Source organism: Argopecten irradians, chromosome 2, assembly GCF_041381155.1.
Source record: "Argopecten irradians isolate NY chromosome 2, Ai_NY, whole genome shotgun sequence".
Taxonomy (NCBI): domain Eukaryota; kingdom Metazoa; phylum Mollusca; class Bivalvia; order Pectinida; family Pectinidae; genus Argopecten; species Argopecten irradians.
The window spans coordinates 26,190,664-26,453,207 of NC_091135.1; the positions used below are offsets into that span (position 1 = coordinate 26,190,664).

General features: G+C 35.7%; 10 protein-coding genes across 20 annotated transcripts; 8 read left to right on the forward strand and 2 right to left on the reverse strand.

The window, feature by feature from the left end:
- Positions 1 to 5,564: 5,564 nt before the first annotated feature.
- Positions 5,565 to 26,326, forward strand: LOC138314953 (dipeptidase 1-like). 2 transcript variants are annotated; one of them, XM_069255610.1, is made up of 12 exons: positions 5,565 to 5,603; positions 5,759 to 5,839; positions 10,483 to 10,736; positions 15,646 to 15,793; positions 15,969 to 16,101; positions 16,343 to 16,493; positions 17,204 to 17,270; positions 21,997 to 22,173; positions 23,220 to 23,316; positions 23,865 to 23,940; positions 24,828 to 24,963; positions 25,518 to 26,326. In XM_069255610.1, exons 2-12 carry the CDS (start codon positions 5,807 to 5,809, stop codon positions 25,608 to 25,610), a joined length of 1,365 nt encoding a protein of 454 aa, XP_069111711.1. In that variant the 5' UTR covers positions 5,565 to 5,603; positions 5,759 to 5,806; the 3' UTR covers positions 25,611 to 26,326. The 2 variants fall into 2 exon arrangements, with proteins under 2 accessions (XP_069111711.1, XP_069111710.1); XM_069255609.1 differs by lacking the exons at positions 5,565 to 5,603; positions 5,759 to 5,839 and having other exon boundaries at positions 10,393 to 10,736.
- Positions 26,327 to 32,573: 6,247 nt separating this feature from the next.
- Positions 32,574 to 56,075, reverse strand: LOC138314955 (serine/threonine-protein kinase 17A-like). The gene is made up of 7 exons (XM_069255611.1): positions 55,542 to 56,075; positions 44,989 to 45,201; positions 44,419 to 44,557; positions 41,580 to 41,706; positions 40,210 to 40,258; positions 39,407 to 39,586; positions 32,574 to 38,854 (listed from the first exon to the last, which is right to left on the reverse strand). The coding sequence occupies exons 1-7, from the start codon at positions 55,673 to 55,675 to the stop codon at positions 38,356 to 38,358; spliced, it is 1,341 nt and encodes a 446-aa protein (XP_069111712.1). The 5' UTR covers positions 55,676 to 56,075; the 3' UTR covers positions 32,574 to 38,355.
- Positions 56,076 to 56,303: 228 nt separating this feature from the next.
- On the forward strand, positions 56,304 to 65,526 carry LOC138314956 (bifunctional coenzyme A synthase-like). 3 transcript variants are annotated; one of them, XM_069255612.1, is made up of 9 exons: positions 56,304 to 56,419; positions 57,152 to 57,833; positions 59,367 to 59,581; positions 59,894 to 60,025; positions 61,319 to 61,445; positions 62,099 to 62,226; positions 62,871 to 62,952; positions 63,095 to 63,195; positions 64,118 to 65,526. In XM_069255612.1, exons 2-9 carry the CDS (start codon positions 57,185 to 57,187, stop codon positions 64,319 to 64,321), a joined length of 1,638 nt encoding a protein of 545 aa, XP_069111713.1. In that variant the 5' UTR covers positions 56,304 to 56,419; positions 57,152 to 57,184; the 3' UTR covers positions 64,322 to 65,526. The 3 variants fall into 3 exon arrangements, with proteins under 3 accessions (XP_069111713.1, XP_069111715.1, XP_069111714.1); XM_069255614.1 differs by having other exon boundaries at positions 56,315 to 56,419; positions 57,155 to 57,833; XM_069255613.1 differs by having other exon boundaries at positions 56,417 to 56,555.
- Positions 65,527 to 67,262: 1,736 nt separating this feature from the next.
- LOC138314957 (E3 ubiquitin-protein ligase E3D-like) lies at positions 67,263 to 76,899 on the reverse strand. The gene is made up of 8 exons (XM_069255615.1): positions 76,778 to 76,899; positions 75,577 to 75,888; positions 74,187 to 74,467; positions 73,496 to 73,589; positions 72,755 to 72,872; positions 72,082 to 72,206; positions 70,588 to 70,747; positions 67,263 to 69,957 (listed from the first exon to the last, which is right to left on the reverse strand). The coding sequence occupies exons 1-8, from the start codon at positions 76,882 to 76,884 to the stop codon at positions 69,922 to 69,924; spliced, it is 1,233 nt and encodes a 410-aa protein (XP_069111716.1). The 5' UTR covers positions 76,885 to 76,899; the 3' UTR covers positions 67,263 to 69,921.
- A 2,492-nt stretch (positions 76,900 to 79,391) lies between these two features.
- Positions 79,392 to 125,018, forward strand: LOC138314958 (integrin beta-PS-like). 3 transcript variants are annotated; one of them, XM_069255616.1, is made up of 24 exons: positions 79,392 to 79,549; positions 88,334 to 88,436; positions 96,441 to 96,544; positions 96,913 to 97,023; positions 97,443 to 97,533; positions 100,764 to 100,895; positions 101,261 to 101,357; positions 103,555 to 103,578; positions 106,338 to 106,422; positions 106,976 to 107,062; positions 107,970 to 108,053; positions 111,082 to 111,156; positions 112,470 to 112,655; positions 113,034 to 113,110; positions 113,828 to 113,885; positions 114,220 to 114,375; positions 116,650 to 116,795; positions 116,959 to 117,116; positions 117,287 to 117,399; positions 117,898 to 117,996; positions 118,438 to 118,573; positions 119,199 to 119,306; positions 120,248 to 120,414; positions 120,930 to 125,018. In XM_069255616.1, exons 2-24 carry the CDS (start codon positions 88,343 to 88,345, stop codon positions 120,993 to 120,995), a joined length of 2,454 nt encoding a protein of 817 aa, XP_069111717.1. In that variant the 5' UTR covers positions 79,392 to 79,549; positions 88,334 to 88,342; the 3' UTR covers positions 120,996 to 125,018. The 3 variants fall into 3 exon arrangements, with proteins under 3 accessions (XP_069111717.1, XP_069111718.1, XP_069111719.1); XM_069255617.1 differs by lacking the exon at positions 107,970 to 108,053 and adding an exon at positions 109,291 to 109,374; XM_069255618.1 differs by lacking the exon at positions 103,555 to 103,578.
- Positions 125,019 to 129,154: 4,136 nt separating this feature from the next.
- LOC138316553 (uncharacterized) lies at positions 129,155 to 129,712 on the forward strand. Its single transcript, XM_069258233.1, has one exon. It carries the CDS (start codon positions 129,155 to 129,157, stop codon positions 129,710 to 129,712), a length of 558 nt encoding a protein of 185 aa, XP_069114334.1.
- A 4,386-nt stretch (positions 129,713 to 134,098) lies between these two features.
- On the forward strand, positions 134,099 to 174,014 carry LOC138314960 (integrin beta-6-like). The gene is made up of 22 exons (XM_069255619.1): positions 134,099 to 134,468; positions 138,919 to 139,004; positions 140,209 to 140,307; positions 141,239 to 141,329; positions 142,092 to 142,223; positions 152,233 to 152,329; positions 153,344 to 153,440; positions 153,905 to 153,991; positions 154,654 to 154,737; positions 155,198 to 155,278; positions 159,067 to 159,258; positions 160,215 to 160,294; positions 161,265 to 161,319; positions 165,444 to 165,605; positions 167,670 to 167,800; positions 168,407 to 168,561; positions 169,452 to 169,552; positions 170,112 to 170,198; positions 170,988 to 171,126; positions 171,689 to 171,805; positions 173,010 to 173,179; positions 173,630 to 174,014. Exons 1-22 carry the CDS (start codon positions 134,417 to 134,419, stop codon positions 173,708 to 173,710), a joined length of 2,376 nt encoding a protein of 791 aa, XP_069111720.1. The 5' UTR covers positions 134,099 to 134,416; the 3' UTR covers positions 173,711 to 174,014.
- Positions 174,015 to 185,052: 11,038 nt separating this feature from the next.
- Positions 185,053 to 200,712, forward strand: LOC138316554 (elongation factor 1-alpha-like). Its single transcript, XM_069258234.1, has 7 exons — positions 185,053 to 185,098; positions 188,805 to 188,890; positions 189,436 to 189,605; positions 190,251 to 190,419; positions 194,116 to 194,294; positions 196,206 to 196,449; positions 200,435 to 200,712. Exons 3-7 carry the CDS (start codon positions 189,462 to 189,464, stop codon positions 200,710 to 200,712), a joined length of 1,014 nt encoding a protein of 337 aa, XP_069114335.1. The 5' UTR covers positions 185,053 to 185,098; positions 188,805 to 188,890; positions 189,436 to 189,461.
- A 9,352-nt stretch (positions 200,713 to 210,064) lies between these two features.
- Positions 210,065 to 228,385, forward strand: LOC138314961 (uncharacterized). 2 transcript variants are annotated; one of them, XM_069255621.1, is made up of 17 exons: positions 210,065 to 210,171; positions 210,719 to 210,791; positions 211,611 to 211,725; positions 214,684 to 214,863; positions 215,155 to 215,296; positions 216,364 to 216,463; positions 217,156 to 217,256; positions 218,331 to 218,499; positions 218,983 to 219,133; positions 219,554 to 219,681; positions 222,012 to 222,138; positions 223,708 to 223,836; positions 224,462 to 224,570; positions 225,215 to 225,322; positions 226,660 to 226,835; positions 227,288 to 227,443; positions 228,254 to 228,385. In XM_069255621.1, exons 1-17 carry the CDS (start codon positions 210,135 to 210,137, stop codon positions 228,347 to 228,349), a joined length of 2,097 nt encoding a protein of 698 aa, XP_069111722.1. In that variant the 5' UTR covers positions 210,065 to 210,134; the 3' UTR covers positions 228,350 to 228,385. The 2 variants fall into 2 exon arrangements, with proteins under 2 accessions (XP_069111722.1, XP_069111721.1); XM_069255620.1 differs by lacking the exons at positions 210,065 to 210,171; positions 210,719 to 210,791 and having other exon boundaries at positions 214,275 to 214,863.
- A 1,923-nt stretch (positions 228,386 to 230,308) lies between these two features.
- LOC138314962 (A disintegrin and metalloproteinase with thrombospondin motifs adt-2-like) lies at positions 230,309 to 261,141 on the forward strand. 5 transcript variants are annotated; one of them, XM_069255622.1, is made up of 22 exons: positions 230,309 to 230,624; positions 237,510 to 237,715; positions 238,657 to 238,746; positions 239,191 to 239,344; positions 239,750 to 239,858; positions 245,624 to 245,717; positions 246,579 to 246,653; positions 249,438 to 249,589; positions 249,854 to 249,891; positions 250,375 to 250,480; positions 251,105 to 251,269; positions 251,909 to 252,044; positions 253,196 to 253,309; positions 254,117 to 254,168; positions 254,570 to 254,713; positions 255,166 to 255,282; positions 256,649 to 256,765; positions 257,079 to 257,276; positions 257,899 to 257,979; positions 259,742 to 259,869; positions 260,156 to 260,256; positions 260,658 to 261,141. In XM_069255622.1, exons 1-22 carry the CDS (start codon positions 230,510 to 230,512, stop codon positions 260,872 to 260,874), a joined length of 2,709 nt encoding a protein of 902 aa, XP_069111723.1. In that variant the 5' UTR covers positions 230,309 to 230,509; the 3' UTR covers positions 260,875 to 261,141. The 5 variants fall into 5 exon arrangements, with proteins under 5 accessions (XP_069111723.1, XP_069111725.1, XP_069111726.1 ...); XM_069255623.1 differs by having other exon boundaries at positions 230,310 to 230,624; positions 239,753 to 239,858; XM_069255624.1 differs by lacking the exon at positions 257,899 to 257,979.
- The last annotated feature ends 1,403 nt before the right edge of the window (positions 261,142 to 262,544 follow it).

Sequence of the window (262,544 nt, forward strand, 5' to 3'; positions counted from 1 at the left end):
TACAGGTATTGCAATCATGCATAACTCTCATGTGCTGGGTATGAAAGAGTAGGGTTGTAATGGCAACTTACCAAGGTAAAAGTCTAGTAGTTTTTTAGTTAACCTTGCTCAAAATGATTTAAATATGTCTTTGAGTAAACGACTTAATAAAGTTCAATACCGTACTTGCATTACCAAATGACCATGGAATGGTTTATTTTCGAATCGCTTTTCATTCTTTGTCCTTTTTGACCGTCATACTTCAGTCAAGCCTTTCCGCCTGTCTGTGAACCAATTTTTACCACTGTTTGCCAAACATTGGTTATCTATATGTGCTACGCATACGCAAGTTTGAAATCGAAATGACCCAAATGGTCTTATCATTCAATATCATTTAATAATTAATCATTTCTTTTATGCGTGAAGTTGTCCTCTCTATTTGTAAAGGCGTGATCCGACATTTATTTTTCATGAATATATATTATGCATCTTCAACAAACGTATGTCTGTGTAAGTCATCGTCGGAGACCCACGGGTGATCGCACTACACTACGCTACACTTATCACCCGTGGGCAAACTCCAGGTAAAATCGTCCCAGGTAATTTATATGCATCAAGAATTTTCCAGTACACTTTTGTGATGGGATTTCATCCAATCAGAGTAAGGGTTATGTACAGTATACGGCAGCACATCAAAGTTGGCCAACACTAGCACCTGGCGAATGTTTGGGTATACGATATTGTGCCAAAGGGCCATGTATAGTTTCTATATGAAAAAATAGCCAGAAATACATATAAAATAACACATGGGATTCATCGATCGCTTGCTAGAAATCTGACCTATTTTTTTGTGACTCTGTATTTTCATACTTAATCGTCACCTACCTACGTATTTATAAAACGATATCTTCATAAAGGTTCAATCTTTTCATCCATACCAGTATTCACACGTCTCTTTTTCTCTACAAGTTGTAATACTACTTTAATCGGGACATGCATTGCTCATTTCGTGCCATTTTGATTTGGTTCGCCAGCGAACTCGACACTTTTTGGAGCTCCTCTGCTATCACCAATGCAGGTAATTGTAAAAAAACAAAAAGTAACGATTGCTAGACTTCGGAACTTTTTGTTTTTTTTACCTGGTGTCATACCTCCACACTCACCATACTGCCATGACCTATGTGGTCATATGAGATTTGGAAGATAGAGATCTGTATGATTTGTCCTTGATCGTTTTTATACAAAACTCCCATGTTTTTTTATGGGCGCCGCCAGTTTTTGTTTATCTTCAAGCTAATAAACTAGTCTTCATTCTGAAGAGTTCCGAACTATATATCGAGTATTCTAACTGTTCAATTCTAGTGTGTGAATCAGCATATTTTACGAGGATTTTACGAGGAGTTTGCCCACGGGTGATAAGTGTAGCGTAGTGTAGTGCGATCACCCGTGGGTCTCCGACGATGGTGTAAGTAAGAGAGGAATATTTTAAGAAGGAAGAGAAGACCAGAGAAGCCGCTAGCCAAAAATTCAACCGACCAAGATCGTTTGATAATCCTTTGTGATAAAAAAATCTTTGTATAACAATCTTTTAAATTCAATGTAATCATTAATTGTCACTTCGTACAATCTTTAAGTCTACTGCTTCCATCTGCTAGCCATTAAAGCACCAAAGGTTCGTTTACATCAGGCTACATTCCCTTTGAGCAATAATGCATTACCACAATTCCTGTATATTACCCGCACTGGGGTATAGACCACTGGGAGCATAATCCGACATTATCTATGATTTTGTAAAATGAATTTCAGATAACCTGCACTTGCAGATGGCCTGCGGGTTATTCGCCGATGTAAACCTTAGACGTGTATGTGGGTCTATTATGATATTTTCATTTCACGTGGAAAAGGTACGCAGATATGGTCATGGATGCGGGGAAGTAACGAATCAAACATAATGTGTTTGAAAATAGGCTTTAAAAGCAAGAAAATATACTTTGACTTGGGAAGATGGTACATAAATTATTCACCTGCAGTTTTCTATAAATGAAATAGCTTACAACGTATAGCATGCATAGTTTTCAATTTTTGTAAAAATGTGATTGTTAGAAAACTGTATATATATGTCTGCACAGTCATCGACCTTTTTTGTGATTTTAAAGGTCTTCTTAAAATAATTATTAAAACATTTCCATTTTCATGTTTTGTGTTATTGTGTAGGTACAGTTCTATATCTGTCGGTGATAACGCAATTTACACAGTACGGCTAATCAAAAAGGCAGATACATATTTTAAATCATACCACACAATGTCTCAAATATCCAGTTATTTCTTATTTTTTCTCTAGACACACAATTGTGCAGTTGTTATAATGTCATTGAGTAAATGCTATTCTAAAAATGTGCTTACTTGTAACCGTTCGTGCTCCGTACCATCCATTCTCTCTAATTATTGACATGTTTCCGATATTATGCATTATATAGAATTGTTCAGTGAACTTGCAATTGAGTAAATGTCATTCTAAAAATTATGTTTACTCGTTACCTTGTAAGAGAATAAAGCAACATTAGGAGAATATAAACTTGTTGTAGCGACCATCCCAGTATTCGATCACTGTTTAGTAGGAAATTTTGATATACACAATAATGTAGTGTGAAATGTCAACTATCTGGATATCATTATTTCAATTAGGAATCACACTATAGGATTGTGTTATTTAGGCCGACCTGGGTAATACATTAATATGTTAGTACTTATCATGAGAGTCACTACTTTAAGGAGACACAACACGAATATAATGCAGCCTCCCAAAATATACAGACATTCACACATCGCAACACACTGTAGACATGGGGGGGGGGGTTCTTCCCTATATGGCCCTGATTATTAGGACTTATTCATGAAGACATACACTTATACAGAAGTTCAAAACTACATTGATAAACAGGTAAGCATTGGTATGTCATATATTTTTTATCTCATCACAATTTTTGATTAACTATGAATTATGCACGAACTGACTTAGAGTCACAAATGTACATGCGGACTTCATTTTTTAAAAACCATTTTAAGCGAAGAAAATCGATAATCAATTACTAAAATCATGACAGCTTTTTTAACAATTCCAAAAGCCTGTCTGCAAACATACTCTTTTATAACCTGGTTCTAATCTAATTATCGTAGATTGATGATTAGTTTATCATAATAACATCATAAGTGATGTTTCAATTCCCATCTGACTGTATCTTCAAGATATGTGACTAGTTTTTATTTCTTTATTGACAAAACAAATGAACACTTCTTTAAAATAATATGGCCGCCCACAATCGATTCTTTGGAATGTATAAATATCCATGTATGTATGAAAGTTATTTGTGTAATAATAGGGTTAATGAATGAAAAGAATGTATATAAAATGCATGTTTGTCATTGAAGCAGTAAGAATAAATTTACATTTGGTGCTAAAACAATTTGAAATAATCTGTATCCAATTACTTATCATTTAGCATGCAAAATTCCTCAATAAATCAGCTTCATTATAATCATTATAATTTGCAGTAACCCCTCCCCCCCTTTGATGAAATTGTTCCATAATTATAAAAAATGGCACTCGAGCATAATTGTTCACTGTGTTCCATTGTCGTCATTGATCACATATACACTTTGGTATAAATATAAATGGGACCTGGGAATGACAGCAAATGAAGGCAAATTGTTTTGTGTTTTGTCTTTCCATGTTTTATTAAATGGTTTTGACGCGCTCATATAGTTTCATTCATATTTCATTATTATCAATATGTTTTTATTTCAAACACTCTTTGTATAAGGCTGTTTTACGTTCTTCAGCAATAAATTCAAGGAAAAGTAAATATTTGATAATGTCGTAAAAGATATGATACAATGGCGTATTGATTTACTTATTGATTTGGAGAAGGAAAAGCTGTGTTGTTATATTATATGCATTATACATATACAACCTATATGGAAGAATACAAAGGGAATGACATTTATTTTGGTGGGTTTTTTTTTTACACAAACGGCTCCCAAAGAGATAAAACATGTTTCTCTTTACCTTGACAGCTATGACTCTCGAGAGATGTATGAAGCTTGATACCTATATGTTGGTACTAAAGCCAATGTACGATCATTTACAATATTAACAGTCAGTAAGGCTCTGGCGTCCTAATAATGAGTTCAAGAGGTCACAAAAAAGCTTGGTTTACGTCAGTGTGAGATTTCACTGAAGATTGTTAACATATTTTAAAAATTGATCAATTTGAAAATATATTCAAGTTAAATGTAAATATAAATATTGGTTGTCATATGTTTGATATGCATTGGTGTGTGACATACATTGGGCTAACACACACTATTGGTTATAGCCAATGTATGTTACATACGAATGCATCTCAAAAATATGACAACCAATACTTAAATGCACAGTTGAAATCGTGCCCAAACCTAATGTAGAGTATACCGAGCCACCAAACATCCGATGTCAAAAGTATTAGCTTGATAGCAACCTGGGTATTCATAAATGTCTACCATTTATCCCATATATTAGTACCGTATAGCAGGTTATTTTCGCGGGGATAACATTTACGCGATTACGCGGGACATTGCTAGGATCGCGAAAATTTGATCCAAAAAAATATAGAAAAATGATTGAAGGATGTTAACCTTTAAAATCCATATCGCGAAAAGATAACATCGATCAAATCACGAAAATTTTGGTCCGCCAAAATAACCGGTAATACGGTATTTTGTATAAAGGATGTATGTTCTGTAACGAATATATTGATAACATGCTAAAATATATTGTAATCAAGATATACCTCATTAAAGCTATATCTTATCGATAGCCCAAGATTGCGTTAGAGTACCAAATAAACAAGTTCTTTGGTATCAATATAGGTTCATTTTGCTATCAACTCTACAACGTGATAATTCTGACAACAGGCATAATGAAAAAAAATTACACGTGTCGCATTTTTCATTCTAACGAATAAAAAAAGTGCTTTTGATATGTTATAAAATTTGTTTTGCTGTTTGTACATCCGCAATTCAGTCAGTGCTTCATTCCGTAAAGGACAGAGTGCCATAGATTATTTTCCGAACGCAATTAATTAGTATCTTGAATTAAAATAAGAAGCTCAAATTCTTCAATGATGATAATGGTATAAATTAAGTAACTTTTGTACTGAAGAAAAATACTAATTCGTCTGCTCCTGTTTTTGATAGAGAAAAAATGCCATTCGTCAGCGATGGAGCTTCTTTAAAATTTTAACTAAAAAAAAAGCCAAATAAGATCTCAAAATGATTTTGACAGTACTGTCAAAAAAGCAAAGTAATCCCCGTGGTCCCATTAACCAGTAAGGTTATTTCAAGTTTGTTACGACTTTATACAAAAACAAAACGAGAGACCTGGCAATCCTACTGACGTGAATGTACTTAATGATGATTCACTGATGTAAACATAGTAAAATTCGGTCGCAGATACACGTAGATTATTTATTCACATGCATGCGTGAGACACTGTGTTGAATTTTATTTTAATGATTAAAGACAGAGATAATAATTATTGCGCATATAGCAAATTTACCTGCATTTCTGTGACAGCAGAGAAACAGGTATGCACCGTGTCTTGTATTTGTTAATAGTACCATTGTAAACATGTGTTTTCGAATTAATTTAAAATCGATTTCAACCATTGCAATCACTCTGGAATATAGGATCTCACTGTCGATTGGTTAGTTGTTAATGTAGAAAAATATGGAATTTTCAGTGACCAGTACACTTAGTGATTTGTTTGGTAATAAAACCACAACCAGACATGATTCTCTCGGAGACGGAACCACTCATAGAGGTCGGTATACTAACATACTTATTTCACCAAATGTTTGAATTGCTTGTTGATGATCCCTTGTTGACTTGTCACATGATCAGCGAGATATGATGACTTCGCTCCTATAATATTTCGCATTAATCAGTGAAATAACCTAATTCAGAAGTGATTTAAATCTGCTATTAAACATACAATGTAGTTACATTAAAGATGCTCCACCGCTGACAAATGGTATTTTTTCACTATCAAAAACAGGAGCAGACGATTTAGTATTTTTCTTCAGTTACAAAAGTTACTTACTTTACACCATTACCACCATTGAAAAGTTTGAGCTTCTAATTTTACTTCAAGTTAAAAATATGAAAAATAATTAATTGCATCCCGAAAAAATTCCGTGACACTATATCCTATATGGAATGAAGTACTGATTGCGCATGCACCAAAGGTGAAATAAATTATTTTATATTATTTTTTGTGTTAATTAGGCATATATATACACGATTAAACACCAATTATTGTTCAAATGATTTATATCATTTATGCTCTGTCGTCGGTGGAGCATCTTTAAATATATTTTGAAGTTAAAAATCTTTGAAAATGTATGTTGTAGTTATGTGATTAAAAATATCAAATTGTTTTCATTTCATATGAAATTTTATTAAAGATGTTATTTTTTATCGCCAAGTCTGTCAAAAATGGGGGGGGGTCCAATTGGATACAAAAAGAACACTAATTTGATAACCTTATTTTATGTGTCTCAATAAATAGGAATGATCATCATAAAGATGATTTAGAAGGTAGATGGAAGCTTGTATTTCCAGGCTATCGGACAATATCGTACTCGCGACTCCGAGATGGACAACCAGCTATTTAAGAATTTTATTTTAATTTCCTAGAATCTCGAATCGCATAAACAGAGAAGTAAATCCCAATAAATTGGTGCAATCAACGTCGGGCGTCTTTTAATGCACTTGACAACCCGGACCCAATTCATGATTCTGATAAAAGGTATATGGTAATGTGAGGATTATGTAAAAAAACCCACATTGGATCTATTACTAGACCTATACAACAGTTATTTCAAAATGTCAATCCATGAACATTTTTTGTTTGTTTGATTGATTAATTAACGTTCTATTAACAGCCATGGTAATGTAAGGACGGCCTCCCATCTATGTGGTGTGTAGCTGTATGAAGTAGTTATTTTGGAAGACTGCGGTATATTCGTTTTGTGTATTCTTCTATAGTGAACGCGATTGCTGGCAGTTGATAACACCCTTAAATCGTATATACAAGACAGCAATTGTTCTATCAACTATATAGGCCCACTTAGGCACGGAAGGTCAAAGTTTAAGTACATTACGTTTGCAATAGACCAAGGTGTAAGTAGCTATCAGAAGTAATTCATACCTTTCATGCAAGTTTGATGTAGTTACATTGTATTAGACGACACTTTCAGGTCTCAGTAAACAAATTCGTTACACGTGTTAATCTACTTCTGTCAGTTATTTTGGTCTGTTTATAAGATCATGTGTTTGTCAGTCTCGAAGGATTTATTTTCAATTTGTTTTCACTTTGAAAAACTGAGCATGATCATGCATATTACATATAAGACGTTGTACGTATGTACATTATAAACATCGCTGTTCAAAGTCAGCTGTTCGTTAGCAATATTTGCTCTACATGTTTAAATGTTGCTGGCTAATATTCCCAAAAAAATCACAGAGTAAATATCGGTTTAGATGAGTCATTTTTTTGGTTTTGTAAGATGATTACTGTAAACTTTCTTTCGTGGTCACTAAAATTCACGATTTCTGTTTTAAAACAGGTTCGCGAAGATTAACGTCCGCGAATTTGAAAATTAGAGGTAAATATGTATCAATATAAACGAGATTTATATGAATTCGCGCAGATAAACATTCGACTGTGATCGCTAAATTTCGCGAATTCTATTTCAAAAACAGGTTCGTGAAGATTTTTGACACTTCGTATGCTTTATTTATGCGACATAATAATCCATCCCAGCTTCAAAGTTAATTGTTGGTTTAATAGATCCAGATATAACTAAGTACAAAGGAAATCAGTTCTATATGTACATCAAAACGAACTACAGTTCCTTCTTAGTGTAAAACATCATCCTTTTCCTAATGTATCAGCGTTGATGCGAAAATTGTTATTCTCTCGAAATATAATTAAAACATTTAAGGTTTCATTGTCCGAATCGAGTGGGGCAATTATAGGGTATACGAAGGTGTTGTTAGTTCGTATACCGGCACGCAACTCTCGCAAATAGATCGCGCACCTCATTTTATATCGAGGTTTGACCAAGTCCTTGATTACCCTTTGCGATCTCAAAAGTATCCTGCATTAATTGGTTAAGGACTGAATGATAGCGTGATAGCGTGATGTCAAGCTACCCTGGTCAGCTCAGCGAACTGTCCTGGCCAGATTCCTAAATTCTTACCAGTTATTTTCATATCGGGTACTTAAAAGCTCTATCCGCTATTGAATACTTTAATTAGCAAATACTCAAATTTAGTTATTGTGTCCAGACTGGCATCCCCAAGGGCATTAAGTGTCCTGGACATCAATTTAACCCAATACACATCACGGCTGATACAGGTGCAAAACTGTTATGTAATAATTATGTTCCAAGTCTATTGTGTTACAGACTAAAATTCGCGGATTTGAAAATAAAATATGTAACAATATAAACGAGGTTTATAATTATGTATTCGCAGAGATAAACATTAAACAGTAAATTCGTGAAAGTAAATTGTTTCACAGTATCAGGACAAATCAAAAGTTTTCACCGTGTTATTGTGGTCGGTGAAATTTTATGTAGTTTCTGTAAAATATGAGGAGACAGCCGATTCAGTGTTGTCTTTATTCTGTCCCAAAGAGAAGTGATGAATTTGGGCACTAGAGACAATTTAAACTGACTGTCCTCGAAAAGACGAGAACTTAATAGGATGATAAAATTTAACTCAAAATACAAATACCAATGTCGAAACTTTGATTGGTCAAACGTAAGCTTGGGTTTTACGCTCGAATATTTCAACTCAACCCGTCACTAATACTGTTACGTCATGCTAATGGCTTTGACGGGGACTAATTGCAAGTGCTCACCTTGTCTTAATTCTCGGACAATAAAAATTGTTCTCAGTGTCAGAACTGACCGGAAGAGTCAATGCGGTTTGTGCTTTTCGGATATAGCAGATGTGTGATTTTCTGTTAAGGATTATGTACTCAAGAAAATATGAAAAGCCTAGCTAATAAGACTGACCAAACCCATCAATAGTTTTATACTCAAGGTGGTGACATTTCCCATTAGATTAAGATATCAGTTCTCAAGACGACTATTACAAAGAATGTATAAGTTTTGTAAAGGAAACTGTATTTCTTACAACATATTTAAGGTAAATAAAGGTTCATAGGAAAATAAAGAAATGAAATAAAATGCTAATTTTGCTTAATTTCAAGCGGAATACCAAAATGGCATACTGTAAACCAATGTTGATGAAAAACCTCGAAAAGAAAACGCCGCAAAAATGTGTCAATTATATTATCTGTTAAGGTCGCGCAATTAAATCGATGTTTAAAAGTGTATAGGCATGAAAACGCTGTAGTAAGGTTACTATGGTTTGCAGTATATCACATACCATACTAAATCCTCGTTTTATATGCGTCAAGTATGGTAATTAGTAAAAGTCCTGAATTTCCAACCCTTCACATTTCTGACCTGTGTCGTTATATTAAAGGCAATAAACCAGTGACCTAGAAATTAAACTAACAAGAAGCGCGTGGACACATAAAAAATGGTTCAGAGTGCTTTCTTTATAATTATATAATATAAATTATTCATGTAAACCTATGTATGTTTTATGATTATACATTGTTACGCATTAGCAAGCTATTTACACATGAGTATCTTACACATACCATATACCGTATCTTTAGTACAAAGCGGGGTTAACCGCTTTTCGTATTATTTTATTCGTGATCAACAGAAAGCCGCAGACAGCTTTGACCCCAATCGTAATTATACCATTATTATTTACTCTTGTCAATAAAGATATTGATTCATTACTTGTAGTATGCCATCTTTATTAATGACATATCTGACTATTACTGTAGACATGGACAACGTCGTTAGGTATTGAGAGTAAAAGGTGGTGTATTAGGTAAAATACATTACGTCTGTAATTTTTTCTGGTGACAGGTCATGTGATGTTATGTGCATATGTTGAATATGTACAATGTCCCACCAAATTTGAAATTTACATAAATACATAGATACATAGATCTCCGTTTCATTCCGAAGTATGGGGTTATGTTTGTCCATGCAAAGTCACGTGTCTTTAAGTGGTCGTTACGTCGTAAACGGACAGTACCGTGACACCTAACTTTATACCGGAATACATGAAGCTACACGTCAAATTTTGCAAGGCATTTTTTTCTGGAAGATATCGACAAATATCTTCTTAGGCTTTAAGAAGAATTTCGAATGAAATTTGATGAAAATTGATGTTGCGTATATCTTTATAAATTAAGCATTGGACAACGTTTTCTTACTTTTTGTTTTCGTCATGGCTGAAATGCGTACGAATAGCAATGTTGGAGAATCGCGCTCGGAATTAGTTTCACAACTTTCATTTAAACAGAAGTCTACACTAGGACGATGGTCTGTTTACCTTGCCGTTGTTGCCATTGTCATAATCGTCGCTCTTGCTATCGCTCTTGGCATCGTCGCTGGAAAAGATACTGTTGTGGATAATCCATCTTCGTCTTCAGCATCCACCAGCCCTGTCCTACCATGTAGACTGGCCACTCCTGACTGTTTCTCCCACGAGGGCTCGGTCACAAGGAACCTGGACATAGCTAACTGTGTGTTAGAAAGTTATCCACTCATCGATGGGTAAGTCATTAAAAACACTCATTTTCATTGGTTTTAAAAATTACGATTATAACCTCATAACACAAGATACACGTCGCTTTCGAATGGCTGATATACAGACGTGGCGATTTCTTGGAGAAAAGAGAACATTCGTGACATTTTCTATATCATAGAATTCATAACATATATTCCGAGCATGGGAATCGATAGTTTCTTATTTCATCTGAAATGTTACTTTCCCGTTTTGTAGCGTCTTAAGTATGCAATATTTTTATCTATTTTAAGTGAACGTAATCGTGACTTTCCCTTTTACACTGAACAGGAAAGTTTGAAGTATGGCAGTGACAAAGGGTTTCTGATGTGATTTAATGATATACGTAGATACTGTTAAACGGACTATTTTTGAGGTTTTTATATTTTTTTTTTGTTCGAAAATCGTTTTTTTTTGTTTTAAATATCTAATTTTGATTTTTGATTTACTATATAAATCGTTATGTTTGGTTACTTGTATATTTTGTAATGTCATGAAGAGGAATGCTGTTTATCACCACAGTTGATAGATAATAACATTAGAATTGATTAAAAATATCTATTTGTGAAAGGCCAATATTCATTACCACAAGTTGCAATTAGCAGACTATCTTCAGAGCGACTCAGTGACGAGCTTTTCTGGTTGTAACTGTTCGTTCTGTTTTTCATACTATCGGCATAAAACGTAGATCATACGGCTTCGTTTACATTGACGTTGTTTTATGGTAATTCTTTCAACCAAACTCTGTCAGGTTATTATCCTCACAGGATCATCATATTTTCTTACAAAAACATCACAAATGTGTTTCTTAATCTAAGCTCGAGAAAATATCCAACAGTTTGTTTTTATAAAAGTTTTAGAAGGCAAGCATTGGAACATATCCATCAGTACATTTTTATAAAAGTTTAACAAAGTTACATAGAGAAATGCGAAACTGATCTAATTACCATTCAGATGCATCATGGTTGAAATATTCCAGATTGTCACTATGATAAAATACATTATGCAAATTGTTTGTATTGGCTTTGATGTATACATATATAAACGCACAAGTAAAGTCTTATGTATTATGTAAGCTGATGTGGTGTGATTTAGCTTCGTATCAAGTGAATTATTTCAAGAATCTTTCCTTTCCAGCCAAATAACAAACACTTTAATCTCGCTCATCGATGGACGTTAATGAAAAAATGAAATTATTTTCAATTGTAGACACTTAAATTCCATTAATTCTAAAAAATAAATAATGAAGTCGAAGCAAGATACTTTTGCATAACATATGTATAAATAAAAATATACAAATAAAACATGCTATATATTGCGACCCCATATTGTGTAACACTGCGGCCATGTTATAACGACAGTGATTATATAATATGAATATTACGTTATTGATATGCTATTAAAACAATGCTAGTAGGCAATACTATGTATGTAAAATTACTACAGATTTAAACTATTTGCTCGTTCTTCCTTTAAGACCTTGTTGTGTCAATTATGACCTAAAGAAAAGATAATACCTCGTCTTATTTATTTATTGTATATAGGAAGTAAGCGGGTCTAGCTACCATAGTTAATCCCCCTATTGATATGATGTGTTTCCGATTATATAAGATCAATTCCAGAGCGATAGATACTTTGACTGACCAATGATATTAAATGCCTTATAGTAGTAAATCAGCATTTAATTATTCTAACTGACCAATGGGGAATCATGAAAATAATAAAATTATGCCCTGTCTGATGTGAAAACATTTAAATTTCTAAATTTGCAAGCTAGGTGGCAGCAGGCAAATGTCTTTCTTTCTATTTTTCCACCCACCCTATTGTTTTAACCTTTTTGTTATTTTAATTACTTAATATATAAGTATATTTGAAGATCATAGTTTAAGTTAATTCTATGAAAATAAATACATTGCTATACTGCTATATTTTATGATCATGTAATACACAGTAAACTATGGTCTGATTTTCACCCAAACCAATGTGTTTGTTATTTTGCTCATAAGGCTAGCATCTTCTACGCTAGAATTAGGATTAAAACCCCCTGATCTCCATGTTATTCCCTTTTGCATATTACAGAGTTATTACCTTGTTGGTAGGTATACATTGTTCTGTGAACGAAACTTACGTCGTTTTCTGTGAAAGTATGGTCATTACGTATACTCACAAACACATGATGTCCCAATCAGTACTACCCACAAGGGCAGATAACTTTATAATATTCAAATACTGAATAACGACAGTGTGATAATTCATGGAATATCGAGGATAAACTACAGCTGGCAATTATTTTTACATGTCCGATTTTAACGGTTGCTTAAATCTAATTTCTGATTGTTGATAGACAAGTACAAAGGTAGCAAATGCAACACAGGTAACAGATCATACGTTGATGTAACAATATACATCTCACTGTCCTTTATAGAGTATTGGTTACAACACAAAACAGCATTACTTATAACACGTAACCACACTCTTAAACCCAGTTGAAGAACACAATGCACACGGATCGGTTTAGAGATGGGTAAATAATTCATTTCACCATACAATTTGTTATTGGATATTCTCAGGTTTTGATGAAATGTAAGCCTCGAGGAAATATATTATTATTATTATTAATTCATATTGATTGGCACATCATGTTAATTTCACAGTGAAGAGGCATGTGATTTAATTTCTCTGGAAATGGCGAATTGAATATTCAAACTATATTGATTGCAATAAAAACAGTATTTTAACTGTTGGAAATAATGTGCAGTTTTAATGTAGGAAATTGTGAACTCAGCGAACGACATGCAAAGTATATAGCATTACTAAAGAGTACGATAGACATTGACATCGTGTAGTTAGTACAGCTGTACATGGCCATGTTTAGGTTTTATAAGCAATATGAAAAAACTATTAGAGACGAAGAAGGAACATTGATGGGGGTTGTGTGGAGGGGTTGAGGAAGAAATAAGGAAGATGCCGCAAACATTAGCAACAAAAGATTACCTAACCTTAAATAGTCGTTTAAGATTAATTGCGCGAATGAAAAGAAAAAATGACCTTCACAAAATATAGTAAGACTTGTTTAGGCGTGCTAATTAATGTTTCTGAACAAAAAGATGCTTGTTTCAAGAAAGACTGAAATATCTAAATTGATGAAAATTACCATTAAATATTTTATACTCTTCAAAACAGTTAAACGAATACTCGGTATTTAACATTTTTTATAGTCCAAATGATGGTGTCGGAGATTCAAGGCCTATGATACAGCGAAGGGATGACCATCAGTCTGAACTTTACTCAATGTCTTACGATTGACAGTCTAAGATCCCTTTATTTAAGTTTTATGTGAGGTTGACCATAATGCCTGGAGTTAGATGTTACTTCCGTGTGTATGCGATATGCTCCTTTTCACTACGTTATCTTCAATACCTCTCCATATTGGTACCCTGACACTCCACAAGTGATATAAAATCGTCAGAAGCTGAGAGTATATATATATAGTAGTGTTGAAGTATATACTGATACCGCTTTATTATCGTGCTCATTTCCATTTCATCATTCGAAATTGTTTTATGGCTATTTGAAGAACGATAATAGCAATATAGAAAGCTGAAATCTTTGTAACTGTTTGCTTAGACTGCTCGGTTGCTAAGAAATAGTCATACTTTACTCGAGTTTTAAGATATGCCTTATATGTAAACATTCTTGTTCAACAACCACCATGAACGATGACCACAATAGGGCGACGTCAATTCTTTCAATGGAAGTAGTTTTAAGTTTCATACTGTCGTCTGAAAAAATGGGGGGAAATCAATGCTTTCCTCATTTCACAGCATTTGTTTCCCTGTTAATTTAGGAATTATAATGATAGTATTCAGTAGTTTGTATTTGCATTTGATATTTTCAGATTATTTACTTGTAATTTTCATTTCTTTATTTCGGTTTTAGAAAATAACATTTAAAGATGTTCAACCGCTGACACAAATGCTATTTTTTCACTATCAAAAACAGGAGCAGACGATTTAGTAATTTTCTTCAGTTACAAAAGTTACGTACTTTACACCATTACCACCATTGAAAAGTTTGAGCTTCTAATTTTACCTCAAGTTAAAAATATGAAAAATAATCAATTGCATCCCGGAAAAATTCTGTGACACTATATTCTATATGGACTGAAGTACTGATTGCGCATGCACCTAATGCGAACAAATTATTTTATATTATTTTTTGTTTTAATTAGGCATATGTATACACGATTTAACACCAATTATTGTTCAAATGATTAATATCATTTATACTCTGTCGGTGGTGGAGCATCTTTAATGATTATTACATCTTATTGATATAACCATTTAACCATTAAGATTCTTCATGTTATTAAACAAGAGGTTTGCCGAATGTTTGACAGCGCAGAATCATACTCCGAAGGTTGATATCGCCTGTTTCATCCTAATGGGAACAAATAAGAATATTTCTCTACTATTGCTATGATCGCAATGCAAAAGTTACAAACATGCCAAAATATCATGTAAATAAGGGTTACACACGAGTTCTTGTTAGCTATTGAATACATTTCACACAGAGGAGTTATGTTTTAAATGTTACAAAAGACACGACCTTTAGCGGGCGTCTTTTGTAACTTTAAAAAATAGCTTACGAGTGTGAAATAAATTCCATATCAAACAACCACGAGTCGTGTGACTTATTTCTACCAAAACTATATTCGCTTTTAGCCGATAGAAATGCGACGTGGATACGGTAACGTGTATTTACCGAAATATGCAAAATAAGATATTTGATATTTTCTGACTAATTGTTTATTAACAGCTGTATTGTTTATTAAAAGATGAAGATATCCTTGTTTAGGGTAAAATAATGCCTTACCTAACATTAGCTTTCCTTCTACAGACATAATGACTTATCTTACCAGTACTTTAAAAACGTGGACAATAAGGTGTACAGAGTGGACATGAGGGGTGATCTGAGGCTGGAGTGGCCCAATGCTGCTATACATACTGACATACCTAGGATACGACAAGGCAGACTCGGGGCCCAGGTATTACAGCAGCAATAAAAAAAGAAGGCAGAGTTAAATTCTATATAGCTCAACTACTGAAAACCGTTACTAATCATTGTATTATATAATTTTGTTGTGAGTTTATTGAGTTTATTATCTATTGTTCTGTTAATCAAAGAAATGCATTAAGATGGATTGTTTTTCGTCTTTTTAGTTCTGGGCTTGCTACGTGTCCTGCAATACTCAGTACAAAGATGCTGTGCGCCGCTCACTTGACCAACTAGACACCATTAAAAAATTTACAAATAAATACCCGGATGTGTTTGAATTTGTCACTTCAGCTCAAGGTGAGAAAGGTGTATATGTGAGCATAATTTAGTTCCTTTATCATACAACGATTTATTTTACAATAGATATGGCTGAAATTTGAACCTTAAAATTATGTTTCCGGTTCTACAAAAGGGACACATGAGGATTTAAATCTGCTACAATATTTTTGCTGTACAGGTAAACCGTGTAATATTGATATATAACCCTACAATCAAACATGCTTTATAGATTATGTAATAATGAATTTTATCACTCTAGGTATCCTTGATACGTTCGCTAAGGGGAAATTTTCAAGTCTTGTTGGACTCGAAGGAGGCCATTCCATCGACAGCAGTCTCTCTAATCTGCGCATGTTCTATGACCTTGGGGTCAGATACATGACGATTACCCATAGTTGTAACACTCCATGGTACGTTTTGTGTGGAAATGGTTATGATAGCCTACTTTTTGTGTGTTATCGATGCTTATTGACAGAAACATCACCATGCTTATAGCCGCATGATTCACCGGATCATAAAAGTGCTGCAATTTCTAGGAAAACAACAATAGTTTGTTTTAAATTGGCTTTATTTTTAGCTACCCAGTATTATGCCTCTATGCGTCTACATAAAAATGGATCTTCATTTGCATTACAAACTACATCACGTATACAAGATGACTTAACATGTATACATAAGTTTACTGACCACTTGTCACCTGTTAGAAGCAAACAGCAATGCTTACCTTGTTCTTAAATACACTACCGATTTGAAGTATATCGGAAAATAGATCTAAACTTTTGCTTTAGTATTGTTCCTTCTATTTTTTATTATCATATATATTATTACATATTTAAACCGATGTTTAGAGCTTATTAGTCATTAGTTAGAGCTTTTTAATATAAAAATAAGTTACTTTTTGATTCCCATTACGCTGACCGTCTATTTGTCCCCTGCACTATCCTTGTTACTGTGTGGTAATGAACGTTCATTGTGTACATAGCTTCTCAAAACGGTTCTTGCATTTAATTGGTTTTGTGATGTATCTTTATATAAGGCTACAGATATAAACATGTTCTGATAATGATTATTTGAAAAACAAAAAACTCTCAATTTTGTTTTGGAAATGTCTGTTTCACAGGGCCGACAACTGGACGGTGGACCGTGACGGTGATCCTGAACACAACGGACTTACAGATTTCGGAAAGGTAATCAGCCAGTTAAAGGGTAACTATAGTGTTATCATTAAAACAAACACATTTCATACGGAGAGACCGTTCGTATATGACCTTAACTGTCAATTGGACATTAAGCCCTATCAACCAACCACCCATTCGTGATATCTCTTTTAATGGTTCTTCTAGCATATATTATCTGGTACCTGTTCAATTCAAGATACGTGGCAGATATTAGATCAATGTACATAGTCAATAAATGGACATTTGCTGAAAAGCTATCTGCCATTATATTTTCTTTGATATATATTGAAACAACAAAATATGCATGGTAACTATACATAATTATAAATATTAAAATCGTTTTACGTTGGCTTCCATTTAATATATGATAGATATGGGACCTTTTTTGGTGTGAAGTGATGTAATTGTTAAATGTCCCATATGTTTTCGTAATTTTTTAATCGTAAAAATACCAAACTTTGCCAAATGACAGAGTTGATAACCTTATGGCGATATTTCTTATTATTAAAAATGTCATAGTTAGTCAGGATTGAAGCAATGACGGGGGAATACTAATGATTTCCTTTATTTACTCTCCGTTGGTGCCACAGTCCTCACGTGGGTAAAATCACACATGAGGACCGCTTTGTATAACCTTCGACCCCAGGTATGTTTGTCAACTGATAGATGTTGGCAGACGACGCTAATGCATTGTCATCTTATTTTCGACGTTTTTATAAATTGAGTCTCTATAAACATTAATTAAAATCCTACTTGAAATCTTCAAACTCATTTAATAACTATTATCAGAGATTGGTCATATGAAAACAGAAAAGTAGTTAACCATAGAAAGTCAATTAATTGGAAATAACCAAGTATTAAGCAAACAATCAGAACGAGACCATACAATGCACCATCCACAGGTACAAAGGATATTCTCTACTTGTAATACTTCACTCTTTTGTAGTTGTTGCGTACAAATGCGTTTTTAAAATCGCCAGAATGGAGTTTATAGTTCTACTGAAGTATTGTGTTTTATTCTGAAAAGAAGAAGCAGTTTTATAAGGATGAACATCGTAAAACATTGAATAAATCTAGACATCTTCTAAACCCGTTGTGTCGCTAAGATTTACTTGGTGATCATCCGCGTTACGTACAAGCTATTTTCAGGCAAACACATTTACGTGTTCTATTTACATATATTTCTAATATTTGAACAAAATGAAGTAAAGATCAATTCATATGAACAATCACAAAAACATAATGCGTCTTTAAATAGAACGTCAAACTCTGTAAGGTAGTAATTAGTCCATTGTACTTGTATACTCAGTACAATATACACAGTACAATATATTCAGTACAATATACTCCGTACAATGTACATAGTACAATAAACTCAGTACAATGTACACAGTTCAATATGCTCAGTACAATATAATCAGTACAATATACTCTGTACAATATACTCAGTACAATATACTCAGTACAATGTACACAGTACAATATATTTAGTACAATATAATCAGTACAATGTACACGGTATAATATACTCTGTACAATATAATCAGTACAATGTACACAGTACAATATAATCAGTACAATGTACACAGTACAATATAATCAGTACAATGTACACAGTACAATATACTCCGTACAATGTACACAGTACAATATTCTCAATACAATGTACACAGTACGATGCTGCCAGTTGAAGGGAAATTATTATATTTTTATCAGGGTAACTATACAATGTTATGAGTAAGAAATGCATCTATAACGTCATTATCCAGGCATTACCGCCGTGAATGAGTACAATTGAATATTTTTAACCTCTTTGAAACTATATGAAATATTAAAGCCAGTCTAGACTGTATCCCGCTATCATCCTGGGTTATGTCGGTAAATGCACTTAGTTTATACTTCCATCAATTATGCATTAGTGCATTTTACATCCACACAGTTTGAGATAATTAACTGACATAACACTCATCCCTATTAAAACCTTCAGAGCCATTACGTCTAAAATTAAAAACCATTTCGGTTAGCTTTTATGGTGTGATGTTTCCCGTAAACATACTTTTCTGTGTTAGTGATGAAAAAGGCGACTAAATGTAGGATGTGAGATTTTCTTCAATGACTCCTTAGGCCTTGCATTAAGCGTTTGCCTATGTCAAGAAAGTTTTTGATTATACGCCGAGATACAATGATGCTTTACATTCAGCATAAAGATGCTCCACCGCTGACAAAGGTATTTTACTAAAAAAATTCTAGATGTTTACTGTCGATCTGCCCTAAATCGATAGTCATTGCAAATAACTTTTCTACTTATCTACGCGACAACTGTGTTAATTGTTTTATTAAGCTTTTGTGAGAACATCATACTCTTTGCCAACCACCTCCAAACCCCAATTTATATATACAAACGTATACACTACTGGGCAATAAAAGAGCAATCATATATGTATGCATTGTAGATTGACGAATTCAAAACTTTATTTATGGCATATTTCGGTGATAAATTGAGTAAAAACGACTTATCTTGAGTAGGCATCAACCAGCAACCGTCGGTTTATAGCCTCTCGCCAATTGCGCCATAGAAATAAACTTCCTTGGGTAAAATATTTTTTTTCAAATAAGAATAACTATGTTACAAGTTTCCACGAATTTAACATATTGTTTGGATGGATTAAGTCGTGTGCCAACTACAAACATTTAGCAAAAATAGTAGGCTAAGCAGTTTGTCATTTCCTCCATGAGATTTGCGAGATTGAATTATTGTAAAATTATTTACATTCTATTGCATTCCATGTATACAGTGTGCTTTGGTGTGTGAATGTCTGTTTGTTTTGGACGGCTGCAGTATATCCGTGTTGCCTTCTTCTTACAATGGGACTCTTGCCCTTTTTATAGTGCTATATCACTGAAGCATGCTGCCAAAGACACCAACTAAAACACCCCACGCGAACCATTCGTTTTACTCCCCTTTAAGTTGAGCGCTAAGCAAGAGCAGAAACTACCATTTTTGAAGTGCATTTCGGCTAGAGGGTTGAACCCAAATCCTTCATCACATGGGAGATCAATATACTTTTAATCTATGAGGCGGAGTTAAGGAGGATGGTAGAATGAGGAAATTCTCTGCTGGTTTTGTTCTTTGATTAATTAATGTCCTATTTACAGCCAGGGTCATGTAAGGGCGGCTTACCATGTTTGCGGTTTGTAGCGAATGTGAAGTGCAAGTGCGTGTTTTGAGAGACTGCAGTTTATTCCTGTTGTGTCTTCTTGTATTGTGGAACTCTTGCCGTTTTTATAGTACTATATCACTGAAGCATGCCGCCGAGGACATCAGACAACACACCCCACCCGGTCACATTATACTGACAACGGGCGAACAAGTCGCCCTACTCCCTGTATGCTGAACGCTCAGCGGGAGCAGAAACTACCACTTTTAGACTTTAGTGTGTCTAGGCCAGGAGACAGAACCTAGAGCCTACCTAACATGGGCGAACGCTCAACAGAAGTCCAAAAGAGCAGTGTCAAGAGAGATATTAGGAACTAAGATACTTAGGAAGAAGAGAAAAGATCATATCATAAATTTAGTCGCCTTTTACTATCATGCAATTGGGGCAGCAGGTACAATTCTAACGCCCTATCTGCAAGGCAGTGAAAGTATGTATGATATTATTGTTTCTCTTCTTTCTTATAGAGTTTTCTCTTCTTTCTTATAGAACGTCAAGAAACAATAATATTTCAGTCGCCTTTTAAAAGTTTTGCAATGTGGTCAGAAGGCACATACAAGCATTTGCAGGATCATAAAAGTAGATGTTTAATTAACAAAAACATAGTACATTAAATAATTGGAAATTCTTTAGATCCCAGAACTGCCCTCATGGGAAAAAACACCAAAGACACCAATCAGGACACCCACCAGGACACCCATCAGGTTACATTATATCGACAACGGGCAAACCAATCGTCCCACTCCATTTATGCTGAGCACCAAACAGGAGCATAAACTACCACTGTTATAGTCTATGGTGAAGGGCCTCCCTCTCACCCATGCCTAATGTTAGGCGATGTCGTAGAAATAGAATTTATAATGAACATTTTTTTTTAAATGAAGAGACCGATACTAGCTGAGGCATGTCTATAAAGGTCTATAAAATAGTAGATTCTGCTTCTGCTTAGGCACTCATAACAAAGAAAATGAGGCGATTTGCCCATTGTCAATATAATGTGACCAATTGGGGTGTGTTGTTTGGAGTCTTAAACGTTCGTATATGAAAGTAGATAGCAGATTTTATCTCATTCACCACTGAAATTTCATAATGGACTGGTCTAGTCTTTGATTTAGGAGAATCCAAATAAGTCCTCAGGGATGAATGAGTTAAATCTTTATATTTGATAAAAAAAATCTTTCTAATTTGGTATAATTATTGGTTCTCTAAATAATGTTGCATTAAATACTGAGAGAATTACTTTACAGCATGATTTTAGATCCTCATTCAGTCATTTTGGGGTATTTAACGTATTCTGTTTTCACCCAAAAGCAAAAAAACACATAAAACTAATATTGTAGATGTGTGGATATATGTGGTACATCGTTCTGTTCTCTTTTTTAAAATTCAATTTCGAATCAATCAATGAATTAATCAATCAATCAATTCTTTTATTCACCAAAAGCCCTTAGGCATATAGCTTCATAATGCTTCAAGAATAATTTTAAAACATTTAAAACAAATCATTTTAATTTTTCCAGAAAGTGATCCTGGAGATGAATCGCCTTGGTATGCTGATCGACTTATCTCACGTGTCAAAGAAAACAATGATAGATGCCCTCACCGTGACTACAGCTCCAGTGATCTACAGTCACAGTTCAGCATTCACTCTGTGTAACCATTACCGAAACGTACAGGACGATGTGCTCCGAATGACGGTATTATCTGGTTAAATGGCGTTTATTTCATTATCGTTAAGCTGTTATTCTAATTGTATGCATTATCTACATGTGGTTAATATAATGATTACTATGAATACGTAAAGTCGGGAGAAAGCACTATAAAAAGGATATGAACCCAAAACTAGTCACACAATTACAAAGAGACACTACACCAATATACCACCGACTCCCAAAAATACAGACGAAATACATTGCATACCTAATAAACCAAACCAAACATGTAGGATGCACCTCGCACACATACACGCAATACACAGCATACATGGGATGTCGTCCTTACATGACCCTAGCTGTTAATAGGACGTTAATTGAATCAAACAAACAAACAAACAAACAAACATGTGAGAATTGTACCAGTAATTGCCCCTATTGCATGATCGTAAAAGCCGACTAAATTTAAAATATTATGTTTTCTCTTCTACCTAAATAATTTTCTTCTTCCTTACGTCTCCATTGCCACCGCCTCATGTTTGACATTCTGTTGAGTACTCACCCATGTAAGGGAGACTCTGGGTTTTGTCCCCTGGCCGAGACAGTTTCAGCTCCTTCTTAGCGCTAAGCATACAGGGAGTGGGACGACTGGTTCATCCGTTGTCAGTATAATTTGACCGGGTGTGGTGTGTTGTTTGGTGTCTTCATTGGCATGGGCAACAGTTCCACTATACAAGACACTACATGAATAAACTGCAGTCCCCCATAACACACACCCCACACTTCTTACACGCAGACATGGGAGGCCGTCCTTACATGACCCTGACTGTTAAAGAGGATGTTGATTAATCAAACAAACCAATAAATTGTGCTACCCAAAATTAGTTTCATGTTAAATCTTTCGCTTGACTACGTACATTGACAGTAATTCAATTAGCATTTTCTCTGTGTGATTAACGTCTAGAAGGGCATTGACACTAAAGTCACAGTCTAGGACCTCTATAGTAAGGTGGATTGTACTGATCATGAAGTATGGTGGTGTTTTATACACGTCTGACGTCATCAATGACTATTGTGTTGTGTATTCACAGAGAGACAATGGTGGAGTTGTTATGGTGAATTTCTATGATCTTTACATCAACTGTTACCCATCCAACCGGACGACCGCCACATTGGACCAAGTAGCAGGTAAGGTCAACATCTTTATTATAAACATTTCTCTGACAATTTACGTGGACATTTTCTTTACTAGAACTGCAGTGGGCATTTAACTAGACATTTGTTTTACTTTATTAGTTAACTCTTTCATTATTTGCACAATTGTTTTGTCACCAAAACTTGCTTATATAGGCCAAAACAAAGTTTTGATTTTCTTCTTTCTGTGTTGTTGTGTAGTGACTTTCGCTAGTGTGACGTCAGTCTTGTTTGGTGTTTCCTAAAGTTTGATGGCTCTGATGCCACCACATATAGGTGACGGTTTTATTTTGATTTAACCAAAAGCCAGGAGACATAAAGGGTTCACAATATCGGAGACAATGTAAGCGCTGTTACCGGGGTCACCTCATTTGGATCGACTTATTTTTTTCCATAATGCGCATCACTGGCAAACTACAAATCGTGGAGTAGATTAAATTGTTTATTAGAGAACAAAATTGTGAAATCTATTTTATCTCTACAGAGTCGGAATAATATTCATGTAGATTAAGGTAAGAGAGAAAAACTATCTTTTGTTTCAGATCACATAGATTATATCAAACAGCTGATTGGAGTGGATTACGTTGCCATAGGAGCGGATTATGATGGTGTCCCTACGTGAGTAAAGCATCGTTTTCTTTTCGTCCTTGTTAAATTTGTCTATAAACCTGATCCTTCGCATTCTCATAAAACGAGACAGCTTGCTCGAGAACCAACATTAACGCATTCGCCCCTGAAATTTCATAATGGACTAGTCTAGCCTTTGATTTAGGAGAGCCGAAAAGTGTCTTTAGGGGTGAACGAAGTAAACAGGTAAAGCGAAATTAGCTGTAAATGATAACTGTCCTCCTTGTGGAGCCTAAAATTTAAATGGTTATTTTAAAAATACAGAATACTTAAGTAATATGTAAACACTGGACTGTCCATACCAGTATCGTAATCATATCAGTAAATCCCGAATTAATTCTCGATCACATATAATTAATTGTTTTATTGTAAAAGGCGACAAAATTTAGGATATTATTTTTCTCGTCTTCCTTAGAAATGTCTAATATTTCTAATGTTTCCCATGACACTGTCTCCATTACCTTTGTGAGGAAGGCTCTTGGTTTTGTCTCATGACCGAGACACACCATAGTCTATAAAAGGGGTAGTTTCCGCGCTGGCTTAGCACTCAGAATAGAGGGAGTTGGGCGACTGTTTTGCCCGTTGTCATTTTAATGTTACCGAATGGGATGAGCTTTTCAAAATATTTTTTTTAATGAGATTAAAAAACCGACAAGAGTTTCGCTGTTACAAAGAGACACAAGAAGAACATATAGACAGACTCTCAATATGGTAACACATTCACAATGTTAGCAACACATCAGTATGCCATCCTATAAATCCTGTCAAAGAAGGGGTTGTCTAGAAAGCGAATATTCGAAATTACTGAAGTGTATTATTTTACAGTTCTATGTATACAATGTTTCAGTTAAAGTCATCGTCAGTTGTAACTTTTTCAGACTTCCAGTAGGACTTGAAGATGTATCCACTTATCCTGCTCTGTTTGCCGAGCTTGTCAGCAGAGGATGGACACAGGAAGAGCTGACCAAATTGGCCGGAAAGAATCTTATCAGGGTTTTCACTCAAGCAGAAAAGGTAGTAATGCATGTACCAGGAGAGAAGGAAATGTAGCGGTCAGACTGGCATTCGAACCCTCTACCTCTGAGCTACCAGCTGGTCACCGATGATCGATCCAGTCCAATACCGCTACATACATAAACATCACTTTCCAAAACTCGTGAAAGGGTGACTGAATTTGTGATGTGATGAAGATTTTTTTACAACAACTACCTTCACCTACTACTTGTTTACTAGTAGAAAAGCAAGGGTCATTTAGGACTTTATTTCCATTAAAATGTTCAATATTTTGTCAAGAGTTTTCAACTGTTTACGAACTGTACTTAACTGAAGCTATCTATTGTATTATCTACACTTTTGACCTTTGAAATAAGAATAGTTTAATCCGAGAAATGATACCATTAAACGAACCAAGATTAATCATATGATCATAATATGTCTGATTAATTACCATTATGTTCTGATTATCTAGGACCGATATGTGATATTAGTAACAGACTTAAAGTTATACTTTGAGTAATATCAAAATTCTGTTGTTTATACGTCTTAATCCTGTTTCTGTTGTTTTACAGGAGCGTGACCGCCTGGCCTATATGAGTCCATACGAAGACATTCTGCCGGTATCTGGACTGTTCCCCAACCAGACAGACTGTTGGAATTTGTGATGATGTCGGTGATTCTTACAGACCATTCGTCTCTTCGCTATCCAGAACTACCTTCTCTTGTGACCAAATGTTTATAAATATTACTACGCCATTTGTTTTTGAGAGGAACGTGATTATGTTTTGAGAAAATGGCGACTTATTTTACGTAAAGTAATGACGTAGCCACAACTTGTTTACGCATGCAATTAAAGTTTGCTTATTTGGCGGGCAATAAGAAACCGTGGGAAAAAATCGTCGAGAAAAAGTCTTCTTGATGAGATTGCGTAACTTACAATGTACATTGGCGATAGCATGATAACAAATAACATCAAAGCAATCCATTAAATGATGCTAATCAACGATGAACAATGATATAAAGTAGTCAGAGCTTCCTTAGCCTTGAAATAAGATAATTGATGGTGTCTGGTGTCATATTCGTAGAAAAATCTAGACGAGAAGCTACAATGTATATATTTTAAAAGAAAATGTGCGATTTGTATCATTTCTTACTATCCCCTACATATAAGTGTTCAGATGTTGTTTTGAATTCATTACGTGTACGTCTCTTCTTGAGTTTTCTATGAACATGACATAGTACATCTAATTTTCAAAGAAATTGTATGATTTTTATCTTTTCTTACTAGTCCCTTTATATCGTATAACGTGTTCAGTTGCTGTTTTGTATTCAATTTATGTATGTTTTGTGTGATTTTGTATCATTAAAATGTCTTAGTGAGTTTACTCTGCAGTAAGTCTTTTGGCTGCCAGATGGTGAAATGTGCAGCAGATGTGACGCAAGTTTCTCTTATATGAAGTACATATATCCCCAGTTATGTTTCTTACATTTAACTTGTAACATTTCAAACACATACATTGTAGAAAGGTTACTGAATAGTCAAAAATGGTTGGAAAAAAGGCCTCCAAAAACCTTTTGTTTTTAATGTGACCATATACCAAGGTACTTTATCAAATTTCAACTTGGAGGTCACCAATTTTGACTTCCAGCCGTCCTTACAGCCTTGAATTCAAAAATTATTTATTATATCTTCAGGTATCTGACAGTAAACGTACAATAACAGCGCAGTAAACATTCAATTCTTTGCACCCGTGGACACAGTGTAGCAATAATTTTGATTCAACCAATTGTTTATGTTAAAGAAGTCTATTTTGGTTCGAGAAGTGGGATATTCTGCTACTTCTTTTAAGTCAACATAAGATTTGCTTGTGCGTTGCAATAGCATACATTTATTTACCTGCATTGGCATACATGTACCTACATTAACAGGTACTTACCTACGAACTGCTAAAGATAGCTAATGGGTACCAGATATGCAGGTGGTTATGAACACACATTTATTTGGACGTTTGTATTTGGAGTGCGTGGGAAGCGCAAGTTGTGTTGTGGTCAAACTCGATGGAATAAAAGACTAGTGGTGATATCCATAGACTCTTAAAAATTTGATATCTGTACAATTTTCCAGTGACCATAACGTTCTCTGTTTAAACTTACATAAACATCTTTGAATATTTCTTGGCCTTTCTGCTGTTGTACTGATAAAAATAGTCGAAGAGGATGATAGTTTTGGTTTTCGGTCGACTTCACTCGTAAAGTAACATACATGCAACTGTGACGATCTGCAATATCGAAGTTGGTCGAAACATTACATTATTTTAAAAGAAATAGTTCATTTTAAATAAACTGTTTCTTGATATCCAAAATCCTGCGTCTAAGGCAATTGTTTCCTGACAAATATTAGTATTTTGGTTGATTCTTTGTACCGTACTATCCTACCAACCGGTGACAGGAGCTTTACTATTGTGATACTTTGTCATCGGCTTTACCAATCTCACTCATGTACTGCTAACCTTTAAGAGTACTGGAATCACTCTAGGGCTTAGAAGTTGAATTAACAAATATCTACAGTTCAGTCAAAGTTTCCTTGTGCCAATGGTAATTTAAGGAGAGCAAAGTTTTAGAAGAAGAAAAGAAGTCGCGTCCCGAACCAGCAGCCATTGCAAAACAATTGCTCAATGTCCATGTAAGTATAGGGATTCCCAGAAGAGAAGCGTGGGATTTCTGACACAATAAATAATGCGATTGTCGATATATCATCAGAAAAAAATAGCAGGAAACAACAAATATTCTTGTTGGAGTCAGTCACTGGTCTATAAAGGTAGAAGTTTAAGAGGAATCTGGTGTATTTTAGAATAGTGGAGACTAACTCAAGGCCAGACAGGTTTCTCCAATCAAGCATAACCCAGTGCCAGGTCTTGGTAGCGTTACCATGGGGAAATTAAACACGTAAGGAAGGTACTAAGCAGATTTGCTGGGGAAGTGTACAGATATACAGAACATGGTGCTTCCCAAGCTACTAGGTTTCTATTAATTTAATCATCCAGCGAATGGGTATAGTATTCATACGTTTACAGGAAATGTCGATGGAAACCGATACAATGTATATGGGATATGCTTCTCTTATATGATCACTGATTTGATAAATGATTTAACCTGCATAATGTTTAGAGCTAAACTATTTGTTTAAATATCCACTGAGGACCTTATTTATTCACTAAAGCCAAGACATCCAATGTCTACTTAATCAACCATCAAATTAAATAATATACTACTATACAACATAAGTTTGTTCGGTGGCCCTGAAAACAGTCCACGGAACAGAATCTTTAGGAAATGAACCACTGCAGACAAGGCTTGGCTGCATCCCATATTTCCGGACAAACTTAAAAGGATGGTAACTGTAGCTCCATTGGAATCAGTGATGAAGTTTTAAATGTTTTTTTTTTTTTAAATGCCAACCATGGTGACCATATTTGACATTTACTAACTTAAAAATTATGTGTATGGAACATCTTGGTATCAGTTCAGTTAAGTCTACCAGCAAACTTTTTTACCAAAACATTGTATGTGTCCTCTTACACGACATCCAAACCAAAATGTGTTTCAATGTGGTTGCTGCGATGGTCAACTTGTATTTCATTTCAGATTCACCAAAATAACGAAACTCAGCCAGAACATCACAGTATCAACCCAGGCTAGTTTAAATTAACTAAATCCCAGCAATGGAAATTTACTGGTGGCAAATAGCTGATGGTAACAGTTCAAAACAAGATGTTCTTATTAAAAGGGAAGAGATGGTAGGACAAACATCAATGAAGACTGAGTAAATGTTAATAATATTTTATTTATCATGTTAATACATATATATTATCTACATCTAGCAACAATTAACGTCTAGATCACACATTACAACATTAACACAACCAAGCATTAGTTGTAGCTTTATACAAAAAACTAAACATTAGTACAAATAACTATACAATCATCTGTAGACTATTGTGACATAACTAGATAACTGACACCTACCACAAAAAATATAGCAAATATTGCCTTATTTACCTGTAAAAAGAAATTCACCGATTGATATTCACCTTTAAGCAAACACAGTACTGGGAACAGATATTTGCCTGTAAACACGTAGTTATATGTAAATAGAATTTACCTGTAGACACATATTTACCTGTAAACAGTTACAATTACCATTTATAAAGAACTTGACAACTCTTGTTTAGCGTTAAATGAAGAAGTATACAAATAATATATTCAAAAGCTGATTACTTACATTATCAATGTCGTTATACAGGTTAAAGAGTTGAATTTTATAACCTATTATAATAAACACTGTTAGAAATTTAACTGATGATCATTAATGATATTAGAAATACATCCATTACTAGCCTGGCCATGAACACTATCTATAGTGATCAGGCTACATGTCTGACGAGTCTGAAGTTATCAGTCTACATCTTAAACATAATGAAATGATCCCAAAAAAATTGGATTGAAACTGGCACATTCTGTCAGGAAGCAGCTATTGTTTTAAGGTTTGATTTATAATTCGTCCTTAATCTCTCTGAAATCTAACTTTGTTATTTTGGTGTCATACAGAACTTTACTTGTCTTTTGCTTAAAGATGTTTTGGGATGAATTCAGTAAGAACAGATAACTATGTATTAGATTAAGATAGATATCCTTGATGTCTCAAGAGCAGTCCAAATGAGCTGATTAGAACAAAATTCTCTGCCGTGTCAGTTTCAATAAACAGTTATGTCTTCCTACCTGTTCCCTATAATCTAGTACTAAACACATACTTGGCATTATAATTACATAAATGCAATGGTCTGCTTGTTACCCATGTGAACTGAAAATAAAATTACAAATACACATGTATATATTGGTCATTTACAAACAAAAATGTGAAAAAAATCTAAATGTAGACTTCTCCAAACTTAAAAATTGGTCATCTACATACTTAAACAGTTTCATGATTACAGTAAAACCTTGTTAACTTAAAATCAAAGATGATGGAACAATGCAAAACTTTTTAACAATATTCCAGTTCAGATAATTTGAACATGTAATAGAAAATTTGGTCAGGTAATTAACATACATGTACTTTGAATTAGGCTGGATGTTCAACTTGTACAAATTCAAGTTAACAAGGTTTTCTTTTATATATTTGCTGATTAGCTACTTTTGAAATAGGAGGCAGAAAAAGAAGGAAAAGTGTCTATTTCAGTATCACACAAAAATAGCGATGGATATACACTTGAGATAAATTAATAAATTAATCTAGGATACATGGTTTGATACCATCTGATGCACCGGTAATCAAAATACAATAGGCAGGACTTTTTGCTGTGAAAAAATAGTTTCTTAGTGAGCATGTTTTGTAAATTCATTATCAAAATGGAAGGCACTGGATCTTTATAATTTAAGGCACATAATACTTCTGATTCACAACATTTTGTAAGAAAGGTTAGCAAAAAATTTAGAAGAAGATACTTTGAAAAAGGAATTTATTAAAAGAACAAGAGAATTTCATTCTCAGTAAGTCTGAAGAGCAACCATTCAGAACAACAAGGGGACTTAACTCAAACAGATCAGAAAGAAATAAACTTATACAGTATAACTCTTCTCCCTATACATTATCATATTTTGCTTTTTGAAAATGACAACAATATAAAACAGACAAACTTACAGAGCTCCTAGTATTTGTGATTTACAATGTGAAAATACATTTCTATAGCCACTAGTCACGTTAGTTCATGTACACAAAACATTTTATTTCAGAATATTAGGTTATAGGGAAAGATAGCAAGATAGCACTTCTTGGTATAGATATCAGTGTGTAAGGTTGTGTAATGGCAAGACTGTAATCGCCTCGACCAAATATGTACAAAATCAAGTGTATTCTTTTAGACATGATATTTTTGCATTAACACAAAGTTTTAAACATTATACCATTGTTTGATGTAATCAGTTTTCCCGATTGATCTTATTCAATAAATTTTTTAAAGCATGAAAATAAGCAATTTTACCTGGTTTTTCGAAAATCAGACATTTCAAAACCAGAAGTGTATTTCGTTTTATTAATATTTAAGTTAAAATATTATTGTTTCTATCTAAAATAGTACTCAAACCATCTGAAAATTACTGAACTTTTATAACATGTAACAGTTATTCTGCTGTATTTAACTACTTATGAGTTTACATCTAAACAAGAGGCCCATGGGCCTTAGCGGTCACCTGATATCAGATACAGAATGAAACAAAGACATGCATATAAACACTATATATTTGCCCATCAGGCCCTTGAAGTCAGTCAGTGATTTTATGAATTTGACTTTTTAATCTATGAAGATTATTTGGTATACATCAAATCTGTGAATTCAGAAGTAAGATTTTTGAAATGTTATCCATTTTGACCCCTTTGGCCCCACCCCTCTTGCCCCTGGGGGTCAGCCAGGACCAATTTGGATATGATGTTAAAAATGATATCTCAGGCTGATAATTCTAACCCAGATTTGACTAATTTCCTATGAAAACTAAGCAAATAATGTTCCTAAATGTGTTTGATTTTCCTATATAAACTATAGTAAACTTGACCCCCTCCCAAGAAGGGAAACCAAAATGTGAAAAAAATCTAAATGTAGACTTCTCCAAACTTAAAAATTGGTCATCTACATACTTAAACAGTTTCATGATTACAGTAAAACCTTGTTAACTTAAAATCAAAGATGATGGAACAATGCAAAACTTTTTAACAATAATTCCAGTTCAGATAATTTGAACATGTAATAGAAAATTTGGTCAGGTAATTAACATACATGTACTTTGAATTAGGCTGGATGTTCAACTTGTACAAATTCAAGTTAACAAGGTTTTCTTTTATATATTTGCTGATTAGCTACTTTTGAAATAGGAGGCAGAAAAAGAAGGAAAAGTGTCTATTTCAGTATCACACAAAAATAGCGATGGATATACACTTGAGATAAATTAATAAATTAATCTAGGATACATGGTTTGATACCATCTGATGCACCGGTAATCAAAATACAATAGGCAGGACTTTTTGCTGTGAAAAAATAGTTTCTTAGTGAGCATGTTTTGTAAATTCATTATCAAAATGGAAGGCACTGGATCTTTATAATTTAAGGCACATAATACTTCTGATTCACAACATTTTGTAAGAAAGGTTAGCAAAAAATTTAGAAGAAGATACTTTGAAAAAGGAATTTATTAAAAGAACAAGAGAATTTCATTCTCAGTAAGTCTGAAGAAAAAGCAACCATTAAGAACAACAAGGGGACGTAACTCAAACAGATCAGAAAGAAATAAACTTACACAGTATAACTTCTCCCTATACATTATCATATTTTGCTTTTTGAAAATGACAACAATATAAAACAGACAAACTTACAGAGCTCCTAGTATTTGTGATTTACAATGTGAAAATACATTTCTATAGCCACTAGTCACGTAAGTTCATGTACACAAAACATTTTATTTCAGAATATTAGGTTATAGGGAAAGATAGCAAGATAGCACTTCTTGGTATAGATATCAGTGTGTAAGGTTGTGTAATGGCAAGACTGTAATCGCCTCGACCAAATATGTACAAAATCAAGTGTATTCTTTTAGACATGATATTTTTGCATTAACACAAAGTTTAAACATTATACCATTGTTTGATGTAATCAGTTTTCCCGATTGATCTTATTCAATAAATTTTTTAAAGCATGAAAATAAGCAATTTTACCTGGTTTTTCGAAAATCAGACATTTCAAAACCAGAAGTGTATTTCGTTTTATTAATATTTAAGTTAAAATATTATTGTTTCTATCTAAAATAGTACTCAAACCATCTGAAAATTACTGAACTTTTATAACATGTAACAGTTATTCTGCTGTATTTAACTACTTATGAGTTTACATCTAAAAAACCCTAGGCACATACAAAGGTACATCTGTCGATCGTAAAATTGGAGGAGTTGCCAATCTCTATGTATATTTGTTTCTGCTACATCTCATATTTCATGTTATTAGCAGAGTTGTCTTCAACCTCATCAAATTTTATTTAAATCCCAAAAAATCATAACTTTCACTGTAGGCCTAAAGCCACAACCACAAAAATTTATTAAAAATTAAAGGGACAATTCAGTCTAAGAGAACATTAAAATGTGTACATATATCGGAAAAAACCAGTCCTAATGGAAATTAGATCAGTCGGTTTTACTGTAATATGCCTGAAAAGTCCATGGTTGTGACATGTGTGTAGATGTTCAAACTCGCTCGCTGTCCGCCATTACACATTGTGGTCGAACTTCCTGTATGCCGAACCCTGTCCCTTGCTCGTAGAGTAATGCAACTTTTGTCAAAACTGCTTAAATTGCTCTGACAGTAGTGTGTTAACCTTATTAGGTGAATTGTCTTGTCTAAAAATCATTTTATGACCTTCTCAGTGGTTATGTAGTTTATTTGTTTAACGTGCCTGACTTTGGCTCGGGTATGGGTAAAGCGTCCATAGTGTACCTGCTTAATCGTATTGATCAACGATTTGATATTTCAACGATATTTATTAAAATACTAAACAATGACGTGGAATTCGTAAATATTTTATGTTAAATGTTTCATAAGAAATGTAGAACAATACATTTACGCCATATTTTGCTTCTTTGTTATGTAAAAGAAATAGCCTGAGTGAATTGTCCCTTTAAAAAGTAAGGATTGAATCACCATGTAAAATACATCTTTATCTTACTCATGGTTTATCTATATACTTTCACTATCAAAATCACCAAATTGTGGGGAATCACAAATACAATGTAGCAGATTTTGCATATTTACAGACTATTGATATGAAATGGGTTTGGTATGCTCAGAAAATCTCTCATAAGATCTGATTGAATAAGATCATATCAAAAGCTTTAATTTATAGAGTAAGAATGTCACTTGCAAATCATATATTTTTGCCTCTGAATAATGTTAGATTGTTTAACAGCTCAATACTAGTAATTATAACAAAAAAAAATGTATTGTTGTTTGTTTTTTCTTTTTGTTATTGTATAGAGAATCAAGGAAGATGTATGTTTCAAAAACAGTAGGATATAAAAATTATATGCACGCAGAAGGTCATCAAGACCATAAAGAGATTTCCAATCACCAAAAGCTACGGTATAAACATGGACAAAAAAACATCAAGGGAGTGATAAACAATGAGATTGAAAATGGATTGGCCAGGGATGTCGGCTTGCATAGTCACAGAATGACAAAAATATAGATTCACTACCTACGTAAATATATATATATAACAACATATACACACTCTCTAACAGGCATAAACACTAATATCTAATCATTAAAATTGCACTATATGTATGTTGTGGTCCTTTAAAAAACATATTTGTAGAATATCTAACAATAATCATTGATAAAACAAACTTCAATAACAGCCCGATTTCTCTAATACTGCTACTTACACATATATCAAAGGGAGATAACTATTACATTCAAAGGGAGATAACTTTTTTACAATCAACATTCGTAGCATAATAACATGTATTGTAACTGGCGTTTTATCCATGCACTAAGTAATTCTGATTTGTCAAAACTGCCAATAAGCAAAACTAACAAATGACAAACATTGCCAAGCAGCATAGATAAAAAGGCTCACAGATCGATGCCCATGTATACAGTTTTCTTGTGACAAAACAAAAAAGGACCAATTTTTATTATTACATTCATGATGATAGATGTATTGTTCTCAACTGTTCTCAGTGATCTTGTAATAATCCCGTGGGTTAAAAGCACATACTGAATCAGGAGGCGTCTGTAAAGGGCAGTTGGTGATACTTGATTTAGGACAGTAATATTATAATATTTTCATTGATTTTTTTCAGTTTAAAACATATTGGACGCCCATTACCCATTTGATGAGGATTTATTACAAGATAAAAAATTATGGCTGCCCTGATACATGACGACATTTAATTCATATGTAACATTATCAATATCAGTATAAAATAGTCAATTTAATGTGAATCATGATCATACACTAACACAAGATAATGTGAATCATGATTATCTGGACACAAGATAATGTGAATCATGATCATCCTGACACAAGATAATGTGAATCATTATCATCATGACACAAAATTATGTGAATCATGATTACAGTGAGACAAGGTAATGTGAATCATGATCATCATGACACAAGATAATGTGAATAATAATAATCCTGACACAAGATAATGTGAATCATGATTAACTGACACAAGATAATAAGAATCATTATCATCATGCACAAAATGATGTGAATCATGATCGTACTCACACAAGTAATATTAATCATGATCATCATGACACAAGATAATGTGAATAATAATAATCCTGACACAAGATAATGTGAATCATGATTAACTGACACAAGATAATGTGAATCATTATCATCATGCACAAAATGATGTGAATCATGATCGTACTCACACAAGTAATGTAAATCATTATCATCCTGACACAAGTTAATGTGAATCATGATCATCATGACACAAAATAATGTGAATCATGATCATCATGACACAAAATAAAGTGAATCATGATCATCCTGACACAAGATAATGTGAATCATGATCATACTAACACAAGTTAATGTGAATCATGATCATCCAGACACAAGATAATGGGAATCAGGATCATCTTGACACAAGATAATGGGAATCAGGATCATCCTAATTCAAAATAATGTGAATCATGATCATCCAGACACGAGATGATATGAAATCAGTGTCATCCTGATAAAATTAACAATAGCCAAGATAATGTGAATCATTATTATCTAGACAAAATGATGGAAGACACTCAAGACAGCACTTTCATTCAACTATATAATGAAGAAGATGAGCACTCAAGTTAGCCCCATACAAAGTAAGAGGCATGAGCACTCAAGTAAGCCCCATACAAAGTAAGAGGCATGAGCACTCAAGTTAGTCCCATACAAAATAAGAGGCATGAGCACTCAAGTTAACCCCATACAAAGTAAGAGGCATGAGCACTCAAGTTAGCCCCATACAAAGTAAGAGGCATGAGCACTCAAGTTAGCCCCATACAAAATAAGAGGCATGAGCACTCAAGTTAGTTTCATACAAAGTAAGAGGCATGAGCACTCAAGTTAGTCCCATACAAAGTAAGAGGCATGAGCACTCAAGTTAACCCCATACAAAGTAAGAGGCATGAGCACTCAAGTTAACCTCATACAAAGTAAGAGGCATGAGCACTCAAGTTAGTCCCATACAAAGTAAGAGGCATGAGCACTCAAGTTAGCCCCATACAAAGTAAGAGGCATGAGCACTCAAGTTAGCCCCATACAAAGTAAGAGGCATGAGCACTCAAGTTAGTCCCATACAAAGTAAGAGGCATGAGCACTCAAGTTAGTCCCATACAAAGTAAGAGGCATGAGCACTCAAGTTAACCCCATACAAAGTAAGAGGCATGAGCACTCAAGTTAACCCCATACAAAGTAAGAGGCATGAGCACTCAAGTTAGTCCCATACAAAGTAAGAGGCATGAGCACTCAAGTTAGCCCCATACAAAGTAAGAGGCATGAGCACTCAAGTTAGCCCCATACAAAGTAAGAGGCATGAGCACTCAAGTTAACCCCATACAAAGTAAGAGGCATGAGCACTCAAGTTAACCCCATACAAAGTAAGAGGCATGAGCACTCAAGTTAGCCCCATACAAAGTAAGAGGCATGAGCACTCAAGTTAGCCCCATACAAAGTAAGAGGCATGCGCACTCAAGTTAGCCCCATACAAAGTAAGAGGCATGAGCACTCAAGTTAGCCCCATACAAAATAAGAGGCATGCGCACTCAAGTTAGCCCCATACAAAGTAAGAGGCATGAGCACTCAAGTTAGTCCCATACAAAATAAGAGGCATTTACAAAGTAACCACCAAAATACTCATAACAATTCAAAAAAGATGTAGAAGAATGAATAACAGAAAAATATTATCTTTATGGATTTTACATATTTATGGTTGTTCTTTGAATTATACTGACAAATGAAAATAATATATCCAAAACAGATGTATCCAATATATATTCTCTGCACTGAATATTAATTTCGGAGTCTGGAAGTGCAGATTCAATCAAGGCAAAAGGTATAAAAAGAAAAAGCAAACATTGGCCCAAATGTGAAGCAACCCTGTACCATGGTGATCTAAGCAGACATTGTTATCATCTTTTACCATCACAGATAAGTTTCATATCATCCACAACAAAAACAATTTTAGCTGAAAAATTTATGATGTTTGATGTCACAAATGACTGAATGCACAACTGAAACATCTTAAAACATTTAAATATACATACTTATGTAACATCTATAAATTTATTGACAAATTCTCATTAACAAACATACTTAATGTTTATGAATTATTATATGATATAGAAAAAGCTAAACATGTAATGAAATACAAATATCAAAACCAGAGTAGTCTCCCTTGCAATATCAAACTGCACCATCCATGAACTCAGCATGCTAATATATTTTGCTACTATTAAAATGTTTTGACATTAATACTGGCATTAATATAACATAAAGCTGTAGAAAAATAGTTCAAGCATATAATCAACTAAGGCTTGGGATATGTTAAATACCTGAAAATTTGGATATGTGTTTGTTAACATGACAACTATAACCTAGGATATGCTTGGGTTTACCCTGACAACTAAAACCTAAATATGTATAGGAGTTTCCCTGGAACTATTAAAATAGGCTACTTATTACCCTGAAAAATACATTCCATATTTGCTCACTACAAAGTTATCTGCCTTTGTGGGTAGTTATTGATTGTGGTGTCAATAGTTGGAGTGAACATTACGTTGTTTTCTCTGAAAAATATGACGTTACACAAAATGTTACAATTAGTAGCTACATGTAAGGGCAGATAACTCTGTAATATACATATAAAGAATATGTTTACTGCAGATAGGTTTAATTATTGTCTTAGCTGTTCAAAAGACGACTGATGTAATAATATTTTAATCAAAACTTATTTGTGTTTGTCATCTTGGAAATAGGAGTTTCTGAGAATTTTTCTTTAATATCACCAGAATTTTTTGCACTTGAATTTTCCAGAAAGTTTTTCTTTAAATTATAATTGTGCTAGGTATAGTCACCATTTGATGATTAGGCCTAGTTTCACAAACATTCCTTAAATTTGATTATTTTCTTATATATGTATATTCTTGTTTGGGCAAGCATTACAGTAGTTCATGGAAAAAAAACAACCTGTAATATTTTCCTAGGAATTTTAAGAAATTTCCCTAAGAAATGTTTGTGAAACTTGGCCATGGGTTCAGGACTATATGTTGGGATATGTGGGTAGTGAGAACTAACACCTTGCTGTCATATATGTGTGGCTGAACTGTCCGTGTTCCTGTTGACATCCTGCTGATCTGTAGATTGGCACTCTGAGGAACAATTAACAACATGAACTTTCTTTTTATCATCAAAGTCAGAATCATCCTGTGTTCTGTCCTCCTCCGTAGAATTGCACTTGTTCAAACAATTTGTAGAAATAATCTCCAGCCGAGTCCTGTACATATTGTCTTCAGTTTTTTCCCCAATTTCACTTTGGTTTTTGCCACTGAGAATCTGCCGAGTACCACTTTGTAGTCTATTTTCAATGTCATCCTCGTTATCTTTCTCGTCCTCACTCTTCATCGCCGAGTCACTACAACTCACCGAGTCACTCTCGTTGAGCAGTGACTCACACGAGCCTGCCTGGTCTGTGTCCAGCTGGCTTTCTGTACCACTGTCAGCCACTATATCTGGACGCGGGTCTATTGAGTCAGCACTTTTAATCCATGAATGTTCTAAACATTGCTTGGCTGTTAATCTCTCACTGTCAAAAGATCACAATCACCTGATATCATACAGACTTCTAAAATCTCACAATGTTTAATCATGTAATAAAACTCTGCTAAAATATGTTATGTTCATTTTCATCGATGTGGAAAAACTTCATCACATATTTATTTTTTCCCCAATAAATGTCTATACATTTTTATGCCCATTAGCACATGCGTCTTGGTAAAAAAAAATTCATAACATTTAATACAAATCTATTCTTTTACCAGGCTGGCATTTACTTCCTACGACATTCTAAGTAATAAGATAGGGTTATTGTCCTTACATTTTAAGTTCACAGTTTTCAGGAAAAACATTCATAAACCCTTTAAATAGTCATGCCTAATTCTGTAATTAAATCTGTGAGTTATTTTTATGTAAGTTATCTCCCATACACTTTACTTACATCCTCAATTTACCTGCATCTACCCCTTAGTTACCTCCCCTATCCATATTAACTTACCTTGGACCCTTAGTTATTTCCCCTGCATGTCCCTAATAACTTACATTAGCCACTTAGTTAACTCCCTTGTCCCTTATAACTTACCTAGGCTCCTTGACCAGCAGAAGTTTAATGAAATCCTGAGCTCCAGGTGAGATGTGGGAAAACAGGTTGTCGGGGAAGTCAAGGTTCACCTGAGATATGTTGAGAAATGTCTCATTCTGGGTTTTACCACAGAAGGGAGAGCAGGCCGTCAGCATCACATAGGTCAGCACCCCTAAACTCCTACAACCGAACAATAGTTTTAAAATATATATTTAACAGATATGTAATTTTATGCTATTTGTTATAATATCTGTAAATAATGATGGTTTCTTAAATAAGATTATGTTGTCAATATTAAAGGTTGATGTACTGCTGAGACAAATTGTTTTTTAAACTCCCAAATGTAGTGAATACAACTATGTAAATTAGATGGTCAATTAGATGACATTTCAATTCAATTAATGGAAATAACATATAATACAGTAGGTTTCTGGTCTATGAAAAAATGTAATATATCCAAAATGGAGTCATGCATATAGAGTAATTATATGTATTTGTATTTTTTGTGAAACAACTAAAACAATAACTATGATTTACTCTTTATCTTTGAATATATAACTTCAGTACATCCTATGAAATCGAACTCATTTATGTACCACGTCATACCCGATAACTTAATTTGGTGCGGGACTATCTCCAGTGGTGATGGTAAATCTTCCTGTTGAAATGACGTTGTGGAACAACATACCATCAACAATAGACAAAATAGCCCCGCAGAAATGATATCGGGTATAATACGTGAATAATTACCATTGAGATTCCAAGACTTTTGTCAAAGTCGGACATTATACATGTATACTCACCACATATCTGTGTAAAGGCCTAAAGGTTCATAACTCAAAACTTCAGGTGCTGAAACGACAACACAGGTAATAATTAACAAAGGTTCATAACTCAAAACTTCAGGTGCTGAAACGACAACACAGGTAATAATTAACAAAGGTTCATAATTCAAAACTTCAGGTGCTGAAACGACAACAAGAGGCCCAGAGGGCCTGCATCGCTCACCTGGTTCTTTTTAGTAACTATCACAAAGAAGAATTAGCAAAATTGACTCCAAAATTTGTTTAACTTTAAATCACAACCATATAATGATGCTATAGATACCATAAAAAATATGCTATCCAATACCTATATAGGTTCAGAGAGGAAGTAATTTATATGAAAATAGTAACCTAATTGAGCTTTTTGGCCCCGCTATCCCATACTTAGTGTCAGAGAAGAAGTCATTTATATGGAAATAGCCGAATTGAGCCCCTTTGACCCTGCCCTTGAGGCCCCGAGGGGGTCAGCTCAATCATTTGTACAATTTTGAATCCCCACCCTATAAGGATGCTACCATTGCATTATGAGTGCTATCCCATGCTTAGTTTCAGAGAAAAAGTAGTATATATGGAAAAAGCCAAATTGACCCCTTTTGACCCCGCCCCTCAGGCCCCCAAGGTATCAGTCCCATCATTTGTACAATTTTCAATCCCCACTCTATAAGGATGCTACCATTGCATTATGGGTGCTATCTCGTGCCTAGTTTCAGAGAAGAAGTCGTTTATATGGAAATAGCCAAATTGATCCCTTTTTGCCCCGCCCCTTAGGCCCCTGAGGGGTCAGCCCCATCATTTGTACAATTTTCAGTAAGTAGCCCATAAGGATGCTACCAGTCAAATTTTGTTGAAATCTGACCAGCGGTTATGGAGAAGAAGTCGATTGTTGATGGACGGACGGACGACTGACGACGGATGACGGACGCCACGGTATGGCATAAGATCAGTTTAGTCCTTTGGAGCAGGTGAGCTAACAAAGGTTATCATAAATATGTTTTTGATCCATATTAGGTTTTAATTTATATACTAATAAAATGATAACCGTACTTTTTATATTTTATTCTGATTAATGTCATTTAATTTTGCTTAACAAATTAATTGCAAGCTTGGTGGTTAAATGCCAATCTTGCATGTGTCATATACTATTAAAAAACTCATTATAATATTATTACTTTTTATTTTTACTTTTTTTTTCTTCATCACCTAACAGCTGAAAATTACATGATGGTTGGACTTCTTATTCTCCTCATTTAAAAGAAAAAATACAATAAACAAAAGTTGGATTAAAAGATTGTATATGTATCAATAAAATTTCAGAAAAGTTGCATATTTGAATGTTGTCATATACCCACCAACATAATCTGGCGTGCCAATGATATCGCGTATATCCTCCCCGGTGTTAACGAGACAGGCAAAACCAAGGTCACACAGTTTGATGGTTCCATGGGGGAAGGGTTTGGTCAACAGGATGTTTTGGGGCTGCAAACAAATCATGTATACATTCCGTCATTGCATGTTACGGAGTTAGCTCCCTTGCGGGTAAGTATTGCTTGTTGCGTCATTATTTCGTGAGCACAACTCAAAGTGTTTTCTCGGAAATGTTTCATGTTACGCTCACAAACACATGACGTCACAATCAATACCTACCATCAAGGGTAGATAACTCAGATAACATGCAAATACAGAATAAGGTTGTATGGATTTGGTGGAGATATCTTGGTCAGTAGGTGGTCCATGGTGGTGGAAAAGAACTAGACATAAATACCCAATCTTTACATATATTAATGCCAGAGTAGTCACAACAGAACTCGAGTCAGAACAGATATGGGCTACAGTAGATTGTAAAACAACTTCCTTTCGTGTGAGATTTACTTCTAAGAATTTTACGATCCAAGTAAATTCGCAAAAATTTAACTCCACATCTTACATCTACATCATTGATAATAGAATTTTCAGTCAATTTTAAAATCTGTGACTGTTGATGTTCACAGACTTGTTTTGAGATGGAAATCGCGATATTCAGTAGCCGCAAAAGAAAGTTAGCTTAAACAGTATGCCCTTCATTTCATGATCAAATTATACCAGTGATAAAAGACATTCAATGTTAAGATTCCATTGTTGAAATTGCTATTGACATGAACATTTACAACAAATGTATAGGTAGTAGATTCATGTGAACGTCTTTTTAGAAGCGAAAAGCAGAAATTTCTCGTCATAAATTCCCCAAATCCAGCTTTCAAAGTGGGATAGGATGAATAAAACTGGTTGGGACATGACAACGGGTTGGTTTAGTGATTTCAACGTCCTATTAACAGTCACAGTCAGGGTCATTTAAGGATATGTCAGGTTTAAATGGTGGGCCAGATTAAAATAGTTGAGGAAAGCCAGAGTTTCCACAGAAAAACCCCGACAAGTGATCAGTACCTGACAACTAGATGCCCCACATGGATTTGAACTTATGACCAAGAGGTAGTGGACTTGTGGTAATATGTTAGGACATATTAACCACTATTCCATCACGGCCCCTTATACAGATACGAGAAGGACCATCTTCACTCCTTATCTTCAATGAGTAAAACAATATGCTTGTGTGTTTTTTTTAACAATGTCTACATTAATTTTGGTTTTAATTTCAAATTTTCTATATTACCTCATTTTTTCTGAAGCTCAAAGAAACATTATACATCAAATTATTTATTTCAAATGCCTGTTTAACGAAAGAAATTTGATATATATGCAATTATTTCAGCAACAAGACTATGCTAAACATGAGAGTACTTGTACATAGAATTCAGTTTTCAATTAAAAGCATTTTTTCTAACTATTTCCTTATAGAACTAATTACCAGGTAATAATGATAATCAAAAGAAAAGCTTTGTATTGTTTATTTGGTCATGACTCAGAATTTATCTTTGTTGTGTTTCCTGTAGTGCATGTTATTACTAAACGAAACTAAACAACGAATTATTAACTGAAGTGACACAATTGGGATATTAACGTGTACTTCCTTGTATACACTTATTAGCTTGAAATAATGCTCAAATTTACTTCCTCAATTTAAATGATCAAATTGCATCCTACACAAGGCTCCAGTTTAGCAATAAATTTTAAAAGATGACTTCTTTTTCTAGAAACTTTTTTTGTAAGTATTTTTTGTGACGAATAATTTTTGTGATGAATAATATATTAGAAGTTCTTCTTGATTTGTGTGTGTGAAAAACATATTTTGAAATCTTCATTAAAATACAAAAGGTTGACTTCACCACTGACCATAGAATGACTTATGGAAGTTTTGTAACCATGAAAAATATGTTCAACTGCATATAATAAAAATTTTCTGATTTTAAGTTATTGCAAAATTATTAAATGACTTTTGTCTAAAAGTCCCTTTTCTTTCTGCATTAGTAGGTCCAGTCCAATATGTCACCTCCATCAGCCTCTTTGGTCTTAAATAAATGACTTCCTTGTCTAGATCTTAGTGTATATTTATTGTGTTGTAATTCAATCGCCAGTTCATAATAAAGCAGCGCATCATCTTTTTGCTTTATCATCAAATATGGGAGTTACCAGGAAATGATATCGGATTACAAAATTCATTTACACTGAATGGTTCTTTTTTTTTTTTATAAGAGATATCTCAAAACATATTCAATGCATCAAGTATCTTATTTATCAGATTCTATCTCTTAATCCTGTGGTCAAAAGTGGAAACATTGTGTAAGGAAGCTAGGGCACAAAATACAGAGGCTGTCATGGGGTAGTAGCTTGGAAAACCAAATTTAACAGGAAACTACATGGTTGTAAACTCAGTCAAATTAACGTTTGATTGTAGATTGTAAAAGCTATAGTTATTTAAGGATATAAACTACATTTTGTTGTTGGAAGAAACCCAGGGTGCCTTGAGAAAAGCCATAAACCTATGTGTGGTAGTAATGAACAATTACCCCACATGGTCCTCAAACTTATTTACCGGTAGGTTTGACTGGTTTAATGTCCTATTAACAGTAGGGGTCATATAAGGGCGTGGCTGGTTAAGAAGGTGGTGGAAAGTCACAGTACCAAGAGAAAATTCTTATGCCTACGCTCTATACTTGGCAACTAGCAACCCAGAGATGGAAGGCTTGTGCTGCAGTCCTTTAGAGATCTGTTAATACAAGGATTTTCACATATTCAAATGGGAAGAATTACTACCTTAAGGTCGAGATGGACAATGTTTTTCTCATGAAGGTAGACAAGTCCTTCCAGGATCTGAACCATCAAACAAACAACATCCTTCTCGCTGAACGACTCCTCAATCACACATTCTGTAAACAGCTCACCACCTGAACAACTGTAAACAGAAAGACATATTGAACAGACATGTGGTAGGGAATGACACAAATTATTTCACAAAAGACATGCATTATCTGCTAGGTATTCTAAAGAGAGAATTATGATGCAAAAATTTAAATATGAAAAAAACAACACTCAGTAAAACTTTGCAAAGTTGACATACAGAAGAATTGTACTTTGACATTCAATAACTGAAAAGCAACAGTTAAAAGCATTATCATTGACAAACACTATTATTGACAAAGGAATTTACGATACGATTACCAAACTATCTTTATGTTCACAGTATTATATTTCAATACAACATTGCGTTATATACAATGTATGTATTCTGGTCATATCAAAATCAAAACAAAGTGTCAAGGTTAAGGTTAAGTTCAAGGTCATAAAATTATTGAGGTTAATGATCCAAGGTCACATTTAACTTACTACTCGGTGATAAGGATAAGTTCACTCGGAGTTTCAAAAACTTCTTTAAGGTCAACTAATCTTGGATGCTCCAGTGCCATCTCCAACATGACCACTTCACGAAGGATTTCTTCACGGCAACTCTTGCCTCGTCGCCGCTTGCGTATACACTTTGCTGCCACAACATCATTATTTTCTTTGTTGACACAGCGCTTTACAACAGCAAACTTTCCTCTGAAACATTCAAATCGAAACAGATTGTTACAAAATTATATTAACTTCACATTCTTCACAAGAATATCCAACGTGATTGAATAACCACTCCGTTAAATAGAGGATCTGACAACATCCCATAAGGGGTCATGTTCAGATAACCTTTATACCATGTGTACTTCAGATCAAATGCATTTTCTACACATTGCTACATCAATTGACAATGCCATTGTGCCCCAATATACATATTTATAATTAACTTTTTTGTGCTCTTTTGGCAAGTTGACTACGTACACAAAAATAATTCTGACAACTCTTTCAAACAATTTCGCTCCATGAAATTCATTTTCAAAATTTTGCAGGCAGCAGTTTGATTGGCCATTTCTAAAGGTCACATGGACATGACCCCTAATGGGATGTTGTCAAATCCTCTTACCCAATGTAGTGATAAATAAGGATCTGTATTTTTATCACATTGCAGAAATATGATAATTGCTGTATCATGGCTGTATACCCTCCAAGGTATATTTCTGATCTTATTATACTACTAATAGCAAGAGCATCAGTCCTTTGATGTTGACCTTTATTGGAAGTAAGTTTCAAATATTTGGGTAAGGATTTCAAAAATAATATGCAGTGTGCAATTAGATGAAATGTCCATTCTTTGCAAATATTCAACCAAGTCACCCAAAAGATTAAAGTGGAAAAATGATAGAGTTATTGATTTTTAATTTAATTAACAACCAGTCAGTTTTCAAATAAGAAATTTAAGTCTTTATATATATACACATGTGGTACATGACCTAAAAGGATTTAATAATAACATCATAATATGATCACCCTCCCCATCAACATCAAATCTGACAACACATTGTGATTTGATGATTTTGGGTAGGTACTGATTGTGATGTCATGTGTTTATGAGGATAACAGCATATTTTCTTCAGAGAAAACGACAAGTTTGTTTTGCTTACAAAAGAATGATATCTTTATACAATTAATATCTTACAGCAAGGGAGATGACTCTGTAATATCCAAAGAATTCTTACTTTTATAATGAATTTAAATACTGGGATTAAATCAATAAACATTCTAAGGTACTAAGTTTTTACATGGGCAATAAAATCAGTTAAATTGTGAGGAAATAGGAGAGGTGTCATTAAGTTTTTAAAGAATCAAATTCAAGATGGATTGTTTCATGGTCTATACATATACACCTACACTCAATCTTACCTACTGACTTCACACAATTAATGATTAAATGACCCTGAAGTTTTTATTTCTTTCTTAAAACACAATCTTAATCTTAGATAATTTGCCTTGCCTTACCATTGATATCAGACATTTGTTTATTTTGCATTCTTTCATCAAAATATGTAATAGAAGAATTAAAGGAGATAAAGTAAACAGGACAAATGCCAGTAAATAATTATACAATACATCATACCAACAACATATGATGACACTTCATGACAAAAGATCTAAAAATACGAAATATTTTCTATTGTTGTTGGTCACGGTCCTTTTAATAATCACCGATTTTTATCTGTTTGCTACAATGATATAATGACACTACCTCGAAGATTTAAATATTTGAATCAGTTAATCTGGGAAGGTACACACATGTACGTGGGACGTGTGTGTAGTGAAGTTGCATTCCACTATGGTGACTCATATCTATAATTTCTGCATCATATTACGACATGTGTACAGGTGATAAAGGCACTCACACCTGAGCACACCTGAGCACACCTATATTACACAACAACAATCATCTGTGTACTAGTTTTGGTGTATATCTCGCCACAGGCTCGGCTTAACAGGGATAAACAAGTACAAATCCTTCATTCATTTAATTAAACGATGAAGTACAGACTCATTATTACATTAATTATTATACTGAACAATAAGTTGAACTCACTCTCATGTTACTTTAGAAGACGATGCAGCCAATTTTTTTCACATGCAATGAAAGGACACCAAACTTGAATACCTGGATAGTTTGTAAAATTGTATCAAATATCTAATCATATGCTGTATGTATAGGACACACCATTTCAGGTTATATCCGTCAACAGAAATTATCATTTTGAATATAGTATGACCGTAGTAGCTGGTTGCTACATGTGATAAAATATCTTTCATTGGAGACAGCAGAGTCTAACAACTGTCGGTTAGAAACTACCAACTACCCATTAGCATTATAGGGTTTGGGGTTCATTGGGTTTCAAACTTGGAACCCATAGGCGAAGGGCTTGCTGTAATATGTTGGAACACCTTCCAGCCATAGCAGCCCCTCATTACCTGGAGGTAGGAAGGAAAAATATAATAGCTCAATATCTCATATCTTCTGTGTTATATGTTATTGTCTAACAGTAGTGATATTCTAACCATTGTACTGTCATATAACCTAATTATATAACCCATGTCAATTAATATAGATGTACAGTATCACTTCAAAATTCACAAAAGTTTGTCACAAAATAGAAGGAGGAGACCATAATACTGTTGTTTATTAATTAAGATTAAAATGATGCTACTTCACACATATTGTTGCAAATCAAGTCTAATATTATGAAAGAATTTTTTTATATGACTAATTTGGAAATTTCCTGATAAAATCCATGTAGTTTCTCAAGTTAAAAAAAAGATCAGGTATAGGCAATTTTGTAGTTAATTGCAAAGGGCTGTCACTGACAAATGAATTCACTTCGAGAAACAGTAACAGTGTCAATTTTTTATTTGCTTATTAAACATTTGTGTCCTGACAATTTAAATAATGTACGTGTCAAGGTTTTTTGAGGGGCGTGCACCATTTGACAATGCATCATGTAGTGTGCAGATATAGGTACATTAAACACTTCATTGTTCAATTTTGTCAGTGTTTGTATAGAAAATGTACAGTATGTCTGATAAACTGGCATAAGAAAACCGTCTGTTGTATAGAATACTTGGCAGCAAACGTTCCACAATCGAACCTAACTGGTAGCCATTAGCTGTCACTACTTATGATGAAGGTCACTAGTCAGACTGAGTGGCAAATATTAACAAGAGGAACAAAAGGCCTGTCTGCTCACCTTTTAATTCAGTAAAGATGACAAAACCCAATATCACATATGAGAAAAGATTTAAATTTGGTTTAGAATGTTCCCAATATTTTTTACTTTTTAATAGGGATGTTTTTGGGATTGCACATCTACATCCGCATACAAGATATCCTTTAAAATGCTTGCATGCTTGATAAGCTTGAATAAGTAAAGAACGCAGATATGAATCAGATTTTGATATCTTTGTTGAGCGAGTCAGAAGTACATTAAAATATGCATGCACACACAGTAGTATGTATTTACATCTATTTTTCCTTGTACATATTATCACTGCATTACATAAAGCATGTATTAAATTCTTCAAATTAACTTTTTGTGACTTTGTGGTATAAGATTTAGATTGAATGAAGTCTCTCAGTGACATTCTAATTTCATTTTGTGCGTCAGGAGCACAGCACAGTTCTAGAACTTACTAGATTTTCTTCAATGACATTTATTTTGTGTCGTATTTTTTTTGCAAAACCACTCCCCTTGACACACAAGACACGAATTAGCTGGAGTGAATCACCACGGTGTAATTTATTTATGTCTACAAAATAATTGCCAGGGACCAGCAGTTGGAGGCAGTAAATCAGTGTAAAATACTACTAGGCATCCATTAACACACAATCTTACAAGTCACTGACTTGCTCTCCATGGCAATCAATGGCACTTTCTTAAGGTTATATAATTACCAGTTACACATTCTACACGATTGGTTTCATAGTTCAATTACTAAATGTATTAATAGTCATTCCAATTTGCTTTTTCATTGCATTTATGATAAAACAGCGAGTCAGAAAGCTCAGTTATACTGATTTTCAAGCAATGATATGATTTGGTTGGAAGGATTTTTTATACAATAACTGTTGTTTGTTACTAATTAAATGGTCAATTTGCCACAGAATCACTTTTAGGTGGATCCTTTACATATAGCAGCTGGTGGCTATTATATGTAGCAGCTGGTGGCTATTATAATCTAATATACTCGTCTCATGTCATCATTGGAAGCTGAAGATCACTGGACAAAACAGCAGCAAAGACCAGTTCGTTTCTCAGGATGATTAAAATTGATTGTCATTAAGCCACACACTTAGAAAGCCCACAAGGCCACATACCAGGCTGAAGGGCGATATATTTTTTACTAATTGATATCCTAGCAGTAATTAAACTTAGAACAGATTATCCCAGATACAAGTTAAAATTGCTTTTAAATGTTAATTCAAGAATTATAGAATCAGCCCAGAGGGCTAACATTTAAACTTTAACTCAAAGTAGGAAATGAGTTTATTGCACGACAACTAAATGACATGTGATAGCATTTTTGATGAGCTGCAAAACACATGGGTGGGCTTAGTGGCCGACATATGCAATTATTGGATAAATAGTATTTTGACATCAGACAATTCCAAATTTTATGGAGGACGTGTTTGATTTATTTCAACATAGTTCTAAAGTTTCACTGTCAAATCTATTCTATCTTGTCAACTTCTTGACCAATTTTGGGAAGTTTTAATTAAGTGTAGGTCATATTGACCCAAATACTTGTAAATGTATTTACTATTGGCATATATATGTGCCTCGAAATTTATCAGAAAGTTTACACAACACTGTTTGTGTGAAGTTGGGGAATGTCTGATAACACCGACAGATATCTGGTCACTCCCTCGGTCACCTGGGCCCTATTTCTACATAGGGATCAGTGTGTATTGTCCAGTCAGTTCATACCATAATCAGCTATTGGTCAATGTCTGACTTATCTGGCCATTGGCTTTACCTCATTAGAGCTGGTCAAGACCACCACCGCACTGGTCAACCACAGAACTATACGGCCAATTTCAATATTGACATGGTCACTTTGTTGTCTCTTGGTGTTTCGACCAACAAAATGAAAACTTTAATTCTGTAGAATTTACCTTCCCTTGTGGGTGTAAGCTCTTCTCTAGATAATACAAAGTCAGCAAACAGGTGATTAAAAACTGTTAAATCTATCCGCTATAATTCCTGTCTACATGCTTAAACTTATATCTCTGTCAAACTCTTCGAGTTGAAATAGAAAGTTCTGCTGATTTGTGTACTGCAGTTAAAAGTCAAGCTGTCGAATTTTGAATTGTAGATTGCTACATTGGATAGTTTCACCAAAAGTTATACTGTAATTAAGTAGAAATACCATGTTGACGATCAATGAATTATGCGCACACATTTTGAAGGTGTGTTCAATCATGTTAAATCACAATTTAAAAGAATAGCTAGATCATGATCAGAGCAAAGGATTAGTATTTAATTCACACTAAGTCATATTTAGATTGAGATTATCCATAAGTAAGAAAAAAGAATTTGTGTCACTTTTAAGTCTCATATACCCAAACCTATCTTCAATGGTTACTTGGCAATCAATAACAAATTCAATGGAATTTCAGAATCCATTTTTTCATAAATATGTTGTATACATGGAAATACTTTGTATCTTCATACAGAAATTTCCAAAACATGAAATAAAAGTAAAGCAGGCATTACTTCATTTACTTTTTCACGAATTAGTCTTGAAATTGAAAACCATATCTACAAGGACTATGTGATTGTTACGTCCTCCAATGTCTGTTAATAGGACATTAGTCACCAAGACAAAACCATAACAGGATGTTGCCACTGTTACAGGAAAGTTAATGTAACATAAAGACTCTTTGTAGGGGGGATGGAAGTACAATGTCCCTTAAAGATAGAGTGTTAAGTAAAGTCAGACTATGGGTTCCTAGATATATATAATATACAAGAGGGTCTGTTATGAATTCCAGTGAATAACCAAAAGGAAATGGATCAAACACAGTATGCATTCTGAGAAACGTTCACATGTTTCAACTCTAAGTGAATAGTCCTCAAAAAAAGATTAAACCTCAGATCCTGAAAAAAACAAGGGCAATAACTCTTCCTGATGGTGACAAAACAAAACGAATTTCAGTTCAAGACAGCTGTTCTATTTAAATTTATCTTTTGTAATAAAGTCTTAGTTTTTGCTTTAACAATTAAGAACCTAAGTTGTTTGTTATAGTGTATGATATTGTTTAAAGATGTTCCACCGCTGACAAATGGCATTTTTTCACTATCGAAAACAGAAGCAGACAATTTAGTAATTTTTTTCAGTTACAAAAGTTACTTACTTTACAACATTACCATCATTGAAAAGTTTGAGATTCTAATTTTACTTAAAGTTGAAAATATAAAAAATTATTAATTGCATCCCGAAAAAAATCTGTGGCACTATATCCTATATGGAATGAAGTACTGATTGTGCATGCACCAAAGGCAAAATAAATTATTTTATATTATTTTTTGTGTTAATAGACATATATATGTATACAAGATTAAACACCAATTATTATTCTAATGATGAATGCTATTTATGCTCTGTCAGCGGTGGAGCATCTTTAATGTTCTTCTGAAAACATATTTAGAATATTCCTGAATCCTCAAATAAAACTAGTTATTCTATTGAGAATGCCATTTCAGATATAAAACAGATAATGTAAGATCATACTTGTACTTTAGTTGTACATCATAATACCGCTATATGTTTACACAAAGACATTCATTGTTTGCACTGAAGCATGAACTAAGAAAATACATTCCAATGTTTGTAGATGTTGTTGTCTATTTACAATAGCGTAAGCATAGTTGAAGGACAATTTCAATTAATGGATCAGAAAGTTTTCTATTGAAATGTACTTAAGGTATGTTAAAAAAGTATGTTAAAAAGTATGTACGGTTAACTGTAAATTGTCAGGAATCCCTTTGTAGAAGACAATGTGCAGCAAATAAAAATGATCTCCCCATAGGCCAATTACTTGATCCTTTAGAGTAAGCTCTTAACCCTGAAGAATTTGACTTGCAATCCAATTGTGTTTGCAAGGTCAAAATGTTTATTCAACATAACCCTTCTGATTTAAGTTTTGACTTCAGAAATGTTAAATGCCTTTAAGAACCATCCTGAAAATAACTTAGGTGACCTAGAATATATGCTGATATGCATAATTCAATGTTATAGATCCGAGTACCAGCTACCGGTATTTCATGCACAATATTCCAATACTTTCTGTGCTATACCATAATTTATAAACACCAAAGAACATTGTGTCAAACTTATTAAAAACATCTCTTCCTAAAGTCTATTTATTAAGTAGACACTACTTATAAACCCTTCATAGTAAAACAATTCATAATACATTTTATGATGTTTTATTTCATGTCCAATCTATGTTTTTATATGAATTCCCAAAGAGCTACCTAATACATTCATGTAAACTCCGAATTTGAATTACCAAGTACTGAGCTTGCTCGAAGTAGGTTCCACATTGGATGGCAAGTTGATGAACAGTATAATCATAAAGAAGAGCATTAAGTCCAATCTTTTATGAAACTAAACAAATTGAAGGTCAAATATTATGTTTTATCATCCAACCTTTTACCTACAGGCAAATAAAAAAAATCTGAGTCTCAGTGCTGTTTATTTATTTTCTATTGTGATTTATTCTTTGAATATAAAATTACAAAACTGACAATGTCTTAGACAGTATTCTAGTATTTCATTTGGTAAACATATATATTTGGTATATATCATTTGGAATTGATTACACTGATCATGTAAATGTAGCAGGTTTAATTAATTAGTTACTACTTTTTTTTGCTAATTGTAATTGTACCTCTTATAAATCAAATCCACTCAACTAAGAAGGTGATGAAATGTTTCTGGCATTGGGAACCTTTACATCAGTAATATGATCTAATAGTCACAGTTCTACTTTAAAGATCTCTGTTATTTTTGTATGATAGGTTATCATTATGCTGTGTGGGTCGTTTCTGAGGTGGCAGTTGTCCAATACGATGACATTTGATACTGTTAACCAGATCTAGCCTGTCACTATAGCCGTTACATTGCCATGTCTTTGATACCAGATATCATGAATCAGTGCGACTACAATAGTAAGACAATACCATCGCTTTGTGATCCGTAAACTTGATTAATGTATATATAAAGTTGGAAGCATGCTCCTTTAATAATAAGTCATATCCAAATATCATGTTTATAGATACAAAAATCCAAAACTGAATTATCTCAGTATGATTCATAATCATCATAGTCAAACATTCTGCTTCCAAAAGAAATGCATTTACCGTATTCGACCCAATAAGCGCCCATGTCCCTATAAGCGCCCCTCCCCCTTTTTGAGGCCTCAATTTCAGTTGTCCATGCATAAATAAGGACCAAAATTACATAAAACGGTATAGATTTGCAATAATTTCGACTTATTAGCACCTTTTCATTTTTATCAATTTTTTAAGCGCCCTGGGCGCTCATTGGGTTGAATACAGTACTTATATAAATCCTCTTCATATTTTATCCATTTGAAGATGAAAATGAGAACTCAATTCAGCCAAAGTGTATCAAAGTTTTAAAAAGGCATTGTATTTTTAATAATCCAAATCAAACTACATGTACTATATATCAAAACTGCTAGGAATAAACTCAGTATATACTAAGCTTTAGAGATTGAAATATTAAGCCTAATATTACAAAAAGTGATAAAAAGTAATACAAAGTGCAATAACTATTAAGTTTATAATAGGTAGTGGCTTTTCAATAGGCTTTAGGAAGAGGTACATACACAATGTATAATTTCCTGGAGCAAATACTAAGAACAGGAACACCCCCACCCCCTGGCATATTGACATTCAAAAGATGTGAAAATAGGACTGCACGTTCTTGAGGTCATTTAAAAGGACTATACAATTGCAGTTTAAATTCCAAAACTCAAATGCAAACTGTTGATTGCAGCAATACATGTACATAAAGCAGACACATCTGTTATGTAAATAGCCCACGAATATTCACATCAGATCATTTGATATCAGAATTGCATGTACAATTTCACTTGATGTATAATTGTCACATCGAGTGGAAGAGTACATGCATGAAGGTGTGCATTTTAAAAAGCTTTGTAAAATAGATTAGAGTTTGTCTTCAGCAATGTTGTGAAATGACAGTCATTTTATACTATCTTCACATACAATGTAGCTATGCATCTGATAATTTATAATTAACTAAAGTAAAGACAGATGATACTCACAAACACAACAGTGTATACTGTAGGTATTCCATTCATGCTTTTACAATTGTATCTAGTCTTATGAAGTGCACAACACAGCTGCAATCATGCAGTGCCGATACATATACAAACACTTACATTACTTACATTTAATAAGTGTATACACATTTATAATTGTTTGATGATTTTTCATCTTAAGTGAGTTAATTATAAATAACTATAATGGTATCAACTGTTCTCATGCATCAAGCATAAAAAAGCTATGTCCAATCCTAGAACTACTTTCTCACCTAATGACCCAATAGATGTTTCTCGTCCCCTACTGTATCTTTAATATCCCTTAATGGAAAAGTCTTTTAAGTTTATAACTAGAGAAATATCTGTAAAATGAGACATAATGCGATAGGATGGGGCGGCCATAGGCATAACCAGGCAGTCCATGTCTGTTCTGTATATATAGTGTAGCAGAACTGAACCAGACAACTAATAAGCTCAGCTGATAATTTACATCTGCTTGTAGCCATATGTACTTTCTTTAAAGTTATATGAACGCAGGAGTTTGACATTCTGACAATAATATTGTAATAGTAGCTCAATTTGTAGAATATTTGGCTAGTGTTTAGAGGTCTCAGGTTCAAACTGGTCTGACTGCTACATTTTCTCCTTTCGATTTTCACAGTTACAAATTTGACAGCCAACAAATACAAATAGGCCTTACACACATCAAGAACCCAAAACATTTTCTCCTAGATCTCTTGTTACAGCTGCGATAAAGCATAATCATATTATGATATTAATATTTCTTAAAAATATATAACTAGTTGTTAATTTAGATAGGGGTATTTTTATGTTCGGATGATAAATTGTTGATAGAATGTCAAATCTTGTGGTAATGACAATGTGTTATTAAATGAATTATAAAAGCAAAACATTGATAGATCATTTAAAGGCGCCTATCCTCATTGTTCTTTTTGGCTATAATATATTTATATCCATAACCACTTATAGATCTCATTCAGTCAACTAATGGATGGGAGACTCAGGTGAGGTGATGTACTGTATAACCAAAGGTGAAAAGTGTTGAATTAAAAAACCCCTCTTATCAAACTTTGGCTCTCGAGACACCAAGTAAGGTGATCATCATCAATGACTACTACAATACATATATGCTTACCTGCCAATCTCGCCTTCAACGTCATATTTGTCTGTTAGGGCACCAGCTACGATGGAAGTATTCGGTTGGTATTTACAATCTTTTGGTATTTTGTCTACACCGTTGTGGTAATGAACACCGTGTAGTCCATTCATTCTGCAGCTATAACTCCAGCGTCTTCATCAATAACAATATATCCTAATCTATCGCAGTTTTCAACATCATAATCGCATTCATCATCTTCACAAACACACCGTTGTCACAAGTAAAACTGTCCTCGGATTCTTAGAATTCCAAAGAATACAGCCGCGATGGCTTGAAATTCCTGAAAGTGTTCACCCTAACTTCATTAAGTTTTGCCCCAGTTGTTAAGGTCACCTTGTTCAAACACAGCCACTAGGATGACTTCCTGTTTAAGTCTGTATTTACGTCCAGCTCCCGTACGTCTAGACTGCGCGATCGAGAAGTGCACCTACTTTTTCTTTGACACACAAGCAATACACTGTGTATTGCAGGGTGACTGTCGTTCAAAAGCGGAAATGGGCACACTTCCCACAAAGGTCGTGTCATAACGAGACTGGAAAAAGCATTGCACAAAACGGATAAAGCTGTGGACAAAATATCCGGATATTTTATTTCTATATCCAAATTTTTAATTACTGTATTTTTACTGTAAGGACTAAAGAAGTATATTTACGGTAATATTATATTATATTTAAAGATACTTTTTTTCATAATAAAATATAGCAATAACCTGATCATTTAAATTGTGCAATATCGTCATTTTTCTTTTACGAATGGCCGGTTGGCATTTTATAATCGACCTGATTTACATGTGCACTTTGTCCAGTGTGTTTACATTTTGACCTGATGTGTGCCTCAGGCTGAGGACTTGAGTGGTAGGCCTAATGGTTTTCGCCAATAATACATATACATAGCTTCATTTTGCATCTTACAAAGTCATAAAATAAGAATATCAAAGACACCCGAAAGGAATGTTTACTTTCAGTTTGATTTGGGACAGAATAGTGACATGTAAGATAAGAGTTGGTGTTTTACTATTCGGTATAGGTACCGACATAGGTCATACTGCATACAAAACAATCAGACAATGTGTCATTAATTTTAGACCATGTATATACATTTTGTAGATCGTATATTGTGTTTGAAAATTAGAAGCCTTGCATTATATTATTTGTGTAATCGAATAATTCAAGGAAATATACATGAATATTATCTAGACCTACTTCAGTATATATGAAGGGTAATATTAGTTATCATGCTGCATATTTAACTTTAAATTTTTAATAATTGATTAAGTTTTATCGTTTTAATTTATCTAAAATTATTGCTTTGACAGTTTAAAATCGGATTAAAGTTTACTAAAAATAAAATTGAAGTTAACTAAAATTGCATTGACATCAAGAGTGTGTGTTTTGAAATGACAATGCACATAGTTAATGTTTAATTTTCAGTTACTGAGTATGTTATAGGTTGATATATTGACTTTTTAAAAAAGCTAGCTCAGAGGTACACGTAAATTCATGTAATTATAATTTAAGAAAGATCAATAATAAATATTGAACATTATATTGAACATCAAAGTCAAAAACTTAAAATTCTCATTTCAGTAGAACCAGATGTGAACACCATTTACAACAGTCATGTTTAGTTCCGGGCTCCTGATACTGACTCGTCCTCTCCCGGTACTGAGGGACACCATCTCACCTCTGTTGTCTGAGGTGGCTAAAGTAATCAGCACAACGCTTTATGTTCACATACAGCCAAGCACACCTGATGGAAACAATAAGGTGTTTACAGTGTCACAGACTCCGTATACCCAGGAACTCAGGACATTAATCACGCAACTGTATACCTCCAGTGCTTCTGTCTGCAATCATCTCGATGTCAACATTTTGTTAGGTCATATTTCCAACAAGAGTTACTTCCCTTGGGATGTGAGTTACAGAATAAAGCCTGGCTGTGATGTGATACTGTTTGATGATGACCGTTGGGTGACTGGTGTAGAAGACGTGGCTAAAACTCGTTTAGTGAATCACATATACAAAAAATTCCAGCCAGATTGTCAAAGAATGCCTTCTATAGACATAGTCAATGCATGCCGGAGCAATACATCCTCCAGTGGGAATGGCCAGATTGATAAGTCTCCTCTAATTTCTAGTTTTGCCAACACAGTTTTGGGTGGAACATTTGATAACATCCATACTGGTCACAAGATCTTACTTAGTGAGGGCTGCCTGCTGGCAGATAAGAGGTTGACTGTTGGAGTCACTGATGGAGAAATGAATAACAGTAAGATAGTAATAACATATTTAAGGTAACATGACATAATTTGTTTGTGTCAATGTAATGAACGTATATGATATTAATTTTATTATCAACTAAAAATTTAATTGGTGAACAAAGTTGAACAAAATACACTATTGACTTTACATTTACATCTAGCAGTCAGTTAGTCTGCTCAACTATTCAGTTATACTTCCATCTCACCACAAGTCCAGTTGTCCCACCATCCAGTCACCACTAGTCCAGTTGTCCCATTATGCAGTCACCACTAGTCCAGTTGTCCCATTATGCAGTCACCACTAGTCCAGTTGTCCCATTATGCAGTCACCACTAGTCCAGTTGTCCCATTATGCAGTCACCACTAGTCCAGTTGTCCCACCGTCCAGTCACCACTAGTCCAGTTGTCCCATTATGCAGTCACCACAAGTCCAGTTGTTCCACCGTCCAGTCATCACTAGTCCAGTTGTCCCACCGTCCAGTCACCACTAGTCCAGTTGTCCCACCGTCCAGTCACCACTAGTCCAGTTGTCCCACCGTCAAGTCACCACTAGTCCAATTGTCCCATTATGCAGTCACCACTAGTCCAGTTGTCCCATTATGCAGTCACCACTAGTCCAGTTGTCCAACCATCCAGTCAATACTAGTCCAGTTGTCCCATTATGCAGTCACCACTAATCCAGTTGTCCCACCATCTAGTCACTACGTTTACTAGTGCAGTTATCCCACCATCCAGTCACCACAAGTCCAGTTGTCCCACCATCCAGTCACCACTAGTCCAGTTGTCCCACCATCCAGTCACCACTAGTCCAGTTGCCCCACCATCCAGTCACCACTGGTCAAGTTGTTCCATCATTCAGTCACCACCAATCCAGTTGTCCCACCATCCAGTCACCACTAATCTAGTTTTCCCATTGTCATCTCACTGCTAGTCCAGTTGTCCCACCATCCATTCATCGCTAATCCAGTTTTCCCACCATCCACTCACCACTAATCCAGTTTTTCCCACCATCCACTCACCACTAATCCAGTTGTCCCACCATCCAGTCACCACTAATCTAGTTTTCCCATTGTCATCTCACTGCTAGTCCAGTTGTCCCACCATCCATTCATCGCTAATCCAGTTTTCCCACCATCCACTCACCACTAATCCAGTTGTCCCACCATCCACTCACCACTAATCCAGTTGTCCCACCATCCAGTCACCACTAATCTAGTTTTCCCATTGTCATCTCACTGCTAGCCCAGTTGTCCCACCATCCATTCATCGCTAATCCAGTTTTCCCACCATCCACTCACCACTAATCCAGTTTTCCCACCATCCACTCACCACTAATCCAGTTGTCCCACATCTCACTGCTAGTCCAGTTGTCCCACCATCCATTCATCGCTAATCCAGTTTTCCCACCATCCACTCACCACTAATCCAGTTGTCCCACCATCCTTTTATCACTAATCCTTTGCTCTACCATTTGGTAACAATTCACCACATAGCCACTGTATCATCCAGCAGAATCATTTAAATGTATTATACAATTCCAGAGAAGACCCTGTCAGAGTTGATTCAGCCAGTGCAGTCCAGACTGGAAGCAGTGAAATCTTTTATACAGAATGTCCGCCCCAATATCACTCCTGATGTGGTTCCTATCTACGATGCCTTTGGTCCTACCATCACAGACACTGATCTGCAATGTATCGTCCTTAGTGAGGAAACCAGGAAAGGAGGACAGATGGTTAACGATGAGCGTCAAAAAAAGGTTAGGAGGGGAGGTGAGGTGGGAAGGTTAAGTGATGCCAGTTTGTTCTGCAGGTCTGTATCCTTCAAATATAGTCTTTATGTTATCAACAAAGTTAAAGCCATTGTAAATTGGCTCAATTCAAAATGCTGCTAAATGTGGCTTTCATAATTCTGATCATTTGAATTCCATATTAATGTAAATTGTAGCTGAAAATGAGAACAAAACTTTGGCTATTAGTTCAAATAATCAAAATATCAATGTTGTGCAAAATAAAGATTACAAAAAAAATCTCTTTCATTTGAAAACAATACAGATCTTATATAATTTCAGGGTTTTCCAATCCTGGAAGAATTTGTCATAGAGCTAGTGGAGGATCAGCAGCATAGTGTATATGAGGAAACCAAAATCAGCTCTTCTTCTCTACGCAAACGACGACTAGGGACCCTTATAAACACTCCACAGGTTTGTTAAATGTTATATCATTTGAGTCACACTTGCGAAGGGAAGCGTAGCAAAAGGTGGTGTTGTGTTGGTGTAAACACCTGTCTAACTACCAGGTAGGTTATACTTGTGAGATAAATAAAAACAAGATATGGAGTGATGAAGGTGGTAAACTAGTTATTTACTTCATCTCAAACCCCTGTCCTGTCTTTCCCTTTTCCTGATCCTGGCAATTACCTGTGTATGCCTGTCTTCTAGAGTAGATATTGAGTTGTTATAATGTGATCAAACTATTCACTTAAAGGGACAATTCAGTCTAAGAAAACACAAAATTTGTACATATATCGGAAAACCCTCAGTTCTAATGGAAATTAGATCAGTCGGTTTTACTGTGATATGCCAGAAAAGCCCATGGTGGTGAAATGTGTGTGAAATGTTCAAACTGGCTCACTGTCTGCCATTACACATCTTGTATGCCGATCGAACCCTGTCCGTTACTCGTAGAGTAATACAACTTTTGTCTAAAACTGCTCAAATCACTCTGACAGTAGTGTGTTTAACTATTAGGTGAATTGTCTTGCCTAAACAATCATTTTATCACCTCCACAGTGTTTATTAGACCTATTTAGGTTCAGAATTGTAGACACAAATTCAACCCTGTTTAGTAATTGCATTTGATATCGATCGTTTAGCTGTTTCTCAAATATTCACGTGTCAATCTAACGTAAACAAGAATCTAATAGGCCTATTGGAATACTTTTTGTAATAAAACAATAAAAATCGATTTACAACTTCAAAAAATAATTACTTGTTGTTCCTTTTAAGTGTAAATAATTTACGTATTTATCAAGTAAACGAAATGATATCTATTTGCCTGTTGACATACATATGTGTGAGGTCAGACGAAGGTGCAAAATGTCATATCCACCTATTTGAATACTCCGGTTATTTGCATATTTTCTTCTGGAAAATGACTTATTCAAATAAGCGGAATCCTCTGTAGTTAATTTGTTTAACGTGCGTGATTTTTGGCCGGATTTGGTTACAACGTACACACTGTACCTGCTTAATCGTATTGATCAACAATTTGTAATTACAACGGTATCAATTAAAATACTAAACAATGAAGTGGAATTTGTCAATATTTTATGTTATATGTTTCATAAGAAATGTAGAACAATACATTTATGCCATATTTTGCTTCTTGGTTATGTAAAAGAATTAGCCTGTCAGAGTGAATTGTCCCTATAAAAGAGAATTTGTAGAACAATGATTATGTACAACAACAACACTCATGTAATATTCTACTTTCAGAAGAAGGAAGGCTTGAAATCTCTACCCTATGTAATAGGGCTGACAGGAGGCATAGCTAGTGGGAAGTCAGCAGTGTGTAAACGACTTGAGGGACTGGGCGCTGTCAGTATAGACTGTGATAAACTAGGTTAGTATTGACTGATAAACTAGGTCAGTATCAACTGATAAACTAGGTCAGTATCACTGTGATAAACTAGGTCAGTATCACTGTGATAAACTAGGTCAGTATAACTGATAAATTAGGTTAGTATTACTGTGATAAATTAGGTCAGTATCACTGTGATAAATTAGGTCAGTATCACTGTGATAAACTAGGTAAGTATCACTGATAAACTAGGTCAGTATCACTGATAAACTAGGTCAGTATCACTGATAGACTTTGTCAGTATTATTGATAAACTAGGTCAGTATCACTGATAAATTAGGTCAGTATCACTGGGATAAACTAGGTCAGTATCACTGATAAAATAGGTCAGTATCACTGATAAACTAGGTCAGTATTGGCTGTGGTAAACTAGGTCAGTATTGACTGTGATAAATTAGGTCAGTGTCACTATGATAGACTAGGTCAGTGTCACTATGATAAACTAGGTTAGTATTGACCGTGATAAACTAGGTCAGTATTGGCTGTGAAAAACTAGGTCAGTATTGACTTTGATAAAGTAGGTCAGTATCAATTCTTGTATACTCGGTTGGTATTGACAGTGATGAAGTAGGTCAGTACCGGGTCAGTAACAATTGATGTTTCTATGAGGCTGTACCTGTATTCTGATTAACTAGGTCACCAGGTGTACAAGCAAGGCCTGCCATGTTATAACAGACTGGTAGAAGTGTTTGGACTGTCCATAGTTGGTGAAGACAAGGAAATCTTCCGTCCAGCACTTGGACAGATTGTTTTCAGTGACCCAGTAAGTGTGGCAAATTGCTTGAAACATTGTTATGAAATTGCCTGTAAATAGATGAATAGCTGTGTGTTATGAAATTTATCGAACAAGGTCATTCATTTTATGCCAATAATCTGTATAACCTGAAATGTTTATTTTGTAATAGCTTTCGTTGCTTTTGAAACCACAAGTATAAAACAATGAATATTGTTTACATAGTATTTCACTATTGCTCCACTTGGTCCGTGGTCCAAAGGTCAAACAATTCAAGTGGGTTCTATGCAAAACACAAGTTTATCATAATTGGTGTATATAAATGGAAAAGGTTTGGAGTTGTTGGGGTCTATTCCTCTTTTTCATTACCTTTTTGGAGTTGTTGGGGTCTATTCCTCTTTTTCATTACCTTTTGGAGTTGTTGGGGTCTATTCCTCTTTTTCATTAGTATGGAGGGCTTTTGTCTAAGGGGGCTTTTATCTGGAGAGGCTTTCGTCCATACCCATCATAGACAGGTTTATTATTCGGCACTTTATGTTTTGTGATATAGATGCAAATCCACTAAACTATCAGTTTAAATTTTATTTGTGAAATATTCTCATGGTATGATATAGATTTACCTCATGTAATTCAAATGTTTAGCAAATCGGATAGATTCTTCCTCTTTGTTGTAGGAAAAACTGAAAATGCTGAATTCCATTGTCTGGCCCGAGATTTCCAAACTGGCAGATGAGAAGATACAGCAATTTAGACTGGGTGAGTTCCCTTAAACCTCTCTCTCTCTAACAATTACTATAGTCTATCAAAGTTTACTATATCTGTAAATAATGATCATATCGTTATGTAGCTTAATGGTACATTACACTACAACAAACCTCTTGGTGGTTTGATCTTTCAGAGGGTAGACAAATAGTGGTATTAGAGGCCGCCCTTCTGTTAGACGCTGGCTGGGACAGTCTGGTACACGAAGTGTGGACCTCAATCATTCCTAGACAGGAGGTAAGTGTAGAAATAACGGATCATAACAAGGTCTACGTCATACTGAGTGCTTACTCTATACACGTAACTTGACCTTCATTCAAGATTACAGGGGTCAAATAGGTAAAAGCAACTTCTTGTCAATAACCAAGAGGTCGATCTAGAGACCTGAAAATGGACCGAGTATAGCTTGCTGGGATGAAGGGCGACAATGTTAGTTCAATTGAATGACCTTGACCTTCAAAGTCACATACTGTCGTGTATCGGATGCCAGAGGCTGTGGTAACCTGGCCCTGATTTCTCGAAACAAAAATCACTGACATAAATACACGTATAATATAAATATAAACTTTATTTATTTTACATCAATTGCGAAACAAGTTATACAACTCATATAAATCAGGATGAAATTGCGCGAGGGGTCTTAGATTTGGAGTTAACCAGAGTGCCTGAAGAAAAGTCATGTGATTGGAAAGGTAACTCCTGACCTTTTCATGTCCGTGTCAGGGGTCAAACCCTGTCCGGCTAGATGAAAGACAAGTGGCTTAACCATTACACCACCTGATCATGCACTGACACAAAGTTTTCTCCATTATATGTAACTTATGTGACAAATTTTTACTAAATTTCTGGCTTATGGTAAGATTGTTTGGAGAAATTTAGGCCTAATGGTTTTAAAGATGTCCAACATTTTACCACTAACCCACCATTTTAAAGGCCTGATTTGTTTGCCCATATGAGGGATGGTTAATTTGATCCTAATTTTGAAGTCAGTGGATTTTTCTATGGGTACTGTGCGTTTTCCTTCAAACTAAAACCTTGCACATCCGTTTTTGAACCTGACTACTGGGGTAGAATGCAAAACAAGCCAAACCAAGAATTGGTATGTTTTTGTGTTGAGAAAAGATAGGAATTTTAATGAACACATTTTGATGAATTTTAGGCAATCAAAAGGTTGATGGACAGAAACAAATTTACAGAAGAAGAAGCTTGCAAGAGATTAGACAGCCAAATGACCAATCAGGAGCGTGTTAACAGATCACATGTTGTTCTGTGTACCTTATGGGAGTATGAATACACTCAGACACAAGTGGAGAAGGCCTGGTCACTCCTAAATGATCGACGGACTGTTCAAAACAAACTGTGACTGCCAAAATTCAATGTGATAAATAGACTATGATAAATCACTTTAACTATAGAACTTTAAGCAGATCTTTCACAGCAATCGAAAATAAATATTTAATTTCCAGTCAATTTTCACCCGATATTAATCAGCAAATTGAAACGTGCTCACAAAAGGATTCAGCTATTTACCCTGGTAATATTGTTTTGTATATTGTTTCCTCAATTTCTGATAGCTGAAAATGATTTGTGAGTGATTGAACTGACATCCTCACTTGAAATCCATTGAGTTTGGGGGTTAGGAGGGTCATTTCAGCAGTGTTCACGATGAAAGGTGGCCCGATAGCCAGAGGCTATAGAAAATCTGGTTGGTCTTTATAAAATCTTTTAATGATGGCCCTATTGGCTATGCAAATTTAACATCAAATTCTTTTATTCTGCATCCCTGGACTAATTCTGATTTCAATCTATATTTAGTGAAATGCTTCACAAGAATAAAGAATGAAATTTGGTATGAAAAATCTGTCTGTAAATTTAGCAATTTCCATTGATTTTGTTGCTTTAGCATGTACATATATGTGATATTATAATGGGTCTATGAAAAAATGGCAAGGGCCATAGAGTTTTTTGTCTCTGTAGACCGAATGTCTATGGAAAATTCACTGTCACTTTCAGACACTGTTTCAGGCTAAATATGTTTAATTACAATCATCAACCTTTCACTCAATTATTTGTGTTTATCAGTTTTCATAAGATACAGGGTTTCATTTAACACTATGTTATAATGTCATCTGACAATCAAAAAATAGGTCAAGTAGATGATCTTTTACAATAAGCCAATCAAATTGCAGCTTAGCTGAGCAAATTTTGAAAGTTACTTTGATTCAAGATATGGCTCAACATCACTTGTGAACATGATGAAAAGCAAGAAAATTCTGGATAGCATATCAACCAACAGTTACAATAGATGGTTCTAGTGAACACTGTATGCATGGTAATAAGTAATATGAACGAAATATTTCATTGGTGGGCACTGATTTTCTTTAGCATTGTAATGTGTTATTATATATATTATTTGGTCTTGGTTTAACATCAACTATTTCTAGCCTTGGGCAATGATAAGTGTTTTAAAGTTATTAATATGTTTGAATTATATATTAAATATATATTTATACATTTCTGTCAATCAAGACCTCTTAGAAATTTTAATAAAAATTCAAAACAATGAGATTGTATCTACAGCATTGTTGTTTTTAATGAAAATATAGTCAGCAAAACTAACTTATTCAACTGATGCAGTATTACTGAAATATGCCTAATGTATAAGATATTATATTCATCAGATAATTCCACAAAAGCGTTTGTGTTGCCTCAAATCCAACTTCAAACAAGTGACCATGATATTTGGACCAGAAAACACCCCCATGCAAGAAATTTTGATAAGAAAAGAGGCCCAGAGGGCCTGTATCGCTCACCTAGTTTGTAATGCCAAGTAATGTTCTGAATACAGGTTCATTAATTGTTTCTTTTCTGAGGGAATTTGAATATTTACCTCTAATGCCCCATTGGGCCCCACCCCTCCTGCCTCCAGGGAGTCAGAGCCAAAATTTATACAAGTTCTGTTCCCCTTTCCCCAAGGATGTCTGTAGCCAAATTTGGTCACAATCCATACATAACTCTAGGACAAGCAACGATTTATAGGATTTACCTTTAATTCTCCTTTTGGGCCCTGCCTCTCCTGCCCCCGGGGAGTCAGTCGAAATTTATACCAGTTCTGTTCCCCTTCCCCAAGGGTGTTTGTGGCCAAATTTGGTCACAATCCATGCAGAACTCTAGGACAAGTAGTGATTTATAGGATTTACCTTTATTTCCCCTAATGGGCTCCGCCCCTCCTGTCCCCGGGGGTCAGAGCCAAAATTTATACCAGTTCTGTTCCCCTTCCCCAAGGATGTTTGTGGCCAAATGTGGTCACAATCGATTTATGGATTTACCTTTATTTCCCCTAATGGGCCCCGCCCCTCCTGCCCCTGGGGTGTCAGAGCCAAAATTTAAACAAGTTCTGTTCCCTTTCCCCAAGGATGTTTGTCGCTAAATTTGTCAGAGCCAAAATTTATACAAGTTCTGTTCCCCTTCACCCAAGAATGTTTGTAGCCAAATTTGGTTACAATCCATGCAGAACTCTGACTAGTAGCGATTTAAAGGAAATGTTGACGGACGGACGGACAGACGGACAGATGAGGGATGCCGCACCATGACATAAGCTCACCGGCCCTTCAGGCCAGGTGAGCTAAAAATCTGCAAGACGTTCAAGCTTGACATTGCCAAGAAAATCACATGGAAACAAATTTTCTTTTGGTGTCCACCTTGATCACTGACCTTCAAACCTTATTATAAACAGCAATCCCAAAGCGCTCCCCACCCCCACCCCCCTCAACTTTGAACTTTATCTGCAGGAGACTTGCACCATCACCATCAACATTTTGATAGACATCTTCTCCATTACTGCTGATGTACCATTACAGTGTACCTACCCTTGCTTATTACAGGTACAACTAGAACTGTCGCCAGAGTGGCCAAATAATATCCCTTACTGCACAAATTTATTAATAACTCCATTAAAAGGGGACATTGCAGAACCCTATTTAGTTTACTCTACTCCCCTTTATGTCAGGGCTCTGTGTAAAAAATTTTATCAAAATCTTTTAAGAAGTTTAGGAGGAGTTCGCCAAACAAAGCTGTGTCTACAGACAGATAGATGGACGACCCGATTCCAGTAGCCCCCCCCCCCTTAACTTCATTTACTGGGGGTATACTATAACCATTCTGATCAACAAGAGTTAATTGCTACCCCCTAATGAAACAAAGGGAAGTAACTGTGATCAATCATCAATCAGAATGCATATAACCTGCAAGGTAGGTTAAATAAACCACCCAAAGTTAGATTATACATTAAAACTAACAACAAATTATGTTAAATCTTTTATTAAAGATTATTGCATAGAAATTTAATGCTTGGCTAAATAAAACATAAAAAAGCAGTTGAAACTTATTTTTAACATAACAATGCAATGCCCTGAAGATTGATCAATGACACAAAAAACATTAACAACTCTCTACAGACAAAAAGTACATTTGGGTCAGCATTTATAATAAGCCATGAACAAACATACATTTGAGTCCAGTTTCATTAAATGAAAAGGAGGTAGGTTTAACTTTTTAGTGCTACATTTCACATGAAAGCACGGACATTGTTTATAGTATGACTGTGAATAAACACAGGTGGTTTATAACCTTGTAACTTTAATATGTCTACTTCTGTCACACTATCATTATGATCATCATCTGATCTATAAAAAAAAATATATAACAATTTTACTAAAGCACATTAAAAATGAACATACTCATGTTAATGTATTGTTCTGTATGTACATTATATGTTGATATAGTAGTCATCTTATAAGATTAAAGATGCTCCACCGCCGACAGAGTATAAATGGTATTCATACGTTGAACAATAATTGGTGTTTAATCATGTATATATATGTCTAGTTAACATAAAAAATAATATTTAACAATTTGTTTTGCATTTGGTGCATACATAATCAGTACTTCATTCCATATAGGATATAGTGCCACGGAATTGTTTCGGGATGCAATTAATTATTTTTCATATTTTTAACTTGAAGTAAAATTAGAAGCTCAAACTTTTCAATGGTGGTAATAGTGTAAAGTAAGTAACTTTTGTAACTGAAGAAAAATACTAAATCGTCTGCTTCTGTTTTTGATAGTGAAAAAATACCATTTGTCAGCGGTGGAGCATCTTTAAATATAAAGCACCTTAATGCCTTATATGTGATTTACTGGCTTTATAATTGTAAATTCCAGCTAAAACAAAAGAACTTTAAGGCTCTTTTTATCTCAAAAATAATTCATTAACAATCAATACTCTAAAGAACTTACAAATAAAACTACAAAATTATAAGATATTGGGAGCCATTTTACCGTATTCGACCCAATAAGTACCCCCATCCCTATAACCCCCTCCCCCACTCTATTTTTTAGGCTTCAATTTCACTTACTTTGAATTTATAAATACAGACTGAAAATATGAAATCATTTTTGATTTTCCAACCAATTTCTTCTGCAAATTGATTTATGGCTTACTTTGTAGAATAATTTAAAAGAAAGGCAAATGCAAATTTATTTCTATATAAGTGCCCCTTGAGTTGCTTCAATTATTTAAGCGCCCTGTGTGCTTATATTGGGTCGAATATGGTATCCCTATTTACTTTTGGAGTTGTTTTCAGTTTTATAGAGGGAGTTGCTAACCTCTTTTTTAAGGAATATTGTTACAACCCTATATTTTCTGACTGATTGAGCTATGCCTCTTTGTTTTCTGAGAAAACAAGTTTCTTCATCGTCTGATAATGGAGTTATGCCCCTTTGATTTTCCAGCACTTTTTAAAGTCATCCCTCTGTTTTCTGAGGAATAGAGCATGCCTTTTGTTTTACAAAAAAAAAGGACACGATTTAAAGATGCTCCACCACTGATGAATGGTATTTTTTGTCTATCAAAAACAGTAGCAGACAAATTCGTATTTTTCTTCAGTTACAAAAGTTTCTTACTTTACACCATTACCATTATTTAAAAGTTTGAGCTTCTAATTTTTACTTCAAGACAAAAATATCAAAAACAATTAATTGCATCCCAAAACAATCCTATGCCATTATGGCCTATATAGATTGAAGTACTGATTGTACATGTACCAAAAGCATTACAAATGATCTTATATCCATCTTTGTGTTAATTAGACATGTATACAAGATAAAACATCAGTTGTTGTTAAAATGATATTGTTTATACTCTGTCAGTGGTGGATTATCTTTAAGTTAAAATTTTCCATTGTCATGAAATATGCATCTTACCCTATCAATGTTCCCTATACCCTATCAATATTCCCTGTATATTGTATGTATTTTTGTTAATGATACTAATTACCATTAAGATAAGTTTGATGATATGATATAGAGATTGTGGAACTAGAATTTCAAGTTTTTATTTTAAAAACATTAAAATGAGACAAAATGTGCCCTAAATATACCCTCTTAAAATATATTGTTACACTTCTCATACTTAACACATTTGTATGTGATTATCATCACAAATAGAAACAGTTAACATGTAAATTTAATTTGTTTAAAATAATACTTCATAAAACAGAAGAGAATTAATAAACAAACAACCATTAGTTCTTCAAACAGGACTCATTTATAAAGTCTTGTTTTGTGTACTATAAACATATCTGACATCATTTCACCATTGATTCAATTACCGTAATTTGACACAATATATTTAGTGAGTTTCTAACTCAGAAGAGACATATATAAAAATCATGTTTTTTTATTATTCATATTTTTTCTTTGTCATCATTTTATGACAAGGATGAATATATTTTGATTATAATGCATAATTCATATCATATGATTGCAAGGTAAAACATTCAGTGCATAATAATATTTCGATATTGTGTAAGCGATGATATGCAGAGTTAACTCCCTTTGTTTTTGATGCCACAGAGTAAGTCCTCTTTGTCAGGGTCAACCATTCCCCCTCTTTTAAACCAGTCAGCCTCCCTTGTCTGCATATCTGAGGAAGCCAACCTGAATAATGATGATACATCTTTTATTTCAAATCTTGATTTACAAATGAAAAAATAAATTATGACATATTATTGACACCTTATCAGTAATATGAGGTCAAAGTAGACACATTTTTTCAATATGTAACTACAAGAAGATGAGATTTAAAGAAATCCTATATATATTAAGAAATACATGTATTCCTAGAATAAACCATAGAGTGTGTAGAGATATCATGAATTCCAATTATGCAGATCAATGATAAATGGATAACAAACTAAGAGTGAGTTTACCAGATGGTCATCCTCCATACTCCAGGGGTTCCGATCACTTACGATCTGTAAACTCCTGGACTATCTCATAGTAAATTTGAAGGCAGCTCAGAGGAAACAATCGGGAACCCATCATAGACCACAGGAAAATCCTTTGAAGACTAAAGAGAGAGTGACGCCCAATTTCAAAGCCACACAGTCAACCACAGTGTATCGTTATATGACTCTGTTGATGTGCATCAAACGACTAAATTTCCTGTTCTGTTCTGTTGCCTCCTGTTTACTATGAGATAGTATCTAGGATGCCAGATGGTAGACATAATCAGGAAATTTAATTATTTCAGGGAATTTAATTATTGTACCAAAAAGAGCTACTCACAAAGAACTTGTTGAGGAACCTTTGTGAACGAGGAATACATTTAGAACTCTGAACCAGAAAAGAGACGAGCTGTACACACATTGGGTACGGAAGCTGGATACTGTGAACTGCCTGGTCCATTTTCCAGGAGGAAAAGGTGTGGTCTGGACTTGGGGGACAACTGCAAAAACAAAATCATCACTTTTTATAGGAATACAGGTTGGCTTTTGATTTTGTTTAGTTACTGAATAGAAACTATGATAAATCGGTTCGGTGACTGTACAAATGTTAAACCCATGGTTAAGATACTGTAATATATGATGTGTATGGTGCTTTACATGTTACACATGAGAGACTGTATGGGTATTACACATTGGTGATTGTATGGGTGTTACACATAGGTGACTGTACATGTGTTACACATGAGTGACTGTATGGGTGTTACACTTGGGTGACTGTATGGGTGTTACACATGGGTGACTGTATGGGTGTTACACATGGGTGACTGTACAGGTGTTACACATGAGAGACTGTATAGGTGTTACACATGGGTGACTGTATAGGTGTTACACATGGGTGACTGTATATGGGTGTTACACAGTGGGTGACTGTATGGGTGTTACACATGAGTGACTGTATGGGTGTTACACATGAGTGACTGTATGGGTGTTACACATGAGTGACTGTATGGGTGTTACACATGAGTGACTGTATGGGTGTTACACATGAGTGACTGTATGGGTGTTACACATGAGTGACTGTATGGGTGTTACACATGAGTGACTGTATGGGTGTTACACATGAGTGACTGTATGGGTGTTACACATAAGTGACTGTAGGGTGTTACACATGGGTGACTTATAGGTGTTACACATGGGTGAATGTATGGGTGTTACACATGGGTGAATGTATGGGTGTTACACATGGGTGACTGTATGGGTGTTACACTTGGGTGACTGTATAGGTGTTACACATGGGTGACTGTATAGGTGTTACACATGGGTGACTGTACAGGTGTTACACATGAGAGACTGTATGGGTATTACACATTGGTGATTGTATGGGTGTTACACATATGTGACTGTACCAGCATTACACATGGGTGACTGTATGGGTGTTACACATGAGTGACTGTATGGGTGTTACACATGGGTGACTGTATGGGTGTTACACATGGGTGACTGTACAGGTGTTACACATGGGTGACTGTGCAGGTGTTACACATGGATGACTGTTCAGGTATTACACATTGGTGCCTATATGGGTGCTACACATGGGTGACTGTACAAATGTTACACATTTAAGACTGTATGGGTGTTTTATAGTTTACACAAAGTTGACTATGGATGTTTCACCCATGGCTAATGTAATGAAATATACACATGGGAGACTACTGGTGTTTTACACATGAGTGACCGTGTGATTATATATATATGCATGTGTGGTTGTATGGATGCTACACAGGTCAATGAGAATGGATTCCATACACATGGGTGATTTTCATATTGATCTTACCCGCCTGGCTGGATTTGACACTTATATAACATCTTAAGGACCTTGGTCGGTCGGAGCTGAATATGTGACTCATCCAATGAACACCGGTCTAAATACACCATCAGACAAGGGTCTATCAGCCAAACCTATAACCCATACAAATGAAAAATCAATAATGTCTAAAAGTCTTAAAGTTTGATATTGATGTCAATCTTCAAATATAAATTCCAAGAATTCCTGTAATGGGTAAAGATTACCAATTAAGTTTTCTGAATCTGCAGATGTCAAACAATTCTTAGAAAAGATATCAATTATTCAGGGCTTCCTACATACTTCTTCAATAGAAAATTTCTGATGATTTCCCTCATATTTGTATCAGAAATAATCCAAAAGTTTGCACAACAGCAGTTGCAGCTTGCTGTTTGCAAACTTTCTTCTATCTTGAAATGGTCAACACTATTTTTATAAAGCTTACGTTTCAAAATGTTCAAAATGTTACCATTATTTACGCATCATGCTCTCTGCTATATAAACTTTTTGGCCTCGTCTAGAGATATATTTCCTTAATATCAAGTTGTTTTCAAAAGTTCTAAGTCATTAACAAAACTTTACCTATTTCCCATATTTTTTTTTTCTTCACAATTGTTTTTCTATTTTAGAAAATGGACATTTGATTTTTTTTAACTAAACTGACCAGACAGGTTACGGTGTGTTCTCCCTTGACCGCCTCGATGACCAGCCGGAAACTTGTGTATAAATGGCTCTGCTCCACGATAAGATTAGCAAAGTAGTCCTCTGCCATCACCTCAAATCTGTAACACATCAAGAGCAATAGATGATTTACATTTATGATGTCGCCACTATTGCAAGAAAAGCAAAATTTAAGCAACCATACATACCATGTGCATATTTAAAATCTGTCACCCTACTCCCCTTTTCAAATGTGCTAACTGAGACACACACATCAACCAATGTTTTGTCTCCATGGAAACCTCTCTTATTCTCCTTTTATCTAGGCAGTGTGTAACAGCAGAGGAGAGGATGTAAAGGCCAGATAGGACCTCCCAGCACTAGCCGGATACTCTACCAATTGAACTACCTGTTTACTGATGATCAATCCATGCCAGTCCATTCCCACTATATTACCCCTCTCATTTCCCCAAAGTCTTTCTCAAAGAAGACACAAAACTCAAGTTTGCATATCCCCTCTGCTAAGTATACTCTTAATGATTGAAACAAGGGTTGAAAGAATCGCAAATTTTATAACAGGAGAAGAGCTAATGTAGCAGTCAGACCAGGGTTCCAACCAGGGAGCTCCAAACATTATCTGGATGCTCTAACAATGGAGCTACCTGGTCATCGTTGATCGACCTAGTCCCATTCCACTTAGTACATACAGGTCGGCACTTAATACAAATATGTACAGGTTACTTACTTTGGTCCTCTGTCAATGGTCTCTTCCAGTCTGTGAAACAACACGCTGTGTCTGAATATCTTATATACTGGGTAGGTACGAAACATGCCAACATCTGGGGAAACAACAACAAAATAAACATATGATATAAGTTCCATAGATTAGTATATATCTAATTACAACTGTGTGGGATTTCAGCGTGTCTCCATTTACTTGTATTAAAACTGGTCATTTGCCTGTTGAAAGTTACAGTGCATTTACTGAAATTTCACATAAGCAACTTAATCAAAGGCTAAAAATACAGTTTATGGTGAAATTTCAGGAATGAAACAAGTGCTGAAAAGATAAAGAAAATTTTAGAAGCATTTAAAAAGGCATTTTCAAGTTTTGTGGCTGTGCAATGCAATGTGCAATATATGAAATAGCTGTGAACTTGTTATGCTGGTCAACTGGTTGATTTCTTAAGCATATACAAGGCTAACATATAAATACACTTTAGTTCAATAATAAGATAATAATTTTAATAATTTTATTTTGATATGCATTCCCATAGTATATTTCTGCATGAACATCCTAGTAGCACAGATCGCTTTCAAATATCTTCAACTGTTTAAAGACAAAAAAAACCTTTGAGGTGCCCACAGCAACATGGACAGTTATACATTCAAATAGAGCAAATGTTATGTTTCCTTTTTTCACCTACTGTACTAACCTCCGTCTCCTGACCCCTCCTGAACCATCAAACCAAGCTGGTTACCACAGCGCTGACAGTACAAAGCATCGCCCGATGTCCGTGTGTGCCCCAGCTTCAGATGGCGCCCCTGTACCAACAAGTAGGTATCACCTACGAGACATTGTTTCTCCTTGGGGAGTAAGAGTTTAGGATGATGGGGAGCCCCATTATCCTCGTCCCCTTCATGTTTGTGACAAAACCACATGTCACTGTAGTCTGCCCAGTTCTCCGAGGGTAGAGCCAGCACTCTCATGAATATACTGAAGAAAAGTTAACATATACATAAACACAATAGATAATATAGAAAATATGTCTGTTCATTCAAACATCACCAAAACAAATACCAGAGTACCAGACAGATTATTATCTATATAATGACAACTTCAAATGAGTGTACAACAGTATATGTAATGCAATAAGAGGCCCAATGGCCTTAACGGTCATCTGACTTCCTTGGCAATAGTCATATAGGAAATTAATTAGATATAGTGTCATGGTAGCCATCTTGGGATCAACAAGAAATGTAACAACACTTTGTCAATATCATTGTCAGGTCATTTCAGGCAAGTTTAAGCCAAATTGCGCCGGTAGAACATGAGAAGTTCAAAATGTTTTCAAGATGGCGGCCATCTTGGATTTTGGATCAACCCGAAAAATAACAACACTTTGTAGGGACGATGTTATGAACATTTCATGCACAATTCAGCTAAATCGAACCTGTAGAACATGAGAAGAAGTTCAAAATGTGTTTCCAAAATAGTGGCTGTGGTGGCCACATTGAATTTTGGATCAACCAGAAAAATAACATTTAGTTGGGACCAAGTCAGGGTCATTTCATGCAAGTTCCAGCTAAACTGCACTAGTAGAACTGGAGAAGTTCAAAATATGTTCTCAAGATGGCGGCTGTGGCGGCCATCTTTGATTTTTTATCAGGATCAGATGACCTAAAAATTTATACTCTAGAAAATACAGTAACATAAGATTTAAAGCAACCCAAAGAAAACATATGTAATTAATAAAATGACTAAATTGGAAGACAATTCAAACATAAAACCGTTTGGCAGTTGCAATACCATCAATTCTGTAATTAGCTTCCTTTTGCAAATGAGTTCAATCCCCATTCAAGTTCAATGGAAGCAATGAAACTATTTATTTAGTGTAGATGCATCAACATGACACAACTTTAATTAACTTACATTGATTGTGCGTATAATTAAACAGGAAAAAAGGTATGAATATTTTTTTTTTAAGTTTACATTTCATTAAATAAACTACATGGATAATTACAAGACATAAACGCCCCAGCCTCTGTAATACTGGAATCAACACCCAACCCCATCTTGTTGTGGATGCCTTAATATGAACTGACCAGTGGTCTGCAAAAATCTTCTGACCACACTTTGCACAGTAGCACTTGTCCTGGTAAAGCTGGATTTTCTCAACAAAGTCTGATTGTTTGGTGTGATTGGTGTCCATTTGGTACATTTCTTGGTTCATCTCACTGTCCACATAGATCGTAAACTGGAGCTCACCATTCGGGAAATATTTCAGACCTCGGCAAGTCAGGGGAGACAATTTTGCCTCAATAAAGTCACAGCATAGCACTTTTCCTTTCTCTCGTATTGTGATGAGATTTTCTTCCACGATTATTGTCACATTGTTCTCAAATTTATTGGTGAGCCTGCAAATAAAAATGTTTCAAATGTTGTAAAAGTAAACAATAATGTGACAAACAATTTTAATTCTCTTTTAGAATATAGCTATCATTAAGAATGGTGGAATTTTTATTCCCTAAAGGTTCTTGTATTACTTTTTTTATAATACACATAGTTTTTTAGCCAAAAATAAAACCATAATATTATGGTATAGGAATTACGATGCAGTAAAAGTTTTTAAAATGTTATGTTTTATAAACTCAATTTTTAAAATAGGATGGGTCCTATGTGTTTTTGTCAACTATCTTATCACATCCAGCACTTATTTCAGACAGTAGCATGTACATGTTAATATACAATACAAGTAATACATAATTTCTTTACACATACATATACTGGACATGGACAATTTCCAGGATTGTACCTGTATGTGCACATTGTAGGACTAAATTGTTCTCAAATTAAATATAAATTGTATGTATGTTTCTGGTCTGTCAGCTCTAGGTAGCGTATTTGAATAATTATTATTTATTTTAAGATTCACCAATGCAACTTTCCTAATGAAGTATGATTTTAAAGAGCACATCATCTTTTTATCCATTGAACATGACATCATCCACGCTCCATCATCTTAAGATAAATATACCTGATATTTTATTTTCATTATATGTATACATCAAATATCCAAAAAGTTAGTTTTTGTATCTATTAAAAAGTTACTAATTGTACGCAGTCAGTGACTCCCGAGACCCTACCCCAGAACTGACATCGTGCAGCTGCGGGCTGGCCCGTAGGCGTTTTGGCAGATCCACCCACGATCTGGCGATACCCAATCAAGTCGTGAGCTTCAAAACACTCTCTCGGCAATCTAAATTAATTTACAACCAACATGAACGATTCCCTAATCATCTTTACCTGTCGCTTATTATTGAAGTATTTAACAATGACAACGCTCTTTTAAACTCGCAGTAAATCAGTATATCGCCGCCCTGCTGCCTCGTTAACTCGTCGGACAGCGCCATTTTCTGGATTTCCCTTTTGCCTCGTTTTGGAATGGGGCTATTCCCGTTCTCACACGGGATTTCCCCGGAGTTCCTAATTAACTTTCAAGATTAACTTTCAAGATGTTTCACCATTACCACCATTAAAATGTTTGAGCTTCTATTTTTTTAAGTTTAAAATATTAAAAATAATTAATTGCATCCCGAAAAAATTCTGTGGCACATATTATATGTAATGAAGTACTCATTGCCCATGCACCAAAGACAAAATAAATTATTTTACGTTATTTTTTGTGTTAATTAGACATATATAAAAATAATATGCATGATCAAACACCAATTATTGTTCAAATGATGGATATCATTTGTGCTCTGTCGGCGCGGTGTCCAGAGCATCTTTAAAAGTTTGTTATGAAAAAGGTACAGAAAAGGTTTAATTAAAACATGTTTTAGGATTGGGAACAAGTTAAACGAATTAAATGATGTTCCCCAAAATATCAAATTTATATTACAGTCAAGATGGCATCATACATTTACCATTTTGGGTGTATATGGTAATAGTTAAATTTATTGTTCTCTGTGTATCGTTGTAACGTCATATATGCGGGTGCTTCGAAAAATTTACGGAGGAATTTACGTTGATATATAAATGGCACAACGTATTTTTAAAGACCCACTACCTTTCCTAAACGGCTTTTAATTTTTAAAATATAAATGTAAAACGAGATTGATTATTTTGAAGAGACGCAAAAATTAGCATAGCTTACCGTTAATACTAGTACACTCATCATCAACTTCTGAACAATTTAATCAAAATAAATTAAATAAAAAAATTCATAACGCGGGTCATCCTATGTTTCCCGCCGTCGCCCTCAATACCGCGTGTTAGTTGATTACTGTTGGAGATGGCAAAACAGCAATAAAATAGATTTTAGAGGGAATCTTGCATTTATTTGCTGTTGCGACCCCATCTTAGGTCACAAATATATTTTTTCCTATGTTATTGTTGTTTTTCGAATTTAATTTATATATAAACCAAAATTAAATGAAATCTTGTAGTTTTAAAGGGAGATTTTACTATTTAGATATTAACAACTTAAAGATGATCCACCGCTAACAAATGGTAATTTTTCACCGTCAAAAACAGGAGCAGACGATTTAGTATTTTCTATAGTTACAAAAGTTACCTACTTTACACCATTACCACCATTGAAAAGTTTGAGCTTCTAATTTTACTTCAAGTTAAAAATATGAAAAATAATTAATTGCATCCCGAAAAAATTCCGTGGTACTATATCTTATATGGAATGAAGTGATGATTGCGCATGCACCAAAGGCGAAATAAATTATTTTATGTTATTTTTTTGTTAATTAGGCATATATATACACGATTAAACAGCAATTATTGTTCAAATGACGAATATCATTTATGCTCTGTCGGCGGTGGAGCATCTTTAATATCGTTTCATATTGTACATATAATGCTTTTCAACAGAAACATGATATCATAACTTGTTTAATATACATCTACTTTATTTGAACTAATTATATAAAAGTAATTTGGTTAAATTTACTTGCTCCCACTTTATTGAAAGAATCTCGCTCAGCTCTGCCATAGTTCACACCTGCAGAAGCTAAATGTATCATGTCACTTCAATCCCTTACTTTAAAGATGCTCCACGGTTGACGAATGTTATTTTTTCTAGTCTCTATCAAAAACAAAAATAGAAATTATTAGTTGCACCCCGAAAAAAAATCCGTGGCAATATGACCTATATTGAAAGAAGTACTGATTGCGCACGCACCAAAAGAAAAATAAATTTACTTAACATTATTTTTTTTGTTTATTAGACACACACATATATAAATGTAAATTTTCAAAAATATATATACACGATTAAACATCAGTTATTGTTCAAATAATGAGTATTGTTTATGCTCTGTCGGCGATGGAGCATCTTTAACTTATACAATGGTTTGTTGATTTTCTGGTGACAGACTATATATGCTCTTTAAGCCTAATTTACTTCAGTCGTCCTGGTTTTTTCCCCCCATCGAAATGATTATCTACAATATCGAAGTTGTAATTTATTTTTTATAAACAAAAATGTACTAACAGATTTTCATGGATTACAACTGGTAATGCGTTCAATAATTTCATCAAAGATTTAAATAGTATATTATACTATTGAAATCTCTGATTCCATACAGATTTTTTGAATTTAGTTGTTGCAGTATTGTTTATTTAAATTATGTTTATAATATCTACTATTTGATTTTTTCTGAGACTCTCATTTTACAAGTTTGACTACCCGATATTTATTTTATGATATACAAAAACACTGCAACCTGTAAAAATTCTTAAAATATTTTCGCACTAGCTATACTGTAGGCTACTCCCGGATTTTTCTCTGTATTTATGTGTATACTATTAGAAATTTCAATTTTGTATCATGTTTCCCGATTTTTTTTTTACATCACATTTTTGTTCCCGACATTACTTAATCGTTTTCTTTATTAGTTACGACCCAAAATACTTCCGGTATATGACGTCACGATCGGGATCGCCATATTTAGGATTGGCGAAGTGACTAACTACGAAAGCGTACCTAAACAGAAGGATTTATCAGTAATTCTGGAGAAAATTATCTAACACAAATACATTTGGATCCATTTGGTCCCACTGGTAAGTAAAGGTTATTTTTACAATGTATAGACTTTATCGAAAATTTAACATAAACTCGCAGATGTAGCTGACCCCTGAGTCAATGTTCCCTAGGCCTACTGCTGACTCTACCACAGAGGCTGGGGAAAACAGGTCACGGTAAAAATATTCACTGTGAATATACGCGAAGAAAAGGCTTTGTTATTGGAAGTTATTGATATTGATTATGACATTATTGTATAACATGCCTTTGGTTTATATGTAAGTATCAGCTCAACCGAGAAGATCTTGGAGATGTCTCGATCTGTATGTCGCTTGACCTACATTGTGTAGAATTTATACCCCCTCCCAGTGGCAGGCCAGTCCCATCCACCCGACCGGTTACACTCCGGGATCCTCTTCTCATGAACTAGACGGTCATTGAACCCGCACATACAAACTGTAAAATATATATTATGTTAAACTATAGATTAAAATTTGCACAGGTAAAATGGGATCAGTAGTGATCTTGTTTAGATCATAGATGGTTTATATGTGCATGCTAGCTTAAAAATTATATGTTTTAAACCAAGTACTTAGCTGTCTTTGTTAAAGGCAATTATATAAGGCACTTTAATCATAGCTTCCGTTGATTTCATTAGTTACTGAGTACAGTGTTTTTAAGTCTGACTTGGTTTGAAATAGGATGTCAGGTATTCCGACTACAAGCTCATCAAGCATAGTTGGTTTGGAGTGTTTGACCAATTAATGGAGTAAGAAATCTGTAATCGAGATTCATATGACTGAATGGTCAGACATCATAATAAACAAGGAATTTTGTAGAAATCTTTTTGTAATCAATTGCTTAATTGTGTGTGTTTTTACTCATATGATTTTAAATATCAAGCATCTAAACGAATTGAAGAACGCAGATGTAGTTATGTAAACATTCATGATCAGAGGAGATGATTTTATTTGTGAAAACATATAATTGACCTTAGAACATGGCAACATGTGTAGAAGAAAGTTTGTAAGATTTTCATGGAAAACGTTATTTGAACTCTCAGATTTAAATGTCAACATAGAAACATAGCTGCATGCATATATGTGTTTGGCAGTATTAGTGCTAGCTGCACATGCACACTACACTTTATTCTCACCCTGTTACATTATATTAGAAGCAATTTATTTGTCCTTATAATTTAGTTCTGAAAGTATAACTTGTTGTAAAAAAGTCTATACCGATAAACAAGCTATACCGGTATAGAGCTTTATTGATTTTTGTGTTCAAACCATACATATTTTTTTGGCTCAAAAGACATTTATGTTATTGGTTGTTTTTGAAAACTTTTAAATAGCATTAATATTTCTAAAGTATTCAGATTTGCAAATAATTCATAAAAAATAAAATGGTCAAAACCCAGTCCTTGTTGGTAACTAGAATTCCATATTAATTTATTGTATATGTCCCGGTATAAATAAAGGCTTGCTTTCTTTCTGTAGTTTTATTTGCATCATATATTATATTATAGATACAGAACAACATGTACACTATAAACTTATTTATGACACATGAGATCTAGATCTGCCGAGTCTGAATCTTTTGCATGCTTGACTGCACTCATCACTGACAAGTACAACTGTCCAAATGTCTGAGTTGGCTCCATCCCCAGGCCATGAGATACTGATTATCAATAAAAACCTTTGCTAAGATAAAACATTATACTACTGAAGGATGAATTATCCTATGCACATTGTATGCTGATGAATTACATGATCTGATGATAGCCTGATAAACAAAGTAATGAAACATATTTCATATAGAGGGATATAATACATACTGAAAGGTGATTTTTCTCTAATAATACATCATTTGTCACAGATATCCCAATTAATGTAATATTGGACTTACTGGGTATAATACAATTACAGTAACTACAGCGTTATCATTTCTAGGGCTGAAATGATTAGTCGAATATAATAATCAGAGGCGATTAGATTAATGAAACTAATCGCTAATAATTGATTAAAGATTTTGTTAATCGTAACATGCATAGCAAGTGCATTGTAAGCTGACTAAACACGTTGACAGATCATTGATTTCTGAGGAAGCCATTCCGACTATAGTTTCATCTTTTTTTTGGTACACGTTTTGAACTCAACAAGGCATATATGATGTGAGAAATACTTGTTAAATTATAACATCTCTGTGGAAGTTAAAGTCATTAATCAATGAGAAAATGGATGTCATGAGAAAGCTTGCAACACGCTGTTCGCCAATTTTCACTAGTGATCGGCTCCATGTCGTTACGTTAGGGAGGCCTAATCGCCGCCAGGACGCTTGGGAGCGGAAGGAACAGTAGTCTGGAACATTTTAATTTTACTATTGCATGTGCTTATCATAAAAAAGAATGTTTTTGGTCATATTCTAATTGAAGATTCGAGATGTTGATTTATTCTATTTTTTTTCATCACGAAAATAAAAAAAAATTCATTGACAAAAATTTGGTCATGTCGCTCTGTGGCGATCCAGATTTGGTTGATTAGTCGTACGTGTGAAGGTCACGTCAAAACAGTGGGTTAGCAGACTGGATTTATACGATGTTACAGCAGATGATACAGGAACAGAATTCAGAGGGTTTTTTTTGCATAAAATACATTTGTTTTGTCAATAAATCTATTCTTATTAATTGGTAGGCTTATATTATGTAAGGCATGTGCTCTGTCATATTGTACAATAGGTGTTATTATTAGTTGATACCAAAACATGGCTGACGTTTTCAGTTGCCTTCAATTCAAGTGATTAATTGATTAGTAATCGATTACATGTGACCGAATAATCGAATACAAAAATAACTAATTGTATCAGCTCTAAATTCATTTCTCTGAAAAATCCAAATCTGACTAAAGTATTTTATTATAACCCACCAGCATCAGATGGTAGGATATTCAAATCGCTTTTCGTCTGTGGTGTGTCCGTCCGTAAACATTTCTTGTTACCGCTATTTCTCAGAAAGGGCTGGAGGGATCATTCTCAAATTTCATATGTATACGTAGGTTCCCCTAGGGCCCTTTATATATAGTTGTGCATATTGCATTTTGGGACCAATCAGTCAACAAGATGGCCACCTAGATGCCATCTTGGATTTTGATAGTTAAAGTTTGTTACTGCTATTTCTCAGAAAGGGCTGAAGGGTTCTCTCTAAAATTTCACACGTAGGTTTCCCTAGGGCCCTTGTTTTGCAAATTGCATTTTGGGATTGATTGGTCAACAGGATGGCCCCCCAGGCAGCCATCTTGGATTTTGATAGTTAAAGTTTGTTACCGCTATTTCTCGGAAAGTACTGAAGGGATCTGTCTCAAATTTTATGTGCATGTTCCGTAAGGTCCCTAGTTATGCATATTACATTTTGGGACTGATCATGATCGGTCAACAAGATGGCCGATAGGTCACCATCTTGGATTTTGATAATTAAAGTTTGTTACGCTATTTCTTAGAAAGGGCTGATGGACTCTGTTTCAAATTTCGTATGCAGGTTTCCCTAGGGGTCTAGTTATGCATATTGCAATTTGGTACCAATCAATAAACAAGGTGGCCGACAGGTAGCATTCTTGGATTTTGGTTTGTTAGTGTTTTATATCTCAGAAAGTACTGAAAGGATCTTTCTCAAATCTCATATGTAGTAATATGTAGTAAAAGTTTGAAAAGCAGAGAAAAGATCCCTCTTTCCATTGTCAGAGGTAGATCATTCTTTGGTGGGCACCAAGATCCCTCTGGGATCTCTTAAGCTTGCATTTTATGAAAAAATTTAAATGATAAAAAAACCAATCTAATCTATTAATAATTACGTAATGATTCCCCCACCCTAATTTTGATATTCCAATCCTATAAGACTAAATTGAATGGCTGGCCTATATAGCTACCTGAAGTATAAAAAGTATTTTCCTGTACAGGTGTTTGTGTATATATGCGTGTATATATATTCTTTTTGGCAGTTTTTAGCCCACCATCATCAGATGGTGGGCTATTCAAATCTCCCTGCATCCGTGGTCCGCCGTCCGCCGTCCGTCATCCGTCCGTAAACAATGCTTGTTATCACAATTTCTTAAAAACTACTGCAGGGATTTTGTTCAAACTTCACATGGAGGGTCCCCTTAGTCCATATTTGTGCCATACAAGATGGCCGCCAGGCAGCCATCTTTGATTTTGGCAGTTGAAGTTTGTTATCGATATTTCTTGAGAACTACTAAAGAGATTTTGTTCAAACTTCACATGGAGGGTACCCTTTGTCCCTAGTTGTGCCATACAGATTTTGAGGCTGATCGGAAAAACAAGATGGCCGCCAGGCAGCCATCTTTGATTTTGGCAGTTGAAGTTTGTTATCGATATTTCTTGAGAACTACTGAAGGGATTTTGTTCAAACTTCACATGGAGGTTACCCTTGGTCCCTAGTTGTGCCATACAGATTTTTAGGCTGATCGGAGAAACAAGATCTTGGATTTTGATAGTTAAGGTTTGATATCCCTATTTCTCAAAAAGTGCTATAGGGATCTTTCTCAAGTTTAATATGTAGGTTCCCCTAGGGCCCTAGTTGTGCATATTGTATTTTTGGACCAATCGGTGAACAAGATGGCCGCCAGGCCGCCATCTTGGATTTTGATAGTTAAAGTTTGTTATCGCTATTTCTCAGATAGTACTAAATTATAAAGGAATCTGTCTCAAAATTCATATGTAGGTTCCCCTAGGGACCTTGTTGTGCATATTGCATTTTGGGATCAATCGGTCAACAAGATGGCCGCCAGGCAGCCATCTTGGATTTTGTTATTCAAAGTTTGTTATCGCTATTTCTCAGAAAGTACTGAAGGGATCCCCCGGATCTGTCTCAAAATTCATATGTAGGTTCCCCTAGGGCCCTAGTTTGTTATAAATATTTCTTGAGAACTACTGAAGAGATTTTGTTCAAACTTCACATGGAGGGTACCCTTGGTCCCAAGTTGTACATGTGCCATACAGATTTTGAGGCTGATCGAAAAAACAAGATGGCCGCCAGGCAGCCATCTTTGATTTTGGCAGTTAAAGTCCCATTATGCTTTCACCAAACTTTGCTAAAATATACATTAACATCCCTTATGAAAGGTTCTTCATTTGGTTTCTTTCCAATGAAGATAATTAAGCAATAATCAATTAGTAAAGAATTCTTAAAATAGAACGGGTTGATTTGCATAGTTAAAAATACCTCGTGTATACGTATATGTTCGATACCCGGATATAGTAAACAAAAACAAGCATGGCCGAGACAGAGGGCAGTTTTGAGGAAACGGTGAGCAATACAATGTTCTATAATTGTTTTAGTATATGATACATATTAGATTTCACAGATTATAAATGTGTCCTGTCAAAGGTTACATATAGTTTATATAAAGCTTAATACAAAATACGTATTAATCGAAAAATAGTTGATGTAAATAGTGAAAATGCATACATGGGGCACCATATGGGGTATTTTATCGTACAAATATAAACACGTGGGAGTGTCAATTTTGGTGATGATCGGTTGATTTTCTTTCCTCTCCCGTGTAATAATTTGAGATAAATACAGTATTAATCCAAACTTATATATAGATAAATAAATACCATGATGCTACTAATCTATACATAATTTGAGAGTAAGGAGAGCACAGTATATCTAAAAACGTAGAACATACGTAAAGAGGTGGACTAATAGCTTACTATATACATGTATTATAACTGCTTTCTATTTATTCTTTGGGTATTTTATAACGATATATTTTATAACGATATTCGTCTATGAAATATGTGATAGTACATGCATGTACATATAGATGAAAGATCACTGGAATCGACGCTAGTCGAGATACATTAATCTGTATGTTGAAGGGGGCTATATACCGATACCTGTCGAGATTTCATTTCTGTATAATTAACTGATTAAAAGTTTTTCGATTACGTTTCGTGTATTTAGAAAAGGATCATTATATACATCAAGTAGTGATTACCAGGTGCATGAGTCCTAATTATCGTATGGGCATTTTTAGCCCACCATCATCAGATGGTGGGCTATTCAAATCGCTTTTTGTCCGTGGTCCGTCGTCCGTCCTTCCGTCCGTCCTTCCGTCCGTCCGTCCGTCCGTAAACAATTCTTGTTATCGCTATTTCTCAGAAAGTACTGAAGGGATTTGTCTCAAAATTCATATGAAGGTTCCCCTAGGGCCCTAGTTGTGCATATTGCATTTTGGGACGGATCAGTCAACAAGATGGCTGCCAGGCAGCCATCTTGGATTTTGATAGTTAAAGTTTGTTATCGCTATTTCTCAGAAAGTACTGAAGGGATCTGTCTCAAATTTCATATGTAGGTTCCCCTAGGGACCTTGTTTTGCATATTGCATTTTGGGACCGATCGGTGAACAAGATGGCCGCCAGGCAGCCATCTTGGATTTTGATAGCTTGAGTTTGTTATCGCTATTTCTCAGAAAGTACTGAAGGGACCTGTGTCAAATTTCATATGTAGGTTCCCCTAGGAACCTGGTTGTGCATATTGCATTTTGGGACCGATCAGTCAACAAGATGGCCGCCAGGCAGCCATCTTGGATTTTGATATTTAAAGTTTGTTATCGCTATTTCTCAGAAAGTACTGAAGGGATCTGTCTCAAATTTCATATGTAGGTTCTCCTAGGGACCTAGTTATGCATATTGCATTTTGGGACCGACCGGTCAACAAGATGGCCGCCAGGCAGCCATATTGGATTTTGATATTTAAAGTTTGTTATCGCTATTTCTCAAAAAGTATTGAATAGATCATTCTCAAATTTCACATGTAGGTTCCCCTAGGGCCCTAGATGTGCATATTGCGATTTGGGACCGATCATCAACAAGATGACCGCCAAGGAACCATCTTGGATTTTGATAGTTGAAGTTTGTTACTGCTATTTCTCAGAAAGTACTGAAGCGATCTCAAATTTTATTTTGTAGTATATGTTTGGAAAAGTTTAAAAAGTAGAGAAAAGATCCATCTTTCTATTGTCAGACATAGATCATTCTTTGGTGGGCATATTGTGATTTGGGACCGATTGATCAACAAGATGGCCGCCAAGGAGTCATCTTGGATTTTGATAGTTGAAGTTTGTTACCGCTATTTCTCAAAAGGTACTGAAACGCTGTCTCAAATTTTATATGTAGTATGTTTGAAAAAGTTTAAAAAGTAGAGAAAAGATCCATCTTTCCTTTGTCAGATATAGATAATTCTTTGGTGGGCGCCAAGATCCCTCTGGGATCTCTTGTTTTTAGCTCACCTGGCCCGAAGGTTAATATTCAAATTCCTTCAGAAAATAAACAATGAACTTGTATTCAGAACATAACTAGGCATTACAAACCAGGTGAGCGATACAGGCCCTCTGGGCCTCTTGTTTTATACTGGCGATTGATTTGTGACCCTTAGGCTTCCGATTTCTCCTTGATACTTTAATAAAACATCAACATACGTTTCGGTGTGCTATCTATTCATTGAGGATTTTAGACTTTTGTCAACTATCGAATGGGTGTATACATTTAAACACAGCTCCATATTTTTTCACTACCCTTTTCCTACCAATCAACTGATGACATGTTCACATTTAATTTGTGGCAATTGAAAATTGGAAAGAGGCGTCAACATGTAAATGGAATTGATACTTTGATAGTCAGGCATGTATGAAACTAAAAAAATAATGGTGTTTATGTACATGGTAAAAAATCAGATAGATAGCTTCTGTACAACTTTAATTTCTTTTTCGTGATATATACCTCCAGCTATATCTTACTGGCTCTGTCTTGGTTTACATATATATTCATATAGGGTCTGTGTATGCTGGTTGTAATTCATTTTATGCCTTATAAGCTCTATAACCAGATATTGATCTGACTGTGAGTGATGATGGTACATTAACTGTCGGCTAAGAGGTGGTTGTAATCCCGTATCAGATTCTCAAATAAAAGTCAAATAGAATCAATACCTTGCTGGTAAATCTCTGTTTGTACAAATTACTACAGTTAGTCTGTGAAATCAGTGTCTGTAATTTATCTCGTAAAATCTAGAAATCCAATTACTGCAGTTTCTTTAGTAATTGATGTGTAATTATTGTGTTGGCGTTGAAAGTTTGGATACCGGTAGATATAGATAGCTTTATATAAAGGTAAATAATTCAATAATTTATCCAAGTTTAAGTAGTCTTTCAATTTAAAACTGCAGCTTTCCTGAAAATTGTCTAACACCAACATGATCAAAAATGTACCATAATTAAATAACAAGGCATTGCTACATAAAGTAAATTTCACTATTGACACATAATGAGAGATGTATGTATATATATAAACTGCAGCCGCTGTACATGTATGCTGTACTGCACTGGGTTTGTGAATTCTGTGTCTGTTGATCATGAGATGACGCAGAAACAAAAACCAATTAACAGAAACCCATGCATGTTATTCTAAATGTCAGTACATATATACATATACTGAAATTATTGTTCAAGCTTGCTTTAAAGAAAAACATTTCTTCTCTTAGACACTATAAAATTGATGCAAGATATATGGAATTGTCTTTATACATGCAAGACCATAATTCGTTAAAAGCAAGGATCGAGACTTATTCAGAGCATTCAAATTCCTTGTCTGTGTCTAAATATATTTTGTAATGAATGATGAATGTACACATGTATAAATTGCTCCCATCTGACCATACATGTATTTATGCTGGTAGATGGATTTCAGTTTATTAATATTTCCAGTTATTACTCTTGTTATCATGCACGTTGCTTTGCCCTTTACAGAAATTCATCATGAGGTTCGCTGTTGTGGCCTTCCTGGCCACCCTGCCATGTTTACTTGCTGTATCACCCAACGATCAAGTACCAGCTACCCCTGGGGCATTGAGTAAGTATAATTGAGTCACTTACATTACACTCACATTAAATGTTGAAGTGTTCATTAAGTATTGAGTCATATGTACAATTTACCTCATAATTATCAAATTCACAAATTTTGAGAAATTCAGGGCATCCATACAGTTGACCTTTGAAATATTGAGGAATTGAGTAGTATATATTGAGTCACATAAAGTTGACCTCATAATTAAATTTTGCATTCACAAGTTTTGAGGTATCGCAATTGAGTAATTATATATAAGTATTGAGTCAAATACAATTTATCTCAAAATAGGACTCACAACATTAGATGTATTTAGAAGTATATATATTGAGTCACACATGTACACAGATTAACTCTAAATTACACTCACAACTTTTGAGGTATTGAGTAAGTATTTAGTCACATACATATACACTTTATCTCAAAATTACACTTAAAGGGACAATTCGGTCTAAGAGTACATTTAAACTTGCACATATTTCGAAAACAAACTAGTTCAAAGGGAAATTAGATTAGTTTGTTTAACTGTGATATGTCAGAAAAGCCCACTGTAGTCAAATGTAAGTGAAAAGTTCAATCGCCATTACACATAGCCTTGTATGCCGAACCCTGACCCTTGCCTGTGTAGTAAAGAATTTTTTGTCTAGAACTACTCAAATCGCTCGTACAGTTGCGTTAACATTATATATAAGATGCATGTTCTTGTCTAAAAATAATTTCATCAACTCCTCAGTGGTTATGTATTGCATTTGTTTAACGTGCGTGAATTTGACTCGGGTAAGGGTACAGCGTACATGTTGTACCTGCTTAATCGTATTGATCAACGATTTGGAATTTCAATGGTATTAATCAAAATACTTAACAATGTCGTGGAATTTGTCACTATTTCTTGTCATATGTTTCATAAGGAATGTAGAACAATACATTTATGCCATATTTTGCTTCTTTGTTATGTAAAAGAATTAACCATGAGTCAAAATTACACTAACAACTTTTGGGCCGACGATGAGCCACTTACAATTTATTACTGGTACCTCAAAATTACCCTCATAACTTTGAATTCTGGAGCAGTATATAATTACTATTGAAGTATTAATTGAGTCAAATAGACACCAAAATCATATTCACAATTTATTGGGCACTGATAAATTATTGAGTTAGATATACAGTGTAACTTCCCAAAACCAATCCCTCCCAATTCCAAATACCGGACCGATTTTGAGATCGGAATAGTCAAATGTAACTAAAATACACTTCTGAACACCGGCCTTACCTGAGCGACACCTTTAATTATTGCATGCCATGTCTTGGGGCATGTATACAGATGTGAAGGCTATAGGTATATGTACACGGTAATTATACCTGAGATGATGGTTTAATCATTTAATCATGTCTATTGTTAGACAGATTTTTTGTAGATATTTAACGAAGGTCTACCACGTGCATGCAGTTTGTTTACTGTACATGTCGGAAAACAAGCAGAGCTAGTGATAAAGGGAAAGTTTCGTATTCAATTTTGAGAGTCTCACACATGTTATTGATTTACATGTGTAGTTGTTGGATAACGTAAATTATCTTATTGAAGAATCGGGCTGTGGATTGTCTAACATGCGGCGATCCGATCCGATCCATGATTCAGGGTTGATGATTCACAGATCGGACCACAAATCACCAGTGAGATACAAGAAAAAGATTCAAATAAAGTAAAACTGTTTTTGTTGATTTTATAAATCAATAATGGTCTTATATATTGATAAATGTTTGATTGATAATAAAAACATTTTTAGCAATTTTACATTCCTTATCATTAAGCAATAGAGTTACAGGTGAAGTTGTAAAAAAATTAAATCATTTGAATTTTGAAATGACGTCATCTCAAAAATATTACTGCACATCAATTACGGCATGAATCAAAATCAAACCATCTGTGGAATGGTACACTGTATATAAATTATCATGTAAAGGCATAAATCACCATATCGATGTTATTGTTACTTTTATTTTGGTCAAATACAGAAAAACAGTTTTATTTTTAGCCCACCATCATCAGATGGTGGGCTATTCAAATCGCCTTTCGTCCGTGGTCCGTCGTCCGTCCGTCCGTCCTTCCGTCCGTCCGTTAACAATTCTTGTTACCGCTATTTCTCAGAAAGTACTGAAGGGATCTTTCTCAAATTTCACATGTAGGTTCCCCTAGGGCCCTAGTTGTGCATATTGCATTTTGGGACCAATCGGTCAACAAGATGGCCGACTGGCGGCCATCTTGGATTTTGATAGTTAAAGTTTGTTACTGCTATTTCCCAGAAAGTACTGAAGGGATCTTTCTCAAATTTCATATGTAGGTTCCCCTAGGGCCCTAGTTGTGCATATTGCATTTTGGGACCAATCGGTCAACAAGATGGCCAACTGGCGGCCATCTTGGATTTTGATAGTTAAAGTTTGTTACCGCTATTTCTCAGAAAGTACTGAAGGGATCTTTCTCAAATTTCATATGTAGGTTCTCCTAGGGCCCTAGTTGTGCATATTGCATTTTGGGACCAATCGGTCAACAAGATGGCCGACTGGCGGCCATCTTGGATTTTGATAGTTAAAGTTTGTTACCGCTATTTCCCAGAAAGTACTGAAGGGATCTTTCTCAAATTTCATATGTAGGTTCCCCTAGGGCCCTAGTTGTGCATATTGCATTTTGGGACCAATCGGTCAACAAGATGGCCAACTGGCGGCCATCTTGGATTTTGATAGTTAAAGTTTGTTACCGCTATTTCCCAGAAAGTACTGAAGGGATCTTTCTCAAATTTCATATGTAGGTTCTCCTAGGGCCCTAGTTGTGCATATTGCATTTTGGGACCAATCGGTCAACAAGATGGCCGACTGACGGCCATCTTGGATTTTGATAGTTAAAGTTTGTTACCGCTATTTCCCAGAAAGTACTGAAGGGATCTTTCTCAAATTTCATATGTAGGTTCTCCTAGGGCCCTAGTTGTGCATATTGCATTTTGGGACCAATCGGTCAACAAGATGGCAGACTGACTGACGGCCATCTTGGATTTTGATAGTTAAAGTTTGTTACCGCTATTTCTCAGAAAGTACTCAAGGGATCTTTCTCAAATTTCATATGTAGGTTTCCCTAGGGCCCTAGTTGTGCATATTGCATTTTGGGACCAATCAGTCAACAAGATGGCCAACTGGCGGCCATCTTGGATTTTGATAGTTAAAGTTTTTTACCGCTATTTCTCAGAAAGTACTCAAGGGATCTTTCTCAAATTTCATATGTAGGTTCTCCTAGGGCCCTAGTTGTGCATATTGCATTTTGGGACCAATCGGTCAACAAGATGGCCGACTGACGGCCATCTTGGATTTTGATAGTTAAAGTTTGTTACCGCTATTTCTCAGAAAGTACTGAAGGGATCTTTCTCAAATTTCATATGTAGGTTCCCCTAGGGCCCTAGTTATGCATATTGCATTTTGGGACCAATCAGTCAACAAGATGGCCGACTGACTGACGGCCATCTTGGATTTTGATAGTTAAAGTTTGTTACCGCTATTTCTCAGAAAGTACTGAAGGGATCTTTCTCAAATTTCATATGTAGGTTCCCCTAGGGCCCTAGTTGTGCATATTGCATTTTGGGACCAATCGGTCAACAAGATGGCCAACTGGCGGCCATCTTGGATTTTGATAGTTAAAGTTTGTTACCGCTATTTCTCAGAAAGTACTGAAGGGATCTTTCTCAAATTTCATATGTAGGTTCCCCTAGGGCCCTAGTTGTGCATATTGCATTTTGGGACCAATCGGTCAACAAGATGGCCGACTGGCGGCCATCTTGGATTTTGATAGTTAAAGTTTGTTACCGCTATTTCCCAGAAAGTACTGAAGGGATCTTTTCCAAATTTCATATGTAGGTTTCCCTAGGGCCCTAGTTATGCATATTGCATTTTGGGACCAATCAGTCAACAAGATGGCCGACTGACTGACGGCCATCTTGGATTTTGATAGTTAAAGTTTGTTACCGCTATTTCTCAGAAAGTACTGAAGGGATCTCTCTCAAATTTCATATACATGTTCCCCTTGAACCCTATTTGTGCATATTGCATTTTGGGAGCGATCGGTCAACTAGAAAGCTGACCGACAGCCATCTTGGATTTTGATAGTTAAAGTTTGTTAACGCTATTTCTCAGAAAGTACTGAAGGGATCTCTCTCAAATTTCATATGCATGTTCCCCTTGAACCCTAGTTGTGCATATTGCATTTTGGGAGCGATCAGTCAACAAGATAGCTGACCGACGGTCATCTTGAATTTTGATAGTTAAAGTTTGTTAACGCTATTTCTCAGAAAGTACTGAAGGGATCTCTCTCAAATTTCATATGCATGTTCCCCTTGAACCCTAGTTGTGCATATTGCATTTTGGGACCAATCAGTCAACAAGATAGCCGACCGACGGCCATCTTGGATTTTGATAGTTAAAGTTTGTTACCGCTATTTCTCAGAAAGTACTGAAGGGATCTTTCTCAAATTTCATGTGCAGGTTCCTGAAGGGGTCTAGTGCATTTTCGGACTTATCGGTCAGCAAGATGATCGACTAGTAGCCATCTTTGATTTTAATAATTGAAGTTTATTACTGTTACATATCTCAGAAAGTACTGAAAGGATCTTTCTCAAGTTTCATATATAGCATGTAGTAAAAGTTTGAAAAGCAGGGAAAAGATCCCTCTTTCTGTTATCAGACATAGATCATTCTTTGGTGGGCGCCAAGATTCCTCTGGGATCTCTTGTTAATCGGGTGATTTATGATTTTGACTCATAATTAGCCTACCTTTCGTTTTTAATGGGGTTCACATCTACAGTACTCGTGCGGTAGCCTAATATAATATATTCGTATTTTTACATATTTCCGACCCGTAATGAAAACGAAATTGATAATAATCTTTTACATCTCTAAAATTCAAAAATTATGTTTTATCATTATTATTTTATGAAGAATTCACAACATTGCATCGAAGCGTGGATACGAAAATAACATGTTGCTAGCTTTACTTCACGCAGCTCTTGTGTACTTCCGGTCTACTTCAAAGTGAAAATATCGATGAAATTCAGACATCAGTGTACATTCCTTTACATTTTTGAGCTATGACAGCATTAAAGAAGGTATTATTTTTTGCTTTTGAAAGATCGCGATCCACAAATATCAGGAGTAACGAATATTCGTATCCGATCTTTCTCAATAATTCGTGAATACTCGAGTACTCGGATACTCGTTACAGCCCTACTGAAGAAGCCAAAGCCATATATTGTTCTAGAAAATGACTATTGTCATGTAATGACCGGCATCGACTGCTCATCGTGTAACCATATTTAGTTTGATTCTTGACGTAACCGGAAGCGATCGACCGTATGTAGGTTAGTACAGACGAGAACATCCCCAAGAACATTCACGCAACTAACTAACTAAACTACGTTTTTAAGCGGTAACAAAGTCAAGATTGTTGTAATCCATTCCTTTTAAACATATGATTTTCTCTTTTTTGATAACATTCACATTAACAATCAATATTGGTCGGTTGTAACGAACACTAGACATACATGCAGTACAATATAGTGTAAAAAACGACTTCAGATCAATTAAATCCGTATCGTAATGATCGATATTCGGCTCACTTCTCCAAACTGAACCCTCTCTAAAGCGGCCGATATTCTATTCACTGACCATGATCGGTTTAGGAAAGTTCCACTGTAATTATAAGTTACATCAAAATTGCATTCACAATTACTGTGGCACTGATCATGATTACCGTATTTGACCCAATAAACACCAAGAGCGAAAAGGTACTTAATGCGACAAAATTATTATAAACCTATACAATTAAAATTGACTCCTTGGCCCTGATTAAGTATATACCTATGTATATATACTCTATCTTGGTCTCAGGTTATATAGTACATATCATACGTATCTACCCATGTTCCTGGGCCCTCGTCAGTTATACATGATGAAGTATTGTATTTTAGGCCAAGGTATTTAATATATCTGTCCAGCACTCCTGGATATGTAATATCATATACCTAACCATGGCGTGGAGTATGTATATATCAAAGAGCTATAGTGCCTCCTTTGTAATAGCTGGTAGGATATATATATGGGACACCAGCTATCACATTCACATTCCATCCAGATAAAATAATGTGAAATGTTTCACTCCTGAAAAAATAATACAACGGAAAAAACCAGAATCACATACAAAATAATTTCATAAAAACCATTGCATACATTAACTTTGTTTAAGTAGTATCTTTTTATGGTTTTGTGATTGATTACAAATAAACAAGTGTCAATTCATACTCAATTTTGAATTATAATCTATGTACAAGTACATATACACTAATAAATAGATAATGTAAAGATGTTTGTGTCTGTAACCCTAAAAAAAATCCTACCTCACAGGCGAGATCATGAGCACTCTATACATATATAATAACCTAGCGTATATATACACAGATACACATATACATAATTACATGTTTTATATACATGTATAGATGTCCAGGGTTAAACAGGCATTTTAAGCCAGATTATATTCATGACCACTAGATCGATCAGCCATCCTTTATGATCAAATTGGCTTAGATTATATATATAAACCTTATCTCTCACCAGTATTTATAATTTTCATAATTTTTAGGTGACTTATTGTGACCTGATCATCAAGATTGTAGTTTGATCATCATTATTAAGAATTATTCAATTTGTTACTTGATAAAGAGATTCTACAATGTGCCACCTAGCTATAGGTTATATAATGTAAAGTAAATGTACAAATAATGCAACATCAGTGACCAAATTAAATGTCACTACATGTGTTTATTGACATTGAGATTGTTGTGTGTTTGAAAAAAAATATGAAATGCTTGGTTGGAATATGCTTTTCTTATCATTCAATTTACATGTATAAAAGTATCAGAAATGGTTTCATTTTACTTTCATAAATTACTGTGGTAAATATTATAATCTTTCAATCTATCATAAGTTATACAAATCCTATGTAAACCAGTGACTGATCATGAATATACAATGTATAATTATGATGCAATGTCTATATATTTACATGTATAACATGTATATATATACATTATGCTTGCTCATATGTAACTTGTAATCATAAAATAAGCTCTTAAACATAAATATTTAATTAATTTCGCGATTTGGCATATGTCAACATTTCACAACATTGTTATTTTTAGCGATAGCATTATATATAACCGGACTTAATAATAGAACATGCATATGTATACCCACAATATTGCGTGCAGGGGAAATTTTCACAGTAAAAAGACTTCAGCGTAATTAGCTGAGATTTTCCCCATTGAGAAAATTTCTTTGTTTACAGTTAATAAATGAAAATAAAGTATACTGATATGTATTACACTATTTGATTCATGTATAATTTTCAAGCATAAATAATTATGTATTGGACCCAACAAAATACCCAGATCACATAAACAGAAAAATAAGGCGGTACTTAATAGAACCAAGTTTGTACTCATTGAATTATTGCCCAAAGTAAGCCATAAATCTTATTACAAAAAGAAATTAACATAAGGCTTTCATATTTACAGTCTGCAGTTAATTCAATGTCAGAAAGGTATAAGGGTGGTTATAAGAATGGGGGAACTTATTGGATCAAATACAGGATGTGCAAGTGTAAAAATTGCCTTATAAATACACTGTAAATCAAAACTATATGTAGGAAGTTCATACCATCATATACTGTACCCACAAATATTTCAGGATATAGTTGAAGTAGTACTAGCAACTTTTTACAATATTTTTGTGTTTTCATATAAAGTTGTAAATATATAGACGACTTTACTAATGAACTAGATCAGGAATACCTAAACAAACTAAGTGATGTTAAGTGATGCAGCAAAATGGTCGTGATTACTAATTATGAATGGTCTAGTTGAGACAGAAATACTTTATGAGTCATTAATTACCCGCCTGTTTTACTGTGTACAGACCAAGGCTCTCTGACTGCTGATCAGGCCAACCCATGTATCCAGGCAGATACATGTGGAATGTGTATGGAGAAGGGCAAGGACTGTGCTTTTTGTACCGCCACAGTAAGTTATAAATAGCATAAGTAATGAATTGACCTTTGAACTGTAAGGATGTCTCCCTGTAGCAGCTGGTAGCTATCTCATCACTGAACAATAAACAATTTTTTTGGAAATTTCAGAAAACTATACCATAGAAAAACGAATTTGAATTGTAAACAATTAGAAAAAGAAAATAGAAAAAATTGAAGTTTTAAAATTATTTACAATTTTTCCTTCTGATTTAAAAAGTAAACACCCAAATTCTGACCTGACATATAAAAGAAGGGAAAATAAATTATAAACAGTAAAGGAGTATTTAAAAAAAAATCATTGATGTTTTTACTATAATATTACAGTTTACAGTGCTTTATTGTGTTTCATCTATATTACAGTTCTATGACAAGGAGAACCTGCCGCGCTGTGACCTGAAGTCTAACCACATCAAGAGGAACTGTATAGGAGAGGACCTGTACGCTCCTGATAGTGACCTAACACCGATTAGGGTAAGTACTCATCTAAAGCACAGAGGTTAAAGAATCATTCTAATGTAGCAGGGTCCAGTTTCATGAACATTCCTTAACTTAAGGAAATCCTTAACTTGAACTTCCCCATAAAAAAGCAATACAAAAGTTATCTGAAAAATCTTAAATTAAGAAGCCTTCCTTAAAATCTATAATGCTTTCCTATGGAGAATTTGAAGTTAAGTGGTTCCTTAAAATTCAAGAAATGTTCGTGAAACTGGGCCCAGCTAGAGATCTACTAAATTCCTGTTGATTTGAGTTGTTCTAAGACTGTCTTCAATATCTATCAGTGGCAAAGTAATTGTTGAATTGGAGAAACAGAACTCATAAAATGAAAAACTCTTTCCAGTGAATTTTTATTCACATTTAATGCGATGTGCCACTTTATTTATTTTCTTCAGGATGATGATGTGAAAAATGGAGGAGAAAATATTGATCTTGAACCTGCTATCCAGATCCAGCCTCAAGAATTAACTCTTAAAATTAGACCGAGTAAGTTGAAGAAGAGTAAATTGTAGGATTAGTAGATCACTAAGCTGATAAAACTAAATTCTAGGATATATCTCTAAACTTAAGATCATTTGGTTGATGGCCTGTTTATGGAGTAATAGCCTGGAGTCTGGAGTAATCTGTGTAATATAATGTTACCTTAGTCTTCTGACAAGTTGGGAAAGAGATAAGAAATTAATTGATTAAAGGACTTGGAAGTTTTAGTGGTAGTTATTGTAAGTAGGGATGGTTGATGTTAAAATGAAGCCTGTGGCTGTTGTCTTTAAAGTTGATTCAGCCAGATTTATTTTGCAAAAATAGAGAGATTTCATTAAAAAAAAAAAGAAACCTTTAGATAAAAAGCAAAACAAAACATTTGCCTTCTGTTAAGATTTATTTGCATAGGGAGTAAATTTGGGAGTTTCAGATACAAACCCTGATCCCATGCTTTTCTTAATTGAGCTTAATCATGATTATTTAGACCCAAACTTAGGTTTAAGACTCATCATTATTATCTTTAGAAGGGGAAGTTGACATTCCAATTTGAAAATCATCCAAGTGCATCCTTTTGACCTTTACTGCTTTATATTTTTATCTCCCGCTTTCTCTGAAACTGGGGATATTAATTTGGGTTTGTCCGTTTGTCTGTCTGTCTGTCTGTAACACTTCGTTTCCGTGCAATAACTATACAAATGTAAACCAATTTTCTTCAAACTTAGTAACAAGGTTAAATGCCTTAACCCTTTACCACATGCAAACTAGTAGACTGCATCACCAGGCTTCCATGAGGAAATTATACAATATTCAACACGAACATTGTTGCAACATCTAACAAGTGTGTGCACCATCTCAATGGCACTTTGTGAAGTTTTCAGTCTGGATTGATAATATGTTTTTAAAGTCGGATTTATTCACTTTCATGTTTATTTTTGAGAACTGTTTTGGTAATAAAGTTGCTTTAAAATGAATCAAACTACACAGTGATGCTAGAATTTCCAAATATTATTCGATATGAGGACTTCAAAAATTATTAAAAACATTTACAAGTCAGAAAATGGTTGATTTTTTCTATCGGAAATACTCAAAATATTGCCGATTTTTTATAACTTTTAGAGAGAAAAAAATGCACAAATTACTTGAAATATCGTAAACAGACTAATGTATATCTGAATCATGGCTCAGTCAATATATTTGCTCTGAAAAACACTGTTATTTCTGCTTTGTCCGTGCTGGTTCACGACCCGTTTGCCGCTACTTTCACTTTCTATCGTTCCGAGTAGTGTGTTTGTTTTGGGATGTTGAAAAATGCACGAAAATAATCTATCAACTTTAAATGAAGTATATTAAAGGTTTATTGAAGTTTTGACAACAAGTTTCTAACAAAATTATCAACACTCACGGCTGTAAACTTGGCAGTCCATTCCAATAAGGCGTCAGGTAATGGCGATAGTACGGGGCCTCTCCGTTCTTCATGACCGTCAGATTTTCGATTGGTCAAATTGAATAAAACATTGTCTAAATCTTTGTCAGATTATATGCTTTTAGGTCTGTGATATTTAAATATCATGACATTGTACTTATAATTACAAATATCTGCCATAATATCAACAACAGAAGCCATGATGGCGTCCAAGGTAACATGATCATGCGTGAAGCAGTGAACACATGTCTGATTTTCTCGGTTAATTTATTCAGAGTTTTATATAGTAACACTGTGCCGATTTTTGATTGGTTAGAAATTTGGTCACATCTTTAATTAGATTGTAAAGTCTGAACACAGATGGCGCTTTTATCACGTGATACGAAGCTAGCAAAACATTGATAGTCAAAATGGCGTCCAGAGTCGCTTGCATTGAGATCGTGTACAGACGTCCAGAGGCGCTTACATTGAGATGGTGCGGGGGCATCCAAAGTCGCTTACAAGGGGCAAGGGGTAAAGGCGTCCAAAGGTGCTTACATGTGGTAAAGGGTTAAGGACTCGGCCAAGTTCGATCGCGACTTTCAACAAACCTAATTTAGCGGAATTATGGCCCTTTGCTTAAATTTTCAAAAAAAGTCAGTTTCTGTCACGTCCCTACAATAACTGTCATAAATATTAACCGATTTTCTTCAAACTTGGTCACAAGGTTGAATGCCTTAAGTGCCTGGCCAGGTTTGATCAACTCTTTCAGCGGATATTATGTATCAGAGTTATGGCCCTTTAATTTACTACAAATGTCATTTTTCTGCAGTTTCTGTGTAATAACTAACAAATGTTAAAACTAATATTGTTAAATCTTGGTTACAAAGTTAAATTCCGTAAGGGTTTAGCCAAGTTTGATCGCTACTTTTGGCAGATCTTAATAGCAGAGTTATAGCCCTTTGATTTAATAAAAAAAAAGTCAATAGCAGAGTTATAGGCCTTTGATTTAATAAAAAAAAAATTCTGCCACTTCCTTACAATAATTGTAATAAATATTAACCATTTTTTTCAAACTTGGTAACAAAGTTAAATGTCTTACTTCCGAAATAAGACTTCAGTTTATTTTTTTAATGTTTCTATCAAGGTTAAATCTAACCTCAATAATGTTTACCTGCAATATGTCCTGAAAGCGGGGGCGGGAAATTCCACGAATTTGCTTGTTGTACTATATTTTGAGTTTGTTTCTGTAGATTATCCTTACAAGTTTAAACTAACATTTCGTCTAGCTGAGGACTGTCCTTTTGACTTTTATATCATATTTTTAGTTTGTTTGTTTCTGAAGATGATCCTCAGAAGTTTAAGCTAACATTCCTTCTGGCTGAGGACTGTCCTGTCGACTTTACTGTATTTGTGTATTATATTTTGAGTTTGTTTCTGTAGAAGATCCTCCCAACTTTAAATTAACATTCCATCCAGCTGAGGACTGTCCTGTCGACTTTACTGTATTTGTGTATTATATTTTGAGTTTGTTTCTGTAGAAGATCCTCCCAACTTTAAATTAACATTCCATCCAGCTGAGGACTGTCCTGTCGACTTTACTGTATTTGTGTATTATATTTTGAGTTTGTTTCTGTAGAAGATCCTCACAACTTTAAATAAACATTGCATCCAGCTGAGGACTGTCCTGTCGACTTTACTGTATTTGTGTATTATATTTTGAGTTTGTTTCTGTAGATGATCCTCAGAAGTTTAAGCTGACCTTCCGTCTGGCTGAGGACTATCCTATTGACTTTACTGTTTTGTGTATTATATTTTGAGTTTGCTTCTGTAGATGATCCTCAGAAGTTTAAGCTGACCTTCCGTCTGGCGGAGGACTATCCTGTTGATCTGTACTACCTTATGGATCTTTCACACTCCATGAAGGATGATAAGGAGAGACTTGCCTTACTTGGAACTGATATTGGTAACTTACATAGAAAAAGTCACTTTATATATGATTATTACCTACACTATAGTTGCAAAAACATTCATGAAACCCCTGACTTTACCAAGCAGTCTTTAAAGAATGCAGTATCAGTAAATATCCCATTGATTAGCAATAATATATAGACTCTGACTTCGTTGATCACTTAACTGACCACTGTTTTGTTGACCTCTTACTTAACTGACCACTGAATTTAATTACCATTGATTATATGGCCACTGACATTGCTTTTGACATTCAACATTTCCCATAGTAGATACGCAATCTTTTACTTTTGTACAAATGTTATCCTAAAACATAATTGTTCAATTTGTGTGAATGAATCTAAATGATTTGTTTTACAGCCAACAAGATGACGGGAATTACTAAAAACTTCCGGCTTGGTTTCGGGTCGTTTGTGGACAAGGTTGTTATGCCTTATGTGAGCACAGCGCCATCTAAGTAAGTACTACTACTATATACCTGTTCACTCCAGTAAAGGTAGCCCCTGGTGGATTGGTTGTTTCTCGTCTATGGTAGGAAAATAGATAGAGCTTGTGATGTTCTTTTATGAAAGAGTTATTGATGTGTGCCCATCCAGTCCTGTTTCAATTTCATATCTAGACGGGGGCAGGAAAGAAGTCTTTCTGTAGACTACCAAGGTGGAGGCAAATTGATTACAGCAATCATTTAGGGCTAAGTTAGCTGATTTGTTCTAGTGAAGATCATTTGATGCAAAATCGCCATCATAAGAGTCACGAAATTGTTATAAAATCAGAGAAATTGTCAATATAGATCTATTGATACAGTTCTTAGTATTAAAGTTACTGTTGTGGTAGAGTCTGAATTTGTGGACCCCGTTATGCAGTTTGAACCTGTGCCTAAAGATTGAAAAAGAAAAATACCAAATGTTAATAAAGTTTGAATCAGTTTCAATTAATTAAGACACCTAAACCCTGTGTATAAGACCAGGTGTGGAGGGTATTTAATCTGTCTGTACCCATGATGGGACAAAACTGGCAAGTGCTACTAGAAATGTTGTGAAAATGGTTAAAATTGAACACGGACTGTAACAAAATCACATCACAGCCACGCGAAGTACATTCTACTAAAGACAACTTGTTTTGCTTGAGATTAGTGTAAAGATGTATGATGGATCCTACATCCTATTAGACACTGCTGTTAACATGCACTTTTATCTTACATGCATGGACCTATATCTGATATTGTACTCTATCATACATGATTATACACTTGTAACTTTCTCCGTCTTATCATTATTGTGATTATAAAAAAAACTGCTCAAATTCTATTGTTAAAAGTACATGTATTTATTACTGAGTATTTATGTCTGTATGCAGTTGAACCTCGAGCTCGTTAGCTGGAGCTTGTATATAAACACAGACCAATAACTTTCATTTGAAGAATTTTGTTGGTTCCCACCAAAATGTTCTTCTTTTTTTTTTTTTGCTCAAGACACTTGACATGAGTATTTGGATAAGGTTTTCAATGACTTACAGTTATCAAGGTTTGACTGTATGTAGTTTATATAAGTCTGTAAAAGTTTTAGTCGTAAATTTAGATGAAAACGTTGCAAGGTGATCACAAAAAAGTATTAAATTTTGTGAAAAGTAAAGACTAGGAAAATAATTGATATTTATGTAACTGTGTTACCAGTTAATTAGGAAAGCTTATTATGTACTGTAGATGTGTAAGGAAAGCTAATTATGAACTGTAAATGTGTAAGGAAAGCTAATTATGTACTGTACATGTGTATGGAAAGAAATGGTATTTGCTGCATTGTGTTCCCTTCCTTTTATGTTGGCATCGTGATACCTTTCCTATTGTTAAACTTTACCCTGTCAAGTTTGATTTTTTGTTTGCGTTCATTTTCAGATTTTGTTTATGCTTTTTTGAAAGCTAAATATCTTTCACTTAAGAAATCACCAGCACATTTTCAGCAACCAGTGAGCATTATATCAATGCAAGCATTCACAATTTTAAAAGATTATTATTTTCAAGATTCACAATTTTCTTTTACAAAATGGATACAAGATGCAGTGTGCTGATAACATGGCTTTGTTTTGAATTAGAGTTAACTGAAATGTATCATTATCATCAAGATAAAATAAGGTTTAAACAGTGTATTTCTTTTCAAATCTTTTAAACTTGTATTGTCACAAATCCTGTAAAAAAGTACTTGGTTGCTTCCCATTACAATTTGATCCTGAAGTTTTCTTATTACTTTGGATTACAAATGTACTAAATTTTGAACAACTATTTATGCTCTTTGTGATTGAAAAAATAGACAGATATTTTGATTGAGAAGTTTATTATACCAGTAAAGTTAATATCTTCGGACATATTTGCGACAGTTTCTAGAATTGGCTTTGTTCATTCTGTGAGTACCATAGATATCTATTGTGACCTTATCATTTTGTGAGTGATAATTACATATTTTCAAGGGAAAATGTGACATAACACTTTCACAAACATGATATACATAACAATCAATTTGATTAAGACAATGAACATTCTGTTAAGGATAGATAACTCTTGAGAGAAAACAAAGCCATGGATGTAGGATTCTTGAATTATCTCCCCTGTTTGTGTATGTCTTGTGCTTTTATGCTTGTTGTGTAATTTTATTACAAAACAGGGAACCTGGTTCGATAAAACCAACGTAAGTGTTCATGCTGTTATGCACTGCTTGCACTCGGGAGCGTATCAAGCCTAAGGCTGTCGTGTATTCTATGTCACACCAACCTCATAGCACAGATTCTTCATTCTTATCTATACCTCAGAACCAAGGCTTCATTTCTAGGCTATTACAGGCACCATTCTATTGAGGGGGGGAATTAAATAGCAAAATGCACTCCTTTCATTCTTTTCCTCTAAAGGACATGTGTGATTTTCTGAAATGCTCTTTCTTTTGAAATTCCTCATAATTTAGAGACTAATTTCTTTTGACAAGATATTGTCCTATTTTGATGAAAATTTTTCTATAGGGTTTGGAGGATGCTGACTTCTGGGTATGATGTCAGGGGCATTAATTGGGGAACTAGTGTATTTAGCAATACTGTTATCCTGTCCTTAGTTTGCAGCTGTAATGTTATTAGTTATTGTATAGGAAAAACAAATACAGTACAGAATAAATGAATGTTCTGGAGGTACCATACTATATAGATTTCAAAACACTACAATGAGTTGTTTTGAAAGTGCTACCATGAGGAGTTTGGTATGATTTGACAGCTAACTTATGCATGGCTATACAACTATATACTTTGTTCATTAGCTTAAGGCCATTTTCTCTTTATCTCCATGTATGAATGCTTCATATCAAATTATGTACTCTACAATATTATTGTTTAACAGTAGGTGTATAATATTGTTGCGAAATACACAATCTTGGTAAAACAAGATAAAATCCCACTGTACAATGTATAGTGCTTTGCAATGCAGTATTAAAAGTTTTTGAATGTTGGGGTTTGGTAGGTGTGGTTAAAATATGTGTTTAAAGGGAACCCCGCACAAAACACTGGGTGTAAACAACACATGTGTGACTGTCAATCACAAACGGTATAATAAATATACACTCCCACCTAAACATACCGTATATAAATGTATATACCATGGCCAGGTGTTTTGTTAATATCTGTTGTACATGTGTGTTCTAGTCCTCTCAGCCAGCTTCCTGAGTATGAAGTTATACTTGAGTGAAATTTTCCCCTTAACAGATGTAAATATTACACATATCCTGTTGTATTTGTGTTGATTATGATAAATCAAATTTAATACAAATCTCTGTAATCAATATCCTGTTATTTCCTGTTTGCTAAATAACGATGATAAAATTTCCTTATTTAAATAACCCCATATAAATTAACTCTGTGTATTGTTTGAAATCTCTTCTACAAAGATTTAATTTACTCAATCTGTATTATCTAATTCTGTTTGATATTCAATATTTATATAAAAAATCTCTGATTTACACGATATTTACTCGTCTTTTAACAGTACAAAGTTCTCTGCTCTTGTTACCATATGTTGACTTTTGTATCGTTTTATTTGTTTGTGAGGTATAACATCATTAAACTGTAAGAAAAAAAATCTGAATACAAGCCCATTTAATTAAGGTAATCATTATCCCAGTAATAGGTATCTTATAACTTGGTAAAGAAGAAAATCTCTGTAACAGTTAAACAGTCTTATACATTATGTACTCACTGAATTCAAATTTATTTCTCAAAATAACCTGTTATCTTAAAAGCTACTACTACATTTGAGATAGAGCCTATACAGAGATAAGTAGGATATCATGTTAACATGTGATTATTTGCAATTTCTCTCTATGTGCGATGTATATATATCAGTAGCAGGTTTACTAGACTCTCTCCTGATTACATAAAGCAGTGCATTAATTGCTGCATGTGAATCGCGCAGCATGCATGACAGATGCTGATAAGCTGTTGTAGAGATAACTATATAGGACAGAATGCATGAAGAATATCTAAATTCAGATAGACTAGGTCTATTTTGCATGGATATCAGCTGAAACAATAAATACTAAAAAGCATGAGAAGGAACTTTTTATAGATTATGGAAAATTTAAAGTAGGCATTATGCTTAATGTAGGCCTGATAGAGTTCTGACAGTAGTAGAAGGGTAGCTGTAGGCCTATACTGATAGAGTTCTGACAATAGAAGGGTAGCTGTAGGCCACTGTATTAGTACCATCCAACCTTACCCCAGTACCCTCCTACCCTCTCTATCCATCTCCATGCAGTATCTGTGTAATATAGTAACTATCTAATGCCCCTCTAACTCTCTGTATATCCCTATCTAAATAGACTTGTTAAATGTCTTTTAAAAGAACTAGATATATGATATGAAATGTCTTTGCACAATTCAGAGTTATCTGTCCTTGTTGGTTGGTATAGATTGCGAGTTTATGAGCTGAACATTTTTCATTTATTGGAAAATATGATGCTTCACTCACAAATATGACATATCAATCTTTACTTTCTGACACAGGCAGATAACTCTGTAATTTTGGCCTTACAGAATAGGGATTCAATAGATCAAAGAATGTTCAGGTTTTGTCATTTTCCCCTCAGTCTAATGGAATTATTTATCCCTCTTCTCTCAATCATTTTGGCCAATACTGTTACATGTAGTACATTGTACATACATTACATATGTGAATTGTATGACATAGGATTTCTCTATATCGTTAAACAATCATTCAATGTATGGAATGCATTGAGAATAGACTGCATGCATAACCTGTGAATAAAACATTAATTGTTGTTGAGTTTTATAAAAATGAATCGATCAAGAATAAATGAATACCTACATGGTAAGCACTGTCTAGTGATACTATAGTGATGAAGTGTATATAGATTATCTCCAGTATTTAACTTGATTTGTTACCTATTTTCAGATTAAGCAGTCCATGCCCAGGATGTGATCCTCCTTACGGCTTCAAGAACCAGCTCAGACTTGATAAAGACACCACCAGATTTGCTGTAGGTTTGATACCATGGTCAATACTTGCCATTAAATGTGCATGCAAAAATTAGTCTGTCTTTACCTATAACAGAGTTATAACTGCCTCCCATGTGGGTAGGTATGCATTGTGATATCATAACAGTATGTTATGAGCAAATTCATGTTGTTTTCTCTGAAAAGTGTGACATTACACTCTCAAACCCACGACATCACCATCAATACCTACCCTCAAGGGCAGATCACTCTCTAATAACCACATATAGAATAATGTCAGTAACATGTGCATGTCTTATGTAATGGAACTAAAAATGAAAGTAATTTTGCATAAGTGTAGGCAGGGGCCGCGTTAATTCACAGAGATAAATTTTTCGCGAATTTACTTTAATCGCTAAATTTGCGAAAGAAAGTTGCTTTAAAGTACCACATTACCTAGGTTAACATTCACCCTAAAGACACATTTAGGCTCTTCTTAATCAAAGATTAGATGAGTCCATTATGAAATTTCGGGGGTGAATATGAGTTAAAATTGTACATTGTATCTAAAACAGATGTGCCTATCTCTGTTTACAGACGGAAGTGAGGGCAGCCAAAGTCTCTGGTAACCTAGACGCCCCTGAGGGAGGTTTCGATGCCATTATGCAGAGTCTTGTGTGTGAAGTAAGTGCCGTATCAAGAGTCTAGGACAATGTCACTTGGACAATAGTTAGAACATGGATACATTTTTGTTGGTACTTATATATATCATGAATATGTGTTTTGCAATATATTTATTCACACTCTCTTGCAAAGTCTTTTGATATTAAAGAAAATAATTTATGACAAAAATAAAATCAAACCCAAGCTTTTGGGAAAAAAAATCATATTAATGCTATTTAATGAATTTTTTGTGCAGAGAACTTTTTCAGTAATTTGATGTTCAACCTGTGTTTATGCATCTTAAAAATCTGATGTAAAGGTATAATAAATTTTAATTGTGACTTGTGTAACTGTCATGAGGTGATCAAGCTATACTCATTACAATAGAGGAACTGGCTATGTTGTTTTTATCGTTTGGTTACACTGTTGTCTAGTATTTATTGTTACACCATTTGTTTTACAGAACCGGCCTCATTTTATGTCCATGTTCTGGTTATTATGGTTATATAGAGCATTATAATGTTCTTGTAATTCAGGAAAAAATTATGTTCAGTAGTTAAATAATTATAATGTATTTGTATTGAACTGAAGGTAAAATACTATACAACTGCTATAAGTTAGGGATAAATTGATGTGTTGATAGAGAGTTGATTATCATTGTGTGACCCCATTATCACAAAACTTCTCAGTTTTGAACAATGTTCTTTATTTAGATATTTCATTGTAATTATTACTGTCTAATGTTCTTTCAAATCACACATAATATACGTTGTTAAATACAAAAAAAAAATTAAAAGAAATGTAGACTTTGCTAACTAACTTTCTAAATGAAAATAAATCAGAAATTAAGAACAGTGTTTAAGATAAGAAGAAATGTGATATGTGGATATGATTGATAAGGCATGACCATGCTGTTATGACAATTTAGAATGAGATTGGATGGAGGGCAGCCTCACGGCGTATGTTACTTTTCTCCACCGACGCAGACTTTCACTATGCAGGAGACGGAAAGGTTTGTCTACCTTGACTTACCACAAGGGGGCGCTGACCTCCGTCAACATTTGTGGTGGACTAACAACCTTAACTCTGCAACTCGTGTGATATATATATACCTACTGCCAAATCTGTAACTTATGTGGGACGGTTACTAAAAATATATACATTTTAGAGGTGCCTTATTTTCAAGCTTTTCACATTTAAAGGTTTTAACTAAATTATCATTGCACCTAGCTACCCTATTAAAAGATATTTATGTTGTTTTCTGGGCATCCAACCATTTTTTGTATCATCGTTAATTCAGTGATGAGCTGAATTTGGCTCACTAATATGTGTTTAACTGAAATATCTCATTTTTGATATAAACACAAAATCACATGGTTGCAGATTTGGCTGCAGGTTGCTTTCTTTTACAATGGAAAATTTTCTTTCCAGCTTGTACTTTTTTCTGAATGACACATATTTATGTTGTTTTGCTTTCCCTCACAATAGAAAATGTGATCCTAGTTGACATTACTGATAGGTTTTCGAATATAAAAAGGTTAAAAATTAACTTCATTTTAAAATTGAAATTACCGACTGCATGTTCACTGTGATCACAACATTTTGTTTTTCACCTTGATGTATCAATCTTTTAAAGTTTACTACATCTACATTGATGGAATAGTTTGAAATTGAAATGTTGTGCCTCAAATATTTTGGACATTTCTGTAACATCACGATGAAGTTCTTATTATTTTCACTTTTCAATTATTTATAACCATATATGACTAGCAAAATTAGATTGTAGAATTGGTTGAATATTTAAGCATTGACCAACTTTTATAATCATGCCTAAAGACAGCTTTTCTAGCTCAGTTTAAGATAATCCGTTCACTTTCCCTGAATAAACAATCACGGTAGTACCTATTTAAAAGATTATCCTATGACTGATATTAACTTTATTCTTACTTTAATTAGCCCTTTAACTTGGTATATACTATTTACAGCTGCTTTTTTTTTTTTTTTTTTTTTTTTGCACATTTAAACTATAGCCACTTTGCTAACCTAAGCATTGCTTTTACGGCCCTTTCACTTATATTAATCTTCCCCTTTCAGCCCTAACCTGACCCTTTGCTTGCTTTCCTTTTTTTTCTGGCTTGTGTATAATTGTTGTGGCTTTCAGACTACCAGGAAGAAAAGACAGCCTATCACTGTTCACTAGTACCAGTTCCCAGTATAAATATTAACTTTTATGGCCTCGGAAATTTCAGGATGACATTGGTTGGAGAGATTCATCTCGTAGGATGCTTCTATTTTCCACGGACGCAAGTTTTCATTTCGCTGGTGATGGAAAGGTCGGTCCTTGTTATTTTGAACCTTTTTCATTGTGAAATTAGACTGTAGGACTGTTTTGATATTTGTTAGATTCTATTTGAGTTAGAATTAGTGTATTTTCTGTAGTAACTTGGATCCTAGGGATCAGTTAGTGTGAGCGATGGTAGTGTCTGCATGATTCCAAAGATAGCTCTGATAGGGTTATGACTGCCTGTAAAGTAAGACCATGCCTCAGTAGCTCAAACCTATGGTAGGATGACACAGATGGTATTGTGAGGAGACAATGGGTGGTGTCTGTATAGTAGGAGATGTGTAGAGGAGGAAACCCAGATATCATGTATGCCTGTGTAGAATGATGCCTTAGTAATTCTGTCTTTGCATATTATACAGAGTTATCTGCCCTTGTGGGTAGGTACTGATTGTGACGTGGTGTGTTTGTGAGTGTAACGTCATACTTTTGAGAGAAAACAATGTAAGTTTCACTCATAAAACAATGATGTTTCCCACAAGGGAGATAATTCTGTAATCTGCAAAGACAGAATAGGGTGATGTCTGTATGTTAGGATGACGCTTGTATGGAAGAATATAACACCTATGGTATATAGTAAAGGAATGACTGACTTGCATTTTAGGCATGTTATTGAAATATGAGTTTTAAAAATATGAATGTTGGAATGAAATATTTTTGCATACCTAACATCTCCCAGTTTTGTACCCCTTTAGTATCTGTATACCGGTAACCAATTGTGTGTGTGTGAGTAAGGCTTATTGAATTTGTCTCAGTAACCTTACAATTATACATTAGTGATTTAACCTCTGTATATGTCTATAAACCCAGTTTGAATGTACCTTCATATTGTGTGTATGTATTATCACCCAAATATGATCAAGTAATGACTCTTTACCTCCTGTGTATGGCTAACTGTCTACCCTGTAGTATATTAGCTGCCTAACTTTACACCTTGATTATATAGCATTTATTAGTTTCTTGCCTAAATCTGTATCTTAAATACCATATAACATTTAGTATATGCCTGCCTGACTGTATATTTTGTATGTCTGACTTTAAATTAAACCTAACCGATACTTACGTTGGTTTGTAACCCGTATTATTGGAGTAATGAAGCTAATCAGTATCTCTAATCATACAATATGCCTGTCAAACCTAGCTATATTGAAATATTTTGTAATTAACTAGAACCATGTAGTAGGGTAAAAAAAAAAATAAAAAAAAGTAAAAAGTAAATGTGTGTTAGCTTTTATAAAAAAAACTAGAATTCTTACTTTTAAAGAAAGGGCAGATAACTCTTGATTAGATATTTACATTCGATAATTTACTGTATTTGTTCCTATACTATACTTATTTGATCTCTGTAGATGGTTGTACTAAAAATCTTAATAAATTTGTATTCTTTAATTCTTATAAATATACATTTCTATTACATGGATTTTGGTTGCTAAAAGTACATTTATACCCCATCAGTTACTATTAGATATTATTGTAATAGTTGATGATTTCCATATTAAAATTTCTGCTTTCCTTTGATTTTGATATTTTTGACTTAAAAAGCAAATTTAAATTTTGTTTAAATTCAATTATGATGGTTTTTATTTTATAAAAATGCTTTCCTTATAGTTTCCTTCTAGAAATAACAATCTTTAATACCAATAGTACATAACCTGTATTAAAAAGCTTGATGATAAAATGCTTTTTTTTTTTTGCGCAGCTCGGAGGTATTGTCAAGCCTAATGATGGCAACTGTTACATGAGTAACAATGAGTATACAAAGAGCACTGAACAGGTATGTGTATATATGTTCTGTGACTTCACTTTTAAATTAACAGACTTGCATTGATCTGATTTGGACCATGTAGTATTTCAAAACATGCACTCCAGTGCTTGGAAATAAAATGTTTGTTTTCTGTAGATAAAAATGCAGTAGTGGATTTTGGTAGAAAATCTTGATGAAGAGAGATGAAAAGATACAAAATATGTTTCCTCTAAAGGACTATGTATGGATTACCGGTATGCCATTTTTGACCGCCAAATCTGTCAAGTTTTCAAATCTGTTAATTTGTTATTAAATTGAATTTCAAATATTGAGTAAATCCTTGATTCAGAAGGTATGATGATAACTACAATTGCTATGGTAACCATTCTAAACACCTGTTCGATGAATACATGGTTTAGAAATGTTAATCTTATATAATTCTGTTCGAGGAATAAGGGGTATTCAACTATAATAGCTGTTCGAGCTATCTGGGGTTATGTTACTTGAAATATATAGGGACACGGTCTGGACCATGTGATCAGTGCAACAAATGGAGGGTATTCAAAGGAATCCGGGTCCGAGTTAGAGGGGTTATACTGTATTATGGTTATGTGAAAATCTTGTCAATTTTGGACATTTTTTCGCTGAATTTTTCATCTAGAAAGCATAGAGTGCTTCTTTGAACAAAATTAATTTTCTCCTAAAAATGTATCTTTAGTGCCTATATATTCACAGTATATTTCAAGTCTGTTAAAGATTGTACCCTATTCTTTCACAGATAAAAACTGTGTTAAAAAAAAAAAGGGTAAAACATAACAAAATCATCACATTTACTTTATTACCATAGCAACTAAAACTGATTCTACTATCGGGTGCTAAATATTTCTAATAATACAAGTTTATTTAATAATTCTTCCATACAAAGTCCTTTTGAGGTTTCGTTTGTAAAAGAAAGGAAGTCTAGATGATTGTTGAAATTAGACTTTGCTGAAGATCAAACTTGATTGAAGATGAAACAGTAATTACTTATGTTGGCTTTGGTGAACAAAAAGAAAAACTCCAGAAGGAGAAAATCTAAGAACCAAAGTCCTGCTATAAGTTCATGTGTGTTATGGTTCATCTTCTTTGTCGACGATTTTGATGATTCTGTTATGTTGGCTTTGTTAAGAGGACATTATTGCCTCATAGTATTACTAGTGATGAAATTAAGACTTGATTTTGTCTCTTGCAATCTTCGACTCGTTAATGCTAAAGCCACTGTGCCCTCTCTGCAAAGCCTTGATAAATAAGCAGTTTATATACACTACAGATCATTGTTTGTCATTTATACGTGCGTGTTGTAGGACTATCCTTCGGTGAGCCAGATCGCTGCTAACATCAAGGATAAGAACACCAACATCATCTTCGCTGTAACCAAGGACCAGTTCCCCACCTACAAACAGCTGGAGAAGTTTATAGCAGGATCAGTGACAGGGGAGCTCGCCAACGACTCCTCCAATATCGTAACTCTTGTTCAACAGAACTACGACGTAAGTACATATCAAATTTTGTTGTAGAGCTTGATAACCAACTGTTACACATCAAAATATAAAAGGGATAAAATGACCATTATTTAATGTACCTCTATTCCTGATTTTGCTTATTTCGAATTGAATAATGTGAAAGAGAAAATCTACTTCATAAGCTTATACTGGATGTTATATACATTATTTGTGTAAGCCACATTAAATTGTTATTGACAGATACTGGATGTTATATACATTATTTGTGTAAGCCACATTAAATTGTTATTGACAGTTACTGGATGTTATATACATTATTTGTGTAAGCTACATTAAATTGTTATTGACAGATACTGGATGTTATATACATTATTTGTGTAAGCCACATTAAATTGTTATTGACAGAAAATTACTTCAAAGCTGGAACTTACAACAGAGAATGCTGAGGGTTTGGACATCAAATTTTTTACCAAGTGTACAGGGTACGTGTGCTATTGGTATTGCGAGTGATCAACTTATAAGTGCATAGTATTCATCCTTTTAATAGTTGGATGCAGAAATGGTCAGATTTTGTACTTAATTCAACTCTCCGATTGGCAGATTCTTTTTCTTCAAATACTATGAAGTAAAAATCCGAGAATGGTGCGAAAATCCAACATAATCATGACGTCACAATAGAGATGTCGACGTTGCGTATTGATTTGGAAAAAATTATCCATTGGAAAATCAAAAGAATCGTACGTTTAAACCTACTTTATGTTACAAAGAGTCTAAAAAATAATTATAAGCATTGATGTAACTATTTTTTAACTTCATAGGGGTATGAAATATATTTTATTTGCAATCTTTTGTGAGAATCTGCTATGTGGATTCACACAGTTTGCAAACAAAATTTCTTTCATACCCCTATGAAGTTAAAAAATAATAACGTCAATGCTTAAATAATATAATACTGTTACCTGTCAAAATTTGCCTTTGTCTAATCCAGATCCCTGTGTATTACAGTCTAATTATATGGCTTCTTTCTTCTTGATTATAGATATTAAAACCTGTACACTATGGAAACCTGCTATACTGACCAAATATACTAGTCCTGATGACATCCGGATTAGACAACTTATACTGTACCACTTACATTATGTTATACATCTACTTTGTAAATATGTAATTAAATGTAAATTGGTTTGTTTTTGTTGTAGAAATAAAACTGAGGAGACCAACATTTGCCAGAACCTGGAGATTGGAGACAACTCTAGAGTATGTATCCATGGTGAAATCTATAAATATAAGCAGTTACCATCAGGCTCCTTGCATCATTGAAATGAAATATAAGAAAAATATGATGGTGGTGTTCAGATTTTTTTCACATAGATTTCCTGCTATTTTGATAAAATGATAGTATTTATGCACCACTATATTATTAAAATATTTCTCCAAAATAAATGTATAAGATTATAAATAATTATCAATAAATGTAAATATTAACCATCATTAATGTTCTTTATCTACAAGGCTCTAAATATCATGCTTATTGTCACCATAGAGACATTTATACTAATGTTTTCTAACTTTGCGTTATTAATTTTGTCAGGTGACCTTTGATGTAATTGTTGAGGCTACGTCCTGTCCTGCTGACCAGACAAGGTTTAATAAGACATTTACAATCAAACCTGTTGGTCTACCAGACAAACTACAGATTCATGTCGATCTAATCTGTCAGTGTGACTGTGAGAAGCCAGAATATGCTGTGAGTAGTCTCCCTTTGAGACCCTCCTGTGCCCTTGTGCTTAAAGAAAAAAATATTTTGCTTTAATGTATCTAGAATGTTTAGGAAAAATTTGAATAGCGTTTTTTTTTAAAGCCACTAATGACTGAGCCAAGCCGCTTTATTAAGATAGGTGTGTGTTGGACCTAACTCTGGTAGATGCGGGCGAATCTGCTGACTTCCGGTATTGACAGTTCACCAGATAAACAAGCGATAACCATGTCACTAATCTGTTCATATTATTATGATTATTACTTAATTACGTGATGTTATTTTCTGTATTATTAGTGTGTTTCCCAGTCAGTATTTGGCTTCAGGCGATGACCTAGTTTTTGTCGCTGGCAGTAGATTTGTAGTACACTTTATGAAAGTAAGGCACATGCTTTAGTGGGTATTCAACACACATAACATTGGATCTGTAGGATAGATTGTTTTTAAGATGAAGCAATCAAAATTTATTGTTGCAGTGGTTTTCATGTCATACTGACATAATTCTAGTTTGTTTGATTTTTTTTTTATCAATTATGTAGAATCATAGTTGTGTAGAGTGGAAAACACCAATATTATAAGATGAAAATTGCATTATTGTACAAAACATTTTATTTGGGTGGGGAGGGATTACTCAAAATGGTAAAATTTTGTTGGGATAAGTATGATCAAATTGATAACTTGTAAAATGAAAATCAATTATTTTTTATATTTTTAGCCCACCATCATCAGATGGTGGGCTATTCAAATCGCCTTTCGTCCGTGGTCCGTCGTCCGTCCGTCCGTCCGTTAACAATTCTTGTTACCGCTAATTCTCAGAAAGTGCTGAAGGGATCTTTCTCAAATTTCATATGTAGGTTCCCCTAGGACTCAAGTTGTGCATATTGCATTTTGGGACCGATCGGTCAACAAGATGGCCGACAGGCGGCCATCTTGGATTTTGATAGTTAAAGTTTGTTACCGCTATTTCTCAAAAAGTGCTGAAGGGATCTTTCTCAAATTTTATGTACAGGTTTCCCTAGGACTCTAGTTGTGCATATTGCATTTTGGGACCGATCGGTCAACAAGATGGCCGACAGGTGGCCATCTTGGATTTTGAAAGTTAAAGTTTGTTACCGCTATTTCTCAAAAAGTGCTGAAGGGATCTTTCTCAAATTTCATATACAGGTTCCCCTAGGACCCTAGTTGTGCATATTACATTTTGGGACCGATCGGTGAACAAGATGGCCGACAGGTGGCCATCTTGGATTTTGACATTTAAAGTTTGTTACCGCTATTACTCAAAAAGTACTGAAGGGATCTTTCTCAAATTTCATATATAGGTTTCCCTAGGGCCCTAGTTGTGCATATTACATTTTGGGACCGATCGGTGAACAAGATGGCCGACAGGTGGCCATCTTGGATTTTGATAGTTAAAGTTTGTTACCGCTATTTCTCAAAAAAGTGCTGAAGGGATCTTTCTCAAATTTCATATACAGGTTCCCCTAGGACCCTAGTTGTGCATATTACATTTTGGGACCGATCGGTGAACAAGATGGCCGACAGGTGGCCATCTTGGATTTTGACAGTTAAAGTTTGTTACCGCTATTACTCAAAAAGTACTGAAGGGATCTTTCTCAAATTTCATATATAGGTTTCCCTAGGGCCCTAGTTGTGCATATTGCATTTTGGAACCGATCGGTCAACAAGATGGCTTGGATTTTGATTGTTAAAGTTTGTTACGACTATTTCTCAGAAAGTACTGAAGGGATCTTTCTCAAATTTTATGTGTAGGTTCCCCTTGTACCCTAGTTGTGCATAGTACCTTTTAGGACTGATGCATAATGCCTTTCGGGACTGATCGGTAAACAAGATGGCCAACCGGCCGCCATCTTAGATTTCATTGTTGAAGTTTGTTACCACTATTTCTTAGAAAGTACTATAGCGATCTGTCTCAAATTTTATATGTCATGTGTTTGAAAAAGTTTGAAAAGCAGGGAAAAGACCCCTCTTTCCATTGTCAGACATAGATCTTTCTTTGGTGGGCGCCAAGATCCCTCTGGGATCTCTTGTTTATTATAAATACCAGACTGTTGAGAACAAGCTATACATGTATATACATATATATATAGTATTACAAATACCAGCCTGTTTAGAACTAGTTAAGCTGAGAAAGCTTTATGGTTGTTAACTATCAGAAAATTTGATCATTATGTCTTTCAATTTCTTTGTACTGATGAATTATAAATACCTGAATAAGTACTCACCCTGCAATAAACACTTTTACAGGACCAGAACCAGAACAGTCAGAAGTGTAATGGTAAGGGTACCCATGTGTGTGGTATGTGTGTCTGTAACCCAGGGTTCTATGGCCGCACCTGTAACTGCGACGCCGGAAACGCTACCTCCGAGGAGATCCAGTCACAATGTATTAAGTAGGTATAGTTAGATTAACATGACAGGTTTAACTCCTTATTGGCTCATTGTTATATATTCAAGTTTCCTTTTCTCTGCCCAAAAGAAAGGGACATAAAGAGTTACCCATATCTATCCCTTTTGTTGTATCATTCTCCAAATGAATTGTCTTTGTCTCTCCAGGAATGGCACAGACCTGGTGTGCAGTAACCGTGGTGAATGTGTCTGTGGGAAGTGTGAGTGTGCTGCCCGGAGTCAGAACTCGGCCCAAAAGTACAGCGGGGAACACTGTGAATGTGACGACTACTCATGTCCGTACTCGGGAGGAAACCTTTGTGGAGGTATGTAACCATAAGGACAGAAAATTACGAGGGGGGATGCAAATTTTAAAAAATTCACTCGTTCAAAAAGTGAGGCAGTATAGACTATAATATTTGTGTGTTGATAGAGCTATTGTGATCTACAATTTCCGTGTCAAGTTTTCTGAAGACTGTGAGTGCTTTACTTTCAGGTTCAGAGAAAGGAACCTGTAAATGTGGGGAATGTAAATGTAACAGCATGTGGTCTGGTCCTGACTGCGCTTGTTCTAAAGCCAACGACTCGTGTATAACTACAAATGGACAGGTACGTCTCTTCGTGTGTTTTATTGTTGGTACGGTATAGTTACTAATATTTGCAAGGGTTTTAATTTAGTGGAATTCCAAAATGAAGACTTCAAATTTAGTACATCACAAAATTTAACAAATTGATGGTTTTACATATTTCGGTCTGTTGGAAGAGTGACTCTTTCTAAGGCTTCAAAGATAATTTGCGAATATTATCTCCCATAAATAAGTTTCCAATGGTAAATCATGAAATTTAACAGCTTTACTGTATTGGCTAAAAATAAATCCACCTTTCCAAAGAATTATTGTACAAATAGCCAATATTAATAGACCAGAGAAGATCTGTATCTGTTTCTTTCCAGTGATACATTATTTAAATATAGCATGGCAGGTAAAATAAAGCTATTCTCCAGCTATGAGTGGCAACGCATTGGTTAAGTTACAATTAAACCATTCACCAGACAAAGCCATTTCACTTCAATTGTTGATGATCTAAGGATGCGGTCTAATTTTTCAGACAACCAGTATATGTAATGGACAAGGAACCTGTCAGTGTAACAAGTGTGTTTGTGACCCGACGTCGGCATTCAGAGGACCAAAATGTATGGATTGTAAGGTAAATATAATGTTATAAATGGTGTCTGACCTAACATCTGCTTTCAGAGGACCAAAATGTATAGATTGTAAGGTAAATTAATGTTATATATGATGTCTGACCCAACATCAACTTTCAGAGGACCAACATGTAGGGATTGTAAGGTAAATATAATGTTATAAATTGTGTCTGACCTAACATCTGCTTTCAGAGGACCAAAATGTATAGATTGTAAGGTAAATCAGTGTTAAATATGGTGTCAAGTTTGATGGTTGAAATGTGATATTCTTCTTTTATAGGAAATTCTCAAAGTGGGTAGTTTAAGTTGGTTATCTTTGCTCGATGTCTTTTGGTAAATGCTGCAAATATACCAGTTGGATGCGAAATATTTCAATAAAAGCTTGCTACAATTTTACATCATGAAGGAATGTGCTGACAATAGCTTTATCACTTTTGTTGTAGACTTGCCAAGAAGTATGTCAGAAGAACAAGGCATGTGTACAATGTGTAGTCCACAGCACTGGGCTAAAGAGCAAGGCTGAATGTGATCGAGACTGCCGTGCCCCCGGCTTCATCACCAAAGTATCCGAACTTGATGGTAGGGTGATAAAGCATTTCTAAGGAGTAATATTTACATTACTTGTTTACTTTTATATACTTACTGATTTTTTTTTGTAAACATGGAAACTTTACAAAACAAAAAATCCAGGAATGCCCTTGGCCATCAGAAATTCCCTGGACATAAATAATACCAGGGTATTTTGCAATGTGCATGGATGCAAGAAATAAGGAGTAAGCTTGAAGGAACTAATATCAAATATGACTGAAGTCATAGATACACAATTTAAAACCCAATACTTCAAAGGTTTAAAGCCTTTGCAAAATATTAACGCTCTCCTTACTAGGAAACTGGATATTTTATGCACAACTAATGCTGTTTAAAACCAGGTCATTTTGCGCCTGTGTGTATCCGTCTGGAGATATATTTCACTGCTACAGAATCAGTACTTTCTGAAAGTTTGGAATACATATTCAAATTTATTATTAGATATAGCAATGGTACACCTTGCAATGAAAACACCTTTAAAAGAGGGGACTTTATTTTCTTGCTTGATTGACTGACTTACTTTCAAATAAAAACACCTGAATCAAAATCATCATTGTGTTTTGTATAGATATGTATTATCTGTTCTCACGTAATGTTTTTATTATTTTGTTTTCAGGTGAAAAGAATAGCTGTGAGTTTAAAGATGAAGATGACTGTATTTTCTTTTTCTCCTATAACTATGGACCAAACAATGAGCTCTTGATCAAAGCACAAGAAACAAAAGGTAATTAAAATCATAACAATGTCCAATCATAAAGTCCAACAGTTATTACAGAATGTCCAACAGCTATTACAGAAAGTCCAATAGTTATTACAGAATGTCCAACAGCTATTACAGAAAGGCCAATAGTTAATATAGATAGTCCAATAGTTAATATAGAAAGTCCAACAGTTATTACAGAATGTCCAACATCGAAAAAAGTAAGAGATGCAACTCCTGAGCCAGGTACGAAATGGTATTTTCTAGGTTCATCTGGTGCTGCTGGTTGCCGACATGTTTCGGCCTAAAAGGCCGGCCGTCATCAGGGCACAGCTTACATGGTGTACAAATAGTACAGTATGACAAAAGAGGTCATATGATAATAACAATGTATTATGACATCATAGATAAGTTGCTAAGAAAGTAATGGAGGAAATGATACAAAGCTAAATGGTGATTGGTCTAAAATCTAGGAATATGAATGCAAAAGTTTCATGAAATTTCAAAGATGAATGATACAATAGAAATAACAAATGAGTTTTATGAGGATATCTAGTAGGAATAAATTAAATATGTATAGTTCATAAATTTCATAAAGTTAATGTAAGCTGTACGAGTATCTCATATATAGGGCTATGTGAGCCAGCTAAAGGGCTAAGTCTGAAAAAGTATTGAACCTAGTATATATACCATTTAGTTCCTGGCTCAGGAGTTGCATTTCTTATTTTTTGATGATTCTACTATGTTTTTAATAAGGCTCAGTATCCATTAAGATCCTCCTGTCGACCAAGAAGATGAACCACAACGCACATGAATTTATAGCAGGACGTTGGTTCCTAATAATTTCTCTTCCAGGAGTTTTTCTTTTTGTTCACCTAAAGAATGTCCAACAGTTATTACCGAAAGTCCAATAGTTAATATAGAAATTCCAACAGTTAAGATTCTAACTTATTGTCGTATTACAGAATGTCCTAAACAAGTGAACGTGTTAGCTATCGTATTGGGTGTGATCGGAGGAATTGTGGCCGTCGGTCTGGCTATCTTATTGGTATGGAAACTTGTCACCACCATCAGTGACAAGAGAGAACTGGCCCGCTTTGAGAAGGAGACACAGGACGCCAAATGGGACACTGTAAGTATACGAGTCCGGTATTGTCTTTTGTCTGGATGACTCCCTGTCATCCTGGAATGACGTTATAAATCAATTTGGCTGAACCAAATCTGTGATGATAGATATCAGTGATTCCCTTTGTTGTTTTACTGACAGGGATAATATCATACATAAAAGTTAAAAAACAAAATCTGGTATATTTAGAAATTCTAATGCTGAATAATATAGTGTTTAGCAAATTCTAAACTATTGATTTCATGTTGTGAGCCAACATAAAATGTTACCAGGACTTGGATAAGGAATATGTAAGTATCAGGTGTGATACTGATCACCCAGTTAAATAAATCATGCTAGAATGTCATCTGAATCAAAGTTACAGAGCATGAGATATTGGACAACTGGACAATATTATTGAATGATGGGATATTCAGCAACTAAAGATAAATAAGAAAAATCATTCTACTCTAAACTAATTTAGTAATTAAGACATTAATGAAACTTAAATGATTTTATACAACTTTCTTTGTGTGTTACAGGGAGAGAACCCAATTTACAGACAAGCCACATCAACATTCAAGAACCCTACTTATGCTGGAAGATAGACCACAACTACATAATATTGAGAGAAGATTCCACAATTTCATAAAGGAAGAAAAAGCGAGAGAACAAGACAAAGTTTGTAAAGAGGATGAAGCAAGGAATTCCTGTTGCACCCTAAATCAATAATTTATAGGCTACATAATACTGTATTGTATAGTATTTAATAACTACTTAAGAATTCTGAAAAGTGTGTGCAAGAAATGTACCTTGAGAAGAGAAACAAACAAAATTTAGCATCTTCAAATCTTGCTATTATTTAATTCACATGCATTGGTTATAGTTTTGAAATTGTAAGATAGTTATCTGATTTGACTCAAGGTCAAAAAGACTCTGTAAAAAGGGTAGGGGCTTATTGGCAGTAGAATACAATACACAAGTGATTTAAAAAGACCACTTGATGACTTGTGCCCTTATTGAGCCTTATTGATACATTGATTTGGCCATAAATGCTTAAGGTATAGACTGCTGTACATGTACTACAGCCACATTAGTTTGGGGTCCAACAGGAATTCTTCCTGACGGAAAAAGTTTTCTATTTAGTGTGTTTGCATGAAACTGAACGAGACTAGTTCGAGTGTGTTTGGTTGTAAGAAATCACAAGATGGTTTAAGAGTTTAGAGGAAAAGAATATAATTTGTGTGTGGTTATGCAAGGTAAAGAGTTGATAGTAAGACAGACCAACAAAAAATTTTTCAGAATATTGAAGACAAATTAGTCACCATAAAAACAATACTCATGTTGAGTTTACACTAAAATCTTGTGTCAGTAAAGAAGTGTAATTATCAATCCACAAACAGCAGTAAATGGTTTTATAAGTGAGAGGAGTAAATGACTTTGGTTGCTAATTAGAATGAATGCTGATTGCAAGATACAACTTAGGTTGTAATTAATGTAAGGAGTACGCGTAGACTTCAGTTATTCTGTATTTTTCTTTGGATGAGAAGGACAATGTAAATAAGGGTTGGCATTCAGTTGTTATTGTTCTTATTTCTAATAAGCAGTTCGCATTTAAAGTAAGGCAATTTTATGTAAGTTTTTAAAGGTCTTTTTTTATGTCCAAATATGACAATTACATTGTAATATTGCTAAGGAACAATATTTATATGGCAAACTGGTGATTTTTGAGAGATTTTAATTCTTTTCCCTGTGTTATAAAAGCTGAAATGTTTAGAAAGACAACTTATATAGAGAAAATATTTATTACTTGTGCTCAGTATATAGTCAGAAGTTAATGAACACTAGTGTATTATTGCTGGTGAAGCTAAAAAGAAAACTAGATATGGTAAAGAACATGTTTATTTATTAATACACAAAAGTCTATTAAGTGTAGTCAAGTTTGGTTTGTCTATTTTATGATATTGATTTTGTCTATAATGTGTTTTTAGATCTGCTGATATACATGCTTATTATAATTATTATGAATTTTATGCAACGTTTTAGATTGATAAAAAGAAAGTGCCATTAGGTGTTTATGATGTGTAAAATTATAAATTCATCACATAAAAATATTGTATCATATGTAAAAATGACTACATGTATTATGAAATGGAAGTTTGAAAGTAAATCTGTACTCACGTTATTTCTAATAAAGAAATTCTAATTTTTGAATAAATTGTCAACATGAAATTGAATGATGATAACAAAAGTAAGGAAACATATTTTAAGTGTTAGAAATTAAATTGATTACTTTAGGAAATTGTAGGCTTGAAAATGTCCTTACTTCTTGTTTTTAAAAAAATATTGATTTCTATTTCTGTTTCTTGTTCAGCAATGATAATGATGAAATTGTTTAATTTAGTAAATTTAAAATTTAAAATACCATAAGTACTAAAATAATGATTTGATTGGAGCCAAATTTGTTTTTGCTTACGAACACAGCTTAAAGAGAGGAAGCAGGCTTTCTAATTTTTAACCATGATTTCGCCTCATTTTGGTCACCATTAAAATTTACATGTAATGGATCAAGTTTAGAACTGTACATAGTGTCTACTACAAAACATTCAGCTGTGTATAAAGCAAGAATATATTAATTCAGGCTTTACTTATAAACCATTTAAGTTATAATTATATTGCATGTTTTGTTTGACATTTATGTTGTAATTTCATGTCCGGTTACGATCTCCCAGATTTGGATGCTCAAGAGCTTGTTTAAACTCAAAAAGGAAAATTTTGAAATCCAACATTTAACCACTTATGACTGTTCTATCATTAATTCTTATGCATTTCAATATAATGTAAATGAATCTGTATTGATTTTTTAAAATATTTGACAAATGTGAGGATATGCTAAAGGGAGCAAATTCTGAAATTCCCTAATTTAAATCACAAAAAGCTTCATTATGATTTATATTAACACGAAACATTTAATCAAAATGAAATTTCTTTTGCATTTTTTAGTGCTATTAAGTTCTCTACACCAAGAGATAAAACAGGAGACTAAAAGCATGCTTAAATATGAAACTCTTCCTACATGATCTTAAGGTACTAATAGTGGTTTAGATTTATAGTGTCAAACGTGATGGTAGACTGAGAACAATAGAATCTTACATGGGCCTGTCAGATGGACAGGGATATCTAAACCCGAGTGAAAGATTTTGGCTGGTCAACCGGGACTTGCCGAGCGTTAATAGTCAAAATCTTTGATGAGGGTTGAGATATCACTGTCCCCTGACAGGCCCATGTTTGATTCTTTTTCTCCCATACTTTAATGACAAATGGTGAAAATTCAGTTGATATGAACGCAGATGTGCGTAAAAATGGTCGTCGCATGTATTGAAGACGTCACTGTCTAGTGCCTGTGAGCTGACTTTCCCTATCCTGGTAAAAGACATAGTTATCTTTTCCCTAGCAACTGTTGGATAACCCTGTTAAGTTTGGGAGAATGTATGGCCTAGATATTTGTTTTGTATGTTTTTATTTTGTGTATTACCTGTTAATATTACATATATTGGGCTGTAAGCCTAGTACTTCCAATGGTTACACCAACTTACACAGCATTCAACTTTGATCTGTGGTGTTTTCACCATCTCGATTTTCGAGGTTTTCTAATTCAATTACTTTGATGGTTGTCACAAAGTGTTATAAAAAATTGTTTAAGCCTTAAGTTAAGGATTTTCCATTTTCTTCTCTAAAACCAGTTTTATTGTGGTTTTAAAACAAAGAAATATATTATATGAAGATATTTTCTGAAAAATCAAGAAAATGATCTTGGAAAGAAAGAGTATTACTTCAGAGAAACAAAGATATTTTTAATAATTTTAGTCATCTTTAAAAACATCTGGTCATTATTGTGCAAACTGCTGGGTTGATAAAGTGTCTGAGGTGTTATATGCGTTTATGTATTTGTACTAATATATTTAAACTGTTTTATGTTTACAATCATATAAAGTTGTATTCTCACTGCCGTCCGCATAACATCATCATCATCATCATGCTTTAAGCGGCAGTTCTTGTCACGCCTTTCATTTGAAACTTTTTTTTTGTCAACAATTCAAAGCATGACGTTCTGTTCGGCTTTATTCCTATTTGACTGGATATTATATTTTTATCATAACTTTAGCATTTTGATACACCTTTAAAATTCTGCATGCAGGTTTTGATATTTGATCTATAAAAACATACAGGTTATGGTAAATATTTTATTTCTTCTTTTTTTTTATTGGAGATATTTTTCTTCAAATTTCTAAGGGTATATTTTGTGTTGAAATTCTGGTTATGGTCGAAATATTTCCCTTAAAATTTTGAAAATTTTGAAGTAGAAGATAATTTTCTTTGTTCCATTGTTAAGTTAATGGATAATATATAGAAGAATGATATTCCCTCTCCAGTGTTGTACAAGGCACTGTAAGCCAAAGATTCCTACAAGGTGCTGTATCTTTATATAGACCGCCTATAGTTTAATTATTTTAATTTTATTGTCATTAATCATTTTATATTCTTAATTAGAACTATTGTATCATAATTATATTCTATTGTCAACATATGCATTTTCATACTTTGTTATGCCAAATAAATGTATAAACAAAGACATGGATTAATTTCTCTTTATACTGGCTGCAAATTGGATTTTAGGTCTAAAATTCTTTATCATTGATTGTGTATCATGTATCTATGAATGATGCAAAGATCAAAGTATAAGTATGAAGGATCTGCTTCTCATTGAGGTTCTGTAAGTTCCGATATAGCTAGGCTACCTCCAGGTATGCGGGCGACTGAGTCGGTGAATAGATAAAGATGAAGATTCAATTGCAACAAGCTGAGAATGTAATAAGTTTATTTTTCATCAAATAACATCAAATTGTTAAAATAAGATCATCACATCCTAAACTTGTTGCGAAAGAATCTTCACCTTTATGAATTATGTATATTTTCCACTTCTTCTCAGAAACCACTTAACCAAATTCATTGAAGTTGCTAAACTTTACTTGACAAAAGGAAGATCAAAACGCTAAATTATATATCAGGGTAGTTGACCTTTCCCAACGACCAAATAAAGAGCAAAAGTGTGTCAAAATGAATAAATTTCAAATCTTCTTGACTAACAGATATGGTAAAATCAAATCTCTATTGATTAAAAGGTTTTAAAGATCCTGTACAAATATTGTCAATTCAATGAATCCGGGGTCTATGGCTTATCCGCAAGACATGGTCAAGTCTACAAGAGAGGAAACACATTTTGTATAATTAGTCAAATGTTGTTCTTCCGACATTTTATGTAGGTCAAGGTTATTTCCATTCTGAATCTAGCAGAGTTATTTCCCCTGCTTTCACTCTGTCAGTACAGATAAAGTAAAACGAAGGGAAACAACTCTGGTAGATCACAATAGATTGTTTCTAGTTGCAAACTTCATAGCCATTCACACATATATGTTATACAGTCTCATAAGGCCTTTTAGCTTTTTAACAATATTTTATTATATTTGAAGCCTGTAATTATGAATATAGGTCAAGGTCATTTATATTTGTAGCATTTTACCCAACATGCTACAGACTAAACATCGAACTTCCGAACCTTTTGCTTGTCATGGAGCTGATGCATATGTGACTTCCAGGAGAGACTGGATGGCAACCAAGAACAGATTGGAGACGCTTGAAAGACAGATAACATCAAGGAACAGACTAGTACCGGGGTGAAGTGGGGCAGCTTCCCACTTTACAGTATCCATGAGGGTACAACCTACCACCAGCTACCAACAGACATACAGAGCAACACCCCAGAGTCTTCTGGGAGGGGCGGATGAAAGACCCGAAAGGACAGACAACATGGCAACGACTAGGCTCGTCCAACGGACTTTGACTGGAAAGGACTGGAAAGGAAGTAGAGATCAAGTGCCACTGTGGGAAAGTCTGCAAAAATCTTCAAGACCTACGGATCCACTAGGCGAAAGTGAAGTGCCAAACTGAGGAGAAACGGCAGCAGCGTACAGATATACCATCTGGTGAGACGCAGGAGGTTCCCAGCCAGGATTTACACCAAAGTGCTGAGGACCTCTACGTTGCTGTGTCGTCACAGCGAGACACCGGAAGTTCATTTGAGGGAGAAGATGGTCGAGGGACTAGAGCAGATAAACCTACGGTCGAAAGGAGAAGAAAGGTGAAGTGGCCTCGCATAAACGACACGGACACATGGAAACAACTAGACAAGGACTTGGATACGATGCTAGAGACAACATTGCAAGGTGGAGTGGAGAGAAAGATAAAATCCTTGACAACAATTGTGTACACATTGGGATGTGAAAAATTTGGCACAGATGAGCAGAAAAGGCAAGGTAATACTCATCAATCGAACAGAATGGATCACCAGATCAGCAAACTGAGACGGGAGCTGAGATGTTTAAGGAATCGGTTCAGAAAGTCGAACAACACATGGAGAGGATCGGTTTGCAACAGCTTCGAGACGACATCAGGAAACAACTGAAATCCCTTCGGAACGCCGAGAACACCAGATGAAAGAGGCGAGAGGCAGCGAGGAAGAGGGCTGCATTTGTAGGAAACCCCTACAAATTCTCGTCGGCACTTCTCGGGGGAGAGAGATCGGGGAAGCTAGAGGCCAATACACAAGAGATTGGAGAAAACCTGCAGGAGACGCACTCTGCAGATAGGAACTCACCGCTCGCAGAGTGTTCCAGAATCCCTTTTTCTGAAGAACCATCAGTTCCACTCGATTCGAGGGTGCCAACTTGAGGAGATCACAGAAGTGGCCAGGAAGGCACGGACGACATCAGCACCAGGACCTAGAGGCATACCATACAAGGTCTTCAAGATGTGTCCGAAACCCCTGAAACGGCTATTAATGCTTTAAAAGGTCATATGGATGAAAGGCAAGATATCGAATAGTTGGCAAAAAGCCGAGGGAATATTTGTTCCGAAAGAGAAGGATTCTAAGAACATCACACAATTCAGGACGAATTCTTTACTCAGTGTGGAGGGGAAGATCTTCTTGCCATACTCGCCAGACGGATGACAACGTACATGGCGGCAAATGAATACATTTATTAATCTATGCAGTGTCATCACCCAGCTCATCAGGGAAGCTAAGGTCAAGCACGGAGACCTCACTGTCATCTTGCTGAACCTCGCCTATGCCTATGGATGAATACCACACCAATTGATCCATAATGCGTTGCGACACTACCACATCCCGGACCACATCAAGGGGAGAATCAGGAGCTATTTTAGAAACATCAAGCTCCGATTCACAGTGGGAGATATGACCACAGCATGGCAGGCGTTGGAGAAGGGGATTGTCACTGGCTGCACCATTTCGGTGATCCTGTTCGTGATTGGGATGAACCTGATTATCAAGGCAGCAGACAGAGAAAGTAGAGGCCCGAAGACGTCATTGGGAATTCGACTACCACCCAACAGAGGCTTCATGGATGATCTGACAGTGACTACAACAACACATGTCCAGACCCGGTGGATACTAACTGCACAGGAGACTGTGGAATGGGCAAGAATGAAATTCAAACCCAGGGAGTCACGGAACTTAATCATCAAGAGAGGCAGGGTCACGGTGAAGTTCTCGATGCATATCCAGGGCGAAGAGATTCCCTCAATCGTCAACAACCCGATCAAGTGTCTGGAAAAGTGGTTTTATGCTAGCCTAAATGATTCTAACAACATCAGGAGGCTGCAAGGACAGGTAAAGAAGAACTCAGCGCGATCGACAAGACAGGACTTCCAGGGAAATTCAAGGCATGGCTGTACCAGTATGGACTTCTACCTCGTTTGACGTGGCCGCTCAAGTTGTATGAGGTTACCACAACGACAGTAGAGGCACTGGAAAGAATCATCAGCAAGTTCTTGCGAAGATGACTAGGAGTACCCCCAAGCTTCACGACCGTTGGACTGGGTACAAGTCATGTGCAGCGCTTGGGGACATCAGATAAAGCTGACAAGGGGAAGATGGAACAGGATACATCAGGAAAATGGAGGAGGAAATCATGAAGGCCAAAGTAGTGGACATGGGAGCCCAGGGAGCACGGACGAGGTGGGGAACTACAGACAGAAGACTGTCTTGGTCGGACATCTGGCGAATAGAACCTTGCCGAATCCAGTTCCTGCTGTTAAAATCAGCTGTTTGATACTCCGCTAACTTCGTGTAGCGGAGCACGAAGTTAGCGGAGTATCAAACAGCTGATTTTAATCAGATTGTTCCTGCTGAGGCCAGTTTACGACCTGCCTCCCTCGCCTACTGTGAAATCATTTATTTTCGTTAGGCAAAATTTTCGTGGATTATGAAATTTTACTATTTCGTTGGCACTTAAATTCGTGGAGAAGACCTTACACATTACCGTTAAAACACTCAGCTGACACTGTCACCTGTACATGAACTGTGTGATCGTTTAAGCGGAACTAAGCTCTACCACACACCACAGTTACTATCACAAGCTTGAGTCGGTACTCGACCTGTGTTTTTACAGGCGTGCCTATCAAACAATTACCGTGATTTTAAGGCATGGCCAGGTCCTGGGTCATGATCACCGACCGGTAGGTCCTAGCTAATATAAAGTGTGCAGTAGTATTTTGTACATGTCGTGATAGGGTTATGATTAAATACTTGGATCTTTAAGTCAATGATCAATGCATATACCGTATTCAATATAGAAGGAAAACATCACTTGAAATTTCTATCCTTGAAAGTCCGTTTTGGGAGCACATGTATTCATTACCGGACACATGTTACGATCGTGAATCTTCAGAAAGGAGTCTCCAATTAAAAAGTATTAACCGGAATAGATGGGGCTTGACTGAGACTTCATACTGCCCATTGTGCAACAAACCAGGGAGCCTTGCGCATGTACTAACAGGATGCAATGTCGCCATTACGCAAGGACGCTACGGATGGCGCCATGACAAGGTGCTAAGAGAACTGGCTGACATCCCGGAGAGGACTAAGAAGCGGAAGCCTGCGAAGGGTTGTACATTCATCAATTTTGTACAGGGCGGGGAAGGAGGACACACTTTTTCAACTGTTCACCAGTGGGGAATCCTTGATGGCGCACAGAACTGGGAGATGAGGGTCGATCTAGACAGGAGACTGGTATTCCCCGACATCATCCAGACCAATTTGCGTCCAGATATCCTCATATGTTCAACGCAAGGAAAGAAGATGGTCATGGTGAAGTTGACAGTTCCATGGGAAGAAAGTTGTGAAGAGACATTTGAGATAAAGAGGAGAAGTATGAAGAATTGGCAGGAAACATCAGGACCCTAGGGTGGAGTGTTTGGGTCTTCCAAGTGGAGATCGGATGCAGAGGATTTCCTACACATTCAACATGGAGAATGTTAGCAGCACTGAGTGTGAAGGGCAGAGACAGGAAAGCAGCAGTGGACCGACTGTCAAGAACAGCAGAGAAGTCGTCCAGCTGGCTGTGGTGGAGACGATAAGACATGAGCTGGAAGCTTTCCACAGACGGGCAGTGATTTGGCCAATCACTGTCGACTCGCCATCTTGAGGACGTTCCAGGTTAAGTGTCGAAACGTTCAGTGAGAGGTTGACCTGGCTGATGACGTCTGTGGAGCTGAAATCCATGGATTGTATTTAGGTAATATATCGGAGAACTTTTTAGCATATTAAATATTTTTACCTTGAATATCGGATATGGTATTTCGGTTATGGAAAAAGACAATTTTAAACTTTTCCTTATATGTTTGACATATTGTGACCTTAGATGAAGGTTAATTTTAAAAGGATGACCGATAGTCATCATTCTTTCTCTGTCGCCGTGCGCCATGTGTCGTGTGCCGTACGCAAAAATGCAATCATTCAAACAACTTTTTATTAACAGAAAGAAACTTAGAGACCAGATATTGGGCCTTTAGCATGCAGGGATAAAAGGCTACTACGTTTGTTCAAATGAATGACCAATAGGCCTACCTTCATTCAACGTCACAGGGTCAAATAGACTGAAATCTTTCAATGATTTCTTTTCAATAACAAATAGGTATAAAAATCTTATATTGGACCTTAGCATGCTGGCTTGAAGGGCTACCATGTCTATTCAAATGAATTACAATTACCTTTATTCAAAGTTATAGGGGTCAAATAGACTGAAATATTTAAATGATTTTCTGTAAATAACTATGGTCTAGAGGTCTGATATTGGGCCTGGAGCGTTGCTGGGATGGAGGGTTACCAAGTCTGTTCAAATGAATGACCATTACCTTCACTCAAAGTCACGGGGTTCAAATAGTCGGAAATCTTCAAACAAATTCATGGCCTAAATTATTGAGATATAAGCCTTACGCATGCCGTTGATGATGCACTTTTTCCACAGGGATCTGAAAATTAGTTACAGATTATATAATCATGGACCCACGAGAGTGCCCTAAGACCATTTTTAGACGTTTTAGAGCTCTAGATAAAAAAACGATAAAAATCATACTCTACATATAGTACCATGAAGAGTATGATTTTTATTTATCTAGAGCTCCAGATATACTCTAGTTCCAGTAGAGCTCTAGTAATACTGACAGAGTATCAAAATGGCTCAACTTGATGTCATATGTTTAGAAGAAATATGCATTATCAACGTATTAAATGGTGTTTTAAAAAACATCATATGATTGCTAGGTGACTGTTACGGCCCTTTGGGCCTCTTTTATTTAAATATTATGTCATTGCACTATGTATGTAAGCTATTTGGAGGATCACTAATGCCCGGCAGGGAGGGGCTAGACGCCAGCAGCGTGTGTGTGTGTGTGGACTGAGTATGTTGTGAACTTCCTGCTAGGGTTGTACACACTTTCTCAACCTCATGTATACACATCGGGCGCTGATCAATGTATGGCACTGTGTCCATTGAATAAATGTTTCTATTAATTAATTTCGCGTTTTACTTTACAGCCGTTTACTCTTGAGTATACGCACACGGCCTACTATACCTTAAAGGTTGAGCTACAATATTGCATCTAGTGCTTCACATCTCTAGGGTAAAGTAATGTAGGTGACAGGAATACGATTGTTCGATATTTTATCAGGACCTTGCTGTAAAACCAAATAGTGATGAGTTTGTCATTCTAATATTTTAGCCCTATTGCACCAAGCCATATACTTGGTTCATTTGTTGGGCTCTGGCTGTACGTTGGGCGGTGATTTTTTTCCCACTAACCAGATCTGACACGTCATGTAATATTACAATTTTATATCAGACTAATTAGACAAATTACATTTTGACGAAATTTGAAAAATCTACGAAATTTATCGCTTTTCTCCACTATCAACACCAGTTTGAGAACTAACATCCTCGATACTCCAGGGGCTCCGATCACTTACGATCTCTACACCCCTGGACTATCTCATAGTAAAACTGGAGGCAACAGAATCGAACAGGTAATTTAGTCATTTGATGTACATCAAAAGAGCCGTATAACGGTACACTGTGGTTGACTGTGTGGCTTTGATGTTAGGCGTCGCTCTCTCTGTAGTCTTCAAAGGAAATTTTTGCTAGCCTGTGATTGGTCAAACATTTTCAGCTGAGCTGCCTTCAAATTCACTATGAGATAGTCCAGGGGTGTAGAGATTGTAAGTGATCGGAACCCCTGGAGTATCGAGGATGGAGAACTAAACGCATGCATTCGAGGCTCCCCTCCTGATACTTCAAACGGCCTTGGGGCTGTTTGTTGCGGGGACACAAAAGCCCTATTAACCAAATGGCACAGGGTGTGTACAAGTTACATACCACCACTGTGTGTAGCTTGTTTATAGGGCGAGTAGAAGTTACTCACTTTATGTATACGTAACTTCATTCTGTTACTGATGCTAACGTCAGATAATCCCCGTCATTATTGTAAATAAAAAACATCTGACAAGTTGTCATGGTTACGGTTTATCAAAAGTGGTAGTTATGATTTGATGGTGTGTGAGGTCTGTAACATCGTTCATGTGACGTCGGCCCTAGCCAATTCAAATGTCGAATTGGAATATGTATACACAGTTTGGCTTTTATTTGAATAAAATTGATACGGAGAAAAACACCCTTTTGTATTTCAAATTACCGGATAAACGAAATTGGGTCGATCAGCGATTCTGATTTCAACTGCCATTAATTTCAGGACGACCTTTTCTGTCTGAAACATGCTATGATCGGAGATATGGAGCACATTTATCAAATAAACACTCTTAAAGATGCTTCATCGCCGACAGAGCTTAATTGGCATTCATCATTAGAACAATAATTGGTGTTTAATCTTGTATATATATGTCTAATTAACACAAAAAATAATATAAGATAATTTATTTTGCTTTTGGTGCATGCGCATAGGATATAGTGCCACGGATTTTTTTCGAGATGCAATTAATTATTTTTTGTATTTTCAATTTAAAGTAAAATTAGAAGCTCAAACTTTTCAATGGTGGTAATGGTGTAAAGTAAGTAACTTTTGTAACTGAAGAAAAATACTAAATCGTCTGCTCCTGTTTTTGATTGTGAAAAATACCAATTGTCAGCGGTGGAGCATCTTTAACTAAATTGGATATGATGTAATGAGATTGTTAACACACTAACATCCTTTTCGTATCTGCGTCCTTTCACATTAGTGACGTCAGAAGCCTCTCACTTGAAACAAAACCGGAAAAAAATCTTAGTTAACTTTTAAAGCCAATATAAATAGCCTGATCTCATTTGGAAGAAATGTTTCCTCGTATGGTGCTATTCTGACTCCAGCCGAAGATTTGTATTGTGGGCGTTGTCAATGAGGAAGAAGTCGCTAACTATTCCGGAACCTTTATCTATCTCTGATTCTCCATAGCATTGAATATTTTCTAAGATATGATTTGATTCATTGAGTTCACATTTGAGTTAGTTCTCGCAATCATATCTTACACAACTGCAGACGCGTACAGTGTAATCACAAGGGACCCTCACCCCTCGTTTCTTAAAATGTGTGAGTTTTAAGTTTAAACATTCCTTAAAGTTAAGGAATACTCGTGACACTTTTTCTTTAACAAAATCTTTAAATGTTGCGGTTCATCGATTTCAATGAATATTACGATGATTCCATTGTTCTTAGGAACGCCAATTCTGTGTAATTTCAGTAAAAATCAGGAAAAAATATATTAATATAGTGAAAATAACCCAACCGCAAAATGTAACCGCCAAACAGTAATTGTATTTACGTTATTCAAACGTCAATGACCCATTCAACCAATCAAGCTAGATACACACGTATGGCACGTTTTAAGACAAATAAATAAAATAGGTTTGGCCAACGACGTATTCATGTATTTTCGATAGAGTAACTCCGTACAGTCAGTCTAAAGTCAGATCAGTGACATCGCGAACGATCACTTACAAGAGACAAAGTATGGTCTCTTGGAATTGGGCGTGGCACAGGGACCTGGCACGAATTTTTTTAACCAACAGATTCCATATATATATATACTTTTGATTAAAAAAATCGTACCAGGCCCCTGTGGGGCGTGGCATAATAACTGTTACAAGTACAAATCAATATTCCCAAGAATAAGATACACAAATTGTTATATATATCCATGTAAAAAAATTAGAGTACTCATTGTTTACGATACTTCATCTTATTTCCGCTAGTACTCCATATTGTAATACACACCAGGCATACTATAAAGTAGGGATAAGTCTTACATCCTGTGTTGAACCATCACAGCTTTGTCTACTGTTAGTACTCAACATCCTGTCGTATCTACAGCTCTACAACTTATAGAGAGCACACATGATCTTACGTCGATCATAAAACATATGGAGGATTAACGAAACTACGTCGCAATTTGAAATCGGTGACCATTGTGGTTTTCAGTAAAATGGTGTAGCAGCATATTTGTAGTGTTTAGTGCCGTGGAATAGTCTATGTTTTCCCGCATATCTCTCCCAGGAAGAATATACTCTGTGGATAGAGGAAGGCTTTGTCACGGCAAACAGATCTGTCACATCCCTGAACAAGTATGGAGAAATTATGTGTTCTGGCAGTTGTAACTTTGACTGTCTTTGTTTGTGGTAAGTACGTTCTTCTGACATAAGTATAAACTAGTTAATATAGTTGTTATAGTTAAATGAAGTCAATTAACATACAAAGTGTCCTCAAAATTATGACTAATTGATGAGTTCAAAATAATTATATATTGTCATTTCATTGTCACACAGGGAATAATACACTTTGTAAGGTCACATCCACGTGTATTGCTAATTACATTTTATAAGCATTGATTAATGATACATTTCAGTATCTGTAATTGATTATCGTGTATTCCATTGACTTTGTTGATCATGATCATTATGAAAAAAATCTTTTTACATCGTATGTTACAAGTTACAAGTAATGATACACGAGTGAAGTAAAAATCATGCGGTACTGTACGTACAGATGAACTTCAGACACTCGTGTAAAATGCCAAGATATCAGAGAGAACTGATAAGTAGGTGCTTGGTAGGGCGATAAGAATACAGGAGTGTTTAGTTTCCAGATGCTGAACTGGAATGCTGTATGTATTTGACCTTACCATATACCTAAAACATCTGGCACCTCTACATTCCGATTTAGGGGTATAATTGTTTAATGTAAATAAAACAGTGCTGGCGTTTAGTCTTGTAGCATGTAAATGAAGCTGACACCTGTTTCGTGGAGAATCTACAACTTCCAAACTCCCTCCTCTCTATCTCCGTTAAGATGGTCCTATGTCCGTGTTGGTCTCTCTTTACTGATGTAATTTCCTCTTATTTACTCAAGCTAACAACAAACAGTTGAGGACGTTTTCCTTCAATTGTGAAAAATGCCATATATTTCAGCAGTTGTCTCCCTAAATTGTAATTGCTATTAAAACTACCCTACAGTTACAAATGAAGTTATTATCTCTTTTATTCTGGATATTTCAACACCTGATTATTTTCCAAATATAATAAATGCAATCCCCCCCACATCAGATTAGTTATCTCCCCTACATCACAGTAGTTATCTCCCTTACATCACAGTAGTTATCTCCCCTACATTACAGTAGCTATCTCCCCTACATTACAGTATTTATCCCCCTATATTACAGTGTTATCTCCCTTATGTTACAGTATTTATCATTCCTACATTACAGTGGTTATCTCCCTCCCCTACATTACAGTAGTTATCTCCCCTACATTACAGTAGTTATCTCCCCTACATTACAGTAGTTATCTCCCTACATTATAGTAGTTATTATTCCCACATTACGGTAGTTATCACCCCTATATTACAGTAGTTATCACTCCTACATTACAGTAGTTATCTCCCCTACATTACAGTAGTTATCCCCCTATATTACAGTGTTATCTCCCTTATGTTACAGTATTTATCATTCCTACATTACAGTGGTTATCTCCCTCCCCTACATTACAGTAGTTATCTCCCCTACATTACAGTAGTTATCTCCCCTACATTACAGTAGTTATCTCCCTACATTATAGTAGTTATTATTCCCACATTACGGTAGTTATCACCCCTATATTATAGTAGTTATCACTCCTACATTACAGTAGTTATCACTCCTACATTACAGTAGTTATCACCCCTACATTACAGTAGTTATCTCCCCTACATTATATTAGTTATTATTCCCACATTACGGTAGTTATCACCACTACATTATAGTAGTTATTATTCCCACATTACGGTAGTTATCACCCCTATATTACAGTAGTTATCACTCCTACATTACAGTAGTTATCTCCCCTACATTACAGTAGTTATCCCCTACATTATAGTAGTTATTATTCCCACATTACGGTAGTTATCACCCCTATATCATAGTAGTTATCACTCCTACATTATAGTAGTTATCACTCCTACATTACAGTAGTTATCACTCCTACATTACAGTAGTTATCACCCCTACATTACAGTAGTTATCCCCTACATTATAGTAGTTATTATTCCCACATTACGGTATTTATCACCACTACATTACAGTAGTTATCACTCCTACATTACAGTAGTTATCACTCCTATATTACAGTAGTTATCACCCCTACATTACAGTAGTAACCCCCCTACATTACAGTAGTTATCTCCCCTACATTACAGTAAGTATCACTCCTACATTACAGTAGTTATCTCCCCTACATTGCAGTATTATCTCCCCTACATTACAGTAGTAATCCCCTACATTACAGTAGTATCTCCCCTACATTACAGTAGTTATCTCCCCTACACTACGGTAGTTATCACCCCTATATTACAGTAGTTATCTCCTATATTACAGTAGTTATTACCTCTATATTACAGTAGTAATCTCCCCTACATTACAATAGTTATCCCCTTACATTACAGTGTAGTTATGATTCCTATATTACAGTAGTTATCCCTCCTACATTGCAGTAGTTATCACTCCTACATTACAGTAGTTATCATTCCCACATTACGGTAGTTATCATCCCTATATTATAGTAGTTATCACTCCTATATTACAGTAGTTATCATCCTATCATCCCTACATTACAGTAGTTATCATCCCTACATTAAAGTATTTCCCCTCTATATTACAGTAGTAATCACCCCTATATTACAGTAGTTATTACCCCTATATTACAGTAGTGATCTCCCCTACATTACAGTAGTTATCCCCTTACATTAAAGTCGTTCCCCTCTATATTACAGTAGTAATCACCCCTATATTACAGTAGTAATCTCCACTTCATTACAGTAGTTATCCTCTTACATTACAGTAGTTATCATTCCTACATTACAGTAGTTATCCCTCCTACATTGCAGTAGTTATCACCCCTACATTACAGTAGTTATCCATCCTACATTGCAGTAGTTATCACCCCTACATTACAGTAGTTATCACCCATACATTACAGTATTTATCATCCCTACATTACAGTAGTAATCACCCCTATATTATAGTAGTTATCACACCTACATTACAATAGTTATCACTCCTATATTATAGTAGTTATATCCCCTACATTACAGTAGTTATCCCCCTACATTACAGTAGTTATCACCCCTATATTATAGTATTTATCACCACTATATCATAGTAGTTATCTCCCCTACATTACAGCATTTATCTCCCCTACATTACAGTAGTTATCCCCTACATTACAGTAGTTATCACCCCTACATTACAGTAGTTATCACCCCTATATTATAGTAGTTATCTCCCCTACATTACAGTAGTTATAACCCCTACATTACCGTAGTTATCTCCCCTGCATTACAGTAATCACCCCCTCCCCTTACATTACAGTAGTAATCACCCCTACATTATAGAAGATATCTCCCCTACATTACAGTAGTTACCCCTTACATTACAGTAGTTATCCCCCTACATTACAGTAGTTATCACCCCTCCAAATTACAGCAGTAATCACCCCTTAATTACAGAAGTTATCTCCCCTACATTACAGTAGTTATCTCCTCTACATACATTACAGTATTAATATCCCCTACATTGCAGTAGTTATCTCCTTACATTACTTTAGTTATCACCCTTACATTACAGCAGTTACCCCTCTTCATTACAGTAGTAATCACCCCTTAATTACAGAATTTATCTCCCCTACATTACAGTAGTTATCTCCTCTACATTAGAGAAGTTGTCTCTCCTACATTACAGTAGTTATCTCCCCTACATCACAGTAGCTATCCCCCTACATTACAGTAGTTTATCTCCCCTACATTACAGTCTTTTATCTCCCCTACATTACAGTAGTTATCACCCCTACATTACAGTAGTTTATCTCCCCTACATTACAGTAGTTATCTCCCCTACATTACAGTAGTTATCACCCCTACATTACAGTAGTTTATCTCCCCTACATTACAGTAGTTATCATCCCTAAATTACAGTAGTTATCATTCCGACATTACATTAGTTATCTCCCCTACATTACAGTAGTTATCATCCCTAAATTACAGTAGTTATCATTCCGACATTACATTAGTTATCTCCCCTACATTACAGTAGTTATCTCCCCTATATACAGTAGTTATCTCCCCTACATTACAGTAGTTATCTCCCCTATATACAGTAGTTATCTCTCCTACATTACAGTAGTTATCACCCCTACATTACAGTAGTTATCTCCCCTTCATTACAGTAGTTATCTCCCCTACATTACAGTAGTTATCTCCCATATATACAGTAGTTATCCCCCTACATTACCTTACAGTAGTTATATTACCTCTTAATTACAGTTGTTTTTATAATCACATTACAGGGTATAAATGTAGAGATGTGAAAATTTTCCTTCCTGAATAGAAGTTGTTATCACATCTACATTACTTGAATATAGCTGGTTTCTCTCATGAATAATACTGAATTAGTAATTCAATGCAAAATGTACATTTTAATAGGGATCACTTCTATATTTAGTATTGAAATTTTCATCTCCCCTTACTTTATTTAAATTGAAAACGATTATTGCCTTCCTGCAATAGATTCAATCCTTTTAGTTGAGTATTTTTTTTATTTAGTGACCAATGGTCAGCAGACGTGTGCTGGACGACGGTGTGGTGATTGTGTAATCAATGGAACTAACTGTCACTGGTGTGCTCAAGTGGTAAGAAAACCTTTGAAACGTATTTACTGAACTTGACTGTACTGTACTATATCTGACCTTTGTTGACCTTTAACTGATAATGGGCTGTATAATCTATAATTATTAACTCACCTGGTCCGAAGGAACAAGCTTATGTGATACCACAGCATCCGGTGTCGGTCATCCTTCCTTTAACAATCAACTTCTTCTTCATAACTGGTCGGGATTTAACAAAACTCGACTAAGATAACATCCTTATGGTGTACTGACTAAAAATTGTACAAATGGTTTGGCTGACATCCCTGGGGCCTGAAGGGCGGGGCTAAAAGTGGTCAATTTGGCTATTTCCTTATAAACAATATCTTCTCTGAAACTAAACAAGGGATTATACTCATATTGCAATGGTAGCATCATTATATGGTGTGGATTCAAAACTGTACTACAAATGTTGAGGTTGACCCCTTATTAGCCTGGAGGGTGCAAGCAGGTCAAAAACAAGTCAATTGGGCTATTTACATTTTGTAAACGACTTCTTCTCTGAAACTCAGCAAGGGATTGCACTCATATTGCAATGATAGCAATTTTATTAAGTGGGGATTCAAAATTGTATAAAAGGTGGTGCTGACCCCCTGAGGGACTGAGAGGCGGAGCAAAATAGGTAAATGGCTATTTCCATATAAACGACTTCTCTCAAACTACCTGGTAAACATTGGATAACACTCATATTACATTTGTAGCATCCTTATGGGGTTAAGGTTCAAAACTGTACAAATGTTGGGTCTGACCCCACAGGGACCTGAAAAAAGGAGCTAAAAGGGGTTAGGGCCTAATCTGGCGATTTCTATGTAAACAACTTCTTCTCTGAAACTTAGCATTGAGTGAAACTCATAGTCATATGGTTTTAATAGCATTATTATATGGTGGGGATTCAAATTTAATTAATAAATTAATCTGCTAATTCTGGGACTCTTGTCTTTTTATAGCTATTGATATGCTAGGTGATCAACAGTTTTAAAAGTATCGAAATTTCCCACTTGCTTTTGATAAAATTGATGTAACTACTAGAGACTTTTCATGCAATTGACAATTTCATTCTAAATAACTGACATTTTAGTGGTTGCCATTAACCTTTAACCTCTTACCTATATGACCTTTTTTGGTGTTTCATTGTCCTTTCACCTTTTCAATTCTTTGTTGATATATTTTGATTTTCCCATATCTCTAGGGTTTCAATTTCACTCGTTGTGGAACTTTAGAAGAATTGAACAGAAACAACTGCACAGACATCAAGAGTAAGAAACAGCAGAGAATCGATCTGATCAAGGTAAATTACTGAAGATTATACCCCACCATTCAGTGATTTGTCACTGATTTAAGCTGTGAAAGATTTCTTTGTCATCTCCTAGTGTATGACAGATTGCGGTAAAACAACCATGTGACATCATGACTTCATGCGGTGTAACCGTGGCATACATTGTCAATGATGTCATCAATATTGATGCGCAGTTGTATATGAGAGAAAAAGAATCATTCCCTACCTATGGGGGTGTGACAACAAAATCACAGCGCGAGGGGGGATTCATGAATGTCAAACCCTCGACAAGCCTCAGATTGAACATTGAAGTCCTTGAGTTGTGATTTCGTTGTCACATCCTCTGAGTTAGGAGATATTCTGTTAGTCAATAAGCTACATTTTTTGAGTATAAATGTCTCCGACATTGTGTCATGTCTTTTTCTTTTTTACTTTAAATGAACGGATACCATAATTGATTCCATTACCATACAAGTAGTTCTATTGTTGGCTATGAGAATGAATGGTGTGTTTATACTTAGAGATTATAGCATTAAATAGTGTTAAAATGGTGACATTTTAAATCTTTAAAGGTCAGTTAGCATAAAAATGCTTCAAGAGGTACGTTTCTTTAATATTCCAGAAATTCATAATATATGCATATCTATGATATGGTAACCATAGCTGCTGCATCTGCTATGATACACAACTAACTAGTACATTATCTAATGTATTTAGAATGTATACTCATGCAGTATTTGAAATTTAACAATTTATCACTAAATATTAAGTTTGAAAATAACAGATTTGGGGGTCAAAAAGAACACAGCATACAAAGTCCTTTATAAATTTATGCAGTCACTTATTAGGAGTAGAGATTCCATCTGTTCTATCTGAATATTTATCTGCATGGTTGTAAGAGGCAAAGACATTTCTGTGACATGATAATCATATCTTATTTCAGAATGAAGTTGTACAGGACCGTACTGGTGATGACACGTCTGATGCCATTCAGTTACAGCCACAGCATGTCAGAGTTTACCTTAATCCTAATGGTATGGCAATATAGATATTTACCTTAATGCTAATGGTATGGTAATATATTTACCTTACTCCTCATGGTATGGCAACATTAACCTTTACTTAATGGTCGCATATGCATATACCTCAATTTGAGTAATATATATGTCAGTATTTATATAGAACACACATTACAGTTTTATTATACCCCCGCAATGAAGTAAAGTGGGGGTATACTGGAATCGGGTTGTCCATCTTCCTGTCTCTGTCTGTTTGTCTGTAGACATAACTTTGTCAGGAGAACTCCTCCTAAACTACTTGACAGATTTCGATAAAATTTGTTGTACAGAATCCTGACATATAAAGGGGAGTTGAGTAAATAAACTATGTAGGATTCTTCAATGTCCCCTATAAATGACGTTATTACAAAACAAACTGAAGTTAGCCGACATTGTAACATTGTTGCCGAAAACACCATTTGATTACTGTAACTATGTAATATTCTGCACTCTCCCGAGAAGGGTCATAAACTTTCCGAATTCTGTTTGGTAATGATCGTAACTTCTATGATGACCAGTTTTAAAAATGAAGACATGTTTACAAGCATCGGTTTTCAACAATTATTGTACTAAAGTTAATAGGAAATCATTATAAATATTTTTGATATCGCTTAATTTTAGCTACATTTACAAATAGTACCGATATCAGGGTCAAATTTAACTTAACTTTTTGCTGCTAGGTACAAAAACTGTGACTTTAATTGTCCTGTTATTGTTTTTAAACATATTTGATTTCAGATGAAATGTTTACCTGGGATATCACTTACCGTGTGGCACGGAATTATCCTGTAGATCTCTACTTCTTGGCAGATCCATCCAATACCATGATCCAATTCCGAGACACACTAGCACGGCTAGCTGGTGATATAGGTAAATTATAACTTGAATTACCAGTAAGAGTTTGTTGGTTCAAACCCTGGAATTTCATTATACCTTATTTATCTTAAATTTACGGTGGCTGATTTGTGCCATTTCGTCTTTTCGTCTTTTCGTCTTTTCGCCCCGAAAAGACGAGAATTAAGAAACCTTAATTTTCGTCTTTTCGTCTTTTCGCCCCGAAAAGACGAAATTTAACAACTTTAAATTTCGTCTTTTCGCCGCGAAAAGACGAAAAATCAAACACGAAAAGACGAAAGTGATACACGCTAATTAGCGACTTTGATTCTCGTCTTTTCGCCTTCAAAATTCTCGTCTTTTCGTCTTTTCGTCTTTTCGCCCCGAAAAGACGAAATTTAACAAACCTTAATTTTCGTGTTTTCGCCCCGAAAAGACGAAAATTAACAAACCTTAAATTTCGTGTTTTCGCCCCGAAAAGACGAAATTTAACAAACCTTAATTTTCGTCTTTTCGCCCCGAAAAGACGAAAATTAACAAACCTTAAATTTCGTCTTTTCGTCTTTTCGCCCCGAAAAGACGAAAATTAACCAACCTTAAAAGACGAAAATTAACTAACCTTAATTTTCGTCTTTTCGTCTTTTCGCCTTCCGGTCTGGTGTGGAAGTCATTTTGAAATCTTTTTATCGTAATATTGACTTAATTGTTCAATATGAAAGCATCAAAGTAGATTATGATAACAATCAATTTATTAAATTGATAGTATTACAAGTATCTTCATCAATAACTAAGATTAGAAGTTTTAAAACAGAAGTCAACATGTTTGTTTACAGCAGTTACGTAGATTTCTCACACGTGGCATATGCCACGTGCCACTAACAGATTCATCATTCCGCAAATCCTTTAGCGTGATTGATACATTTTTTTAAAATTCATTAATATCTTATTTTTTGTGTTCTAATCGCCCTCTTTAGCAATTACGCTTATCAAGACATTGCCGTGTATATGTAAGGACCATAATGAACTTAAGATGCTAAACATAGCACTTACAGGAGTTGCCTCCCCTACACAACTTGGAAAAAAAAAAGTTGTCGGCGGGTATTATTTGAAAGCGTTTGAACCACGGATAAACTTGTTAACAAAATAATTTATGAAAGACAACTCGTGAAGACTTTGAGTTTAAAGGAAGGACTTGTACCAAGAAATTGCTCAAATACAGTTAATTATAACAGTCAATCAGTATAGGTACAATGTACTGTGTATTATTTGAAAAGACATTTTGACTACATACATGACATGGTCTTCATCATAATTGTACATTAGAAATTACATTATAATCTCCGTCGTATATGATAGATGACAAAGTATGTCTGTAATTTGTATTTTTTCGGGGCGAAAAGTCGAAAAGACGAAAAGACGAAAATTAAGGTTTGTTAATTTTCGTCTTTTCGCCCCGAAAAGACAAAAACACGAAATTTTAGGTTTGTTAATTTTCGTCTTTTCGCCCCGATTTTTGAAGGCGAAAAGACGAAAATTAAAGGCGCTAATTAGCGTGCTTCACTTTCGTCTTTTCATGTTTGACTTTTCGTCTTTTCGTCTTTTCGCCGCGAAAAGACCAAATTTAAATTTGTTAATTTTCGTCTTTTCGGGGCGAAAAGACGAAAAGACGAGAATTAAGATATTTAATTTTCGTCTTTTCGGGGCGAAAAGACGAAAAAGACAAAATGGCATAAATCAGCCACCGTATAAATTAGCTTAAAAATAAATAAAGCAGATTGAGTAACAGATTCCTGTTCTTGAATGATGTCATATTCTGTGTAACATTTAAGATTTTAATTTAATTTTGATTTGAAGTGACCACAGAGGAGTGATTATTATTCTCTTTATTTCCTCTAATTTGAAGATTACATAAATATAATAACATAAATGTAATACAATATTCAACATGGCTTAATCTGTACAAAGAATAATGTAAGTGATGTGACAAGTAGTTGAGTAAATGTACATACAACTATTTAGTACTAGTCATGTCATTACAAATAGTATGTTGAGCCAAACAAACTCAGATTTGAGCACTGTCCAGTCACCACTAGTAACCAGTTTAACCATTCACTTACCACTAGTCCAGTTGTTCCACCATCCAGTCACCTCTAATTCAGTTGTCCCACCATCCAGTCACCACTAGTCCAGTTGTCCCACCATCCAGTCACCACTAGTCCAGTTGTCCCACCATCCAGTCACCACTAGTCCAGTTGTCCCACCATCCAGTCACCACTAGTCCAGTTGTCCCACCATCCAGTCACCAATAGTCCAGTTGTCCCACCATCCAGTCATCACTAATCCAGTTGTCCCACCATCCAGTCACCACTAGTCCAGTTGTCCCACCATCCAGTCACCACTAATCCAGTTGTCCCACCATCCAGTCAACACAAGTCCAGTTGTCCCACCATCCAGTCACCACTAGTCCAGTTGTTCAACCATCCAGTCACCACTAGTCTAGTTGTCCCCACCATCCAGTCACCACTAGTCCAGTTGTCCCACCATCCAGTCAATACTAGTCCAGTTGTCCCACCATTCAGTCAATACTAATCCAGTTGTCCCACCATCCAGTCACCACTTGTCCAGTTTTCTCACCATCCAGTCACCACTAGTCCAGTTGTTCCACCATCCAGTCAATACTAGTCCAGTTGTCCCACCATCCAGTCAATACTAATCCAGTTGTCCCACCATTCAGTCACCACTAATCCAGTTTTTCTCACCATCCAGTCACCACTAATCTGGTTGTACCACTATCCAGTCACTACTAATCCAATTGTCCCACCATCTAGTCACTATTAATCCAATTGTCCAACCATCCAGTCACCATTAGTCCAGTTGTCCAAACCATCCAGTCATCACTAGTCCAGTTGTCCCACCAACCATTGACCACTAGTCCTGTTTTCACACCAACCATTGACCACTAGTCCAGTTTTCACACCATCCAGTCACTACTAATCCAATTGTCCCACCATCCAGTCACTACTAATCCAGTTGTCCCACCATCCATCCAGTCACCACTAGTCCAGTTGTCCCACCATCCAGTCACCACTAGTCCAGTTGTTCCACCATCCAGTCACCGCAAGTCCAGTTGTCCCACCATCCAGTCACCACTAGTCTAGTTGTTCAACCATCCAGTCACCACTAGTCTAGTTGTCCCCGCCATCCAGTCACCACTAGTCCAGTTGTCCCACCATCCAGTCAATACTAGTCCAGTTGTCCCACCATTCAGTCAATACTAATCCAGTTGTCCCACCATCCAGTCACCACTTGTCCAGTTTTCTCACCATCCAGTCACCACTAGTCCAGTTGTTCCACCATCCAGTCAATACTAGTCCAGTTGTCCCACCATCCAGTCAATACTAATCCAGTTGTCCCACCATTCAGTCACCACTAATCCAGTTTTCTCACCATCCAGTCACCACTAATCTGGTTGTACCACTATCCAGTCACTACTAATCCAATTGTCCCACCATCTAGTCACTATTAATCCAATTGTCCAACCATCCAGTCACCATTAGTCCAGTTGTCCAACCATCCAGTCACCACTAGTCCAGTTGTCCCACCAACCATTGACCACTAGTCCTGTTTTCACACCATCAAGTAACTACTGGTCCAGTTTTCACACCATCCAGTCACTACTAATCCAATTGTCCTACCATCAAGTCACTACTAATCCAGTTGTCCCACCATCCAGTCACCACTAGTCCAGTTGTCCCACCATCAAGTCACCATTAATCCAGTTGTCCCACAATTCAGTCACCACAAGTCCAGTTTTCTCACCATCCAGTCACCACTAGTCCAGTTGTCCCACCATCCAGTCACTACTTATCCAATTATCCCACCATTCAGTCACCAATAATCCAGTTGTCCCTGCCATCCAGTCACCACTAGTACGATTGTCCCACCATCCAGTCACCACTAATCCAGTTGTCCCACCATCAAGTCACCACTAATCCAGTTGTCCCATGATCCAGTCACCACTAGTCCAGTTGTCCCACCATCCAGTCACCACTAGTCCAGTTGTCCCACCATCCAGTCACCAATAATCCAGTTTTCACACCATCCAGTCACCACTAGTCCAGTTTTCACACCATCCAGTCACTACTAATCCAATTGTCCCACCATCCAGTCACTACTTATCCAGTTGTCCCACCATCCAGTCACCACTAGTCCAGTTGTCCCACCATCCAGTCACTACTTATCCAATTATCCCACCACCCAGTCCCCAATAATCCAGTTGTCCCCGCCATCCAGTCACCACTAGTACGATTGTCCCACCATCCAGTCACTACTAATCCAATTGTCCCACCATCCAGTCACCACTAGTTCAGTTGTCCCACCGTCCAGTCACCACTAATCCAGTTGTCCCCGCCAACCAGTCACCACTATTCCAGTTGTCCTACCATCCAGTCACCACTAATCCAGTTGTCCCAACATTCAGTAACCACTAGTCCAGTTTTCTCACCATCCAGTCACCACTAGTCTAATTGTCCCACCATCCAGTCACTGCTAATCCAATTGTCCCACCATCCAGTCACTACTAATCCAATTGTCCCACCATCCAGTCACCACTTGTCCAGTTGTCCTACTTTCCAGTCACCACTAATCCAGTTGTCCCACCATCCAGTCACCACTAGTCCAGGTTGTCCCACAATCCAGTCACCACTTATCCAGTTGTCCCACCATTCAGTCACCACTAGTCCAGTTTTCTCACCATCCAGTTACCACTAGTCCAGTTGTCCCACCATCCAGTCACTACTAATCAAATTGTCCCACCATCCAGTCACTACTAATCCAGTTGTCCCACCATCCAGTCACCACTAGTCCAGTTGTCCCACCATCCAGTCACCACTAGTTCAGTTTGTCCCACCATCAAGTCACCACTAGTCCAGTTTTCTCACCATCCAGTCATTACTAGTCCAGTTGTCCCACCATCCAGTTACCACTAGTCTAGTTGTCCCACCATCCAGTCACTACTAATCCAATTGTCCCACCATCCAGTCACTACTAATCCAGTTGTCCCACCATCCAGTCACCACTAATCCAGTTGTCCCACCATCCAGTCACTACTAATCCAATTGTCCCACCATCCAGTCACCACTAATCCAGTTGTCCCACCATCCAGTCACCACTAGTCCAGTTGTCTCACCATCCAGTCACCACTAGTCCAGTTGTCCCACCATCCAGTTACTACTAATCAAATTGTCCCACCATCCAGTCACCACTAGTCCAGTTGTCCCACCATCCAGTCACCACTTGTTCAGTTGTCCCACCATCAAGTCACCACTAGTCCAGTTTTCTCACCATCCAGTCATTACTAATCCAGTTGCCCCACCATCCAGTTACCACTAGTCCAGTTGTCCCACCATCCAGTCACTACTAATCCAATTGTCCAACCATCCAGTCACTACCTATCCAGTTGTTTCACCATCCAGTCACCACTAGTCCAGTTGTCCCACCATCCAGTCACCACTAATCCAATTGTCCCACCATCCAGTCACCACTTGTCCAGTTGTCCCACCATCCAGTCACCACTAATCCAGTTGTCCCACCATCCAGTCAACACAAGTCCAGTTGTCCCACCATCCAGTCACCACTAGTCCAGTTGTTCAACCATCCAGTCACCACTAGTCTAGTTGTCCCCGCCATCCAGTCACCACTAGTCCAGTTGTCCCACCATCCAGTCAATACTAGTCAAGTTGTCCCACCATTCAGTCAATACTAATCCAGTTGTCCCACCATCCAGTCACCACTTGTCCAGTTTTCTCACCATCCAGTCACCACTAGTCCAGTTGTTCCACCATCCAGTCAATACTAGTCCAGTTGTCCCACCATCCAGTCAATACTAATCCAGTTGTCCCACCATTCAGTCACCACTAATCCAGTTTTCTCACCATCCAGTCACCACTAATCTGGTTGTACCACTATCCAGTCACTACTAATCCAATTGTCCCACCATCTAGTCACTATTAATCCAATTGTCCAACCATCCAGTCACCATTAGTCCAGTTGTCCAACCATCCAGTCACCACTAGTCCATTTGTCCCACCAACCATTGACCACTAGTCCTGTTTTCACACCATCAAGTCACTACTAGTCCAGTTTTCACACCATTCCAGTCACTACTAATCCAATTGTCCCACCATCCAGTCACTACTAATCCAGTTGTCCCACCATCCAGTCACCACTAGTCCAGTTGTCCCACCATCAAGTCACCATTAATCCAGTTGTCCCACAATTCAGTCACCACAAGTCCAGTTTGCTCACCATCCAGTCACCACTAGTCCAGTTGTCCCACCATCCAGTCACTACTTATCCAATTATCCCACCATCCAGTCACCAATAATCCAGTTGTCCCTGCCATCCAGTCACCACTAGTACGATTGTCCCACCATCCAGTCACCACTAATCCAGTTGTCGCACCATCAAGTCACCACTAATCCAGTTGTCCCATGATCCAGTCACCACTAGTCCAGTTGTCCCACCATCCAGTCACCACTAGTCCAGTTGTCCCCACCATCCAGTCACCAATAATCCAGTTTTCACACCATCCAGTCACCACTAGTCCAGTTTTCACACCATCCAGTCACTACTTATCCAATTGTCCCACCATCCAGTCACTACTTATCCAGTTGTCCCACCATCCAGTCACCACTAGTCCAGTTGTCCCACCATCCAGTCACTACTTATCCAATTATCCCACCACCCAGTCCCCAATAATCCAGTTGTCCCCGCCATCCAGTCACCACTAGTACGATTGTCCCACCATCCAGTCACTACTAATCCAATTGTCCCACCATCCAGTCACCACTAGTTCAGTTGTCCCACCGTCCAGTCACCACTAATCCAGTTGTCCCACCATCCAGTCACCACTAGTCCAGTTGTCCCATCATCCAGTCAATACTAATCCAGTTGTCCCAACATTCAGTCACCACTAGTCCAGTTTTCTCACCATCCAGTCACCACTAGTCTAGTTGTCCCACCATCCAGTCACTGCTAATCCAATTGTCCCACCATCCAGTCACTACTAATCCAATTGTCCCACCATCCAGTCACCACTTGTCCAGTTGTCCTACTTTCCAGTCACCACTAATCCAGTTGTCCCACCATCCAGTCACCACTAGTCCAGTTGTCCCACCATCCAGTTACTACTAATCAAATTGTCCCACCATCCAGTCACCACTAGTTCAGTTGTCCCACCATCCAGTCACCACTAGTCCAGTTGTCCCACCATCCAGTCACTACTTATCCAATTGTCCCACCATCCAGTCACCACTTATCCACTTGTCCCACCATTCAGTCACCACTAGTCCAGTTTTCTCACCATCCAGTCACCACTAGTCCAGTTGTCCCACCATCCAGTCACTACTAATCCAGTTGTCCCACCATCCAGTCACCACTAGTCCAGTTGTCCCACCATCCAGTCACCACTAGTTCAGTTGTCCCACCATCAAGTCACCACTAGTCCAGTTTTCTCACCATCCAGTCATTACTAGTCCAGTTGTCCCACCATCCAGTTACCACTAGTCTAGTTGTCCCAACATCCAGTCACTGCTAATCCAATTGTCCAACCATCCAGTCACTACTAATCCAGTTGTCCCACCATCCAGTCACCACTAGTCCAGTTGTTCCACCATCCAGTCACTACTTATCCAATTGTCCCACCATCCAGTCACCACTAGTCCAGTTGTCCCACCATCCAGTCACCACTAGTCCAGTTGTTCCACCATCCAGTCACCGCAAGTCCAGTTGTCCCACCATCCAGTCACCACTAGTCTAGTTGTTCAACCATCCAGTCACCACTAGTCTAGTTGTCCCCGCCATCCAGTCACCACTAGTCCAGTTGTCCCACCATCCAGTCAATACTAGTCAAGTTGTCCCACCATTCAGTCAATACTAATCCAGTTGTCCCACCATCCAGTCACCACTTGTCCAGTTTTCTCACCATCCAGTCACCACTAGTCCAGTTGTTCCACCATCCAGTCAATACTAGTCCAGTTGTCCCACCATCCAGTCAATACTAATCCAGTTGTCCCACCATTCAGTCACCACTAATCCAGTTTTCTCACCATCCAGTCACCACTAATCTGGTTGTACCACTATCCAGTCACTACTAATCCAATTGTCCCACCATCTAGTCACTATTAATCCAATTGTCCAACCATCCAGTCACCATTAGTCCAGTTGTCCAACCATCCAGTCACCACTAGTCCATTTGTCCCACCAACCATTGACCACTAGTCCTGTTTTCACACCATCAAGTCACTACTAGTCCAGTTTTCACACCATCCAGTCACTACTAATCCAATTGTCCCACCATCCAGTCACTACTAATCCAGTTGTCCCACCATCCAGTCACCACTAGTCCAGTTGTCCCACCATCAAGTCACCATTAATCCAGTTGTCCCACAATTCAGTCACCACAAGTCCAGTTTGCTCACCATCCAGTCACCACTAGTCCAGTTGTCCCACCATCCAGTCACTACTTATCCAATTATCCCACCATCCAGTCACCAATAATCCAGTTGTCCCTGCCATCCAGTCACCACTAGTACGATTGTCCCACCATCCAGTCACCACTAATCCAGTTGTCGCACCATCAAGTCACCACTAATCCAGTTGTCCCATGATCCAGTCACCACTAGTCCAGTTGTCCCACCATCCAGTCACCACTAGTCCAGTTGTCCCACCATCCAGTCACCACTAGTCCAGTTGTCCCACCATCCAGTCACCACTAGTCCAGTTTTCACACCATCCAGTCACTACTTATCCAATTGTCCCACCATCCAGTCACTACTTATCCAGTTGTCCCACCATCCAGTCACCACTAGTCCAGTTGTCCCACCATCCAGTCACTACTTATCCAATTATCCCACCACCCAGTCCCCAATAATCCAGTTGTCCCCGCCATCCAGTCACCACTAGTACGATTGTCCCACCATCCAGTCACTACTAATCCAATTGTCCCACCATCCAGTCACCACTAGTTCAGTTGTCCCACCGTCCAGTCACCACTAATCCAGTTGTCCCCGCCATCCAGTCACCACTAGTCCAGTTGTCCCATCATCCAGTCAATACTAATCCAGTTGTCCCAACATTCAGTCACCACTAGTCCAGTTTTCTCACCATGCAGTCACCACTAGTCTAGTTGTCCCACCATCCAGTCACTGCTAATCCAATTGTTCCACCATCCAGTCACTGCTAATCCAATTGTCCCACCATCCAGTCACCACTTGTCCAGTTGTCCCACTTTCCAGTCACCACTAATCCAGTTGTCCCACCATCCAGTCACCACTAGTCCAGTTGTCCCACAATCCAGTCACCACTTATCCAGTTGTCCCACCATCCAGTCACCACTAGTTCAGTTGTCCCACCATCCAGTCACCACTAGTCCAGTTTTCTCACCATCCAGTCATTACTAGTCCAGTTGTCCCACCATCCAGTTACCACTAGTCCAGTTGTCCCACCATCCAGTCACTACTAATCCAATTGTCCAACCATCCAGTCACTACCTATCCAGTTGTTTCACCATCCAGTCACCACTATCCAGTTGTCCCACCATCCAGTCACCACTAATCCAATTGTCCCACCATCCAGTCACCACTTGTCCAGTTGTCCCACTTTCCAGTCACCACTAATCCAGTTGTCGCACTATCCAGTCACCACTGGTCCAGTTGTCCCACCATCCAGTCACTACTAATCAAATTGTCCCGTCATCTTAGTGACCACCTCTATATAAAGACCATCTGTATAATATGACCATTTTATTTGAGTCTAAATTGTCCATTTCCATACAATTTTCCCTGTGTATAGAAACCATTTGGCTATATAATGACCATTTTTCTTTGCCCCTTAGGTTGTCTTTATAGACAGGTTTGAGTGTAACTGTATTCTAACCAGACACACTTGTCCTTTGTTCACATTTTGACTATTTGATTCTCTATTTTTGAAACAACTTTTGTCTGTGTTAATTACTGAGGAAGATGTGTTCTTGTATTGGTTCTAGGTAGAGCAGTAGGAAACATTACAGAAGACTACAGATTTGGTTATGGAACTGCAATGGACAAAACAGTACTACCCTATACACAATCCTCCCCAAAACAGTAAGTTTAATCTTTATCATTCTCGATATTCTCATGAGATTATTATTAATTATTATGTATGAGCAGCTTAATAAGAAACATCTAAACAAAAATAGTCAGTTTCATTCGCAATCTGATTAAAATACAGATCCTTTATCACTACATTTGATAAGAGGATCTGACAACATCCCATTAGGGGTCACATTCTGGCAAATCAAATTGCTGCTGCCAGAATCCAATGACCTGGGACAAAACTGTTTGAAAAAATGTGTCTGAATTTTTTCCGTGTATGAAACCCATATGGGGCAGTTGCCAGGTATCGACCGCTGGTCGGTGTTTTTTCTCCGGATATTCCGGCTATTCTCCACCAACAAACCTGACACGTCCTTACATGACCCTGGCTGTTAAAAGGACATTAAACTGATAAAAAATGCAATAAAACGAAATAGCATTTACAATTGATGTAGCAAGGTCTGAAAATGCATTTAATCTTAAGTATAGGTGGTATAAAGGTCATCCCAACATGACCCCTTATGCAATCATTCCATATAAAATTGTCATAATTTATCCTTTAATGAAAATATTCCATGCATTGAAAGCATTATGGGTAATAGAATATTTTAATAGCTGCACAAATACCTTCACATTAGACTAAATTTTTACGTTTTGATACAGTTATAAATGTTGAAAACTTTAAGAAAACAAAAAATTCTTATTTCAACATAAAGACTTGCTTATCAAATGCTATTTTATAAAATCACGTAAAAAAACTAATCAAAATCCTGTGAAACATTTGCTCGCTCCATTTTTTTTTTCCTCCATTTTTTTTTTCTTCTCTTTTTTTTTTAAATATTTTTAAAATGAAAAAAAATTCGCTCGTTCGCTCCTATTTTGAAATTCAAAATCTGAAGAACAAGAAATCAAATTGGAATGGCCTTATTGGTACGTTTTGGTTCCCTCATAAACACTGCCTTTGTCCTGCATGTTAATACGGATATGGTATACTACATGTATATCTACTTTTGTATTTTTCAGCATGGAGAATCCCTGTAAAAGCAGCAGATCAACCTGTGCACCACCTTATTCCTTTCAACATTCCATGAAACTTGCAAAGGACATTTCTGAATTTGAGGTAAGATTTAGGTATTTATTTAAATATCATCAATGGGACTTATTCACGTACCACGCAATACCTGATAACGTTTGTGCTTGACTAGTATTTCCTACGATGGCAGATATCGGCCGCCACATAACAGTATCAAAGTAACTATTTTGTGTACAAAAATGTACATGTACATTACAACTACTGAACAAGCATTCCATCACCAATACAAAAATAGTCCTGGGCAAACGTTATCAAGTATCACATGGTACGTGAATTAGTCCCATTAATCTTTATTACTTTAAAAAAAATTAATTCTATACAGGGCATGAAGCTGGAAACATTAAGATGAATACTACTTTTATAATTTTATCATTATGAACTTTACAAATTCAAAAATGGGAGGCTTTAAGTCAAGGATTGTAGGGTAAATACATGTATGATAGAAAATTGGTTTTTTTTTAACAATAAATGTGGATGTTGATCTGTTTCAGAGACAAGTTTCTGCCACAAATGACAGTGCTAACGACGATGCCCCAGAAGGAGGTTTTGATGGCTTGATGCAAGTCATGGTCTGCCCAGTAAGTGACTAGTACCGTATTCAACCTAATAAAAACCAAAGGTGCTTAAAATTCAATTTTTTTTAAAGAAATTTAATAAAAAGATTTCCAGTCTGCTAATTCAAGGCAAGTAAAAAGAGGGAGAGGCAGTTATAAGGATGGCGGCAGCACTTAATATGGTATACTGTACAAGAAGGTGATTATTTACCTGTTAGCATGGAAGCATATGAAATTTCTATTTTATCTAAGACAAGGAACAGAAACTTTTCTATTAGGGCAATCTCTTCATTATTGAAGCCTGTGAAAAATCCAGAAAAAATATACAATATACAGTTGCTAGAATACAGAAATGTAGCATTACTGAGTGCAGCACACTTCAGAAATAAAGAAAATAATTGTACCTCATTAGAAACATTGAAAAATAACGACTTTATGGTTCAATCATTTTGAAAGGCTTGTGACATAATCTGTCAGCACTCAGTGGCAATTTGTGACAGTAGTTTAGGTTAGCCCAATCACTCCTGCAATCACATTTGGAATTTCTGGAATCTATTTCTGGAATAGTTCATTATTACGAGTGTATTAGTTCAGTGTTTTGGTTAAATCTTATTGTTATTGGCTATTTTGTTTAGTCATTTACTAATGCATGATGGTAATAATGAATGCACCACTCTAATTACTAGGATCTCATTGGCTGGAGAAATCGATCGCGACGACTGCTGATCTATGCGACCGACAGTGATTATCACTTTGCTGGAGATGGAAGGGTAATGTATTATATGGAGGATGAGTGATGAATATGAACTCAGCAGATCTTGATTATCATACACAATGTGTATTAGGGGTTCACTTAAGTATCATAATTATATGATTTACTAAGTAGACCTACTCAGATGTGCTTATTACAACTGACCATTAGCCAGGCAATATATACGTATCCATGCTTCAAGCTCACACGCACACGTGTACCTATTATTATCAAATATCGGAACAAACATCGTAGTATACACAATGCAAAATGAAAAGTATCATGCGGTACCTCAGGATCTTTGATTGACATCTGACAAATTATCAGTTAATTATACCCCCAAAGGGAGGCGTGGGGGGGGGGCAGGTATATTGGAATCGGGTTATCCAATTATCTGTCAGACTTCTGGTGAAGTAAAAGCTAAAAAGATATTTTTTTGTTTAAATCACATTATTCAGAAGGTACTTCTTTTTTCACAGCTGGCAGGAATTGTGATACCAAATGATGGAAGATGTCATACAGATCCTGTAACTAATATGTACACCAAAGCCCTCTATCAGGTCAGTATATTTATACTGCTAATGTCATACAGAACCTTTAACTAATATGTACACCAAAGCCCTCTATCAGGTCAGTATATTTATACTGCTAATGTCATACAGATACTGTAACTAATATGTACACCAAAGCCCTCTATCAGGTCAGTATATTTATACTGCTAATGTCATACAGATACTGTAACTAATATGTACACCAAAGCCCTCTATCAGGTCAGTATATTTATACTGCTAATGTCATACAGATACTGTAACTAATATGTACACCAAAGCCCTCTATCAGGTCAGTATATTTATACTGCTAATGTCATACAGAACCTTTAACTAATATGTACACCAAAGCCCTCTATCAGGTCAGTATATTTATACTGCTAATGTCATACAGAACCTGTAACTAATATGTACACCAAAGCCCTCTATCAGGTCAGTATATTTTTACTGCTAATGTCATACAGAACCTTTAACTTATATGTACACCAAAGCCCTCTATCAGGTCAGTATATTTATACTGCTAATGTCATACAGAACCTGTAACTAACATGTACACCAAAGCCCTCTATCAGGCCGGTATATCTATACTGCTAATGTCATACAGATACTGTAACTTATATGTACACCAAAGTCCTCTATCAGGTCAGTATATTTATACTGCTAATGTCATACAGAACCTTTAACTTATATGTACACCAAAGCCCTCTATCAGGTCAGTATATTTTTATACTGCTAATGTCATACAGATACTGTAACTAATATGTACACCAAAGCCCTCTATCAGGCCGGTATATTTATACTGCTAATGTCATACAGAACCTGTAACTAACATGTACACCAAAGCCCTCTATCAGGCCGGTATATCTATACTGCTAATGTCATACAGAACCTGTAACTAACATGTACACCAAAGCCCTCTATCAGGCCGGTATATCTATACTGCTAATGTCATACAGATTCTGTAACTGATATTTCTACCACAAAAGTCAGTGTTATTCAACTCTCAGGGTATCAAATAAACGGTGCAGCTGTTGATTAACAATTTGTTTATACCACATGTGGTATAAACTCTGTACGCATTCTGATTGGCTGACACGTTGAACTTTGACCGAACTACATCTTTCTGAGTGTCGTGTCATCATATGTGAACGTCATCAATAATCGAGTGACGTCATGCATATGCTGTGATTGCCTCTTGACGCCATAACTGCTGTTGGATAGCCTACTTATCCTCGTCGTATTTCTATTGGCTAAAGGCGGATATAATTGTTGTAGAAACAGGTCACAGATACGACTCATGGTTGTTGGATATGGAATTTATTCAACATTCGTAAGTTATTTTTTAAAAGTTACAAAATTCACTCACTAAAGCTCGTGTCTTTTGTAACTTTTAAAAAAATAATTAACTCGTGTGGAATAAATTCCATATCCAACAGCCACTCGTTGTGTAACCTCTATGTACACCAAAGCCCTCTATCAGGCCGGTATATTTATACTGCTAATGTCATACAGATACTGTAACTAATATGTACTCCAAAGCCCTCTATCAGGTCAGTATATTTATACTGCTAATGTCATACAGATACTGTAACTAATATGTACTCCAAAGCCCTCTATCAGGTCAGTATATTTATACTGCTGATGTCATACAGATTCTGTAACTAACATGTACACCAAAGCCCTCTATCAGGTCAGTATATTTATACTGCTAATGTCATACAGATACTGTAACTAATATGTACTCCAAAGCCCTCTATCAGGTCAGTATATTTATACTGCTGATGTCATACAGATTCTGTAACTAACATGTACACCAAAGTCCTCTATCAGTTAAGTATATTTATACTGCTAATGTCATACAGATACTGTAACTAATATGTACACCAAAGCCCTCTATCAGTTAAGTATATTTATACTGCTAATGTCATACAGATACTGAAACTAACATGTACACCAAAGTCCTTCATCAAGTCAGCATATTTATACTGCTAATGTCATACTGTAACTAATATGTACACCAAAGCCCTCTATCAGGTCAGTATATTTATACTGCTAATGTCATACAGATACTGTAACTAATATGTACTCCAAAGCCCTCTATCAGGTCAGTATATTTATACTGCTAATGTCATACAGATACTGTAACTAATATGTACTCCAAAGCCCACTATCAGGTCAGTATATTTATACTGCTAATGTCATACAGATACTGTAACTTATATGTACACCAAAGCCCTCCATCAGGTCAGTATATTTATACTGCTAATGTCATACAGAACCTGTAACTACTGTACTCCAAAGCCCTCCATCAGGCGGTATATTTTATACTGCTATTGTCATACAGAACCTATAACTAATATGTACACCAAAGCCCTCCATCAGGTCAGTATATTTATACTGCTAATGTCATACAGAACCTGTAACTAATATGTACACCAAAGCCCTCCATCAGGTCAGTATATATTTATACTGCTAATGTCATACAGAACTATAACTAATATGTACACCAAAGTCCTCTATCAGGTCAGTAATATTTATACTGCTAATGTCATACAGATACTGTTACTAATATGTACTCCAAAGCCCTCTATCAGGTCAGTATATTTATACTGCTAATGTCATACAGATACTGTAACTAATATGTACACCAAAGCCCTCTATCAGGTCAGTATATTTATACTGCTAATGTCATACAGATACCTGTAACTAATATGTACACCAAAGCCCTCTATCAGGTCAGTATATTTATACTGCTAATGTCATACAGATACTGTAACTAATATGTACACCAAAGCCCTCTATCAGGTCAGTATATTTATACTGCTAATGTCATACAGAACCTGTAACTAATATGTACACCAAAGCCCTCTATCAGGTCAGTATATTTATACTGCTAATGTCATACAGAACCTGTAACTAATATGTACACCAAAGCCCTCTATCAGGTCAGTATATTTATACTGCTAATGTCATACAGATACTGTAACTAATATGTACACCAAAGCCCTCTATCAGGTCAGTATATTTATACTGCTAATGTCATACAGATACTGTAACTTATATGTACACCAAAGCCCTCTATCAGGTCAGTATATTTATACTGCTAATGTCATACAGATACTGTAACTTATATGTACACCAAAGCCCTCTATCAGGTCAGTATATATTTATACTGCTAATGTCATACTGTAACTAACATGTACACCAAAGTCCTTTATCAGGTCAGTATATTTATACTGCTAATGTCATACAGATACTGTAACTAATATGTACACCAAAGCCCTCTATCAGGTCAGTATATTTATACTGCTAATGTCATACAGATCCAGTACAATGATGATGAATAAGTTGTTATTGATGTAGATCCTGATTATGATTATATATGATGATGATGATGCTTGTTACGAGCATTTTCATTGGCTTAAAAATTTACTTTATCAGCCCATAAAGGAAATAAATGGCGTCGCCGTTTGTAACGTTGCTTCTGATTGGCTGAGATGACGGCGTAATGATTTCATAGACAAAAGAGTCCCAAAATGAATTTTAAATTTTGAAGAGATTATCTTTAGTAAATTGAATTATAAGGATTAATTTGAATAGATTTTTTATGTTATGGAGATATAACACAAAAATCTGAGTGTACTCTCATCATAAACCGCTTCGCGGTTTATTTAGAGTACACTCAGATTTTTGTGTTATATCTCCATAACATAAAAAAATCTATTCAAGTTAATCCTTAAATATGATGATGATGATGCTTTTCCTGGGTTATTGAGTCAATTTTATCTTGTTTACTTCAGGATTATCCATCAGTTGGACAAATAAAAGAGAAGGTTAAAGAAAACAAGATCATCCTATTGTTTACTGTTGGAAAAACTGCGTATGAAGGCTATAAGAAGGTTGTAGATGTGATCGGCCAACAGTCCACTGCAGAGAAACTTGATCTGAACGACTCTTCAAACATCACTAGGATCATACAGAACACCTACAGGGTAATCTTATTTCCATGTAGTAAATACCGTATTAGATCAAATAAGCACCCAGGGCTGTTAAAAGAAATGAAAAATAAAAGGGCGCTTTTTGGACCAACAATTCATAAAAAATTAACAATTTACAAAACAAATCATATAGAGGAACCTTCACAGTGTTCATAGTTTCAGTGTCTATTTATAAGTCAAGGTTAGTGGAATTGAGGCCTCAAAAAAGTAGAGGGGTGCTTATAGGGATGGGAGGGCTTATCATTTAAGCATTGATGTTACTATTTTTCAAATTCATAGAAGTATGAAAGAAATTTTGTTTGCAACTTGTGTGAATCCACGTAGCAGATTCTCTCAAAAGTTTGCAAACAATTTATTTCATAACCCTATGAAGTTAAAAAATAGTTACATCAATGCTAAAATTAATTTTTCAGACTATTTGATAACATAAAGTATGTTTAAACGTACGATTCCATTGATTTTCCAATGAATTATTTTTCCTAAATCAATACACAACGTCAACGTCGCTATTGTGACGTCATGATTACGTCGGATTTTCGCGCCATTTTCGGATTTTTTCTTCATAGTCTATGAAGAAAAAGGATCTACCAATCAGAGAGCTTGATTTAGTCTGAAAACAAATAAAAATAAATTATTCTTTTCTCTTTTCTGTTCATTTCTGTAACTGCTTCATTTACAAGAAAGATACTACTACTGAATTATCTATTCCAAATTTGCATATAACAGAGTTATCTGCACTTGCGGGTAGGTATTGATTGTGGCGTCATGTGTTTGCGAGCGTAACATCATATCTTTCGATGTACACGACGTGAATTGCGCTCACAAAATAATGACGTAACAATCGATACCTATTTGCAAGGGAGCTTACTCTGTAATATGCAAAGACGGAATACGGGAGATAGTCTTAATGCTTAATCACTATGATAAAGATATCGGTACATTTTTTCCAGACCATCCGAGAGAGTGTGGACATCTTGATTGAGGAACGAGAAGATATCTATTGGGAACTTCGATCCAACTGTGGGTCAGGGTAAGTGGAAAGAATTGTTAATACATGTGTTAAGAAATTTGACTGAGAAATACTTGTGGATCATTATTATTCTTGCAGAAACATGTTTTTAATAATTTCTTCTTATAAATTGTATAATTATTGTCCAGTCTACATTAACTGTTGACATTTGTTTCAGTAACATATTAACTTATTCTTTTTTCATGTGTCCATCCTGTGTAAAGGAGTAGATATGATAGGACCAGTAATTGGCCTTAATTTTTCAGGCCGAAAAATATTAACTCTAATCCACATCAATTTCAAATCAATAAATACTCTCATTCATCAAAACATAACTTTTTATAACCATGTACACGATGTGCTCCACCTATGACGTCATCAAATTGATGATTTTCCTCTTCTCTCGAAATTTTGCTAGAAATTCATCATTTTTAGGTTAGAAAAGGCTTGAAATGGATTTGGCCGCCAACTTGGAGCAACTTTATATTTTGCATGGATATGCGTAAATACACGATACACAACATGTGAAAATCTCTTTCTGCTCCACGAAGGCGGCCACATTCTTTTTTAGGAAAAACCACTCAAAAAGTATGATTTTTCAAGGATTTTTGTGAAAAATGGCAGGAAACTGCATGTTAATAACGTCATAGTGAACATAATTGGCACATGCGGGATATTTTCGGGATGTAATGTGTTAGCAAATGTATTCAACTTTTATATGGCAAAATATGTTGTTCTTTACTGGAGAATTAATTTTGCGGCCATATTCAAGTCTTAACGTACCTTCTCCTTTGGGACAGTGTTATGCCAGCATAATGAATTAAACCAGGTGGACAATACAGGCCTTCTGGGCCTCTTATCTAAAATAGAACTACCTTGGTTTCATTAAAACGGCTTGTCATGACAAATGTTGTATTGCAAATTGCTATCTTTTGTAGCATTATTTGGCATGATCTAATAACTGTTTATTAACTGTTTTATCACATCGCAGAAGTGACATTCTTCAACAGCAAAGCAAATGTGAAAAAGTTGGCGTTGGTAAGCCTGTAAGTAGACAAATTGACACATTTTCATCTCTCCTGCTACTTAAGCTTTAATGTCAATATTTTTTTAATTTCATTGGACCCAAAGGTCATCTGACCCAAAGGGTCAGGATGACCTATAGTCATCATGCACTGTCCGTCGTCGTGCGTCGTGCGCCGTGCGCCGTGCGTAAACTTTTCATTCAAACAACTTCTTCTCAATAACCGTAAGGCCCAAAGTACTCATATTTGGCCTGTAGCATACTTGGATGAAGGGCTATCAAAGTTGTGAAAATAAATGACCTTGACCTACTTTCAAGGTCACAGGGGTCAAATAGGCTAAAATCTTTGAACGACTTCTTCTAACTAACCAAAAGGTCCAGGGTACTCATATTTGGCCTGAAGCATGCTGGGATGAAGGGCTATAAAAGTTGTGAAAATCAATGACCTTGACATACTGTCAAGGTCACCTGGGGTCAAATAGGCTAAAATCTTTGAACGACTTCTTCTAACTAACCAAAAGGTCCAGGGTACTCATATTTGGCCTGTAGCATGCTGGGATGAAGGGGTACAAAAGTTGTGAAACTTTTATCTTTTAACATGACTTATTGTCATGGTCACCGGGGTCAAATAGGCTAAAATCTTTGAACGACTTCTTCTAACTAACCGAAATATCCAGGGTACTCATATTTGGCCTGTAGCATGCTGGGATGAAGGACTACCTAAGTTGTGAAAATAAATGACCTTGACCTACTTTTAAGGTCACAGGGGTCAAATAGGCTAAAATCTTTGAACGACTTCTTCTAACTAACCAAAAGGTCCAGGGTACTCATATTTGGCCTGTAGCATGCTGGGATGAAGGGCTATAAAAGTTGTGAAAATTAATGACCTTGACGTACTGTCAAGGTCACCTGGGGTCAAATAGGCTAAAATCTTTGAACGACTTCTTCTAACTAACCGAAAGGTCCAGGGTACTCATATTTGGCCTGTAGCATGCTGGGATGAAGGGCTACCAAAGTTGTGAAAATAAATGACCTTGATCTACTTTCAAGGTCACAGGGGTCAAATAGGCTAAAATCTTTGAACGACTTCTTCTAACTAACCAAAAGGTCCAGGGTACTCATATTTGGCCTGTAGCATGCTGGGATGAAGGGCTACAAAAGTTGTGAAACTTAATGACCTTGACTTATTGTCAAGGTCACCGGGGGTCAAATAGGCTAAAATCTTTGAACGACTTCTTCTAACTAACCGAAATATCCAGGGTACTCATATTTGGCCTGTAGCATGCTGGGATGAAGGACTACCTAAGTTGTGAAAATAAATGACCTTGACCTACTTTTAAGGTCACAGGGGTCAAATAGGCTAAAATCTTTGAACGACTTCTTCTAACTAACCAAAAGGTCCAGGGTACTCATATTTGGCCTGTAGCATGATGGGATGAAGGGCTACAAAAGTTGTGAAAATTAATGACCTTGACGTACTGTCAAGGTCACCGGAGGTCAAATAGGCTAAAATCTTTGAACGACTTCTTCTAACTAACCGAAAGGTCCAGGGTACTCATATTTGGCCTGTAGCATGCTGGGATGAATGGCTACCATAGTTGTGAAAATGAATGACCTTGGCCTACTTTCAAGGTCATAGGAGTCAAATAGACTAAAATATTTGAATGACTTCTTCTAACTAACCGAAAGGTTCAGGGTACTCATATTTGGCCTGTAGCATGATGGGATGAAGGGCTACCAAAGTTGTGAAAATTAATGACCTTGACGTTCTTTCAAGGTTACAGGGGTCAAATAGGCTAAATTCTTTGAACGATTTTTGTTAACTAACCCAAAATCCATGGTACTCATATTTTGCTGGTGGCAGCTGGGATGCAGGGTTACCATAGTTATAAAAATGAATGACTTTGACCTTCTTTCAACGTCACGGGTCAATTAAGCTAAAATCTTTTAACTACACCTTTTAATTAGCCGAAAGGTCCAGGGTATTCATATTTAGTCAGTAGCCTGCTGAGATAAAGGGCTATCAAAGTTGTGGAAATGAATGACCTTGACCTACTTTTAAGGTCACAGGGGTCAAATAGGCTAAAATCTTTGAACGACTTCTTCTAACTAACCAAAAGGTCCAGGGTACTCATATTTGGCCTGTAGCATGCTGGGATGAAGGGCTACAAAAGTTGTGAAACTTAATGACCTTGACTTATTGTCAAGGTCACCGGGGGTCAAATAGGCTAAAATCTTTGAACGACTTCTTCTAACTAACCGAAATATCCATGGTACTCATATTTGGCCTGTAGCATGCTGGGATGAAGGACTACCTAAGTTGTGAAAATAAATGACCTTGACCTACTTTTAAGGTCACAGGGGTCAAATAGGCTAAAATCTTTGAACAACTTCTTCTAACTAACCCAAAAGGTCCAGGGTACTCATATTAAACCTGTAGCATGCTGGGATTGAAGGGCTACAAAAGTTGTGAAAATTAATGACCTTGACGTACTGTCAAGGTCACCAGAGGTCAAATAGGCTAAAATCTTTGAACGACTTCTTCTAACTAACTGAAAGGTCCAGGGTACTCATATTTGGCCTGTAGCATGCTGGGATGAATGGCTACCATAATTGTGAAAATGAAAGACCTTGGCCTACTTTCAAGGTCATAGGAGTCAAATAGACTAAAATCTTTGAATGACTTCTTCTAACTAACCGAAAGGTTCAGGGTACTCATATTTGGCCTGTAGCATGCTGGGATGAAGGGCTACCAAAGTTGTGAAAATAAATGACCTTGATCTACTTTCAAGGTCACAGGGGTCAAATAGGCTAAAATCTTTGAACGACTTCTTCTAACTAACCAAAAGGTCCAGGGTACTCATATTTGGCCTGTAGCATGATGGGATGAAGGGCTACAAAAGTTGTGAAAATTAATGACCTTGACGTACTGTCAAGGTCACCGGAGGTCAAATAGGCTAAAATCTTTGAACGATTTTTGTTAACTAACCCAAAATCCAGGGTACTCATATTTTGCTTGTGGCAAGCTGGGATGCAGGGTTACCATAGTTATAAAAATGAATGACTTTGACCTTCTTTCAAGGTCACAGGTCAATTAAGCTAAAATCTTTTAACTACACCTTTTAATTAGCCGAAAGGTCCAGGGTATTCATATTTAGTCAGTAGCATGCTGAGATAAAGGGCTATCAAAGTTGTGGAAATGAATGACCTTGACGTACTTTCAAAGTCACGAGAGTCAAATATTCCAAAATCTTGAATTTTGGACTTCTTCTGAAGTTCTACCAGTGTGATTAAGCTGAAACCTGCATGAAATGATCCTGACATGGTCCCGACCAAGTGTTGTTATATTTTATGTCAATCCAAAATCCAAGATGGCTGCCACAGATGATCCAAGATGGCTGCCACAGATGCCATCTTGAAAACACATTTTGAACTTCTTCTCAAGTTCTACCAGTGCAATTTAACTGAAACTTGAAACATGAAATGCGGCTGATATGATCTTGTCAAAGTGTTGTTATATCTCTGGTTGATCCCAGATTGAAGATGGCTACCATGACACCATATCTAATTATTTTCCTATAAAGCTATTGCCAAGATAGTCAGATGACCGTTAAGGCCCTTGGGCCTCTTGTTTTAATTTCATTGGAGTATAAAAGAAATTTTGTTTGCAAGCTGTGTGAATCCATTTAGCAGATTCTCACAAAAGTTTCCAAACAAAATTTATATTCAGATGAAAAATGTAATCAAAGAAAAATTCAATGCATTTTTCAGACTACTCGATAATATCAATTATGGACCTTTCTTATTTTAAATTCTACAAGGGCAATATAACCCCATATTGACAGAAACAAAGGTCCTTAATTTTTGTATTAGATATGCTGTTTCTTTAACAAATGTCAGAAACAATCTGTAATGTGTATATTAATTACATGAAAAGCATTGGCCAAAAAATGGCACCCTGAGGAATGCAGAGTTTTGGCAATGAAGTTTGCAAAGGAATATTGACTCGGTGTTTCCATTCTTAGAAACAGGAGTCAATATGCTTTATATTGAAAGTCATATTGGAACCCTAGAAAAGTGTTGTTATCAAACGGGCAGTCTTTATACAGAGATGGTCGTAAAGGCAGGTAAACTATTCTGTTGCAGATTCAGTTTCAGATGAAGATGCGCTACACTGGAACAGAATGTCCCACTGATCCCAGTCAGTGGAAGGAGAGCTTTAAAATCAACCCAGAGGGGCTGAAGGACGAGCTGATGGTGGATGTCGAGTACAATTGTCTTTGTGACTGTCAACTCCCTGGACAGGCGGTCAGTATATAAGGCCAAGTGTTAATTAAGGTTAATCAAACCATTAATTGACCTAATGCAATTAAATAAATTAACCTGACTGTTTGTTAAACAATGATAATTGACACAAGTTGATGAAATTGTCATTTTTAACAGGCTAACAAATGTATATTGATATGTACATGGAATGCATTTACTAGTCACTATTCATAATGGATTAAACAATCATTAATTTATATGCATTGTCTATGCAAGATTTCTGAATGAAATAACAACAAGGGGAAATAACTCAAGAGGGTTTATCTAACTTAAGAAACACCCAATTAAACAACATTTTACAATATTTTTAGATAATAAATCCACATGTGTTCATATTGTCATGTGTCAGCGGACACTATCTTGCTCTAAAACAAAAGACTACACTAACAGCTTCATATACCGTATTTCACCGCAAATAAGACCCCTCCCGCAAATAAGACCCCCCACCTATTTTGACACATTTTCAGACTTAGGGGGGATGTCTGCAAATAAGACCCCCCACCTATTTTCCAGTTTACTGGATGATGGATTTGAGCAATGGAGTAATTAAAAATATCACCAAAATGACTTTGTATCGGAACTTTTTTTTGTTTATTTTATCGGCATAGAAAAATCACGTAGTAAAGAACTGTTTGTGTGCTTGTTATTTTTGTCATTTAATTCAAGTTAATTCACGGGTGATTTAATTTAATTATCAACAACTACGAAATGTGAACAGTGCTTATATTTAATCGGAGGCTATTTTCAACAAAATACGCCGATATTTGTTTCCATGAACACTTCAACACGTTTTAGTGTTCGTACGGCTTGTCATTTTTTATATGCATCGGCAAAGATATTCGTCATTGATGCAGATCGTTTCTGCACTCGTGGATTCTAACTTAATACAATCATTACCTAAAACATCTACTTAAGGCATTTACAGTTTCAAATATGTTTATTTGTGAACGTAACGTACCTGTAGTTCACGATCAGTTGGAGAAACCATGCTTTACTTTTCGGCCGCCATGTTTTGTTTACGCAGTCAGTATAATATGATTAGCCGCAAAGTTTCGTATTTTACTCTGGATACAAAAATACTTGCTACGATGTTTTAATGCAGTTAATACTTGGATTAATATCTGAAATATTATCAAAAACTATCGTCGTATCAATAGCAATACCGATCAAATTCCCAAACACGACCCGGTGTGAAAATGTGAAAGTATGGCTTCAACCCGGCGCCATTTTCCTACACATGTGTGTACGATGTTACAAACAACTGCATCAGTGCATGTCGGCACGTTGAAGTTAAATCACGATCGTTTGCTCATTTGACTGAGACAAATGTACGTAAATTCTTCTGTCTATGAACAAATTTGATATGTAAACGTTTGCAGTGAATTTTAAATAGGCCTGAGTCTGAACGGCGATCGTCCTTCCGATTCACGGCGATTGATTCACGTGTTTACTAAGACGGAGATGTAGTTGTGATCGTAAACAGTAACCTAATTTGAATATTTTAAAATAACAATATGATTATTAAACCTTCTAGATTAAAATGACATTGCTTATGATGCTGTTTCTTCGTTTTGATTCATTGGTGAATGTCCGCGTGACTCTTGCAAAAATGTGCGTTTCCTTTCAGACTTACGTTACAACTGCCCTAATATTGTTTAACAAATTATATTTTAATTTGTCATAACATTTGATTTAATTTTACTCATGCGTCTTCATTATTATTATAAATACTTGAACATCTTGCTATTACCCATCTGTCATAGACTGTTACAACGATGACAGGACATTAAAAAATCCAAGATGGCGACCTCATAGATCGATGTTATCAGGCGGGTTGTCCGCAAATAAGACCCCCCACCACTTTTGACCTTTATTTCTTCTCTGGGAGGGGGGTCTTATTTGCGGTGAAATACGGTAATCATATACTGGAAGGAACTGCAAACTAATGTGAATGGGGAGGTGACAGTGTTCGTTTTTCTGTTTTAAAAATATAAAACAGATCTGTGGCAAACTATTTCACTAAAAATTCCTGTCCTTTTTTCATAGGAAGTGAACAGTACCAAATGTAATGGTTTTGGTACTTTTGAATGTGGAGTGTGCAAATGTAATGAGGGCTGGTCCGGAGATAATTGTACGTGTGACGAACGACTAACAGACATCCAGGCATGCTCACCAAGGTCAGTAAGACCTATAGGAACAGGGATAAATGATATAGACTTTGTGTAGGACAATATTTAGTCCCCTGCCTGTGAAACCAGAGGAAACTATACTTTTTTTTCCTTCTTACATCTCTCTGTCTGCATTAAGTTTGTCACTGAAATTAATGGATCACCAGCTGCAATCAAACTGCATGTGATTTTTTATTTTGTTTCGTGTATGCCATGATGTAATTTGAGCTGACATTAAATAGTTACATGTGTGTTTGCAGACACGAGGCGTGGTTATATTACACCTGGCAATTGGTCAATACTGATACTGCTGCATTTTTTTTTGGATTATAACTAAAATTCACTTTAGTATAGAAAATTATAATATCATGTTGAGTTTGTGTTCGAGTGTTATAACTAGGTCACGGTTAAGTCATTGTTACTATTTTTAGCTCTCACATTCCATCATCTATAGCATATCAGTATAGTGTTGTAGCAGGTATACTAGGTCGAAGACAGTTACAACCCTTTTGTTCTCTGAATGAGAAACTTTGTAACTAACTAACTTAGCCAGAGCTTGCACAACAAGTTGTTGTTATCTTGCCCAATTTATTTTATCTTGCCCCATTCTTATAGCGGCGGAAATAAATCTGAAGACACCACCCCCACCATCTGTAACGGACGTGGCGGTTGTCAGTGTGGCCACTGCGTGTGTGACCTACCAGAATACAGTGGCGAGTTCTGTCAGTGTAACGGCAAAAAGTGTGGTGACCTTGATGACCCTTGTTCAGGTAAGCAATGGAGATATCTATAACCTATGCATTTATAAGTTAAATATATATGTACTGTGACCATACTGGACGACCTCTATTCAGGTCAACAAGCAATGAAGTACCTGTTTTTGGGTAAGCGTGCTACGGCAACCTCAATGACTCTTATTTAAGTAAATAATAGTGACCCTTGATCAAGTAATTTAGCAATATTGACCTCAATAGCTTCTGATCAGGTAAGCAATATTGACCTCTTTGACCTCTGATTTAGGTAATCAATGGTGACCTCAATGACCGTTGATTAGGTACCAATATTGACCTCAGTGACCCCTGATTTAGGTAATCAATGGTGACCTCAATGTCCCCTGATTTAGGTAACCAATGGTGACCGCAATGACCTCTGATTTAGGTAATCAATGGTGGCCTCAATAACCACTGATTTGTGTAACTAAAATTAACCTCAGTGATCCCTGATTTAAGTAATTAATGGTAACCTCTATGAACCTCTGACCAGTTAAGCAATATTGACCTCTTTGACCCCTGATCAGGTAAGTAATAGTGACCTCTATGACCCCTGATCAGGTAAGTAATAGTGACCTCTATGACCCCTGATCAGGTAAGTAATAGTGACCTCTATGACCCCTGATCAGGTAAGTAATAGTGACCTCTATGACCCCTGATCAGGTAAGTAATAGTGACCTCTATGACCCCTGATCAGGTAGGCAATAATGACCTCAATGACCCCAGACCAGGTAAGCAGTGGTGACCTCTATGACCCCTGATGATGTAAGCAATTGTGACCTCAATATTCTCTGACCAGGTTGTAGTGCTGATCACTATAAACTCTGTTTATGTAAGCAACGGTGACCTTTTTGACCCTTGTTTATGTAAGTGTTACGTCTTCTATTTAGGTAACGGTGTCTGTGAGTGTGAAGAGTGCCGCTGTAATGATGGATTTATAGGAGATCGTTGTGAGTGTCCACTCTCCACAGATAACTGTGAAAACAATGGGGTAAGTAGCTATTAGTTTATAGTGCTTTCTGTTATATAGTAAACCATGTATATAACGAATCTCTCAGGCACCAACAAAAGTTCACTGTGTTATAAGCATAGTTTGTTATTGCTAACATCGGAACCTTGACTAGGAATGAAAATTGCTTTGTTATAACCATGAATTTATTGTAAGCGTGTTCATTATAAACATGTTTTAATGTAGATGATTTACATAAAAAGAATTAACCTATAATTGGTGGTCATTCATTCATTCATTCATTCATTTATTCATTTGCTAGTTTGTTTCATTTTCCTTTTATTTGTTTGATTTTTCATTTTGTTGTTCATTCATTCATTCATTACCATTTGTTCCTATCGTTTCTAATTCTTTTGTTCGTTTGCTTGTTTTCTCCTTTCTGTTTTTTGTTAGATAGCATGCTGGTACTGATACCATTGTGATTGTTCCTCAATATTATACATTAGAAATATACTATGTCATACAATGTATTAAGATTACACTGAAAATATGCACACAATGTACATATTTCTTTTCAAAAGATATTATTTTTATCTTTCAGACCATTTGCTCTGACAATGGTGTATGTGAATGTGGAAGATGTGAATGTAACTCATCGTATACAGGAGTTCTCTGTGAACAATGTACAGTAAGTATTAGAGTCCTCCACAAAAATATAAACTGTATACTACATGTACTTCAGTAAAGATTGATCGATACACAGAGCCTACGTACGCGTAGGAACATGTGCCTAACTTTTGTGTGTGACTTACATGTGTACAAAAACTGAAAAAAAAATCATAAAAAAGGCCTTTTGGGCTTATTCACAGGTGCAACTCATCAACTGGAAAATATGGTACGATATGTTTGTATATTTTAGACTAATTTGATATTAAAGGTCCATTACATTTCTGAAACAAAACTAAAAGAAGTTATCAATAACAATAACAATGCTAACGTTGTTGAGTAAAAGAAAGCGATAGAAAGAAAGCATGAGTGGTTGTGATAGATTGAAAAGGTTTATAAATATATTCAAAAACTAGGATAGGAAAATAAACACTGTTCATGAATGAATGTGAAGTGAAGAAAAATGTTTGTAAGTGATCAGTCTGTATTGATTTCGAGGAAGTGCTATTGAGGCTTCAGAAAAGAGTAGGGGGGCTTTTAGGGATTTGGTTGCTTATTTGGTCAAATACAGTAATAGTATTAATCTTAAAGCATCTGTTGAATAGAGACGTTTGGTGAGCCAAAAATCGGTGTCAATTAAACACTTGTAAAATTAAGTCTTTGACATTAAACCTCTATGTGAGAGGTTGTAGTTGTGTAAAGAATATTTATGATGGAGACATTTGCATTAAGACTTTTACAAGCATCTTTATGACAGCTGTGGTTATGAAATAGACGATGAAATTTTCCTAATTGTATGAATTTATTTCAGAACTGTCCAGAAGGTCAGTGTGACAGTAACCGTGCGTGTGCCATGTGTAAACTGATGGATGATGGGAAATCAGGTGACATGACACGTGAAGAATGTGAACGTGACTGCGACCATGTCACCCTCGTCGGTGACTTGGACTGTAAGTTATCTTCTGTACATATCTCGATCTGTATAAAAATGTTTTAGTGTTGCATGTCAATGAAAGTCATAATAACCCTAGCAATCTTATCCTAATATGTTGATTATTAAAAATCCACTTATTTTGACAAAGAAATTTACTTTTAAAGATAAATATCAGAAAATGAAGGGGTAAACTTTTTTTTTCGACAAATAAGCCACTTGTCTATCTATATCACAGTGATGTATTGGGAATTACAACTCAGGGATATGTATATATTCCTATACTTATACCTTTGATGGAAATTTCTGCTTATTTCATGCATAGCATATATACATACACACACAATGTAATGGACTTTGTGATTTACCTCCCTTTTATATGTTGTGACGTCAACAAATCCATGACGTAATTTTGAGTTTTTGTCAATGTTACTTCCTCTATGTAAAAAAGAAAAAATAAGTATTTGAAGGTAAACGGAAAGTACTAATACTAAACAAGTTGTTTGTGGATTTTTTAAAATAAAATATATATCTATATAAATATACACACCATTAAAGTTTTGTATCCATGATCTTTTCAGCTGTCAGAAGAAATGACTCGCAGACATGTAAATTCAAAGGTCCTGATAACTGTGTGATGTCATTTATCCTCCACTTGGTTGACAATGAACGAGTTGTGTTTGTTAAAGAGACCACAGGTAAGTCCCAGTCAATGTTATAAAATTTACCTTGCACTTCCTTTTCCCAAGAGGCTAGCAAATGTTGGTATAGTTTGTCTGTTACAGCATGCCCCCATAACATACCCCCATAACCTGCTAATGTTGGTATAATTTGTCTGTTACAGCATGCCCCTATAACCTGCTAATGTTGGTATTCCATATTTGCATATTACAGAGTTATCTGTCCTTGCGGGAAGGTAGTGATTGTGACGTCATGTGTTTGCGAGCGTAAGGTCATACTTTTCGGAGAAAACGACATGAATTGCGCTCACAAAATAATGACGTAACAATTGATACCTACTCGAAAGGGAGCTAACTCTGTAATATGCAAAGAGTGAATAGTTTGTCCTTTACAACATATCCCTATAACCTGATAATGTTGGTATAGTTTGTCTGTTACAGTATGCTCCCATATCATGCTAATGTTGATATAATTTGTCTGTTACAACATGCCCCCATAACCTGCTAATGTTGATATAGTTTGTCTGTTACAGCATGCCCCCATAACCTGCTAATGTTGATATAATTTGTCTGTTACAGCATGCCCCCATAACCTGCTAATGTTGATATAGTTTGTCTGTTACAGCATGCCCCCATAACCTGATAATGTTGATATAGTTTGCCTGTTACAGCATGCCCCCATAACCTGATAATGTTGATATAGTTTGTCTGGTACAGCATGCCCCCATAACCTGATAATGTTGATATAGTTTGCCTGTTACAGCATGCCCCCATAACCTGATAATGTTGATATAGTTTGCCTGTTACAGCATGCCCCCATAACCTGATAATGTTGATATAGTTTGCCTGTTACAGCATGCCCCCATAACCTGATAATGTTGATATAATTTGTCTGTTACAGTATGCCCCCATAACCTACTAATGTTGGTATAATTTGTCTGTTACAGCATGCCCCCATAACCTGCGAATGTTGATATAATTTGTCTGTTACAGCATGCCCCCATAACCTGCGAATGTTGATATAGTTTGACTGTTACAGTATGCCCCCATAACCTGATAATATTGATATGGTTTGTCTGTTAAAGCATGCCCCCATAACATGTTATAATAAGCCAGGTTATTATATAAAACTTTTGTTATAAGATGTCTGCTAAACTGTTATCTGTGAATTTTGTCTTTAAATGATTTCCCCAGTTCTAGTTTGCATGTTTCTGTGTTACAGCATGTCCCCCTAAGCCAGCCAACGTTGTGATCCTAGCCATCGCGATATCTGCCGCCGTGTTCCTGGTGGCGCTTATACTGCTGGTGCTGTGGAGAGTGTTCGCCTATTTCTACGACACAATAGAATATTCCAAGTTTGAAGAAGAAATTAAAAATCCGAAATGGGGCTTTGTGAGTACTGTTAGTCATTTAATAAATAACATGTCGCTAGTTCATTGCATGTGGTTTTGATTTTTGTTGTTGTTTTTATAGTTGCTATCAATCCATAAAAATAAATCTATTTTGTAAATATATAAGCCATATACGATTTTTGCACATTCAAAATAATTCATCTGTCAAAGATTTGCAAAAATGCTATTATATTTTTGTAAAGTTTCTAGCGCGAAATTTCCTAAAATATGTTTAGTGCTAAAATATGTTTACCGCTAACATATTTTTACTGCCAAAATATGTTTACCGCTAAAATATGTTCACCGCTAAGATATGTTTACTGCTAAAATATGTTTTCCACTAACATGTTTTTACTGCTTAGATATGTTTACTGCTTGAATATGTTTCCTGCTATGATGTGTTTACCGCTAACAAATGTATGATAACAGTTAACACGTTGGTTTTTTCCAGGATGACAACCCGTTGTTTGTGAGTCCAACATCACGGTACGACAACCCTATGTGTGACAAACCTGACGAGAAAAGATTCTGATGAATCACCAACGCTATCTTTTCACATTTCTTCTTCAATAACACATGGACATTTGATACCAATTTGATGTGTCTTGTAACACTTGGAATGCTGCCTGTTTCGTGCTCTGAAGGACTATGATAGTTGTAAGAAATACTTTATTGAGTTTATTCTCTGGAGAGGTTGCATTTCCATTGAAGTCTCGTTTCAACATTAATCAAAAAGTTTTTATGAATTTTAAATAACAATTGTCTCCATTTGTTGCAAGTTACCATATAGAAAATGCAGCAAAAACTTCTATTGTTTGTAGATCATTTTATACACACAAATTCAAACCAGTGAAATTCCGGTAAAATCACACTTTGCTTAAAGTATCGATCTTTTGATACCTCAAATCAAACACACCACCATGTCATTTTTATTCCATTTTCAACTTTGATATGATCACCTATTCCAAATTCTTTATAAGAAAAACGGTTACCAAAGAAAACATTTGACTTTCAGCAGGGAAGATCCTTAAAAGTAAGACTGGGGTTTTGTAATATCACACTTTGCTTGAAGTGAACGAAGAAAGTCTGGTTTTCTGTAGGATTGCAGGGACAGTTTACACTTAAGATTGCGTTTCATGATCTGTATGCCGCGCACTATGGTTATTGTTGACTGGGTATCCAATCACAGTTTACTGCTCGAAGGTCGACGAAACTTATAGAAATTCCGCTGTATATGGAATGAATTTCCAGTCTTAACCTAGGACGCTTCCTATGAAGGACAGACGTACCTACTAGTAAATATTGCATGTAGCTTGACTGTGTCTTCCTCTTCAGGAAGAAGCCATGATACCGACAACAGTTGATTGTGTTGGAAGACGCTTAATTCATTGAAATGAGCATCATATAATTAACTGTCTATGTTTTTAGCCCAGCTGTATCAGATGTTGAGCTATTGAAATCGCCTATCGTCCATGACCATCCCTTCAGTTCTTGATACCACTATCAAATTTCATAATATGTTTCCTATATAGGGACCTAGTTTTGTATAATGCATTTGGGGACCAACAGGTCAACAAGGTGATTTTTTTGATAGTTGAAGCTATTTTCCTAGAAAGTATTGAATGGATCTTTTACAAATTTCATTTGTATAGGCTCCACATATGTCCTAGTTGTGCATATTGCATTTTTGGACCGATCCGTCAACAAGATGGCCGACATGCCATCTTTGATTTGGATAGTTGAAGTTTGAAAAGCAGAGAAAAGATATATATCTCTCTTTCTATTGTCAGACATAGCTCATTCGTTTGTGGGCGCCCATATTCCTATGGGATCTCTTGTTTTTTATCTGTCAGTCTTGTCAAGGTTTTTGTAACTATATCTTATGCTGATTGTTCCCCTAGACGTAGGAGATGACCTGTCTCCCGGTGATGATGTTTATATTTAACTATGGTCAATTGTAGCTTTTAATGTTTCATTTAATTCATTTTTTATGTTTACCATTTATCATTGTTGTCACCATTATTTGATGTTTAAGCATCACGTTTCTAGTCATAAGATCGTCTTTTCATCAGAAGCCATAGTCGTACAAACGATCTTACCGTATTCTATCCAGTAAGCGCCTCAATCCCTAAACACACTGGCCTCGACATAAATGAAAACCGAAAGTATGAAAAATGCATTTTCTGTACTTTTGTTTCAAATGGATTTACGACCTACTTTGTGCGATAATTTGTTAGAATGTCTAGTCCAAAGGCGCCTCCTCATTTTTACCGTTTTAGCGTCCAATGCGCTTATTGGGTCGAACTCGTTATGTCCTTTATTGAGTTGAGACAAAACACTGCTAACGGCCATTTCGTACTTTAGGCTACTTAACTATCATTTTTGACCTTCCTATCTACGATACAACAGAAACATCTTATTTCTGTTTGATGTATTTTAGATGTTTTGTCCTTTTCGTTGATGTCGTAGATGGATGAAACAGTTCTAGATCCATATTGCATTTAAGCATAAACAAACCCTGGATTATTAAATTATCTTATAACAATTCTGTAATTTGAATGCCGGCAATTCAAAACTGAGCAAATTAATATTGACTATGAAATTGTCCTCAGTTTGTTATTGTTGCTTTCATTTCGTTTATTTACAGTACATTGGCCATATTCATCGTTTTGTTCATCATTCTGCTGAGTCGAACTGATTCATCTGTTGTTCAAAAAAAATGATAGAATGAATCATCCTTATTGTCTCCAAAATGAAATTCTACCTTACTAGCGAGATGCGTACCAGAAACGTATTCACCTTCGTACTTAATTTATCTTAAAAAATCACGGATTTGTAGCAGAATGCTGCAAGTGTACCGACTATATGAAATATTTTTATGAGTTAACTCTCTGTAGAGGCAATGTTTTGGTTAGATTCTGTGATTATATCACAGAAAATGAAAAGGGGGAAAACGAAACGAACGAAGAAGGTATGTTTTTTAAAAGAATAAACAATAGGACCTCTGAGAAAATTCAAACTTACATAAGGCGTCGTAGGTGCATGATTTTAGACATGCTTGAGTGTGGAATGTATAGGATGTATGTGTGCGTGAAAATCTTGAATGTCTTGAGAATTTATTTTTATACCTTATCTATAAATAGATTTCTAATAAACATTTTTATATAAAGTATATACTTGTTTATCATTATTGTTGAATATGCCCATAATTGTCGCTTCTTAACTCGAACATCGGTGATTTCTTTCAAGGGAAAAGAACTCCTTCACTCACATTAACTCACTTCATCCTAACCCCACATTCACAACCACAGCATCACTCGCACCCACTCCCTCATTCACACCCACTCCCTCACTCACAACCTCTCCCTCATTCTCATTTACTCCCTTATTTACATCCACTCACTCATTCACACCCACTCCCCCATTTACACCCACTCCCACACACACTCCTTCATGCACACCCACTCCATCACTCGCACACACTCCATCACTCGCACCCACTCCTTCATGCACACCCACTCCCTCATTCACACCCACTTCCTCATTCACATCCACTCCATCACCCACTCCCTCACTTACACCCACTCCTTCCTTCACACCCACTCTCTCACTCACATTAACTCCCACGCTTACACCATCTCACTCACTCCCACCAACTCCAACACCCCCTCCCTCGTTTACACCAACTCTCCCATCCACTCCTGAATTCACTCACGTATTGCGTATCTGTTGGTAAGCCACATATCGATACTATAGTCCCGCTATGGTTTGATAAAACCCTGTTTAAACAGGTAAGGATATGATGCTTATTTTCACATGACTTTCCAGATTATTCACAATACAATTGATTTTCTCTGGTTTAATACACTTTATGTTGTTAGGTGACCTCAACAGTCGAACAAGAAATCTAGATGATTTTATATGATAACGTTTGTTCATAATGGAATCGGTAATGATTTTGAATCTATATTTGACTATGTAGTCGATAGTTGTGATGAAGAGTTATCAACACGAAACATACCTGATATGGGTATGAATGAATATAGTACAGACTAATCAAGTTATGTAAGTTAACTGTAATTACAATTAGAAACGGTAGAGATGTTGATGGCAATTAATCTATCGATTTTACTTTTTGTGACCACAACGGTATGAGTGTCATTGCTACTGTGAAAAGTGTTTTGTTTCAAATCTTACAGAATTTTCTTATCACGCCCCTTTGCATGTTTAACTATTTTCCAAACATTTTATTGAAACAGATAATACATACAATTATGCTACCCCTATCTAAATATGTATGGAATGCCGAACTAAATGAACAGTTTATGGAATCACTGAATGTCAATATGGATAACCTGAAAAACAGCGTCTTGATAGCAGATAATTTTAATCAAGAGGCTTTTTATGACGATAATGAACATTTTATCAATAAATTACAATGTATTATGTTTTTATGAAAACAAATACTATGTCTGGTCCTAGTAAGGAAAACAAAGGCAGGAGGCATGTGTATCCCAATGGTCAAACAATTGAACACAAGCCCTGGTTCAATGGCGAATTTAAATTATTGCGTAAACAATACATCATTCGAAATGAATAAGAACGTAGTAAAGCACGCTGCGCCAGTTGCCAAAGACAATATAAAATTTTAGGGGAAAGAAAAAAAGAATTACATGATGTAGGAGGGCGACAAGTTAAAATAGGTACGGAAAAATAACCCAAGATATTTTTACAAAACTGCAGCAAAAGCAAGAGTAAGAATTGACCACAGATGCCAATAAATCAATTGTTTAATCACTTGCCTTAGCTAATAGTGTTGATAGCACAGGTGTTCATATCGATGGTGATGCACATGTAGTAACATATAATGGTGTAGATTCAATTGTTACTAGAAAAGAAGTTGTAACAGCTGTTGATAATCGTGATGAATCACATGGTGACGATGGATTGTTAAATGAATGTTGCAAACTTTCAGTACACAAGTAAGTTAATCCGTGCCTCGCGGGTACATGTAGGTTTGTTAAATGAATGTTGCAAACTTTCAGTACACAAGTAAGTTAATCCGTGCCTCGCGGGTACATGTAAATCATGCTGTAACCAATACGGAGTCAACTACTTTTTGTATTTTTGTGATATATTTTGTTATAATTTATGTTGTTCACAATATATTTTGTACTCTTTGGTCATTGACCCAAGAAAAGAATTAGAAATTTTGTATAGTGTAATAAGTCAGTACATTCCATCTAAGGCAAGTGATCCGTTCAATCTTTAGAGAGTATATCTGTGGTTTGATACACGTATGTTTCACACGATAGGCAGTGATCCTTGAATCAAATGATTTCATGACAACAGTTCCATTTAAATGTATAATTACACGACTTTTTTTTAACTTGAAAATATTTAAGTGACAACATCAATAAAACCACAAGTATGTGTACTATATAGACCCAATAGGTAGCTAAATCGACGAAAAGTTCTTTGGTCATTGTTTACAATTATTGAGTCGAAGTCCAGATGAGTCAAAAGTTAGTTTTAAGATGATCCCTTGAATTATCGAGTAATCAATTAAGATAACATGCAAGAAAAAAAACCTGATGTGTATTAACAACTTTAATGTGTATGAAGAAATCATAAGTAAACTATCGTAATAATTTGTGAAGACAGAGTCATTTTGTAGTATCATCAAAATAGAACTTCTTGAAGGATGAGAGTATTTCTTTCCAAATGGACATTAAAAACGCAGTCTCTGACGTTATTTGAGCTAGGATTGGTGGACTTGCATTGAGCACAATCGATTCATCATTAGTTTTATACTATTTTTTCACAGACCAAGATCTTGACAAAAGGTCTACATTTTATGGAAAGCCGAATGGGACCCCCGACTCTGTGCGAGATTTTTTATTAAAAATATATAACACTCGAAACAGACAAATAGTGATGGCACAATTTGTAAACTACTTGATATTCAAGTTATTTTAGAGCTTAACGCCATTGTCATGAAGGGATTTTTGTACAATTCAGAGTGTGCTCTAGTTAAGATTAATTTATTTAGAAAGCTACGTCACAAGTTATCCAGATTCACCAACTAAAGTGACGGCCTTACGACCGCTTGGTTTTAAACTTATAAAATCCTACCTCTGTGAGTCTTTTTGTATGTATTATCTCTAGAATTGCCGTGAAGTTATCCAAGTATGATCTGAGGAACCGTAACATATTTAATGAGCCATTCTGGGTTTCGTTATCAAAAAGTAGGCACTAAGACATGCCTGGCTTAATCCTAGAACTACTGGCAGGATCATGGAATGCAATGTATTCATGAAAAAAACGACAATCTGTAAAAAGAATGATTTCTTGTTCTCATATTTGCATGCTTTTCACATTCACATTACTGAGAAAATGCATGACAGTGCTTAAATGTTGTATCATGACATTTACTCTGTCGTAGGGTTGTACCGCTTCTCCGCTAAACTTGCCTCTATATTATGCTTCTCATTTTTGTTTTGTATAGTTGAACTATGAAAATAGAAAAAAAACTAATACATTTATATAGGCAGGTTTACTAGCCAATTGCCTATATATGGTATATCACTTCCTACATGAAGATGCACTTGGACAGTATCACAGATCACTAATTTATTGTGTAGCTTCTAAATTATGGCGACATAAGAAATATGTCTATCGGTTCTATCTGGTATTTCTGTCACCAAATAGGGCAAAGTAATGTAGTTGCCAGGCCTGGATTTGATCCCCGGAGCCTTAAAAGTTACTGGATGTTTTAAGACAGTCCAGTACAGCTATTGATACCATGAACGAAATCAGCTGCCTGTGACCATCTATTGAATGTGTAGGAGCAAACTAATATGAACTTTGAAGACATATTTGAGCGCTTTACTACTGCCCAGCGGTATCACCTCGTAAATGAAATAGTACACTGCTTAAAGGTCAATTGGCTCTCGAAAAAAATAATATGTCGATAGTAAGCCTGATATAGATTACAAATTCTAAACCGTAGCTCACCACTCTAAAAATAGCTCTACACACGTAACAATCACAATAATTAAAACGTCGTCTCTATGGATGTGTACATAACACACTGAATTTGGATTTATTTAAATTTGAAAACTGTCGCTTCAAATTTTCTTTTAAATGTCGTTTTCAAATGTAATTTCAACAAAGCTTATGCTTATGCATTTACTGATTCTGATAGATGCGTGCATGTACCTGGTTGCAATATTGTAGACCCTTAGACAGATAATGATAGAGCTACAATTAGTTCCCATTACTGCTAGTGGAGCTATTAGAATTTAAAAAAAAAGTCTCTTTGCATCTTTGCATGTATGTTTTTGAACCAGTTTTATGGTAAAATGATTATATATGACTAAGCATAAAATAATTGGAAACCTACAACATTCGGCAGTGCTCTCCACTAGCAGACCTAGCAGACCAGGTACCTTTTTGTACCGGATTGGAAAACATGGCAGGCTAGGTACGTACAAGCAATAACCATCTGTAATAGTTTGGATATTTCTAGATATGACACGTACGTCAGAAGTATTTATGAAAAGTGCCGTTCATAGATCAGTGAACAACAAAAAACGCCAATTATTTCTTAAATATACCCTATATACTAAGGTCGTTCATACACCAATGAACTACAATAAATACCAATTATTATTAAATATACTCTATATCCCGCGAGTGAATTTGAGGACGTTGATAATTATTCTACCCTGTGATCTGCAGGGATGCTTCTATACACAGGAGGGATGTTTGTATGACAATAGTGGGCAATCTAATACGAGCTCTGATCAGCTAGATTTTCACAACAACATGGAAGGGTGAGCTGCAGGCCAGTCTGTTTCAAGAAGGTGTGGCGCAAGAAGTTTCGCGATATTCTTGAGTTTTACTTTGATCAGTAAGGCCTAACGCTTAAAGAATTGATTGAATTGACTGTAAGCGTCCCGTATTGAAACATCACATTAATTCCGAATTTTAGAGGTTTTCAAACGAATCAGAAGAGGAACTGTAGGCAAACAAACACAGGTAGGTCTACTATACTGTACTGTTTACAAACTTTACTGTTACGATTATAAGTATAAAAGATATGACGGTAGGATTAACCTGTACTGATATCTTTAGCATTGTCTATGGCGATCAACGTACATGTAACAGTAGATACAGTAACGAATAGGAGTTAAAGTCTCACACGCTCATCTCTCAAAGCGCATTGTCGCACTGTCGTATGGCGCGGTCGCCAAAGCGTCAATGCATAACCAAAATCAGCCATCAAATTTTGATATGAACTATTCCATGACACAGTAAGAGTTGTCCCATATAGGTAGGTGAAGATATTGTAGTTTATTATCAGGTTAGCATTTGCTGTTTCGTTTGAAAAATGATGCCCCTTTTAATATGTAAATGAATGATGATATGTATGAAAAAGTATAATAAAAGCAATAACAGCAATACATGTACATACTTAAACTACATATTAATACTTTTAATGATAGATGATATTGTTTTGCAAGGAGGAGCGTATACCAGAGGGGAGTAGTGTTCCAACATTCCTCACATCCAGATTATTATCTGAGCCTGATCCCTGATACCCCCATCGCCCCAACCCCATCGAAGGTGTATACCCCCATAAGGGGTTATCCCCGAGCCCCCTTAGTCCACCCTTCCCGCATGGTTAGGGGTAGTGAAGAGGGTATTTAGTTCATCTTTCGTGTCCCTATGAATAAACGTGTACATGTATATTGAATTACATTTTAACCACTCAACAAGATAATATCTTTAAAACTTTCTGTTGTGCTACATACTGCACAGCGTTTAGACAGATGATAACCAATGGACCGCCAGGTGGAGGCATAACAGGACGCTGCTTTGACGTCATCGCATTCATCAAATCGTCGAAAATCACTATATCATTATGTTGCAGAGGACTTCTTCGGATAACATTATTAGATCCGCTTCATTAGGAAATTATTGCTTCAACACAAGAAAGGGTAGTTCTTTTTCTATTTTCCCGAATGAAGGCAATAGTTCACAAGATGTACAATACACGTTATTGCGACTTCTTTCTGACCAATACTCATACCACCTCACGTAGCTCCGGACACGGCACAACTCGGAAGTCGTAAGTTGGTGACTTCTATACATGTTATTTCTGGCGCTTTATCTGCCATGTTCGCTGTAGACTTCATAATTCACAATTCGATGGTTTGGCGTGTTTTCTCATATGTCTGTTGTCTCCGTTGTACTTTCTTTGCGTGTCCGGTTAACCAACAGTCGTGTCCGTGTAAGTAACATCCATGAATTTGGTAGACGGTCTTTGATTCTGGGTCGTAACCGTCCCCGAGGTAAGGACCAAGCTTTTCCTTGCCGTTGGTTTTCTTGTAAAGGATGTGCTTGGCTTCGTTCAGGTTAAGATAATTCATCCAGTGGTAGGTTTCCAAACAATGGTCAGTATACTATGGCTTGGATTGGTGAACTGCACGCCGTCTAACAAAGGCACCCAACACCAACATATGTTGTCCTATCGCCCACAAAAAAAAAAAAAGAAAAAGAAAAAAGAGTGCGTTAGCGTCAAATCCAAGTTTTTTCTGACAGAGCCCTCCATCTCCGATTTTGGATTTACCCTTGATTACCCGATGGTGCATGATGGATGGACAGCCTATGATGCTGTTTTCGATGGTGTCGTGCAAGTCTTTGTTTTTCTTGCCAACTAAACAAAATTCTGTCCTTGCCTGCAGGACTCGGCGAAACAAAAGTATGCCACACCCGGAACTTTCTCTGTCGTCTTGAATACATCGGTCTTGTGCTAGAAATAAAGTTTTCAATAATTGTTCTACGGCCGTCAAAAACGGTCCTACGTCGGAATTGTTGTACCATACCAAGAAATCTGATATCTTGGCCTTTCAAACTGCCATAAAAGGCCTGTATCGGAGTAGCGAAATGAATTCAGGCTTGATAGCAATGTCCAGCCTTTGTAAGGAAAGAATCATTTCCGTTCTTCAACTTCGTATTCCGTCTATGCATATTAGAGAGTTACGGGTAGGTATCGATTGTTACGTTCTTACTTTGTAAGCACGTCGTTTTCTCCGAAAAGTATGATGTTACGCTCGCAAGCGCATGACGTTACAATCAATACCTACTCTGTAATATGCAATTACAGAATTAGACGTTCCGGGAGTTCGGTAATTTGCGATACATGTATAGGCATTGTACTTTTTATGGGGGATGATGATTTTCCGTATCCAGTTGCAGATGAGATGGCAGTCAAATTAAAAAGTCATGATTGGAAGAATTAAATCTTGTATCCATACTTGTGTCATGTAGCTTTTCAGTTTGTGTCTCAGACGGGCTAGCATCTTCATTAAATTCTGATTATTTTCTTCTCAACCGTCTCTTTTGTCGCTTCATTTCCTGTTCAATGTCTTGTATGATGCTTCCCAATTTTCTCAAGCTATCTCCTTTGCTAGAGGATGTGTTCCAACGTGTTCGTCAGTAATTGGTTATTGTCGGTATAATTAAGAAACGGGTACGTTACTGTACAAACTTACACTGATCGGAACATGACGCCGCGGTCTTTGAACTTTTTCTGTAGCGTCTATAGAGTAACTCGATGTCGTATTCTGTATTTACATATTGCAGGGTTATCTGCTCTTGCGGGTATGTATTGATTGTGGCGTCATGTGTTTGCGAGTGTAACGTCATAGTTTTCGGAGAAAACGACGTGAATTGCGCTCACAAAATAATGACGTAACAATCGATACCTACCCGCAAGGGATCTAACTCTGTAATATGCAAAGACGGAATACGATAAACCAAGGAAGCACAACGTCATCTGTATCAAATCCTTCCACTTCCTCTTCAAAGCTGGTTTCGGGTTAACTGTAAAATCCCTCGGTATTTAGTCTTGTCTTTACACGTGTGATGGCACCGTTGGAGTTTGAAAGCTGCAGACCATATTAACCAATAGGTCTCACATGTGTACTTTTTGGCTTTCATGTAAAAATCCTTGATATAGATACACGTGGTTCTCGTGCAGGGGTCCATTTCGTGTCTGCGTATAACTTCAGTGACAACGTCGAGTTTTCGCAAGCAAATCGGAGGTCTTTTATTTTATAAATAAATAATTGAAATCGAGGATTAAAAAAGGGGGAAGGACTCTAATAGGGACATGGGCCCATAATAGGTCGAATACGGTAAGTATGCACTTAAATATATATTTATATACATGTATATTTACTCTGTCGTATTTATAACCTGAGAGATACGATACAATAACTTATAATATGTCTTGCCGAAAGTATTGTTGATAATGTAACCGAAGTGTTTGTTTTCACTTGTTTATGCACAGACTAAGTTCAACCATCTGGAACACTGGGCAATATTTAGAGTACCCCTATAAATGATAGGTGTATTCCTATACATGGTTCGTTACGAAATGTGCCGATAAAGTTTGTGAGATATTTTGGGACACGATAGAAAGTTAAAAGATCATACCTTGATGAACGATAATTAAATCAATCGTTATGAATAAAGTCTTTGCATATACATAGGGACACGACGGGTGAGCTAGCTCCTAATCATCTTGTAATGGGGTAATAGCCATAACCTTACCCCAGCGGGGATACCTTTATCCTTCGGGATACTCCATCAGTGGTACATGTATATCCCCTTGACAATTTTCGTTAGTTACGTTTTTACGAATTCGTTATTTTTGTGTGTTCTTGTCACGCAATTTGACTGACGTTTGTCGATTGCATATATAAATAGCGTAATAAGTATTTAGTTTAGAGAAGCTCAGTGGTTAATATAAAATCTAAAGGGGCTCCGAGGACAGATCTAAAAGATAATTTAACAGGTAGATATTGAAGCCAGTTGTTCCTGCGACGGTAACGCGAGTCCTCTGTACGTGAGTATCCACGTAGATATAGCATATGAGTATTCTAAGGTTTGCATTATGGCTACTGGCGGTGACAGCGAGTGGGTGATTAGGTTGACAGCCCCACCCAGTTCTTCTTCTAAGTTTGATGGTAGATAAGGTGACGATTATGTTCGCTCTTTGGAAAGGCAGATTTAGTTCCTGGTGTTTGGCGAATGAGATAGGGGAAGAGAGGAAGGCTGGGAAATAAGATATTTGTACTTAACCAATCCATGACTGATACAATCGGCACTGTGAAGGGTGCGATATCGGGTTTGTCATCACATAATGTCGTCCCATCATATGTGGAGGAGCGTTTTGTCTCATATAGGTGTCTATCATGGAACTTGAATCATTAGGGTCATGTTTGAAGTATAGATACAAAATCTGGTATTCGAGGGCAAATTGAGTGTGGAAAGATGTAAAGATGCACATCCTTTATCTCAAATCCATGATTATCTTGACTGGTTATCTGGTGCCACTGTCCTCTCAGTGTTGGACTTAACGTCAGGATATTGGCAGGTGGAGATGGATTCCTGTGATAATGAAAATAAAAAGTACAAAACAGGAACAATTTTTACCAGTTCAAAGTATTACCATTTGGTTTGGCAAACTCTTCTTCCACATTTAAGATGCTAATGAAGTGTACTTCGACATCACTATTCAAAGTAAAACTGTTGAAGAGCATATTTAAACTCATGGTGAGGTATTTGCTTGTTTGCGTAAGTCGGGGTTCATACTTAAGCCGTGTAAGTGCCAGTTTTTCCAAACAGAATTGATTTTTTTTCAAGGAGCACAAGCAGTCAGGAAATCCAGATCCTCCATGGAAATGTAAGAGAAGTCATTGATTATCCAGCTCCAATTGCTTCTTCTGGAGTTATGTAATTTCTAGAGTTTTGTAGGTTACTATAGAAAGTTCAGTAAGGGTTATGCTACAAAGTATACACCTCTCATATATTTGTGACTCAAGGATGCAAAGTTCAATTGGATTTCGGAATGTCAAGATGTTTTTTTATTCCTTCAGGCAAGCATTTTATCATCTCCAATTGAAGCTTTTTGGCAGTTTTGGCACAACAGGCTTACAAGGGTTTAAAGTGCAAGTGATATGATATGGTAGCAAGAGTCTAGGGAAAACAGAGAAGAAGTGGGGAACATATGGCCGGTAAATTGTGTTAGCAGATAAACATTTTCGAACGTATTTATATGTAAAGTACTTCAGTATTTTCACTTATCACAAGTCCTTGTTGAATCTAATGGATTTAAAAGGGGAACATGATCCCACGGGTCGGCGAGAGAGGTGGTCTTTCGATTTAAGCATGTAATTTCAAGATAGAACACAGGGATGGATATCGCCATTGCAATGCAGATATACTGTTCCTGAGGTATGTAAAGGGAAAGTTGAGAGTTATGATACATGCAGTAACGTACGGACAGGTGGAGCGATGTGCACCCAACTCATAGTTGGGGTGATCATGGAGCCATTAGAAACAGTGATCCTCCAATACTGAAAGGATTTCTTCGACTCCAAATTGACTTACCGGTAGCTGTTAGTGAATCCCAGTGATGTATTGGGAGTCAATACAACCAGGCGATGCTTGGTTTTGTAAAGGCGATTGGAGGTTTAAAGAAGTAGTAGTTTGCAGCTTTTTGTGTCTCCAAGTATGAAATATTAAATTCTACCATTTGCTCACTACAACAAGCAAACGGCAGGTTATCTGGGTTTTGACAGTAGCTGGAGTACGGCAGAGGTTTTATTGGTTCTGGGGTGATGTAAAGGTTCTGGGCACAGGTGTTCGTTTCTAATATAAACATAAGTATAATACTGGGTCAAGGTCTATAACTCGGCCGGCCATATAACAGTACCCAATTTCAGAAAAAGTATGATTATTAACCAACCGTATAGGATATGATAATAGGAATACTCTCAATCGACAGCCAGATAATTTATCTTTAATTTGGTATATGATACAATATATATCATGCCGTATAAATGTCACTAGGTATCCAGAAACATCGGAAAACAGCCAGATTTCAACTGGTCGGACACTGTGGTGTCCTCCGATAAACACGCCAGGACTTTAATGCGTAGCTCAAAAACCACTGCATGCCAACACTTCAGCGTCATAAGAATGAAAGTTTGGTAGAAAACAAACTTACCGGTTAGTAAATCCATGGATAAATACCATCCATTTGCCTAACGTAGCCCTTTGAAATTTCCGATTGAAAAATTTATGTCTCTAGCCGCCATGTAAGTATGTGTGCAGTAGATTTGTTTTGTCGGCGTTGATTGGCTCTCGAAAATTAATTGACCAATCAACGCCGAGAAAACAAATGTACTACACACATATCAACATGACGGCTAGAGACACACATTTTTTCAATCGGAAATTTCAAAAGGCTGTATTGAGCAAATGGATGGTATATAGATAAACACTAACATTCCGGCAAGTTTGTTTTTTACCAAACTTTAATTCCTATGAAGCTGAAATGTTGACATGCAGTGGTTTTTGAGCTACCCATTAGAGCCCTGGCGTGTTTATCGGAGGACACCACAGTGTCCGACCAGTTGAAATCTGGCTGTTTTCCGATGTTTCTGGATACCTAGTGACATTTATACGGCGTGATTTATATTGTATCATATACCAAATTAAAGATAAATTATCTGGCTGTCTATTGAGAGTATTCCTATTATCATATTCTATACGGTTGGATAATAATCATACTTTTTCTGAAATTGGGTAGTGTTATATGGCCGGCCGAGTTATAGACCTTGACCCAGTATTATACTTATACTTATATTAGAAACGAGCACCTGTGGTTCTGGGGTGATGTAAAGGTTCTAGGGTGATGTAAAGGTTCTGGGGTGATGTAAAGGTTCTGGGGTAATGTAAAGGTTCTGGGGTGATGTAAAGGTTCTGGGGTGATGTAAAGGTTCTTGAGTGATGTAAAAGCACAGTGTGCGTAACGTATGAACAACAAAGGAACACTGCCGACGGCATGTTCACGCCTTTCCTTCATTAATTTACCAATATAATGTCCGAAGGTAGACTTCGCTATCAGTATACCGAATTAGTGGATGGTATATCATTTAGTTGAGCTCCGGATTCGTTGTCCCGATCTTATCACCCACGTATAAGAGTAGTGCAGCAAAATGAAGATAATGTTATGGAACGTCAAAGACAAGAAGTTGACGTTTGGGACAGCTTTGATACAAGGGAGGGGGGAGGAAAGACTGGATTAGGTATATATTATAGTTCGGTTGTTGTACACAGATTGTATATAACTTTGTAGGTCATAAGTATTTTAATCTTATAAGTAGTGGGTCTTACATGACACTTTTAGAAGTAACTGTATGCTATAATTACTGTTGGTTGACATTGACGCTGTGCTTGCGGCCCGTGTCCATTCCTAGTTTGTAGATAGGTTATGGGGTGAACAACAATTTGTATAGGTGGAAATGTTAGGTCATTTGAATAGGGTAGTTGGTGTTCAAATTAGAGGGCTTCTCCGAGGGCACAACCGGAAGAGGAAGAGGTAGGTAGATATTTGAGTCAGTTATTCCTGTGACGGAGACGCGAGTGGACGCTACAGGAACTCTTATACACTTGAGTACCTACGTAAATATAGCATGTGGGCATTCCAGGCTTTGCATATATATATTGACGAATGTTGACGAATTGACTTCTATTTTTTTCAGGAATCTTTCTTGGGTAGTAGTGCTTTAACCGAGCTGAGTGAAAACAGAGGCCTTGGGATACATTTGACAATTTATGAGTAGCAAACGTAAGTAAAATCAAAATATGGTCTATGTGTAGGCACCAATGATAGCACGTTTACATCATAATACATATCATGTTCGAGTTAGTTTTACAGAGTTCCGTCACATTGTCCCTCTCATTTTGTTATTACGTTCCCTCTGACTCTTTCATGTATGATAACGAACAAATTGGCTTCAATTCGCGCAAGGTTTCTGGAAAAATGTCATTATGACGTTTTTAGAGGCTATCTCTCATATTGGTTCGGAAGGAGACACGACGTTTTGTTCACATAGATCACGTGCTTTGTTGAACAAATCAAATTTATTTATTAATTGAATTGTTGAATGAGGTATTATAATCAAATAAACTAACCATTTATGGTTTCCATCGCTAAGAAAATACATGAATACACTAAATCTATCTCCCTCATCATGAAATTTTTCGCATATTTTGTCAAACACAAATACGAAAGTGAACCATAAAGAATACAGGTACAACCCATCACTTTTATTCAATTTGTATCAGATGTATTGAATTTTAACCAATATTTATCTGTTCTATTTATTTCAGAGTTTTAAGTAACGAAAACCGCAGCGATGCCACATGAAAAGGATCACATCAATATCGTTGTTATTGGACACGTGGATTCAGGGAAATCTACAACCGCCGGTTACATGGTCTATAAATTAGGTGGCATTGACAAGAGGACCATAGAAGAGTTTGAAAAGGAAAGTGCTGAGGTAGGTAAACGGCAATTATCTCATTCTTATTAAAAATATACACGACATAAACGACTTGATTTGTTTGTGAGTGTCACAATCACAGAGAAACCCCTATAAAGCCAGCTTTTGTGCGCATGTTTCTTGCAACTACTGTAATACTAAAGTGAAAAGTCGGGCAAAGGAAGGCTAAAGTCGGTAAAAATAGTGTTAATATGTCCACTATATTTTCTTATGGAATGAAAAAAATAACTTACCGTCAAAATCGCTCTGCATGCGAAAAATTTATTTCTATTATAGGAATCCTTAAACGTCCTCACGACTGGGTATGTCTGTGTTGACATTTCTTCGCAGCCTCGCTTTCAAAGAATAAAATCTCAGAACTATGCTAATTTACACGGAGTTTTTCCATAATTTGAATGGTCAAACGTAAGACAACGTAAGCGGAACTTTTATATGTACGGACTTTTGGAAGGCCAATGTACGCCAATGAACGCAATCAACTGGTTTTCATTGCCCGACTAATCACTTTTAAGAGTTCTAATCAATAGTAAATATGTCGATTCTTAAAAATCCATAGTTTTGCAGGAGCATACTTAACTGGCAATCGGCAATAATTATAATGAGAAGGGTTTTCAATCATTCTATATTTGTTTACTGTTTCAGATGGGAAAGGGTTCTTTCAAATACGCCTGGGTCTTTGACAAGCACAAGGCTGAAAGGGAACGTGGCATCTCTATTGATTTAAATCAGCGGCCCCTTGCAACGAATAAATATCATGTAACGATCTTAGATGCCCCTGGCCATAGGGATTACATCAAAAATATGATCACAGGTACATAATGGTAGTATATATTAGGACACTATTGTTTACGATAAGTATAATCTTTGATCACAGGTAAAATCTCTGATTACAATATGTATATATTATGATCACGGGTACAATATCTAGTTACAATAAGTATATCCTATGATCACAAATACAATCTCTGGTTACATAGAGAATACGCGGTTAACAGTATCTTACAATACAAGGTTTATTTTGGTGCTCGACACGGAAAGCCTAGATGACTCGGCAAAGCCTCGTCTTCTCGGCTTTCCTAAGTCTCGCAGCAAAATAAACCTTGTACTGTAAGATACTAACCGTGTATTCTGTTTATCCTGCAACCATTATGGCATTCAAAACAAAAGCAAATTGACAGTTCCTTACTTTGTTTCGCTCGAAGCGAGACGCTTCTTTGATGCGGAGGTAAAGATTCATTCACTTAACCGAATGATATGGAACGCCATAGCTGTCTCATATGGTTCAAATATACTATATGAATTTGTGTTCTCATTATATTGTATGGTTTTATCATTATATAATTAATTTTCTCTGTTACAGGCTTTCTGATTGGTCTATTCATTTTTTTTCATTCCACGATGAAAAAAAAAATCCTAGAATGGCGCGGAATTCCCGACGTTATCATGACGTCACAATAGAAACATTGACGTTGCGTATTGATCTGGAAAAAATAATCCCTTGGAAAAAATCAATGGAATCGTACGTGTTGATGTATTTCATTTTATAAAGTAGCGTGGGAAATTGATTATAAGTATTGAAGTCACTATTTTTTAATTTCATCGGGGTATGAAATAAATTGTGTTTGCAAACTTTTTTGTGTGAATCCGCGTAGCGGATTCACACAGTTTGCAAACAAAATTTATTTCATTCCCCAATGAAATTAAAAAATAGTGACTTCAATGCTTAAATGATTTGATCTTATCAATATATGGTATCATTTTATCTATATTTGATTTGATTTGACCAATATATCATTTGCTCCTATCACTATTTTATTTTCATTTGTCATGGTATTATTGTCTTTTATCATTATATCAATCGATGTTATCACAATTTGATTTGGTGACACATATTTTTTATTTACATCTACCATTGTTTTATTTGGTGTTATTATTGTATTATTTTCATTTATCGTTATATTATTTGATTTCATCTTTATTTGATTTGCTTTCATCCAGTATAACCATATAATTGAAAAGTATAACCATACAATGGAAAAGTATAACCATATAATGGAAAAGTATAACCATACAATGGAAAAGTATAACCATATAATGGAAAAGTATAACCATACAATGGAAAAGTATAACCATATAATGGAAAATTATAACCATACAATGGAAAAGTATCACCATATAATGGAAAATTATAACCATACAATGGAAAAGTATCACCACATAATGGAAAAGTATCACCATATAATGGAAAAGTATCACCATACAATGGAAAAGTATAACCATGCAATGGAAAAGTATAACCATGCAATGGAAAAGTATAACCATACAATGGAAAAGTATAACCATATAATGGAAAAGTATAACCATATAATGGGAAAGTATAAAGATATAACGTATCTATGGAATAAAATAATGATGTTTGGGAATAATGTAAAGTAGAATCATACAATGGTAAAATCAAATCAAATAAAGATGAAATCAAATCAAATAAAGATTAAATCAAATAATATAACGATAAATGAAAATAATACAATGATAACACCAAATAAAACAATGATAGATGTAAATCATATAAATATGTCACCAAATCAAATAATGGTGAAATCGATTGATATAATGATACAAGCAAATAATCCCATGACAAATGAAAATAAAACAATAGTAAAAACAAATGATACATTGATCATATCAAATCAAATATAGATAAAATGATACCATATATTGATAAGATCAAATCATATAATATAACGAAAACACAAATTCATATAGTATATTTGAATCATACGAGACAGCTATGGCTTTCCATACAATATAATGAGAACACAAATTCATATAGTATATTTGAACCATATGAGACAGCTATGGCGTTCCATAGAATGAGAGTGTACTCCTTTTTACTACCGTGGGAAATAAATAAGCGCATTCACAAACAGTAACCGTAATTCTATTCAGTGTGATATATCACTGAAAGGAAATAAAACACTCAAATAACTATAAATACCCATTAAAAAATTACCTAACAATACATACCTTTGTCATGAGCCAAGAAAAAGACGACACCGCCATTCGAGATTTTCGATATCGTAAAAATGACGTCATTTCAGTGAATGTGACGTCACGTTTTAGCGGGGCTGAATGACGTTTCATTCACCGGAAGGTTCAAATTTTGGGTCAAGTTAGAAAAAGTTCCATCAGATATGGAACAAATTCACGTGATCGTATTGACGGATAATTCATATCGTATTGATAAAGCAGAGGTTTATCCGGCAGTAGTTATCGGTCAGTATGTGGGACAGTTGTAGGATAAAATAAGTATATCCTATGATCAAAGGTACAATATCTAGTTACAATAAGTATATCCTATGATCACAAGTACAATCTAAGGTTACAATATCTATATCCTCTGATCACAGGTACAATATCTAGTTACAATAAGTATATCCTATGATCACAAGTACAATCTAAGGTTACATATTAAGGTTACAATATGTATATCCTCTGATCACAGGTACATAAGTATATCCTATGATCACAAGTACAATTTAAGGTTACAATATGTATATCCTCTGATCACAGGTACTAATATATATGATTACAATCTAATACAATATGTATATTCTATGATCCAGGTACAATCTCTTGTTACAGTAAGTATCCTATGATCACATGTAGAAACTCTAGTTACAATAAGTATATCCTATGATCACAAGTACAATCTAAGGTTACAATATGTATATCCTATGATCAAGTGCAATATCTAGTTACAATATGTATATCCTATGATCACAGGTACAATATATCTAGTTACAATAAGAATATCCTATGATCACAAGTACAATTTGGTTATAATAAGTATATCCTGTGATCACAAATACAATCTCTGGTTACAATAAGTATACCCTATGATCACAGGTAGAAACTCTAATTACAATATGTATATTCTATAATCACAAGTACAACCTAAGGCTACAATAAGTATACACTATGATCATGGGTACAATCTCTGGTTACAATATGTATTTTCTATGATTACAAATACTATCTCTAGTTATAATAGTTATATCATATGATCACAAGTACAATCTCTGGTTACAATAAGTATATCCTCTGATCACAGGTACAATTTCTTGTTACAGTAAGAATATCCTATGATCACAGGTAGAAACTCTAGTTACAATAAGTATATACTATAATCACAAGTACAATCTAAGGTTACAATATGTATATCCTATGATCACAGGTACAATTTCTGGTTACAATAAGTATACACTATGATCACAAGTGTACTATGTTTCCTGGTATTGATACAAACTATTGAATACTGAGATTTAGAATATAAATCAAATAATATACATAGCTAACTTTAGTATGCAACAGTATTTCGTTCGAACACAATAATTATTTAGTTTGAACACAATAGTTATTTAGTTTGAACGCATTAATTATTTCGTTCCCATGCAATAGTATTTCGTTCGAATATAATAATTATTTCCTTCTCATGTAATAAAAGGAACCTCTCAAGCTAGCTGTGCAATACTCATGGTTTCCGCTGCAGTAGACGAATTTGAAGCAGGTCTCTCAAAAAATGGCCAGACTACAGAGCACGCGATTCTGGCTTATACCCTGGGGATAAGGCAATTGATCGTCTGTGTTAATAAAATGGACATGACGGAGCCGAAATATTCTGAGGTAGGTGTTGTTTGGTGGGTGTTAACTAACGTATCCCGCCGCCTCGTCCTGATGGAGCAATTTTTGTCAATTATGCAATATAAATGTTTGTTTGTTTAATTAATTAATGTCCAATTAACAGCCAGGGTCATGCAAGGACGGCCTTACCATGTATGCGGCGTGTTGTGTGTGTGAGTGTGCGGTGTGTGTGAGTGTGAAGTGCGCGGTGTGTGGTTTGGGTGACTGCGGTATATTCGTGCTGTGTCTTCTTGTATAGTGGAACTATTGCCCTTTTTATAGTGCTATATCACTGAAGCATGCCGCCGAAAGACACTAAGCAACTCACCCCACCCGGTCACATAATACTGACAACGGCGAACCAGTCGTCCCATCGTATGTGTTTTACTGATGGGGATTCTGGTTTTCAAATACAAATATAATTAACCAGTATCAATAAATATTTTTTTCAAGTCAACGTTTTTATATCATATGATAAAAACACTACTCTCATCACTTGAAACTAATAATTAATAATGTTAATGAATAAATAAAAACGTGCGTGTTAATGTGCTAGTGTTTTTGCTGGCCTCTTTTAGATAGTGTCCCCGTGACAAAAATATATAAATATTAACAAATTGTTGCCTTTTGCATAATTTTACCTATTTTGAGCTTATAGATGTCATAATATCTTCAAATATACACTCCCAACAACGAGTGAAAGTGCTCTTAAATTGTCCCTCTGCTGCCAATCTCTCCTCCAATCCTGATAAAATAAAGATGGGTTTCTCACATGACAATTTTATGTATAGATTATAAATAGTCCGCTAAGCCTGCCTAAATTATTAGACTTTTTTACTAATATATAGTCAGCTCGCGATACCTCTTAAAACGTGAAATCGTAGGACAGATTTGGTCTACGCTACTTCAGTGGCATATTTCTAATGCATCGTGCATTCTATGCCGGGAAAACTTACCTATTCATTGGTTCTGATGTACTCCACTTCCCCATGCTTTATCCCATTTATGAAATAAATTGTGACTGACTGCCGGTTTATATATCAACCAAATGTGTAATCGGCGGTCATTATAAATGTGTAAAATAGAAGTATCTCGGAAGTATTTCATTATGCAAAGTTGTTTAATTTCATAAATAGGATGTAACATGACAGTGGTGGGATTTTGCGTCATATTCGTCACATGGAAACTACAGTAAAACAGCCATTTCTATATTAAGAATGTCTTTTTTTTCTGGTATGAAACACTGAAATTTTGAAGGAAACGAAAAAAGCCACTAGGGAACGATTTCATTACGGATCTTATACATAAAAATGGTGTGCAATATGCAGGAAAATGATTACTATTATCAATATTTCTGGGATTATACATATATCTGCAAAGGAATCACAAAGTTATTCAAGTGCAAAAATAATGTGATGCAAGGGAAATTATTGTCAAAAGGATCCAATGTATACTTCTTGCTGGAATGTGTCTGTTATAGTAAAGTGCTTGGACATATGTTTTGAATTTGTCATCATTTTGGATTCTTTAAATGTATGCAGACAGCCACTTGAATTTACTATGTACCTGTTAAGTAGCATATATTTGAAAATTTATTTAAATTGTATATCTTGTTCATCGTTCATTTAAATCGCTATTAAAACCACCTCAAAATTGGACAGCTATGTGGGTAAATATTGGCCTGTCAAAGGTACTAATTAGACAGCGACAGGTGAAATTTACGATTTCTACTCGATGTTGTACTCGAATCAAAATGGTTGGCATTACAGCAATATTTTTACGAAAAATATGATAATGATCATTCTAATAAATTGTATAAATCTTCTGCACAATAATGTGATTTCCTTTATTTGAATAATAGTAATATACCGATATTTGATAACCGCGTAAACCCTTTAATTTTGTCTGTTTCAGGCTAGGTATGACAAAATTAAAGACGAAGTCTTATCCTTTCTCAAAACAGTAGGATTCAAGCCTAAAAAGATCACATTCATTCCGATATCTGGATGGCATGGCGATAACTTGTTGTGCGACAGTGTCAACATGCCCTGGTGTAAGGGTATGACCCTTTTGAATGCTATAGATGCATTGTCGGTCCCAAAACGTGAAGAGGGGAAGGCCCTCCGTCTGCCCCTACAAGACGTCTATGATATTGGAGGTAAGACCACGTGATCTGATAACTTACAAAAATAAAGTAGTTTGGAAATCTAGACCGAGGTTTCATTTTTCGCACAATGCATCCTGAACTATCCATTGATACCAGAGAATTCAATGAGTCGGTTGTTTTATCAAATCAATACTAGTATGGATTGCTGCTACTGGTACACTTAGGCGTGATAATACTTTGAGGCAATATGTAATAACTCTTAATAGTGGGGCAGATAAGTGCATATTTAGTGCACATTATGATAAAAGCATGAAACTTTTTTTGGTCTCTGGGCCATCGTGAATTAGCCATATGACGTCACTGCCGGCCATTTGCCAATATGCCCGCCAAAAACACTTTAAACTCCATTTCAGATCAATTGTAGGTCTTTTTATGATTTTTTTGGCCTTAATCCTTCTCAAACAATGTTTAAATGATTGAATAAATTATTGACTCTATTATTTTTTAAAGATATTATTCATCGACATTTTCTGATGATGTCAATGGCAGCCATTTTCCAAGATGGCCGCCAACATTGATTAAAACCTCGTAATAGATTGATTTTTAGAGGATTTATTCATTTTTTAAACCTGTTCCTTCATTAATGATACTAAACTGTTGAAAATGAATTAATAACACTTAAGTTTCTAAATAAAAAGAATTTACAGACATTAATACGCCGTCACTGGCGGCCAATTTTTCAAGATGGCCGCCAAAAACACTTAAAAACCCCATTTCAGATTAATTGTAAAACCTCATTTCAGATTTATTGTAACCTTTTTTTCTGAAATTTTTCGCCCTTAAACCTTCTCCACTAATGTTTAAATGACTGAATGAATTTTTGCCTTATTATTTTTAAATGTAGTATTAAGTGACATTTTCTGATGACGTCAATGGCGGCAATTCTCCAAGATGGCCGCCAACATCGATTAAACCCCGGAATAGATTGATTTTTTAGAGGATTTACTCATTTTTAAAGGGACAATTCAGTCTGAGAGAACATTGAAATGTGTTCATATATCGGAAAACCCAGTTCTAATTGAAATGAGATCAGTCAGTTTTACTGTGATATGCCTGAAAAGCCCATGGTGGTGAAATGCGTGTGAAATGTTCTAACAAGCTCGCTGTCCGTCATTACACATTGTGGTCGAACATCTTGTATGCCGAACCCTGTCCCTTTCTCGTAGAGTAATGCTACTTTTGTCTAGAACTGCTCAAATCGCTCTGACAGTAGTGTGTTTACCTTATAAGGGAAATTGTCTTGCCTAAAAATTCCTTTTATCACCTCCACTATGGTTTTGTAGTTCATTTGTTTAACGTGCATGACTTTGGGTCGGATATGGGTACAGCATACATTTGTACCTGCTTAATCGTATTGATCAACGATTTGTAATTACAACGGTATCAATTAAAATACTAAACAATGACGTGGAATTTGTCAATATTTTATGTTATATGTTTCATAATAAATGTAGAACAGTTTATTATGCCATATTTTGCTTCCTGGTTATGTAAAAGAATTATCCTGAGTGAATTGTTCCTTTAAATATTTGTTCCTCCGTAAATGATACTAAAATGATACTAAAATGTTGAATATGAATTAATCAACATTTTGTTTCTAAATAAAAAGAATTTACAGACATAAATACGCCGACATTTTCCAAAATGGCCACCAAAAACACTTATATAGCCCATTTCAGAATGTAATTGTAAGTCTTTTTTTCACCGTTGATCCTTCTCAAACAATGTTTATATGATTAAATTATTTATTGACTTTATTATTTAAAAGGATGTATTTAGCGACAATTTCTGATGACGTCAATGGAAGCCATTTTCCAAGATGGCCGCCAACATTGATTTAAACCCCTGATTGATTTTTAGAGAATTTCCAGTTTTTTTTTCTTACTAAAATGTTGAAAATAAATCCTTGCAGAACACTAGGACTAGTAGCGATTTATAGAATTAACCTCTATTTCCCCTATTGGGCCCCGCCCCTCCTGCCCCCGGGGGGTCAGAGCAAAAATTTATACAAACTATGTTTCTCTATCCCAAAGGACGTTTCAGACCAAATTCGGTTTCAATCCATGCAGAACACTAGGACTAGTAGCGATTGATAGGATTAACCTCTATTTCCCCTATTGGGCCACGCCCCTCCTGCCCCCCGGGGGTCAGAGCAAAAATTTATACAAACTATGTTTCTCTATCTCAAAGGATGTTTCTGGCCAAATTTGGTTAGAATCCATGCAGAACTCTGAGACTAGTAGCGATTTAAAGGAAATGTTGACGGACGGACGACGGACGCCGCGCCATGACATAAGCTCACCGGCCCTTCGGGCTAAAAATAATTATGACAGCTTTTTCAAACAGTTTCGTCTCCAGTCAAAGGTCGCTTGGACGTGACCCCTAATGGGATGTTGTCAAATCCTCTTACAAAACGTTGTGATGATAAAGGATCTGTATTTTAATCGGATCGATTAGTATATATCATAGTTTGATTCCTTTGGGTTCCAGAACATTCTCGAATTGTTCTGGAGTTAATTATTTCCCCACCCTTTTGAGTGATTAGAGTCACATAACCACCATTGTATTGCCTAGACAAAACTTTTTCATCTACATTGTTATAATACTAATATTATGTTGATGTGAAGAGGGAGAGAACTATTCTTTGCAAAATGCAATTTGCAGTTTAATTAAAGTATTATAAAGACTTGTATGCTATTTTGACTTAGTCCTATTGGCATACCTGAAAAACAACTGAATAGAAAAATATACGGCCAATTTGCCCTTTAATGCGACAAATGGTTTAGACGGTAAATGCTCAATAATTTGACAAAACAAATCGGCCAAAAAACAATCATTAATATGGCAATTTTAGCGGCATATTGTAAAATAGCAGTCAATGCCTTTATATTAAATTTCCCTGAAGTACTTTTGTCAAAATAATTATTTGAAATGTATTCAATTACTTATTAAATGTTCAAACATCATTTGAGAAAGAAATAAGTTCGATAGGCTTAAAAGAAAAAAGGAAAACGGTCAGTACTTTGGGCAGAAAAAGACAGCATTTCATTCATTCATATATGAAATTTGAATTAATAAAATGAAAAAATCAGAACCATTGATCTATAATGAGGCTTTTGAAAAGTTTTGGCGGCCATCTTGGAAAATGACATTATTGACGTCAAACTGATATAAAATTTCTTTAAATCTATTAATTTTCAAAAAAATAGTGTCGCAAATGTTTTACTTTTCATTCATACATGAAATTGAAATTAATAAAACGAAAATATCAGAAAAATTGTTTACAATTGATAATCTATAATGATGTTTTTGAAAAAAAAAATTGGCGGCCATCTTGGAAAATGACAACTAATGACGTCAAATAGATATAACATTTTTTTTAAATCCTATTTCTTTATTTCAATTAGTGTTGCAAATATTTCATTTTTTTTCATACTTCAATTAGGGATGTAGAAAATGAAAAATGAATAAAATTCGCTTGCCATTGATCTATAATGAGGTTTTGAAAAAAACTTTGCGGCCATCTTGGAAAATGGCGCCCAATGACGTCAGATTGATATAAAATTTCTTTAACTTCTATCAATTTAAAAAAAATAATGTCGCAAATGTTTTATTTTTCATTCATACATCAATTAAAAATGAATAAAGGGAAACAATCAGAAAATTGCTTTTATTGATCTAAATTGAGGTATTTGAATAATTTGGCCGCCATCTTGGAAAATGGCCGCCAGTGACGTCATAAGGCTAAATCGCGATGGCCCAGAGGCCAAAAAGTTTCCTTTTGGCCTAAACTTCATTTGTGCCAAGTTTCATGCTTTTATCATAATGTGCACAATTTGGCCATATTTCTGCACTTATCTGCTCCATAAAGTTAAATCCCTAATATACAGCATACAAACTACCTCCCTGGCAATTTCTATTTTATTCATCATAAACTAATTATTCACAATAAAGTATTAACAATGGTTCCCTCCAGGTATCGGAACAGTCCCTGTTGGAACGGTTGATACAGGTGTTATCAAAGCAGGAATGACTGTCACATTTGCACCCAAGAATATTTCAGGGGTAGTCAAGTTTATGGAGAAGTACCACGATAGCCTATCTAATGCTTGTCCCGGTGACTGTGTGGGATTTCACGTGACGAACGTTCCCAAAACGGAGATAAGACGAGGCTACGTTGCAGGAGATGCTAAAAGAGACCCACCAAAGGCTGCTGAAAGTTTTGAGGCTCAAGTAAGTATAAATTGGGCATGAGTTATTGAGTAATTGTTTACTGCGGAATGTGTGTCACGGTGTAGTCCGGTAAAGTGTAAACAGATGTGTGGTCTGGTAAAGTGTAAAAATGTATGTGGTCTGGTAAAGTGTAAACAGGTGTGTGGTGTGGTACAGTGTAAACAGGTATGTGGTGTGGTACAGTGTAAACAGGTGTGGTCAAGTACAGTGTAAACAGGTGTGTGGTCTGGTAAAGTGTAAACAGATGTGTGGTCTGGTAAAGTGTAAACAGGTATGTGGTCTGGTAAAGTGTAAACAGGTGTGTGGTGTGTTACAGTGTAAAAACGTGTGTGGTCTGCTACAGTGTAAACAGGTGTGTGGTCTGGTACAGTGTAAACAGGTGTGTGGTCTGGTACAGTGTAAACAGGTATAGTGTGGTCTGGTAAAGTGTAAACAGGTGTGTGGTGTGGTACAGTGTAAACAGGTATGTGGTCTGGTATAGTGTAAATAGGTGTGTGGTCTGGTACAGTGTAAACAGGTGTGTTGTCTGGTACAGTGTAAACAGGTATGTGGTGTGGTACAGTGTAAACAGGTGTGTGGTGGGTGGGTGTAACAATGTTAACGTATGTGATCTGGTATAGTGAAAAACAGATGCGTGGTCTGGTAGTGTAAACAGGTGTGTGGTCTGGTAAAGTATACAAGATTTGTTGTCTGGTACAGTGTAAACAGATGTGTGGTCTGGTACAGTGTAAACAGGTGTGTGGTCTGGTACAAGTTAACATGTGTGTGATCTAGTATAGTGAAAACAGATGCGTGGTCTGGTACAGTGTAAACAGGTGTGTGGTCTGGTAAAGTATACAAGGTTTGTGGTCTGGTACAGTGTAAACAGGTGTGTGGGCTGGTACAGTGTAAACAGGTGTGTGGTGTAGTACAGTGTAAACAGGTGTGTGGTCTGGTACAGTGTAAACAGGTGTGTGGTCTGGTACAGTGTAAACAAGGTGTGTGGTGTGGTACAGTGTAAACAGGTGTGTGGTCTGGTACAGTGTAAAAACAGTGTGTGGTGGTACAGTGTAAACAGGGTGTGTGGTCTGGTACATAAACATGAGTGTGTGGTCTGGTACAGTGTAAACAGGTGTGTGGTCAGGTACAATGTAAACAGGTGTGTGTGGTGTGGTACATTGTAAACAAGTGTGTGGTCTGGTACAGTGTTAACAGGTATTTGGTCTGGTACTGTATAAACAGGTATATGGTAATGGTACAGTGTAAACAGGTATGTGGTGTGGTACAGTGTAAACAGGTGTGTGGTCTGGTACAGTGTAAACAGGTACAATTCTAACGCCCTACCTGCAGGGCCATAACACAAGCGTAAACAGGTGTGTGGTCTGGTACAGTGTAAACAGGTGTGTGGTCTGGTACAGTGTAAACAGTGTGTGGTCTGTAAGTGTTATAAACAGGTGTGTGGTCTGGTTAGTGTAAACAGGTGTGTGGTCTGGTAGAGTGTAAACAGGTGTGTGGTGTGGTAGAGTGTAAACGGGTGTGATGTAGAGTGTGAGTGTGTGGTGTGGAGTGTGTAAACAGTGTGTGTGGTCTGGTACTGTGTAAACAGATGTGGGTGGGTGGTACAGTGTAAACAGGTGTGTGTGTAGTGTGTGTAAACAGGTAGTGGCTGGTAAACAGGTGTGTGGTGTGGTACAGTGTAAACAGGTGTGTGGTCTGGTACTGTGTAAACAAGTGTGTGGTCTGGTACAGTGTAAACAGGTGTGTGGTCTGGTAAAGTGTAAACAGATGTGTGGTCTGGTACAGTGTAAACTGGTGTGTGGTCTGGTACTGTGTAAACAGGTATGTGGTCTGGTACAGTGTAAACAGATGTGTTGTCTGGTACAGTGTTAACAGGTATGTGGTCTGGTACATGGCACTTAGATATTGTATAAACAGCTGCATATGGTAATGGTACACTGTAAACAGGTGTGTGGTGGTGGTACAGTGTAAACAGATGTGTGGTCTGGTACAGTGTAAACAAGTGTGTGTGGTCTGGTATAGTGTAAACAGGTATGTGGTCTGGTACAGTGTAAAACAGGTGTGGTCTGGTACTGTGTAAACAAGTGTGTTGTCTGGTACAGTGTAAACAGGTACAATTCTAACGCCCTACCTGCAGGGCCATAACACAAGCGTAAACAGGTGTGTAGTCTGGTACAGTGTAAACAAGTGTGTGGTCTGGTACAGTGTAAACAAGTGTGTGGTCTGGTACAGTGTAAACAGATGTGTGGTCTGGTACAGTGTAAACAGATGTGTGGTCTGGTACAGTGTAAACAGATGTGTGGTCTGGTACAGTGTAAACAGGTGTGTGGTCTGGTACAGTGTAAACAGGTGTGTGGTCAGGTACAGTGTAAAACAGTGTGTGTGGTACAGTGTAAACAGTGTGTGGTCAGGTTACTGTGTAAACAGGTGTGGGTCTGGTTCTGTGTAAACAGATGTGTGGTGTGGTACAGTGTAAACAAGTGTGTGGTGTGGTACAGTGTAAACAGGTGTGTGGTCTGGTACAGTGTAAACAGGTGTGTGTGGTCAGGTACAGTGTGTAAACAGGTGTGTGGTCTGGTACAGTGTAAACAGATGTGTGGTCTGGTACAGTGTAAACAGGTGTGTGGTCTGGTACAGTGTAAACAGGTGTGTGTGGTATGGTTAAAGTGTAAACAGTGTGTGGTATGGTAAGTGTAAACAAGTGTGTGGTCTGGTACAGTGTAAACAAGTGTGTAGTCTGGTACAGTGTAAACAGGTGTGTGGTCTGGTACTGTGTTAAACAGGTATGTGGTCTGGTACTGTGTAAACAGGTGTGTGGTCTGGTACTGTGTAAACAGGTGTGTAGTCTGGTAAAGTGTAAACAGGTGTGTGGTCTGGTACAGTGTGTAAACAAGTGTGTGGTCTGGTACAGTGTAAACAGGTGTGTGGTCTGTACAGTGTAAACAAGTGTGTGGTCTGGTACAGTGTAAACAGGTGTGTGGTCAGGTACTGTGTAAACAGTGTGTGTGGTCTGGTAAGTGTGTAAACAGATGTGTGTCTGGTACATTGTATGTGTGGTCTGGTTACAGTGTAAACAGATGTGTGGTCTGGTACTGTGTAAACAGGTGTGTGGTCAGGTACTGTGTAAACAGGTGTGGTCCGGTCTGCGTAAACAGGTGTGTGGTCTGGTACAGTGTAAACAGGTGTGTGGTCTGGTAGAGTGTAAACAGAGTGTGTGGTCTGGTACAGTGTAAACAAGTGTGTGGTCAGGTACTGTGTAAACAGGTATGTGGTCTGGTACAGTGTAAACAGATGTGTTTGTCTGGTACAGTGTTAACAGGTATGTGGTCTGGTACACCGTAAACAGGTGTGTGGTCTAGTACAGTGTAAACAGGTGTGTGGTCTAGTACAGTGTAAACAGATGTGTGGTTCTGGTAAAGTGTAAACAGATGTGTGGTTGGTACAGTGTAAACAGGTGTGTGGTCTGGTACAGTGTAAACAAGTGTGTGGTCTGGTACAGTGTAAACAAGTGTGTGTCTGGTACAGTGTAAACAATGTGTGGTCAGTACTGGTGTAAACAGGTGTGTGGTCTGAAGTACTGTGTAATGCTGTATTCTTCTTCGGTAACAAAAGTTACTTACTCTACACCAAAACCAACATTGAAAAAATTGACTTTCTTATATTTAACTCTGATATAAATATAGTAAAAATAGAATGAATTGCGCACCGAAAAAAACATGGCAGTATGCTGCTCTATATGGATCGTGAATGCACAAAAAGTAAAACAAATGATTTTTTTAATATAATTTTGTGTTATTAAGACACATATATACATGATTAAACATCGGTTATTGTTCAAATGATGAGTATCATTTATGCTCTGTCGGGGGTGGAGCATTTCTAATCCTTAAGTCTACAGGGTTCGGTACATACTTCTCTCACCAAATAGTGTCTATAGCATGTTTGACCAGATTCGACTTTACAAAACATACACAAAGAGTCTTTTTACTTTGTCAAGCAAATAACGGTTGTGGATTATATCATGCAAATATTTGAAACAGGGACAATACCTTAAAAATACTAGCATTATTATTAAAGGAAATAATTTATGATTATGAACTTTAATTACATTTAGATAAGTGAGCTAACATGAGTTGACAAGGGAATCCATGTTCTGATGATGGCTTAGCCACCTTACAAGGACAAACATCTTAATGCTGTATTGGCAGTCAGAATGAGAGTTTAGCTTTCGTCTAATTTAAGGTATATACCGTTAATATTGGTGCCGTTATTGTATGTTAAAGAGGTCTTGTAAACTTCATATGAAAGTCAGAATAGATACATAACGCAATTTTCCATTGCACCTTATATCGGATAAATATTTTATACTTTTTATTTTTTTTTTTAATTTTCTCATGTAATCTTGTTTTTTAAGAAACCTTTGTTTTTGTTTCGAAAAGGTAATGGGAATTTCACATTTTTTAGTGATTTTTATTGATTTTTGTTTTGTTATTTACTCATGTAATCATTGTATTTTTTTATATTTGTGTTCCGAAAAAGTAGCGGGCATTTGATATTTTTTGTTTTATTTTTATTCTTTTTATTAAGTATTATAAACAGCACAACATGTACAGAAGACACGTAGAAGACGAACTGTTAACCGATTTTCACTGTTTGTTTTACTTTCACGAATTTCACGATGCACGTACAATCGCGAAATTTTATCTCCAAGAATTAACACTTTAATCTCGAAAATTGATATGAATTTCCATTCGATTTTAATTCCGCAAATGTTACTATTCACAATTTTGGTTTAATGGCGAATTTAGTAGCGGCGAAAGACAGATTACCGTATTTCCTTACACGCAGGTGCTTATTCACGTAACACAATACACATATATTGACCACTCATATATAATAAGCATATGTTGTTTTTTAAACAATGGTTCTGATCTATCAAGAGATTTTCCTCTTCATATCTTGGTCAATGTAGCGTCAAAAACGAGGTATTGTAACTCTTGATAAATCAAAATGTGGTACTTCATTCAACACAAAAAGGACAAGACAAATCTAGATCAGAGATCGTAGAAGAACTCTTAGAAGGTTAACATTTAAAATGATGCTTTTATTTTGGAATTTTGTAATTCTGCGAGAATTTAAGCTTCATATTGCTATTAAATATTGTATTTTAGTTCAAATTCATGATTGTTCAAGTTGTTTAGGTACAATTCCTTTTTAAGACACTTGCAGTTGTAAAGGTAATGTTTCACTAGTAGTAAAAGTAAATTATCAATATGCTTTTTAGTACGTATACTATCTTGTTTGATGAAAATAAAATTTTGTGTTTCAAATCATATAGACCTAATGTGTTAACAAGTATAGAAATTATCAGATGCTCAATCAAGTTTGTTAAATGTTCACAATCCCAAAATATACTAGTGATTGTTTCTGGGTTCGTTATACAAAATGTACCTACCTTGTTGTTTGATTTACCAATTATTAATAAAAATAGTATTTTTTGTAATAAGTAGTCCGTGATTTATTCTTTATTCCAACCATTTAATATTGAAGCTAGTAGTAGATTTAAAAGAATGTTTATAACTATTTCCTTATTCATCTAGATACATATCAAAGGTTTCATTCCATGCATTTTGAGCATTAGGTAGGTATAACTTCTTTTTTGATTAAAACAGTATATTTTGAACAATATTTTACAATAAAATTTTTATTCATTGTTTCTTTTGATATGATTTATGATATTCCAAAATTGGTCGAATGTTGTATGTTTCACGAAAAACTTCAAAAATATATATGGATCTGTCCGTTTCAAAAATGTATAAATAAAACCATATGTACATGACGTGTTTTCTACAAGTTATTAAGAAGTAATATAATTTGATGGTTGAATAACATCAATTTTGCCAATTGTTGTCAGAACTCTTTTCTTGGATGTTCACAGTCGAGCGTGGATGCAGGGGGTTCCCACCTCAATCAACGAACAGACCCCTGCAATATTTTGGAGTACGGGGTAGGCAATATCATCAGCCTTGAGGAGATTTGGTGAAACTGCTGAGAAAGCATAGGTTATTGTACCGTCGGGGCGACTTGCAATGGAAGTCAGGATCGTCAGGATCCATTAAGAAGTGGATATTGACCACCACTGCCGACCCACCAAACAATGAAAACAACAATTTTTGCACCCTATGAACTTAAACCTCTGAAATTAAAAGAAGCCCTGAAAAAAGGATGCTATGGAAAGTATACAATAAGCAGCTGACCCTTAGGTATCTTTATGAAAAAACATTTTGCTTATCACTGAGTGGCCGTAAAAACGTGATAACCCAAAATATATTGATAATAACGCTTAAATGAATTTCGAAATTGCCTTATAGAATGTTATGGTAAAGGCCCTCAACGATATGAGAGAAGCTGAACGTCTGCTAGGCTCTCAACGATAAGAGAGAAGCAGGAACAAACGGGCCCCAAACCATTCTAATTAAGTATATTTTCAAATACTTGTTTGAATAAATCAATGTCCTGAAGCATGCCACCGAAGACATCAAGCAACACCTCACCCAGTCAGATTAAGCTGACATCGGCAAACCAGTCGTTCCATTCCCTTTATGCTGATCGTAAGCAGGAGATGAAACTACAACTTTTATATACGTTGGTGTGTCTCGGCAAGGGGACAATACTCAGAGCCTATAACTACCTCACAGGGGCGAGCGCTTAACCAAAGGCCAAAAGTGAGGTGGTGTCTAGAGAGACGTTAGTAAGGTGATAAGAAAGAAAATATAATATCCTAAATTTAGTCGCCTTTTACGATCATGCAACAGGGGCAGCAGATGTAATTATTATGCCCTACCTACAGGACCAAGAGATCACAGCTGTATATAAACTATAGTTTAATTATCAATTTAATGAGTTTCAATTTTCAATTTCGAATAAAGATATTGGATTTTCTGGTATAACGACCACCCGGTCCCCTTTTACTGAATAAGAGCAAACCAGTTGTCCCACTCAGTTGATCAAAATTTTGTTTAACTGGGTTTTTATCAAATCGAACAATTATCAAAGAAAACAATTTCTAAAACATTATTTCGGTAATGTAATCAAACTTCAAACAGAACGATTATTAATGTTCAGCATATTGAAATTTTGATATTTTGGCCGACCATATTCAACTTAACTAAAAAGTGTTTTCAGCATATTGAAATTTTGATATTTTGGCCGACCATATTCAACTTAACTAAAAAGTGTTTTCTAATGTTGAATTTTTGCCTGACAACATTTAAGCAAACTAATTTTACCAATAAATTACGTAAAAAACATAACGAATATTCTAAACTAAGCTTATTATTATGACACCTTTAATTAATTAAACTAATTCAATATCGACAAAGAAAAATATAAAACTTAGCACATAATAATTGTTACATCTTCATCTGGTAGTGAATGTATCATCAGTATCTATTCCCCTTCTTGTTACTGATATTATGAAAGGATATTTTTTACATTTAAAGCTGTAAAAACGATATTTCCAAAAACTGCTGGTGCTTTATGTACATTTTATTTTTTTATTTTTCCATAGCTTATCAATAGCATCACCTAATAACATCTAGGTTATTATACAGACTGGTTAGGAAACAAAACTATAAATCCTATATTCAACTTTATGTAATAACTGAACATCTGACTTGAACGTTTGTCAAACTGCTCTAAATTGAAGGTGTTAAAACACCACAGCATGGTCGTAAAGGTGACTAAATATAAAATCTTATCTTTTCTATTCTTCCTAATTGTTGGGTTTGACGTGTACTTTCGGCCCTGTAAGGATTACACCCTCTGGTCGCGATACATCATAGTGTATAAAAGTGAGTTTTGCTATTACTTAACGCTCAGCACAGAGGGAATGGGACGACTGGTTCGCCCGTAGTATAATGTGACCTGGTGGATTGTGCGCTTTGATATATTTGGTGGTATGCATCAATGAGATAATGATATAAAAAAGGCAAAATATTTACTATCACAAGGAGACAAAATATGAATTTATACTACAGCATCACATTAAATACAACGGGCTGTCCTTAGATGATCCTTGTTGTTAGTATGGCAATTTAAAAAGCATAAACAACCAACCAACCATTGCTTGTGTAAACAATTCATCTGACTTTTTATGGTAATTATTTGTGGACTTTTTACCTAATTGTGTTATATTGGTACTCATACTTTCAAATAGTGTATAGATCACAACAAAAGGTCACTCGTTGCGAAACCGTTCTTTGAACAAAACACTATTTTTATATTAAGATAAAAGTTTTCTTGTTTTAAAGAATAAATTTTATAAATGAGTAATTTCATGTTCACGTACATAATTATGCATTGCAAAATATGTTAGGTACGAATGAAAATTTAATCTTACCGATAATTCAAAGTGATAATGTTATGCAAGCAAAATCACTGAAAACTTTCATTTACAATGTGTAAAGCTTTTTGCTATTTTTTAGCCCACCATTCAAATCGCTTTTCGTCCGTGGTCCGTGGTCCGTCCTTCCGTCCGTTATCATTTCTTGTTACCGCTATTTCTCCAAAAGGGCTTAAGGGATCTTTCTTAAATTTCATATCTAGGTTCCTCTAGGGCCCTAGTTGTGCATATTACATTTTGGGAGTGATCGGTGAACAAGATGGCCGTTAGGCCGCCATCTTGGATTTTGATAGTTAAAGTTTGTTACCGCTATTTCTCAGAAAGCGCTGAAGGGATCTCTTTCAAATTTTATATGTAGGTTCCCCTAGGGCCCTAGTTGTGCATATTGCATTTTGGGACGGATCGATCTACAAGATGGCCACAAGGCAGCCATCTTGGATTTTGACAATTGAAATTTGTTACCGCTATTTCTCAGAAAGTACTGAAGCAATCTCTCTCAAATTTTTTTCTGTATGTTCCCCTAGGACCTTAGTTGTGCATATTGCATTTTAGGACCGATCAGTCAACAAGATGGCCGACAGGTAGCCATCTTGGATTTTGATAGTTGAAGTTTGTTACTGCTATTTCTTTCCATTGTCAGATGTAGATCATACTTTGGTGGGCGCCAAGATCCCTCTGGGATCTCTTGTTTTAAATATGAATGCCGCATGTGTATTTTAAACTCCATTGTGGCAGGAAAAAATATTAAGTGTTGGTTGTTAACAGAAAAGGTCTTCTTGAGCAGTTCACTAATACTAACCCATAACTACCTGTCAAACAGAAAATGCCATCTAACAGTTCACTTTGAAAGTGGAAACATATTTATGTTTTCCATATTCATTCTTTCATTCTCTACCAACCAATCTATAATAAAACCTCTCTAGAATCTCCCCATATCCCATTCCATACATACCTATCTACAGTTATGTCAGGCAAGACTTTATCAAATGTCTATAGCACGTGTTGTGTGTCACACGTACTGACCGACAGATTGTAACTGACTATGTCATCTAAACTCTTCGCCATTTACTACTGTGTCGGTAGGTAAACACATCAATCATATTATGTGTGTATATCAAGTACAATGGATTTTCACTGGTAAAACAATTGTTTAAAAGACTTCTCAGTCTGCTATTACCACACATTCCACAGTATTGTGCTTCCTGGTTCTGTAAATATTCTTATCAATTGTTCTGTGTTCAATAACAATACAAAATGTATATACTTATTTGTTACACAGGGATTTAAGATTTTGTTACAGTTGATATCAATTTGGACCCTCTACATGGTGTATAGTAAGCTATGTAGGTGTACTAGACATGTATTTTTCCGTCTCTGCAAGCTTTCCCTTCTAGATTTTCTAGACCACTAAAACTCCGAAATTATCTATGGACACTCTTGTTGGTGCATTTTAACTGTAACTAATTCTCAGATTCATGTTAAACCACTTCTACCCCAGGTTTCGTAAGTTTTTTTTAACATTGGCAATAGAAACATTAAGTTGGTTATATTTTATATTTATAAACTATAAATGCACTCTAAAAGAATGGACCTTTGTAAGACTAACATGCACACTTCCTTTGCCAGGATTGGTCAGTATTTCACCGTTTGTCGCCGGAACCGGAAGTGTTTGTGATTCATCTCTTCTACCAAGCAATGCGTACGTAATGACTACACCCAAAGTCTTATCGCATTCTTGTAAATTTTGCTGTTTGAAAAAAACACATTAGTACAGATGAAGCATTCATATTGAGTAGGAAGGAGAGACGTTGAGTAGGAAGGAAACATGCATTCATTTAAAAGTTTCAAACGTAATTTTAAGTCTTGACACTACATGCATTACTAAATTGTATACAAACCAGTAACGTACGTGGAACTGTTTGAGTATTTATATTAAGGGGTCTATCTCAAACAACGTTTCTTTCAAACTTGAACTTCCCTTGTGAACTCCTTAATTCATGCTAATATCTTATATTACTGCGACTCACCATCGAGAATATCTTCTTTATGGATACTGTTCCCGGACAGAAACATAACAGTCCAAAGCTAAGAGGTAGAACTGCTATTTTTAGTACGACATAATACAACGGGTTAAGCAGCTCGAGATCATGCACTCGAGTGAATTTCAGCATCACCAATGTACAAATATAAACAATGAACCGTAAGCAATATGATTAATAATACATACCTCTTACCATCTTAATAAAGCATCAGTAACATTTGTCTTGCTCTGTTTCTACAGAGTTTCTGACTATCATGCATCTTGTTCTGGTTGATGACATGGTGAACAGTTTATCCTCATCACGTTTATCAATATCATTAATATCATTATGTACAAAAGGAGAATTGGTGCCAGTATCCTTCTCTTCAATAACAGTATTTGGTAAAGCCTGTCCACTTATCATACGGAATATATTTCTTACTGCGAAATGAAAATTATGGTAATTTTCAATTCAGAAATATTTTCATAATATTATAGGTCGTATACTGAAGAGATATATGCAGAGGGAAATGATGTCTTACTTAACCCTGGGCGTGGTTTTTATCATAAACTACTGACGTCATCAAATGCAGTGGATTTTGATGCGATTAAGGTAATTTCAAATAAGGATGGGCCCTTACACAAAAATGTTAATTAAAATAATGCAATTTTAGAGAAATGCATACCATGGGTTGCTGTATAGTAGAAACCTCGAAAACTGTGGAATAGTCAAGATAATGATTTGTTCGAGGCCCGTAAGGGCCGATAACTATTAGTTATCTTGACTATTCAACAGTTTGAAGTGTTTCTCATACTTAAAACATGGCACGGAATGTCACTTGCCACTATTACACTGTGTATTGTTCCACAGCTCCGGGTAAACCTTAACTACCTATTTAAATTTGAGACCTATTCATGATTCATTTCATTATCTCACTCGAAGAATAAGATAAATGATTTGCATGATTTTTGTAAAGATCCTTGCACAGGTACTATATGGTACTCACAGTGAAACATTTACTCAGTTTAGTTTTCACTGTTCAACATGGAGGACCATAAATGTTTCCCCATGCAGCACAGGCCTTAGAGGGAGCTAATCAAAATTTAGAGAGAACAAAAACAACAAAATATTCCCCGATATTTTGGATCATAACTTTACCGGTACATATAAACACAGTGAAATCATGTAGCAAAAGAGTATGTGCTTTTTGGAAGTATTCCTTCGAAATGATTAAATTCACGAAAGGTGTTGGGATATAGATATATAGATGTCATTTTTATGGAATATGAAATGATTTGGATATTCGAAATATGGAACAATCATATAAAGCATCTGTTATTTCATTTTGGCAGAAAATTCAGCATTTGTGTCATGGAATTTTTTCTGCTCCTGCTTAGCGCTCAGCATACTGGGAGTGGGACGACTGGTTCGCCCGTTGTCAGTATAATGTGACCGGTTGGATGTGTTGCATGGTGTCTTCGGCGGCATGCTTCAGTGATATAGCACTATAAAAAGGGCAACAGTTCCGCTATACAAGAAGAATATACTGCAGTCTCACAATTTACAAACCTCGCACAACATACACGCAACACACCGCACACATGGGAGGCTGTCCTTACATGACTATAGCTGTTAATAGGACGTTAATAAACCAAACAAACAAACAAACAAACAAAGTCATGGAATTTAATCTTAAAGGGACAATTAGGTGAGGCTAATTCTGTTACATAATCACGAAGCAAAATATGGCATAAACATATTGTTCTATATTTCTTATGAAACATAATAAGAAATATTGAAAAATTTCACGACATTGTTAAGTATTTTGATTGATACCGTTGAAATTCCAAGTCGTTGATCAATACGATTAAGCAGGTACAACATGTACGCTGTACCCATACACGAGTCAAAGTCATGCACATTAAACAAATGCAATACATCACCACTGAGGGGTTGATGAAATTATTTTTAGACAAGAACATGCATCTAATAAGGTAAATTTACTACTGTAAGAGCGATTTAAGAAGTTCTATACAAAAAAAAATCTTTACAACAATGGCAAGAGCCAAGGTTCGACATACAAGACATCCGACCACTATGTGTAATGGCGGACAGTAAGCGAGTTTGAACATTTTACATACATTTCACTAAAGTGAGCTTTTCTGGCATATCACAGTAAACCACTTAATCTAATTTCTATCAGAACAGGTTTGTTTCCGATATATGTGCAAATTCTAATTTACTCTTAGACTGAATTGTCCCTTTAATCTTCGCTCTGCTGGATTTGTGAATTCTTTCCTGGGTTCTAGATACAGTGGCTGTGAAAGAAATGGTGAAATTTATTTTGGAATGAAGTGATGAAATTTGTATATATCAGTGTTTACAAATACATTACGACAACATTGACAGGTACATGAGTTAATCTTTAATCCATTTCTCCGTGGATTTATTGAATGAGGATATATTTCTGACTACATGCTTTGCCATCTTCACCAGTCTCTACATTTACCTTCAACTGTGGAATTGTTACCTTTTCCCGTGGAATAGTTCACATACTATTCCACAGCAAAATGTAACTACATTATGTATTCAACAGTAGGTGATAACAGCAGCAGACTTACTATACCTCAAGCTATAGCAATAGATGACATCACAGCCAAGTTTTAATGTATGTTATTCATTGAGTTGGCAATTACATCGGGACTAAACTTCAACTTCAAGAACGGATATTGCCGGCAAAGACAATACTGTCCTTCAAGTTCGTCATCATTAACTAAATTGTGTTTGGGGACGAGATCTTGTCATACTTTTATTACGCCTTTATATATTGTTTACAGGAGACGACACTAGACTGCTGGCGGGACGAGATGATGTCACACTTGTATTACGTCTTTATCTACTGATTACAGGGGACGACACTAAACTGTTGGAGGGGACGAGATGGTGTCACACTTGTATTACGTCTTTATATATTGTTTACAGGAGACGACACTAGACTGCTGGCGGGACGAGATGATGTCACACTTGTATTACGTCTTTATCTACTGATTACAGGGGACGACACTAAACTGTTGGAGGGGACGAGATGGTGTCACACTTTTACTGTTGGCGGGGACGATATGGTGTCACACTTTTATTACGTCTTTATCTACTGTTTACAGGACTCGAAACTGGGCTGTTGGCGGGGATGAGATGGCCATCGTGTCACACTTTTACTGTTTGCGGGGACGAGATGGTGTCACACTTTTATTACGTCTTTGTATACTATTTACAAAACTCGACACTGGACTATTGGCGGGGACGAGATGGTGTCACACTTTTATTACGCCTTTATCTACTGTTTACAAGAGTCGACACTGGACTGTTGGATGGAACGAGATGGTGTCACACTTTTATTACGTCTTTATATACTGTTTACAAGAGACGACACTGGACTATTGGAGGGGGCGAGACGGTTTCTTACTTTTATTACGTCTTTATCTACTGTTTACAGGAGTCGACACTTCACTGTTGGCGGGGACGAGATGGTGTCAGTCACACTTTTATTACGTCTTTATCTACTGTTTACAGGAGTCGACACTGGACTGTTGGAGGGGACGAGATGGTGTCACACTTTTATTACGCCTTTATCTACTAGATGACGTCTTTGGCAATGCCTTGTCACAGGACTTTCTTGATAGAGTACGCCATGACATGGCTACCGTACACGACGCTGGATGGAACGTGGTATTAAGGTTCTTATACAACATAGTGAGTATAGGTCGTGTTACTTTCAATCTGTCTTACAAATTACCTTCAGGTTACTACCATTTTACATTCTCCTCTCGAGTCTGCATTCATTGTGCAAACCATGTATGGTGATTGATATTCCTAGAATATTTTCACCACGAGAATACAATCATCTTTGCATCTTGGTTTTAGAATCTGAATGCCAAACGCTGCACACAGACCTCGGAGCCTACAGTTGAGCAAGTGGATGGTGTTCAATATACGTAGAGATGTTTCAAGGGGTTGTAAATATTTCTGTTTCTTGGTTTTTAGAATCTGAACACGTCCTACGATGCACAGACTTCGGAGCCTACAATTGAACAAGTAGTAAATCATGTCACCCAACTAAAACCCATCTTCCACGACTTTGAGGGGATTATAGTGGCGATACAGGCAGGCTTCCTGGGAGAATTAGGTCAGTACGGTATAGGCCTGGTATTATCATGGTTCCCTTCATCCAAAACCTTTCGACGTCAGACCGTGGGTTAAAACAAAATAAGATATTCTACTTTTATTTCATGGATGGTTGCATCGAGATATTCATTTGAATTTTCCCCTTTATTCTTTAAAGTGAGTTTTTTAATATCAACAAATTACGTTGGAGAAGAAGGATTTTTTTTTCGACGTTTTCTGAAACAATTGTGCTGATGAAGAGTATGGCCCTGCAGGTAGGGCGTTAGAATTGTACCTGCTGCCCCTATTGCATGATCGTAAAAGGCGACTAAATTTAGGATCTTAATTCTTCCTAACTTACTTTATCCTTCCTTATGCCTCCCTTGGCACCGCCTCACTTTTGGCCTTGAGTTGAGCGTTCGCCCTGTGAGGAAGGCTCTGGGTTCTGTCCCCTGGCCGAGACACACCAAAGTCTGTAAAAGTGGTAGTTTCTACTCCTGCTTAGCGCTCAGCAAAAAGGAGTGGGACGACTGGTTCGCCTGTTGTCAGTATAATGTGACCGGGTGGAGTGGTTGCTTGGTGTCTTCGGCGGCATGCTTCAGTGATATAGCACTATAAAAAGGGCAAAAGTTCCACTATACAAAAGACTCAACATGAATATACCGCAGTCTCCGAAACACGCACCTCGCACAACATACACGCAACACACCGCATACATGGGAGGCCGTCCTTACATGACCAAAGCTGTTAATAGGACGTTAATTAATCAAACAAACAAACAAACAAATGATGAAGAGTATATTTTTTATATTTCAAAGCATTATTGTGAGACAGCCAAAGCAGAAAAATTCCGATTATATGCCAGTATGATATTTGAAATGACAAGACAGAAACAATGAATCAACTCAAGCATATCTTTTTATCTTGGTATTTGCTTCCCAAAGTTTCCCTACATGATCAGATTAGCTGTCAGCCCAAGTATACTAAATATCTGTTTTAATGTCCCAAAATATAATCTTATTTAGATAAACCAACGATACAATAACAAAAATACAAAGTATACAGCTGTTATGTTTTGCCTCTCTACAGGTCTGTGGTATGAACCAGACACCAATGGAGGAACATCTCCTCCCAATGCTACTTACACAGCGTTACTCAAAGCGCTATTCCACAACGTCCCGGCATCTGTGTGAGTATGATACGGAACTTTTGAGTATAATGATGAACAATGAGTACAGTAAGGGACATTGAGTATAATAAGAACTTTGAGTATAATAAGAAACTTTGATTATAATTAGGAACGTTGAGTATTATAAGAAACATTGAGTATAATAAAGAACTTTGAGTATAATTAAAAACTTATTATGATAGAGAACTCTGTATATAATATGAACTCAGAAAATAATTAGGAACATTGAGTATAACAAGGAGCTTTTGAGTATAATACGAAACTTTGAAAATGATAGTGACCTTTGAGTATAATAAAGATTTTTATTATACTCAATTATTATAATTTGTCAAGAGGCTGTTGGTAGTCATTTCGTTGTACGAACTACATACCTTTAATTCGTTCCCCAGTCTGAAAAAAGAAATTCGCTCATAACTCTTGAATTTTTCTTTTGCTCTTGATTCTCGAATTGAATCTAAAAATCGCTCTTCATCTCCAATCTTAAATTTACACCTTACTTTGAAATATTATATCAGCTTACAATCTCAAGTTCTCTCAAGTTTCCATTTCTGAATCTGCCACTGAAGCCTAGCAGCGGATTCGTTACTAGGATCTTCATATCCAGTCAAGAATATGATGTTACCTTAATTATCTACAGAGGATTTCCCTTGACTATAGATAAAACAACAACTTCTGTTTTATGTCCACCATAGTCCAATACAGGTCCCAAAACCAGAGTATAAACAGGAGTTCGTGGGCAGTACAAGTACATCTAACTTCGACGTGCTTTTCAACAGTAACAAAGTACGTGTAGGTACGTACGTTATGTACATGTAGTTGTATCTTGTATTTCATTCTTCTATGTTTTTGTGATGTTAATCATTTTTGAACATTTACCTTTAAATTATGATCGCTACCTTGGGTTTGCTTTAAATTGCATTAATGATCAATGAGTCATTAAACCAGAATTCAGACAAACAGTATCATTCATGACGTTTATTTATGGATGTCCAACCTTCACGTGTTTGATAATCATTAATATTACTTAAACCGATCATTCAGGACTTTAACCCTACCCTGACAATGGCCCTGCAGGTAGGGCATTAGAATTGTACCTGCTGCCCCTATTGCATGATCGTAAAAGGCGACTAAATTTAGGATCTTATCTTTTCTCTTCTTTCTAACTGACTTTATCTTTCCTAATGCCTCCATTGGCACCGCCTCACATTTGGCCTCGAGTTGAGCGTTCGCCCCTGTGAGGAATGCTCTGGGTTCTGTCCCCTGGCCGAGACACACCAAAGTCTATAAAAGTGGTAGTTTCTGCTCCTGCTTGGCGCTTAGCATACATGGAGTGGGACGATTGGTTCGCACGTTGACAGTATAATGTGACCGGATGGGGTGTTGCTTGGTGTCTTTGGCGACATGCTTCAGTGACATAACACTATAAAAAGGACAACAGTTCCACTATACAAGAATACACAACACGAACATACCACAGTCTCCCAAAACACGCACCTCGCACTTTACACACGCTACACACTGCATACATGGGAGGCCGTCCTTACATGGCCCTGGCTGTCAATAGGACGTTAAAATAACCAAACAAACAAACAAACAAACAAATTAACCCTGACAAATTATCTCAATACAACCATCGCGTCATATATGTGTAGTGTGAGTTAATCCAATACCCCTTAGTCTTAATTCCTGAATCCGACAATAGTCCATCGTCGGATATCTAAGGTTGATCGCACTAAGCCACGCTACACTTATCACATTACATTTAATTATAGTGTAGCGCAGTGTAGTGTGTCTCTGACGATGACACTAATCTGCTCATCATTAACACTTTATGACCTTAATATAACGCCTTCCATCCTTGCTATAGGTTTTTTCCACGAATGCCTATTGGGTGGCGATACCAATCATCTGATCAACGCCTTTCCTAGACTGGACCTTGGTACCCTACCACCCCATACTTATATTACAGTGGATACGATGTATAACGTAATGGGCGGCAGAACTTGTCATCCCAGTAACGTCACCAATCTCATGTAGTAAGTAAAACGTTTTTGGTATCAAAGTAGCGTTGCCAATCTTATTGACGACATAAATCTCATATAGTAAGTAAACACTCTTTGTATCCAATTAACGTCACCAATCTCATCGAGTTAGTAAAACCCTTTTGTGGCGATGTTGTCATCAGCAATATCAAGTACACCCTCGATATCCCAGGGTTTACTGTCACTGTCGTTATATCCATTCCTGGAAGTATGTTATAGTAAACCTGAAGTCAGCTCAGAAGAAAGAAACCGTCCGATCACAAGTCTAGAAAGACTTCCATTTAAAAGTTAACAGCGAGTGTTAAATAAACAATACTATATGAATGACGATCTTAATGCTGAATGACTGAATAATTCGACAGAATGTATGAAAAATTAATGAAACCCGTACATGTTACCTATGCTTAAATGCACAATTTTCTTAAAACCATACATAGGAATTATGACAATACGATGTCTGTTTTTTATAAATTGCAGTTTATGTGATGACTCTATAAAGATATTTGAGAAAGTTCATATGACATACTTGGATATCGAGGAACCAGGTGAGACGCTGAAGTTGTATAGAACTCATAACTGTTTTAACAACATCCATCATCGACTGGGCTACCATCTCTTTTTACACACCGTAAGTCGTACCTCCATATTCTCGATAAACAAATCATAGATTCGGTGTAGGCGGCTGTTCTTTATAATTCTTTATAAATGTTATCTATATTCCATTAGTAAAACGTATCAAGGGAATGCGACAAATCCGGACAAATTTCAGTATCATTATCAATATTTTTCAAAAAGTGTTTGAGGTAATGTTTTGATACAGAATAGCACAGAGGTAAGTGCTTGACCTCGAAAAGCTGATACATTTGCTGCTAAATTAGGCTCTTTTTGAAACTGAAATTGGTAGTGTTAGCTTTCCAATCTAACTATATGTTTTAGAAAAGAATATCATGAATGTATGTAATTATTGTATTTATTTTTATACACAAAAGATAAATGATAAAGGAATAATAAAACTATGACCTTTCGGCGCCATTTTAATTGTATTCAGGTGAACCTACCAACTGCTGCCATTGCCGGGAAAAGCATGTGTTTCCACGTCAGCCTAGTAAACAAAGGGTTCGCTACACCAACCCGGGGTATAGCTATCTTCCTCGTACTAGAACTTAATACAACAGTGTGAGTAAGCAGTTCATCCTTAGCCAACTACATGATAACTTGAGACCTCGGTTAATACGGTCCTATTAGGTCTTTTTATATTACAGAGTTATCTCCCTTGCGGGTAGGTACCGTTTTGGGCATTATACAGTTTTTGAAAACTATGACGTTACAGTCATAAAAACATGATGTTACAATCAGTGGCTAACTTAAGACTAAGTGATAAATTTATTGGCAATGCCCTATATACAGCTTTGGCTATTAAAATGCCTCCTTGAATGCGATATGATTTGTGTGGTAATTGATTTATGTTGGGAGACTACAATATTTCGTATTGTCTCCTTAATAAAAACTCTCTGAAACATCCTCCCAACTACACCGAATAGCAAACCCCGTCCAGTTACATTAAAGCGACAACTGCCGATACATCCGTTATAGTACTCCTACACGGGTATGAGGCATTATTTCACACTGATTACATTTATTTGTTGGGATATGCGACCTTACCCGAGATCCGTATGTCGGTCGTGTTGCTGTCACCGACGGTTTATCTGCAGCTAATTTAAACGTATCAAAACAATTCAAAAAGTGATGTAAACGATAACTGATTGAGTTTATTTATTTCTTATTTTTGCTCATAATTTTGTGTGACATCACCAAGATATGACTCAGTCTATGTTAAAATAACATTTTGATGCATTTTACATCATTTTGATGAGCCTTGGTCTAGCAACAGGAATCAATGGTCGTGCTCGTTAGAGGTCACACGAAGTGATGTTCAATATGTGCCTAGTTGTTTGTAACCCGAGACGTTAGAAATGTCATTTTGGAATAATAGAATATCTAATATACCTCATATGCTCATGCAGTTCATGTATTGGACGTTCTTCGTTCATACAAATCAGGATTGATCTAAGTTTACGAAAAATATTTAATGGACAGCTGACTTTCACTGAAACCTACGAAAGCCGATTGGGCTTATTTTGAATAGAAGTAAATACACGTATTATGAATTAAGTAGAAATTTACTGAATTTTAAGAATGTGTCCGTGATTTAAATCATGATAATTTGATCCATGGAGCTGATCCTAATTACATTTATGCATCATGTACATTATCATTTACATTTAATTTGCATTACGATTTATGTACGTCGACTTAACTGCAATAAAATAATATGCAATAGTAAATAGTCAGTAAAAGAAATATTGATTTATAAATGAATTCTCCGCTGTACGTGAAGTATGTTCGAGCTCACATTGCCGATCGCATAATTTTTTAGCAGAATGTTTTCCAAAACTTTTATGATTTCGGAATACATATTACACAGTCAAACAGATACCGATACAGAAATGGTTTTTAGGCTACGAATTACAAGGATTGAGCTGAAATATAAGCAGTCCTGCCTGGATATGTTATAATTCTTTATTTTTCCTCAAGGATTTCAAAAAAATCCCTAGGGCAACTAGAAGCTCGACACATATGACAATACATAATATACACTACAATACATTAGAATAACACGCACACACACACACTCACGCGCACAAACACTCCATAACAAAAACAAACAAAAGGAAAAAGAGCTAAGCTTTTAAGTAAATTAAATTTAAAAAAAATGATACCAACATTCTCTATTTTGTATACAAGTCCTTCACGCCATATAATACCTTATCAAATGCCTTCGAAACGTATAGAAAAACGGATCATACTGATTCATACATATTTTCCATCATAAATGCTTTTGTAAATTTCGTGAGTAATCTATGATAATTTGTTACTTGTAGAATCATTCTTCAACCAGAGTGTTCCTAAATGAGAAGATTGTTTACCACGAGAAAGCTATAAATACGTTTATAGACTATTTTTCGAGATATTTTGAGATATTTGATAAGAGTGATATAGGACGGTAATTTGTCATATCTTGTTTGGTGTCTTTCTTATGGATAGGACTGTTTTCCGCATGGTCGGTCGGTAAACATTCTGATCTAAGGGAATTATTAAAAATATGAAACCACATTTGTCAAAGTGATTCTGAACAATGTACCGAGATAAAATTGCCTATGCCATCCGGACGACTTGGTTTATTTGTGTTCAGCGATTTAAGAATATTGCACACATCCTCTTCACACTTCCCTTTTTTAATCGACGTTCATTGTTTTCGTTTAAAGGTGGAATTAAATCTGATTTCCCCCCAAGAAGTGATTTGCTGATAGACCATAATTTATTGAATATGTTACTGATAGTAATCCTAGTTACTGTTGCTTCGTTGTATCGTTTAATGCTTCTCGTTTAAGACGATTTGCTTTTCTTCGAGCTACTTGATATCTTGACTTTTATACATTTTGCAGAGCCTACAAGGTAGATCTACATATCAACAAGGGATCAGAGAGACTTTGGCAACCTGGCTCATCAGAGATTCCTCTAGTTACAAAGTCGTTCCAGCTAGCTGATGGAATGCCCCAAGGACAATATAAGGTACGTACCTCACTTAACTTTTTATCCCCCGCTTTCTCCGAAACGGAGGATATTAATTTGGGTATGTCCGTTTGTGTGTCTGTCTGTCCGTCTGTCTGTAACACTTCGTCTCTGTGCAATAACTGTAACAAATGTACACCGATTTTCTTCAAACTTGGTGACAAGGTTTAATGCCTTAAGGGTTCGGCCAAGTTCGATCGCGACTGTTGATGGACCTTATTTAGCGAAGTTATGGACCTTTGAATTACTAAAAACGTAATTTTCTGCCATTTCCGTGCAATAAGTGTAACAAATGAAAAACCGATTTTCTTCAAACTTAGTAACAAGGTTAAATACCTTAAGGACTCCGCCAAGTTCGATAGCGACTTTCATCTGACCTTATTTAGCGAAGTTATGGCCCTTTGCTTAAATAAAAAAAGTCAGTTTCTGCCACTTCCGTACAATAACTCATAAATATAAACCGATTTTCTACAAACCTAGTAACAAGGTTGAATGCCTTAAGTGCCTGGCCAGGTTTGATCAACTCTTTCAGCGGATGTTATTTACCAGAGTTATGGCCCTTTAATTTACTACAAATGTCATTTTTCTGCAGTTTCTGTGTAATAACTAACAAATGTTAAAACCAATATTGTTAAAACTTGGTAACAAAGTTAAATGCCTTAATGGCTTAGCCAAGTTTGATCGCCACTTTTGGCAGATCTTAATTAGCAGAGTTATGGACCTTTGATTTAATAAAAAAAGTCATTTCTATTACTTCCGTACAATAAATGTAATAAATATTAACCGATTTTCTTCAAACTTGGTAACAAAGTTAAATGGCTTACTTCCTAATAAGACTTCAGTTTTATTTTTTTCATGTCTAAACCAAGGTTAAACCTTACTTCAATAATGTTTACCTACAATATGTCCTGAAAGCGGGGGATGGAAATTCCACGAATTTGCTTGTTTTTAACTTTCCTGTCTTGTGTATTTCCAAACGTTACAGCTCCAACAAAAACAATTTAGTTTTATAATTGATAGGTCATCTTGTGACGGGTACAATCCACGGTTGATTGCACCACGCTTAGCTGCATTGCACATTCAAGCGTGGGTCTCCGATGACGCGTACAACCGAGTCTGCGCAATAGAGTAAAAAGCTTCTGTCGTGTACCTTGCAGAATCACACTGGTAAAATATTTTAGATCCGGCGCTCTCATCAAATCTGGGCGCTTGGAATGTTCATCAATTTTACATGTTTGACTGTTTTTAACATAGTGAAGTTCACTAGCCAAGGGTATTCAGTACGATGCTATACCTGAAACTTTTGGAGGATCTCGCGTCGAAATTAAAGTTCCCGCGCTGCGCCACCTGCTGGATTACCGCAGTTGAGTCCCTTCCATTTACGCAATAAGCAACCAATAAAAAGTTCGTATTATTGATCCATGAATTGAATATGATAGCGCAATTTGAAAAAAAATGTTATATGCTAGTTGACCCTAAAATAATTTCCTATCCTTACCTGAAAGGTTTAACTATACACCGAAAATACGTATTTGAAGCAACTCTTTATTTCGTGTCAATTATGCACAGGCGTACCTAGCACTTGCCGATCCAAAATGGCTTAATGACTCCAATTACTACATACTTCTTGGAGGCGAAACTCAAGGACTGCCGACCGCCGATCCGATAAAAGGTCTCAATTTCTTAGGCGATATCCAGGTAAGATGTGAACATTGATATACTAGTATTAGTTTTGCATTACATGTATTCACAAAGATCATTTAAAGTGTCAAGTTTCAATGCATAAGAATGATATTCCATTCAATGATATTAATCAATTTATGTTGTTACTTGTTTCTATGACGCATGGGTTTAACGTAAAACGGATATTGTTTTGCGGATTGATTTAAAGATTAAAATCAAAAATCGATTATGATATTTAGAAACATCGTTTATCGTTAAACTTGCATTAGAACGATCTCAATGAAATTATATATTAATGTCATAATTAAATCGTAATCAATTCTGTGTATTTTTAGATGAAATGGTTACATTGTTTTTCTAAATAATAGAAAAAATGTAATGTATTTAGGGCGTATAGCGAGCAATTTTTTTCCATATGTTCATAAGTGGAAATTTGGGTTGCGCACTGTACATAGGTACAGTTACAAGCCATTGCCAGGCTCTGGGTCACGGGGACCTTATGGATTTGTCGTTATATCGTTTTGCATTATTTTCAGTGTCTACCAGTGTACTACCAGTATCCTATACAATTTTGATCCCAATACAATACTGTTTATATAACACCGGTAATTATAAAAGAATTGGATGTATAATGTGACAGATTCGCCGACCTACAACAGTTTCCACCTCCTCTGCCATCCTTCCTCCAGACTATATACAATCATGGACGTTACCATCGCCCACACGTCACCAGAGGGTCTGGACTACAGGTAGGGCTATATGGTCAGCGATTGGCTACACATCAATTCATGACAATGCATACATTTTCAGATATTCTTTTCACTTGATTCGAGTCAAACACTTTCCTTTACTCGTATTATAATCTGTTTTATCACGTACGCCTATGATTCAGTTCTAGTTCTCAAATATAGGTATCTTCCAACAAGCTTCTTCAATTATCATCAGAATTGCAGTTACATCAAAAGGTTCAAATAATGCATCACAAATGAGCAACTATAGCGCATTTGTTCCAAAATCTTATTCTACCTGTTAAGATTCACTTTTCACATCAAGTAGGTATTGAATAATTTTACTATGAAACGAGACCTTTGCAAACAAATGTTTACATATCAGTAAGATTCAATTCAATCATATAGGCATTGCTATGTATACTAGTAAAACAATATATAATGAAAAACAGAGGCAATGTTTGGAGTGTGTAGGAAGACATATGCATGTTGAAATTAAACAATGACAAAATATCTTGCATGGGAGAAGGGGAATATTGTTCTAAGATTTGGTAGGATGATTTCCCATGCCTTTTGTAAATGTTGCGGAACTTGTTTAGACTTACAGTATTCGAATTTATTTAACCACTTATATTTGATTATGTCTGGTGATATGTTTTGGACAGGAAACGTACCACAGAGTTGTCCTACACTGCCGTCTGGTATACCGTCTACCACAGTGCTCCCAACCACTACTCCGGTAACTACTTCAGCATCTTCACACCAGTTTGATCGTAAGTGTGTTGTCATTTTGTACAGCATCCTCACACCAGTTTGATCGTAAGTGCGTTGTCATTTTGTACAGCATCCTCACACCAGTTTGATCGTAAGTGCGTTGTCATTTTGTACAGCATCCTCACACCAGTTTGATCGTAAGTGCGTTGTCATTTTGTACAGCATCCTCACACCAGTTTGATCGTAAGTGTGTTGTCATTTTGTACAGCATCCTCACACCAGTTTGATCGTAAGTGCGTTGTCATTTTGTACAGCATCCTCACACCAGTTTGTTAGTGGTTGTCATTTTGTACAGCATCCTCACACAGTTTGATCGTAAGTGCGTTGTCATTTTGTACAGCATACAGCATCCTCACACCAGTTTGATCGTAAGTGTGTTGTCATTTTGTACAGCATCCTCACACCAGTTTGATCGTAAGTGTGTTGTCATTTTGTACAGCATCCTCACACCAGTTTGATCGTAAGTGTGTTGTCATTTTGTACAGCATCCTCACACCAGTTTGATCGTAAGTGATCGTAAGTGTGTTGTCATTTTGTACAGCATCCTCACACCAGTTTGATCGTAAGTGTGTTGTCATTTTGTACAGCATCCTCACACCAGTTTGATCGTAAGTGTGTTGTCATTTTGTACAGCATCCTCACACCAGTTTGATCGTAAGTGCGTTGTCATTTTGTACACAAGCACCTCACACCAGTTTGATCGTAAGTGCGTTGTCATTTTGTACAGCATCCTCACACCAGTTTGAACGTTTAAGTGTCGTTGTCATTTTGTACAGCAACCTCACACCAGTTTGATCGTAAGTGCGTTGTCATTTTGTACAGCATCCTCACACCAGTTTGATCGTAAGTGTGTTGTCATTTTGTACAGCATCCTCACACCAGTTTGATCGTAAGTGTGTTGTTATTGTGTTGTCATTTTGCGTTGTCATTTTGTACAGCATCCTCACACCAGTTTGATCGTAAGTGTGTTGTCATTTTGTACAGCATCCTCACACCAGTTTGGTCGTTAGTGCGTAGTTATATTGTACCGCCATTCACCTTAAAGATATCGTGTTGTTTTTTCCGCTTTTGATGTTATTGTTATCTTTATTTTTAAGGCCTTTTTCATAATTTTTCTTCTTTTCAAGCATTTCCCGTCTTTCCTTTTTTCCCTATTCTTGTGGTGTTTTCGCTATCTTTCTTGTTTTAGATTTCCTTCTTCAGCTTTATGTACTTCTAAGCCTGAAATAAATATCAAATACGGTTATATTCTATGGTCACAAGTTCTCGACTTCGATATTGTCTTAGCTATTTTGTATTTGATTCGTAATAAACTTACTCATGTTACCCCCTGGAGGTTACGCTACATGTGATGCTGTGGAGGTGACGAAAGCTTTGCTGAAGTACACCTACTTTAACTCGTCTGTGGCCCTACCTTGCCCAGACACAAATCCACATTCGTCGGAAGCCATAATACAACGGTTCTGCCGTGCTCCGCCCGCATCCAAATGGACACCATTGTACGGGTTTAAGGTAACACACTGCCAATATTAAGACTGAATTAGACGTGATAATTTTAATAAAATATAGTACATACTTGACTTCTTTGACATCAGTCACATCACTGTGACAATAGATATTGAAAATAAGAAGGCTATTAGCAACTTTAAACGTCGAATTTTTTTTCCATAAGAGGTCAAACAAAGAATGCCAGACATTGTTTTTTGTTTTCAGTAACTTTGAAAATATCGATAATATGATTAACTTATCTTGTTCTTATTTATAATGTTGAATATATTTTAAGTGTGTTTTGAAGCATATAGGAGATTAAAAAAAATTAAGATTACTGCATCTGTGAAAGAGCAAGTTTACTGCAAAACAGTAATTGCATAGTGAGCAAAACAGATAATAAACAAATGAAAAACGAATATGCGCTTGAAGTCTATTTTTATCTTTAATTTTACTTTCGCAATACTTTTTCACAGGTGGTAGATCACTGTGATGAAATACCAAAATTTACTCCTGTGGCGTTCTTCAAATCACTCCTGGGTGTTTCTGTATACGATCGCGGGATAAACGGAGGAATGGCGGGCGTGTTCTTTGGTTGTGTGAGAAATGGCGGAGTCCTTAAAAGTGTTAAGGTAACACAATGACCATTGAACGAGCTGTAAGCGTCTTTGGACATCTTGGTGACGGTTGTAAAACTTGTATCAATACAACATTAATGAAGTAAATAGTATTTCTGGGAATTTTTTTGGTGTATGAAATATTGTCTGGTCATAGACGTGGGATTACAAATGTATGTTATTTGATAAGGGTTATATGGAGTCGTATTTGTTCATTTACTTTGTATATTTAATAATTAGTATACTAATGAAATATATTTGCCCAGCAAAAGGCAACTAAATTTGGGACTTTGCTTCTTTGTCAACACACTGAGAAGATAGGCGACAAAAAATTGCATCCTATACCAATGAGCACTATTTATATATAAATTTCGCCACACATTTGACGTCACACGTGGCAGGCTTTCCAGTCATCGCTCATATTTTAGCGTTCTGCCGAACAGCATGGATACATTTTTGTAGATCCGGTCGTCGGCTGCCACTGCCAAAGGGGAAATTGCGCTCCATTGTGCTATATAGTTTAATATTTGTCTACTTTGTCCCGCATTACTGTTCGTATCCTATTATGTAATCTTGTTCGTTTTGTTTGTCTTGATAAAGGGGCAGATCGCCTCGAAAATTTGACAATTTTGTTTTATCCACACGGTTGGAATTACTTCCTTGTCCCATATTTACCATTTGAAGTAATTCGTATCCAACAGGCTTACGTTTGATTGGATCCCGTGTCATCTGGAAAATCCTGTTGATATTTACTTCTTTGACCCTTAATGAAATATAAAACATATATATAATGTATGTGATGTAACGATATACTTGTATTTATAGATCGGTATCCAGTTGTGTGGTTTCCCGTTTGATGTCGCACTAATCCATCCAGTTGATGTTGATCTGCAGTCGCTGTACGTCGTCAACCTTTTATAGAATTTGTAAAGCCATAAAATAGAATTTCTTTATTTTCCTAGTTTTTTTTTTCTTATCAATTCAACATCCTACGAACAGCTATGGTCATTTAAGGATGTGTCAGGTTTGTTGGTATAAGGAAACCGGAGAAAAACCATCGACCAACTATGGCAACTGTCCCACATGGGATTCGAACTAGATAACTAGAGGTGGAGTGCTTGTGGTAATATAATGGAACATCTTAATCACCCGGCCAGTGCGGCTTCTTTACTTTCCTTATGTATATATCCAGGGATATCCTTAGAGATGTAACATTTAATAAAATGCCCATGTGATACTTATTTCTGAACGAAATTACCACTGATACCAAAGTGGTAATAAATGTTATATTCATGATAAATAACTACCGAAAACGTAAACATCTTGGTGGTTGTCTTATTTTAGCATTTCTTGCTCGAGAAAAGCTGCGCTAATTTGACTTTATGCATATCGTTTATATAGCCATGGTGATGATTGCACAAATCTGTCTTTATGGTAAGCTGTACGATAGAATTTGATTGCGACAAAATAAGTGCGTTTACTGAACGAGTTTATACTTAGTATTTCAATAACACATCCTAAGCGTGAAAGGTGTTATGTCTCTATGGCTTCCTGTAAGCATACAATTGGGTATATCGTTTTAAAAAAATGTCGTTATTCAGATAAATTACATGCATAATATGGGTTTATTTCTTAAAACAATAATAATTATTATAATATATCCTGAGATTATTCTTAAACTACAGCAAAACTTAAATTGCACCAAATTGTCAAATGCTGATGAATTCGATTGTTGATGTATGAAGAAGTGATAGGATAATAGAACAAAGCGTTCACGAATATTAAGCGCTCTTTGTTTCTCCCATTGAACAAACTCCCGTCAAGTCCGAGCCAGATCACATTACTGAACGTATTTTGTAACTGATTATATCTTCTGATTATCAATTTGATATGATTATATCTTCTGATTATCAATTTGATATCAGGATATCAATACTAAAGAAACGACTTCATGTTGCAATAAAGTCATCTCTGTATAGCTACTGAGTTTTTCTTTTAAACTATAGCATTTCAACGAGTTTTCATTAGTTTGAAGAAGACATCCGGCAATTATCACAGCATAAAATGACACCAATAACATTGCACAATGACATCATAAAGAGAGAAGTTCAACTGAGCATCAGTGCACATACGCAATTATAATCATTCAGAAGGAAAACAATTCGACAACCGTCTGTGCTAAAGACATTACATTCAATAGAAAACAAGCAACACGATGAAGGAGACGCTATGAAAATACCGATATTTAAACCAGCACCTAAAAGATAATTTGCATGCTTTAAGAAATAAAAACAAATTATGAACACTGTTTGCAGGAAACGTAAGCAGGTTCTCCACCGGGAAATTCAATTGATATGAAAATAATTTCATTTTGTGATTATTTGCCATTATTGTGATATTTTAGTAAAGCCATTGGATGAAAGTTATTAGTCCTATATTACCAACCTGAAAAAAATCCCCTGGGAAATTTAAGTGATATGAAAATTAGGTCGTTATATGATCATTTGTCATTGTTGTGATATTTTAGTAAATATTCTGTCCGTGGAGATCATATGAATGACTGAAAGCTTGTACTAGTTGTTATTATTCCTATATTGCACATACGAAGTATGCTTTAGGTGTTCAGCAATGTTTCACTATCGACATAAATGTAGCTCTACAATTAAGGGAGACAATTCCAATCTAAGGCTTGTTTTGACGTATCCTTGCCTTGCGATGTTTTTAATAAATATTTTATAAATGAACATACGCTAAAACGATAAAACGCGGTCCATCTCTTTGGCGATACTGTCACGGGCTACTGCATTAGAATGTACACAATATACAAACTCTCTGTATGTCGGGTATCGACCCGGCGAACGTATTTATTTATAGAACGCTTTCTATTGTAGTATAGGCAGGGCTAATACAACGAGGATTGTCGAACTGGTTTAGGTAACATGAACATAAGCGAATATTTACGATGACATTCTGGAGTTATACTTTTACCCCAGTGGCCGATCATCGTCCTGATGACGCTGTACGACGATCGGGATTGTATTAGATGATATACGTTAGACGATATTCGATGACTGTCTCACGATGGACTGTAGTTACCTGTCCCAGGTATTGATCCTTTACTTACTAGGACTGTGTTTATTCCTTCCCGGCAGCAGATCATTACACAGACCTGATGGACTCATATACCTACACACAGGTAAGACTGACGTAACACGTGGAGTAGTTTATGTTTTCAATGTCCAGCAAGTCACTCTTAACCCATTGTCACATACAAAAATGAGCAAAAGGTTTTTTTGCTGCGTCAAGATGACTGGTAATTTATGTCATCAGGCAACTTATGGATGACATTCAACCTAGACTTAAATTCCTTAGACACACTATTTCGTAAATGCATCCAATAAGTGAACTGCTCCTGATAACAAAGTTCTCCATCACGGATGATGATTATATAAATGTGGCATTCAGTATTGTTAATACCCGGGTAAGAGGCAACTAATATCAGCATATCTATAATTAACAAAGAACCATTAGTATGCTTGGCTCCATGAAGAAGGATATGAAAAAAAATCGATATCCATTATTAGCATTATAAGGCATTAAAAACTTAACCTTTGAGACTAAGCAACTTATTAGCGGTGTCGCCAGTTTATTATTTCAAAGACCTAAGGGTCCATTATCATCAGTTAAGCATAACAGTATCATGCTGTTTCTTTTTTTATTTATTTTATTATTTCGTTTTCACAATCGTCAGAAATGCTAAAAGACTAAAGCATATTTTAGAAATATATTTTTTAACCATTTAAAAAATTGTGATAAAAATTAAAACTGTATGTTAAAATTCTAAATGAATATTTAATCATAGTAAATGGTGATAATTGATTTTGTCAATGTCGTATTGAATCATCACTGTCTTTATTATTATTTAATACTGTCGTCTACATGCAGAAATTTTCTTTGCCGTACAGATATATAAGATATCAGTAATTGCACATGTTAAGTTCAGAAGCGATTGAGAGTGAAGTCAAAGTAGAAACGTGTGTAAGCATTTACTCTTAAGGTTCATGTAAAGGCTTTAACCAGTGATATTTTGCAAGCTTATAACTCATTACTGTGCTGCAATTGAACAAAACTAACTTCATTAATTGTTGGTATGTACCCTGGCTAACTGTCTGTCTTACTGTTGATAAGTAATTTGTGAAGCTGCTTGTTAATTTCAGTAAAATAGGAGAAAAATGTATATTTCTGGAGAAGACATAAAACTCGTGTGAATTGCATTGATGGCACCAAATAAGCATGTTATCATGTTCAGTAGTGAGTATGCCAGGTACTCCAACAGTTTTTTACAAGAATTTTACAAGCAGCTTCACAAAATACATATCATCAGTAAGACTGACAGTTAGCCAGGGTATATACCAACAATTAATGAAATTTGTTCTGTTCAATTGCAGCACAGTAATGAGTTTTAGGCTTGCAAAATATCACTGTTTATAGCCTTTACATGAACCTTAAACCCACATGTAAACAACACCCGTAGTCCTTTTGATAAATATTGGGTAATCGAAACTATCCGAAATGTTCTATAAATAGACATGTACTGTAATAGGAATATGACCTGTATCATACTCAAACATGAATGTAGTTCGTATATCTTAGGTGTTGTTTAATAGTCTATTACAGGTTCTGTGTAGTTAATATATCTGTCACACAGAAGAGAGGTATAGAACACCTCATTTAAATGTTATCCTACACCAGGTTCGTCTGGTGCCGTTATATTGAGAATGGGGGACATAAGGTGCTCGGTGTCTTTGGTAGCATGCTTCAGTGAAATATCACTATGGACTTTGACGAGGAACCAAAATAGGGATAATATGACATTCCAAAAACAAACATTCACCGTACACATCTGCACTATGTATACACAGAATGGCCTTACCCTTAGATATTATACAAAATAAAGCCTAAACAGAACTAATGAAATCAATATGTGTTCTGTATTTTATCTCATTATCTTCTTGTCTAGGATGAATTCACCCTTGTAACACGATGTATAGATCGTTTTGTTCTATGTAATCAATGTGAGGCCATACTGTAAACAATGAAGTAACGCCAAAATTGAGGATCTTGCAGGCAGATGCTTTGTCCGTCACATTTTGAAGTTGAAATCCGTTACAATGTAGGTATGGTAATATAATGATAAACCGTGTCTTAGATTTGAGTTCATTTTATGCTCTTACTCCTAATCAGTAATGTTATATTGAATAATTGAACAATCATAAATCATAACGAAAGAAAATATGCCAGTTATATTTATCATGAAAAATCAAATATTGAATATAAATACGAATTTACTAGATATTACATGTTTGACACATTATAAACCCCTCACAAAATAAAAACTGGATTTAATATCAGTACCAAAGGGAGGTTATCCGGAACATCTGTTACAATACATTCAATCATTAACAATGTACGCCCATGTAACGCATGTATTGGGATAAAAAAGACTGAAGTTAAAAGACATCGTGACATCCGTAGACTATCGATTATGGTAATGAACTAAATATTACTGTTATGAACTTCGCTTCTGTAATCCTCTTTTCACCCACCTACATGGACGGCGATTCCCTTTAATGGTCCGACATATATTTCCTTTTATCTCACAAGGGCGGACATAAATTTCAATTTATAATCTAACTTTCCATTCTTGATTTACCATTCGATATTGAACTATTCATCAGTGTACTATAATATTGAACTTTTTCGTCCTTAGATTAAAAAGAGTTTAAATATGTCTGTAGAGGGTAAATGAGTTTTAGGCTTCATCCACCAATTTAAACTTTTAAATAATGTAGGATATCGCATATTCTAGGTAAAGTATACTGTACATGTATTATAATCATTGATATAGTGTCTCGTTTTTAGCTCACCTGGCCCGAAGGGCCGGTGAGCTTATGTCATGGCGCGGCGTCCGTCGTCCGTCCGTCGTCCGTCCGTCGTCCGTCGTCCGTCCGTCGTCCGTCCGTCAACATTTCCTTTAAATCGCTACTAGTCATAGAGTTCTGCATGGATTGTAACCAAATTTGGCCACAAACATCCTTGGGGGAAGGGGAACAGAACTTGTATAAAGTTTGGTTCTGACCCCCCGGGGGCAGGAGGGGCGGGGCCCAATAGGGGAAATAGAGGTAAATCCTATAAATCGCTACTTGTCCTAGAGTTCTGCATGGATTGTAACCAAATTTGGCCACAAACATCCTTGGGGGAAGGGGAACAGAACTTGTATAAAGTTTGGTTCTGACCCCCCGGGGGCAGGAGGGGCGGGGCCCAATAGGGGAAATAGAGGTAAATCCTATAAATCGCTACTTGTCCTAGAGTTCTGCATGGATTGTAACCAAATTTGGCCACAAACATCCTTGGGGGTAGGGGAACAGAACTTGTATAAAGTTAGGCTCTGACCCCCGGGGGCATGAGGGGCGGGGCCCAATAGGGGAAATAGAGGTAAATCCTATAAATCGCTACTTGTCCTAGAGTTCTGCATGGATTGTAACCAAATTTGGCCACAAACATCCTTGGGGGAAGGGGAACAGAACTTGTATAAAGTTTGGCTCTGACCCCCCGGGGGCAAAAGGGGCGGGGGCCCAATAGGGGAAATAGAGGTAAATCCTATAAATCGCTACTTGTCCTAGAGTTCTGCATGGATTGTAACCAAATTTGGCAACAAACATCCTTGGGGGAAGGGGAACAGAACTTCTATAAATGTTGGCTCTGACCCCCCGGGGGCAGGAGGGGTGGGGCCCAATAGGGGAAATAGAGGTAAATCCTATAAATCGCTACTTGTCCTAGAGTTCTGCATGGATTGTAACCAAATTTGGCCACAAACATCCTTGGGGGAAGGGGAACAGAACTTGTATAAATTTTGGCTCTGACCCCCCGGGGGCAGGAGGGGCGGGGCCCAATAGGGGAAATAGAGGTAAATCCTATATATCGCTACTTGTCCTAGAGTTCTGCATGGATTGTAACCAAATTTGGCCACAAACATCCTTGGGGGAAGGGGAACAGAACTTGTATAAATTTTGGCTCTGACCCCCTGGGGGCAGGTGGGGCGGGGCCCAATAGGGGAAATAGAGGTAAATCCTATAAATCGCTACTTGTCCTAGAGTTCTGCATGGATTGTGACCAAATTTGGCCACAAACATCCTTGGGGGAAGGGGAACAGAACTTCTATAAATGTTGGCTCTGACCCCCCGGGGGCAGGAGGGGTGGAGCCCAATAGGGGAAATAGAGGTAAATCCTATAAATCGCTACTTGTCCTAGAGTTCTGCATGGATTGTGACCAAATTTGGCCACAAACATCCATTGGGGAAGGGGAATAGAACTTCTATAACTGTTGGCTCTGATCCCCTGGGGGCAGGATGGGTAGGGCCCAGTAGGTGAATTAGAGGTAAATATTCGAATTCCTTCAGAAAAGAAACAATGAACCTGTATTTAGAACATTACTTGGCATTACAAACCAGGTGAGCGATACAGGCCCTCTGGGCCTCTTGTTTCTGGTTGGTTTTTCACACTGATATGTAATCCTAACACGACCTCACAAAAAACCCAATTAAACTATGTATTCTAATTTGAATGCATATAAGATATGAGAAAGATATCAGTACAAAAAAAAATGATAAAACAGAATCCAATTTTATTCAAAATGATTGAACAAGATGTTTGTGACATATGTGGACTGTTCCACTTACCTACCCATGTATGGCATATTTTAATTGTGTATCTTGTACATTCCTACAAAGCAAACAAACAACACGAGCTAAGGACAAGCAAACAAAGTCTTACCTTTATACATGATAGGTAGAGACTTGAGATGGCCTGAAATCGATATATCAACTCACCATCTTTGATTCCTATGGGATAATGATTACTACTCGTGATCAATGCACTTCCTGACATTAGTAACATAGTAGCATACACAAATGGCAATAAACGAGTGTTGGGTTGTCTCTGTTCACCAGAAATGGCAATAAAACGAGTGTTGGGTTGTCAAATGGCAATAAAACAAGTGTTGGGTTGTCTCTGGTCCACAGAAATGGCAATAAAACGAGTGTTGGGTTGTCTCTGGTCCACAGAAATGGAAATAAAACGAGTGTTGGGTTGTCTCTGGTCCACAGAAATGGAAATAAAACGAGTGTTGGGTTGTCTCTGGTCCACAGAAATGGAAATAAAACGAGTGTTTGGTTGTCTCTGGTCCGGGGAAATGGAAATAAAACGAGTGTTGGGTTGTCTCTGGTCCACAGAAATGGCAAAAAAAAAGAGTGTTGGGTTGTCTCTGGTCCACAGAAATGGCAATCAAACGAGTGTTGGGTTGTCTCTGGTCCACAGAAATGGCAATTAAACGAGTGTTGGGTTGTCTCTGGTCAACAGAAACGGCAATAAAACGAGTGCTGGGTTGTCTCTGGTCCACAGAAATGGCAATCAAACGAGTGTTGGGTTGTCTCTGGTCCACAGAAATGGCAATCAAACGAGTGTTGGGTTGTCTCTGGTCCACAGAAATGGCAATAGAACGAGTGCTGGGTTGTCTCTGGTCCACAGAAATGACAATTACACGAGTGTTGGGTTGTCTCTGGTCAACAGAAATGGCAATAAAACGAGTGCTGGGTTGTCTCTGGTCAACAGAAATGGCAATAGAACGAGTGCTGGGTTGTCTCTGGTCCACAGAAATGGCAATAAAACGAGTGTTGAGTTGTCTCTGGTCAACAGAAATGGCAATAGAACGAGTGCTGGGTTGTCTCTGGTCCACAGAAATGGCAATAAAACGAGTGTTGGGTTGTCTCTGGTCAACAGAAATGGCAATAAAACGAGTGCTGGGTTGTCTCTGGTCAACAGAAATGGCAATAGAACGAGTGCTGGGTTGTCTCTGGTCAACAGAAACGGCAATAAAACGAGTGTTGGGTTGTCTCTGGTCAACAGAAATGGCAATAGAACGAGTGCTGGGTTGTCTCTGGTCCACAGAAATGGCAATAAAACGAGTGTTGAGTTGTCTCTGGTCAACAGAAATGGCAATAAAACGAGTGCTGGGTTGTCTCTGGTCCACAGAAATGGCAATAGAACGAGTGCTGGGTTGTCTCTGGTCCACAGAAATGGCAATAAAACGAGTGTTGAGTTGTCTCTGGTCCGGAGAAACGGAAATAAAACGAGTGTTGGGTTGTCTCTGGTCCGTAGAAATGGAAATAGAACGAGTGTTGGGTTGTCTCTGGTCCACATGTGAAGTATCTTATAGAAAAGATAATGTTGTACTTAAACAAGGGTGGTCATGACTAAAGCATAGGGAAATATTCCCATTCTACTTTCAGTTTCTATTTTGATCTATGGTAAACCAGATGGGCAATATCAGCCTATGAACTCCAATCTGGTCAAGCGTATGAATATTGACGTTTCCGCCGCGTTATGGACAATGTATGCAATATATACTTACGCCTATACATAACGGTAAAATAATTTAAGATTGGTTTTAAAGTTGTGCGGTCTTTGAAACCCAATAGTATTATCGTGTTGACAAACTAGCATTATTGAAAAATATCATCGCATAGTTTCCATTTATTCGCTTGTTTCAAACCGTTATGTGTTTAACTATATTCAGAAGCTGATGCTATGGCTGCTCCTTTTATTGAACATGGTGACGTCAACACTAGGGCAAGCGGAAAATTCAAAAGATATAACTTGTATAGCTTTGAATTTGAATGATCGTAATGGAAATATAAGTTCTAAACTGTTACCAGATTGGACATACAGTTGATGTGAATCCCATCCGTCAGTTTATTGCTTAAATATATCCGTTATTGATTTATTAGTATAATACTAATATTGTTTCTTATAAAGCTATATCGACATATCTCATTGTGGTATAGTGAGATTTTACCTAGATTTGTATTCCGATAGTACTTCCGGAACGCCTGACATTGTTCTCGAACTAGCATTTATCGTTTTTACTAACTTTACTAAAATTGTGTTTGATAATTTTTTCGTAATTATTTTGACATGGTGTATATAAACAACCACGTGCTAATATTTTTTCTTCTGTTTACAGAGAAAATCCATGTGTATTTTAACAAGATAACTTACGTGTCAAATCCAGTGAGAAAGAGGAGTACTCCAGACCGTCTTCCGGAGTCATTGGATTTACATTTCCATGCCAAAGAACATAATATAATTCTAAGTCTTTATAGAAATTCGAAACTTTCTACAGATGTGCCAATACATCTCCCCAATCAGGGCCTTTGGCCAAGTTCTCAGGTTGGTATACTTCTTCAAACTATCTTTCCCCATGATAGTTGTTGGAAGCAAATCTCTTCTTGTAAATGGTCTTTCAAGAGTGAGCTGAATAGAAGATTTCTCACGCCATTGTTAGAATACTTTGACTTTTTATTCCAGCCAATTGATTTAAAGATGCTCCACCGCCGACAGAGCATAAATGATATTCATCATTGGAACAATAATTGATGTTTAATCGTATGTATATATATATATATGTCTAATCAACACAAAAAATAATTAAATTAATTTATTTCGCCTTTGGTGCATGCGCAATCAGTACTTCATTCCATATAGGATATAGTAACACGGAATTTTTTGAGAATGCAATTAATTATTTTTCATATTTTTAACTTGAAGTAAATTTAGATGCTTAAACTCTTCAATAGTGGTAATGGTGTAAAGTAAGTAACTTTTGTAACTTAAGAAAAATTCTAAATCGTCTGCTCATGTTTTTGATAGTGAAAAAATACCATTTGTCAGCGATGGAGCATCTTTAAGAGACTTCCTATTACCTTGGTATAGTAAATTAATAACTTCATAATGAAAAATTGTGTTACCCCCAAAATATTAATAGACACTTTGAAGGTTTTTTTTTATTGTTAAACGAATATATAAGCTTTCACAGTTTGCTATCGTGATCATCTTCCAAGAAGATTGTATAAAATATGTCAATTGGAAAATTATTTTTTACAGTGTATTAACTCGAAACTTTTGTATTAAGCGCTTTTTTTTATCAAATGGTAATTTTTTTACCACAATAGTTCGTAGAAGGTATCAAAAGCAAAACTAGAGTCCGTATCTGTATATATAAACTATTAGGTACAAATCCACCATAGTTGTACCAAATATCGTTTTAACAAGTATTAATTTAATATGTATTCGAAGTTTTTTTATGGCGCCCAAACACTCGTTGGTTTCAGTCACTAGATGCCTTTTATCAAGACGTGGGGAATAGAGCGTCCTTCCACGTGGAATGTACAAACGGCGGGAGTTGTAATGAACTGGAATTAGTAAGTGACACATGTACCATATATTCGAAGTACTCTCTATTACATGAGTCAGAGTGATAAATCAATTGTCGTATTACAGATAAATCTGGGTCCTAGTAAATGTATGTGTGTTGGATACAAATTACTTAAAGTAGAAAGCGGCAAAAAGGTTATTCCGACGGTGTGGACAAAATACTGTCATTTAGTTAAAAGAGATCTGCTAAAACTACAAAGACTGAACATTATCTCTTCATCATTTTCCACCTTACAACATACCAATACATTTTGTCAAATTGAAGAGAAACTATTCCGTCAGCCTCCACATATCTACCAAGTTATTACTTTAACTTTCCTTTTGTTGGAAATGGTTAGATAAAAACAGTTTTGTAGGTGTTTAGTGAATACACAATTACGAAAACAATTTGTTTAGCCTACATATTGAAATCATACCATTATATGTTGCAGTTCGGGACGTTTTACATAGAAGACGAGCTCCACATTTTAGAGACAGACACGGATATACATGGATTTAATAGTTCAACTTTCAGTCACCCGCACATTGTTTCTCAACCTGCGGTACCTCTTCAGTTTGCAAACGCAAACGACGCCATTTCTTTACGTATGTATTCAAATTAAAAAAATCACGAGTCTTTAAAGGATGTACATGTTCTGCCTTTTTGGTATTCTTAACTTTTCTTCTGATCTGAATGCCAAAATGTTTGTTTTAACTCGCGATACGGTGCCAGGGTGCTCTTTTTTAACAGGTAGTTTTAGATGCATGATGTCTTATTATTCTTAGATACACGACTGGTTCATCTTTGTCAGTATAACGTAACACAACATTGATGTACTAGAAACATGTTCCATAAATGTAAGGTTCGTCACAGTATAGCGTTTACACTGGATATATTAGGGGTGTGACAAAACAAACGATTGCATTGACATTAATTTTTGTGCCTGAATTTTTTAAGACGCGATCCTTATTACATGTAGCTTTTCACTTCAAAATGATTATGTGTGTTAGCAGAACATTCCAGCAAACAGTTCTCCCAGAGGAGAGGCCGCAGACGACGTCAGACCGGGACTTATATGGTGGAACTCTTCGTGGTCACAGATTACTCTGTATATAAATAGTAGGTATAATGACAATCACCACAGATTACTCTGTATATAAATAGTAGGTATAATGACAATCACCACAGATTACTCTGTATATAAATAGTAGGTATAATGACAATCACCACAGATTACTCTGTATATAAATAGTAGGTATAATGACAATCACCACAGATTACTCTGTATATAAATAGTAGGTATAATGACAATCACCACAGATTACATGTATATAAATAGTAGGTATAATGACAATCACCACAGATTACTCTGTATATAAATAATAGGTATAATGACAATCACCACAGATTACTTTGTATATAAATAGTAGGTATAATGACAATCACCACAGATTACTCTGTATATAAATAGTAGGTATAATGACAATCACCACAGATTACTCTGTATATAAATAGTAGGTATAATGACAATCAACACAGTTTACTCTGTATATAAATAGTAGGTATAATGACAATCACCACAGATTACTGTATATAAATATAGGTTTATAATGACAATCACCACAGATTACTCTGTATATAAATAGTAGGTATAATGACAATCACCACAGATTACTCTGTATATAAATAGTAGGTATAATGACAATCACCACAGATTACTCTGTATATAAATAGTAGGTATAATGACAATCACCACAGATTACTCTGTATATAAATAGTAGGTATAATGACAATCACCACAGATTACTCTGTATATAAATAGTAGGTATAATGACAATCACCACAGATTACTCTGTATATAAATAGTAGGTATAATGACAATCAATCACCACAGATTACTCTGTATATAAATAGTAGGTATAATGACAATCACCACAGATTACTCTGTAGGTATAATGACAATCACCACAGATTACTCTGTATATATTAGTCTGTATAATGGCAATCACCACAGATTACTCTGTATATAAATAGTAGGTATAATGACAATCACCACAGATTACTCTGTATATAAATAGTAGGTATAATGACAATCACCACAGATTACTCTGTATATAAATAGTAGGTATAATGACAATCACCACAGATTACTCTGTATATAAATAGTAGGTATAATGACAATCACCACAGATTACTCTGTATATAAATAGTAGGTATAATGACAATCACCACAGATTACTCTGTATATAAATAGTAGGTATAATGACAATCACCACAGATTACTCTGTATATAAATAGTAGGTATAATGACAATCACCACAGATTACTCTGTATATAAATAGTGGGTATAATGACAATCACCACAGATTACTCTGTATATAAATAGTAGGTATAATGACAATCACCACATACCTGTATTAATTACTCTGTATAATACATATTCTCTGTATATATCTGTATAATGACAATCACCACAGATTACTCTGTATATAAATAGTAGTATAATGACAATCACCACAGATTACTCTGTATATAAATAATAGGTATAATGACAATCACCACAGATTACTCTGTATATAAATAGTAGGTATAATGACAATCACCACAGATTACTCTGTATATAAATAGTAGGTATAATGACAATCACCACAGATTACTCTGTATATAAATAGTAGGTATAATGACAATCACCACAGATTACTCTGTATATAAATAGTAGGTATAATGACAATCACCACAGATTACTCTGTATAATACAATCACCACAGATTACTCTGTATATAATGTAGGTATAATGACAATCCACCACAGATTACTCTGTATATTAAATAGTAGGTATAATGACAATCACCACAGATTACTCTGTATATAAATAGTGGGTATAATGACAATCACCACAGATTACTCTGTATATAAATAGTAGGTATAATGACAATCACCACAGATTACTCTGTATATAAATAGTAGGTATAATGACAATCACCACAGATTACTCTGTATATAAATAGGTAGGTATAATGACAATCACCACAGATTACTCTGTATATAAATAGTGGGTATAATGACAATCACCACAGATTACTCTGTATATAAATAGTAGGTATAATGACAATCACCACAGATTACTCTGTATATAAATAGTGGTATAATGCATCACCACAGATTACTCTGTATATAAATAGTAGGTATAATGACAATCACCACAGATTACTCTGTATATAAATAGTATAATGACTCACCACTGTATATAAATAGTGGGTATAATGACAATCACCACAGATTACTCTGTATATAAATAGTGGGTATAATGACAATCACCACAGATTACTCTGTATATAAATAGTAGGTATAATGACAATCACCACAGATTACTCTGTATATAAAAAAAAAAACCCTCTGTAAAATAGTAGGTATAATGACAATCACCACAGATTACTCTGTATATAAATAGTAGGTATAATGACAATCACCACAGATTACTCTGTATATAAATAGTAGGTATAATGACAATCACCACAGATTACTCTGTATATAAAATAGTAGGTATAATGACAATCACCACAGATTACTCTGTATATAAATAGTAGGTATAATGACAATCACCACAGATTACTCTGTATATAAATATAGTAGGTATAATGACAATCACCACAGATTACTCTGTATATAAATAGTAGGTATAATGACAATCACCACAGATTACTCTGTATATAAATAATAGGTATAATGACAATCACCACAGATTACTCTGTATATAAATAGTAGTGGTATAATGACAATCACCACAGATTACTCTGTATATAAATAGTAGGTATAATGACAATCACCACAGATTACTCTGTATATAAATAGTAGGTATAATGACAATCACCACAGATTACTCTGTATATAAATAGTAGGTATAATGACAATCACCACAGATTACTCTGTATATAAATAGTAGGTATAATGACAATCACCACAGATTACTCTGTATATAAATAGTGGGTATAATGACAATCACCACAGATTACTCTGTATATAAATCTGTATATATATAATGACAATCACCACAGATTACTCTGTATATAAATAGTAGGTATAATGACAATCACCACAGATTACTCTGTATATAAATAGTAGGTATAATGACAATCACCACAGATTACTCTGTATATAAATAGTAGGTATAATGACAATCACCACAGATTACTCTGTATATAAATAGTAGGTATAATGACAATCACCACAGATTACTCTGTATATAAATAGTAGGTATAATGACAATCACCACAGATTACTCTGTATATAAATAGTAGGTATAATGACAATCACCACAGATTACTCTGTATATAAATAGTAGGTATAATGACAATCACCACAGATTACTCTGTATATAAATAGTAGGTATAATGACAATCACCACAGATTACTCTGTATATAAATAGTAGGTATAATGACAATCACCACAGATTACTCTGTATATAAATAGTGGGTATAATGACAATCACCACAGATTACTCTGTATATAAATAGTAGGTATAATGACAATCACCACAGATTACTCTGTATATAAATAGTGGGTATAATGACAATCACCACAGATTACTCTGTATATAAATAGTAGGTATAATGACAATCACCACAGATTACTCTGTATATAAATAGTAGGTATAATGACAATCACCACAGATTACTCTGTATATAAATAGTAGGTATATGACAATCACCACAGATTACTCTGTATATAAATAGTAGGTATAATGACAATCACCACAGATTACTCTGTATATAAATAGTAGGTATAATGACAATCACCACAGATTACTCTGTATATAAATAGTAGGTATAATGACAATCACCACAGATTACTCTGTATATAAATAGTAGGTATAATGACAATCACCACAGATTACTCTGTATATAAATAGTAGGTATAATGACAATCACCACAGATTACTCTGTATATAAATAGTAGGTATAATGACAATCACCACAGATTACTCTGTATATAAATAGTAGGTATAATGACAATCACCACAGATTACTCTGTATATAAATAGTAGGTATAATGACAATCACCACAGATTACTCTGTATATAAATAGTGGGTATAATGACAATCACCACAGATTACTCTGTATATAAATAGTGGGTATAATGACAATCACCACAGATTACTCTGTATATAAATAGTAGGTATAATGACAATCACCACAGATTACTCTGTATATAAATAGTAGGTATAATGACAATCACCACAGATTACTCTGTATATAAATAGTGGGTATAATGACAATCACCACAGATTACTCTGTATATAAATAGTAGGTATAATGACAATCACCACAGATTACTCTGTATATAAATAGTGGTATAATGACAATCACCACAGATTACTCTGTATATAAATAGTAGGTATAATGACAATCACCACAGATTACTCTGTATATAAATAGTAGGTATAATGACAATCACCACAGATTACTCTGTATATAAATAGTAGGTATAATGACAATCACCACAGATTACTCTGTATATAAATAGTAGGTATAATGACAATCACCACAGATTACTCTGTATATAATAGTAGTATAATGACAATCACCACAGATTACTCTGTATATAAATAATGTATAATGACAATCACCACAGATTACTCTGTATATAAATAGTAGGTATAATGACAATCACCACAGATTACTCTGTATATAAAATAGTAGGTATAATGACAATCACCACAGATTACTCTGTATATAAATAGTAGGTATAATGACAATCACCACAGATTACTCTGTATATAATAGTAGGTATAATGACAATCACCACAGATTACTCTGTATATAAATAGTAGGTATAATGACAATCACCACAGATTACTCTGTATATAAATAGTAGGTATAATGACAATCACCACAGATTACTCTGTATATAAATAGTAGGTATAATGACAATCACCACAGATTACTCTGTATATAAATAGTAGGTATAATGACAATCACCACAGATTACTCTGTATATAAATAGTAGGTATAATGACAATCACCACAGATTACTCTGTATATAAATAGTAGGTATAATGACAATCACCACAGATTACTCTGTATATAAATAGTGGTATAATGACAATCACCACAGAATTACTCTGTATATAAATAGTAGGTATGACAAATGACAGGTATAATCAATCACCACAGATTACTCTGTATATAAATAGTAGGTATAATGACAATCACCACAGATTACTCTGTATATAAATAGTAGGTATAATGACAATCACCACAGATTACTCTGTATATAAATAGTAGGTATAATGACAATCACCACAGATTACTCTGTATATAAATAGTAGGTATAATGACAATCACCACAGATTACTCTGTATATAAATAGTAGGTATAATGACAATCACCACAGATTACTCTGTATAAATAGTAGGTATAATGACAATCACCACAGATTTCTTATATAAATAGTAGTATAATGACAATCACCACAGATTACTCTGTATATAAATAGTAGGTATAATGACAATCACCACAGATTACTCTGTATATAAATAGTAGGTATAATGACAATCACCACAGATTACTCTGCATATTTATATTGATTTCAGTGGTTTTATTTAGGGAATATAGCATAACCCGAACAAGTGCATTTCTTTCCATTCTTGTTAATGATATATAAGCTTTCCCGTGTATTAAGTATATTCGTCTTGTTCTTATGTAATACATATTTCTCCTCCTCCTCCTCCTCCCTCCTTCTACTTCTTCTTCTTCTTCTTCGCATTGTTCTTGTGCAATATATATCTTGAAAATATCAACATTTTTCTATCTTTGTTCTTTTGCCTTTCTTTTTCATTCATTCAAATCTTCATAAATATGTAAATGAACTGCCTAATTTCAGTTGGTATGACGCAAGCACACAGACGACCAACAATAGAAGAAGAAATGATGCTCTAAACAAAATTCGAACATTTGTTGCCTTTCACATCAATGGGGTAGGTAGTATTATAGCGTTGTTTGGAGCCTTAATTAATACGAGTTTTATGGAGGGTCATACTGAAGTCATGGGATAATCTATTGTTATTATTATAAAATCATTGTGTTGAATACAGTATATTTCCATTTTCTCGAGACTGACACTATATGACCTTACCAAACAAAAAAGGGATACATGAGATCATTATTCTCCCATAACCCCCATTGGTGTAGTGGCACGTCATCCTGATCGATATCATGACGTAACGACACAATGCGCATTTTTGTGCGTACTTGCGTGTAACTGAAATGAAAAAAAAAGGTCTTTGTTATTCGCAGTAATATTTGTAGTTATGTAGTTATAATTTAAAATGTGTAATATACATGTAGATGGAACATATTGATGAAAATGTTGGAAGTGTATTGGTGATTTTATGTTTGTTTCTATGGACATTTTACCGCGAATGACACCGGGGCTACTTATGACTTCACCACTTACGGTGGCAGCGGGAATAGCGATAACAGTATACGTTACTGGTTGGATTAAAAAATAACAGAAAACGGAAACAAAAGCATTAAACCGTCTTTTTGGGGGACTTATAATTCTGTAATTTCTCAGGATTGCAGACAAGTTAATTATAACGCGCTAACGCGCGTTATTTAATTTATCTGCAATCCTGAGAGAATAAAAGGACCATATATCCCAAAGAAGGCAGTTTAATGCTGAAGTATGCGGACATCTTTTAACATTGGACTAATCAATATAGGTTTTCGAATGTCACCGCGGCTCAGAACTATCAATTATATTCGTTGCCATTATCGACTTGGCATAGTAATCGATGCTTATTTGTCTTATAATTTTTTTATTTGTTGTTGATTAGATTGATGCCAGATACGCCAGCTTGAATGCTTCGTACACTATAGATGTTACGTTTGCAGGACTGTATATTTCCGAGGTAAGAGACTGTTCATAATATGAACACATTATTTAAGTATTGATGTCATTATTTTTTAACTTCATCGGGGTATGTAAGAAATGTTGTTTGCAAACTGTGAATTCGCGTAGCGGATTCTCACAAAAAATAGCGAACAATGACGATAAAAAATAGTAACATCCATGCTTATAATTAATTTTTGAGACTATTTGACAATAAAACGTTTAAACGAACGATTCCATTGATTTTCCAGCGGATTATATATTATTCTTTCCAAATCAATAAGCAACGTCGACGTCTTTATTGTGACATCATGATAACGTCGGGTTTTCGCGACATTCTCTGATTTTTTCTTCACAGTAGTTTGATTAAAAAAGAATATGCCAATCAGAAAGTCGGATTTAGTATGAAAACAAATAAAAACAAGAAATTGCCACCGGGACAATTTGACGGGCTTTTCACCTAAAAGGTATTCCGGTCAAGGTCATTCATATCAACAAACTTGACAGCCATTTATTTCAGAATCTTGTAGGCCTAATATAAGATCTCTAGGCCATCCAGAACTTCAGAAGAAGTCATTTAGATATTTTAGATTTTTTGGCTCCTGTGACCTTGAATATAGGTCAAGGTTAATCATATTGAAAAACTTGGTAGGCATTTATGTCAGCATGCTACATGCCTAACATTAGGTGTCTAGGCCTTCTAGAAATTCAAAAGAAGATTTGTTAATGATTTTGTCAAAAAAATCCACTTTTTAACTTTGACCCTTATTTACAACCGAAAGTTCATGTATAACAGAAAAGTGGTCTTTCAGTTAATTGTTTCACTTTCAATTCTACAAAACATATCCAAAAATCAAAGAAATTGGCTGTGTTGTTAACTGTTTGATTAGTTTAACGTCCTATTAACAGCCAGGGTCATTTAAGGACGTGCCAGGTTTGTTGGTGGAGGAAAGCCGGAGTACCCGGAGAAAAACCACCGGTCAGTAACTGGCAACTGCCCCACATGGGATTCGAACTCGCGACCCAGAGGTGAAGGGCATGTGGTAATATGTCGGTACATCTTAACCACTCGGCCACCGCGGCCCCAATGTGTTGTTAACGAGGCACGGCTGTCTAAATGAGATGTATTTTCACTGGATCATTTTCATAGCTCTAAAATCACAAGCACTTTGTGACCTAGGATGAAGGCCAAGGTCGTTTATTTTTTCAAACCTGATAGTCAACTACCATAGCATACTTCATGCACAATATCAAGCCTCTATACCATGTAGAACTTGACAAGAAGTTGGTTTCGTGATTTTCATCGAAAACGGCTAATTTCCATTAAAAGTTTCTTTATATGAAAGAAATTGGCTCAGTGGTTAACGAGTTATGGCTGTCTAGGTTGAACAGGAAGTGACGTCATTGCGGCCATATTTGAATTTGAATCGACACCATATTAACAAGAATTTGTCACTGTGATAAGTGGAATATCTTGTGTGAGTTTGGGCTTGATTGGACCGGCGGAGTCAGAGGAGATATTGAAAATTCTTTGTTAAATATTAATATCATCATAAAAAATAATTCAGCAGACCAATTTTAAATTTGAAGACATCAAATCCTTCAGAATGACATACTACATCGATGTAATGCAAAAAGTTGTGAGAAAATGAATAATAAAAAAAATCTAAAAATAGTTACTTTTGGTAAATTTTGACCGCTAGCGAGCGGAAACATGTATAGGTAAAAGTTAGATATGTTCATTTCCTACAATAAAATACCTTCAGATTTGAAATAACTTTCATTCTTTTTGAATTGTATAAGTTTTTGTGTTTTTAGGTTTTACGTCATGGCGGCCATTTAGGAATTTTTGACCTACTTAATTTTATTCATGGAACACCTTCAGATACATGATTTTAACTTACTGAAATCATTTTTATCATATGTCTTACCGTTTGACCGATAGAGCGTTCACAAAAACGGGAAGAAGAATAATACATGTGTAAGAATAATTAGAAACTTAACGAAAACAATAGGTCTTTTCACCTTTTGGTGATGGTGAAAAGACCTTATTCATTATTTCGTTTTGTACACCAAAATAGCCATTCTCCATTACACACCATTGTTTGGGTTTTTGATTAAGTGCCGTCGTTTGAATGCTAACATTTGCTCGAATAATACTTTTTATTTCTCAACATTGACTTTAAATAACGTTAACAGTTGGAGTAAAATTATCTATAATCAATATATTACCTATTTGGTTGGTTGAGTTGAGGTCATGTCAGGATAGACTACCTTGTGTGTAAAGATACGGAACAGCACACCTCGACTGGTCACATTGCACTGACAATGGATACACTATTTTGTCTTACTTATTCTTTTATTCGCTGACCGTTGAGTTGATATGAAGCAGTAACTACAATTTATGTAAACTATGATGTGTCTCACTCGAGGACAGAAGGTATACATGTACGTCAAAACCAAAACTAGAGGCAGTGTCGGGAAAAATATTGAGAAAATAACAGTTATTTCAAATAAAAAGGATACATTTGCAATATATCAAGGTTATTTTTTACGATCATGGAACGGGCACACCACATACAGGTAATCCGTCATCAAAATGTCAACTATCACCTAGTATGTGATGAAGTAAAGATGCCAACCTCTAGTTAACGCCTGGTCTAGCTGCCCGCTTGCTTTTAAATCAAATTGTCAATTGCCAATCCTATTTTTCCTGTGTTTCCCCCCAGTTTTAGGTAGACGTTTTTAATTCGATCATTCCATTTGTTTTAACGCCCATATACTTTATCATTTGATTCTGTAGACACCCGATACTTCCACATGGACTGAGAGCGTCAAGTCGGCCAATAACATTGTCAATGTGGGACAGGTGATTGAGAACTTCAGAGTGTGGGTAGAAGCAGAGAAAGCAGCAAACAATATTCCCAAACACGACCATGCCATGTTGTTTACCAGGTAAGGTATTTTTAGCCCATAGATGATTTTTTGCGATGATTTTTTTCCCTTCAAAATACTTAAATACTACTGCAATGTTTATGATTTTAATCTTATAATGACAATATTTAACGGCAATGGACAAAAAAGGTTATCTGTGTCCGCTCTAGGACGTAATATTTTAAACGTTCACACCAAAATATTCGATGAGGACAATTTCTATCTACCCCTACAAATTATCAGGTGATGTGAAATTATGTTCATTCATATACTCTTCTTTTTCAGATACGACTTAGAATTAAATGGAAACACTGGGAACATAGGTAAATATTGTTTCAGTTCGGATGTACCCTGCTTGTCATATATCGCATATGATTGATGAAAGATAATATGGGACATATATTGTACAAAACTCGATTGTATTAGCAAACATTTTGATATGATTTTTTACTTACTTTACGATGATATTTCAATTATTAACTGAATTACTAGTTCTGCAATATATTGGCGTGTGTTGTTACAAAGAAAAAAGAGATAAGACTGTAATTGAATTAACCCCGAATTTCTAATTTTCATTTTTATTTCTAAGGCTTATGTTTTTATTAATACCTTAATGAAATAAATGAATACATCAATAAATACCAGTATTGGACTTCATAGAAAAAGTTCTATCGATGAGCCACGTGATTTGTGCTTTTGATCTAAAAACTGTTTACATTTTACATTTCGTTTTACCTAGACACTAGTAGTTATTATGACAAAAGACGCTCGCTCCTTCGTATCATATGGTCCTATCTGTGTTACAGGCTATGCCTACCAGGCAGAAATATGTTCTCCTGCGAGTCAGTCAGTTGTGGAGGATCAATTCAACTTCATCGTGGAAACAACAGCGGCACACGAACTTGGACACAGGTTGGTTATCTTATATTTGTTTATTGTCATAGGAAACATATAGGAGGGCATTGTATTATTAAGACAAAGTGACTGATACTGCTAAAGTATACATGTAGGAAATGCCAGTAAATGAACTATTCCGTCGAGCGGTCGAAAGAACTGTTAAAACTGGCTGTTGGACCGGAGTGAACTCACACCTACAATTCGTGACGTCAATCCATTGTTTTGAGTCAATGGGTATAACAAAACAGTTATCGACTGGATTTTTGTACTGGGATTTTCGGGCAACAGATCATTTGTTGGACCGTCAAACAAACTGTTGACCTCGGCCTTCGCCCTCGGGTAACAGTTTGTCTTCGGGTCCAACAAATCATCTGTTGCCCGAAAATCCCAGTCAACAACTGTGTAATAGTATATTATAAAATTATAGTATATTATAAAGTGAAGTATATTTAAAGTTAGAGTATATTATAAAGTTGAAGTATATTGTTGTGAAATAAAATTGTATAAGCTGGTGCAGATTTGTATTAGTATTTGACGAAGTAGGTCATTAATTAATGTTAAGAATGCTCCTACAGTAAAAACGTAGTTATTCTACATGTATAGCAAATACTGTGACTTTGTTCATGTATTTATTTACAGTTTGGGGGCCAAGCATGATGGAGTCGATAACATCTGTCTTCCTTCAAATGCTCATATCATGGCAGCTTCAAGTGTCGCCAAAACTGGCAGTCAAGCTAGAAATCCATGGGTATTTTCACTGTGTTCTGCCAACGAGATCGGTACTTATATAAACAGTATCAACAAGTAAGTTACGTGAATATATTCACTGGATTATCTTAACTTCAGTAAGATTTATTGGCCATTTCTTGATTTCACTCGCTTTATCATGACACGAGCTAGTACGCGATAATCATGTCAGTTTGAATTGTATTGAATTGGTCTAATTCATTCCAATACCATATCATAATTATTATTGATAACAATAAATATTACATTGGTCATGTAAAGATTTGAGAGCATAAATAGGGCTAAAATAACACTACGACTGTAATGAATGTGGTGTTTTATGTCATAAACCGAACTAGACTCGTAAGAAAACAAGGGTTTGGTTAAAATCCATGATCTTCCATCATAGATATTCCAGGGGTTACTATCACTGTCTTTAGAGTCACTTCTGGAATACGTCATAGCAAAACTGAATATTGTGTGTACGACAACATTTGAAGTAATTTTGACCTTTTGATGTATTTCAAAAGAATCCAATAACGGAACACTGTGTAACTTTGTAACCTTCAATTGAAGTTTATGTACACATGTAGTTGGTCTGTCTTCTTGCTCCTGATATGTTTTCAGTTTCACAGCACTGTGACATAGTCCATTCAAATTTTTGTTATTCCTTTTTTTTCATTTTATCATTTTTCTTATTTTTTTTTGCAATGGCAGTAATTGTCTCCTAACTACAAACTCACAAACGGATCCAAACGAAATCGATTCCTACATGGGGACAGAGATCGGTCAGATGTATGACGTAAATATGCAATGTGAAAAAGCTGTGGGGCAAGGATCGTATCTGTGTTTGGTAAGTCAGTTTATCATATAATATCATTCAAATGCCAAAATAGAGAACTATATTTACATTTTCACTGCAGTCCCACTTTGTAACCTTACCAACCGCAGTTGGCGTTCATATTGTCTATGAACTTAAAACGCTTATTATGACGTCATTATCATTGTGACATCACAACTGTCGCGCCAGCGATCACGGGAAACGGCTGTTCAAATGGCTGTTCCCTTCTTGACGATAACGTATGATTAATTCATTATAGATGCAAAGCCTTATAACTATTCATATTAGGAAATAAATAGAGATCGCCTGTCAAGTTGGTAATGTTACTTAGCAACAGAATGTAAAATGTTTAAATGTTTTTTCGTGACATTTTGCGATTTATTTCAGCAAAAACTATTTACTTAGGGGTCATGTCAGCAATCTGTAACGTAATTGCAACATACATTCATTCTCAAATAAAATCTGTGTGAGATAATTTTATGTAAAATAAAATTACTCTAAAACAAATTGACGTCTGCAGCTGAGCATCTTAAAAACTGCTTTAAATGGAACGAAAGCAAGACAATACTAACATTACTATATTATAGTAGTTGCAAGTATTCGCAGGGTTTTAAATTTTGCTCAATTTGCGAAATGTGAGATATTGCGAAACAATAGCTTCACGAGAAGGAATATTGAAAGTCAACACGTTGGATGCATTAGCGTTAATGTAAAAAGATTGCATAATATAAGCCATTTGTGCAGTCCCTACATTTTAATTTCCGCACGAAAACAATTTGGGGTCAAGTAAATTTCGCAGAATAGAAAATAAAATGAAAAACTTTCCATATTAGCGAGGTAGGTAATTGTTAGCGGAGTTTTTGTGTGAGGCTATTTTGATCGCCAAAGTCGCCAAAGCAAATCCCACTTGGTTGATATTATATGATGTAAAGATTCTCGTTAGTGCATGACACTAATGAAACTTTGAATCTTTAATAAACTGGTCAAAAACATCAAGCAAAGTAGGTGCAGGAATGATTATATCCACAAATTAAAACAAAAGAAGATTATATTGATGTTTAGTGTTGATTTTAAAAAGATACCTACTAACTGTAGTTGATAGTGATTAATTGTAACCGACAATTAAATAGTTTCGTGTTCACATCACATTTTGTCCTTTCCAGCAATTTTACTCGGATTTTGAGACCGTCTGTACGGGGATGTGGTGCAAGGACCCAGCATCAACTCAATGTACACTGATTTTACCTGCTGATGGTACCACATGCAATTCATCAAAGGTAAAAACTATTTTACATACAAAATTAATGTAGGGTTTTTAGTTAAATAACAATTTAGGAGGTAATTTAGACTAACTCTATGTATGAAAGTAAATAGGATGTGTGCTTACAAATGTCACAGGAAGTGACGAGAGTAGATAGAGATAAGTCAGTACTACAAACAAGAGCTGTTGGAGAACAGCAAAGCTCGCCTATTCAGAAGAAGTTGATGTTCAAGTATTTACTATTTAAACATGGAAATTTAACAAATTAACAGACTCAAAAACTCCCTAAAGGGCCCCAAATTGGTTGTATTATCACGTTCAGCATCCATACACATTAGGAAAATAAAATCATAAACATTTATGATGACTTAAGCTTAAACAATAGACAAAATAGAAACTTGCTCAAAAACTTTAACATGGAAATATGACAAAGTAACAGACTCAAAAAAAAACACCTACAGGGCCCCAAATTGGTTGTATTATCACGTTCAGCATCCATACACATTAGGAAAATAAAATCATAAACAATCATGATGACTTAAGCTTAAACAATTGACGAAACAGAAACTTGCTCAAAAACTGTAACGTGAAATGGGACGCCAACGCTGACGCCGACGCCGGGGTGACAACATTAGCTTCCCCTATTCTTCGAATAGGCAAGCTAAAAACGGCATAAGTATATAACAACGTTAATACCAAATATTATTTTAACGGAATGCACATGCAGGCTAATCACCAAAATAGAATTATTAGATAAAATAATATGCGATTCAAATTCCATTACAAACGATTTGATATCAGATTCACTCTTACTTTATTACAGTGGTGTCGGCAAGGAAATTGTGTGACATCTGTTGATGCACCAAACGTACCAAGTAAGTACAAAAGCAGCCAGTAATATATGTCAAAGCAGCTATCAAAACCATAACAAATCAAAAGTATTTTTCCAAAATTAAGTGCACCTTGAACGTTTTGTGTGCCCCACTAAGCAAATAAAAAAAATCTTAACCTCTATGTACATATACGTTTTCAAGAATAGCTGGGTCACGATATCAACAAAAACAAACGGTTAAAAAATCTATTTTATCACACTACGCAACTTTATCTTATCATGAAGCTTGGCATTTATGTTGACGTCATTTGTTTGTTTGCGAAATTAAGAAAATTGATTTGAAAGTGTAACGTTTCGCTCACAAATACAATTGACATCATAATCAATGCCTACCCAAGGAGACTAAATAGTGACGCAGTTAAAGTTTCTTTTGAATATTAACAGGTACCTGTCTGTATGGTGACATTAAAGGAATTGTGTATGGTTCTTATACCTGTCAAAGTATGGGTACACAACAACCCTGGGGTTGTTACCAACAGAACAGCAGCTGCTGTACCACCTGTCAGTCACTATATACAGGGATAAACGGTAAGACATGTATGATGCCCTATATTGTTTTATGTCTAAGACATGTGAAGTGATATGGTACCATTAGTAGTCCACAACCCGGCATCATGGTCTGACCCATGTTCTCTTTTTACTGTCTTATTTTTGTGCAAGTATTGAAATTCTGAATTGTTAGTTACTTTTGGTGGTGAATAACATATGAAAATTACGGTACATATTACCAACTATTGTTGTTTCATTGTTTTCAAAGTCGAAAAAAAATGTATAATTATTTTCGAAAAAATCGAGCATTGGTCAAATTATCTTTTAGATAAACTAGATTTGATTACATTTCTTACTCATCCTCTCCTAACAAATTCTCTATCAATGATGATATAGGAATCTGCAACTAATTGCTACATTTCTAACTATATTTAAATAATATCTGGTAGAATTTATATGAATGAGTAACTATTGTGTTTTTCTGTGTTTAGGATGCGAGTACGGAGACAAGACAAACTGTTCAGGAGTAACGAACAGTCAATGTTATGCCGGAGATAACGCCAATCTTTGCTGTGAAACATGTCAGTCGTTCTCTACAAACATTCCAGGTGTGTACACACTGCCTTCTTACATTAGATGTTAACACGTGTTTATAGAACAGATATAATTATTATTGTATCAGTGAAAATGAATCCGATGTCGTATTCACTATATGGTCATTATTTCAAACCAATCAAATTTTGGTTGAACGCAAAATAATATATAAATAAATAAATAATTAATAATATGTTTAACGCTTGAGGATGAAACTTGAACCATATAAATCTATGAAACAAATGAAGGTCACATCGTCCTTTCAAATATTTACAATATTCAGCAATGTAATTAGGAAATCCAATATTTTCGTAACGTGTTAGGGATATTAAATGTGTCAAAAGATTTACACAAGTACTTGTAACAGGGATTTATCACTTTTTGATTATGATAAAAATTTCACAATTGATTTTAATGCTGCACCATGCGTAGAGCTAGTTTTGAAATAGTCTAGGCACATGTATGTAAGAGATAGCAACATTTAGGACAGCAATCAACACAAATACTCGCTGTTAAGGGTTAAAACAATGAATTTTAGACAAACCTTTGTATTTATATTGCTTAAGAAAAAAAGAAAGAAAAAAAGAGACAAAATCAATAAAAAAAACCCCAAAAAAACCAATGAGAACTCATGTGCAGTCCGAACCGCGAAACGTACCCTAGCAATATCAACATAATTATTGAAATATTTGTAAAAGCAACAATGATGCTTAAACTGGTGCTAAAAGTGTATATGTTAATTGTATAATTAATAGCCAATGTTGACCAAGTACTGTTCGTGCTTGCTTGAGGGGCCAAGTAATGCCTTCAAAATGGTTTTTAATTGCCTTGACCCCTGTTTCGTCAGTTTCCGTCTCTTTAAGGAATTCCTGAACTTAAAATTCTGCATAGAAATGAAGTAGAAAAGTTTAGGGGAAAAAGTAAGTTTAGTAACTTTCTAACTTATCCAATGCTTTGAGTATGAAGAATTTGATGTCAAGGAATTCCTTACAGTTAAGGACTGTTGATGAAACTGAGCCCTGCATGTCTTTGTTCTGTTATATAACAGCTAAGCAGCACTACCACTTTGTAAATTAATATCATCTCTAAGGTGTTAAAGGGACATGTCACGAAATAGCGCATGCTTTCTAGTACTAGTATATTTAAATGAACATACTGTAATATGCATATACAGTATAATAACATTGGCCTAAGTATATAATTTGAAAAAAAAAAAAAACTTTCTTGCTTGCAAACGTATCAAATAGTAGTCATTAGAAATTGTTCTTTTTAGCAGTCATTAATTAGTACAGGGTGTTTTGTGAAATATATCGATAAAGATATTTCATGTAATCATTCTTAATGATCTACGATCCAGTTATTAGTTTGTTTTTCTTCAAGGGTGTGAATATGGCGATCGAGCTGATTGTTCAGCTATACAGTCGAGTCAGTGTTACATTAGCGACAACGCTCACGTTTGTTGTCAAACATGCAAGAACTTGCAGATCGCCATTCCCGGTAATGTACAAAGTACAAATGTCTCAACGTCATCGACATGTTGTATGATTTTTATGCTCCTACTGGTCATCAGTAAACCAGTTATGTAAAATGGAAAAGAAAGAAGTACAATTATATCAATTCTAATGTTGATGAACATCAAACATAAAATACATTCATACACAAGGAATTTAACATCTGCATTTGAAATTATTTCTGTTTCAACAATATTTGCTTTTTCGTATAATGTCTTTATATTTTCCATCGTGTATAATAATAAAAATGGCGATTTTTGTCTGTGATGACGTGACCAATTATGGTTATATTGTGTCAGGTTGTCCCTATGGCGACAGAGCTCTTGGATGTCTCTCCACCTCTTGTGCTAGTTATAGCCAGACAAACTTAGATATTTGCTGTTTAACATGTTATACTGGTCCCCCGATTACCTCCCCTGGACCTCAAACCACTATACCTATCACCATGGCAGTAACCACAACAGTGCAGACCACGAGTACTGTCACCACAACTCCAGGTAGGGTTGTTATAGTAAAGATAGTCATAGTTAACAACATCCTGTTGGATAGTCATAGTAGGGAAATGTAGAAGTAAACATAAGAAAATATTGTAATGGTAACCTAGTGTTGTCATAGTAACAAACATCATATATAATTGAGAACATGTTCTTTATCATCTATCTTCATTTTTTTGATTTCTTATTTTTGTATCGAGCCCCTCCTATATTCTGCTAACATAAGAACACAAGGTAATTTTACCTGCTGCATTGCATGATTCTAAAAGGCGACTAAATGTCATGCATACGTTTTATTCTCTTCCGAATTGATTATTATCTAAAGCCATCAAATCTTAAACATCTTCTTGACCTTGTGCCAACGCCAGAGAGCCTTAAATCGTTACCAGTCTATAAAATTGTATTTCTCAGAAGGCTATCACAACGTCCTCGATATTCTAGGAGTTACTATCATTATCGTACATGTAATATCAACCCCTAGATTGTGTCTAAAGGCTGTTCGATCAGGAAAAAGTACTCCCTTGATTAGATCAACAAATCATAACAAAACACGATTAAATTACCTCTGAATCTGACCCCCTCCCAAAACCGTTACCCCAACTATCACAACCAATATCATTTACAGCCACACAAACTACCGTAAGTGCTACATCCACAGTTTCCAGTGGTAGTACTACTATACCTCCAGCTAGTACAAACCTGCCAGGTGAGTGGCGTGTAACCCACCTTTATCACTATCGTTTTTTCATTAGTACTTTTTGTTTTTATTGTCGAACGACTTCATCTCGAATAGATGGAATTTTGAAAACTATTGACATTTCTTCCTCAATTTCATTTCACTAAAAACGTCTGAGATAAATGCCGAGTTCAGCTGATGCTTAGTTTTTCAATTCGAGATGATGAAGTTCCTTATAAATATATTCCACCACTTAATTAACACGATATATCGCAGTTTCCACTAATGCCACAAACCATAATCTATCACTCGATGCTTAGAGTATGCGCTTGTCAAATAATGTTTTGTCAATTTAACTTTCATAATATAATGAAATTTGTACAAATGCATATGCTTAAAGGGACAGTTCACTCAGGCTAAGTATTTTACATAGCCAAGAAGCAAATTATGGCATAAATGTATTATTCTACATTTCTTATGAAACATATAACATAAAATATTGACAAATTCCACGTCATTGTTAAGTATTTTAATTGATACCGTTGTAAATACAAATCGTTGATCAATACGATTAAGCAGGTACAACATGTACGCTGTACCCATATCCGAGCCAAAGTCATGCACGTTAAACAAATGAACTACAAAACCATAGTGGAGGTGATAAAGGGATTTTTTTAGGCAAGACAATTTATCTAATAAGGTAAACACACTACTGTCAGAGCGATTTGAGCAGATGTTCGACCACAATGTGCAATGGCGGACAGCGAGCGAGTTAGAACAGTTCACATGCATTTTACCACCATGGGGTTTTCTAGCATATCACAGTAAAACTGACCACAATGTGCAATGGCGGACAGCGAGCGAGTTAGAACAGTTCACATGCATTTTACCACCATGGGGTTTTCTAGCATATCACAGTAAAACTGACTGATCTAATTTCCATTAGAACTGGGTTTTTCCCGATATATGTACACATTTTAATGTTCTCTTAGACTAAATTGTCCCTTTAGATCAAGGACGTATCTCACTTATAAATCCTTGCTTTAGATTAATTTTTTTCTCATTTCATACGCACACAATATTGCAATCTAGAACGAAATACTAATTACATATATAAGTGTAGATCTCATTATTACTTTCAGAATTATCTATCAATTTATGTTTGCTCTATCAGATTAAAACATTTTTATAGTATTCTTTGAAATTCAGTATATATACATGTATTCACATTGTAACATTTATTTACTCGTATAAAGCTACTCTATTTATAGTAAAGATCATCATTTTTTGTTTAGTTTTCAAATAATTCGTAGAGAAATCACTATGTCACAACATGTTCATATTGTATTCGTATATCAATCACTTCTTTAATTCGTTCCCATTTACAATCGGTTAGTTTCATTTAATTTTTCTTTCGAAATTCATTGAATGAAGATATTGTAAGCAATGCATGTGGTAATTTTTTGTAAGTATCCCCTTACATGTACCATTCACCTCCATACACAATTACCGTTTTCTATAACTTCGACCAATACAAAAAATATAAAAAAATGTATATGAAAAAGTATGTTTACTTCTGTAATAAATAAAGAGAAAATTGGTTTCCTAAGGTCTAGTAATTTGCGTAAGTAAACTTATACTAAATTTGATAAAAACTGTTTCAATCCATTTTTTATTTAATCCAAGTAATCGATTTCAACGCATGAATATTGATATTTGAAATCCGTTATCTCCATTCTAGCATAATTATTTTAACAATAATTCTAGTATTAAGCTCTAGTCTCTATTACAGCCTGGGTCATACCAGTAGCTGTTATTGCTGCTGTCGTTGTTATCATTCTGGTCCTGGTTGGTGTTGTTTGCTATTGTCTACGTACCAGAAAGCCGAAGGCAGCCAAACCCCCCGCACGGGGACCGTCTGTAAGAATAAATAGTTTTTATAACATTACCAAATTGTTTTCCATTTTTATTCAAATTTTATTATTAGATTGTTTGAAATGTGAGTAAAGTATAATTTATTATATGTTTAGATATAATTATTGTTTCCATTTTCTATTTTGAAAGTCACAAAAAGGAGTTTTAAGTAGGGTTATGTTTTGAATTGTATCACAATTGAAATGAATTGTAACGTGACTTTTTCACCTCGCTAAAACATGATGTAAAATAACATTGTGGATACAGTACAGAATATCTTTTCTACTTACAGACGATTTCTCGAGGGTTTACTGGTACAGCTAACGTGGCCTATCAGATGGATAGTGTTGCTGTGACAGATCGTTACGCGTATATCCCGCCACAAAATGTCAGGTTTGTATCTTAAATAAGTGGTTCCGTTATTTATACCCGAGACGTAAAGCCTAAATCCAAGACGTCCCCATGAGTACTAGAGATTATGGTATTTATATTTTATCGGAATGGAATTGTATGATACCTTAAAATATGTCTCGATTGTTTGATTTACCAATCGCCTTCATTCAGATTGTCAGGTGATCGAAATGATAAAACAGTGTTGTGCAAATGTAGGGTAAAGAGGTAGATGTTCAACAGTTTTAACGACCTACTTTCTTTGTATTAGGCGACTCCATACCACTAATAGAATCTTCCACTCTCGAGTCTACGTTTAGGATAAGAAAAAACTTTTTCCCGCTAAAGACGCCAGTTATGCCTTCAATCAATCATAAAAAGCTTTTTAAATTATAAATTTCCAGAGGACCCAGAGTGTCAGCCTTGTCTAAACAGAAGCCTCCACCTGCCCGCCCGCCGCCGCGTCGCCCTCCTCCGCCGGGGCGACAATTGTCGACGACGTCACAGCCCCATGAATATGTAGAAATCACTGCACCGACTCATTCTGAGTATATGGAGCTACAGGCTCGGCAGAGCACAAAGTCACGAGCATACCAGTCTTTAAAGATTCCAAATACGTGAGCATAAACTCAAGAGCAAACACACTTTAACAATATGTCAACAAAGGAGAACTAAGTCAAGAGAAAACTCAGAACGTAAGCCAATACGTACGGATGTCAATCAACAATATCAACAGATGAACACAAATTGCATTGATGAAGTAAGTTGCCATACAGTGTATGTATGGATACGTTACAAAAACTTTTTTTTTATCGTAACGGAAGATATTAAAGGTTAATGTCAAGGGTATATGCGATATTTTGCTAGCCTCCGTATTTTGTATTGAACTGGTTGTATTTTTTGGCAATATTTTAGAGAAAATGCTGAAGGAGAAAAACGTAAGTTAGGATAACATTTTTGTAACAAATATATCGGGCTCTGCTACCATTGGCTTTATTGGATTCAATTCTTTTTATATTTTGGAATAAAAGAATTTTAAAATACTGAAATAAACAATCGACAATAAAATCTGGAACTTGTATTATAAAAGTTTAAAAGATTCAAATTATGTGCACTGGCCTATTGTAATGTTATGTTAACGAGTGCTGCTATATTAAATGAAATGTTATTATCTCAAGTGATGCTGTACAACAACGGAAATATCAGTAATTTTTCATCATGAAAAGTTTAATACTAAATTACGTTAACCTAGTGTGATTTATGGCGTCTTTTTCATGATGTCATTTAGCTGTTCCTGAATATCATTAGACATATATACGATACATGCAGTACAACAGTACAATCACAACATATATATACTCGGATTTCGTTCTAAAGTATTTCAGTAGAATACGTTTTACCTTTTATTGACAGCTTTAAGGTCATTCACAATATATCAATGAATACTAGTATGTGTTATTATTTGAGACGTTATATTCCTTATTATTTGAGATGTTATAGTCACTATTTATTTGTCATTATATGTCCAAATAGTATATACATGTGTATTTCAATATAAGGAGCAAGACATATTTCGAAAATATTGAAAGAACCCGGTGTGCGAGAACAAGCAAGTTTGATATGCTCAATTGCTATCTTTTTATATTTTTGATGATTACATTAACAACATTTACAACCTTAATATGCGTCCGAGGATCTTCGTCCTTGATACCTCTTACTAGAAACTAAACTTGCATGTCAGAAAGATGGAGCGGATGAACGAATGGTGTTTTATTGACAATGTGAGGTAATATTAAGATATATGTGAAATTGTATGTCTGATTGAATTATGAACATTTTTGAAGTATTAATGTTTGCAAATAATTGGTGCATAGAGCAGATTTGTCCTAAATGAGATTTGCATTATCGATTTATTTCAACCCTGTCACTAATTGTACGACATTTCAATATGTGTTTTATATTCCTGTTATTACCTCCTAGATTGATGAACGTTAAAAAGTCAGTCATCTTTTTGGTCCGATATCAGCGACAAACAAAGTATATCTCTGCCGATATACTGCATTTAAAGTAAGCAGAAAGTAAAATTACATAACAGATATTAAAGGATACATGTATCTACATTCTAATTTTAAATGTATTCATTTATAACAACATCTACATAAGTATCTTAGAAAAGAAATAAACTTATAATCAAATATAACACAGAAATACATACTGTGAAAGAGCTGGACAATTATTCAAGGTTATTGTATATGTTTGAATTATATATGGCGTGTATACACTTGTAATAT

Coding starts and splice junctions, on each gene's coding strand:
- LOC138314953 (XM_069255609.1), top strand. CDS start 10,408: ATGGCTGAAATGCGTACGAATAGCAATGTTGGAGAATCGCGCTCGGAA. Junction 16,102..16,342: donor ATTTGTCACTTCAGCTCAAG/GTGAGAAAGGTG, acceptor TTATCACTCTAG/GTATCCTTGATACGTTCGCT. Junction 23,941..24,827: donor GATTATGATGGTGTCCCTAC/GTGAGTAAAGCA, acceptor TAACTTTTTCAG/ACTTCCAGTAGGACTTGAAG.
- LOC138314955 (XM_069255611.1), bottom strand. CDS start 55,675: ATGAATGGACTACACGGTGTTCATTACCACAACGGTGTAGACAAAATA. Junction 45,202..55,541: donor GTTGAAGGCGAGATTGGCAG/GTAAGCATATAT, acceptor TGAATGTTTCAG/AGGAAAGTTTGCTGTTGTAA. Junction 38,855..39,406: donor CTGCTGGTCAAGGAGCCTAG/GTAAGTTATAAG, acceptor ATCTTTTGACAG/TGAGAGATTAACAGCCAAGC.
- LOC138314956 (XM_069255612.1), top strand. CDS start 57,185: ATGTTTAGTTCCGGGCTCCTGATACTGACTCGTCCTCTCCCGGTACTG. Junction 59,582..59,893: donor ACGATGAGCGTCAAAAAAAG/GTTAGGAGGGGA, acceptor ATATAATTTCAG/GGTTTTCCAATCCTGGAAGA. Junction 62,953..63,094: donor GATACAGCAATTTAGACTGG/GTGAGTTCCCTT, acceptor TTGATCTTTCAG/AGGGTAGACAAATAGTGGTA.
- LOC138314957 (XM_069255615.1), bottom strand. CDS start 76,884: ATGGCGCTGTCCGACGAGTTAACGAGGCAGCAGGGCGGCGATATACTG. Junction 70,748..72,081: donor TGTCAAATCCAGCCAGGCGG/GTAAGATCAATA, acceptor TTGTTTTTGCAG/TTGTCCCCCAAGTCCAGACC. Junction 69,958..70,587: donor GGTTCCTCAACAAGTTCTTT/GTGAGTAGCTCT, acceptor ATCATTATTCAG/GTTGGCTTCCTCAGATATGC.
- LOC138314958 (XM_069255616.1), top strand. CDS start 88,343: ATGAGGTTCGCTGTTGTGGCCTTCCTGGCCACCCTGCCATGTTTACTT. Junction 118,574..119,198: donor CAAAGTATCCGAACTTGATG/GTAGGGTGATAA, acceptor TTTTGTTTTCAG/GTGAAAAGAATAGCTGTGAG. Junction 119,307..120,247: donor CAAAGCACAAGAAACAAAAG/GTAATTAAAATC, acceptor GTCGTATTACAG/AATGTCCTAAACAAGTGAAC.
- LOC138316553 (XM_069258233.1), top strand. CDS start 129,155: ATGTATTCATTACCGGACACATGTTACGATCGTGAATCTTCAGAAAGG.
- LOC138314960 (XM_069255619.1), top strand. CDS start 134,417: ATGGAGAAATTATGTGTTCTGGCAGTTGTAACTTTGACTGTCTTTGTT. Junction 134,469..138,918: donor TTTGACTGTCTTTGTTTGTG/GTAAGTACGTTC, acceptor TTTTTTATTTAG/TGACCAATGGTCAGCAGACG. Junction 142,224..152,232: donor ACGGCTAGCTGGTGATATAG/GTAAATTATAAC, acceptor TATTGGTTCTAG/GTAGAGCAGTAGGAAACATT.
- LOC138316554 (XM_069258234.1), top strand. CDS start 189,462: ATGCCACATGAAAAGGATCACATCAATATCGTTGTTATTGGACACGTG. Junction 189,606..190,250: donor TTGAAAAGGAAAGTGCTGAG/GTAGGTAAACGG, acceptor TTACTGTTTCAG/ATGGGAAAGGGTTCTTTCAA. Junction 190,420..194,115: donor CATCAAAAATATGATCACAG/GTACATAATGGT, acceptor ATGTAATAAAAG/GAACCTCTCAAGCTAGCTGT.
- LOC138314961 (XM_069255620.1), top strand. CDS start 211,700: ATGCAGTGGATTTTGATGCGATTAAG. Junction 214,864..215,154: donor TAAGGTTCTTATACAACATA/GTGAGTATAGGT, acceptor CTTGGTTTTTAG/AATCTGAACACGTCCTACGA. Junction 216,464..217,155: donor CACAACGTCCCGGCATCTGT/GTGAGTATGATA, acceptor TGTCCACCATAG/TCCAATACAGGTCCCAAAAC.
- LOC138314962 (XM_069255622.1), top strand. CDS start 230,510: ATGGACTGTAGTTACCTGTCCCAGGTATTGATCCTTTACTTACTAGGA. Junction 252,045..253,195: donor AAGGATCGTATCTGTGTTTG/GTAAGTCAGTTT, acceptor TGTCCTTTCCAG/CAATTTTACTCGGATTTTGA. Junction 254,714..255,165: donor ACTATATACAGGGATAAACG/GTAAGACATGTA, acceptor TTCTGTGTTTAG/GATGCGAGTACGGAGACAAG.